Raw genomic sequence first — 283,063 nt, 5'->3', positions numbered from 1 at the left:
AGGATGCAAAAAAGAATTAAGACTGGTTGTGTGAATTATACAAACAACAACAGTGGTTTCCAGTAACTGCTGGAGCATTCATTGCAAACTCTCAAATGGTAACATCATAGATTAAGGCCAAAATATCCAAAGATTGCAAAGCAGATAGACTTTGATCCAGGCAGACTGCAGAATAATTCCCTGAGAGTACTGATGGGGGTACAAACTCTGACAAGGGGGAACTAGGAGAAAAAGGAAAGGACTGTGAGGTTAAACAATGATCTCCACCAGACACAAGATCTCCATGTAGTTTCTGGGAACAGGAAACTTCTGATTCATTGCTTCCATCTCCTCCTCCATTCCTTTCCACCTTCTTCACACACAAATTTTATATTGAAGGTTTTTGAAAATATTTCTGGGTAGGAAAAGAAATGCCAGAGATGGAAGACATATGGAAACATCCCCTTTTGCTTTTCATTTGTTGGTTTTAGCTTCTTGTTTGATTGCATTCATTCAATAGTTCATTTGAAATTGTGGTAGGCATACCTCCATTGCTTACAGGCCAGTTGCTTGCATTTCAAGTCATTGCCAATAGGCCAAGGGTGAAAGTGAAAACAATAAAGCCTGTTGAAGAAAATGTAGCAAAATACTTCCATGCCTTTGAGATGAGCAACTATATGTTAGACAGGACTAAGCTACACTGTACCTTACAAAAACTGAACCTCTTTTTCTTCAAAAGTCCACTAAGAGAGAAAAACACTAGCCACAGGCTGGAAGGAGATACTCCAGATAAAATTCACACATGTGAATTTGTTGGAGTTGGAGTCAGAGGAAGCTAAAGAAATGTTAAAATGCAGTACTTTAAAAGGCTGTAGTTGTGAGCATACATTGGAAAATCTTTGTTTTGAAGTCGTGAACCTTCATGAGGGCAGTAGACTACAAAGGAAAGTTTTGTACTTGCCAGTAAGGTGACAAAAACCAGAAGAGTGAGCTGTTCCCGCCCGGTTTTGACCCGGGAACCTTTCACGTGTAAAGCGAATATGCCAACCACCACACCACGGAAACATCATTCCCAGCTTAGGTGTTCAAGTATAATAAAATGGCACTCTAGTTTTCTTGGTTTCAATCCCACCACAATCTAATAATTTTGAATATTTCTCTTGTAGAATATTTTCACTCAAAGTGCTTTGCTTTCCATACTTTTAACAGCTTTGTTAAAATAGTAAAAATAAAAGGGAAAAACCCACCCAGCATTAATGTAATCTGAATCACTCAAGTTCTAAAAAGAAGGAGTGATAAATATTGCCTGAAAAAAGTATGAGCTCTGTGAAGCCTCCACAAGAAAACATTGCACTGGCCATTGTTCTGTCTGAAAAACTCGGATTTTATAAAGGGACCACTGTGTGATAGCTAACCTCAGTTTTGCCAGGCAAGATGTAACAAAGAGAAGTGGTTAAGCTGTTTATTGACACAAATGGAAATATTTTAGGGTCAAGCCGGGAAAGAAAACATTTCAGGTGTGGTTTGAAACTTTGTGAGAGAAGTCCACTGAGCTTCAAGTTCAACATACCATATAGCTCCATTTCAGATGTCTTTTATAGGTTGAAGATGAATGTTATTGGTCTGGTTTGCATTTCAGTATGGGAATGGGACTCTGGGAAAATATTCTGCAGGACAAGAACATACCTTCTTGCACATATCACCATGTAAACATCTCTGCATGTCCCTCACCAAAAGAAGACATCATTCCTTCAGCTTTTAACAACTACCTATCATAGACCTACTCTCAACCAGGCATTTGTGTTGATGCTGATTTAAGTGGTGGCAAAAAGATATGCTTTCTATGAGAATTTTGAAAATTAAATCTTTATTTTGAAGTGATTTTCGAAAAGTTCCAAAGAAAACAGAATTTCCTTATACCCATTACCCAGTTTCCTTTAATATTAGCTTCTTACATTACCATGGCACCTTTGTTAAAACTAAGAAACCAGTGTTGATATTTTACTAATAACTAAACTCTTGACTTTGTCTATATCACACCTGTTCTTACATAATGTCCTTTCTACTCCACTCCCTACTCCCCCACCCCTCATCCCCCCACTCCCCCACTCCCCCACTCCTCCCCACCCCCCAACCCCCACCAAGATCCTACATTGTATTCAGCCTCCCATGGTCTGTGACTGTTTCTTGGTGTGGATGAAGTATTTTTATAGAATACTTGACTATCTTCCAGTCAAGGTTTGTCTGATATTTTTCATGTGACAGCTTGAGGTTATAGGTTTTTGGGAGAGAACGAAGAGATAAAGCACTTGTCTCATCACTTTATATCAGATGTTACATGATAGGAGCATGGCTTACCATTGGTGATGTCAACTTTGATCATTTTTAAGGTAGCATTTGCCATTTTTCTCCCTTTTGAAGTGCCTACGTTTTCCTACTTTGTACTGGACTATTGGAGAAGGAAACGGCAACCCACTCCAGTATTCTTGCCTGGAGGATCTCTTGGACAGAGGAGCCTGGCGGGCTACACTCCATGGGGTCGCAAACAGTTGGACACGACTGAGCAACTAACACTAACACTGGACTATTTAGAAGCTAGTCACTGAATATGGCCCATATTCCAGAAGGGAGGGAATTAAGCTCCTTGGATGGGTCTTGGGTGGGTCGGGGGATTATTTACTTACTTAGGTTGGAATTCTTTCTTAAAGGAAAAGTATCCCTTCTGGTATATTCACTGACTTATTTTTCAATCATTTATTTTTATCAGTATGGATTTATGAATATGTATTTTACACTGCAGTTTGGATTATAATCCCAAACCATATATTTGTAGTTCTAAGTGTTCCAGGTTTGGCCATTGACAGCTGTTTCCCTCTTATAAAGAGACAACTCAGTTCAGTTCAGTTCAGTCGCTCAACTGGGTCCAACTCTTTGCAACCCCATTGACTGCAGCACGCCAGGCTTCCCTGTCCTTCACCAACTCCCAGGGCTTGCTCAAACTCATGTCCATCGAGTCGGTGATGCCATCCAACCATCTCATCCTCTCATCCACTTCTCCTCCTGCCTTCAGTCTTTCCCAGCATCAGGGTCAGTTCTAGTGAGTCAGTTCTTCACATCAGGTGGCCGAAGTATTGGAGTTTCAGCTTCAGTATCAGTCCTTCCAATGAATATTCAGGCTTGATCTCCTTTAGGATGGACTGGTTGGATCTCCGTGCAGTCCAAGGGACTCTCAAGAGTCTTCTCCAGCACCACAGTTCAAAAGCATCAGTTTGTCGGTGCTCAGCTTTCTTTGTAGTCCAACTCTCATACCCAAACATGACTACTGGAAAAACCATAGCTTTGACTAGACGGACCTTTGACTCTTTGCTAAAGAGACGATTAAAGAAGCTGTTTCTACCTGGTGGTTCAGATGGTAAAGATCTGACTGCAATGCAATTGTGGGAAGCTGCGGTTCGATCTCTGGGTGGGGAAGACACCCTGGAGAAGGGAATGGCTTCCCACTCTACCTGGATAATTCGAGAGAGGAGCCTGGCGGGCTACTGTCCAACTTTCACTTTTCTTTACTGCTGTATTGATATTAATACATTTTTTTCATCTGTCATTTTTAAAACCTTGTTTCATCCTTTGCTGAACTAGTTAAAACCTAAGTGTGGAAGTGTAGAAAGCGTCAATGGTTTCATAGTTTATTTATAGATGAATATAGTACAAGAAGTTCAGTTTCTTTGCAGAATCAGTTATCCAGTGGAAAAACATGCCCAAAGCCGCTCTACTTTCCTTGCTGGTCACTCACTGCTATCCTTTCGCCCTGTAGATGGGGTTCAATGTGCAGCGCTTAGTCGCTCAATCGTGTCTGACTCTTCACGACCCATGGACTGTAGCCCGCCAGGCTCCTCTGTCCTTGGGACTGTCCAGGAAAAAAACACTGGAGTGGGTTGCCATTCCCTTCTTCAGGGGATCTTCCCGACATAGGGGTGGAACCCGGGTCTTCTGCATTGCAGGCGGATTCTTTACAGGACTTCTACCTTTGGGGAAATGAAGGATTTCAACCAGCTTTATCTCTCAGACAGTAATTGTGACACCCCAGTGGATATGAGACCAGAATTTTCATCTGTGTGTAAATGTAGCAAAAATACCACTTCATGCCAGTTGGCCCGTACGGGGATCGAACCCGCGACCTTGGCGTTATTAGCACCACGCTCTAACCAACTGAGCTAACCGGCCACCTGGTGTTTGTCCTGTTCCTCTTTATCCAATTAAATAAAACTGAAACGAAATGGTTTCTTCAAATTCTTGGGGGCAGGAGGCTGGGAATGCCAGGAGAATAACGAACACAAAAACCCAAACAACCAAAAACTACAATTAATTTTTTAAATCTTCACATTGTTCCTATTTCACTCTTCCCCCATCTCGGAGTTACGAAAGAAAAAGAGGAAAAAAAAAAAAAAATTGGCTTCAGTGAACTGTACTTCTTTGGGGCCTGGCTCAAACTATTCGGATTGTGGTTGTTAATCAGGCAATTACCACAATAGAAGGTGTACCTGTCTTGTTTGTTGGTGTCTCCACAGTCTACCACACATTTCCAGCCTCCAGTCTGTCCCCATTTGATTCCTTCCTCACAAGGCAACTAGAGCAGTATAAACCCAAACTTGTGTTTTTCCTAACTTAAAATCTTTCCAGATCCTGTCCTCTCCCCTGACATTTGGAAGGCAGGGAGGGAGCACTCTCCTCAGGTGAAGGGGGGCCCTGTCCTCGCTTCCTTGATTTCCACCCCGAGTTTCTTCTGTAAACTCTTTGATGTTTAACACAATAATTAAAGGGGAGAGAAAACAGGAAAAAAAAATCTTTCCAGGATTCTCCACTGTATTTGGAACCCTATCCATACCGCTGGACATGGTTTATAGCATATCTATGATCTGCCCCTGCTTCTCCCGAAGTTTGTCAGACTCCTTGAACAGTTATCCCAACAGATCTGCTCTGTTTTCTGGATGATCCTGTGCAGGTATTTTGTCTTTGGTCTGTGATACCCTTCCCCAGTTTATTCCCAGAATACACACCTTAAAACAGAAATCAAGTTCAAAGACTTCTTTGGTAAGATGAACTTCTGTCTTCTGCTTACATTCCCCTAGCCTTTGTCACTTGTTTTGAAATCACTGGCTTACTGACCAATCAACCTGCTAAACTATTATCTCCAAAGCAGGAGTTTCCATCTCCTCTGAATATCTGGTGCAAAGCATAATACAGGACATATAGCCATCACTATATAAATGCTAAATTATCATGTAAAGAGTGTAGAAAAGGTCTCATACTTTTCCTCTTATCCCTCCCCACTCTATAAGACAGAAATCTTGGATTGTGGAATGTCTTTAAAAGGTGAAATGGCATGAATATTTAGAGTCATTTATACCTGGGTTAGAGTTCTAACTTTGGTGATTTGCTGTAGAGAGGGATAAGTGAGCACAGACTTTGGAGCCAAGAGGGTTTAAATCCCAAATCTAACCTTTACTAACTGGTTGAGATTGGGCAAGTTTCTTAGTATCTCTCTGCCTCAGAATAGACATGAGTTGGATAGCAATTCCTATACCATAAACTCATTTCAGCAATTTACTTTTATTGTATCACCCAATTTAAAATTATTTTTCCAATTATGTCTCTTTCAAGGTATCCATAAAGCAGGAGATAGATGTATTCAGGGAATCATTCTTGCCTTTTTTTCATTAGGATGATAAGTGCTAAGGAATATGTTGAGGCTTACTCATAGACCTCCCATTGGTTATGTACTTTTTCTCTTTTTTTCTCAGGTCCAAGAGTTTTACTGCCCTACCTACCCCAGCTAGGAGAGATGTGAATGTTAAGGGTGACTATATAAGGTATTATACAAATTAAAACAAAAAATGAAGTGTAAGCTTTGGTTCCCTAACTGAGCATTTCTGGCTTATACTGGAGGAATCATGACCTATGGTGTAAAGAGCAGAAGCAAGATTGCACCACTGTGTCCTTTTCTCTCCAACCCTCCTGTGGGTACTCTCATGGGTTAACCACTGATCCTCAAGGAAAAGTTGGATTCAAGGTCAAACTGCATTAAAAGCTTCTCCAAAAATATATAAAAATTAAAAAAATAAAAACTTCTCCAAAAACCAATTGAGGAACAAAGGTGAGAGAAATGAGGACTCGGTCGCCCTGGGGAATCAGATAAAGGAACCACTTCTTTGGGCCAAATAAAAGAAGGCTGAGATTTACAAAGAATCTATTCCTCCTCCCAGAGTGGCAAGAGGGCTGTACTTGTTGCCTCCCTGTCATGTTGTTCCCAGAAAAAAAGCAGGAGGCAGTGTCTTGATTGAGCTCATCCTTGACACAGAAAGGAATGGGCAGGGAGGGGAAGGCAAGGCTCTGTTCAGTTCCAAAGGTTTAGTTCCACTCAGTTCCATTCTGCTATTATCAGTGATACTTTAGTCTTTCATTGTCTTCTAGAATGTAGATTAGGACTACAAGGTGAATGTGCAAAAACTCTCACCTTAGATCTCAGGTATTTTTGCTGTAGAGACTTAGAAGATGCTGAGGCAATTCACTACGCTGAGGTCCACATCACAGTATAAATGGCAAGGAACACAGGTTATTTCTTATGGGAATGATGCCTTCGAGAATGCCCTTGCTCCCTATTCCTTGAGGTTTTTGATTTTGTGCCAATGGAAAATGATGGGGCTGGCGATCTGAAAGATCCTTTTCCAACAGAGCCCTGGGGAGGTGAAGAATGCATCCCAAAGCCAAAACTGCTGCCTGCCTTAACTGGTCCAAGGACAGGAGCACTCTGAGCAAAGGGATCCATGGAAGGGCCCCTAAACATAGCTTTTCTTGCAGAAATGTTGGCCCTCCCCAAAGGAAAAGGTGTGCCCTGGCTGGCCAGACCCTGGTTTTTTTGGCCCCAGCCTTTACCCAAGGGTGTGATGATGCTAGTTGTCCCACTTGGCACTGCTCCAGTGCTGAATGCTCTGGAGTTGGAACTCATGTCTGGAGCAGTCACATTGACCCCAGTCTCCCCACAGTCCATAGGGGTTACTAATCCCCCAAAGTCAAAAGGTCTTGGGGCTGTGCTACCAAACACTGAGCCACAAGCCCCAGTCCGGCGGGTTGGGGTAACAACTCCAAAACCATTTGTATTAGCCTGACCAAAGGGAATAGCTATTGGAGTGTTGTTAACATCTGGCCGGAGGTTGGGAGGGATGCAAAAGGTGGAGGCTGATGGTGCCAAACCTCCAAAGGCTGACTGAGTGGGACTGTTGAAGGATATTTGAGTCAGAGTTTGTGCTGGGGTTGAGGATGCCACTGTTGAGTTTCCAAAAATGAGAGAGCTACTGAAGCTTGGGCCAAGGGCTGGTTGGGGGGCTCCTTGCTTCAGCCCATATGCAATCCCAAATGCAGGCTGGGGAGTTGCTCCCAGGGATAATGGGAAGGGTGACCTTGGGCCTGACCCCAAGGGAATTGTGAATGCTGAGGTTGCACTGGAGATCCTGGATGATAATGCAGGCTGATTGGGGTTTCCTAGGGCTGAAGTGGACAGAGAACTAGCTCTAATATTGGCAGTGCTCCTGGTAGGGGATATTTGGACAGCACTGGGAAGAACCTGGCTAAAGATAGTGACTGTGTGTACAGTAGGAATGGTAGGACGTTGGCTTGGTGGCAAAATGAAGCCTGCAGCTGGGGAGAAACTGGCCTTGAAGGCACAGGCAGCCCCAAGAAGGAAAGTGTGGCAAGTGGAAGGGATGGAGTAAGTGTTGCCCATGGTACTGGTAACATTCACTACACCAAAATCCAAAGGTGGCTTAAAAGAGTCTTTGGATGTGCTGGCTGGTGTGGTGGACATGACTACAGAGGTGGCCTTGACCAGGCCATGGAAGAGATGGGTAGAAGCAGGGGTAGGTGGAGGAGAGGCCTGCTTGAAAGAAAAAGGAGCTATCATGGGGATAGTTTTAAGTGGTCTTACACTGCCAAAGATAGGCCTGAAAGTGGGAGTTAAGGTACCCGGAGCTGAAGATGGAGCAGCTGTGACTGAAATTCTAGAGTATAAGGAGGTCCCAGTCTCACTATTGGGTGGGAGCCCCAAAATGGGTTTTGACATGTAGTCAGCAGAAGCTGCAACAGGAGGCACATCTTCTGGATGGGGAGCTGGGCTGCTCATCAGTCTAAATGAAGTACTTTGCGCAGTGGGGGCTGTAGGGATAACAGCAGATGAGTCTAGGTATGCGGCAGCCTGAGAAGTCGAAGGTAGCTGTGTGGTGCCAGTGACTGATGATGTGGGAGAAACAGGGGTCAGATGGATGAAAGTAGCTGGGGGTTTTGAGTCTGAAGAGATGCCTGAAAGGGGCTCTGACTGTGAGCACCCAAGTGGGGCTTGCAGGCTTGCTGTTGTCAGAGGTGAGTGGGCTGCACTGATTACCTCTCCAGTGGGTTGTGGGAAGGCCGGTGGACCTGGAGACTTCTGTAACTTATTTAAACTTTCCAACTGAGGATCAGTGCCCTGGGTTGGAGCTGTGCCTGCAGAAGGCAGGGTGAGAGACAGGGAAGGCTGAATAGCAGACCTAGTCTCAGGGACAGAGTCTGTGGTGATCTCAGTTGTATTCTCTCTGGTTTTGTTGCTCGATTGGAGTCCAGCTTTCTTCCCTAAGGCCAGGTCTTCAGGGACTGGATGACCAAGCTGGGGAGGTGGAATGAGAGACAGCAGGTTTTCAGGGCTAGATGGAAGCAGTGGAATCTGATTTTGCTGTCCAGAGCTGTCAGATGTTTCTGGGGACTCGTCTGATACCAGTGGGAATGGAGAGTGAGACTGATGACCTTTTTCTTTCTTTTTTACTGGCCACTCTGGTATCTGGAGTGATGCACTGGGAATACTTTTCTTCCAAGATTCCGAGAAATCTCGAGAAGAGCTGTAAGAGCTTGTGATAGCATTTCTTTTGGAGTTAAGGGAGTCGCCTGTGTGTGTGCTGGTCAAGGAGTCCATGGAGGAACAACTGGGCCTCTTATTCAAGCTGTGATCTGAGCTCCAAGGGTTGAGGCTTCTCTTCAGAGGCCCAGGCCTGGGCACAAAAGAATTGAGGACTCCGTCTTTCACCAGAGGTTTAAATGCAGATGGTCTGGTCTCTGGAATACTTCTCTTACAGTCAAAGATCTCATGAAACAGTGGTTCTTCCAACCTCACGTTCCCCTTCTTGCACTCTTTGAGGGCCCTCAGCACCGTTTCCTTTGCACAAGGGTCTGGGAGCCTCTCAGAGGGCGAGGACCCTGCAGAGTTGATTACCTCTGCTGGGGAAGCGGAGGGGGGGACTGTCCGCTCAGGAGGAACGATCTTGATGGTCACCGGGCTCCATATTGCCCTGGGGTGCCGCAGAGACCAGATACTCCGCTGGGAGTAACCTTCCCACCAGTCTGAGGGAAGAGGCCCCATGATGGAATTCTGGCATCTCTTCATGGGAAAGCGCCTCCAAGCCTCATTGACCATCCACACGGTGGGGTTGGAAGGAACCCAGTCCGGCGGCCTCCTCGCAGGTCTGTGTCGAGGGGCAGGGTGGGCACGATGGACGTGCTGAATCCGGTAGACTTGATGAAAGGACTGAGTTGGCCGGCGGTTCACTGGCCTCTCCGACAAGTCTGTGCGCCCTTCTGCTGGGGATGATGGCGAAAGTCCCAGCTTGCCCAGGTAACTGCCCATGCGGATCAATGAAGCGGAGTCGGTGACTTGGATTTAGGGTTTCCGCTCCCGAGGTTTCCGACGACCCAGCCGCGGTCGAAGTGCGCAGTGTTCGGATGACGGTTGGCATCCCGGCACGAGGAAAGAGCAGGGGTCTCGGGGCGCTCCACATCCTCCAGGTCCGGCATCCGAAAGTCAGCAGCCTGTGAAAACAGGACACGCAGGATGTCGGCGGTCGGGGTGGCCTGCTCGGCTATTTTGAGGCAGAGGCTGGACGCTCGGGCCTCTGATCTCTCCTCTCCAGGTTGCAGCGCGCGGCAGGCGGAGAGGGATTGGAGAGGAAGCGCGCTGCCGGAGTTCACCCAGGCACGCATAGCTAGAGCTGTGCCGGCGCGGAGTCTCCAGATTCCCGCAGCGGCCGGCGGGAAGGGTCCTGGCTGCGGGCGGCGGGCGGGATCCATGCGCCCTCCTGTTCCCTGGAGTCGGAGTAATGAGTGCAGTCCGAGCCCCGCAGGGTGAGTCGGGGTGGGGGAGCTCGCGGGAGCGCAGGACTGGAGACTCGGACGCGAGGACCTGTGCAGCCCAGACTGCATTCTTGGCGCCAGCGGCCGGAAGCAACTCAAGTGGGATTTGCTGGGTGAGGATTCCCGCACTTCTTTCCTTTGCCTTTTCGTCCCTGCAGCCAGTAGGGGTCAGTCATTGCCTCCTGGATGACAAACTCCAGACTTAGCCTCCCGGAGACTGAATCCGGCTCACCCTCCGGTTGTTCGTACTGCCTCTACAGGCGGGGTCTCGAGGCTTCGGACTGAGCCAAAGGGATTACCTGTCTGCCAACCCGGAACCTGAGCGCCTCCGCAGGCACCCGGCTTAGTCGCTAGCTCAGCCACCCAGACTATCTCTTCATTGTCGATCCTCACCTAGCCCAGTGCGGTCGAGGCTTTTGGAGGGGAGCAAAGGAGTGGGAGATTTAATTTGAGGCTGAATATTCAGACTAAGTCAGGGTGAACTAGAGGACTAACATTTTGAGAAATTAAAAACAACGTTTTAAGATTTCTAGAACAACTCTTAATAATGTAATTGGCATGGATTGAAGACAACTCTTTGAAGAAAGATTATTTCAAGGTTAAGTTACGGAACTCGGAGAGAGGGCTCCCTTCAAAACCCACACCGTCCAAAAATGGGTCTAGACATTTCCCATTTCATTGATCTCTTTCTCCTTGAACTTGCATTTTTATAGAATCTTATGCCAATATAATGTATGTTTACGCTTAAAGTCTTTATTCGACCATCCTAGTATACTAGTCTGTACCAAACAAGTATGACCATTGAAATCTGAAATTTTAATATTTAGTGATACCACAAATCTGTTGTAAGTAAATTTGGGGTTTAATTTATATTTGCATTTACTAATAGAATGCAATCAATCAAAACATCTTAAGTAGATAATAAGTTGAAAAACCTCTTTACTGGAAGATGTAGCAGAAGCAAATACGGAATTTATCACTTCTTTCTCGATGAGGTCGCATACAACATATAAGACCACCTCGACAGAAAGAATATTTCCAATTGCTCTTCTGCTGGACACCAGGGATGGAAGGAATTTTACAATTCGGAGTAGTGTGCCACTTCAGATAAGAAGAGTTTTGGAATTGCCTAGTGGGAGAATCGTGGGATTTTAAAGTAAGGCGGGAAACAACCCAAACTAAAGGATTATCAAGCTCATGAATTTTTATTGATTAAACATGGAAGATGTAGAAATTGACTTGGTTTCTGTTCTTGTATCCTGGTTGGAATAAGTTTAGCGAAAATCGGTTCAGTTCAGTCGCGTCCGACCCTTAGCGAAAGCAATCATATATAAAAAGACCCCTTAGCAGAGGATGGTTTCGATCCATCGACCTCTGGGTTATGGGCCCAGCACGCTTCCGCTGCGCCACTCTGCTCACCTTCTAATCATTGTTACTGTTTTTCCTTTCAATGATTATATCACCGTTTGTTTTATATATATATATATATATATATATTTTTTTTCCTTTCATTCTGATGGTTTCCGCCTCCCCTCTCTCTCCCATACACATAGAAGATCCGCTCTTCCGTAATCAGATGTCCTCGGATCATCACCTCCAGATCTGCAGTTTCCCAATCTGCCGAAGAGTGACCAAGCTTATCAATGTACCCCCTCCCCAGCACCTTTCCCCCTTCCCGAAGCCTCTATGTGTGTATGCACGCACGCGAGCTCAGCCATGTTCAATTCTTTGCGACCCCACGGACTGTAGCCCACCAGGCTCCTCTGTTCATGGGATTTCCCAGGCAAGAATACTGGAGTGGGTTGCCATTTCCTTCTCCAGGAGAATCTTCCCGACCTAGGGATCGAGCCCACATCTCTTGAGTCTTCTGCATCGGTAGGCGGCCGCTCACAAAGAGCAGAGGAAGCGCCCGCGGAGCAAAACTCGGGATGGACCCTTCTCCGGGAGAATCTCGAAAATCGTGTAGCCAACTCTGGTGCCATCAGACAGGAATCGTGTTAACCATCTCCTGTGTTGTTTGTCGAAAATCTCACAGACAATCCTTTGAATAAAAGATGCTTTATTCGCTTGCAATGGGGCAAGATTTTCACAAGGACAGTGCGCCTGCAATAAAGTTAACTCAATTTGTTGCTCAAATTATTACACGGGGGTCACAATTTCGATTGCATCTCGTTTGGGGTCGTTTCGACTTACAAAAAAAAAAGATTTTTTCTTCTTTCTTTTTTTTAAAGATAGGTCCTTCTTTTTGCCGTGTTAGAGAGCAGACCTTTGGAAAGTTCCTGAACACAGCTCTTGTTTGTAGCTGCCTTTGTGAGGACGCTAGAGAGGGCCCATCTAGAGGTAAAAAGCCCTTCATCTTTAGTACTGTAAGCTGAAGGCTTCTCTGATATATTAGACTGGACATTTCCACTCTCATTTCATTAGTCAAACTAAGCCACATGGCCAAGTCCATGAAGAAGAGAAAGTATGTATGTTATACAATAAATACATTATTCCAATGAAATAATAATTACAAATTCACATGAAATTATTATAAATACTTATAAATTCTCATGAAGTTGCAGAGATAATGTATTGAGGTTTCGTGTATCAATAGTTCATTCTTTTTTTTTTTTTTTTTTACTGTTGAATAGTGTTCCATACTACTATGGATATACCAGTTTTTAACTTATTCACCTATTAAGGAACATTTTGGTTGTTTTCAGGTTTTGAGCTATTACAAATTAAGCTTCTATAAATATAATGTACACAGTTTTGTATGGATATAAGTTTTCATTGTTCGAGGATAAATGCCTAGGAGTGGAATTGCTGAATTGTATGGTGTGTTAAGTTTAGTTCTTTAAGAAACTGACAAACTGTTTTTCAGAGTGGTTTTACCATTCTACATTCCCATATGCAATGTATGACAAATCCAGTTTCTCTGCATTCTTGCCAACCTTTAGCAGTTGTTACCATTTGTTATTTTATCTCTTATAATAGGTGTGTAGGGATATCTCATCATGGTCTTTATTTATATTTCCTAAATGACTAGTGATATTGAACATCTTTTCATGTGCTTATTTTCCATTTGTATATCCTCTTTGGTAAAATGTCCCTTCAAGTTTTTTGCCCTTTTTCTAACTGGATTGTTTGTTGTTTTAAAAAGGAGTTTTGAGACATCTTTGTGTATTCTAGATATGTTTTTGTCAGATATGTTATTTGCAAATATTTTCTCCCAGCCTATAACTCTTTTTTAATTTTCTCAGCAGTCTATTGCAGAGTGAAAGTTTTTCATTTTGATGAAATCCAGTTAGTCAAGTTTATCTTTTATGGACTGTGTGTTTGGTGTTATGCTTACTGCCTCTCCATCAAGCACCAGGTCTCCCAAATATTCTCACATTTTCTTCCAAAAGTTTTACAGTTTTATATTTTATTTTAAATCTATAAAGCATTTTCAGCTAATTTTAAAATAAAATATGAGATGTAAGCTGAGGTTTGCTTCTTTTGCCTATAGATATCCAATTCTTGTTCCATCACTCATTTGTATCCGACTCTTTGTGACCCCATGGACGGCAGCTCACCAGGCTTACCTGTCCTTCACTGTCTCTGGGAGTTTGCTCAAACTCATGTCCATTGAGTTGATGATGTCAACCAACCATCTCATCCTGTCATTCCCTTCACCTCACGCCCTCAATCTTTCCTAGCATCAGGGTCTTTTCCAGTGACTTGGCTCTTCACATCAGGTGGCCAAAGTATTGGAGCTTCAGCTTCGGCATCTGTCCTTCCAATGAATATTCAGGGTTGATTTCCTTTAGGGTTGACTGGTTTGATCTTCTTGCTATTCACAGGACTCTCAAGAGTCTTCTCCAGCACCACAGTTAGAAAGCATCAGTTCTTTGGCATTTAGTCTTCTTTGTGGTCCAGCTCTCATATCCGTACATGACTGCCAGAAAAACCATAGCTTTGACAAGACAGATCTTTGTTGGCAAAGTTACATCTCTGCTTTTTAATATGCCATCTAGGTTTATCATAGTTTTTCTTCCAAGGAGCAAGCATCTTTTAATTTGGATTAAGTGGGTATCCAATTGCTCTCCCACGATCATGAGAAAAGAGTAAGACTTTTCTTCCTCTACTGAGTTGCTCCTGCATTTTTGTAAAAAAAATAATTTAGATGTAGTTGTATGTGGTGCTTTCTGTATTCTCTATACTGGTTCTATCTATCCCTCTTCCAATTAATGTATACTCTTTATTACTGTAGCTATACAATAAGTCTTGAAATCATAAGAATGATTTCTTCCACTTTATTCCTGTTTTTCAGAATCATTCTAGTTATTCTAACTCATTTGATTTTCCACATAAATTTCAGAATAGTCATGTCTATAGCTACAAAAAAAATCTTTCCTGGATTTTGATAGGAATTATATTAAGTTATATTAAACTTGTACATCAATTTCAGGGGAGTTGACATCTTTGCTATGTTGAGTTTTGTGATCAATGAACACAGAATCTCTCTCCATTTATTTAAGTCTTTGTTTTCATCAGAATTTTGTAGTTTTGCTGTTCCCAGAAGGCACATGTTCACATGTTTGGGTAGATTTTTATCTAAGTGCTTCTTTTTTTTTCTAATTGTTTCTTTACTTAAAAAAAAAAACACTGTATTTTAATTTTGGTGTCCATTTTTTATAGAAATACAATTGATTTTTCTATTTTGATCTTGTATTCTGTGACTTTGCTAAACATACTTATTAGTTCTAGGAGGATTTTTGTTTGCTTTTAGCTCCTTAAGATTTTCTATGTAAACCATCATATATTCTTCAAATGGAAAGTACAATCCTTCCACAGAGATGGAGGGAGGAAATGTATATTTCTGAAGAAAAATACAATCCACTGAGTAAGAAAATGTATCAACACACAATTGGACAAAATTGCAGAAATGGATGGTAAAATATGTCAATATTTTTGGGTAGGGTGAGCATTTCACCTAAAGATTATATGGCAGTATTTGTGAAATAACTTCCTACCATTTATGTTTATCATTAGCATGTGACATTACCATGGCTTAGTGCAGGGCTTTCCCATCTACTAAGTAGCTCAGTTGTGAGAGAGAATAACTGAAAATCTAGAAGTCCTGACCCAGTGAATACTTTACTCAACAAATATACTTTCCAGTTCCTTTTCTAATACACCCTAGTCTAAAGGGATAGCTTTCTTATATTTCATGGGCTGTAAGCATTTTATTGGAGAAGGAAATGGCAACCCACTCCAGTACTCTGGAGAATCCCATGGACAGGGAAATCTGAAAGGTTACAGTCCATGGGGTCACAAAGAGTCAGACACGACTGAGTGACTTCACTTCACTTAACCATTTTATACTGTGTTCCTCGCGAAGAACTGCTAAGATCTCCTGCTTAAAACACAATATCAAATCTCAGCTACTGGTTAAGGTTGAAGGTAACTGACTTCTTGGTGTTTCCTTACTCTAAGCAGGTGAAAGTGGTCAAAGTTTAAGCCAAATTTTCCTTGGGATAAAACATCAGTATGCTCTAATACAAGAAAGCACTTAAACTTCCCGCCTTTACAGGGACTTGAACCCTGAACCCTCAGATTAAAAGTCTGATGCTCTACCAACTGAGCTACCCAGGCTCTAAGACTACTTGGCTTACTTTGTTTCCCTTGTACACTTCAATGACTTTGGGGGCATTCTTAATCCCCTAGGGAAAGGAAATGGCAATTCATTACAATATTCTTGGAGGCAACCCATTCCAATGTTCTCAAAAACCTGGAGGGCTACAGTTCACAGTGTCGCAAAGAGTTGGGCATGACCGAACTCACACACACACACACAGACACAAGATAATTTTGACAAATTTGACATTCCCCCTCACATTTTTTCCAGTGGACATTTAACATTTTTATTCATAACTTTCTATTTTTGCTGAAGGATATAATGACTTGTATCAAAGGAATTTTAAAACTATAATAACTTAACACCTACCAACATCTATTGGCACTAGGGGTAAAGAACCCGCCTGCCTATGCAGGAGATGTAAAGAGACATGGGTTCCATCCCTGGGTAGAGAAGATCTCCTAGAGAAGGGTCTGGCAACCGACTCCAGTATTCTTGTTTGGAAAATCCCATGGACAGAGGAACCTAGCAGGCTACAGTCCATAGGATCACAAAGAGTCGGACAGGACTTAAGTGATAGCACGTGCACAACATCTATTGAGAGAGAAAAGAAACCTCCTATTTCCTTCTGTTTATTATTTCTATTCCGTGTCTCTCACAGAACTTTATCCCAATACAACCATATTTTGCATTTAGTCTTTTCTTGATCTTCCTACCATGCTTCTCTGTACCAAATATAGGTATAAATATTGAAATTTGATGTTATTTTCTTTGAATATTAAAAATACTTCTTGTGGATTGTGCTAATCTGCATCTGCTTACACATAACCAAGGCATAATAAACAGATAATAGTTTGAAAAACCCTTTAATGGAGGAGGTAATAGAAGTAAATGTGGAATTTGTCATCCTCCCTCCTCCATGAAGTTGTATACAAAATCATATTGGGACTTCTCTGGAGGTCCAGTGATTAAGACTTTGCCTTCCAATGCAGGAGACACAGATTCCAGGAGCTAAGATTCCATATGCCTCACCGCCAAAAAACCAAAGCATAATATGGAAGCAATATTGTAAATACAATAAAGACCTTTAAAATGGGCCACATTTTTTTAAAAAAGCAACAACAATAACAGTTTGAAGGATTCAGTTTTTCCAGTTGTTCCCATGATGGGAATCAGAGAGGAGAGCACCCCAAGGCAGTGTGTTACAGTCAAATGTCTTAATTTATCAGAATTGTCTTAATTTATCAAGCAGAAGGCTGAAAATTTTCCATGGAAGGTGAGAACATGGGACTTGAGTGCCACACTTCTATGGTAGACTGATTCTCAGAGAGACGAATTTTAGAAAAGTAAATATCTTAGGAAAGGTAAAATAAGTAAGATTTGGAAGTAGATTTAGTTCAACTGTTTGAATATAGTTTAACAATGGAGTTGCTAGAAAACTTGCAGCTAAGGTTGGTTCCAATACACTGATCTCTGGCTTGTCCAACAAGCTTCAGTGGCTCCACTCTGCTTATAAATGGATGTGCCCTCATTGATATTCAATTGTTCAGTTCATTGATATTGTTATTGTTCAGTCGCTAAGTCGTGTCGGACACTTGTGACACCATGGACTGCAGCACACCAGGCTCCTCTCTGCTCCACTATTTCCCAGAGCTTGCTCAAATTGCTGTCCGTTGAGCTGCTGATGCTGTCTCATTCTTTGCCACCCCCTTCTTTTGCTTCCAGTCTTGCCCGGCTTTCCAATAAATTTTCCAATAAATTTTCCAAAAATTTATTTTCCAATAAATCAGCTCTTCGCATCATGTGGCCAAAGTATTGAAGCTTCAGCTTCAGCTTCAGCAACAGTCTTTCCAATGAATATTCAGGGTTGATTTCCTTTAAGATTGACTGATTTAATCTCTTTGAAGTCCAAGGGACTCCCAAGACTCTTCTTTAGCACCACAATTCGAAAGCATAAATTCTTCAGCACTCAGCCTTCTTTGTGGTCCACAGCTCTCACATCCTCACATGACTACCGGAAAAACCACAGCTTTGATAACAAGTCATAATCCTATATATACTAAGAAAATAAGCCACTGATTTAAAAAATACAACATAGCTTTGACTATAGTGCAGACTTTTGTCGGCAAAGTGATATTCAACTGCATTACCACAAATGGTTTTTCAAACATAAGAATGATTTCTTTTATTTTTTTCCCATGTCTTTTTCCTTCCTTCTCCTAACTCTTCCCTTTTCTTGGACTCTTTTCTGTCCTCTTGAGAACCAGATGGTTCCACCAAGTCTGATCTTTCCCATTCTGCCAAATATTCAGTCTCTGACCTGCTTCTTCATAAGTTTGTCTGGGCTCACAGGAGGAATTGTAGAGAGAACCAAGGAGGGGCCAATGGAGCAAAGCCATAAGGAAACTCACTTGAGAAGAACCTATCAAAAATCTCAAGAGATTTTTCTTTGCCTGCAAGGGAGCCAGGTTTTGGGGAATTCCATTTCTGATTGGACAATGTTTGGATCCATTTTGACAGGGACCAGGAGTTCCTATGTTTGAAAACAGGATATTTGTTTCTGAAACTGATCTCAGGGAATAGGGCTTTTGTAAGTCCCTGCACACAAAGGCTCCTGTTATTGGAGGCTGCCTCTGAGCAGTACCTTCCAGAAATTACAGTGCTAGATGCTGATTTAAGATTTTCACACAGAAGTAACTAGAAGCCATAAAAATATTGCCCACTGAATTCAAATGTTAAATTTCTCCAATTTAACTTCCCTCCAAATGTCTGAAGTCCCTCCTCTGACAGAAGGGTAACGGTGACAGAGGAGTTGAAGTGGAAGGAGGCAGGGGAATTCTTGTTTCATGTCTTCTTGCTTTTGAACGAGGAAGTTGCATTTCCTCTGGAATTCCTTCTCCGTTTCCCATTTGCCATTCCCTACTCGTCCTTTGGATCTCAGTTCAGACATTACTCACTACCTTCTGGAACTTTTTGCTGACTCAAGACTGGTTTAGAAACTCCTGAAATATACCCAGAATTCCTGATATTATTTCAGTCCCATCAATAGTGTTTATTACATGTTGCATTATAACTATCTCTTGTATGAGTCTTCCATTAGCATGCCCAGGGTTTAGTCTTTAAATACCACATATATGCAAAAGTCTTTCCATCTTGGACTGCTCCCTCAAACTCCAAATTCACATATCCAGCTGCCTTCTTGACAAGTATTTTATACTTAACATTGCTGAAAGCTGAATTCCTAATCCTCCCCCCAAACTTTCTCTTCACCAGTCTTTCACATCTCAGTTAAAAAAAAAAAAAAGAAAAGAAAAGAAATAGATGAGGAAGCAATGGAAACAGTGATAGGCTTTATTTGAGGGGGCTCCAAAATCACTGCAGATGGTGACTGCAGCCATGAAATTAAAAAACTCTTGCTCCTTGGAAGAAAAGTTATCTGGGCCTCAAGGGGCCCAGATACGTGACTAAACATTATTTCTGCAAATAAAAAAAAAAAAAAAAGAAAGAAAGAAAGGAAAGTTATGACCAATCTAGACAGCATATTAAAAAGCAGAGACATTACCTTGCCAACAAAGGTCTGTCTAGTCAGAGCTGCGGTTTTTCCAGTAGTCATGTATGGATGTGAGAGTCTAAAGAAAGCTGAGCGCTGAAGAATTGATGCTTTTGAACTGTGTTGTTGGAGAAGACTCTCGAGAGTCCCTTGGACTGCAAGGAGATCCAACCAGTCCACCCTAAAGCAGATCAGTCCTTGGTGTTCATTGGAAGGACTGATGCTGAAGCTGAAACTCCAATACTTTGGCCATCTGATGTGAAGAGCTGACTCATTTGAAAAGACCCTGATGCTGGGAAAGATTGAAGGCGGGAGAAGGGGATGGCAGAGGATGAGATGGTTGGATGGCATCACCTACTCAATGGATATGAGTTTGAGTAAACTCCAGGAGTTGGTGATGGACAGGGAGGCCTGGCATGCTGCAGTCCATGGGATTGCAAGGAGTCGGATACGACTGAGCGACTGAACTGAACTGAACTGGAAAAATAACCCCAAAACTACTCTATTTGTGTAGGCATCTGTGAATCTTTGCTTTTGCTCAGATCCTACATCTCATCAGCTCCACCTTCAAAATATATTCATAATCCAACCAGTTTTTACTATTTCCACTGCGATCATACTAGAAAATTTATCAATCTCTCACCTAAAGTTTTGCAATAGACCCATCACTGGCCTCCTGCTATTAACCTTGCCCCTTTCCTGTCTATTCTAAACACAGAAGTAGTGCAAAATTCTCCAAGTGTTCAAAACTCTCCAAGAGTTTCCCTTTTGTCCAGTAAAAAAGTCAAAGCGCCTCTAGCGGCATGTAAGAGCTCTCCCTTCCTATCTTACCCTCCCCTTTAGCTCCTTGCTTTTCCTCAAACAAGTCAGGCATACTCCTGCCTCATTCCTTTGCACATGTTGTTTCTTTTGCCTAGAAACACCTTTTCGCAAATACTCATTTGCCTAACTCATTTCCTCATATCCTTCAGGTCTGCTCAAATACCACTTTATTAGTGAAGTCTTACCTGTTCAACATGCTTAAAATTACAAAACATTACAAAGAAAAAAGCCATCCCTATTATCTCTTCATTCAGACATATATTTTTTCATTCATACTTACCACCATCTACTCATACACATTTTACTTATTCATTGGTCTGTATTTTCCATTACAATGCAGACCCCATGAGGATAGAGTTTTGTGCATTTTGTTCAGAGATACAATCCCAGTATCTAGAGGAGAACACGTCAAATAGCAGATCCTCAACATTTTGTTGAATAAATGTTGAACGGTCTACCGGGGTACAATAAATGAGCTTTTTCACAGGTGGATGTGCAAGCAGATTTCAAGAGTTTAACCTTGAAAGAATACAGGAATGGTTTGTTCATAGATAAAGGTTCTGAATTCCATTTATATACCTCCTTGTTGTAGTTATGTGTATAAATTTGAGTTGCTAACCATGGGTCTTCTGTTTAATTATGCTATGCACAGGCACCGTTGCTAGTCAATATTTGTGCAAAGACTTAAAGCTTGACCCTGCAGTTAGGACTAAGCATCTCCAACTTCTAATCCCATCTGGAGAGCTGCAGATGTTCATCTGTGTAATCACTAGTTATTCCAGTTTCCAAACCTTCAACTGTCCAGGAATAAAGCCTGACTCCTGAGCTACTGGAGCTAAGGATGAATGAAAATAACACGTGAGGCTACAGGGGAATGGGAACCTCTTCTAAAGAAGGTACACTTTCCTATAAGGCTTCTGAATAATGCTTTTAAGAAATTGTATTTATTTGGTTGTTTTGTATTTTGAAAAGATAATACACTCATAGAGTTCAGATAAAGTATAAATAGTTATACAGTTAAAAGTTTCCTTCCCATCCCTGTTACTCAGCTACCTGGTTCCTACTTTTTCTCTGTCTTTCACAGGTTTCTACTATTTGTTATTTAACTAATTTGTTATTTAACTTTCTGGAGTTTCTTTATTCACTTATATGTGAATATATAGATTCATATGTTTGGGGTTTGCTTTTGATGCCCACAACATATTTTGGGAATCTTTACACATTGATGACATAAAAGCTTCCTTGTTTGTCTTTGCTTAGTTTTACATTTTGTTGCAAAATAAAACACACAGAGAAGTAAGTAGAATCTTATTTCTGCATCCATTGAGATGATCATATGTGTTTTTTTTATTTTTAAAATAATGTTAATATTCTTTTTTTTGGCTGCACAGCTTGTGGGAGTCTAGTTCACTGACCAGGGATCAAACCTAGGCCCCCTGCAATGCAAGGATGGTGTCCTAACCACTGGACTGTCAGAGAATTCCCTCCTTAATAGGATTAATTTGTGTGGATTGAATTTATATTCTTCAGCCAACTTTCGTTCTTTGGATAAATCCAACCTGGTAGTGTTGTATTATCTTTCACACTTTATGGCTAGACAGTGGGTCAATATTTTATTCAAGAGTTTTGTATCTATGATCATGAATGAGCCTGGCTTCAATTTTCTTTCTAAATATTGTCCTTGTCAGATTTTTGTATCAAGGCTATACTAGACACAGAAAGAGTTGGAAAGAGTATATTCTCTTTTATACTCTAGAAGAATGGAACAGTTCTTTCTTTACTGTTTGACCGAAGCCTCTAGTAAATCCATCAGTGCCCAGAGCATTTGTTTTCAGGAAAGTTTAAATTATTGATTTAAGTATATTCCAATAAACCTGACTTCAAAAAATGTCCTCTGGCAAGTTACATTTCCAGTCGATTTTGGATTCAGGGCCACTGGTATTATCATCATCATTTGATAGAAAGGATATCTTGTACTCTTTCTGAGCCTACCATTTTTGACTGATTTCAGTAATTTATGATTTATATCATCAAGTTCACAACATAATAGTTCACATATTAGTGTACAATCTGTATAATATACTGTAATAGCATACTACAATAACTATTGTAGTATATTGTTGTATGTTATATACTATACTATATATTATAGTATAAGTTATTATAACTTGTAATTAATATTATATATAATAATGCTATGTAATAACAATAGTAAACTTCCCACAAAGTGTCTGGCACCTTTCATATATCATCTTACTTAATCCTTAAAGTAACTCTTGACAGGTAACCTGTCATTTTCACAGATGAAAGATCTAACCCTAAGAGGTTAGAGTATTTGCTGACCAAAGTTTATATGACTTATCTGTTGAGAACTGGGTGCCTTTAACAATTTTCCATATCAACTCCCTCAAATGAGCATCCCATTTCTCAAGGGAATGTGTCAACTATTTATATTTTTTTGGTTTTCCTATTTCTTATTAAATTCATTCCTAAATATTTTATATTTCTATTGCTATTGTGAATAACGTCTCTTATCCTTTACACTTTCAAATTACTGTTAGTACAGTGTATGTGTGTTTTTAGTACTGTTAACTTTATTTTGTAACTGCTCACAAACTGTGTGAATATGTCATGCATCTGTTCTGGTGAGAAAGTTTATGATTTTATAGTTCTTAAAAGGATACATAAATTCAGAAATGCTTATACATTGCTGCCTGAAGTCCAGGTTTTCTCAAAATTTGTAGCAAGTCCATTATCATTTATCCTTACATGGGAACAATCTGCTTAGACACTGAAACAAACACCAGACTTTGCAACTCAGTTCAGTTCAGTCACTCAGTCGTGTCTGACTCTTTGCAACCCCGTGAATCGCAGCACACCAGGCCTCCCTGTCCATCACCAACTCCCGGAGTTTACCCAAACTCATGTCCATCGAGTCAGTGATGCCATCCAGCCATCTCATCCTCTGTCGTCCCCTTCTCCTCCTACCCCCAGTCCCTCCCAGCATCAGGGTCTTTTCCAATGAGTTAACTCTTTGCATGAGGTGGCCAAAGTATTGGAGTTTCAGCTTCAGCATCAGTCCTTCCAATGAACACCCAGGACTGATCTTTAGGATGGACTGGTTGGATCTCCTTGTAGTCCAAGGGACTCTCAAGAGTCTTCTCCAACACCACAGTTCAAAAGCATCAATTCTTCGGCGCTCAGCTTTCTTCACAGTCCAACTCTCACATCCATACATGACCACTGGAAAAACCATAGCCTTGACTAGATGGACCTTTGTTGACAAACTAATGTCTCTGCTTTTTAATATGCTGTCTAGGTTGGTTATAACTTTCCTTACAAGGAGTAAGCGTCTTTTAATTTCATGGCAGCAATCACCATCTGTGGTGATTTTGGAGCCCCAAAAAATAAAGTGTGACACTCTGGACCCCTCAAAACCATATACTGAAGAAGTTCCATAACTGAATTTTTTTCTTTCCCTAGATAGTGAGTTCAAAATCATAGGCTTTTAAAATCAATCTTCGTATTTTCAGGCCACTGTTGTATAACCACAGGAAGAAGTCAGACAACAGGCCAACCAACTTTTCTAGATGTTATGAATCTCAAAATTTATTCTCATTCATATGAGAATATGAATATGCACACCTTTACATATTTAGGTGTGCAAATAACAAATGCACTTCCCAATTTCATCTTTTCTTGATAATTTCCCCAAAACATGTTTCTATTTCCTTTTTATCTAGGACATGATGGCAACAATATTCAATATAGTAGAAAATGTTGAGAAAGTTACATTGCAAGATTAAGTTTGGGTGAATTCTAAGAAAGCAAGTTTATATACCAACAGTTTGATTTGTTCTTTGAGGGGATTTTATCCAACATCATATTCTTAAGTTAAGATCCCAATCTTCCTACTGCAATAATTCATGGTATCTATACTATTTTATCTCAATATTCTTCAATATTCACAATGTTGAATTTGGAAGAACCAATACAAAGGTAACAAACAGTATATATGGCATGTGGCCTATATTTTCATTGCATCACACTTGATGTAAATAAGTCAAAATTTAAGAACCACATCTACAGAAGCCTGCATTTTTAATAAAAACAATAAATGTGGATATTAAATATCAGTTAATCAGGTCTTCCAGTTTTTCAGGTGAGTAAATGAAGGTCTAAAGAGGTCATGCAAAACAACTTGTTACCCCAAAATAACTAATAGACCTAGTTAGTAATAGAACTGAATTAGAATCCAGGACTTGCCAAACCCAGACATGTGCTCTTTCCACTAAACTATGTGGTCATTCTAGGAAATTGATAGTTTTCACAGTTCTCTTGGTTCCCTGGGAAAGTTCTCCATAGTAGTCAGACTTGCCAGGCATTCAGAGCTTTTCTCTACATGAAGTTTTTCAGGTTGAACAAAAAAAGAATTTTGTCTAACAGATTTCCTTTTTTTGTATATGTATATGTATATTTGCCTTCTCTCCACTATGAATTTTCTGGTGTTCTGTAAGATATGTGTTCTTGCTAAACACTTTCCCATATTCATTACATTTGTCGAGTTTTTCTTAAATATGAGTTTTCTGATGTTTTTTAAGGTCTATCCTTCAGCTGAAGGCTTTGATACATTTATTGTATTCATAAGTTTTCTCTCCAGTATGAATGATCTGATGTTGAATAAGGCCTAAGCAGTAACTAAAGGCTTTTCCACATTCATTACATTTGTAGGATTTTTCACTGATATGAACTTTCTGGTGATTTGTGAGGTCTGTATTCTGACTGAAGGCTTTCCACATACATTACATTTATAAGATTTCTCTTCACTGTGAGTTATCTGATGTTGAATATGCCCTGAGCAGTCACTAAAAGCTTTCCCACATTCAGAAGGTTTCTCTCTGGTATGAACTCTCATGTGTGAGGGATGAACTCTGGTTAAAGTTTTCCCACATTCATTACATTTATATGGTTTCTCTCTTGTATGACTTCTCTGATGTTGAGTAAGGTATGTACTTCTGCTGAAATCTTACCCACATTCCCTTACATTCATAGAGCTTCTCTCCAGTGTAAGTTCTTTGATGTTGAGTAAGAGCTGAGTAGTTACCAAAATCTTTCCCACATTCACCACATTCACAGGGCTTCTCTCCAGTGTGAGTCCTTTCATGTTGAATAGACAGAACAATCACTAAAGGCATGCCCACATTCATTGAATTTGTATGGCTTCCCTCCAGTATGCATTCCCTGATGTTGAATGAGGCCTGAACAGTAACTGAAAATTTTTCCACAGTCATTACACTTAAACAGTTTCTCTACAGTATGGGTAATATGATGTTGAATAAGACCTAAGTGATCACTGAAGGTTTTCCCACATTTGTTACATTCATAGAAATTGTATCTCATATTAATTCTTTGCTGTTGAGTAAGGTATGTACTATGACTGAATATCATGCCATATTCAGTACACTCAAAATGTCTTTCCCTTCTATGAATTCTCTGATGTTGAATAAGGACTGCGCAGTAACTGAAAACCTTCCCACATTCATTGCATTTATAGGGCTTTTCTTCAGCATGATTCTCTTGTGATTTGTTAAATGGGAACTCTGGTTAAATCTCTTTCCACATTCATCACATTTATGAGGTCGTTCTCCAGTATGATGTGCATGATGTTGAATGAAAGTATGAATGAATGAAACCTCTCTGAAGGTTTTCCCACTACATTTATGTTTTCTTTAAATCACATTTACTTTGTATAATTAAATCTGAGTTTTGTTTGAACATATTTCCATGTGTACCACATTCATGGCAATGCTCTTCAATAGTATCACTCTGCTCTGAAACAAGTATTGATGTTTCATTGAAAATTTCCCCAATTCATTATGTTTTGTATTACTTTCTTTGGCAGAAATTTTCATGAAGGTGACTAATCTTTTCCCAGATATTTCTCTTTGTTTAGGTGCTGGTTCTTAAATTGGCCTCCAGGTTTCTCCCAATATAATCTTTCTCTTTGCAATTTCTTCCATTTTTTTTCCTTCAGAGGAATCTTTGAAAATGTCCTGCCGCTCTAGTGTTGATTTCCTGGCTCTAGGTCTAGGCTTCCCATCTATTAGACATAAAAATACAAATTCACTATGAGTCCAGTGCTAGGAGGGGAAAAAAAGCTACTATATTGGAAACAAGATAATGAAACTGAAAATACTCAGAATATTTCATATGGGGAAATGTGGTATATTAATCTAAGGAAGGAAGAGATGGAAAGGCTACTGGTGTGAAAGGGCATCATTTAAGAATAATGTAATCAAAGAGAATGAAGTAATCAGCCTGTCAGATGGGACGATTAGAGAAAAGGCTAAACTATAGAATTTAGAGGAGAGAAATATGCAAATGAGCACAGATTAAGAAAAGAAAAACTCTTATCAAAGAAAGATGGTGTTTTAGGAAATCTTCTGTGACAAAACTATTTAAGCAACATTTAAACTATTATCTCAAAGGCTACTAAGAGGTATTTAAATGTATTTCAAATAAACTTTCCCATTAGATTTGGAATTTTGAATTGCACAAAGCAAGAGTTTTACCTAATCTCTCTTTATGAATGACTGCTAATGTTATCACTTTACCTTTGATGTAAGAAGAGCAGAAACTAGGTCTAAAAGGAAAAAGACTGAAAAAGGGGGAAGTTTATTCCTTTGACACGGAAAATAATTCTTGGGATTTTCCAATGACAAAACTGCACTGTTGTTGTTGTTGTTTTTTAATTCTCAGTTAAGGATAAAAAAGCAAGAAACATTAAGCTCAGAGAACAAAGGAGGGATTATATATCAGCATATCTAGTAGTCCTTCACTATAGGTTCATACTTAGGAGTGAGTACTAATATGTTGAGTGAAAGCTAAGTGGTTTTGTGTAAAGACATGATGAATAATAGGTTTCACTGCAGGATTACTGGGCAGGGACCTGGCTATTTTATTATGAAGTGAAAGTTGCTCAGTTGTGTCGAACTCTTTGTGACCCCCTGGACACTGTAGTCCATGGAATTCTCCAGGTCAGAATCCTGGACTGGGTAGCTGTTCCCTTAGAGGATCCCCCAAATGTTGGCACTTATAGTCTTTTATTTTGGACTGATCAGTTTCCCCACAATGAAATACTTCAACCTTCTACTTGGAAAAGGTATTATCAACCAAACTTGAGTCTACCTGCCTGTGCTCAGTAAAGCTAATTTATTGACATCGGGCTGTAGTGAAGAAAAAGTACAGCATTTATTGAAGGGTGCCAAGCAAGGAATCCAGGTAGCTAGTGCTCAAAAGGTCTGGATTTCCGGATGACTTGGCTTTCAGGGAAGGTTTTTAAAGACAAGGTGAGGGAAGAGGGTTGTGGGGTGTGTGATTTTTGTAGCCACACATTCTGGGAAACAAACTCACTCAGGACAATGCAGATAGTGGAGTGCAGTTTATTACACCAGTGGGTCCAAGGTAGAGTCTCCTCTTAGCCAGGGACTCTGACCAGCATTTGTGAAAATCTTTTATACCCCATGTGTACATGTCCAAACCCACCACTCCAAATTCCTTGAGACTTACATAAACAAAGGAAGGGTAAATACAATCCCAATAACCCCATCATTCATGTGTTATGTGCTCAAACAGTTAAACAATTGGCCAATAATCAATAAGCCCGAGGTTACACTCCTATAGGTACAGAAAAATTTATGGCCTGTCTGGAGGCAGGGGTGATTAGTGTATATTTTCTGTTAGGCAGTAAGTAACCGGGATACGATCTTCAAGGTTCCCCTGTCTGGAGGGGGTCTTATCCTTCTGTTGTCGTTTCCATAGGCACGAAGCACAGAGTTCAGAGTCCACTGGAGAGGTGGTGAGCGTGATCAGCATGAACAGGCTGAAGATGGAGTCCAGGCCTTATGAATTCCCTCTTCATGATCAGCTTGTACATGCTTCTGATTTGTTGGTGGTGAGGTAATTGGGACAAAACTATTTAAGCAACATTTAAACATCATCAACCTTCTGGTTCCAAATGGTCTGGGGTCTATGTGCTTGTGGGCAGCATACAGTTAACTTCTGCCACCTGGGGAGTTTCAGTTTCTACAAAACAGCTCAAAGGATACATCTCAGAATTATCCACAGCCCTTGAGGAGGAACTAAAGGTCCTTGACTTTTTTTTTAATGGCTAAACTATTACCATTTTGTCTTGCTTGACTGTTTGCCTTTCTTTCTACTTATTCATTTAGATGAAATTTACTTTCTAGAACTTGGAGAAGGCCAGGAAAATAAAGTTTTTCTACAAACAAGAGTCAGGCAAAGGATATGAAGTGGGAAGGGTCTGTTTGGGGAAGACCCCATAGGATCCTGCTAGGTTATAAGGGGGTGGGATGTAGAAGTCTGATGGCCCATGTTCTGAACCAAGTGAAAGGAAGAATTTGTGGAGTAAGGGTCTCCCTATTCAGTATGTAGATTTTCACTGAAGTGTCTATTTTCAATGTGACCCCTAGATCCAGGAATATAAAAAACAAGCATTAAACATGAGAAATTAATGATTTTATTAACTATATTCCTAATATTCAACATTAATTCTTCATTGTAATAGTTTATTATTGCTCCTTCTGTCCAAAAAGCCCTTCTTTCTTTGTTTTGCCTAATTCTTGACCATACTTTAGAGTCTCACTCAAATCACACTAGTCTCATGACATTCCTAACTCCCTAGTTTTCCTAATCTCCCACAGTACTTACTGTACTGTTTTAACTTTTAATTTTAGCACTGAAAAGCAGTGGCTTATATTTATCTATTTTTCAAAAATTCTATTGGAGTATAGTGCTTTACAATGTTGTGCTATTTTCTGCAGTACAGCAAAATGAATCAGCTATACATATACATATATCCCCTCTTTTTTGGAGAGACTGTCATGCAGAGTGAAGTAAATCAGAAAGAGAAAAATAAATATCACATATTAATGCATATTAATGGAATTTAGAAAAATGGTAAAAAAAAAAAACAGAAAAGAAAAATGGTATAGATGATAGATAAGCCTAGTGTTTGTCTATTATCTCATTTTTGCATATGCTGTCTCTTGAGTTATTGTTCCATGGTTTGGAAGAAATGAAACTCATTAATTTTTTGGTTTTATAGCTAATATTCCTTGAGTTTATGCCAAGCTGATTCACAATATAACACAGTTAATTCTCCTAAAGGGCCTATGAAGTGAATAATAGAATCTCTACTTTAAGGGAGGTTCAGAGTACTGAGTCATTTGCTTAAAGTCACACATTAAGCCAGAACTTCAGAGTCCAAGCTCTTTATCTCTACTGTCCTAGGAGGAAGTAAGATGTAATATAAGTGATAAAGGCTAAAGTTATGACCAACCTAGACAGCATATTAAAAAGCAGAGACATTACTTTGCCAACAAGGGTCTGTCTAGTCAAGGTTATGGCTTTTTCAGTGGTCATGTATGGATGTGAGAGTTGGACTATAAAGAAAGCTGAGCAAAGAATTGATGCTTTTGAACTGTGGTGTTGGAGAAGACTCTTGAGGGTCTCTTGGACTGCAAGGAGGTCCAACCAGTCCATCCTAAAGGAGATCAGTCCTGGGTGTTCATTGGAAGGACTGATGTTGAAGCTGAAACTCCAATACTTTGGCCAACTGATGCAAAGAGCTGCTCATTTGAAAAGACCCTGATGCTGGGAAAGATTGAGGGCAGGAGGAGAAGGGGACAACAGAGGATGAGATGGTTGGATGGCATCACCAACTCAATGGACATGAGTTTGAGTAAACTCCAGGAGTTGGTGATGGACAGGGAGGCCAGGTGTGCTGCGGTCCATGGGGTTGCAGAGCCGGACATGACTGAGCAACTGAACTGAACTGATTGTTAAGTTGGCAACACTACTCAAAGCAGGTTCAATGTAGTCCCTGTCAAAATACCAACAATGTTTTTCTACAGAAATAGAAAAGAACCATCCTAAAACACATATGGAATCTCAAGGGACCCTCAAAACCAAAACAGTTCTTGAAAAAGAACATATTGGAAGAATCATATTTCTTAATTTCAAAATTTACCACAGAGTTACACAGTGGTAATCTCAAAAGAGAGCCGAGGAAAAACCAAAAAAACCTTCTCATATGTATCAGTGGAATTTTCAACCAGTGTTAACACTATATAATTGGAAGAGGACAGTCTTTTTTCAACAAATAGAACTGGAGAAACTGGATATCCACATACAGAATAATGAAGTTGTACCCTTGAAAGAAAGTGAAGTTGCTCAGTTGTGTCCAGCTCTTTGCGATCCCATGGTCTGTAGCCTACCAGGATCCTCCATCCATGGGATTTTCCAGGCAAGAGGACTGGAGTGGGTTGCCATTTCCTTCTCCAGGGGATCCTTCTGACCCAGGGATCAAACCCAGGTCTCCCGCATTGTAGGCAGACGCTGTCAGTTCAGTTCAGTTCAGTTCAGTCGCTCAATCTTGTCCGACTCTTTGTGACCCCATGAACCGCAGCACACCAGGCCTCCCTGTTCATCACCAACTCCCGGAGTCCACCCAAACCCATGTTCATCGAGTTGGTGATGCCATCCAACCATCTCATCCTCTGTCGTCCCCTTCTCCTCCTGCCCTCAATCTTTCCCAGCATCAGGGTCTTTTCAAATGAGTCAGCTCTTTGCATCAGGTGGCCAAAGTATTGGAGTTTCAGCTTCAACATCAGTCCTTCCAATGAACACCCAGGACTGATCTCCTTTAGGATGGACTGGTTGGATCTCCTTGTAGTCCAAGGGACTCTCAAGAGTCTTCTCCAACACCACAGTTCAAAAGCATCAATTCTTCAGTGCTCAGCTTTCTTTATAGTCCAACTCTCACATCCATACATGACCACTGGAAAAATCATAACCTTGACTAGATGGGCCTTTGTTGGCAAAGTAATGTCTCTGCTTTTTAATATGTTGTCTATGTTGTGATGAACATAGATGCAAAAATCCTTAACAAAATTCTAGCAAACAGAATCCAACAACATATTAAAAAAATCATACACCACGACCAAGTGGGCTTTATCCCAGGAATGCAAGGATTCTTTAATATCCACAAATCAATCAATGTAATACACCACATTAACAAATTGAAAGATAAAAAACATATGATTATCTCAATAGATGCAGAGAAAGCCTTTGACAAAATTCAACACTCATTTATGATTAAAACTCTCCAAAAAGCAGGAATAGAAGGAACATACCTCAACATAATAAAAGCTATATATGACAAACCCACAGCAAGCATCACCCTCAATGGTGAAAAATTGAAAGCATTTCCCCTGAAATCAGGAACAAGACAAGGGTGCCCACTCTCACCACTACTATTCAACATAGTGTTGGAAGTTTTGGCCACAGCAATCAGAGCAGAAAAAGAAGTAAAAGGAATCCAGATAGGAAAAGAACAAGTAAAACTCTCACTGTTTGCAGATGACATGATCCTCTGCATAGAAAACCCTAAAGACTCTACCAGAAAATTACTAGAGCTAATCAATGAATATAGTAAAGTTGCAGGATATAAAATTAACACACAGAAATCCCTTGCATTCCTATATACTAACAATGAAAAAACAGAAAGAGAAATTAAGGAAACAATACCATTCACCATTGCAACAAAAAGAATAAAATACTTAGGAGTATATCTACCTAAAGAAACAAAAGACCTATACATAGAAAACTATAAAACACTGATGAAAGAAATCAAAGAGGACACAAACAGATGGAGAAACATACCGTGTTCATGGATTGGAAGAATCAATATTGTCAAAATGGCTATTCTACCCAAAGCAATCTATAGATTCAATGCAATCCCTATCAAGCTACCAACGGTATTTTTCACAGAACTAGACCAAAGAATTTCACAATTTGTATGGAAATACAAAAACCTCGAATAGCCAAAGTAATCTTGAGAAAGAAGAATGGAACTGGAGGAATCAACCTGCCTGACTTCAGACTCTACTACAAAGCCACAGTCATCAAGACAGTGTGGTACTGGCACAAAGACAGAAATATAGACCAATGGAACAGAATAGAAAGCCCAGAGATAAATCCACGAACCTATGGACACCTTATCTTTGACAAAGGAGGCAAGGATATACAATGGAAAAAAGACAACCTCTTTAACAAGTGGTGCTGGGAAAACTGGTCAACCACTTGCAAAAGAATGAAACTAGAACACTTTCTAACACCATACACAAAAATAAACTCAAAATGGATTAAAGATCTAAATGTAAGACCAGAAACTATAAAACTCCTAGAGGAGAACATAGGCAAAACACTCTCCGACATAAATCACAGCAGGATCCTCTATGACCCACCTCCCAGAATATTGGAAATAAAAGCAAAACTAAACAAATGGGATCTAATGAAACTTAAAAGCTTTTGCACTACAAAGGAAACTATAAGTAAGGTGAAAAGACAGCCGTCAGATTGGGAGAAAATAATAGCAAATGAAGAAACAGACAAAGGATTAATCTCAAAAATATACAAGCAACTCCTGCAGCTCAATTCCAGAAAAATAAATGACCCAATCAAAAAATGGGCCAGAGAACTAAACAGACATTTCTCCAAAGAAGACATACAGATGGCTAACAAACACATGAAAAGATGCTCAACATCACTCATTATTAGAGAAATGCAAATCAAAACCACAATGAGGTACCATTACACGCCAGTCAGGATGGCTGCTATCCAAAAGTCTACAAGCAATAAATGCTGGAGAGGGTGTGGAGAAAAGGGAACCCTCTTACACTGTTGGTGGGAATGCAAACTAGTACAGCCACTATGGAAAACAGTGTGGAGATTCCTTAAAAAACTGGAAATAGAACTGCCATATGACCCAGCAATCCCACTTCTGGGCATACACACTGAGGAAACCAGATCTGAAAGAGACACGTGCACCCCAATGTTCATCGCAGCACTGTTTATAATAGTCAGGACATGGAAGCAACCTAGATGCCCATCAGCAGATGAATGGATAAGGAAGCTGTGGTACATATACACCATGGAATATTACTCAGCCGTTAAAAAGAATTCATTTGAATCAGTCCTAATGAGATGGATGAAACTGGAGCCCCTTATACAGAGTGAAGTAAGCCAGAAAGATAAAGAACATTACAGCATACTAACACATATATATGGAATTTAGAAAGATGGTAACGATAACCCTATATGCAAAACAGAAAAAGAGACACAGAAATACAGAACAGACTTTTGAACTCTGTGGGAGAAGGTGAGGGTGGGATGTTTCAAAAGAACAGCATGTATACTATCTATGGTGAAACAGATCACCAGCCCAGGTGGGATGCATGAGACAAGTGCTCGGGCCTGGTACACTGGGAAGACCCAGAGGAATCGGGTGGAGAGGGAGGTGGGAGGGGGGATCGGGATGGGGAATAAGTGTAAATCTATGGCTGATTCATATCAATGTATGACAAAACCCACTGAAATGTTGTGAAGTAATTAGCCTCCAACTAATAAAAAAATTAAAAAAAAAATATGTTGTCTAGGTTGGTCATAACTTTCCTTCCAAGGAGTAAGTGTCTTTTAATTTCATGGCTGCAATCACAATCTGCGGTGATTTGGGGCCCCCCAAAATAAAGTCTCTCACTGTTTCTGTTGTTTCCCCATCTATTTGCCATGAAGTGATGGGACCAGATGCCAGGATCCTAGTTTCCTGAATGTTGAGCCATAAGTCAACTTTTTCACTCTCCTCTTTCACTTTCATCAAGAGGTTTTTTAGTTCTTCACTTTCTGCCATAAGGGTGGTGTCATCTGCATATCTGAGGTTATTGATATTTCTCCTGGCAATCTTGATTCCAGCCTGTGCTTCCTCCAGCCCAGCATTTCTCATGATGTATTCTGCATATAAGTTATATAAGCAGGGTGACAATATACAGCTTTGATATTCTCCTTTTCCTATTTGGAACCAGTCTGTTGTTCTATGTCCAGTTCTAACTGTTGCTTCCTGACCTGCCTAAAGGTTTCTCAAGAGGCAGGTCAGGTGGTCTCGTATTCTCATCTGTTTCAAAATTTTCCACAGTTTATTGTGATCCACACAGTCAAAGGCTTTGGCATAGTCAATAAAGCAGAAATAGATGTTTTTCTGGAACTCTCTTGCTTTTTCGATGATCCAGCGGATGTTGGCAATTTGATCTCTGGTTCCTCTGCCTTTTCTAAAACCAGCTTGAACATCTGGAAGTTCACGGTTCACGTATTGCTGAAGCCTGGCTTGGAGAATTTTGAGCATTCCTTTACTAGCATGCGAGATGAGTGCAATTGTGTGGTAGTTTGAGCATTCTTTGGCATGGCCTGTCTTTAGGATTGGAATGAAAACAGACCTTTTCCAGTCCTGTGGTCACCACTGAGTTTTCCAAATTTGCTGGCATATTGAGTGCAGCACTTTCACAGCATCATCTTTCAGGATTTGAAATAGCTCAACTGGAATTCCATCATCTCCACTAGCTTTGTTCATAGTGATGCTTCCTAAGTCCCACTTGACTTCACATTCCAGGATGTCTGGCTCTAGGTGAGTGATCACACCATCGTGATTATTTGGGTTGTGAAGATCTTTTTTTGTACAGTTCTTCTGTGTATTCTTGCCACCTCTTCTTAATATCTTCTGCTTCTGTTAGGTCCCTACCATTTCCGTCCTTTATTGAGCCTATCTTTGCATGAAATGTTCCCTTGGTATCTCTAATTTTCTTGAAGAGATCTCTAGTCTTTCCCATTCTATTGTTTTCCTCTATTTCTTTGCACTGATCGCTGAGGAAGGCTTTCTTATCTCTCCTTGCTATTCTTTGGAGCTCTGCATTCAAGTCGGTATATCTTTCCTTTTCTCCTTTGCTTTTCACTTCCCTTCTTTTCACAGCTATTTGTAAGGCCTCCTCAGACAGCCATTTTGCTTTTTTGCATTTCTTTTTCTTGGAGATGGTCTAGATTCCTGTCTCCTGTATGATGTCATGAACCTCCATCCATAGTTCATCAGGCACTCTGTCTATCAGATCTAGTCCCTTAAATCTAAAATATAAAAAATAATTTAACATGCTTCAAAGATCGAACTTTATGAGCAAAACTATAAAACTCTTAGGATAAAACACAGGTAAAAAAATCTTCACGACCATAGTGGCTTCCTAATTTTTTTTAACCGTTACATCTTTTGGTGGAATTTTGGGGACCTGTCCTGCGTTTAATTGCATTTAAGCATCTAGAATGTTTGTGTGGTGGCGGGAGCCTGTTTCTCACAGAGACGGGCTGAGCATCACCTGTATTAAAATTATCTGGGATGCCTGCTGAACATGCAGTGTTTCTCAGACATTCCGCAAGCCAACGAGTGGGAAGCATGTGAATCTGTATTTTTATTAGTTCTGCAGGCATATTGTTTAAAAATATAAACCAGGTTATACTTTGTAGAATGTATTAAGACCTCCGGGATCTTTCGAAGATCCGCTTTCCAGGCCTTTAGTGTCAAGTTCTCAACCTCAGTGTCACACCAGGGAAGGTGCTCTGCAATAATCTGCAAGCAAGTCTGAGCAAAGCTTGGCTGTTCAGGACGTTGCGGCGCAGGCGCGGAGCCACGGCCGTTGGTATGCTTCCTCTTCTCCTTAGCGTCTCTGTCCTATAACAGGTCATCTGCTCCAGGAGAAGTAGGGCTGGGCGGTTGCTCAGGCAACGACTGGCTCTCTGTACTGAGCAGCCCACGAGTCTGAGTGGAAGTGTCAGTGACCTCGGGAAACTTGGTGAGACCCGGAGTTCGACTCAAGGGTTTCCCATTAATCCTTCCGGCTTCCTCTAGCTCCGCGCACTCAGGTTCCGTCTAAGCCAGGGTCCGGGCCAGGGTGTGTCCCGGCGCTCGGCCAGAGACGGCCGGTGAGTGGAGCACTCAGGGTCCTGGGGCCTGGACGGGTGGGCCTGGAGATTCTGTGAAATGGTCGTGCCGAAACAGGTCTCGCGGGGAACAGCAGCGAGTGGGTTGAGGGTGGCCTGGCTGCACATCCGGCCGAGAGGTGCCTCCGCGGTTGGGACCCAGAACGGTATCTCGCCTCCCAGCTGGGCATAGCCTAGTCCTTCGGCTGCAGCGACAGCGGGTGATGTTCTCCGGGTGAGCCCCTGGGAGATGGAAAAGATCAGAGTTGCGTTCTGCTCCGTTCTAGCTGGGCGAGGAAGGGCTTCTGTATTGGGGGTGTTTCCCAGATGTTTAGCGGGTGCTAGGCAGTGTTTTAAGAGTTTTTAGCATAATTAACTCATTAATCCTCGCTTTAACCCCATGAGATGTACTATTATTATCCTCAGTTACAGATGAGAAAATCGAGGCACATAGAGACGAAGTACCTTACTTGAAATTACCGAACTTGAGAGCAGAGTATTTTTTAATGATTCTGATGATGAGGGTTGGTGCTTGAACATAGCAGGTGTTATTTGTTGAGGTACTGACAAATCCTGTATATCAAATTCTGTGAATCTGTTATGACTATGAGCCAATCTTTATGGACACTGTTGTCTAAAGAGCATCTTTTGATAGACCTGGAGATTTGACCACCTCTGTTCTAGAGTTGAATGGAGGCTGCTGAGGCTAACTCTTTGGTGCATTGGCAAAGGCTCCAGGAAGTAGTCAGCCCCGTACCAGAAAGCAGAGCACTAGGAGAAGAGCTATTCAAATTTTTTTTTTAATGTAGAAATTTTCTTCAGTGTGGTTTCTGTGTGTCTGTCATAGGTGTCACATACACAAACAATACATAATAACAGTTACACATGTCATGAGCTTATTTGAAATGCCAAAACAACTGAACAACTGTATGGGTGGGGTGGGGGGGGTGGGGTGGGGGGAACTCTTATACTGCACACTATATACGCATTAGCTAAATTAGAGATAATCTTATACCAAACTGGCATATTTTACCAATCATTAAGTATTAAGAAGCATGAAAGTAAACCCTCAAAATTGGCTCTCTCCTTAGAACTCTGTTCTAGTTCTTTCTCTGTTCAGGAGATTCTGCCTATTTTTAGATAGTCTATGTTTTAAGGGTTCCAGTGAGTCAGTTTATAACTGTCTTCAAATTTCAGATCTTCCTGGTTTCCCTTTGTCTCCAAAAACCTGAGCATTTTATCAAAAATAACCCTTCTCCAAAGTGTACTGTAACATGTAAAAATATAATAATATCCCACTATATACAAAATTCCCATTGTACCTACTTCACCTTTATGGAGTGTGAATGTTCTCAGATCTTCAAGGACTTCTGTTGGGGATGAGGACTTTGCTTTAGAGGATTTAGAGGCTTTGCACTTTACTGCCTGAGAGATTCACTATTTATCGATTGTGTAACTGTTAATACTTTAGTTCCATTGCACTGGAGAAGTAATTCTCTACCTTTAAGACCTACCGTCCCTGTACTATCTTGAAATAAAATTTATAGATAATATTAACTACCTACAGGTATAATATCACTATATTACCTTAATTGTAATAAAAAGGAGAAAAAAAAGGAAAGTAATTTAGAATAATATGTATTTCAGCATGTAAATGATTGGATAAAACAGACTATTGTACCTATACATAGAATCACTGTGAATGCAACAGCTGTGAATGCAGGCTGATATGTGAATGTCGTAGTTATGAATCTAATACCATAAGTGGTGTGATTTTCCTAAAATGGTGAACAATTCCTAGTATCATTCAAAGAGAAAGAAGTGTATTTCCTTGATTTTGCACTACATAGCAAATTTCTACAAAATACTTTGTATTTACATGGAAAGTAATGGTGCATTCCAGCCTCACGTAACCATTAAAATTTTTTTAAAAATCTGGCAGGATAAGGAACATTCTTTGTTTTTGCAGAAATAGCCATCATCATTGGCCCCCTCCAAATTCTAATAACACCATGAAATCAACGTTCCAACCAAAACAAACAAAAAACCCTCACAAATTCTCAAAACTGCCAACAGAATAATGGCAGAGTAGCTTAAGGATCTGGGCTGCAAGAATGTAGACCAGCCAACCTAAGCAGTTAGGCAAATTCCTACTAAGAAATATTAGCACCATAAAGTATGCAACTGGATTTTATTCCAAGGTTCTAAATACATTAGAAATTCTGACTTATCAATCAGCTCAGTGGTAGGGTCTTGCATTCCCTGTTTCCAGTTGAAACGAATGTTCTTGGCAAAGCTGGACACAGACAGCAGCAGCATCATGTTGCTCTGGAGGTTCTCCATGGATGGCTTCTTGATGAACATCTTCCAAGGTTCACTTCAACATCTGGAAGGTTCCTAGTCTCTGAGAAAGACAAGACTTGTGAAACCAGATATGCTCCTAACCTAGTGGATCTCAAATTGTGCTATGAGCAGAACCATTAGGGCAACTATTATACAATTTGTTGCCTACTGTCATACCCAAGGGCTCTGGGCAAATTTACAAGAGAACAGGTTAAGGAAAAAGCTTCAATGGGGAAACTCAAGAGTTCAGAGAAGGGCTTTCAGAAGAATAGGCACAGATTCCCATATCTTCCCCACTTTACTGCTAGAGCCAGGATGCTCTGCTAGATATTAAGTGTAGGTCAGTATTCTCAGAGAAGGCCTTGCTGTTCTTCCTTCTCATAAGGAAAGTGTAAGAACAACCTTGGGAGTAGGAAGATAAACAGACTGCTTGGTACAGTCTGAATGTGGGGTGCCAGCTTTTTAAAGGAGTCGTCTGGGAATGCAATTACCTAATACTTGGAAACAAGATCCTTGGCATTGTGTTGGACCTTCCAGCAGAAGAAAGAAACCACCTGTCTTATGGGAGACTGAGTTTATGTTTTAGATCCTCTAGCTCTGAGAAGAATGTTTGTAGAAAGGCTGGTCCCAGTGAGCATATTTTTCAGGCAACCTAGAGTGTTTCTTCTAAGGTTCATGTTGGACAATACAACTTGTCAAGTCATATGAACTTACTAAATACAAATGCCTGGGCCTCATCATACTCCCTAGGTCTGAGGTAATGCCCAGTATCTAGAGTAACAAGTTCCATAAGTGATTCTGATGGGTGTGTGTATAGCCCTTCTTTTGGAACCAATTTTAGTCCAGAATTTTCAGATACCCATTTTCTCCAGTGCTTCCTACCAGAGCCTTGTGAAATTTCACACTATCTTTTCTATAGATCAAAGCATTAACGTTGAGCTCTCAATAGCCCTGTGTTTCCAGCACCAATAGCCTTGTGTTAAATCACTTCTAATCAGCAGAATCCCCGTATGTGAACTGGACATGATCACCCAGTTGGAGGAAGAACAACTATACATACTGGATCTTCAGGGAACTGAAGACGGAACTGACCAGAAATATCTGTTTAGGTGAGTAGTGTTGTGAAAAGACCACCAATTTGAAATTTAGGAGACATGAGTTTTAGTCTAAGCTCTTGTAATTTGCTGGGTGACTTAAGTTACTCAATCTGTTTCCTGTCCAGTGAGCAAGCTGGCCTCAATGAACTCTAAGTTAAGATCTGTTAAGATGAGATCCTTGGCAAGTGTTGTTAAACCTCTTAAATCTGGGGTCGTAGACTTGTTTAGAAGAGTACCTAAACTAGTTGGAAGAAGGGTTGGTGGATTCAGTGGGGATAGCGGTGTAATCATTAGAATTTCTGAAATTCTGTTTTCTCCAAGAACAGAACCGAGAAAATGGTTGCATCCAACCTTGACAGAGTCTTCTCACTTTTTGCTTTTAGGAGGGTGGTTATCTTTCTACATTTGAGAGTCTTTACTCTTCTCATCTGTTTCCTTTCTCTCATTTACCATAAGTAACTGGCTAAATAGCTAATAGCTCATTTTAATTTCTAATCCCTTATTTTCTACTCATCAATTGGTATGTCTGCTCATTTTCATTTTGGGGGGCTGAACATATTACCCAGTCCACTACTTGTATTTCTTGATATCTCTTTGTATCCACTGTGAGAACTCTGTTATCTCTTCTGGCCTCGTTCACTTCTCTTTCATTGTCCGTTTTAACTTTCTCCCTATATTAAGTTGCTAGTGTGCATGAATTAGTTGTCTCTTATTTCTGGTGGTTTATTTTCCTTGTTCTCCACACTGGAGACAGGTGACATTTGCACTTTAAATGTCTTTCAGATAGGGAAGATTTGAACTGAACCGAAGCATCACCACCAATCAGGCTGTCTTGGAAGAACTAGAGTTTCAGAGTCAGCAATGGAAAGTCTTCGAGGGAATACTGCCCAGCATCCTATGGATGAAGAAGCCTGTAAAAGTAAGGGCCAGTTATCAAGGCAGACAAAATGTCCTGTACAGAAGAAATCTTCTTTTGAGAAAACAGCAATCAGAAAAGTGTCAGTGTCTCTCAAGGAGATTTTCACTAAGGAAAGAGGCCCTGAATCCAGGAAATTTAATCTAAGCTCAAAATTTAATACACGGCAGAGAATTCCAAAGGGAGCTAGGTCCCCCAAATCTAGGAAAAACTCCAAAGATAATTCAGACTTAATTAAACACCAAAAACTCTTTCTGCAAAGGAAGCCTTGTAAATGCAATGAATGTGGTAAAGCCTTTAGTTATGAATCAGACCTCATTGTCCACAGGAGAATTCATGGCGGAGAAAAGCCTTTTGAATGCAATGAATGTGGGAAAACTTTTAGCCGAAGTACACACCTTATTGAGCATCAAAGAACTCACACTGGAGAGAAACCTTACGAATGCTCTGAATGTGGAAAAGCTTTTAGCCGGAGTACACACCTTAGTCTACATCAGAGGATCCATACTGGAGAAAAACCATATGAATGTAGTGAATGTGGAAAAGCCTTTAGCCGAAGCACTAACCTTAGTCAACATCAGCGAACTCATACTCAAGAAAAACCTTACAAGTGTAATGAATGTGGGAAAGCCTTCAGTGACCGTTCAACTATAATTCAGCACAAACGAATACACACTGGAGAGAATCCCTATGAATGCAGTGAATGTGGAAAAGCTTACAGTTGGATCTCATCTCTTATTGAACATCAGAGAACACACACTGGAGAGAACCCCTATGAATGCAATGACTGTGGAAAAGTGTTCAGTCGAAGCTCATCCCTTGCTGAACATCAGAGAATCCACACTGGAGAAAAGCCCCATGAGTGTAGAGTGTGTGGCAAGGGCTTTAGTCGGAGCTCCTCCCTTATTATTCACCAGAGAACTCATACCGGAGAGAAGCCTTTCAAGTGTAATAGCTGTGAGAAAGCCTTCAGTCAAAGTTCAACTCTTATTAGACATCAGCAACTTCACACTAAAGAGTAATATCTGAGTTTTCACTAATCTTGGCATAAGAGCACATAGCATAACCTCCTATAGCTGAAGAGAAACATATACTTGTATGAATTTTCCTTTCCCACTAGCTATAAGCCAGTTTCAAGCTGGCCATCCTTCCTTTGTGGAAACTAAGTGGTTAAATGAGTGATCATTCCAACAAGGGCGGATAAACTTTAAAAACCTTAAGATATTCAATCTAATATTTTGGAGGGCTCCAGTCTTAGAATATACCTTTACTACCTTACACCTTTCAGTCCTTCACCTTATCTCTTCCGTGGAGCTTTGGTCCCTGAACAACCAGTGAACCTTTTTCTTTCCCAACCACATCAGCCCCTTTACTTAAAAGAGGAAATCCTGCGTGTGGATGTTTCCAGGCTTGCTGGCTCTAGTAGCAGAAGAGAAGCTGGCTTCAGAACAAAAATCTACCCATTAGTTTGGGGATAACAATAATAAGGCGAGTTCAGTCTCTGGACTTAAAGGACAGTTTTTCTTTTCCTTCCTCCCTCACCATTTTTGGCTATACCATATTTTCCTCAAAGTATAATCCATAGTTCTACTAACGTGCCTAATTAATCCTAGTATTATTTTATCTTATCCTGACCAAAAATGTCCTAAAAATCTTATATTTAGTTCCTACATTATCTTTTTTTTTAAAAAAAAATGCTGCCCTATATTAAAAACATTTTTTGTTTACAGACTTCATGAAATGTGTACCCTCTGGTTCTGACTCTCACCAATCTTGTAAAGCTGATCTATTGAGGACAAACGCAGTACCTACCTCTCAGTCCTTTTCCTACTTGACATTTGCAGAATTGGCACTTTGGGCTACTCTTATGCCTTAAAATTTGAGCCTCTGGAATCCATGATTCTGTGCTGATCCATGAATTTTTCTACCTCCCAGCACTTCTCTGATTAACAGTGATTAGCTCTGTGACTTTGGGGCAAGAGTTGAACCAGAATAATTTCATTTTATTGGCTATAATACTTATGGTTATTCAATTAGATTATAAGCTTCTTAAGACAGTAATCTTATTTTAGATCCCTACAAAACATCCCACAGTGCTGAGTGGTCACTAAATGCCCCATAATTATTGCTTACTCATTCTTCTCCATCATGGGTAATCAGCCTGCTAGGGTTTATTTGAAATGGCTTAATAGTTGATTTCTTTCTCTGTGTTCCTACTGCTGCTGCCAACTCCTTGGTAGTTTGGACCTAGATTACCAGAGTGAACACACTGTTGCTGCTCTTATCTCTGTGTCTTTAGCTAGCTGTTTTACTAAACTATCACTTAGCTCAGAAAGAATCTAGTTTCCCATTGTCCCCAGGAAAAAGTTCAAACTGCTTTAACTTGAAGACCTTCCACAGTTGGATCTATTTATTTATTTTCCATTACTTCCCAGTACAACTGGGCGGCCCTACCCTTTATCTCTGTCACACCCTTTCTCTTCACACTTGGCTTCCTTTCAGATCATTCCATGGCATTCTTTTACATGTCCTACTTTCTTCCTTGTATTAACATCTCCAGAAATCTTTTATAAAAGCCCTTCTCACATCCTGCCTTCACTGTGATACTTTCAATTGCCCACCTTCTTAAGAAGTCTTTTATAGTGATGGTTTGCATCATTCTGCCGTATTACATACTTTCTTATTCTGTTATCTGGTTCTGTCAAGTGCTTTTGATCCATGAACTTTTTTGAAGTTAGAAATTGTCTTAAATCTTTTAGGAGCCCCATCTACCCAACAAATGGATTCTAGTTTTAACTTAAATTGAAAGGGTTTAATTTAATGGTGCATTTGCTTTAATCTTTTGAATGGTGAGATAACCTCATGAATCTTTTGGTCATTTTTGTGTGATCTTTAATTATGTACATTAAGCCTTGGGACTGGCTCTCCTTCAGAGTTCCTAGGATGTTGGCCTCTTAGCTTTCTACTTCATGAGAGGTGGGTTTATTCATATAAAGTAATGAAAACAGTGCCTGACATAATAAGTGCTCAATAAATGCTAATAGTTATCATTCTATTTCTTCATATCTGCCTGTAATCTTTCATTTCAATCCTGAAGGACCTGTAACCACAGAAATGGAAAACTAGGATCACAATAAAAAATAAGAAGATATTTCTTCTGACTGCCATCCTGGACAATAGTCACCTACTTTATTTTAACTCTATTGTGTATCACAAATGACTCAAGGCAGCTTACAAGATATGATAAAACAGAAAACTGAAAACAATACAAATCAGCATTAGAGAAAGGAGAAGTTGCCTAGAAGATCAAGATCATGACAAATAGTAGTATGCCATATGGTTATTCAGGTAGAGATGCAAAGTGACCATTCAGGTGAAGTGAGGTGCTCATTTGCTTACACTGTATTTGGATGGGGAGGAAATGTCCATTCTTCAAGGAAAGCCTGATAGATTTAAGATTAATTTCTCCATTGGCCTTCATGTAATTATACAGTGCACGTTTGATAACAAAAATTAAGTTATGTGTTCTCCACAACACCTTGCAAACAGTGTATTTCCCAGTGAATAAATATTGAGTTCTTAGTGGAAGTCTCAGAAAGGCAAATATGAAGATTCTTCTTGGGGTGGGGTGTGGTTAGAAGCAGCAGAGGACAGAGTATACTGCATAATCAAGTAATTACTGGGTGCCAGAACAGCTCTTTTCACACATTTGAGTGATTTTACTTAACATATTATGGGATGAAGAAACTGAAATTTACAAATGTTAAACAGCTTACCCAAGGATCAGGGTTTGACCCCACTACTGGACCTCTTGGGCTTTCCAGGTGGCTCAGGGGTAAAGATTCCGCCTTCAACGCAGGAGACACAGGTTCCATTCCTGGGCTGGGAAGACCCCCTGGAGAAGGAAATGGCGACCCACTCCAGTATTCTTGCTTGGCGAATCCCATGGATAGAAAACCTGGCAGGCTGCGGTCCATGGGCTTGCAAAGACTCAGATACAATTTAGCAACTAAACAACAACTGGATTTAAAGGAACAATCCTATGAAATTGGTGACTAGATATGGGCAGGAAGAAGAGGGACCAGGAATTCCTTAATTGCTGTTAACTTTCATGTAAGCTATGTAAGGCATGAAGTGGAAGAACTAAGTTAGTTAGAGGCTAACTCAGCAGTTAGCCATGCATACAGAACGTTAAAAAAGTTGAAAACCTGATATGATTAATTTGCGACTCTAAAGTCAATGTGGAATCCAAAACTTTTGGAATTTTTGGTGGGGAAGTCGGGTCAAAAGAGTGATCTGGAGCGGGGAGTCTTATTCTAAGGAAAAAAGGAGGATCTTCCAGTGCGGCCAAAATCATCGTGACTCGGCTCACACTGAAGCATGTCTTCAGAACACTCTGTCTTTGCACGGAGCCCCTATCCAGACTGTCAGCGTGGGCCATTTCTGGAAACGCCGTAGGTGGATTGGGAGAAAGGTTCTCGGGGAGGCAAACTGCCTTCCTTATCGTCATTCGACCAGAAGGAGGCGCTCGAGTGCGAAGACCACCGCGGGGATAAAGGCCTCATCTCCGCGCTTTCGCTGTGCTCCTGGACTTTCACGGTGACCTTTGTGTGTCCAGATTTCCCCTAACAAAGCTGAGACGGCTACTCCTAGAAGCCACTGGATGGGGGCCAGCGACCGTCTTAACCGCCCCGAGCCATCTTCTAGCTTCCTGGGAGGCGCTCTGAAGCTAGATCGGCCAAAGAGTTCGTCCTACACCTGAGAACTACAATTCCCAGAAAGCTCAGAGACTCGCAGTCGACACAGCGCTAAGACTCTATTTCCCAGAAGTCTTAGGGCCAATTCCCATCCTCATTGAAAACCCCTCTTTCGTGTCTCTCCTGCTGAAGATTCTAAAGGCTGTTGTGGTGGGCGATGCAATGCAACGAGCTGTGGCGATACCAGTGAACCTCATTTTGGGAAGGTATCCTAGCCTGAATCTCTGTCACTTCTTTTTCCAGATAATTGATAAAGCAGAGTGAAGTTTTCACCCTTTTCCGTTAGATTTTGTTCTTTTAACTGGTGTGTTAGGCGCCTACTGTGTTAAATCTACTTTTCTGATATGTGAACTGAGATTGAAGATCTCAGTTTCTTAGCTATTCATTCAGCTTCATTAAAGAGGCCACGTTAAAAAAAAAAAAAAAAGGGTCCACGTTCTCCCTGCCGCCCACCCCCTATCCTAACATGCACAAACACACTCTGAAAAGCAAAAAATAAAAACCTGGTCGCATTACTTTGATCATCCCTGAACGTAGTAAATGTTCTTTCAGCCTCTTTTTCTTCTTCTGATATCTATATATCTACATATGCTAGATATGGAGATGGATTTTGTGTATACATAACAAAAAAAGCTTTAGTTTTATATAACAAAAGATTTACCATATACATTTATCTTGAACTTCCCCCATATTAGTTAATATTTTCCAATATAATTTTTAATGGTACCATCAAAGAACTAATCCTGTCCCTGTATCAAGCATTCCTTTTCCAGCTTCCTAAATACCAGTTTTTTTTATTTGGAAACCCTAGCAAATGCTTCAATCTGCTGTCAAAACAACTTTATAAAATTACTGTTATTTTATTACTTGTGATAATGACATTATGGTTATGTTTAAAAGGAAGAAAAAGTCCGTATTGGTTAAAAGATAAATGGGTTCAGTGGTGATGGTGTTTAGTCAGTCACTAAGTCGTGTCTGACTCTTTGCAACCATTTCCCATGCCAGAATACTGGAGTGGGTTGCCATTTCCTCCTCCAGGGGATCTTCCCCATCCAGGGATTGGCAGGCCAGATCTTTACCCCTAAACCACCAGGAAAGCCCCAAAACATACATACAACAAGATACAAACAAAAGATACAAACAAGAAGACAAATGACGTCTGGATCTTACTTTAAAATATTCCAGGAAAATAAAAAAATTTTTAAATAAAAAGTCAGGGAGGGATTGCTAAACAAGATTGGCAAATATTCATTATTGTTTAGTCTGGGTGAAGAATACACCGGAGTTCACTTTTCTGTTTTGTGTTTATTTGAAATTCTCTGTAATAATTTTTTTAAATGTATACTAGCATTCTTTTTGGAACAATGTGTCCAGCTAATACCTTCCAACCTCATGTTCAAGTCATCCTTTGACCTCTGCTCAAATGAAGAATTTTCAGCTCCTGTTATATCTGTAATGCTGACTGATTCCTTTTCCTGGGACCCATCTTCTTACTAGCTTTTTTCACTGTACCTCTGAAACTAAAGTAAATCTCAGCTCCTTAGAGAACACGTTTTACCTTCATGCTCTCCCACATTTCAGTCTTCTCCTGATCTCTCCTATGTAAGTGACTATGGCATCTATCTGGCTTTTAGACTTCTGCTCTATTTCATGCTAAGTGGCACCAATGTGCCTGAAAGAGTAGTTGCTCAGTAAATATTTGTTGAATCAATATCCACATGGGTGACTCATCCAGCGAACATTCTGCCGTTTATCTGGAACCTTGGGGTCTTGGCAGGCAGGAATCCCCACGCCTGTGTGTAATGCAGCAGCTGCTGTTTGTGCTTCTCCTCTCCCACTAGTGGATCTTATCCTTCCCTTTTTAATTCTTGTTCCAAAAGTCCTCCTCCTCCTCTGCCTTTTAAAGGTGCCTGCCATCTGCTCCCCACCCACAAGCTTCTGTCCTTCACACGTTCCACACCCACTATCCATCCCAACATTATATACCATTTCTTTCTGCCTCCTTGAGGACTTTGCTCTCACATTCCTTTCACTTTTCAGACTCTCCTTTTCTAGTGACTCATTATCACTTTAAACAAATCTAATTGCTGTTGTTCAGTCTCCCAGTCGTGTCCTACGCTTTGCAACCCCATGGGCTGCAGCACACCAGGTCTCCCTGTCCTTCACCATCTCCCAGAATTTGCCGAAGTTCATGTTCATTGATTGCATGAACATTGCAGATAGATGACTCATTGGAAAAATCCCTGATGCTGGGGAAGATTGAGGGCAGAAGGAGAAGAGGGTGTCAGACGATGAGATGGCTGGACAGCATCGATGCAAACAAGTCTAATAGGTCACTCTTATTTAAAAACATAGTCAAAGCTGTGGTTTTTCCAGTAGTCATGTATGGATGTGAGAGTTGAACCATAAAGCTGAGCACCAAAGAATTGATGCTTTTAAACTGTGGTGTTGGAGAAGACTCTTGAGGATCCCTTGGACTGCAAGGAGATCAAATCAATCAATCCTAAAGGAAATCAGTCTGGAATATTCATTGGAAGGACTGATGCTGAAGCTGAAGCTCCAATACTTTGGCCACCTGATGTGAAGAACTGACTCATTGGAAAAGACCAAGTGATGAACAGGGAAGCCTGGTGTGCTGCAGTCCATGGGGTCTCAGTGAGTCACTCAGTGACGCGACTGAGTACGTGACTGAACTGAACTGATTTAAAAACATTCTACTTAAATTCACATGCTGCTTTACCCACCCAACTAATTCTACCCTCAGAGCTTCCAGGAGTGTGGCTCAGCCAACAACTCAATTTTGGCCCAGGGAAACTGATTTCAGACTTCTGGACTACAAGTCTGTGAAAATAGATATGTTGTTTTAAGGCACCAATTTGTTACAGCAGCCGTAGAAAATGAATACATTTTTCTTTTGCTCTTGCTCTTTCAGGCTCTGGGTGTAGTTTGATGCTACCACCCACATGCTAGATGTTAGATGCTAGTGTTAGATGCTAATGTTCCACTCTCCTTTGCTGGTTCCCTCTCTTGGTTAAATTTTCTTCAGTTAAATTAAGTATGATCATTAGTTTCTGCCTGGGACGCTGCCTAGAAGTGGAGTGAAAATGGGCCACATAAGAAGTGGCCCCTGAAAATATCTTCCTTCATCAGTAGACATGCTCCTTGTTTCCTGGTCTTCTTGGGCAGTGCCATAACCGTGGCTCCAGATTTCTCTTGGAGAAATCTGCTCAAAGTAATCTGCTCAGAACTACATTGCCCAGAGGCCTCAGTAAGGATAAATTCTCTTGGACCTGGATCTTGAGCCTTTATGCTTTCTCACTAGTCCAAGATGGAGATGAATGCCCTCACCCCTGTTCAAGGGTGAGTTCATCCATGGCCCAGGCACCCATCTGAGCCCATCTGAGACAAAGGTGTGTCCAAGACAGGGTCTAGAATACAGGTTCCATCACACTTTGAGGTCATTCATATCATCTCCCCCCTCCCCCAAAACCATCTTCCCAAGGACAAATCCAGAGAAAGAGAAACTTCTCTGACTTTGGTCTTGTCATAGATTTTTCCTGGGAACCATTCTCTACCATTAGCTGGACAGATATATCACCACTAAATTTTAATATTTGCAGTTTATAGAGGAAAAAGGTAATTAATTTTTTAAAATGTCTTGCTACATCTCTTAAACCTTGAACTATAAACACTCTCCAGCACTGATAGGCCACACAAGAGAGCAAAGTAATTATATGTGATTTAACATTATATCTTCTTTCAATGCAGCAAGTTGACATGATTTTTATTTTTTTGGCCACACTGTGGGGCATGTGGACCAACCAGGGATAGAACCCACACCCCTGCATTGGAAATGCAGTCTTTAAACACTGGACAGCCAGGGAAGTCCCACGTATACATGATTTTAATTTTGCAGGTTGTTTTTGTAGTTGAACCAGAATTTCTGCAGGGAAACAACTTGATTCCTTACACCTTTGTGTAAGGAGCTTTAGTTCATGCAAGGACCAGTCTGGGGTTGAGGTGCTATGGTCACCCACACATAGGCAGGTAGATTTTCCCCACTGAAAATTTGGTTCAGATGTCAAGTCTGATGACTCCCCACATGCTCCAATAGAGTATGAAAAGGTTTATTGTCCATAAATAAAACCTTTCTGGGGAGAGCACAGCAGGATCCCAAACTGGCCTGATAATAGCCCGAGAGCAGGGAGGGATTTCCATATCAGGTTTATGGTGGATGGGGTTGGACTGGGATTGGGGTTCATGCATGTGAGCCAGGGATTGTGTGGTTTGAACACCCTCTACCCAAACACCAAGGGAGGAAGCACCCAGGCTTGCTTATTTAGCTTGCCCAGAGAGGAAGCATAAGGGAAAAGGAGGGGGCTTGAAATCTGTCAGCAGTCAGTCATCAAAATATAAACAGACTCAATTACAGGTGGTGTTTTGCATGAAGGGTCAAGAAACTTATGGAAAATAATTCATCCTAAGGGAAATGAAGGTGGATATGTTCCAGGTATCAAAGGCAGAGTGCCAATAGCTCAGGTCAAGGATGATTTTGAGTACCACATGCTGTCTCCTGTTGTACAATCGTCTTTCTTAGCTGCTTGAACTATAGAGAGATCAAGTAACATTTTTCAAAGTGCTCTGTCTTCAGCTATCTCTATTAGCCCCAAAAGGCAAACAGGGAGGCATCTCAACTTTTTAACATAGCTCTTTAAGCCCCCCTGAACTCATATCACAGTATTCACAGGCCCTGTGTCCCTCTATTTTCTCACTCCCTTCCTAACTTCATTTCCTTATCTCTCCAGCCTGGATGCTATAATTTACCTAGGGACTTGGGCCATGATTATGATCATGTTGACCTCTCCCCCCATCCGTTTAATGTACTTTCTCTTCTTAACCTTCAACCAGTTAATCAATTATAAATACTTAGTGCCCAGCATTTGAGGTGGTAAGCCTAGAGGGTCATGTCTCCTTCCACTGTCTTTCTTCTTCCTCTTTACTGTAAAATTAGGAGGCCCAGGTTCTGTGGTTACTGTTTATTCTTGATTCAAAATGTTCCCAAATTATCAAATCCACTAGAACATTTGGCTATGTTCTCTCCTGTTTTAACAGTCATACCATTTATACTGTTTCAAGGTCAACCTCTCCACTTGTATACTGAAGCTCACAGCATCTAGTCTCTAAAGGCTCAACCTAGGACACTGAGACACCCAAAGATACATATGAAAATTAGTATTAGATTTTTTTGGTAAATAATAGGGAATTCTTTGCTTCATAAAGAACTATCTGGCTTTTTTAGTTATTTCTGAGATCCTTTTATTTTTGAACAGCTTCAGTGGCTGTGAAGCCTCTAAGATAAACTGAATCCCTCTGCTCCTTTTCTGGACTAATTATAACGGAAGTTATAGGAAGGAAGAAGTTATGACTTCTAACTTCAAAATCTCCCCTTTAGATTTTAATTTGGCTCTACTCTTTTGAGTATGATGTTAAGGAAGTAATGTTAGTGTTATAGTTGGTGTTTATGGCATATAACTGACAAAATTAAGAAAAAAGTTTGAAACTTAAAATTACTCACTCTGCTCTTAAAATAGGAATAAAGAGGGAAGGTTAAGTACATGGCTAAGGGACAGATCAGGTGATAAAGGACCAAACCTTAGTTTACCACAGTGTATAAGTAGATTGGTATCTCTGAGAAACAGCAGCAATTGCAAATTCACCCACTTTGGGAAAACTCGGATAGCTAGCAGAGAGTTGTGAGATCGTGTTAAGTTCTGGAACCACACTGCCTATCCCTTCTCCAGGCCTATATTATCTGGGAGTGGTTAGCACACATCCAGTCTGAGAATATAAAGGCATGAAAGATCAGATTTGTTTTTAATAAAAGAAGAATTAAGTTAGGCAGTGATCACACATTCCTAGTGTTCTGGGTTTGATCTGACCCTTATCTATGAAGAGATCAAATTAAAGGAACAAAGTAAAATCTTTCAAGGTTAGTGAGAAATTCCCAAATAAATTCTGTTCCCTCATATGGGAATCAGTGTGGTAAAAGAACAAGAGTCTTCTTGTTCATTCCAGACAAACTCTGGTATTTTCTATTTTGGGATCTCCTTTGAAACAGGAGGACCCTTCACCTGGATATAGAAACTTCATTTCCTCATGCTGTGGGAGTGGCTCAGATTCCAACCAAAGTGTATCCTATAACCTAAGATCCATTCCTCTCTGCCAGTGTCTACCTCTCTGCTGTGGAATAAATAAAATCCCTACATAAGGGAAGCCTTGAGAAATTAAGAAATACCAAGATGACATTTCTTCAAGGATGTTTCAAAACAACAACAGAAAAAAGTCCTGCGATTTAAATGGCTACTTTATTTCCTGAATTCTGTTCTTCACTGCCTAGCATCTTCATTTAAGGAAGTGACAAAAATCTGATGCAGCTCACTGGCATTATATAAGCAAAAATAACGATTTTTTTCACTTGAAGTGAGCTACAGCAGTCTCTCCCCCAAACCTCCTTTGTGGGAAGAGTCTGGAACCCCTTTATATAAATAACGATCAATTTCAGTGCTACCTTTTGTTCTCAGAGCTCCCCATTCTCAAGGCCAGGCTAGGAAATTGTCAATTGCTCCTAAAAAAGCTGACCACGTAATCAGACTGTATCTGGAGAAAATATGAGGGCCAATCTCTTTATGGCTAGATTCACATTTATTTCTGGCTCAAATGTTATTTTGACCAGGGTTGTCACAAATGGCCATGCAACCAATGGGCCACCCATCTTCAGGAGTGTCACTCACTGCCATCTACTTATGGTATCAGGTGGCCAAGGAAAAGCAAATAAAATGACCATTATTTTATACAGCCATTTAATTTCTGCACTTTGGTAAGGAAACAAATTGACCTTACCTCTCTAAGTTTGAGAATTCAATTTACAAAACAAACTAACAGTCAAAGTTACATTATGTGTATGCAATAGCTACCTGTGAGCTTCTAGGAGTAGCTACAAGGAGGTACTAAGGGAGTGAGTACTGAAGTCTAATCCAGTTGTTTTTACCAGGGTACATATTAGGAGTTTAAAAAAGATACTGAAGCCTGGACCCTACTTCCTAGGCCAATCAGTCACTGGGGGTAGAGTCTTGGCAACAGAATTTTATAAAGTTACTTAAGTGATTTCACTATGTAACTAGGGTTAAACAGCACAGGTGTAAGCTGTAGTAGAGGGTCTATATAGTTGTGATAAACTTCTAGAATGTTAAAACATACCAGAACAGAAAATAATAGGAAGATTTAATACCTGTACTGACTTAATGAGCCATTATATGCTCCTGAATTGTTAATTTGAGGGTATTTTACAATTCTTTTTATTAGGAACCAGGTACTTAAAGAACTTGAATGTGTCAGAACAGGAGCATAACAGACCTCCAGTCTACTTGCTGAAACATAAATGCTTTCTATTAGCAAAACATGCATAAATACATATACTCTAGATGCAACACAGCAAAATGCTGATGGGTAATAATCCTATTCAAGAATATATTGTGAACATACAAAACTGAATATAAAACTCTAAATGACCTCCGAAATGACCTATTCCAAATCCCTCAGTTCACAGAGGAAACTGAAGCTTAAAATGGCTGAATTTGCCAATGTCACAAAATTGCTTAACAACATAATCGGATTATTTCAGCCCAATGCACTTTCAATTCCACAGCACAACAGCGAAAAGTAAAAGTATTTTCGGCAGTTTCTCAATCCACCCTGATTCTTCTGTGTTGAACAAAAGGACAAACCAGAGTAAATGCATCCCCGAATAAATGCATCCCCTATGTTTAGGGTGATCCTAGAAGAGTCATATGCCAGGGTGCAGTCTCTGATGTTTGTTGAGAGCAGAACGGTATCTGAAGGCTTTTCCACAATCATTGCATCCAAAAGGCTTCTCTGCTGAATGAGTCCTCTGATGCTGAATGAGGTAAGTGCTCTGGCTGAAAGTCTTCCTGCATTCATTACAATTGTAAGGTTTCTCTCCAGTATGAGTATTCTGATGTTCAGTCAGATGAGTGCTCCGGCTAAAGGTTTTGTCACATTCATTGCACTTATAGGGCTTCTCTCCAGTGTGAATTCGCTGATGCTGAGCCAGATGGGAGCTCTGGCTAAAGGCCTTTTCACACTTATTACAATGGTAGGGTTTTTCTTCTGTGTGTGTTTTTTGATGTTGAGCAAGAGATGAACAATGTCGAAAGGCTTTGCCACATTCAGCACACTCATAAGGCTTTGCTCCTGTGTGAATTCTCTTATGCTGTGTAAGGTGTATGTTCTGGTTGAAGGCTCGCCCACATTCATTACACTTGTAAGGTCTTTCTCCAGTATGTATTTTCCTATGCTGAATAAGGGATGAGCCGTAACTGAAGGTTTTCCCACATTCATGACACTGATAGGGTTTCTCACCAGTATGAATCCTTTCATGTTTAGCAAGAGATGAACTTCGAATAAAGGCCTTCCCACATTCCTTACATTCATAAGCTTTCTCTTGGGTATGAGTTTTCTGATGTTGATTAAGGTTTGAGAGATAACTGAAAGCCTTTCCACATTCACCGCATTCAAAAGGCTTTTCTCTGGTGTGAATTCTCCGATGTTGAGTAAGGGATGAGCAGTAACTGAAGGCCTTTCCACATTCATTGCATTTGTAAGGTTTTTCTCCAGTATGAATTTTGAGATGTTGAGCAAGGGATGACCAGTAACTAAAGGATTTCCCACATTCAGCACAATCATAAGGTTTCTCCCCAGTATGTGTCTTCTGATGCTGAGTGAGGTTTGAGTGCTGACTGAAGGCTTTACCACATTCATTGCACTCATATGGTTTTTCCCCAGTATGAATCATATGATGGCGAATAAATGTTGAGGGTCCATTGAATGCCTTCCCACATTCATTACATTTATAGGTTTTCTCTCCAGTATGGATTTTTTGATGTTGAGTAAGGTGTGTGCTCCTGGTAAATGTTTTATCACATTCGTCACATTTAAAAGGTTTTTCTCCTGTATGGATTTTCTGATGTTCCATGAAGTGGCCTCTCTGGCTAAAGGCTTTTCCACACTCATTACAAGTATATGGTTTCTCACCAGTATGTATTCTCTGATGCTGAACAAGGTGGGTTCTCTGACTAAAAGCTTTCCCACATTCATCACACTTATAGGGTTTTTCTCCAGTGTGAATTCTTTGATGTTGAGTAAGAGATGGACCCTCAATGAAGCCCTTCCCACACTGATCACATTTGTATGGTTTATCTCCAGTATGAATTCTTTGATGGTTTATAAGGTTTTCGCTCCGGCTGAAGGCTTTTTCACATTCATTACATTTGTAGGGTTTTTCTCCAGTATGCGTTCTCTGATGGCGAATAAGAGCTGAACAATAAGTAAAAGCTTTCCCACATTCATTGCACTTACAAGACTTCTCTTTTTTAACTGCGTTTAAATTCTGTTTGACACTTGGTTTAGTAGAGGTCTGTTTTGGAGATATTTTTTTGTGTGTTAAAAGGTCTAAACTCACATTGATCCTTTTTTCAAAGTCATTATGTACATGTGCTCGCTCCGAAGTTGGTATGGTCTTTTCAGTTATTTTTATTTCCCTTGGCAGTGTCTGTTCATTTGCCTGCTGCCTCTCTGGACTGCCTTTGGATTCACAAGTTTCTAAGAAGTTGGTGCTCCAAAGATCATCCCTTTTGTGTTTTTCTGCTACTGCCCCTGGAGATGGCTCTTCTCCAGAAATGTCCAGCTCTGAGGCTGTTATGCTATTTTCTGGTCTTGTCACCCAGTCTGAAAGAAAAAGAAAATGTCAGCATTATCTGAATTGAGGGGGGAAAAAAAAAAAACAACAAAAAAAGTGTTACTGTGGGGATGACCTAATGCAACTAAAAACAAAGCCCTCAGGGAATTCTGAGAACTTTCAAATACAGCCCTATTATTTGGGGAGAAATTTGGAAAGAGCTAAGGAGAATGATAAATAAAATATGAGAGCAGCAAGACACTGCCTAATTTAATTTCACAGATAATCTCTACCAGGAAGGGAACTCCACTTAAGGTGACAGTAAATTTAGAGAGTGAACACAGACATAGCTAAGAGGAGACAAGATGGACTGGATCTAAAAAGGACAGTCTGAACAGGGATTCCTTGCCAATGAACAACAAAACAAAAATCTAAGAACCATGATTTCAAGATAAGACAAACAGAAGATATGACTTGGGCTCCATGGTTTATAGCCTAGAAAACTGAAGCAGTAGCTGTATCACTGCTAGAAATGAGAAAGTTGTAAATAGTAAAGAAAATAATTTAGGTGGAGGAAGAGGACAAGGTCAATCCTAGGCATTTTCAGAATTAGGAAGAGAAAAGAACGACTACACTATAATGGTGTTTGAGGGGATGGAAGATGCCAAAAGTAGCGGAATAACTAAAATGTTCAAATATAGGATAGAAACTATCAGCTCAAAAGAGGAAGGAAAAGAATAGCTAAAGATGTAAGAATGTATGTGAAAAAAGAGCAGTGATAAGGAAAGATCCTTGAGTGTTTCGTGTAATGGATGAATAATAAATACTAATGAAAGAAAGCAGTTTTCAGCAAACAAGCAAAAGAATATAAGAAACCAGAAAAGTACATAATCAGGAAGTAGAGTTACACTATTCTGCTGAATACTCTGGGATAGTTTGTCTTGTACCAAGACAAGAAAGATGACAGGTTAGTCAATGTTGGCAGATTTAGTAAAGAAAAAAAGGCTGTATTTAAAACAGCATTTCTTTGGTTCCACCAGTAACAGGAAGGTACAGCAGACCCCCAGCAAACCCTGAATCACCTGCCAGCCCAGCTGTGATCATCACCATGATCACTGCAAGCATGAAGAGCAGGGCAGGGAGCCAGAGCTGCCTACCATGCTCTCCATACCTGGAACCATGGGTAATGGTGTAGCACCTATCAGCAAGAAGGGCAGGCAGCCTCATAACAGCAATATTTCTCTAGCAGGGACAAGAAGATTAATGCAAAACAAGTTTGGGGGGGAACAACCAATCAATATAAGAAATGGATATGTTTTCCACAATGCTAAGAAGGATATATTTGTATAGTGAACGAAAAGCAACCAGTCGTGTCCAACTCTTTGCGACCCCATGGACTAAACAGTCCATGGAATTATCCAGGCCAGAATACTGGAGTGGGTAGCCTTTCCCTTCTCCAGGGGATCTTCCCAACCCAGGGATCAAACCCAGGTCTCCCACATTCCAGGTGGATTCTTTACGAGTTGAGCTACAAGGGAACTACTACTTGTACGGTAGATAACCATAAAAAGTATCTCCTGGAAGTGCTTCACAGGGAAGGATATGGAGACCAGGGAGTCATATGCTGTTAAAGGCAAAAAGAGTGTAGAAGTGACTGATCTTGAGCCAGGTTGGAGTTCCAGATGAACTCCAACATAAATATATATGCAACAGACTGACCAATATTATCCACATTGTCATACTGTGACAATGCAATAACCAAGAGTAACCAGAGTATCAGGAGTGGGGTAATGAATGAAAGATTGGAGAAAATTCCAGAAGGCCAGACTGAACAGTACCACTCCTACCACAGGAAGCAATTTTCACTTTACTATACAGTATGCAAAGACAATGGGCAATGACCACAGTATATTCCGACACCCTGTGCGTGGAGAGATAAGAGAGGGTGCTGACATTCAGGTTGCAAAAGAACAAGGTAGACTAGTAAGACAGAATATGTGTGCATATATAGATAGATAGATAGGTAAATAAATAAATATCTGTATCTATATATCTCACAATCCTGCAGGGGCCAAGTCACCAAGACAGCTTAGAGAAGATGCTAATTAAGAGGACAGGAAAATGATGCAGACAAGGGCTTGGGCCAGTGGCCACCTCATTGTTAACTTTCCAAAAGTTAACAAACTGTAAACACAAGTTATTAAAGCTCTTATTTTTTTAAAAATTTGTTTTTCAAATTGTGTTCCATGAAACCATCTTTTAAAAGAAAGAATTTAAAGGTGCAGTATAAAAAAACAAACAAACCAGAATCATGGTTAGGAGGATGGGGGAAAGAATTGTTACATTCTATGCAACTCTTGGAAATTCATAATTCCTGACTATGTAAAGAAAAAAAAAAATCTCTGAGTGGTTCTCTAATAAGAAACCTGCTAAAGGACTTCCCTGGTGGCACAATGGATGAGAATCCACCTGCTAATACAGGGGACATGAGTTGGCTCCCTGGTCTGGGAAGATGCCACATGCCATGAAGCAAGTAAGCCCATGTGACACAACTACTGAGCCCATGCTCCAGAGTCTACAAGCCAACACCACAGTGGGAAGCCTGTGTTCTGCAACAAAGACCCTGCACAGCCAAAAAAAACAAGAGAGAATGAAACCTGCTAAAATTTAGCTAATTCAGCACTTCCCAAATTTGAACACTGCATGCTTTTTTCCTCCCCATAAAAAAGGACCCCCTATGCCTACCTCATTACTTCTGAAGATATATTCCTTACCTAAAGTGTCTTAGTTTCTATATTTTTTCAGGGTCAGATCTTTGAGGAGGTCTCTCTGTGCAGTTTAAGAATCAAGGTTTAGAAGAAAGTTATTCATAATGTCAAGGACAGGACAATACTGTGTAGGATAAGAAGTCACATAATGAGATTAAGGCAGGAATAGGTATGAAAAAAAATGATGTCTACAGGTATGAAACTCACTTTTGCAGAGTTTGGTTGGGAAAGCAAAAAGGCAGACTGGATGGTGGCCAGATAGATTAACAGTGTTGAGTAAAGTATCTGGAATTTAGGCACCTATTTCTGTTTGAAGGTACTGGGGATGGAGCCTAGAGATCCAAAAAAAAAAACTGTAAGGACTGAAAAGTACGAATAATTATAATACTTGGGTCCCAAAGGAGGTTGAGAAAGGATAGAATCCAGATTCCATGTCAAGAAGTTGCTTTTAGAAAAAAGCAGGAAGAACACGTCCTTTGAAAGGAGTATAAAAATGTATATGTATTCACATGTTGAGACATTTAGTGTTTTGACAACACATGAGAGTACAGATGCCTTCATTCTCCACAACAGACACTTTAAGGAGAGGCAAGTACATCTACATTTCAGATGTAAAATCCTCTCATCAGGCTGGTGGTCAGAGTTAACAACATTCACCTGCCAGGTATCCATTACTTACCTCCAGGGGTCCCTGCTGGGATGCTGGGCTCCACAATCCATGGCTCTGTCCCTTGCTCTAACTGGGAAATCACATCAGGTTTGGAAACTTGGAGTCCTATTCATTGGAGTAAAAAAAAAAAGTTACCTTTCTGTGGTGAGAGAAAAGTGCCCTCTCAGAGTTCATTCTCATCGCTTTGTCTTTAGAGGAAAGAAGAGGTGGACAAATCAGACAGAAGTAAAATATATACAAAGCTTCGATGTCATATGTTCCCAAATGTGGTATAATTTGGGAACTGATCTGGGTTCAGAAAGATTATTAGTTTGTCCTTCTACTTACTAGACAGTGAAAGTGAAAGTCACTCAGTCATGTTCGACTCTTTGTGACCCCATGGACTACACAGTCAATGGAATTCTCCAGGCCAGAATACTGGAGTGGGTAGCCTATCCCTTCTCCATGGGATCTTCCCAACCCAGGGATCAAACCCAGGTCTCCCACATTGTAGGCAGATTCTTTACCAACTGAGCCATGAAGGAAGCCTACTAGAGAGTAGAAACCTTTTCAAAACCTTTCGAACTTTAGAAGTCTTTGGTTCCTTAACTGAAAGGAAAAAACTCACCTAAGTACGTGAGTTCCCTCCTCCTCCACACCTCCAGATATTAACTCAGAAAAGTCATCCTTACCTATAGAGACCAGATGTGTATAATTCTCCAATGTCACATCCCTGAATAAACCTCTCTGTACGGGATCCAGCTGTTTCCATTCTTCCTGGGTAAAGTCCACTATCACATCCTTGAAGGTCACTGACTCCTGGAAGACCAGACATATCTCTGCTTAGCCATAAAGCATTTACCTAGAAAAGGGGCAAATTTAGCTATAGTGATAGAAGCAAGGGAAGTTCTGGGCTATCTGAGAAATGATTTTGATAATTCTTCCTTTGCAAAATGAATATAAAAACAGAACCTGACTCATAGGATTACTGTAAGAATTAAGCAAGAAATGTTTGCTATCAAATGCTTAATTTAGGGTCCAGCAAGTGCTCAGTCAATGTTGACTGCTATTGTATTGATCTTCACAATTATCATCATCATCATCTCTGTGTTCCAAGATATCTCAAGTATCAAGAGTAAACCTACTAACATCAATAATACATTTTACTACTATAAGTGCAAGAACAGCCAAAAATGTGTTTTAAAGAGTCTGGGGAGGGGACTTACCCTACCACATTTCAAAATATATTAAATAACATAGTAAAGTATACTGAAAGATAAAACAGACTGGTCTAGTATGGAATAAAACTCAATGAAAAACAGATAACCCTAAAATACATCTTTGTTTATAAGAACTAAATGGGATTAAGCAACTTTCAAAGTAGCTTTGAGAAGGTGGATTAGTCACTAAATGGTGTCATAACAAATAACTGTCTATTTGAGAAAAAAATAAACTGAGTTCCCTACTTCATGGCCTCACAAAAATATCTGCTGGATTAGGCATTAAATTTTAAAGAAAAAGCAAAAATAATAGAATAAAAGACATAAAAATACTTTCATAAGCTTGATATATGGAAAGTAAAAATTATGAGAGAGATTGACAGATAAAACTACATAAAATGTAAAGCTTCTGTAAAAAACCATAAACAAAATGCAACATTCTGAGCTCCTGCAAATAGCAAAATGGATGAAAGATGAACAACCTACAACAATAACAAAAAAAGGCCAACAACCCACACAGGTAATTCATCTAAGGCATTAAAACCATGAAAATATGCTCCATTCCAAGAAAAACATCATAAAACAATGAGATATCAGATTAGGGAACACGGCTGAAAATGCTCAGGTGTATTACTGTGGGAACAGAACCCTAATGCAATCCATCCAGGGGCAGTCTGCCAGGATCTATCAAAACTTTAAATGCATATATCATTCAAGCCAAGTTTGTAGCTTGTAGGAATTCATTCTCTAGAAACACCCTGGGATGCAAAAACATATGTAAAAATATCCTTGCAACATTGTTTGTGAGGAAAAAAGTAAACTTAAATGTCCGTTAATAGGACAGTGGTTAAAGAATTCATGGTACATCCATACCAAAGCAGTTCATGCAGACATTTTAAAAATAAAGTGTATCAAAAAATAAACATGCACAGATTAGGAAATGTATGTCATACTAAAAATAGTATACATGGTATTACACCATTTTTATTTTTATGAATAGAAAGTTTGTATGTTAATGCACAGAGAAAAAGCTAAAAGAATACACTACCAAATATTATCAGTGCAACTCTAGTGGGACTCAGAGGCAATGCAGGGGAACTTCCTGAGCAAATGAGTTCATTTTGTTTTAAAACAGATAAATTACTGGGACTTACAACCATGACAGAGCAACTGGACTAGCTTTCCCAGTGTAAACAACTATAAAACTCCACAATAGAACTGAAACAAGGGTTTTAGTACTTTGAACAGCAGACAGAACAGAACTGTGATCCCTAAGACAGAAAATCACATGAGCTCCTCAGATCCTTCAGTGTCCTGCCTGGAGGCATCTCCAGACTGCAGAGCAGGGAGCAGAAGCTGAGCAAGGCACAGTGGTCTTCCCGAACTAAAGAGACACAGGTGGCAGCTCAGGATTATAAACGCAGGGGATCTGCAGGATAGATACTAGAGACAAGGGAGATGCGCAGAGGAGCAGCTCCAAAAATCTGGTGTAAATACAATCTTCACAGGCAATAACAAGTTATCAACATGACACAACTGAACCCAGAGTTAAGATGGTATGAGCAATCAGCTCCCACCAACAGTTCCAATGCACCTTAGGAGCAGCAAAGTTTAGCCTGTGAGGAAAGAGTTAAAGCAGCAAGTCCCGTTTGCTCAATCTTTGCTCATTTCCAGGGACACTTGGATCCATGTTTCTGAACCTTAAACAAGCTCTGAAAATGAATGTTTATATAGTTAACGACTGACGAAGTTATTGTGTGTCTGGAATACTGGGGCAGGATGTACCAGACTGTCAGCATTGTTTAAAGTATACATGAAGATTTATGATGCACATGTGGTGCCCAGTTTGAGGCCTGCACCAGGACTAGTTAACAGCCACAAGGGAGCACACACCGATGTGATCAGCTCCCTTTTAAGAACTCTGGACTGAGAGACTCAAGCAGACTTCCTCGATGAGAGACATTTCTCATGTCTCTGTGGACAACAGCAAGAGAGAAAGTACAGCCTGATTTCTTTGGAGCCTTATAAGTATGTGTTTCCTTCTGATCCTACTGTATATCCTTTGTGGCCATGATCTCTATTCCTGAGTTATACTGCTGGGGTGGATGAATCATCCTAGCAAATCACTGAAGTAAATGGTGGTCACAGGGACCCTGAAAACACAGCCCAATAGTAAGACTACACTAGATCAGCCCTAGCAAAGCTTACAGTGGAAAACCAAAACTCAAAAAGATCAAGCTGTACCTCTGATGGGATTGACAGGATTGGATTTACCCTCCTGCATTAAATAACCAAAAAATTCCAGACAAAATGTATGAAACAAGTTTCCAAGGCACTGAATCTCAGATAACAAAGAACAGTGATCTCCATGAATCAGGAAGCAAATGAAGTGAGCCCTACAACTGCTCCAGCTTACTGCTTTAAGAGTTTCCAGGCAGGGGCGCAGGGAAGGGGAATTCAAGAGCCACCCTGTAGATTCTCTGAACTGAAAAGATAATGCTGAGTTTGAGGAAGTCAAGGTGACTAGAGTTCACAGGACAGAGTACTATATGGAAGGGAGTTACACAAGAAAGAAGCAATGAGAACTGCAGAAACTCTCCTAAACCCTCTGGACTACATTTATTTTTGTTGATTCTCCGTTTTCCATGGTACTCATTTCACCTTTTTAATATTTATATTTTTGTAGCAGTCATTTGGTCTATTCAGGTAAAATATCAAGTTTTGCTCTCTCATCGCTGGCAAATGGCAAGATGTAAGCAAGAAGTTAAGTGATGAATATATTAGTCAAGCTGGAGAGGCAGAGTTAGGAAGAAAGTGGTTGGCAAATGGGAGCCCAGAATGAATTGCCAATATTGGTTCTTAGATAAACACATGTTACACCAAAAGAATACACAATTCCTCTCTAAGGACTGAAATGTAAAGGAAATCTCAACTTACCTGAAAACTAGCTGATGGGAGTAAAGTATGTCCCCCTTGGAAAAGGGCAGACTCTGGAGCAGACAGATCTAGCGGAGGGAAAAGAAACTACAATGAATCCTGTCCAAGTTAGCTATAAAATCCACTTATTTTTTCTACATGAAAACAGCAGGAACTATACCATTTCCTTCTAAACACAAAAAACACAAGGTAACTGCTGACTAGGACCCTGGTACTTTCATCAGCAGACTTAGGAAGTAAAGAATTACTTTAAGCTTCAATTTTGCCCCTACATACTTATAGTCACTTTCATCATACAACTTAATCCATATTCTTCATTAAGTGATGCAAAATATTTCTGCTGCCTTCTGACAATGTACATGTATAAAGGGAATTTCCCTTTACATCCCTTTAACATGTATCCACTGTGGCTGTCTGGATGGGAGTTTGGTGAAGAATGGATACATTCCCTTTATACATGTACATATTCTCTGCTACATATAAAATATAAATTAACAATCAGATTACTTTCCAAAAGTCTCCCCCTCACTCTTTGAAACTTTGCTATTAATACAAATTAAATATCACAATGACATATACTTAGTTACACTACCTACCCACCAGAGTGTCTAAAATTCAATAGACATGGTCAGTACTACCTACTGGCAAGAATACAGAGATTAGAACTTCTGTACATTGCTGTGGGGCCAATCATTAGAAAAACTGGGAGTATATATGAAAGATATACATATACCTGCTCTATGACTCCACAATTACAGTCCTACGCATATACCCAGAGAAATGAGGAGTTATGTTCACCAAAAGACTTGTACAAGATTGTTCATAGAAGGTTTATTTATAATATGCCCAAATCAGAAAGAATCCAAATGGCTTTCAGCAAAATGGATAAACTGTGGTATATTCATACAATAGAATAGTATTCCAAAATATAAAAGGATGCTTTACCTAACAACATGGGTATATTCCATAAACAATATTAGCAAAATAAGACAAACACAAAAGAATACATACTATATGAGTACATTTGCAGGCATACCTCATTTTATTGTGCTTTACTTTATTTGCACTTCTTAGACACTGGGTTTTTTTTTTTTTTTTTCTTTTTACAAATTGAAGGCCTGTGGCAATCCCATATTGAGCTAGTCTAACAGCACCATTTTTTTTCCAACACATTTGCTCACTTCATGTCTGTGTGTCACATTTTGGTAATTTTCAACAATATTTCAAACTTTTTGTTATTACTGTATTTTTTATGGTGATCTGTGACCAGTAATTTTTCATGCTACTACTATAACTTCTGAAAGGCTCAGATGATATTTAGCATTTTTTAGCAATTACCTATTTTTTTTAGATTAGGTATATACATTTTTTTTACACATAGTGCTTTTTACACTTTTTACACTTAGACAACAATATAGTATAAACATAACTTTTTTATATGCTCTAGAAAACCAAGAAATTCATGGGATTCAGTTTATTTTGATATATGATTTATTACAGTGGCTGGAACTAAACCCATAATATCTCTGAGGTGTGCCTGTATATTAAATTCAAAAACTTAGAAGAGTGGTTACCTCTGGAGGGCTACTGACTGACAGGCACATAAGAGAGACTGCTGGGGCAATAGAAATATTCAGTATCTTAGTGTGGAAGGTAGTTACACTGTATATAATATATAAAAATTAATCAAGTGGTATGCTTAAGTTCATGCACTTAATGTAGTAACTTAAACATCAATAAACAAAATGAAAACAAACTTTGCTCTTGGGAGATCTATTCAGAGTAATGGTTGACATGAAAGTCCAATTCTCAAAAAGGAGAGGAAACAACAAAAGCAACAGTTATTCCAGGCTTCATTTTGACCAGTAATGGAAAAGAAATTTTGTAAAAGAAATCTTGAGGAAAAAAAAAAAAAAGATTTTTTCATTGAAGATTTTAACAGTAAGAGGAAATTTACACAGACAGATATGTAACCCCCCCAAAAAAACAAGTGAGACAACATCAAACTAAAAAGCAAAAGAGACAATTTGTAAAATAAAAGGACAACCTATGGAACAGTAGAAAACTTGCAAATCATGTATCTAATAAGTGGCCAGTATCCAGAATATATAAGGAACTCATACAAATCAATAGCTAAAAAACCCAAATGATCCAATTTAAAAATGGGCAGAGAACCTTAATAGTTATTTTTCCAAAGAAGACATACAAATGGCCGATGTATATGAAAAGGTCCTTGATATCACTAGTCATCAGGGAAATGCAAATCAAAACCACAATGAGATATCACCTCAGAGATGTTAGAATGAATATTATTACAAAGACAAAGAGATAAATGTTGGAGAGCATGTGGAGAAAAAGGAACCTTTGTCCACTGTTGGTGGGAATGTAAACTGGCATGGCTGCTATGGAAATATAAATATATACCATATTTTCTTTATCCATTTATCCACTGATGGGCACTAAGGTTGCTTTCATGTCTTGACTATTATAAATAATGCTGCAATGAATATGGGGTTGCAGATATCTCTTTGAGATAGTGATTTCATTTCCTTCAGATACATAGCCTGAAATGGGATTGCTGGGTTATATGGTAGTTTTATTGTTAATTTCTTAGGGAATCTCTGTATGGTTTTTCACAGTGGGTACACCAATTTATATTCCCACTAATGGGAATATACACATATATAATGCAATACTATTCAGCCATAAAATGGAAGGAAATTCTGTCATTTGGGACAACATGGATGGAAGGCACTATGCTAAGTGAAATAAGAAAGAGGAAGACAAATATTGCATGACCATATCAGTGGAATCTAAAAAGGCAGAACACAGAAAGAAATAGTAGAATGATGGTTTCCAGGGGCTGGAGGGTGGGGTATATAGGGAGATTTTGAATAAAGGGTATAAATGTTCAGTTATAAATAAGCTCTGATGATCTAATGTACAGCATGGTAATTATAGTTAACAATATTGTATTATACACTTATAAGTTGCTAACAGAATAAATCTTAAATATTCTCATCACACACACACACACACACAGAAAGGCAAATATATGTGGTGATAGATGTGGTTAACTAACCTTATTGTGGAAAACATTTTGCAATACATAGGTGGATCAAGTCATCCCATTGGATAACTTAAACTTACACAATGTCAGGATCAATTATATCTCAATAAAGCTGGAAAAAAAATTTTCTCAGCAATGCTTTGCAGCTTTCAATGTACAGATCTTGCATGTTTTTGTTGGTTTCTATTCTTGTTTCATATTTTGGAGGCTATGGAATTATTTTTATTACAATTTCCAATTGTTCATTGGCAATAGAATGAAGGACAATTGATTTTTTCATTAAACTTTTTGTTTTGAGATAACTGTAGATACACCATAGTTGTAAGAAATAAAACAGAGATTCTTTGTACCTTTAGAAAAAAAGAACTGAGGACAAATGTAAGGTATAGCTCAAACCTAAGTAAATAATATAAATAATGTTAAGATTTTTAGTGATATTAAACAGATCCAAGAAAAAGGACTGTATGATAGCAGTTAGGTTAAACCAAATGACTGCACAGCCAAACCTAAAGAATGTAAAGACAATGACAATATAAAAAAAGTCTAGAGGGACGTATCACAGGGCTCTGTCCTTACCCATAAAGTTGAAAAAAACAGTTAAAATACTGAAAAACCAAGTTAATATTAATTACTGATTACTCTGACAAGCTAAAATATTTGGCAAAAAAAATTGAACAATCATAATAAATAAATATGAAGTCCTGACATTAAGAATAAAAAGCAATTCTATTATACAAGGATGATGTAAATCTAGTTAACAGCAGTTTATGTAAAAAAAAGATCTAGGACTAACAGCAAAATATCGCTGATTTTTAAAAAGCAAATACAATGATACTGAACAGCAGAAATAGCCAAATCAAAAGAAATAGTACATCACACTTTAAGATGTTTTTCAAAGTACATCTAAATGACTATGTGTAGTCTTAGGCAATGCATTTTAAGAAGCTTGTTGTCATGCGGTAGAGTTTTTAGAGAAGAGGTCTAGACAGAACTGAAGCAACCTAGCACGCACACTAGATATATCACATAGAGACCCATCAAAGGAACTGAGGCTGTTTTACTTAGAAAAGAGAGAGAATTTGTGAGTAGGAGTTGGAAACAGCTGAATTCACATATCTGAAGGGCAGCAGTGTTAGAGAGCAGTCTCTTGCTTTGGAAGACTAAGAACTAAGATCAACACAGAAGTTACAAGGAAAGGCACTTCTGCCTAATATAAGGAACTAAAAAAAGAAAAAGCCAACAAGAGAATAGTCTGCACTCAAAATGGAGTTTAATACCTCCAAAGACTTAACAGATGTTAAGGCATAGACTTAACAGATGGCCAACACCCAGGGCTATTTCAGAACTGATTCTTGCACTTGATGAGATGACTACCAAGATTTTTTCTCACTGTAAGCTTATCATTCTAATTTTTAATAAATACAAGTCATGTGAGGATCACAGACATTCTGAATCATTACTCCTTTTCATTCCCCAATCCCAAAGCCAGGCAGAACTAACTCTTCCTCCAAGTCTCTCCCCATGATGTAATTGTTTCTTTTCTCGATCCTCATATATATAAGGCTTCTTTCTTTCACCTCTTCCAGCTCTGTCAAGTATTTAATCCTCAGGTCAGGACATTCCTTTTGCCATCATTATCCCACTCTCCCCTCCCCACCCCCGCCAAGTCATCCCTACTACCTTCCATCTCAGGCGCTCATCCCGTTCCTCTTGGAATCTGGACACCAGGGTTTCCCAAGCAGCGTATCTGGGTCCTCTTTCTGGAGTCCAGATGTCCAGCAGGAGTCTGAGCCCTTATACACGCTGAAGTTGGTTGCCCTAAAAGACACAAGATGGGGTCAGCGGCAACCGCTACACAATCACACCTTAAAAGAGTTTTGCACAGTGGTCAAGAGATCCTTGGAAAAGAGAAATGCCCAGAGAGAGCATTAAAGAGGCAAGTGGCACTCCCGCCACCGAACAAAAACAGAATGGAGATCGAGTACGCAGGTCTGGCCGCAGATCTGGCCGCAGATTAAAAAAAATAAATACCCTGCCGCCTACCCTAGAATCCGGCTAGAGGCGCCCATTTACTCGAACGGTTACCTCAGTGCACACTTGCGGGCTCACACCCCCGCGGGCTCAAGAAGACACACCTGTTGCGGAGCAGAGAAGCTGAAAGGTGGACAAACAGGGCGGGGCCCGGCTCTAGGCCTTCCTCCTAGGCCTGAACAAAAGAACAAAGCCCTCCCAGAGATCGGGGAGGAACAGCCCCCACACTGAAGCAGGCGAGGGGCGCCCTCTTCGAGGACTCCCCAGCTCCCTCCCGCAGAGGCCGCTCCTAGCCTAGAGTGAGAGAGGTGACGTCACGCGGCCGGAGGGCTGCCGGTTGCCATAGTGATACCTGGGCTTCCCTCTAGAGCGATTCCCTCACTCCGATCCCGGGTCCGGAAGCTCTGGGACAATCACCAAACCTAGTGAAGGGAGCCAAAGCAGCTGGACTTTTCCTTCGGCCAACCTCTTTTCATGCCTACAGCCGGCTTCAACGGCCACTTCCGGTCGAGCGGAGAGAACCCCACCCCCACTTACTAGCGGTAAACGGCGCTCCGAGGGCATGCAGGACTACGATTCCCAGAATGCTCCACGACGCTAAACTCCATTTCCCAGAGGCCTCAGCCAACGTGTGAGATCTCGTAGAGCGGGATCAAGCAATTCTACCCGCGAATGTTTGTTCCTAAATGTCTCAGGTAAAAGTCTTCGCTAGAGCTGTGGCTCTCAAGGTTTTGTGACCGGACTGATTGTAAGAATACACTTTTATATACAAATATAACTCAGAAACGTAAATAAGCATTTCATAATGCATTACTTGCCCTTATTCCTTGTCCGGCATTGTTTTTAGTGTTCTGTTCCTTTGTTTAAAATCTAGTCCTGACCCGTTATATTGTTTTCATGACTCTAAAATAGGTTGCGACCCACGTTTTAAACCGTGAAGTGGTCTTACCATGTTTTGCCCTACGGTAGTGCATTGTATTTGCCTACTTCAACCAGCATGTAGTTGCGAAAGGAGCCCAGCGCCAGTCGGTGTGTCCTTGGCAGAAAAGAATCCAACAGAAGTAGGTAGGTTTCTATATTTTTAAACATGTGGCCCAAGCACTTTACTCCTGTGCGTCTCCGTATTTGTATAGTCGGGCTAAGGTCAAGTCACCCAGTCTGTTGACTGACAAAACACTGAATTTGAAAATTCCAACATTGAGTATATGAAGAACAGTTATAGTCAAAGGAAAAGGAACAATATCTAGAAGCAGATTTCAGAAAAGACCTACTGTGAGAAATAGAAAATTTCAATAAACAATTCTTAGTAGGTTGTAAGAAGACATGGCCTAAATGAAACGAATGAAAGCTGTGAAAAAACAAGTTGAAATAAAAACACTGGATGAAAGGGGTTTAAAACACGTGCAAGCATGTTTAAAATGAAGGAAGATAATTAAAATCTTACTGGAGAAGAACAGAATTGATGCTGTGGTAAAGTGAATCAGTTGTATGCAGGATATTCTTTTAAAGCTGTGTGAATCATAAGAAAAACAGGAATGAAATAGAAGAAAGTGATAGATCTATATAAAGGAGAGAGGATGAAAAGCCAACATGTGTATGATTCCCTATCAGGAAGGAGAGAACACATGAAATCAGCTATCATTTAATAGTTTCTATGTGCCAGGAAGTGTTCTGACTGCTTTATACCTAACATTTAATTCTTAAAACGATCTTTATTAAGTTGTTTATTATTATTTCTTCTTTATTACAGAGGGAACTAAGGCACAGATAAGTTGAGTAGCCTGTCCGAGGTGACATAACCAATAAATGAGGAAGCTGAGACTTGAATTTAGTAATTTGGTCCCAAGCTCCCATTTTTAATCTCTAATAAACAATAGGCTCCCTAGTAAAGAGATGAACAATTTCCTAAGTTTAAGAAGAATGCACCTCGTTCATTGCAAGTAAGAGTGCAAAATGGTACAGCTACATTGGAAGACAGTTTAGCAGTTTCTTTCAAAACTAAGCACACTCTTACAACATGATCCAGCAATTGTACTCCTTGGTATTTACCTAAATGAACTGAAAAGTTAGACACACACAAACACCTAATTGTCAAAACTTGGAAGCAACCAAGGTGTTCTTCAATAGGTGAATGGTTAAATAGACTGTGGTATATCCCTGCTGTGTAATATTATTCAGCAATGAAAGGAGTTGGCAAGCTCTGGCAGTTGGTGAAGTACAGGGAAGCCTGGGGTGCTGCAGTTTGTGGGGCCGCAACGAGTCGGACTGAGTGAACTGAACTGAATGAAAGGAAATGAGCAATCAAGCTACCAAAAAAACACGCACATTAAATGCAAGTTGGTGAGTGAAAGAAGTTAAAGCGAAAAGGTTACATACTGTAGGAGTCCAACTATATAATATTATGGGAAAGTTAAAACTATGAAAACAGTAAACATCCATGGTTGCTAGGGGTTTGGAAAGGGAAGGAGGGATGAATGGATGTAGCACAGGGGATTTTTAGGGCAGTGAAATTATTTTGTATGACATTGTGGTGGTGGATGTATCCTTGTACATTTGTCAAACTCTCCTATAGAGTGTCAAACAAATACAGAGTGAACCCCTAATATAAACTGTGGTCAATAATAATTTATCAATATTTGCTCATCAGTTGTAGCAAATGTATTGTACTAATGCAAGATGTTAATAGGAAAAATTGGGTAGTGGAGGGGGGCAGTGGTGAGCCCAGATGGGATTTTTCTGTAAACCTAAAATTGTTTTCTTAAGTATATTAATTTTAAAAATATATAATTGTTAAAAGTGTTTCTGGTAAGGTCTCAGCGGGAAATGAGAGACATCTCATTAGAAATTGGAAATTAGAAATTGGATATCTAATTAGAAAAGTGATTCCTGTAAAGTAACAGAACTTGGCTGAATTGTGTTCTTCTGTGGGATGAAAAACAATTTGTAAGCAATAAATTTGAATATTTAGCTGAGCAAATTTCCTAGATAAATGTCAATGTGCTCCCTGGTTTCTCTGTGCTGTTTATAGTACAAAATGTAAGGAAAAAGACAAAAGAGGAAAGAAGTGTTAAGCAGAATAAGCAAAGAGAAACCATTTTATGATGGTTTGGAAAAACTTCAGCTACACCTTCTACAAACGAGGCTTCCAGTACAAGTTGAAATATGCATGTATTGAAAAAATGTATATGTAAAATTTCTGTCCTCAGTGACTTCTCTTCATAGTGTTAGCAACTGGGTGTATGTATAAAAAAGTAAGCAACCATTGTAAGCAGCATATAGATATTCCCTGAGTATATAGGCAAAATATTGAGTACCAACCATATGCCGAGCACCCATAAGAAACACTCTCTGCATATAAAGTATAATTTAGTGAATAAAAGCCAAGGTTTATTGAGTCTACTTAGTTACTAGCTATAAATACTTTACTTGAACCAACTCATTTAATTGATTCAGGGTGCCAAACAGAGAAAAGGATGGAAATTCACAGAAAATTCATAGGTTAATAAGAGTTCCAAAGAAAAGCAAGGAGAGATAAGAAAGCCTTCCTCAGTGATCAATGCAAAGAAATAGACGAAAACAATAGAATGGGGAAGGCTAGAGATCTCTTCAAGAAAATGAGAGATACAAAGGAAACATTTCATGCAAAGATGAGCACAGTAAAGGACAGAAATGGTATGGACCCATCTGAAGCAGAAGATATTAAGGAGAGGTGGCAAGAATACACAGAAGAGCTATACAAAAAAGATCTTCATGACCCAGATAACCACGATGGTGTGATCACTCACCTGGAGTCAGACATCCTGGAATGCGAAGTCAAGTGGGCATTAGGAAGCATCACTACAAACAAAGCTAGTGGAGGTGATAGAATTCCAGTTGAGCTATTTCAAATCCTAAAAGATGATGCCGTGAAGGTGCTGCACTCAGTATGCCAGCAAATCTGGAAAACTCAGCAGTGGCCACAGGACTGGAAAAGGTCAATTTTCATTTCAATCCCAAAGAAAGGCAATGCCAAAAAATATTCAAACTACCACACAGTTGCACTCAACTCACACACTAGCAAAGTAAAGCTCAAAATTCTCCAAGCCAGACTTCAACAGTATGTGAACTGTGAACTTCCAGATGTTCAAGCTGGATTTAGAAAAGGCAGAGGAACCAGAGATCAAATTGCCAACATCTGCTGGATCATTGAAAAAGCAAGACAGTTCCAGAAAAACATCTACTTTTGCTTTATTGACTACAGCAAAGCCTTTGAGTGTGTGGATCACAACAAACTGTGGAAAATTCTTCAAGAGATGGGAATACCAGACCACCTGACCTGCCTTTTGAGAAATCTGTTAAGAAGCAACAATTAGAACTGGACATGGAACAACAGACTGGTTCCAAATGGGGAAAGGAGTACGTCAAGGCTGTATATTGTCACCCTACTTATTTAACTTATTTGCAGAGTACATCATACAAAATGCTGGGCTGGGTTCGGGATTGCCAGGAGACATACACAGATGACACCACCCTTATGGCAGAAAGCAAAGAAGAACTAAAGAGCCTCTTAATGCAAGTGAAAGAAGATGATGAAAAAGTTGGCTTAAAACTCAACATTCAGAAAACTAAGATCATGGCATCTGGTCCCATCACTTCATGGCTAAAAGATGGGGGAACAATGGAAACAATGAGAAACTTTATTTTGGGGGGCTCCAAAATCACTGCAGGTGGTGGCTGCAGCCATGAAATTAAGACACTTGCTCCTTGGAAGAAAAGCTATGACAAACCTAGACAGCATATTAAAAAGCAGAGACATTACTTTACCAACAAAGGTCCATTTAGTCAAAGCTATGGTTTTTCCAGTGGTCATGTATGGATGTGAGAGTTGGACTCTAAAGAAAGCTGAGTGCCAAAGAATTGATGCTTTTGAACTGTGGTGTTGGAGAAGACTCTTGAACATCCCTTAGACTGCAAGGAGATCCAACCAGTCCATCCTAAAGGAAATCAGTCTTAATTATTCATTGGAAGGACTGATGCTGAAGCTGAAACTCCAATACTTTGGCCACCTGATGGGAAGAACAGACTCATTTGAAAAGACCCTAATACTGGGAAAGATTGAAGGCGGGAGGAGAAGGGGATGACAGAGGATGAGATGGCTGGATGGCATCACCAACCTGATGGACATGAGTTTGAGTATGCTCTGGGAGTTGGTGATGGACAGGAAAGCTTGGCATGCTGCAGTCCATGGGGTTGCAAAGAGCCAGACACAATTGAACTGAACTGAACTGAACTTGCACAGTGGCCAGAATTTTGGTAATAACCAGATTTTTAATTCAAGAAAATGGATAATGAAAATCTTAGTATGTCATAAATAATAAATATTCATGCATAACATACCTTTTACTGGCAGCAAAAATATTACATCATAATAGATGAATTATTTTTCAAAAGATATTTGCCAAAGCTTAATGGATACACCCAAAAAACATATGAAAGCAAAGCACTCAATGCATTTACACACAGCAAACAGACCCATGTACCCAGCATCCAATTTGAGAGTTAAAATCATTACTCTCCTTGTTAAACTCCTAGTTAAAACTCCTTTCAAGCGTAGTGGGACTTCCCTGTCATGTCCACTCAAGGGTAGTCATTACCCTCATCTCTACTGTACAACATACAGTAATTTCACCTATTCTTAAACTTTAAAAAATTGGAATGCACTATAATATGTGTTCCTTTTTGTCTGACTTTTTCCACTCTCTATTAGCTTGTGAAATTTTGTCCATATGGGGTTATGTGTACTTGTAATTCCTTCACTCTCCTTGTGGTGTGATATTACACTGAAAAAGACTCAATTTGCCTTTTCTACTGTAGATGAACTTTGGGTTGTTTCCAATTTCAGCTTAAAGTAATAGCTACACTACTTTTTGTTTCTTACAACTCAACTCTGTCTCTTCCTTTACTGAGATCCATTCTGACATGCTTAAATTTTTTTAAGTCCAGAAAAACAAAGTTGCATCTGTGTCCAATCCTTGTTCCTTGTTATCCTAAATCAACCTGTTGATTAATAATTTTGGTTCAGATGCATCACTAATTACTTCCTGTTTTGCATATGTATTTTTTTAAGCACAAAGGTTTTTTCTTTTTTTCCAAAGGTTTTCTTTGATACCTAACTTCCTTTAAAGCTAGTGTTCCAAATGACTTCAGAGAATATATATACTTGATAAAAATATGTACACCAAATAACATGTTATGTGTAAACTATGGACAGCAATCTTTTTAGCATAATTTTTGTCAAAACTGCTTCATGCCTGTCCCTTCAGAACAGGTTGTCTCCCATAAAACCACTGAACATCTTAGGTCTCTCTGCCTTTACCTCATTCTCTTCTCTTCCTCTCCTCCTTCTCCTTCCTGGTCCCTCCTCCTCACTTCTCTGTTTAGGTGATGTGATTTCTCTGTTTGCGATTGTTTTCCTCTTTTCTTAAATTATTAGTGAAAAACACCAAGAAGTAGACAAAAGCCAATTACAGTGATGTTTGCACTGGACTGGCCCAGGAAAACTCATATTGTCAGCTTTTGACTCAGATGGGAAAACAAGAAGGGGGAAAAGAAAACATACTTGCAGGTTAAAGTTTGAGAAAATGAACTCCTATCTTGGTAAAAATCAAACTAAGATCTTCTTTTTAGAAGGTAGCCAGGTTCTAGGGGCGACAGGAACTCACCAACCATCTATAAATTTTATTCTTAACCACAAGCGTGGAAGCGTATAGTGAAATACAAAGCACGGTACAAACACAATGGGATTGGCGTTCCGTTAGGTTTGATGTGGGCTGAGGCACTTAGGGACACAGAACAAGTGGGATGCAAGGAGGCTTTTGTGCATCATTTCCCTCACTCTTTACTTAGCACATAAATCAGGGAACTAAGCCCCACCCTGAAAGCCACTAGCGTTCTTTAAGGGGCCTCAGTGCCTGCAAGGAAGTTCCAAACAAAAGCTACACCTTTTGTTAAATAGCCTCAGGGCTATTTAACTCCAGACAACTCGAAAGGCTACTGCTGATGCAGTGAGGACTCCCCTTCTAGTGCTCTCTGTCCCGACAGTTGCCCAGAGAATTTGACCTCCATGCCAAACTTGTATTTCACCTGAGGGTTTCTATTCAGTTTGCAAGAGTACGTTTTCTTGCACCAAACTCATTTTTGTTGTTTCCCATGACATCGGCCAGTGAAATTTGTATTTAAGGATTTAAATGGAGAGGATGCTGCTCGTGTAGTCGTGGCCGAGTGGTTAAGGCGATGGACTAGAAATCCATTGGGGTCTCCCCGCGCAGGTTCGAATCCTGCCGACTACGGTGTGTACTTCTAAGTCTGAAGCTTGTTAAAATGAGCTACATTGTAGGTACCTTTCCAAGGCAATCTTTTTGCTTCGACTCTGCCTTGGAAACTTAAAAATCTCTCAGCAGTCAACGGATACTCTTTTAGCAACTACTTCCAGTGTTGTCCAAATTCAGGTCATGGCCATGCGTGTAGATAGGAATCAGTGCACCAAAAAGGCAGCTATCGAGAGAGAGCGCGAGAGCGAGCGAGCGTCTTATTTTCCCTTTTTGTCTTTTATTGTAAAGTTCTCACAGAGCACTGTCGCTGGCCGTCCCACTGTGCTGCCAGTTCTGGGAAGTGAGGGAGGAACTGGAATGGACTTAAAGCTAGACATGGATATATTTGGCTCGGACACTGAATCGCACGATGTATAGTTGATAGCAGGAAGCATAGCTTGCACAGTGAATTAATAAAGACAATGGTAAGCAACTGTATGGAGATTCCTCTAGAGTAGCATACTGTCTTTCCACATTAGTGCTGTAGTGTGCATCTCTGCCTGTCCTGATGGAGACTGAGGTTTGATTCTCCTACACATTGGGCATTGTCTCTCTTCTATTAATAATTAACCATCAAGGACTGGAATTCAGTAAGTAATATGAAGAGAGGATGCCCTCTCCACAGTTACCAAGTGATCCAGCCGATTTAGTGACAGATTACATTTTTATTTTATGTAAGTGTATAATATGTAATATTATGAGTATACATGTACTTTAAGATATATATAATTTTAAAAGTGTGTGTTTTAAATATATATATGTGTGTGTGTATACTTTTCTCCCTTATATATGATAGAGACAGAAAAGGAAAATACAGTAATACAAATGCTAACATTTGGGGACTGGATTAGCCAGGAATTGTCTGTATTCTTGTAACTTTTCTGTCAATCAGAAATTATTTCAGAATTAAATTATTTTAAAATAAAAAGTTAAAAAAAGACTAATAAAACCATAACTGAAAAATATTTTCATTGACATTTAAAAGCATAGATATACAATTTGAACCATAGATATGACAGAAATAAGAAGTAAATTAATGAATGAGAGTTTAGAACTGATGAAAGAATGCAATGCAAACTGCTGTAGTAAGCAAGGACATTAATAACACATGAGAAGAGCTAAATAGAGAGAGCATACCTAAAACAACATTGTTTAATAATGATTACACTTTACGATGTGAAAATAAGATGATGCTATAATTCAAAACAATAACAATAACTATAACAACAATAACAATAACAAACAACAAATAACAATAACAAACTCCAGCAATAACATGTGTGGTGGGAAGGTGTGGCCAAATCCAAATTATTCTATGTTCCCTTATAATGTTGAATAAGGTTAGAATTAAATGTACACTCAAAACATGATACATATTTGGACCATTGCTGAATACTAGAACACCTGACCTGCCTCTTGAGAAACCTGTATGCAGGTCAGGAAGCAACAGTTAGAACTGGACATGGAACAACAGACTGGTTCCAAATAGGAAAAGCAGTACATCAAGGCTGTATATTGTCACCCTGCTTATTTAACTTATATGCAGAGTACATCATGCGAAATGCTGGGCTGGAAGAAGCACAAGCTGGAATCAAGATTGCCAGGAGAAATATCAATAACCTCAGATATGCAGATGACACCACCCTTATGGCAGAAAGTGAAGAACTAAAAAACCTCTTGATGAAAGTGAAAGAGGAGAGTGAAAAAGTTGACTTAAAGCTCAACATTCAGAAAACTAAGATCATGGCATCTAGTCCCATCATTTCATGGCAAATAGATGGGGAAACAACAGAAACAGTGAGAGACTTTATTTTGGGGGGGCTCCAAAATCACTGCAGATGGTGATTGCAGCCATGAAATTAAGAGACACTTACTCCTTGGAAGGAAAGTTATGACCAATCTAGACAACATATTAAAAAGCAGAGACATTACTTTGCCAACAAAGGTCCGTCTAGTCAAGGCTATGGTTTTTCCAGTGGTCATGTATGGATGTGAGAGTTGGACTATAAAAAAAGCTGAGCACTGAAGAATTGATGCCTTTGAACTGTGGTGTTGGAGAAGACTCTTGAGAGTCCCTTGGACTACAAGGATATCCAACCAGTCCATCCTAAAGGAGATCAGTCCTGGGTGTTCATTGGAAGGACTGATGTTGAAGCTGAAACTCCAGTACTTTGGTCACCTGATGCAAAGAGCTGACTCATTAGAAAAGACCTGATGCTGGGAAAGGTTGAGGGCAGGAGGAGAAGGGGACAACGGAGGATGAGATGGCTGGGTGGCATCACCGACTCGATGGACATGAATTGGGTAAACTCTGGGAGTTGATGATGAACAGGGAGGCCAGGTGTGCTGCGGTTCATGGGGTCGCAAGGAGTCAGACACGACGAAGTGACTGAACTGAACTGAACTGGATGACTGTTAAAAAATCAGTGAGCCATGATTTCTGTCAGCCATGTTCAAAACCAAGCAGCTTTTGTTTTTTTAATGAAGGAATAGAAAGATATAAGAATAATTTTGAAATTTTAATTTAAAATTAGTTTTTAACATCTTGTCATCAAATTTTGGTAGTCAGATTTAAAAGTTAATATTATTGTGCAGCACTGTCAGACACTAGATTATTTCTTCAGTAATTTTATTGCACAGTTGAGTGGTCAAATTCATTCCTTTTCCCTGTCATTGAATCTCATTTGTCCCTCATTTGTCTATTACTTCTTTTCATCATAGACAAAATATTTATTTTTTACAGAGGAAGAAAGATTGATCATAGATAAGACCTATAAAGGCACTGATGAGCAGTCAACATAGGCATGGCTTGAAGGGCCACATCCTTGAAAGAAGGGAAACACATGATGAGTTGTACAAGAGCTTGCCCCTGAGGGACACATTCTGTTTTGCAACATTTTATCAATAGACTAGACTTTAGGTGGAAAAAGCAATTGCACTGAACTGAAGAGACACTCATTAGTGTTTGGCTACCAAAATCTATAGGACCTGCAGGTCAAAATTCAGATGACGAGGGAACCACAGAGAAGGAACTCAAACTTCTACATATAAATTCTCCTTACAGTATTGGCTAATTCCTGAATTGCCAACACACAAGAAAAGTTCCAAAACTCTGTAGGAAAGAGCAGCTGGAAGGCTAAAAATCTGTAGATTCATCACCTGCTTAGTTTTTGAGAAACAGAGGTTAAAGTTCATGCCTCTCCCAGTTAATAAACTCTGTTATTTGAGACCTCAGAAACATATCTTTTAAGCAGTAAGGGACAAACCCAGCTGTAAGGACTAAATGAAGAGTAAGGTCTGTGTCTTCAGAGTTACGAGAAGAGAACCTAACATAGACCAACCATAATAATGGCTCAGTCTTTGTATATTCCAGAAAGACTACCAGCAAACTCTGAATGTTCAGAAAGAAAGCAATATAGGTCTATATAGCCCATTGATCAAAGAAGAAAGCACAATAGAGATTTTAAAATACTTTGAGCTGAATGAAAATAAAAATATGATACATCATAATTTGTCTGATGTAGCTAAAGCTGTTTTTATAGAGAAATTTTTATCTTTAATTCCATGTATTAGAACAAGGGAAAGATTGAAAATCAGTGATCTAATTCAAGAAGCTATAAAAACCTGGGAACTTAAATGCAAACGGTAGAAGGAACTATTAAAATAAGTGCAGAAATCAATGAAAAGCAGATATACATCAGAAGAAATCAGCAAAGCAAAAGGTTGGTTCTTCGAAAAGACTGATAAAATAGATAAACCCAATGAGAATAACCAAGAAAAAAAGAGAGTAAGATAAAACACAAAATGCCACATCAGGAAAGATATAGATGATATTCATATATATCCTAAATATATTTTAAAAACAAGAAGGTATTAGAAACATCTTGATGTCAGTATACATGAAGCATTTGATAAAATGGATATCTTCTTTGAAAAATACCATGTACCACAGGGACACAGAAAGCAACTGGAAATCTGAATTGTCCTATGCCTATTAAAGAAATTAAATCCATAATTTAAAAAGTCACTCATATAAACCTCCAGGCCTAGGTAGAATCTCTTCTGAATTCTTCTATACAAATAAGAGATAAATATCAATCTTTTAGAAACTCTTTCAGAGGATAGAAAAGATTCTGTATCTTGATTATGGTGATTATTACACAAGTATATACATATGTAGAAATTCATCATACTGTATAGTTAAGACTTGTGGTCTCTTCAGTGTAAAAATTACACTTAAATTTTGAAAATGAGAAAAATTAAGGCAAAGTAAGGATGGTTTAACTCAAGCAAAAGGAGAATTCCTCACTAGCAGATGTATATTACAAGACATAATAACAGGTATTCTTGAGGTTAAAGAAAAATAAAGAATTTGAAAACTGGCATTAATAGGTAAATTAATGTGGTAGCTGGATTCATGATCAGTATAAAATATATCAAGTGTATTCATATGTACCAACAACAAACATTTGGAAATTAAAAGTGGTTTAATTTCAATTTCAATAGCATCAAAAATGACAACTGCTTAGGAGTAAATCAAATAAAAGATGTTCAGATAGCTATACTAAAGTCTTTAATGTATAAGTAAAAATCCAAAGAGAAGAAGTAAAATAATATAAGTACCTTCAATCTAAAAAGAGTCAAAGAAGCAGAAATTAGAGAACAAGACCATACCAGCAAAATTAAAAGAAGAGCAAGATGATAGAGTTAAACTTAACTAAATATTTATCTTGAATATAAGTAGGTTAAATATTTCAGTTAAAAAACAAAGATTGTCATAATGGAAAAAATTATGAATGAAAAGAGTTTACCCCAAACTATATGTTCTCTATAAGACATGCAGTTTGACATACGGGTTTTTAAAAAAGGATTAGAGTAAAAGAATATAAAAGACATATCAGAACAAGTTACCAAAAAAGATAGACCAGAACCATTTTAGTGATAATAATTTGGTATTTGTAGATTCTTAAGAAAATAGCATTAGTAGAAATAATATTTCATAACCTCAAGGTTCAATTTAGTAAGAAGATATAACAATCTTATATTTGTATGCACATAATAACAGCTTTGAAGTAAAGAAAACAAAGGATAGGTAGAGCTAAATGGAGAAATGTAAAAATCCATTATCGTAGTTTAGTATTTTAGCACTTGTATAGAAATAACTGATGGGACAAAGAGACAAAAATTGTCAGGAAATTTTAAATAATGGGATTAATATGATACCCAACTAAAGAATATCTTTCTTGTTGAAGTATGCATGAAATATGTAACAAAATCACCAAATGCTAAGCATAATGCAGCTCTCAATAAATTTCAAAAGATTGAGATCATGCAGAATATGTTGTCTGAGCACAGTATAATTAAATAAAAATCAATATCAATAGCATAAATAAATAGAAAATTCCCAAATTTTGCAAAATTAAATAATACAGTGCTAAATAATCCCATGAATCAAATAGATTTTTTAAAACTATAAAATATTTTTAACTAAATGATGAAAATAGGATATATCACAACTGTGACATGAAACTAAAACAGTGCTTAAAGTCTAATTTTTAGCTCCAGATTCACACACTAGGAAGAAGAGAAATTGAAATTTAATGATCTAAGATTTCCTCTTGAGAACCTAGCTAGGTTTTAGAGTTTATTAAACTCTAAAAGTTAGAAGGAAAGAACTAATGAGAATAAAAGTTGTAATCACTGAAAAAGAAGGGAAAAATAGACAAAATCAACAAAGGAAAAATTCACTTTTTAATTAGTAAAATTGTTACCCCAAATCAAGACTGATGTTTTTAAAAAAGAAAAAGTTAACTAGAATAAACAGAGGACAACATTAAAGATCTTACTAATATCAAGATTAGGGTCAGAGGATAAAATGAATAGTTTGGGGGGAAATTTTGTCAATAGAAGATAAAGGCTTATATATATACACAGTTTACAAAGCAAACACAAAAGGAAATGAAAAGTTTAGATAGTCTGAAGTTTGTTAAATTAAAATCATAATTACCTTTTGTACTAGTTTACTATGACTGCCATGACAAAATACCAGAGATTTAGTGGCTTAAACAACAGAAATTCATTTTCTCACAGTTCTGGAGGCTGAAAGTCCAAGATCAAGATGTCATCAGGTTGGTTTCTCCTGAGGCCTCTTCCCTAGGCTTGCAGATAGTCACCTTCTCTCTGTGTCTTCACTGGGTCTTTCCTCTGTGCATGCTTATCTGTGGTATCTCTGTATGCCCAAATTTCCTCTTCTTATCAGGATACTGAGGTTAAATTAGTGCCCATTTTAACAGCCTCATTTTAAATTATTAACTTAATTCCCGACTCTGTTTATGAGGCCAGCATAATCTTCATATTAAAATCTGACAAAGATGTTACTAGAGGAGTTACATGTCAAACTTTGTGATAAACCTTCTAGTGCAAAACCACTAAAGAAAATAATAGCAATCAGATCTAGTAATATATAGAGAGAAGAGTCAAAGTAAAAAGGTAATGCTTGTTTTTATAATATGAAATCTGCTTAATATATAAAAAATCGATCACTTTAAATGTATTACAAAATGTAAGAGAAAAAACAAATCATATTAGTAGATGCAAAAAAATTTGAAAAAATTCAATGCCAATCATTAAATTTTTGAGCAGTTTAGAAATAGAAAGGAGATTTCTTAATCTCATAATGCATATATACAAAATCCTACATCTAACATCCTAATTGTGGTAAAAAAATTCTTTTAAACTGTATCTTTTTTTCCCCAGTATTTATTTATTTATTTGGCTTGCCAGGTCTTAGTTTCTGCATGCAGGATCTTCGATCTTTGTTGCTGCATACACGATCTTTAGTTGCAGTGTGTAGTTCCATGACCCTGGGCCCCTTGCATTGGGAACTGAAGAGTCTTAGCCACTGGACCACCAGAGAAGTCCCTCTGGTAAATATTTGACACTTTCTCCCAGTTAAGGGCCAGGACAAGCATAACCACTATTACCACTGTTATTCAACATTGTATTGGGCATTCTTAGGCCAGGCAACAAGACAAAGAATTAAAAGATATTTAGATTGATAATGAGTATCTTTCATCAGTTCTATTCAAATAGGACTGTCATCGTTTGCAGGTGATATGAATAAGTGCTTGGAAAATCTCCTAAGATCTACAAATTAGTAGAATTAATAAGTAAAAATAGCAAAATTACTAGATACAAAATCCCATATTCAACTATATATTTTCATATATACCAGCAACAATGGACAATTTTTGTCACATAATAGCAAGAAAACTATCAATATCCTAATAATAATTATAATAAATGTAATAAAAATGTGCAAGACTATATTAAAAATTCCAAATCATTGTGCAGAGAATTTTAATAATATCTAAATAAATGAAAAGATATATTTATTGATTGAAAGCCTCAAATTCAATATATTTGAAATAAAATGCTCAAAGAGGACTTCCAATAGAATTGAAAAACCATTTCTAAAATACATGTACATATAGAAAGGACCTAGAATAGTCAAGGAAATCTTGCAAAGAAAGAACAAATCTGGAGGACTTTTTACTACCACACAACAAGTTTTATTCTGAAGCTATACTGATTAATAAAATGTGATATTGGTATAAAGATAAAGGGAACAAAATAGATATGCTGATACAAGACCATGTACATTTAACGAAGTGGCACTGCAGTTCAAAGGAGAACATGATAGATTTTTCAAAAGGTGGTACTAGGTCAACTGGATATACAAAGGAAAACAATGTGGACATTGCCTTCTGTAAACTAGCCCCTAAACTAATTGAAGATGGCTTAAAGACCTAAATGTGCAAGGTAAAAATAATAACATTTACAGAGGAAAACAGACTACTTCATGAACTTTGGGTTGCCAAGAATTTCCTGTTTAAGAGCCACAAAAAGCAATAACCATAAAAGGTAATTTTGACTTGTTTAAACTTAAAAACTTTAGCATATCCAAAGACATTATTAACAGAAAAGGCACAGAGTGGGAGATGTTTAGAAGTATATCTGAGAAAGATTTATGTCTAGAATATATACAGAACTCCTTAAAATCGGTGAGAAAAAAGACAATAGGTAATAAATCAGATGTGGGAATCTGGGCAATATCTCTTGGGATGATGACAGATAAGCTGGTCACTAACTGTGGGGTCCACTTCAAGGACGGTGTCAATCAGCTTCCTCTCAGTGCAGTACTGGCACATTACTTTTAACTCTCTAGGAAGGGCCTCCATTTTTGACAGAGTTTTCATTTTCAACATCTGTACATGGTATAGTAGATTGCCAGTAATCATCTATTTCCATGTCTTCTAGGTTAACTTTCCTGAACTATAAAGGCTAGACGGTTAAAACTACATGTTCCTAGCTCCCTTGCAGTTAGGTGTGATCTAAGCTTTTTCTCAGTTGTCTAAGGTGGAAATAAGACTCCTTCTAGTTTGGTTCTTTTGTGCTAACAAGCATTGTCATGGACACTTTGGGGGTTTCCTCAGAGGAATACAAGGTGAGGGGCCTCGTTTGATTTGCCAATTTGCATCTAGAAGCATGGCATACTCCAAAACATGCAGTTCTCAAAATGTGGTCCCCAGACCAACACTACCAGCAGCATTTGGCACCTTGCCTAGAAATGTAAATTGCTTTCTGCGTTTCTCTATTTGTTGCCCATTAATCATAGGGCCAAATTAACCACCAGAGTTGTTTACTTTCTGCTATCTGAACCACTCCATTATCTAGCTCACACACACCAAGCCAATAATTTCTCCCGCCCTTCAGTTCAGTTCGTGTCCGACTCTTTGCGACCCCATGTAAGCCTAAGTAAGGGGACGACAGAGGATGAGATGGTTGGATGGCATCACCGGCTCGATGGACATAAGTTTGAGCAAGCTCCGGGAGTTGGTGATGGACAGGGAAGCCTGGCATGCTACAGTCCATGGGGTCGCAAAGAGTCGGACACGACTGAGCGAATGAACTGAACTGAAGTAAGCCCAGGGCCAGGTATAAGACAACTAGAGACAGGCCCTATGCCCCAAACTCCTCAGATTGAATTTGGCTTCTTTGGACTCCAGGAAGCCCGAACATCCCGGACTGGAAGACTGTTAGGTCCTGACTTCCCCTCGGTATGGGCTAGATTTAATGCCAGTGGTGGCGACTGCAGAAGACTGGAAGAGCCTGACTGGGTGCCTAGAGCAGGCAGCGCCCGGGAGTGTTATCTGAAGTTTGCTGGTAACGCTAATGCTCATGCGGTGAGGGCTCATTCCAGTGTCCGTGATTCCAGGGGGCCTCCGAGAGGTTAGCTTCCCTTCCTAATTCTCGTTTCACATCAGCATTTCCAATAAGCTCACCGAGGACAAGTGTTTGTACCTCTGTGCGTATATATATATATATATATATATAAATTTTTTTTTTTTAAGGTTGCCACGTGATTCCTGTCACTCCACCCCCAACTCAGTAGATGTAGTCGTGGCCGAGTGGTTAAGGCGATGGACTAGAAATCCATTGGGGTCTCCCCGCGCAGGTTCGAATCCTGCCGACTACGAGAGGTTTTTTTTGTTTTTGTTTTTTTAATTATTATTCCTGAATACTTGTCCAGCTTGGCCGGCCCTCACTCAAAATGCACTTAGCTCCTGTCCTGAGATGACTAAAAAAAAAAAAAAAAAAACCCCACAGACAACAAAAAAAACTACCACCTCAGATATTCTTGTCCACAGAATTATGCCCTTTTTGAAAGAACTCACACAGAAAAGATACCTCACTTTAAAAAGTAAAGGTCTTGAAATCGTGGCTTCCTGCTCCGTTTTCAGGAAGTCGAACCTGAGCTATTCCATAAGATTCTAGTAAGCATTGTCAAACCAGCGAGCAAACCAACATTGTCTTGCTAAATGACTCAGTTCAGGAGTCTGTGATACAGGTGGAACGAGAGGCACTCTTCACCAGTGGTGTGTGCGCTTGTCTATTACCTGCAATACCGGGGCTCCGTTCCCAGACAGGTCATTTTTCAGAATTTTGTGACTCTGACAAACTGTTCTTGTTTTTCCGCTCAAATGTTAAGTTTCTTCTTTTCAAGGCAGCCAAATGTAATGGAAAAGAAGGGAGCAGAGGAAATAATTTGATGAGTAACATAAAAGGAAAATAATAACCTGACAAGCGAGAAACTTGACAGACATGTTCTTAATCAGTTGATCATAGTTAACATTTGGAGTATTAGGACATTTAACATCATGTGCATCTCCACATGATGAAGTGCAGAGGACACAACCTCACTTATGTGTTATTCCTGCTAAAAATACATAATCTGAATTTTAACTCTCAGAAAACATCAGACAAAATCAAATCGAGGGGGCATTGTGGCTCAGCTGGTAAAAGAATCTGCCCGCAATGCGGGAGACTTGGGTTCGATCCCTGGACTGGGAAGATCCGCTGGGGAAGGAAAAGGCTACCCGCTCCAGTATTCTGGCCTGGAGAATTCTGGGTCGCAAACAGTCAGACAAGACTGAGCGACGTTCACTTTCTGCAAAATATCTGACCTGATTTTTTTTAAAATGTCAATGAAATGAAAAACAAAGTAAGATTGAGAAACTCAATTCAGATTAAAGGACTAAAGAGACATGTCAACTGAATGCAATGTATTTTCTTTGAAATAAAGTGTTTGCACAGTTGGCAAAGCATTAACAAGGTCTTTAGATTAAACAAGACTTTCAACTTTGATTTTATAATTATTCCGTGGTTAGGAAAGAGAAGGTCCCAGTTTTCAGAAAATGCATAATGAAGTTTTTAAGGGTAAAGGACTGTCTTGTCTAAAATTCATTCATAATAGTTAACAAAAAAGTTATACATATGTAAATCTGTCTATATTAGGAAAAAAAGTACATTTGATAAATTATTAACATTTGATGAATGTAGGTAAAGGATTTATGAAAATTCTTTGTACTACCCTTGCAACTACTTCTAATAATATCAAAATAAAATATTTTAAAAAGGAAAAGAAACAAATAGAACAGGAATAAAAATGCACTAATTGAAATTAAAGACCAAATACAATTTGAACCTTAGATGTAACATAGGTGATGAGGAAATTATTAAATATATTAGACCTAATGAAAGAATAGTATGCAAAATTCTATAGTAAGCAAGGAAATAAATAATATTTTTAATAATGACTGATATTTAAGATATAAGTATAATATGGAAGTACTACACAGCAGTATTATGCATGGTTAGAGAGTATGAATATAATAAAATCATTTTGGGATCTAATGATTTTGTGTCAGGTGAAAGAGAAGTGCATTGGACAGATGAGTTTTACATCAGCTTTTCTGTGACATTGCCATCAAAGTTAAAAATTAAGAAAACACCCATCTAGGGTATAAAAATAAACCTGAAAATTTAATCAACATTTTTATTTAAAAATTAATTATTACCATTGTTATTTAAATGTTATTGTTTAATACAAGCAGGCATAAATAAGCTACAATGATATATCATACAACATGGAGAATATAGTCAATATTTTATAATGACTATAAATGGGGTATAACCTTTAAAAATTGGGAGTCACTCTATTGTATACCTGTAACTTATATAGTATTATACAGCAATTATACTTCAAGTTAAAAAATAAAATTAAATTAAAAAAACAAAATGTTAGTAGTTACAATGTTAAAATGATACTGTGCAATAGTTATTCAATAAATTATTTCTTCAATCCCTACTTCACATTTGAAGTAATATATAGATGCCCAATTTCAGCTAAGCTTGAATATTGTCTGTGTTTCTTCTTTTCATTATAGGCCATATATAAAATGTATGTGTATATAACAAGTGGAAGTTAAGATCAAGTATTCCATTTGCACAAAAATATAAAAGCCTAGGAATAAATCTAACAGAAGATTGCAAGAAATCTATATTGAAAACAACGAGATATTACTGGTGGAAATTAAATGGAGAAAAATATTATGTTTATTTTTCTGTAAGACTGAGCTTTGTTAAAATGTCAACTATTTCCAAATTGATCAATAGATTTAATGAAATCCCAATCAGCTTCCAAATAAATATTATATGGAAGTTAACTCAGAGTTTCAAAAACATTTGGAAGTGTAGAGCAACTTAAAAAATAAGAATATTGAAGATAGCAAAACTGGAGAACTTACACAATACATATATCAAGACATACAGTTACTTATAAATCTACAGTAATTAAAATGGCAAGCTATTGGTTATTACATATAAGTAAATACCAAAACTTTATCTCTATACCAACTTGACCAGGTTGAACTACATTCCCCAGAATTGGTTTTCCTGTGTTTCTAGTTAGATGGAACCCAAAAGATATTCTTATGGAATATTTGGAGGGAGAAAAGTCAAGGAGAAGCCATTCTGTAACTCATAATAACTCATCTGCGGACTTACCTTGTCACGTGGCAGCAGTTGGGCCTGCAACCGCCCCACCTTCCCCTGGATCCTCCTTCAGGCTCCTCTCTTTCTGGACCAAATGTGTATGCTTAGCTCCAAATGAAGGGCTCTGGCTTCTGCAGGATACCTGCACCACTAAGGTCAGGGGCAACTAGAGCTGCCGCAGATTTCAGTCCATTGCTTGGGGCTCCAGTTCATGCTTGTGGGTTCCAGTTTGTTTTCAATCTTCCCCAGTTCTCAAAACCTACTTTCTTATACGTAGGGCGATAGTCGACATGGTTTCTGTTCTTTCTTGTCTATAATTTGAAAAAAAAAATTACACGGAAAAGTTGTGTAGTCGTGGCCGAGTGGTTAAGGCGATGGACTAGAAATCCATTGGGATCTCCCCGCGCAGGTTCGAATCCTGCCGACTACGACAGCCAGCCTTTTGGAGTGACGTAAGGTGGAAATTTCTCCGCCGAAAGAGAAAATTGAAACGTAAACCACAGCCTTGTCAAGGAATTTTAAATAAACTTGTTCTGTTCTTTGTCCAGGCCAAAACTCCACGACTATGGGGAAAGGGAGTTACTATTACTCTATTACTTTTTTATTATTAATAAGTAGACCTAATTATTTTCCCGCCAGCGGAGCATCTGGACAGTTCTCCGGAACACCTTGAGTTTCCCTCGCTTCCAACCAAACCCGCTCGAATCCTGTGTTTTCAAGACAGTTCTTCGGTATTTCTTCCCCTGCGGAAACCAGCCCTGTTTCCTAGGTCACAGTCTTCAGCCAGCAGGAGCACAAGTTCAACTGTTTGGTCGCCTGGATTCGTTGCTTTCAAATGTAGTAGGGAAGAAACCATCCAAGAAACCAACGCCATCACTGTCGGAGGAGCAGGCTGTCTTGCTGGGGTTGTAGTTTCAGCTTTGTGGCGGAGGTGGGTGGAGCGAGAGAGCTGGGAGATAGCCGGGAGCCACACTCGGTTGGTCGCGGACAAGTCCGAGGGAATTTAGACTTAAATTTGTCAAAGTTAATCAACAAAATAAAACACAGAAATTGTCAGTAGGGAGAAGGTCAATGTTTACATTTATTAGATATCTGTAAGGCGCTGCTGCACAGCTCTTCCTCGTTAGTATAGTGGTGAGTATCCCCGCCTGTCACGCGGGAGACCGGGGTTCGATTCCCCGACGGGGAGAGTATGTGTACATTTTGTGTCTCGTCGTCTATTTTAGAATTTCGAACAATCGTGTTGTCACTGTTTGGAGTTAAATATTACACTCCCTCTTTCTTTCACATAAAAACCGCGGAACTCACTTTGGTTAACGACCTTGAGCAGGGGAACGCAGATTCTGCGGCCGCTACTGTGGCTTCTTCAGAATTCTGTGTGTTCAGCGATGGCCCCTACTGGGTTCTAGGACTGAGAACTGAACTACCTGGGGACCCTCTTGCCAGTTTTTCTCAACAACTGCACCCTACCCCGCTTCCGTCTTTTCTAGTCCTGTATACTCTAATAAGAGAAACATTTCCGCTCAGTTCTTAAGTATCAAAGCCAAAGCTACTTTAAGGCCCAGAGGGGAATAAGTGACATAGGACTTGGAATGCTCATTGGGATTAGTAAGATTCTGGTTGTCTGGCACCTACCTTCCGTTTACATCCAGAAAAAAGTACTGGGGCAAAGAGCCAAGAAGATCTAAAAGCCCATGTTCAAGTCGTCCATCCTGCTAGACATCAAACTCTGAAATGCTGACAGGGACATGGCACAGCTGGGGGCTCATGTGTGCTTCAGCTGAACTGGCTGACTAGGCAACTCCAAACTAGTGCCCCTGATGCATTTAATTGTGTGGAGGAACGTGACAAAAGTGATCACAGACATGATTCATTAGAGTTTACCAGAGAAACAAATGAACAGGATGTGTGAAGGAGATTTATTTTGAGGAATTGCCTCCTGAGATAATGGAGGCTGGCAAGTCCAAAATCTGCAGAGTGGGCAGCAAGCACCCAGGAAGAGCTGATGCTACTGGTCCAAGTCTGAAGACTATCAGCACAATTCCCTCTTAGAAGGGAAGCCAGTATTTCACTGTATTTTTGCAGTTGGATGAGGCCCATTCATATTATGGAGGGCAATCTGCTTTATTGAGTCCACTAATTTAACTCTCAGTCTCTTTCAAAACATACTCAAAGAAAGATCACAGAAACACAGATTAATGGTTGACCACATATCTGGACACTGTGACCCAGCAGGTTGACACATTAACCATCACAAATATTTACCTACCTGAAGGGTTACAATAAAATATAAAAAGGCAGATAATACCAAGCATTGTTTAGGATGTGAAGCAACTGGACTCTGTCATACTTGGGAATATAAATTGGTTCAATCACTTACAAAAGTGTTTTGGCATTACATACTAAAGCTTGAGCATACACAATTACTGTGACTCTACAATTCCATCCTTAAGTGTTTCCACCCATCAAAAATCCTTATTTGTATTGACTGAAAAACATATATAACAATATTCATAGCTGCAACGTTTATAATAGCCAAAACTGGAAACAATCCAAGTGCCTTTGTAGAAGAGGTGGACTTTAGTAATGCGTTGATATCTGGGGCTGATTTTGAAGAGTGGAGATGGTACATAGATGCTTGTCAGAACAAGAGAGAAGGAATTAAGGGGCTTCAATGACAGAGGAAGCTCAGAATAAGCATATCCAAGAGGGATGAGGATATTCCTGTATTTGGCACCCTGCTGGCTTCTCTCCTGCTCTATCCCTCCCGTCTCATAGACTTCCTCCTCCCCTATCCCTTTCTCCATTTTACTTTTCCACATATTCTGTACTCCTACCTGGACCTTATTTCCCCACTTTCTTCTGCATGGGAATCAAAGTAGTGAGTTTCAGAATTCATATTTGTTTCCTGAATTGACTGTAAAACCCAAATAAATGTTTACAACAAAATTTAATAAAGTTGACCTAAAAAAAAAAACCCAATCAAAAAATGAGCAGATCTAAATAGACATTTTTTCAAAGAAGACATACGGATGGCCAAAAAGCACATGAAAAGATGCTCAACATCCTAATTATCAGAAAAATGCAAATCAAAAGTACAATGAGGTATCACCTCACACCAGTGAGAATGACCATCATCAAAAAGTCTACAATCAGTGCTTGTTTGTTGAGGGTGTGGAGAAAAGGGGAACCTCCTACATTGTTGGGAGTAATGTAACTTTGTACAACCACCATGGAGAACAGTCTTTTGAGGGTCCTTAAAAAACTAAAAGTAAATTACAATATGATCCAGCAATCCCATTCCTAGGCATATATCCAGAGAAAACTATAATCCAAAAGGATACATGCACCTCAGTGTTCATCACAGCACTGTTTACAATAACTAGGGCATGGAAGCAACATAAATGTGCATCAACAGAGGATTGGATGAAGAAGACGTGAGATATATATATATATTATATATATATATACACAATGGAATACTCAGTCATGAAAAAGAAATAAGCAATGCCATTTGCAGCAACATGGATGGATATGGAGATTATCATACTAAGTGAAGTAAGATTAAATATATGATATTGCTTATATGTGGGATCTAAAAAAAGGTAGAAATGAACTAATTTAAAAAACAGAAATAGAGTCACAAATGTAAGAAACAAACTTGTGGTTACCAGATTGCTGGGGTGGGGGTGGATAAATTGGGAAATTGAGAGTGACATGTATACACTACTGTGTAGTGCAGGAAACTACTCCATACTCTGTAATGACCTATATGGGAAAAGAATCTTTAAAAGAATTGATAAATGTATATATATGTAACTGAATCACTTGTGCTGTACAGCAGAAACTTAACACAACATTGTAAATCAACTATACTCCAACAGAAATTTTTAAAAGGATGCTGATGGTTCAGATGCCATTTTACAGTGCGTTATTGTGCAAGTCAACCCTGTTTCTTCATCTTTAAAATGGTGCTAATATTATCTACCTGATTGGGTTAAACTCATGATTAAGTGAGATAATCCATGAAATGCCAATTCAGTGCCTGTAGTAAGGGTTCAAAAATCGTAGCTGTTAGAGAATATACTATTTTTCTAAATCTTGAGTTCCCTGGAACAGAAGCAGCTGTGAAAGCACCTTCACCCTAGAAGAGGATGGAATCTGAGTTTGATGCTGAGGACCTAAGTTGGCATGACCAGTAAATAAAGAAAAGTCAGTCACCTTCCTCAAATCAGGATTAATATTATCTTCACACAGTGTAGATTTACTGCTGCATTTCAGACTGATGTCAGTGTTTCAGGACACTATAGTCCCTGGAATATGACAGGTTGTTCGACCTGACTTGAGTGACTGCAGAGCGGTTTCAGTTGATTGTTGTCATTGACATCAGAGTCTTCGGTAACCTTCTTTGTGCGGATAAAACCGTAGTCGGCAGGATTCGAACCTGCGCGGGGAAACCCCAATGGATTTCAAGTCCATCGCCTTAACCACTCGGCCACGACTACCTGCTGCAAGTGTTTTATTGTTAACGAGTTTGAAGGTACACCGAGTGGTATGCCATTGAATCACTAGGCACCAAAATGGTGAAAGTTGTTTTGGTATATAGCTGGCGTGGTAACAAAGAATTTCCTAAGCCCATTCGAGACTTCTCACGTTCAGATGAAATAAGTCATCCATAGCAAATAGAAATTCAGCGGAGGAAGATGGAATTCAAAGAATCATTCAGAGACAAGGGATTCGAATTTTCTATGCCCTAGAACTGAGGGTCACCCTAGTAGTCTCACACCTGCAAGTGCCAATGGGACTGGAAATGGGTTGGAGAAAATTTGGGAAAATCGGAAAGCGTGCAGTCAGTCATGTTTGCTTTTAGCGTTAAGCTCTAAAACAGAAGTATCTCCAATAACCTTCAACTGCGTTGACCTTTCCCTATCTTAAGAGAAGTATTTGAAACCCCGTTTGAGCCAGAGTGCCGGGTGAAAGAATGGGGAAGGTCCAGGAGCTGAAGAAAAAGATTCTGGGAAGATCTTCAGCCCTCATGCTGGGAAAATCTTCAACTCCTCACTCCTTTTCTTCTTCCCTTGAGAGGAAAGCCCGCAGCCCAGGAGCCTTAGGGAGAAGCAGCTTATATAACAGCTTGAGGACATTCACGGTATAGAAAAACAAACCAAATAAAATAAAATAACCCACCATGTGTGTAATACACAAAGTCATGAATGCCAGACTATCGATAGGATTGCGGATTTAGAGACTTAATGAAACCCTGTAGAACTGGATTCTTTTTCCTTTTTTTTAATGAGGAATTTAGGACTATAGGATCGACTTCTGAGAGTTGAAGTACTTTGCCAAAAGCACCATCAAGTAGATTTAGACAGGCTTTCGGATACAAGGGAGAATGCCTTTCATGGCTGAGGCCCTCAAACTCTCATAACTAAAGCTCTCCCATATCTTGTCATTTAGGGCAGGCAAAGAGACAGTTTTTCCTGTGGTGGGTTGAACTGTGTCACCCAATAACAAATGTTGAAATCCTAAGCTGAGGTACCTGTGAATATGACTTTGAGTATAGTCTTTGCCAAGAATATCAAGTTAAGATGAGGTCATACTGGATTAAGGCCCTAAATCCAATGATAGAGTCCTTATAAGGAGAGGAAAACTTGATTCACATATAAAAATAGACACACAGGTACAAAGGCCATGTGAGAGGGAGGCAGAGATTGGAATAATGCAGTTGCAAACCAAGGAACTACAGGGATTTTCAGCAACCACCAGAAGCTAGGAGAGAGCCATGAAACACATTCGCCTTCAGACCTTCTAGAACCAATTTGCACACACCTTTAATTTAGATTTCTAGCCTCTGGAACTGGGAAAGAATAAATTACTACTGTCTTAAGCCACCCACTTTAACGGTAATTTGTTAAGACAGCCCTATGAAGCATTGCTCCTGTCTGTTTATGCTTGAAACAAGATCCTTCTTGCCACTTTAGCACTTCTAAATTCCACCAGAGAGCCTCGTACAAATATTGGGTTGGCCAAAATGTTCATTCAGGCTTTTCTGTAAAACTCAAACGAACTTTTTGATCCATCCAGTAGTTACTCCCTTTCATATAGTAAACTAATTTTGGAGAAAACTCTCCTAGGGAGGTAATCTAAACTAAAAGAAATCATTTATGTGCAAAGACATATATGATACTTTTAGTTATAACAATAAAATAAACATTTCCAACAATGGAGAGAGGGATGATTATATAACTTGGGTTATATATACCTGGAAGAATATTACCAAGCCATTAAAGACAGTATTTTGTAAGAAGTTGTGAATGGCTCAGGGAAAAAGTACAAGATATATAGTGTTAAATGAAAAGAGTAGGATAAAAAATGTATATGCTATATGACCTCAATTATGTAAAATTTTTGAGGATGGGAGAAAATACACAGAAGTGTTGCTAGTGTGGTTTCTTGGTTGTGCGATTGTGGGTTGTTTTTTTGTTTTTCTAATGTGAAGCAGACATCATTACTCAAGTTTTAAAAATGAAGAAGCAGAAATAGTGATTTTATTGCTGGAACAAGAGAAATATAATATCTAGATACAAGGCTTTCATATTACTCTGTAATCAAACATTTAGGTCAAGTGGTCATTTTTAAAGGAATTATGTTTGCTACAGTGGTGAAACCCAGGGCTTTATGTTTGTTTTCTTATGATGCTAATAAGTTAACAATAAAAATAATTTAAAAAGAAGTAATCCCACAGTGATGAAAAGAGCATGAAAGCAAATGACAGATGGTAAGAAACATTGTTTACCTCCCCAAATTTCAGTATCTTGATGCAGTTGAGATTTAGTTTTTACTCGTGTAAGAGTCTACTGTGGACTTTTAAGTCAGCAAAGAAAGGGGAGCCCATTTTGCCCTTGTGGTGATTCAGGGACCCAGGCTTCTTCTATCTTAAGGATCTGCTATCTCGTAAGGCTGGAGAAAGTCCACACCTCTTTAAAGCCTAGGGGTACATGTTACTTTTGCATTCATAATCTGTTCGTTATGACTAATCACTCAGCCACCCTGAGATGCAAACTGTTATGCAGATTGTTATGCAAATTATTATGCAAATTGAGATGCAGATATAGATGCTGGCTGGATAACTTATTCCCATAGACAACTCCCATAGACAACTATGGAGGATGGAACATGGATTGAGGTGAACATTACAATTACCAGCAACATTTGGGGAGGCAGAAAAGAGTTCAATAAATAGTAACTGAGTTAGCAGAGTGAATAAAGCTGAAACCTTACTGTCTGCAAGGTGGAAAGCTACCAATTATAAAGTTATTAACATTTGTAAAGGATATTTCAGATCCTTGGAAAAGCTAATAGGAATTGGGGGAAAAAAAACAAGATTAAAGGAAACTAATCTCTGAGAAAACAGTCATGGAAAAACCAAATCACAGAGGACATATCAGGCATCCTGATTACAATGGTCTGTCATATACAATCACTCTAAAATGGGTCCATCTGCTGGTGTATCAGGTTCATAATACCAATTAGGTTTTGCAGGCTACCTCTTAAATAGGATTGGACTGCTAAGGGGCCACCAGAATTCTGAGGAATGATATGTACCAAAGCAAATAAATAGAAGAAAGAGCCTGATGGAACTAGAAACTAGTAAATAACAGAAGGGGAAAAAAAACTATTATTAATTTTCTCAGAGAAATAAGAGAACATTTTGCACCTATGGGACAATAATAGGATGCTGTTATTTTTGAAAGAGCGTCAAGAGAACAAGAAGTCTTGAAATTTTAAAAACTGTGGTGATAGGAAAAAGTTTGATGGAAGAGTTGGAAGATAAAGTTGGAAAATTTTCTCATAAAGAGGAAGAGAAAAGAAAGATGGAAAATAGGAAAATGGTAGATAAATTAAAAGCTCATTCTAGGAAGTCCAGCTATGTCTGATTGAAAGTGTTCCAGGACAAGACAACAAAGAAAATAAAGGGTGACAATTACTTATAAATGCCCCCCAAAATTCACCAGACCTAAAAGTTCCACTTATTGCTCAACACAATGAACGAAAAAGACTAAGAATCTACCCAAGTGTCTACATTATTTAAGAATGGCATTTAACCTCATCACCACAGCAATATCTAGAAGACAAAGGAGTCATGCTCACCAAGTTCTATGATAAAGTGATTTCCACTCTAGAAATCTCTACCTGACTAAACTAAATCATTTATGAAGTTAATAAATATCTTTTCAGAAATGCATTATAGTTGGTGGTGGGAAGGGATAACCAGGAAACAGAGACCTCATGAGAACTTAAATCTGGGTGTCTCTAATGGGAAATCAGAACCCAGTGGGTGGAATCACCTTCTGGCAGCAGGCATCTGGAGTTATGGAGGAGAGACAACTGCTACTGCCAGGAGATGTTACATAATGCAGAGGGGGCAGTTACAGTGCGGCCTCTTCAACCTGGAAGTATTTCTTCTGTATTTCAGGCATCTTTATGTAACTCGAACGGTCTTGGCTGAATGCCGATACTTCTCCCGGGCTTTTGTTGGGAAGGTTCAAACCCGCATAGCTACAATTATTTACTTTTAGTAAAGACGTTTGCTTTTCTCCTCAACCCTTTGGGTTGACAGTCCGGATTCTTCCATTTCCTGCTGTTGCCTTCCCCTAAGGCAATAAACAGGCCTGTCAAGTCTCCTGCTTGACATCAGGAAAACTTCACTGCCCATGAAAGAGGTAGGTCACAGCTTTGGAACTGTGGTGCTGGAGAAGACTCTTTGAGAGTCCCTTGGACCTCAGGGAGATCAAACCAGTAAATCCTGGAGGAAATCAACCCTAACGATTCATTGGAAGGACTGATGCTGAAGCTGAAACCCCAATACTTTGGCCACATGATGCAAAGAGCCAACTCATCGGAAAAGACCCTGAGGCTGGGAAAGATTGAGGGCAAGAGGAGAAGGGGGCGACAGAGGATGAGGTGGCTGAATGGCATCACTGACTCAATGGACATGAGTTTGAGCAAACTTCGGGACAGGGGTTTAATGAAGGACGGGGAAGCCTGGTGTGCTGCAGTCCATGGGGTCGCTAACAGTCGGACACTGAGCGACTGAACAACAGCTTTCTCAGTGAGAACCAAGTTACAAAACCCTGTTTTGAAAACATTCAAAGTGCTTTACCCTTGGTCTCCACGAGGTGGAAGCGTTCAGAGAAACAGAAGTCATCTCTTGGCATCCCACTCTCTCCGCCCCCCGGTCCGCCTCTGCCACAGCGCCAGGACTGGTTGGCACACCACGTCAAATGAAGTCATTCACAATTTATGTCTCACGAAATTCAACTTCCAAGAACGTCCCTTACGTTCGAAGTCGAGAATTCGGGACAAACACTGGGGATGCAGCTAGCCCAGCCGTTCCTCCGACAACGCCAGCAGGGAGCGCGGCTCTGCAAACACCGTATCGGAGCGCGGGTCACTGCATCTGGGCAGCCCGGCTGACTGTGGTCGCGCGGAGAGCCGCCCCGTGAGCTACAGAAAAGGCAGGGAGGAGCGCGAGAAAGCACGGACCTACCACTTCTATCCCGAGAAACCGATTTGCTCTACTTTTGCACTAGGAGCTCTGGTGCGCCTAAGAAAAGGGGTGTGTGCCATGGAGGCAGATAGAGAAAACAAGGATGAGGATGCAAATTTCGGCTTTTCAGAGGACGTGTTATTGCAGAACTGAAGCTATATGGTATCAGGAAGGAGTGCTACGGGTTTTCCAGCCGTGGGGTTCCATGGTGTAATGGTTAGCACTCTGGACTCTGAATCCAGCGATCCGAGTTCAAATCTCGGTGGAACCTAGGTTCTTTTACTTTCTGACTTTACTTATCTTTCCAGTTTTCCTTTTAGGGAGAGTTGGCAGGGAATCTGCAATTCACGTTTTGCCTTTTGTTTATAGACTTTATTACATCATTTTGGAGTTTTTCTACCTTGTGAAAGTTTAAAATGGCCAAGTATACATTCTGTTTTAAATTGTCTTGATACCAAATAGGAAGAATTTTAAAGTACAACTTTAAATACTCAAAGCCAAAAGTAAAACTAGTTTTTTAGTTTGTTTTTAAAATAGTCTAGAAGTAAAGAATTAAGATGCAATCACATCCACGTTATTCCTCATCATATTCTAATGAAAATGTTATAAATGCTTGTTGGGAATGTGTTTGATGTTCTTTCTACTGCTATTAGCTAAAGAATGCTCTTGTTATATTAATTTTATATTAACTAATTGAATTTTTACTAATTATTAACATTACATAAAATACACACAAATTACTGTTTTCTCACATTCTTAATTATTGAAGCCCTTGAAAGTGAAAATCCACCCACGCTTTAATTGATTCATAGTATTTCAACATATGAAGCATATTAAGGAGATTTTTCACTCTATGTTAATAGCTGAAATTCTTATTCTCATTTTAGCTATCTATTTTTTGTTCTTAGCTGAACTTTCAATTACCAATAGATGTTAGTGAGCAATCTGGAAAAGCAAATTGCTAAAATAAAGGGGGGAAAGCTACCTACCCATACCTTTTGTTTCTTTGTTGTGTTCTTATGTTTGCTGTTACTTCAGCCTAACAGATACACTGCTTTTATGAAGACACCAACTGCCTGATTGTAATTTGAAATCTTAACTCCTTAGAAGTTTAGGGAAAGGCCATATTTTCATGTCTACCAAAGATACAGTTTATGCAAAGTCCTGCATGAACGCCATTATCAGAGACTGCTTCCTGGTCGATGTATATCCCTGGGGCCTCAAAACCCTTCGTTGTAGGTATACATTTCCTCACCTTCCCTGAGTTCATTTACTTATAAAGCCATGAAAATTTAATAGGTACAAAGGACCTCAGTTGGCACTGATTTCTATACTAAGGATGTCCACAATACTATTTTTTAAATATAGGACTCCATAATAAAAACATTTACTAATTCAATTCCAATACTTGATTTCAAAAAATGGAGAAACAACCTAACAATGTCAACACCCGCTCTAGGCAGTGGAGTCCTCAGGGAGCCACCTTCTACTTCTGTTGGCGCAGTGGAGCCAGCATGGTGGGATGGGGAACGGAGACGCTCTGGGGCTGAATTCTTCACTCTGTGAATGTCTAACTGCGTAATTTTCAAGATGTAAAACTACTCTGTACCTCGGTCTCTTTACTTTATGTAAAAGAAGGTAAGGCTTCTTTGCTATGTTTTACCATGGTAAGTACTTTGCTTAAGGAAGACACTCCACAAATACCAGTGCTCTTAAGGAAGACACTCCACAAACACTAGGGCTCTCTTTTCCCTCTTTTTCTTTTCTCTCCTCCCCCCGCCCCCTTCTCCTCCTCCTTATTCTTCAGAAAGAAGGGTACCTGAGAATGGAAAGGGGACATTTTGGTGTATTTTGTTCAAAGTACCATGGTCAGTGATGCTTCTTTCCTAAAAATATTCTTGCCAGCAGAAGCAGCCTACCCTCTATTCCAAAACACTAGCCTATCCTTGAGAAGGAAATGGCAACCCACTCCAGTACTCCTGCCTGGAAAATCCCATGGATGGAGGAGCCTGGTAGGCTACAGTCCATGGGGTCTTGAAGAGTTAAGACACGACTGAGCAACTTCATTTTCACTTTTCACTTTCATGCATTGGAGAAGGAAATGGCAACCCACTCCAGTGTTCTTGTCTAGAGAATCTCAGGGACGGAGGAGCCTGGTGGGCTGCTGTCTATGGGGTTGCACAGAGTCAGACACTACTGAAGCGACTTAGCAGCAGCAGCAGCCTATCCTTGCTTAAAAACCAGGTAAAAATCTCACCTGAAGTAGTTACCTTGCTTGAGGATATTGATTTTTTTCAAGACCTACCCCCACCACCTTGCACTGCCTATAGGACTCAGGGAATCACTATACATTTCTATTTTACATACTGAAAGAATGTAATATAATGCTAATTCATATCAAAAGAAAACCAGAGTAGTGTGTGGGGGAGTGATAGATCAGGAAAAAAGAAACACAATGTAGAACTGAATCAAATTTATCAATATGGGTACCCCTAATGAAGATTCTGAAGTTAGTGTGTTAGCTAGAACAGTTGGGAATTATAACAGTGTGCATGGTAAGTTGACTGTAACCTGAAGTCAGTAGAACTACAGTAAATGAAGAATCCAAGATTTCTTTGGTATGAGGTAGAGAAAGATGTCGATGTCTTAGATTGTTTTAAAACACATAGGGAACTTGCAATGGATTTGTCACATGTGATACCCACTCATCTTCCCTCTATTATCTTCCTCGAGGGCTCCCTTACAAAACCCCCTAGGAAACAGATTGGTGAAGAGAGAGCCAGGGTCCTTGGGAGGTTCCCTAGTACCTGTCCTCTGTAGAAAGGTTTGATGGTAATGGATACATCCCTAATTTTTTTTTAAAAAAATTATTTACCTTTTTGATCCCTTTCCTCCATTTCTCCCACTTGCCCTAGCCCACCTTTACCTTTGGTAACCTCTCATCTGTTCTCTGTATTTATAAACTTTTTATTTTTTCTTTTTTTAGATTCCACATATAAAAGGTATTTGTCTTTCCTAACTGGCTTATTTCACTTAGCATCATTCCCTCAAGGTCCATCCATGTTGCAATAGATGGCAAGATTTTATTCTTTTTTATGGCTGAATAATATTCCGTTGTATGTATACTATAACCTCTTTATCCCTTCATCCATTGATGGACAGAGATTTTCATACTTTGGCTGTTGTAAACAGTGCTGCAATGAACATGGGAGTACATATATACTTTTCAAATTAAGGTTTTTTGTTTTCTTCAGATAAATGTCCAGAAGTGAAATTGCTGGATCATATGATAGTTCTATTTTTAATTTTTTGAGCAATCTCCATACATTTTCCATAGTGGCTGCACCAACTTATCTTCCCACCAACAGTGCACAGAGGTCCCCATCCTTGCCAACATTTATTATTTCTTGTTTTCTGGATAATAGGCATTATAACAGATGTGAGATGCTATCTCATTGTAGTTTTGATTTGCATTCATCTGATGATTAATGATGTTGAGCATCTTTTCATGTACCTGTTGGCCGTATGTATGTCTTTGGAAGACAGATTTATTTGGATCTTCTATCCATTTTAAAATCAGATGGTTTTCTCGCCTTTCACTTGTATGAGTTCTTTCTATATTTTGGATGTTAAACCCTTATCAGATATATGATTTGCAAATATTTCCTCCCATTCCAATGGTTTTATGCTTTTAGATCTTACTTTCAAGTCTGTAAGTCGTTTTAAGCTCCTTGACATAGATCTTGGTAATGATTTTTTTGGATTTGGCACCAAAAGTAAAAGCAACAAAAGCAAAAATAAACAAGTGGAACTATATCAAATTAAAAAGCTTCTGCACAGCAAAGGAAGCGATAAAAAAGCAAACAACAAAACATTAGTCTCCTCCCTTCAGACCATCAGAATAAGAGATCCTTGCAGTTTGAGGAGGAAGTGTTACCTGCCAATTTGACACAATAGCCTGTGTGTCTAAATGATGCCAAAGGGCAAGAAACTGCTTAATACAAATACACTTTCTGATGGAAGATGTGATATTCTGAAGAGAATTGAAGTTCTCTACAGCTACTTAGGCCAACGGGCCTACTACTGTCTTAAGTAGTCGTGGCCGAGTGGTTAAGGCGATGGACTAGAAATCCATTGGGGTCTCCCCGCGCAGGTTCGAATCCTGCCGACTACGACACCCTTCTCTATTGAGACATAGCCAGTTGGGGAAGAATGCTGTTACCTTAAAGAGAGAAGCTGGATTGTTCTCCAACCTGGCTCTTTATGTTGCCGGTGAAAGGCTCCCTGCCACTGGAAACACAGGGATTATACCCCCAAATAGCAGTCTAATTTATTATTAATTTTAAATAATTCGACCACAGCCCTAATGGCGCTTTCTTTCCCCACTAGAAGAGCCCAGGCTTTGATGGTACCTTCCTCTTTTCTCCAGTCAAAATCCTGCTTAGAAGGCGGCCTTTCCTAAAGAAAAAACTTGGCAGAAACCTTTCCCCTTTATCAGGACTCTTCTCCAGTCATGTATGCCCTTGTTCATGTACAAAAGGAAACTCCACGAAATCTTGGATCACATATAAGTGAAAGCCAGAACTCACATCTATGGTCATGAATCCAAACTGGATTTTAATAGGCAAGCCACTACATAACTGAAGAAATTATTTAAGCCGTTCTTTTGGTAGCCAAACCAAAAAAGTCGACAACATTATGCCAGACTAACTTGTCCTGGGGTCCAGGACGCTGGTAAAGAGAGAGGAGCTAAAAGTGAGATGAGGTTTTGATACATTCTGGGCACAGAGTTCAGATGCAAAATCCCATTGGGTCATTAACATGTGTGAGTTAATGTACTGAAGTGTTAAAGCAACGTCAACCACGCTTGAGTGCCTTCCTAGGAATTCCTAAGAAAATTAGATTATCTCACTTGGCAATTTAATGGGACTGATCCTCACTTCTCTTGTGGAGATCTGCACAGTTGTCATACTTTAGTGCATCTCAAGAATGCATCTATTAATTTTTCTTAAATCCAATGCGTTCCATATTCATTGATTAAACGCCAGATACTTTCCTCTTTCATGCATGTGTTCAGAGGAATGAAGTAGTCAAAAAACATCAGGTTGCAACCTCAGGAGGGTCAGTGATGTTGAGTTGTGGTAAGTCCTCTTTGCTGAGCAGGGTCTGCTTGATGAAAATAACTTGGTTTTGGCTTTTAAGACCTGGATTTCCAGAGGATGAACTTGATATTTCTTTGCAAAATGCATCATTTCTCATCACTCCGTCTCTTACCTTCAGCATACAGGTTGCTTTGACTCTCAAAAACTAAATAGAATTCTGGAATGTCAAAGTCATGAAATATTAAAGCCCTTCTGTGGAAACAATTCCTAACTTTAGAGTTGTGGAAAGTAACCCACATGACATCAATGTACAGAATTTAAAAATAAAAATTTGTTCAAAAAGATACCTTAGAGAGAATGTTGATAGTATAAGCAGAAGTTCTTCTCTTTCCAGATACTGCTTTCTGGAGGACTCCCATGGAAAATGAAGCTCCAGTTCTGGGGGCTGGAATAGAGATCCTGAGCCAGGACTGACTATTACACAGAATCTTGCTTTGTGGAATATCAGCCTGTAATCTGGTTTCTGAATGCTTCTGTTAGGATTCTAGAACTTTTCTCATTACATTTTCTTTCTTTTTTTTTTTTTTCTTTTTTGGCTATACCCTGCAGCATATGGGATTTTAGTTCCCCAACCAGGGGTGGAACCCAAGCCTCCTGCATTGGGAGCAAGGAGTCTTAACCACTGGACCACCAGGGGAATCCCTTTCTCTTTAGTTTTAAATCACTGAAATTTCTTATAAATAAGGAAAATAAAACCAAAAATAAAACTGGTGAACAGTGTAAGAAAAACAAGAATTACAGCAATTGCAACAGAGAATGTAAATTAGGAAGTACATTTCCAGTTGAAATAAATCTGAGCCACTGATTTAATTTAAAATTTTCTAGTAGCCATATTAAAAAGTAAAAAGAGACAGGCATAATTCATTTTAATAATATATTTTATTTTAACCCAACATATTCAAAATATCATTTCAATATGTAAGAAATTTGAAAAGTTGACAGTGTGATAGTTTACTTTGTTTTTTTTCATACAAAATCTTCAAAGTCTGCTGTGTATCTTTCACTTAGAGCTCAAGTAGGACCAAGTGCTCAATAGTCACATGTCACAAGTGGCTAAAGTATTGGACATCACAGATTTAGAGTGTGAAGAGAACATACAACTGAGTTAATAGAAGATTGAAACCAAGGGAGGGTCTACACTGAAAACAATAGGTTATGGTCCAACATAGAAGTCTTCTTGGCATGCACTTCTTGGAGCTTTCGGAGCTAGTGCTGCTATAAGTAAACTTTCTATTTCAGGGCACTCTTTGCTAACTTACTCAGGAGTGTCTGTGAAAGCCCAGTGAGTCCTGCTCCCAGCTCCTCTTTCAGGACAGTAGGGGGATAGCTCTTACCCAGCATCACAAATAGCTCCTGTTTCAGCATCAGGAGCATTGTCAAGCCTCCAAAGTTTCTATTTCTAGGAAGGCAGAGGCCAGAAAGTCCATGAGCCTCCTTCACCATGTCTTTTTACGTTTGTTTCAGTTGTGGGAATCATTCATCTCTGATTGGCTGACTTGCTGTCCTCAAAGTCAAGGTGCAGCCTTAAAGTCAAGATAGAGTTCCTCAAATGTAAAATTGATTATTAGCTTATCCAGTGTTGTCACTCCCAGGTTCTTCACCTCCTGAAATCCCGTGCATCCTTAAAGATTGCCTGTCTGTGTCTCCTCCTTTGAAAAGCCCTCAAGTTCCATCCTTCATTCCCCTTCTTCAGTGCCCCTTATAGTGTCTTTGCCATAATATTATTGTTTAAGAAAATGCAATGGTAATATTAGTGCTTCCATATATCTTTGTTTATATGTCTCATATGAAACTACTTCTGTATTCATCATTCTGCCTGCTAGCATACGTGTTTTTGAAGAAATGAACTGGTTAAGTCATCACTTTCAATTACATAAGCTAATGTAGTGGAAACTAACCCCATTTATGAATCTAACTGCTGTGTGTCCTTTAAATAGTACATCCCTTTAGCACATCCTTTTGTCTCTTTTGTTTTCTTGGCATCATTTAAACGTCTCAAAAAAGTAGTTGGTCAATTAATCCATTATTTTCCTTAAATATTTTATAAATTTTTGATATTTCTTTTGCTACATCTCTTAGTCTTTCAGAAGCAACAGAACATCCTAAATTAAATGCTACTATGAGACATCTATGACTTTGAAATGAAAAGTGGCAACAGCAGTAAATGGAAATTGGAAAAATGGAATTCAGAATATTCATTAAGAATTAAGAGAACAAAGTTGTCTAGCATCTGTTTCCCTTTTGCATGCTTCCTTTTTCAACAAGAAAGGGAGACTATCACAAATCAAGGGCTTCTTCTCAGTGGAGATCTTAGAGTAAGGATTGAAAGGGACCTGAAATGGAGGTTCAACCTTTGGTTGAACAAGGTTCCATTCCATTCTGTTGGACCTACGTATGTTTCATTCTAGTGTCCCAAATGTATACTGAGAAACCCACACCCTTTATCCCTCTGAAAAAGGGATGCTCTAAGAACTGGTTTGACTGGGATTATAGCTTCAGGCATGGATGAACTTTGGCTTCCTAATATACAAAATTGAGGTTAATGACTCACGCAGCCATATTTCAAAGGTGATATTTATTCAGCAACTTTTTGCTTAATTACAGTTTAGTAACCTTTGTTAGTTAAAAATGCTTATTAGTTGAAAATAGGTTTTGTAACATAAAGGAGACTCTTCAATGAAGAGGGTTCTTAGTCTTGTGTCTATGTTCTCTAACAGTATTTATGAATCCCTGACATGGTTTCGACAGTTGTTAGCTTTGAGTCAGGGCCAATCTCTCTGTGACAGGGTGAACAAGTTTTATTTTACCATGGGATTTTGAGGCAAAAAATAATTTGAGTCTCTGTCTTAATAACTGCACGACCATTGAATTAGAACAATTTGTTAACTCTATTTTGTTGTTTTGGGAACACATAAAATGACTATGAAAAGATATGTGGGTTCCAAACAAATTCCTTCTGTCTTAATAGATTTGTCTGAAATGAACCCAACATCTGTCTTCCCAATGACGGAGTCTCACTTACTACTATACCAGGGAAGAAAGTTTTATTGAAAATCACTATCATCACTGTGTGTGGACTTAAGTTCTAGTGTGTTTGTTTCTTTTAATCATTGTTATTACATGTAATTCTGAAGTGAATGTTAAAGTTTGTTCCACTTTGTGGTGTATTTCATGAATCTCCACCAGAGGCTGACAGAGCAGACACTGATCTCACTCCAATAACCCATCAAATGAGGTCTCTTTCCAGTTCTGAGGATAATGTTTTCCCTGGTAACAGCATGATAATCACTCAAATGACATCAAAGAATGGTCACATTGACTGCAAATACACTTTCTGATATGTGACTCAATATTTCTGGTATGTGATTTAATTTTATGAAAGCTAAGCTTCAACACGGCTATTTATTCTCCTAGGATGTTGTCTTATTGTGTAGTCGTGGCCGAGTGGTTAAGGCGATGGACTAGAAATCCATTGGGGTCTCCCCGCGCAGGTTCGAATCCTGCCGACTACGTGGTTGTTACTTATGAAATAATTCCTTCTTAATACTGTGCTTTTTGACAAATTCTGGAGTTGCAAGTCCAAACACAAACAGGAACTCTAGCCAAGATGCAGGCAGTTACTACCCTTTCCAGCTTACAATCCTGCAATTAACTCACCCTTGCCAGAAAAAACCAAGTCATAATTATTGCATTTTCCAATAGGTTTGACCTGAATCCTAATATATTTTCTTTTCCCCTGAGAAGAGTCCTAACTTCAGAGATACCTTGGTGTTTCCTGCTTTCAAAATCCTACTTGCTTCTCCATGAAATTTTTACCTTTTCAGGGATCTCTTTTCTCATATGTAACTATAACCTGTATATCCCTAACACACATATTTTTATCTGTCTGAGGGAAATCGATCAATAACTCCATGCTTGCTCCACACAACTCCAGCATGTTTATGGGGTAAAGAGCCAGAAGTAAATGCTATCTAAAGAAAGCAAAATTCTTGACTGGAAAACTATCTCTACCAAAAGGCAGTGATCAACTCATACAAAGTTTATTTTCCTTGCCTATTAAGAATTTTAATATTTATAATAATTAAACATAATAATCATGATATGAAGTTCAAATGATACTGAGGTTATATGCAATGAATAAAGTCTATCTTCTATCCATGTTCTAGCTGTTCACTTTCTCTCCACAGTGAAATAAATTTTTGTATAACCTTCCAGAGTATATATTATTATTTTTTATATGGAGTATGCAATCCACTCTTTATTTTAAGCAAATTCTAGCAAACTAATGTTTAGTGATTGTCTTAGTTATTTCCTTCCATTAAAAATATATTCTGACCTCTACAAAATATACCCAATTGATTTTTTGACAACAGTACAAAAAAAGAAAAAAATTCACTGGAAGAAAGAGAGATAGCCTTTTCAATAAATGGTGCAGAAGCAATTGGACATTCATAAGCAAAAACAAAAACCTTTTTTTGATGTTGATCTAGACCTCATTCCATATATAAAATTAGAATAAATCACAAACTAAAATGTAAAACTATAAAACTTTCAGAGAATAACGTAGGAGATCTTCAGAATCTTTGTCCTTTAGACTTGACACTAAAGCCCAATTGTTAAAAAGAAAAAATTGGACCTTATCAAAATTTAAAACTTTTACTCCACAAAAATACACCATTGGGCGTCCCTGGTGTCTCAGTGGTAAAGAATCTGCCTATCAATGCAGAAGACATGGGTTCAACCCGTGATCCAGAAAGATTCCACAGGCCACAGAGCAGCTAGGCCCACACCACTATTGAGCCTGTGCTCCAGAGCCCAGGAGCCTCAAGTACTGAGCCCATATGCCACAACTACTGAGGTCCAACATTCTAGAATCCATGCTCTGCAACAAGAGAATCCACCACAATAAGAAGCCTGCAGACCGCAATTAAAGAGTAGTAGCCCGTGGCTCACTGCAACTAAAGAAAGCCTGAGCAGAAATGAAGACCCAGCACAGCCAAAAACAAATAAATTTAAAAAAAAAATTTTTTTTTAAAGACACTATTAAGGGGTTGAAAAAGCAAGCTGCAAATTGGGAGGAAATGTTTGCACACCACATACCTGACAAAAGACAGTATCTTGTAAATGCACAACAATTCTGGAAACAACAAATTTCTTAAAAACTTCAACAATCCAATTAGAACATGGATAGAAGACATGAAGAGACATTTCACTAATGGGGATAGACGGATGGCAAATCAGCACGTGGTTAGGAACTTGGGCAGAGATTTTGACAGGGCAAAACTGGCTCTAACAATGGCAAAGTCCCTAGCCATAATGGTGTTACAGCTTTCCTGCATCTGAAGCTTTCAGGTCTGGGCTCAAAGCTTTCCATTTCTGAGAAAGTGACTGAAGCACAGGTGCATAGGTCAAGCGAACCTCTTCCAAGAGGAGAAGACTATTCCACTAATGCTGGCAGGAGAAGACTGGCAGTGGATACAGAGACAGAAGTGATGACCCCTGCCTCCTCACTGTCTTGGGTTGCCAACACTAGGTCTGCAGCTTCTGTGGCAAAGAATAAGGAAAAGAGCAGAAACTCCGAGAATCTACTGGAGACAAGGCAAGCAATCTGCAAAATTCAGAAGTGAAGTGAAGTCTCTCAGTCGTGTCTGACTCTTTGCGACCCCATCGACCGTAGCCAACCAGGTTTCTCCATTCGTAGGATTTTCCAGGCAAGAGTACCGGAGTGGGTTGCCATTTCCTTCTCCACAAAATTCAGAAGAGAATATATAAAGGATGAAGGACAGTTCAAGGAGGAAACCAGTCAGCACCTTCTGAGGTTTGACTTCTTGCTGCCACAAAATATGCCTGCCTCAGGGAAAGCTTGTCCCATAGTTGGCAGCAAAATCCTCATCGTAGAAAAGGGCCTTGTTCCTACCCTTGGTGGGAGCTTTTGTTTTCAGTTCAGGACCTATTGAATCCCTGGGGGACTATCTTAATTCCTAAGTCTCTCAGTTTCTGAGCAATGAGACCACATTCAAACAAGCTTGCCATATGATTAGACCTCTGAAAATAGAAGAGCTAGATGACTCCAGGTTGGGGTGTGGAGGGAAGGAGTCGCAGTTGGCTCTGAACCTCGCAAGAAGGGGGCTTTGGCAAAATGAAGCCTTATTTCTGGGTCTCCAATAATCAAGAGCAGCAGAGCAAGAGAAAATTGTGTAGCACCCAGGAGGGGGGACTAACTTAAGCTGAGCATGAGATATTGTCCACTTTTGCCTGATAAATCTAGGTACATGCTTGGAAGGAGGGAAAGGAGAAAAAAGGAGAAAGGCAGGACCAAGAGGAAATCCAGAAGAAAGGGCTTTGGGTGAGGGAGAAACTGACTCTTGAAAGGTTTTAAAAGGCTTTGCTGAGTTCTTGTTTTGGAAAGCCGATATTCTAGCCATCATTATTCCCTACCTAGCTATCATAATTCCTGATCCAAAAGGAATGACTGTCATCCTCTTGACAAAAGAAAGGGTTGAATATTTGTGAGCGAGGACTGCAAACTAGAGATCGTGTGGCATTAATATTTTGAGAATGACACGGACTATAAGGGCCAGAAAGAAAGCAAAAAGCATAGAGGAGACAGATGAAGAAAAAGAATGGTGAAAAGAAGACAGAGAAAATGACAATATTAAACTTGGAAGTGTTGGGGAAATGCAAAAGAATCAAGGTTGAAAAATATTCCCTAGCACCTCCCCCTAGTGTAAGCAGAGTGGCGCAGCGGAAGCGTGCTGGGCCCATAACCCAGAGGTCGATGGATCGAAACCATCCTCTGCTATGTGTGCTTTTCTTTTCCTCAAGAAAACTGAAATAGTTTCCGCTAGACAAAAGACACTAGAGGGAAAAAAAAAAGCCACCAGAGATGATCTCATGACCATTCTCACCCTCTGGGCTTCCTGGGACAGGAATATCTTGTTTTTTCTGCTCCAGCTGTCTTCAGAAGTCTACAGAATAATGGCAAGCACTACCTAGTCTTAACTTGTCTTCCACTTCAGCTGTCTACTCCCTCACTGCTTGCTTGACTCTCTCTTAGAGAGGCTCAAAAAATATATGTTGAATCCAAGAAGCTTTACTTATAACCCATGGCCACACTCATTTCTTCAACTGCTGGTCATTCCAGTATTTGAATGGGATGAAATCAAGATAAACTGTGGCAGAAAAACATTAGAGAAAGACCTCGAATGATGGGGACTCTCCACCTGTTGGGAAGAGGCAGAGATAGATTTATATGATCCCACCTTGTCCTAGAGGAAGGAACACAGAGGAGAAAGTGTTCAGTTGAGAGATGCTGGGTAACAGCAGAAGGGGAAGAGGAGCAGAGAGAAGAGGAAAAAAGAGTGGAAGACAATGAGAAAGGAGATGAGAGTGTTGGTGGACAAAAGGGAAGACATAAGGAGAGAGATGGAGAAGGAAATGGCAGCCCACTCCAGTGGGCCTGGGAAAACCCATAGACAAAGGAGCCTGGCGGGCAACAGTCCAGGGGGATCACAAAAGAATTGAATATGGCTTAACAAGTAAACAACAGCAGCAACAACAAATGAGAGAGAAGGAAAGGAGGAGCAGTTGAGTGGAAGTTCAGGAAAGGAAGGAAAAAGTACAGAATTGAGACCACATGGAGTTTGAAGGAGATGGTCCTCACCAAATTGAAACAAAGATAACTTCAAGCTCCGTTTATCTGGTTTCAGGTATGGGACCAGGAGGGACCTTAACACTTGAGCCTAGGACTTCCTGACCTGCCACTACATATGTAAAGGGGATCAAGCAAATACATCGTGCTTGGGTCTCTTCATCAGCTGTGTGCTCCTTCTTCCTCAAGTCACAACCAGTTTTCCTCCGCAAATTTTATATAACTTGGGTCTGGTGCTTTTCTCCTGATTACACAGAGGTAAAACGCACCCCCATGGTACAAGTGCAGCCTTTGATTCCAGGAATAAAGTCCCAGAATCAGTCTCACCCTAAGTACTCAGCTTGACTTTGATCGATGACCCTGTACTTTCGCTTATTTGTCATCAATAATGCAGGGATCAACAATGTTCTGCTTAGCTGCCACTGATTCCCCTATGACCAAGGCCTGGAGTGGATTAGAAATTACCAAGACTTGATGATTTATTGCCATATTTTCCTTCATGAATCATTTTTTATTTCCACTGCACCAGGTATGACCCACCACCTGGATGATCACTGCCCACCAGAGAATATCTGGGGACCCAGTAAGTTAAGAGTAAGAAAAAAGTGCAACTGGCAGATCCATCTACAGTCACACCCATCACTGCTTTTGGGCCCTCCTAGGACAAGTCCACCAGATGTAACATCATCGTCCCTATCTAGTTGGATCACAAAGGAAATGGTTTTACTTAATTTCTTTAGTTGTGTAGTGGTTTGCTTATTAATACCCATTTTGGATTCCCCACTTGGCAACCATAACTTTAACTTTCACTTGCACTTCCTCCAAGATTTCATGGAGTTTCCTTTTGTACATGAACAAGGACGTAGACAATCCCTGATAAGGGTGAGGTTCTTTGAGCAAGGAAATGCTTGTTTCAAGTTTTTTTTCTTAAGAAAGTCTGTCTGCCTTGTAAGCAGGGTTTTCATCACAGAAAAAGGGAAGGCATCACCAAAGCCCTGACTTTCCTAGGGAGAAAAGAAAACACCATTTGGGGTATGGTAGAATTTCTTAAAGCTCATAATAGTAGTAAGACTCCCATGCTGTTTGGGGCACCATCCGAATGCTTCATGCCTTTCCACAACAGCCATAAAGAGCCAGGTTGGAGAACAAGCCTTCTCACTTTAAGACAGGGGCATTCTTCCCCAACTAGCTATGCCTCAATAGGATTAACCTCTCCCTGGGGAAAGGTACCGTAGTCGGCAGGATTCGAACCTGCGCGGGGAGACCCCAATGGATTTCTAGTCCATCGCCTTAACCACTCGGCCACGACTACTTGGCAGTTGTGCTGCCTACTTGGCAACTGAGCTGTATGTTTACATGAGTAACAGTACAGAACAAAGCTGTTTTCAAAGAAATTTTCTACCACAAAGTGTATTCGTATTATGTAAAATTTCTTACTCTTTGACATCATTTAGTCGAATATCTCGCTACTGTGGCAAACTGGCCAGTAACACTTCCTCCTCAGTCTGGAAGGACCCCTTATTCTGATAGTCTGATAGAAGGAGCCTAAGTAGAAGACATTCTGAGAGACCAGCTTCCTGCTGTCAGCTTCTAATGGGGATCCATGAGATACATACACTCATCACTAAGTAACCAATAAATTAGTAAAATACATTGTTACACCATTCGCTTACAAAACTGGATGATTACTTTACATTGTAAAAGGCAAAAACAACAAAATTAACTTGTAATCCTGCAGAAATTAGTCCAGAAACCAGCACTAGCAATATTTTGAAGTATTCTTTCTCTATTCTCAGTATTTCATATGTAAAAATTGTGCATAGTTGAAGTCATGTTCATTTCATCCTGCTCTTGTCAATTAACATTACATTATAAACATTTTCCCAGAATAATTACAAAGTCTTCCCAAATTTTGTTTTACTGGCATTGTAATGATCAATTACACAGCTAAAACAAAACTATTTAAACATTTATCTTTTTAATGCCTTTTTTTTGCTATTACAATGAGAAATAAAAATAATTTTTTTTATGCAGTACATGTTTCTCTTTGTTAAGAGTATTTCCTTAAGAGAGTACTTCTCACACTTCGATGGGCATCAGAACCACCTAGAGGGCTTTTTATTAAAACAGATTACTGCATCTCCTCATGCCTGCCTGCCCCACTCCTAGCAAGTTTTTAATTCTGTAGATCTGAATCCAAGCCCAAGAATTTGCATTTCTCACAAGTTCCCAAGTGGTGCGCACTCTGCTGGTTGGGGACAATACTTTGATTAGACCATTCAAGGACAATAAACTTCAAAATAAATTTACTGTGTTAAAAGTTATAAACCCTTTATGAGCCTAAATGGATGTATATAGCAAGTGCCTTGGTAGCAAGACCAAATAACATTTGCAAGAATATGGTGAGGGGGGTATAATTCTTATTATCCTAAAGAAATGGTTTCTTTTAACTCCCAGTGAGGTATATTCCGCCTCGATCATGGTGGTCATGTTCTTTTCATAGTTGAAATTCTCTCTACTAGTTTATGCCCCAGCAAAACACTTCCATTCCTAGAACACAGAGATAAAGTCCTTGGTTTTGGAGAGATTCCCTTGGACTGCAAGATCAAACCAGTCAATCCTAAAAGAAATCAATCTTGAATATTCATTAGAAGGACTGATACTGAAGCTGAAGCTCCAGTACTGTGGCCACCTGATGCGAAGAGCAGATTCATTAGAAAAGACCCTGATGCTGGGAAAGATTGAAGGCAGGAGGAGAAGGGGATGACAGAGCATGAGCTGGTTGGATGGCATCACTGACTCAATGGACATGAGTTTGAGCAAGCTCCAGGAGATGGTAAAGGACAGGGAAGCCGGGTGTGCTGCAGTCCATGGTGTGGCAAAGAGTTGGATGTGACTGAGCGACTGAACAACATTTCCATGAAAAGGAATCAGAGCCAAGTCTCCCCTTCATTATCACATTCTCATAAACCAGATAGTCTCTGACTCAAGAATCAAGTTTATTAATTTAGCTGAATTTTTTCCTAACATTTACGTGTTTCCATGTATTTTTGCGTTGTTCTGCATTGAGAGGGACCAAAAATGTCCTCCTGCAGAATTCGGGTCCTTGGGAAACCTGTTTCGAGTGCCTCCCTTCTCCCCAGGTTCCGGAGGCTGAAGGCTTAGGTAGCTTGGGAATTGTCTCGCAGCCTTCACTAGGATGACACAAGTGACCTTCAATGGAAGGATCCGGAACCTTGTCTTTTCTAGTTAGGACAGAAATTGCTCAGTTCCCCTACCCTCCACCCCTCACTCTGAATTGTCGCCGTAGTCTGATTTTAATCGTTCTTTTGGAAGCACAAGTCAGTTTGATGCCATGGAAGAGATTCCTGATTTAGATTTTAAACCTGAAAGTAAACACAGATGACCACCCCCACCCCGCACCTCCAATTCTCACATTTTCCCTTTATTCGAGTTCCTTTTCCCATTGGTATTTGCGACTGGAGGTTGTTTGGAACTCTCTCTAAACACAAAGCTCGCCTTCTGCGGATTCCCGAAAATAAGGAGTGATCGTGCGTGTCTGCGATTATCAGCAGTTATGGACAAGCTCCAGCATCCAGGAAGATCCAGTCCTTTGTCTAGGAGCTTTTTATTGAATTACATCACCAGCTGCTACTTGATTTGCTCTCTTTCATACACGAGGGAGAGACCTGGACAAGGCTAAGAAACTTTTTGTTGTCAGACCAACTGTTGCAGAACTTGCCACCAACTAGTTTTCACTTTGGCCCGCAAGAAAAAGAGTAAGTCGGTAGTCGTGGCCGAGTGGTTAAGGCGATGGACTTGAAATCCATTGGGGGCTCCCCGCGCAGGTTCGAATCCTGCCGACTACGGTTTTAGTGGGCATTCTACATAGTTATCCACTCAGACGACCTGGCAGCCATACTGCAGTCCGTCTTGCTGTTGAAAGCATCATGATATACTCATTAACTACTGTTGACCCATCACTATGGTCAACTCAAGGAATGCTGGGGTTCATGTAAAGCAAGATGCACTATAAGCGCGAGCCCCATAATATTTATATTTCCATTTGGTATATATACTGTGTGATGGCAACAATGTATGCAATTAAGACAGAGGTTTTCAGTTGCAGAATAGACATCTTTTGCATTTTCATCTGGCAATATGTACCTATAAATATAAGAAAGAATAAAGCAAACTAAAATTTTGAGCAAAGTAAAAATTATCTGTTTATACGGATAATAGAGTATGAAGAGTAGATTCCACATTCTGTGAAGGTCAAAGGAATGTAATGAGACCATGAGTAGTGTTTTCTCTGTACAGTATTTGCAAAAGAAAAAAAAAAAACCAACCAAATTAATATAGATGCATAGTGTCTTAAAGTTAGTGGTACACTGTGAGAAAATTAGCACTCTGGTTTTGAACAAAGGAGTGTATTTAAATGTCGAAGCAGGAACTTCACAGAACTCATTATGAAGGAGAACCTAGACATGAATGTTTGAATAAGCGCTTTACCCAAAGGGCTAATGTTGAGAAGCAGCAGATACTATATAAGATCAGTATATGGGAGCAGAATCTTCATATGTGTTGGTTGTAAGAAAAAAAAAATTACTTTAAAATCTCCCACACAACCTGGTATCATAAGGCTATGTAGGGGTGGGGGTGGAATCTTCCCAGCCTCTAGTTCATGTGAAATGCCTGCAAATGTCTAATCCAAGAAAAAAAAAAAAAATTACTCAAACTTCATCCAAGACAAATACTATATTTAAAAAAAAAATCCCGAGTCCACTGCAAAACAGTAAAAGAACAAGTAGGGGAAAAACAAGGAAAACTTACACCAAGAATGTAATTAGTAAGGAAATAGCTGCAGTCACTCATTTCATCTGATGATAAAAGGAGATGTTTGGTATTATGTGTGTAGCCCAAAGCGCAGGTGAATACGGCAATGAAAATGTCATTATGGATTCCCCACCCATTTTAAGCTGAAATAGGTTAAATCTGTAGATATTTTAAAAATGTAATAATGAGTATTGTGTGCTTGTTTACTTAAAGTCACCTACTTTAGGATTTTCCACCTTTAGTTTCCCTCTCTCTCTCTGAGATGTCTATATATATATACACACACACTAGGTTCAGTGGCCCTGTGAAGAGTGGAGGGAGTCAGAAATTGTGCAGGTAGAGGTCATGGGCAGAAAAGAAATTTGCTGTTTATAAATTCTTCAGTACTGTTAGATTAATTTATTTCTCACTTTTGAAGTATTGAACAATTTCAAATATTCTTTTAATGTGCACTGAAAGTAAACTTTATTAAAAGAATCGTTATTACTTTTTATTAGAGTTTTTTTTTCCTAGTCGCAGCAGAGTGCAAAGTTTTTGTCGTCTTGCACTTGTACTTAACTTACTTCTGTTACTCCTTTTCTTCCTTAAAAAATGAATTCCATTAAACCAGAATGGGATTCCACTTCTGCCTCCTCATCCAAATGCCGATGTGTTTGGACTTACAAGAAATAAAATCGGCAAAATTGATTTCGTCATTTAGGTGGACAATATTTTCCAGGGGAAAAATAAGAGACAAAACATTGACAGGTTCCACCGAGACTTGAACTCGGATCGCTGGATTCAGAGTCCAGAGTGCTAACCATTACACCATGGAACCAGGCATGACATACAGTCTGCCATAACTGTCGGTGATGTGTCACAGTAACTCTACTGAAACCATTTAGTTTAAACTATCAGAATACTTAGTCTACGTCCACTCACGACACTTGAAAAAAAATCCTGAGAGATTTAATTTTATTTATTTCTCTCTCTCTCTCTCTCTCTCTTTTTTTTTTTTGGCAAATACAAGACCCCAAAGAGTGTCCACTCCCGTCCCCGCCATTAACTCAGAAACTTGTTGGTTCTAGTCCTTGCTTTCTTCTTTAAAAAAAACAAAAACAAAAAAACCAACAACACAGAATGAATATTTTGAACATTTCTTGTATCACCAGCACTGGATTGAACGTGTTATGTTCATTGTATGATGTAATACTTTAAAACTCGTCGAGGTATTTTTAGTCTTCATATAGACACGAAAACTGAACCTTTGAGATTTTCTAGTTTATCTGTACCTCTGCTCAGTTTCGGCCATAAATTAATACGTTTCTCCACATAGATTATTTAGTTATCAGGTCCATTGGCTCTAGGAAAGCAAGCTTTAATGTGTTGATTTCTGGCATATTCACGGAAGAAACCTTGCAAGAGAAGTTATGTTTTCGAGAAAACGGAAAACGTATGCTTGAAGCAAAAGTCTGAATTTTGTCAAGTGTAGGGATTGGTGAGGAACAAATCAGAGGCTCAATATTTCAAGATCAAAGACTCATCATACTCTACTTCATCAAGAGAAAGATGTCCAGTGAAGGCTGCCAAATTGTACTAAAGATTTTTCTTACTACTATTCTGCGGACACCTTTTTCTTTTTCTTTTTTTTTTTTTTTTTTTGGACACCTTTTTCTTAAACCCAGTGTGCTTCCTTAAAGACTAGGTTTCTGGGGTGGGGTCGGTGGATCCCTCGGCGTCCTGCACGCAATCTCTAGAGCCCCTTTCAACTCTCCTAGTCTCTTACCTCTGTTCGGCTATGTTCACCGAGGCAGCCCAGCAGAAAATTTCTGTCGAGATTTCAACAGAACTTTAGCCGAGAGGAGCCTTGGAATTTGTTAGGGTGGAACTTCGGGGATGCTGGAAGCTTCCCGCCACCCACTGTCCCCGTGGATGTTTGTAAAGCATTCTTTTACAAATGCATGACGTTTAATGCAATGGAAAGAGACCTGCTCGCTTAAATGAGGCGGTGCTGTGACTACCCGGGAAAAACACAGGTCCGCGCTCAAGACTATTCTAATAGTTCAGTGACAGGCCTCCGATGGCTGCGAGAAGGTCACCAAGCATTGCCCTTCATCTCTTGCTCACATAGGTCCTTGCAGGGTGGTGTGCTCGCCCGCGGGTCTGGAGGCAGCAGAATCGAGCTTTCCTGCTACCTGTGATGGAAAAAATTGCAAAGGGGGCCCACTTCTCTCAATATCTTCTTTAAATTCATGCTCCATGGTTCATTAGCCCCAATGCTGTAATTTAAGAGGCAAAGTTGCACCCACGCCTGAGGCTGAGATTCTAGTCAAACCAGTTCTGAGTTTCTCTCTTCTCTCAGAGTGGTTATGGGGTTTGGGTTCCTCCTGGGTTTTGGAAGGCCAGAAGTTAGACTTCTGGTCAGAACCAGTGGATGGAGCCAGACTCATTCTGAAGCACAAAGATGATCAGAATCTACCCTGCAGCTTATCCTTAATCTTTACCCAGAGTTTCCCATGAGATAAATTATATTTAAATTGCATTTTCCTCACTTCTCTTGAGGAAGGAAACAGAAATATCTCTAAGTAGCAACATTTCTCTTAAGTCTCAATGGCTATTCTGAAGTTTGTATAAATTAAATAGATTTTTTTCTAGGTTTTTCTTGTTGGAATTGTTCAATTGGTGGTAGCACCTGGAGTCTCCAAGTCATAAGTCTTACATAGATCATGGCTTTATCCAGAATGTCTTGCTTCTGGAAATTTAAGAAATGGAGGAAAATTCCAGGAATTGATGGAAGTACCAAGAGAAAGATAAAAATCACAACCATGGCGGGATTTTTGGTGGTATGTTTTTATACAATATACCTCTTTGAAAAGTTAAAACACACATCAAAAAAAAAAAAAAAAAACCCATAAAATAAAGTAGTGCAAGTCATATAATATACATATATAGAGAACAGTGCACATATCAACTTCCTGATTCAAACTTTTTCCAAACACACATGAAATTATCTTTATCTTGACATTTTACCAGGCCACAAAGCAAGTCTTCAAAAACAAAACATGATTAGATACATGCTATTATTTCAAAGCAATATAACTACTAAGGCCATCAGCTCCAGGAAAGTTCGTGGAAACCCTAGGGATTTCTGAAGAAATCTTGAGTCTGTCATATACTCAAGGTTTAAAAGGTATAGTTGCCTTATGAGGAAAATAAAGTAATGCATTTTGAAAATGGGGGGGGGGAGGGGGGACAGCCAACAAAATATCTATCCAATAAAAATGAAAATCTGAAAAAACCTTGAACAACCAGGTTCAATGGATGGAAGAAGAAATAAACTGTGGCACATCCACTCAATGAAATTCTATTCAAAAAGGTGCAAAATTTTAATACATGCAACAACTTGCATAAATCTTAAGGCATGTTCTATCTCATGTGAAAGAAGCTAATCTTAAAAGGTTATATTCTGTATGATTCAGTTTCCACAACATTCTCAAAGAGTCAAACAAGGGAGCAGAAAACATATCTGGTTGTCAACTGTTATGTATAGAATTAGGAGATGACTATAAAGTGATTACATGGGGAGGTTTATTGATGGGACTTTCCTGTATCCTGATTATGGTAGTGGTTACACGAATAAACTCATATAATTTCAAAAAGCCAGTTTTACTCTGTGGCAAGTATTTTAATAAAATGTGTAAATGGTTTAACATTTATTTCACCCGAGTGTCCCTTTGGGAAGGGAAAACTGAAGACACCCTTGAACCTTGTATAAGGATCGGGTTGGGGAATTACTAAAGTGAAGTCGCTTCGACTTCGTGTCCGACTCTTTGCGACCCCATGGACTGTGGCCCACCAGGCTCCTCCATCTATGGAGTTTTCCAGGCAAGAGTATTGGAGTGGGTTGCATTTCCTTTTCCAGAGGATCTTCCCCACCCAGGGATTGAACCCAGGTCTTCCACATTGCAAGCGGATGCTTTTACCATCTGAGCCACGACGGAAGCTCCTTGGGCGGGGTGGGGGGGCGGGGGTGCATTACTAGGGCTCTACTAAATCAAACTTCCTGAGAGTGTAATCAGCAGTAGCTTTGTTTTTCCCTGCAGCAGTACATAGGTTAAAATTTTCGCCGTAGTCGGCAGGATTCGAACCTGCGCGGGGAGACCCCAATGGATTTCTAGTCCATCGCCTTAACCTCTCGGCCACGACTACAAGGGCGGAATCCAGTTCTTCATTATAAGAAGATACGTGGTAGACATAAAGACAAGACTTGTGTAGACAAGTGAGTGCAGTGAGTTGAGCAAAAATCCTCAGATGAATGAAAGCTTAGGGGTGTGCCTGTGTGCCCAGTCACTCAATCGTGTTCGACTCTTTGCGACCCCATAGATTGTAGCCCACCAGGCTTTGGTGTCCATGGGATTTCCCAGGCAAGATTACTGGAGTGGGTTGCCATTTCCTACTCCAAAGGAAAGCTTGGAGAGGGAGGTCAAACCCTCTCCAGCAGCCTCCGACATATAGGAGCACTGCGATGAGAGTGCTGGTTTGGAAGACTCTTGAGAGTCCCTTAAACAGCAAGGAGATCAAACCAGGCAATCCTAAAGGAAATCAACCCTGAATATTCATTGGAAGGGCTGATGCTGAAGCTGAAGCTCCAATACTGTGGCCACCTGATGCGAAGAACTGACTCACTGGAAAAGACCCTGATGCGGCCTCACTGGAGGCCGGAGAAGGGGACTACAGAGGATAAGATGGTTGGATGACATCACCAAGTCGATGGACGTGAGTTTGAGCAAGCTCCGGGAGTTAGTGATGGACAGGGAAGTCTGGCGTGCTGCAGTCCATGGGGTCGAAAAGAGTCGGACACAACAGAGCAACTAAACAACATCTATGCAAGTATCTTTGTTTTCAACAAAGTTCAGGTCATCATCAGCTAGGGCCTGCCTCCCTCAGGGATGAGTTGGGTTCGTGCCGGGTACTGGGGTCTTTGAAATCGAACCAAATTTACTCAGAAGGGAGTTGAAATCAAACTAATCCTTTTAGGCGTGAGTGGAACCAACACTTCTGCTAGAACTTACAGCCTCCCCGATGAATGATATTGTGCTCAATGGGTTTCAGGGAAGGGAATGTTCCCTCTGATTTGTGTCTAAGGTGGAAGGAGAGAAAAACGAGGTTGAAAACCTCTGGATCCCCTCACTCACTGTCCTACGGTTCCTAACTTAGGCTCAAAGTACTAATCTCACTGTAAAATACGTTTGGGAACGTATTTTACAGAAGTGAATGTGCTTTCACTTTTCAGATGGGTTAAGAAGAGCTATAGTTTGTCCATGAATTTCATTTTTTTTTTTTGAGTGTGTGAGGTCCTAACTGCTTTCTAGAAAACAGATTATGTGGTTCACTTTGGGGGAGGCCATGCGAAGGCTCATTTCCTCTAAATTAAACCAACATTGCATGTTTCCCTTTCTTCTTTTATGTTTGTAACTCGCTGTTCCTTCAGCAGAATCTCCAGACGTTCTACAGAAATGTTTCAGGATAGAATGGTTAAATGTAGATACCAGATCCTAAGATGCATAGATAGGCCCCCATTTTGTGGCCAAAAACTGTTCATAGGTAAGAGGTGTGAGCAGATGAAAACGATGCATCTTGGAAAAAGTTGCTAATTGCTTGGATTTAATACATGATATTTAACCAGAAGTAACAAAGCATTCTTTAAATAGAGTTCTATTCAATTCGTATATCACTGAGAAAGTCTTATGGGGAGGTGGGGAGATAGATCTAACTGAAGATCACATAATTTACTTTTATCTATATTTAGAAAAGATCAACTAAGCCATGCCTGACAAATGGACGAAATGTGGTCAGGAAAAGCAAATTCACAGTGCTCACAGATTCAGAGCATTTCTTATGAGTTTTTCCTTTGGCAATCTGGAAAATTCCTAACCTTTTTTTTTTTTAAGAGATTGCCAAATCTGTTCAAAAACTTTATACTCTGCCTGTCCCTGGAGGAATATTTTGGGGTACGACTTCTATCCTGAGGGTTCCTAAAATGCTTTTTTAAAATTACAACTTTTTGTTATGAAAAGCAAAAGTGACCGCGGGCTTCTTCCCTCATTCGGAAAGGGGCCTCTGGAACGTTCCCGCCTCCTTTACTAGAGAGCAGAGAAGTCAAATTTTTCTGACTAGGAGACTAGGAGACAGTCCCCGGATCCTCCTTTTCAGCCGGTATTCCCCCTCAAGCAACGTATCGAATAGTCCTCTCGGTCTGGAAAGGGCAAACCAGTGTCCTCTCATCAAAGTCAGTCCCTAGTTAGCGTCCGATGCTTTCGAGCGCCCTTCATTCCGGGTCCTTCTCCCACTAGCATTTCCAACTCTGAGGCTGCCCTGTAGGTGCCGCTCACCTCCGGCCCTCCTCTTTGGCAGCTCCCAAAACTTGGACTCGAACCGACACGTCCTCAAAGACGTGAGGCTGGAGAAGAATGAATAAAGAAACTTGGTCAGATCTACCTATCACCTCCCCAGTCTTTAGGCTGCGGCAAGTCCCGCTGTGGAGCTAAGAGAAAGGTACGCGGCAAGGTTCCGGGAGGAAGCCGAGCGCCGGGAGGGCACCCGCGGCCCGGATGAGGGGAAGGAGCGGGGGGGCTGGCGGGGGAGGGTGGGCCGCGGGTGTGAACGCACAGGCTCTCAATACCCAGGCTCCTAGGCTCTAGGGCTACAAGGACTTTCTCACTCAGCTCAAACTTCAGCTTTTGTCTAACACGTCCTTTCTGCTTTGCGTTTTTGCTGACAGTCGATTCAGAGTTCGAGTTTTGTCTTGTGATTTTCAGAATTCATTATTTTCTTTCTTTCTTTCTTTTTTAGAAATCATTATTTTCATTTCTGATATTATGTGGAGTTGAGAGGTTGAGGGCCGGGAGAAGCTCCTTTCCCGCATCCTTATTACTCACTAGTGTGTGAGAGTGCTTGAGTGATCTTCGACCTCATGGCTCAGGTTCTAGAGCGAGTCATATTTGTTTCTATCATATTGCACTGTCCTCCTTGGTAGGGATGACCTGGGATTTCTTCTCTTCCTTCCACAACTCTCCTCCGATTTCTCAAGTCACAACTACCCTCCTGCTCCGCGTCAACAAACCTTGGCCTCTCCCGCACTCGGTGACCTCCACTGTCCGCATCCTTTTCTGTCCGCAAAGACATCAACCCGCTTATTGACCGACGGTCACTGAAGGAGCCACTGCGACTAGACCATACAGTCTCACAGAAAAGCGGCAGCGAAGGAACAGCCGTCTTTTGCATCTCAACCCAAAGAGTCATCAAAAGTAATTCCAGAGTTAGAAAGCCTGGGATCTTTCCATAGCTTCCTGGACTCTTAAAAACTGTAGCCCTTTCCTTCGAGAGAGAGGGCGACAATGCGATTGCGTTGCTCCAAGAGCCCATTAACAAAACAAACGAACTCTTCTTTTTCAGAAAGAACACAAAGACGAACAAGAAGGGCCCCCAGATCGAGAGAGAGAAAACTCCAGAAGTGAGCTAGAGGAAAGAGTAGTGGGGCCCCGCCATGAATTTAAAATATATCCCAACGCCATTTGGCTGGAAGTTCCTCAAATTCCATTTTTGCAAAGCCAACGGTCTCGAGCTTGGGCTTGGAAAGACGAGATGAAATGAGATGTTTTTTGAATCTTGAACCAACTATTCCTTACTTCATGAAAACGAATGACAGTAGCCACGGAAAGGCTCAGAAATTCCCCCATGTTGGACATTGATGTCCCTTGCATTGCCTTGTTTTTATGTTTCTTGAACTTTCACAGTGACTGAAACACAATAAATCCCCACAAATTATATTTACTGATAACCAAGTAAATCACCAACAGTGTTTGGGATCCAGCCAACGATGATAAGCCGTCGGGCTCTGTGGCGCAATGGATAGCGCATTGGACTTCTAGCGCAGCAATGAGGCATTCAAAGGTTGCGGGTTCGAGTCCCGCCAGAGTCGCGAGTGTTTTTGTTACCAAGCGGATAACCTTGTCACTCACTGGTCCATTCTTCTATGAATTGGACGCTATCTCCAGTCTGAATTCCAGGTGCCGACATTTCTCACCGCAGTTGATTCCTACTTTCTGTAGTTTACATTTGAGGAGCTTCTTCATAAGTACTTCCACACATGTCAACAGTGATTTGATGACCAAATTATATATCCCTACCCATCTTTTGTGTGTGTGTTTATACGATAGCAGGAGAAAAAGAAGAATCATGAAGCCAGATATCACGGAGAATTGTTGGGGCTTAAATTATACTTGAAATCCTATGGGAGGCAAAGTAGATTCTGTCACTCTCAGAGTTGAAAGTGTCATTCTCTTCCCTGGGGGTGGCTACGTATTGTAAGTATAGCTGTTACGAGAGCCCACGACTTCTGAATAAGAATTTTTAAGTGCCCCAAAATGGATCAAAGGATAGACAGGTTATACTGATGTTAGTGAGAATACAGTAATAAGGCAGAAGCAGACACAGGCATGTTCATGGGTCATTCCTGGCATCCAAAGAGAAATAGTCACAGGGGGCATTCATAAGGAATGTGATCTGTCACAATGAGAAAAACAATTAAAATATGTTTTAAGCCATAACTATCTTATGTCACTTCTGTCACTTAATTCCTTTGGAAACCAAAATTATATGTAAAAGTAACTGATTCACAGAAGAGGCTGGTGATCCTTTCCTGGGAGAAAAACATAAGTTAAATGGTTGTGAACTCAGCTGAGGAAGTTATATGGTCCTGGCTTCCATACCTGGATGGCAATACAATGTCTGCAGTTGCTGTGGCAGAAAACTGGGAAAAGAACAGAATGCTAGGAATCACTTGAAGAAGAGTAGCACCATGTAGAATTTAGAGGGAAATTGAGAAAGGGCAAATGATGGGTCCTGCAGAAGTTCAGTCAGCATCTCCTCAGTTTGGACAAGGCACAGTTGCCCTGGGCTCTGGAATCTTGGGCTAGTTTCACCACAACATCTTATCACTTGGAGAGAAATTGTTTCTTTTTCCTTAACATGCTTAAAGCATTAGTATATTCTATTTGCAGAATCCCACTTAAAACCTTACCTTCTAACTGGTAACAGTGTTTTGTTTCTAAGAATTTTTACTTCAGAGCAATGTGAATTCATTGAAAATTAAACAGGCTAAAATTATGTATTTGAAAGCTAAGGGGTGAATATGGCTAACTCAGCACCTGGTCACAAGGAAGGAGACTAAAACTGGCTCTGGTCTTGGATGTGAACAAAATCTTTGATGAAGGATCATAAGTGCAGACCCTAATTACTGAAAAATTAACAATAATTCAGAATACCAAGGGAATATAAGATCTGCACAGACTTAAGGACAGTATCAAAAATGTCTAAACAAGTTGTCACTAAAACTTGCTTGACAAAGAAGGAGGGAGGATAGAGAAAGGAGGACATTAATCTTTGAGAACAAGAACTAAAGAGGAGGGAAATGGCTTTGCCTTAAAAAAAGTTTAATAAAAAATTTTTTAAATGACTTTGCCCAATTCCCCATATGGAATAATAGATTGTCACTGACAAAAAAAAAAAAAACCCTATGGAGGTAACCAAAAAGTGGTTATCTTCAGTTCTGTTTTCTGGTCTGTCATCCGTAAACCAAATGGTTAAGACACTACAAAAAAAAAAGAAAGAAAAAATTAGTTGCCTATATAAAGTGAAATGACTATTTTAATTTTCTTTAAAAAAAATTAACAATCTAGACAACAATACTGAATTACAATCATCAAATTTGCTAAGACTATAACTTAATTATTCAAACCACTAAAAAGAAATGGTAATTACTCTAAGCTAAGAATTAGCCTACTACAGTTTCATAGATACTGGCAGAAGACATGAGACTCCTGGATGAGAGACAAAGGACAGTTTATTACTCACCACAACAGTAGTAGCCAGAAAGCATCATTTGTAATGATTCCCCAAGCATCAAATCCCCACAGGGATTACTGGAGGGACATTTTGAAGGCTAGCTCCCAGATATGCCAAAATGTGGTCTTCTTTGTATTTATCTAGTTTGGATGTAGTAGGGCTTTTTGAATGTTCAGATCAATTTCCAATCATTATTTTTTCAAATATTGCTTCTTTTCAATCTTTTCTCTCCTTGCTTTCTTGGCTTTAAGAGTCAATGTGTTATACTTTCTCGACTTCTTGATTGTGTTTTCCTTTTATAACATTTTTATTCTGGATATTTTCATCTTCAGTTCAGTTCAGTCGCTCAGTCATGTCCAACTCTTTGCGACCCCATGGACTGTGGCATGCCAGGCTTCCCTGGCCATCACCAACTCCCAGAGCTTGCTCAAACTCATGTCTATCAAGTCAGTGATGCCACCTAACCATCTTGTCTTCCGTCGTCCCCTTCTCCTCCTGACTTCAATCTTTCCCAGCATCAGGGTCTTTCCCAATGGGTCAGTTCTTTGCATAAGGTGGCCAAACTATTGGAGTTTCAGCTTCAGCATCAGTCTTTCCAATGAATATTCAGGACTGATTTCCTTTAGGATTGACTGGTTTGATCTCCTTGCTGTTCAAGGGACTCTTAAGAGTCCTCTCCAACACCACAGTTCAAAAGCGTCAGTTCTTTGGTGCTCAGCTTTCTTTATAGTCCAACTCTCACATCCATTTTCATCTTACCAGTTTACTAATTTTCTTTTTGCTAATTTGTTTTAAAATGCACCCACTATTCTTAAGTTACTTTTAAAAATTTTGTTTTAAAGTTTCTGTTTCCTTTTCCTATTGTCAGGTTTTTTTTTTTCTTTAATGAGTCAAAAGTTCTTAATTTTGTGTTTCATTTCCTTTGTCTCTATTAATTTCAGCTAATTTTGAATCACTCTATTGGAACTCTATTGTATGGATTCCAGGAGAGTCTATTTCTGCTGTCAGATGTTTCTCTTAGTTAGGGTCCATTTTATCAATGCTTTGGAAATTTGCATCAGAAATGTTTTACCAACAAATAGTGTATTGAATACTTTTCTTTTAAACCTCCCCTTGCCATGGGCCCACTGGTAAAGTAGATCACTTGAAAAAATATGTAGTGGTTTGAAGACTATGCTTATAAGTCAGTATGCTTGCTCCTTGGAAGGAAAGCTATGACACACACAGGGAATTAAATAGCAGAGGCACCACTTTGTTGACAAAGGTCCATCTCATCAAAGCTATGTTTTTCCAGTAGTCATGTACGAAAGTGAGAGCTGGATCATAAAGAAAGCTGAACGCTGAAGAATTGATGCTTTCAAACTGTGGTGCTGGAGAAAACTCTTGAGAGTCCCTTGGACTGCAAGATCTAACCAGTCAATCCTGAAGGAAACCCACCCAGAGGATTCATTGGAAGGACTGATGTTGAAGATGAAACTCCAATACTTTGGCCACAAGATGCAAAGAGCCGACTCATTGGAAAAGACCCTGATGCTAGGAAAGATTGAAGGCAAAAGAAGAAGGGGGCAGCAGTGGATAGTATCACCAACTCAATGGACATGAATTTGAGCAAACTCCCAAAGACAGTGGAGGACAGAGGAGCGTGGTGTGGCAGTCTACAGGGTCACAAAGAGTTGGACACAACTCAAAGACTGAACAACAACAAATGCTTTCCAATAACCATCAAATTTTGAAATGACTTAAAGCTAGCTTGATTTGGTTCAACTTAAAATTTTTAGGTGGGTTAGAAATTACATGGAATTTCTATAAAAATTTTTATCCATATTACATTAAGATATTGTTGAGACAGAAATTATAATTTTTATTGTATGCCCCCTGAAAACTCACTATAACTATAGTAAAAATATTTTTTTAAGCTCAAATATGAGAAGAACACAAAAGAAGTGGAAGATAAGAAACACTAAAACTGAAAAACAGGTAGACAAGTAGTAACAGACTTCACAGAAACAATCTGATTAATACCAAAGTTTCTTTAAAAAGCTCAGGAACTGAGAGCACTATGTACTGGAGGCTAAAGGGAAACCAAAAGCAGATTGTTTAAAATTTGAGAAAGAGTTAGAGCCCTAAATTCTCTGCACTTATACTGAGTGTTTGCTCTTCTACCACCCAGGAAAAAATCCGGAGATTTTTTCTTCTAAGAAAATAAAGAATGGGATTAGACTATTACAGATGAGGATCTGAGTACCTTAATGAGAACAGGAGAGGATCTGTTCTGTATCTGGATGTAAGGGAATGCTAAAGACTGAGCTCTTTTCCCTCACCTAACTCTCAGATCTCTGACAGTTAGGGCTTTATCCTGATGGCAGGACTGGGAAAAAAATACAACTACCATTCAAAAATGAAAGGTAAAAATGCTAAGAATATATGTGAGGCAACTGGTGTAAGTTGGTAGAGTCTAACAACATATAAGCATACTGAGGGCTCTTCTCACCATTACCTCAGACTCTGAGTTATTTTTATAACCTAAAAACCAAAAACCTTGAGAATACTTTCCACTGAAACAGTGGAGCAAATAAATGAACAAAAAATAGATTATGAACAGGTGAGCAAGGGAAGATTCAGATGACAGCTGTGTAGCAGGTCCAGAGAGCAACCAATTCAGATTTAAGCATGTAGAAGTCAACTGGAAAAATATCCTCAAGAACAAATATTTGAGTTGATATATTATCTGATTTGATTGATCTTGTGGAAAGCTCCACTGAAAGGTATTTGGAAGTTAAGGAAGAATTAGCAATTATCAATACATATGAAGGGACTTAGGCACATTAAAAATTTTCTTTTTAAAGCTTGCCTTTTTAGGCAATTATAAGCATCCAGTAAAGAATGAAAACAGAATCATAGCTCACAACAATGCTGTGTATAATACTTTCATAGAAAAATAACATAAACAATAAACACTGAATTAAAAAAAGGTAAAACATAAGTATTTTGGAAGGATAAGAAATAGTGGGTGGTAGTGGCATAAAGCAGTTAATTGTTTAACAGTTGGAAAACAAGTAAATAATGTCTAAATCAATTAATCAATAATAGCAGTTATACATATTATTTAGGAAAATAGAGGTCTCCAAATCCAAGAATGAAACAGTTAAAAATGTTAATTTTGGTGGCATCCAGACAAGATAATTTGAAGAATTAAGGGGCAGAAGACATATATTTCACAATAAACTTTCTAGTAAAAAATGTGTACAGCTAGAGAAAAACCACCAGGGTGAGTGTCGTTCTCCAGGACAAGCAGCAGTAGGGTTATTATTACTTCTGTACCTGAAGAGGCATGAAGAGAGTGTAATAACTTGAACTCAGAAGACAGCCTTGTAGTGAGGGCTGCTTTGAATGAGGTATGGCCTCCGGTCAAGGAATGTAGCTCTTCTGAAGTGACCTGCAGGCAGAAAGACAAGAAGTAAATACCTGCTGCTAGCCCTCCTCAGTTCAGTTCAGTTGCTCAGTTGTGTCTGACTGTTTGCGACCCCATGAATCACAGCATGCCAGGCCTCCCTGTCCATCACCAACTCCCGGAGTTTACCCAAACTCATGTCCATCAAGTCAGTGATGCCATCCAGCCATCTCATCCTCCGTTGTCCCCTTCTCTTCCTGCCCCCAATTCCTCCCAGAATCAGGGTCTTTTCCAGTGAGTCAACTCATTGCATGAGGTGGCCAAAGTATTGGAGTTTCAGCTTCAACATCAGTCCTTCCAATGAACACCCAGGACTGATCTCCTTTAGGATGGACTGGTTGGATCTCCTTGCAGTCCAAGGGACTCTCAAGAGGTCTTCTCCAATACCACAGTTCAAAAGCATCAATTCTTCGGTATTCAGCTTTCTTCACAGTCCAACTCTCACATCCATACATGACCACTGGAAAAACCATAGCTTTGACTAGACAGACCTTGTTGGTAAAGTAATGTCTCTGCTTTTTAATATGTTATCTAGGTAGGTCATAACTTTCCTTCCAAGGAATAAGCGTCTTTTAATTTCATGGCTGCAATCACCATCTGCAGTGATGTTGGAACCCCCCAAAATAAAGTCCCTCACTGTTTCTGTTGTTTCCCCATCTATTTGCCATGAAGTGATGGGACTAGATACCATGATCTTAGTTTTTTGAATGTCGAGCTTTAAGCCAATTTTTTCACTCTCCTCTTTTACTTTCATCAAGAAGCTTTTTAGTTCCTCTTCACTTTATGCCATAATGGTGGTGTCATCTGCATATCTGAGGTTATTGATATTTCTCCTGGCAATCTTGATTCCAGCTTGTGCTTCTTCCAGCCCAGCATTTCTCATGATGTACTCTGCATATAAGTTAGATAAGCAGGGTGACAATATACAGCCTTGATGTACTGCTTTTCCTATTTGGAACCAGTCTGTTGTTCCATGTCCAGTTCTAACTGTTGCTTCCTGATCTGCATAGCCTTCCTAGATCTACCTATCTCCTGTTGGGACTCCAACTGACCTAACCCAAATGGAAACCAGTGAGCATGAAAACCCATTCAGGCCAGTTCCAAGGGCCTATATCAGCACAGAGCAGGGTGAAGAGCATCTCCCCTTGAGCACAAAAAATAGAATTAACAATGAGGAAAACAGCAAACAGTATAGAGGATAGTAGAAAAGAAGGAAAGAACTAAAATTTCAAATAAGTTAGGCAGAAAATGATACATAAAAAGAAAAGCAAAGACAATCCAACACGCGAATTACTAGATTTACAAAAAAAAATCAAAGTAATAAAACAGAACATATATTTAACAAATAATTTAGGATCTGGTAGGTAGAGCCACACTTAGGGGCAAGTTCCTTCCTTCCTTCCCCTCTCTCCCTCATTCCCTTTCTTTATTTTTATAAAAACAACTTGCTTTTAAAAATCAATCCTGGTTAAGAATCACTGTTCTACTTCTCCTCTCCCCCACAACTCTCTTGTCTTATGTCATAGAATATATCTATCATATCCAGCCTCTTCACTTTACAGCAGATACCTTTTGGCTAGCAATGCAACATGTGATGGGAGAAGGTAGGCAAAAAAAGGAAAGAGTAAGACGAAGAAAAAAAGAAAGTCAGGTGAGGACAACAGAGAGGGAGGGACAAGCCTGAGATCTGTGGAAGAATATTCAAAACTTAACCTTCACAGAACAGTTAAAATACTGAGTACAGAAATTTATAACCATCACTTCACATATATGTTAAGACCTGCATTTTAATACTGATATATTACTATTCTTCCATGTAGATTCTCATAAACAGGCAATTTTTATTGAAAAAGAAAAAGAACGAAAAGGAAAGGTGGGAGGGAGGGTAGGCGTGATGAGAGGCAGACATCTAAACAGCACTGGTCTAAGAAGGGTGACTGAAGGCAGGAGGAGAAGGGGACAACAGAGGACGAGATGGTTGGATGGCATCACCGACTTGATGGACATGAGTTTACGAGCAAGCTTCGGGAGCTGGTGATGGACCGGGAAACCCGGCGTGCTGCAGTCCATGGAGTCGCAAAGAGTCGGACCCGACTGAGCGACTGAACTGAACTGAAGAAAGGGTAAGATATCAGTGGTAATGGGTAAGATTTGGCAATACAGCCTAAGAAGGTGGCTATTTACTGACAGAAATTGCAGAATTTGAGCATAAGAACAAAAGAACACCATGTCAGAAGTGGGATTCGAACCCACGCCTCCAACCGGAGACCAGAAACCCCAACTAGGGGAAGTAGGAACTTGAGTCTGGCGCCTTAGACCACTCGGCCATCCTGACATGTTCGTCGCTGTATGACGTATAACATGCCGCTGTGGTTAACAACCAATGTGATTACTATTACATCTAGAGTGTATAGGGTGAAACGCAAGCTCTGAAAACGATTGCAAAAGGAAAGAGGCAAAAAAGCCAAGTTTTGGTGGATGGATGCTGGAGGCTGTTGCAATGGCACAAAATCAGCTGGAGAGCCCAGTCAGGGGATACTGAGAAGCAGCACCCCCGCACGCTCTTTTAAGCTCCCGCACCGCGCTGCCGGCCTCCCAATGGCCCAACAGTCCCCTTAGTGTGGGAGTTCCGTAAATCAAAGAAAAGGGGTCTGTGCATTGCAGGCAGATTCGTTACCAACTAAGGTACCAGGGAAGCCCAGCACCGAATTAGCGCTGGTTTCGAAGACTGCTTAAGTCTGCTTCCCGCAGTGTTCAGGCTTTTTCATTCCCACGATAAATTAAAAAGTAGCATAGGGAAGGAGAGAGTCAGTGAGAAGGGCTAGAACTCCCCTTCAGTAAACCTGTTTAAACATCAGAACCGTCCGTCGAGGAGTACAGGCGGGCATTTCTCCCCATAATCTCTTTTTTTCTTCAGTAGCGTCTTTCTCCCTCCTCTTTTCTCCCATTAATCTCTTCCCAATGGCCTAGGAAAAGGGGATGCGATATAGGACACAGGATAATAGGTGTAGGAGTTTAAATGCTTGAGGGCAGTTACCAAGTAACAAATAGTTTCTCTTTGTCTCTCTTTCCACCCTCGCCCCAGCCTCCAGTCCCTGTGGTAAAGGTAACAGGTTTTTAATATACCGTTTATTTTCCACTTTGAGTCAAGCTAGTTCATATTGTCCTTGCTTCCATTTTCTATGATTAGGATTCCCAGTAGTGCAGACACCGAGTGTAAATCAGTTATTGCAGGCTACTTCGTGTATGGACAATGGTAGAAGGGGAGTTGGTTGTACTTGTGTTGTTGTTGTACTTGTCTGTAACTTTTGTCTAATTAAGAACCTAAAATATTATTTACTGCTTTCTTGACCTCCACTTCCCAAGAATGTGAACTTTTACTTTCTTATGAAAAAAAAGCAATTCTATTTATTCACTTATTTATTTAACAATATTTATTTAATGGATGCTCAGATTCTGTGGTTGGGTCTGAGTAGGGGGAGGTGACAATACATGAAGTTAGTGAGTGCCAAAACATACTCCTAAAGTTGGTTTTGCTAACTGTTGCAGCAAGAGAGAATGCACATCAAGAGAACAGTGGAGTGTCTCAGTAAGAGTGTTAGAAAGAAGTGATTATAAGAAGTGGACTTTGTAACCTTTTTTCAGCTCAGTTCAGCCACTCAGTCATGTCTGACTCTTTGTGACCCCATGGATTGCAGCATGTCAGGCTTCCCTGTCCATCACCAACTCCGGGAGCTTGCTCAAACTCATGTCTATTGAATTGGTGATGCCATCCAGTCATCTCATCCTCTGTCATCATCTTCTCCTCCTACCTTCAATCTTTCTCAGCATCAGAGTCTTTTCTAATGAGTTAGTTCTTCACATCAGGTAGCCAAAATATTGAGGCTTCAGCTTTAGCATTAGTTCTTCCAATGAATATTCAGGATTGATTTCCCTTAGAATTGACTGGTTTGATCTTTCAGTCCAAGGAACTCTCAAGAGTCTTCTCCAACACTACAGTTCAAAAGCATTAATTCTTCGGTGCTCAACTTTCTTTATAGTCCAACTCTCACACCCATACATGACTACTGGAAAAACCATAGCTTTGACCAGACAGACCTTTGTTGGCAAAGTAATGTCTCTGCTTTTAAAAATATTGTCTAGGTTGGTCACAGTTTTTCTTCCAAGCAGCAAGCATCTTTTAATTTCATGGCTGCAGTCACCATCTGCAGTGATTTTGGAGCCCACGAAAAGAAGGTTTCCATTGTTTCCCTACCTATTTGCCATGAAGTGATGGGACCAGATGCCATGATTGTAGATCGTTGAATGTTGAGTTTTAAGTCAGCGTTTTCAGTCTCCTCTTTCACTTTCATCAAGAGGCTCCTCAGTTCCTCTTCGATTTCTGCCATAAGGGTGGTGTCATCTGCATATCTGAGATTATTGATATTTTTCCCGGCAGTCTTGATTCCAGCCTGTGCTTCATCCAACCTGGCATTTTGCATGATGTATTCTGCATATAAGTTAAATAAGCAGGGTGACAATATACAACCTTGATTGTACTTCTTTTCCAATTTAGAACCAGTCTGATGTTCCATGTCCAGTTCTAAGTGTTGCTTCTTGACCTGCATGTAAGATTTCTCAGGAGGCAGTAAGATTGTCTGGTATTCCTATCTCTTTAAGAATTTTCCACAGTTTGTTGTGATCTTTTTTTAGGTGACCACTTTTGTTAGGTGATTTGGGGGCAGTTTTAAGACAGTATGGCTTTGCATTGGTTTATATACTGTCAGGAGGTAGGGGGTAATTCTGTGGTTGGACATCTTAATCTTACCTAAAGGTAGGGCAAACTAAAAATAGAGCTGAAATTAGTAAAGAAACCATAGTCATTTGTATGATGTGGGAGAGGGAAATGTTTGGTACTCTCTGGCTTGGACAATGTTCTTGTGTTTATGTTCAGACATGATCATAGAGTTATCCTGTTTCTGTCTTAATCTATTAGAGAAGTCTTGTCTGATATTGATGTTCTGGAAAATTGTTTATATTCAACAAGAAAACATTAAGACATAGCTGTAAATGCCAGCTCAGTTCCTGGATGTCCAGGGTTGCTTTTCTCTGTCTCATAATATATACATCCAGAGAGCTAGATGGTGGTAAAAGCCATAAAGAAACAGTAAGCAAAGAAGAGATATGGGATGTAAGGGAGATTTCAACAATGAATGGGAGGGACTAGAGATCTCTTCAAGAAAATTAGAGATACCAAGGGAACATTTCATACAAAGATGGGCACAATAAAGGAGAGAAATGGTATGGACCTAATAGAAGCAGAAGATATTAAGAAGAGGTGGCAAGAATACACAGAAGAGCTATACAAAAAAAAGATCTTCAGGGTCCAGATAATCACAATGGTGTGATCACTCATCTAGAGCCAGATATCCTGGAATGTGAAGTCAAGTGGGCCTTAGGAAGCATCACTACAAACAAAGCTAGTGGAGGTGATGGAATTCCAGTTGAGCTATTTCAAATCCTAAAAGATGATGCTGTTAAAGTGCTGCACTCAATATGCCAGCAAATCTGGAAAACTCAGCAGGGGCCACAGGACTGGAAAAGGTCAGTTTTCATTCCAATCCCAAAGAAAGGCAATGCTAAAGAATGTTCAAACTACTGCACAATTGCACTCATCTCACACGCTAGCAAAGTAAAGCTCAAAATTCTCCAAGCCAGACTTCAGTGGTACATGAACCATGAACTTCCAGATGTTCAAGCTGGATTTAGAAAAGGCAGAGGAACCAGAGATCAAATTGCCAACATCTGTTGGATCATCAAAAAAACAAGAGAGTTAAAAAAAAAAAACTCTACTTTTGCTTTATTGACTATGCCAAAGCCTTTGACTGTGTGGATCACAACAAACTGTGGAAAATTCTGAAAGAGATGGGAATACCAGACCACCTGACCTGCCTCCTGAGAAATCTGTATGCAGGTCAAGGAGCAACAGAACTGGACAAGGAACAACAGACTGGTTCCAAATTGGAAAAGGAGTACGTCAAGGCTGTATATTGTCACCCTGCTTATTTAACTTATATGCAGAGTACATCATGAGAAACTGGGCTGGATGAAGCACAAGCTGGAATCAAGATTGCAGGAAGAAATATCAATAACCTCAGATATGCAGATGACACTACACTTATTGCAGAAAGCGAACAGGAACTGAGGAGCCTCTTGATGAAAGTGAAAGAGGAGAGTGAAAAGTTGGCTTAAAACTTAGCATTCAGAAAACTAAGATCATGGCATCTGGTCCCATCACTTCATGGTGAATAGATGGGGAAACAGTGGCAGACTTTATTTTGGGGGGCTCCAAAATCACTGCAGATGGTGACTGAAGCCATGAAATTAAAAGACACTTACTCCTTGGAAGAAAAGTTATGACCAACCTAGACAGCAGAGACATTAAAAAGCAGATACATTAGTTTGCCAACAAAGGTCTGTCTAGTCAAGACTATGGTTTTCCCAGTAGTCATGTATGGATGTGAGAGTTGGACTATAAAGAAAGCTGAGTGCCAAAGAATTGATGCTTTTGAACTGTGGTGTTGGAGAAGACTCTTGAGAGTCCCTTGGACTGCAAGGAGATCCAACCAGTCCATCCTAAAGGAAATCAGTTCTGAATATTCATTGGAAAGACTGATGCTGAAGCTGGAATTCCAATACTTTGGCCACCTGATGCAAATAACTAACTCATTTGGAGACACCCTGATCCTGGGAAAGATTGAAGGTGGAGGAGAAGGGGACAACAGAGGATGAGATGGTTGGATGGCATCACCGACTCAATGGACATGAGTTTGAGTAAGCTCCAGGAGTTAGTGATGGACAGGGAGGCCTGGCATACTGCAGTCTCTGGGGTCGCAAAGAGTCAGACATGACTGATTGATTGAACTGACTGAAATACTGTTATTATTGAAGGTTTGGGTGGCATTTGAACAAAGACCTGGAAGAATAAAATGATTGAGTCATGTGAATATCTGGGGTAGATATTTCCAGGCAGAGGGAATAGCAAGGGCAAAGTTTACAAAATAGGATAAAGCCAGATGTTTTTGAATAAAGGCAAAGAAACCTATAAAGCTGCAGAGAAATTGTGCAACATATAATCTCCTTACTTAACCTGTCTCCAGTTCAGTTCAGTTGCTCAGTCGTGTCCGACTCTATGCGACTGCATGCGCTGCAGCACGCCAGGCATCCCTGTCCATCACCAACTCCCAGAGCTTATTCAAACTCATGTCTCCATCCTTTCCCAAATCAAAAATATCATCCCTTCCCACCCATTCCTTCATCCCTAGGCCTCATCCAAGCTCTCATCCTATCTTTTTTTCCACCTCTGATTTTTATCTTATCAATGACCTTGAGAGTCAGAAAAAGTACCTAAAAGCTCAGAGGTAGAATAAGGATGTTTATTTTAAACATATCTTGGACATCAGGGGAAAAAATACTGCAGGAGGGATGGTTTGTTTTTTAGGTCAAGTCAAAATGACCTCTGATCCACATTTAGTAATATCTAAATATTTTCTCCAGGTATATATCTGTTACATATTTAACTTCTGAAGTTCTCTGTGTAACTTATACAATAAAATGGCATTTGCACATGATTTCATAATAGTTAGTATTACGGGTAATATATGAATCAGTATTTTCTTCATGTTTGGTCAGGATTGCACTTGGCTTCACATACAGAAAAAACAGTAAATAATACCTTAAATAATTTAAGGATTATTGACTCAAAAATTCATAGTCCTGAATGTGGCAGTCCTCATGGAACCAAGTGCTTTCTATCTTCCTTTTCTGCACCTGTGCTTTGGGATTTTGCTCCTGTGATCTCTCTACAGGTGCTCAAAAACTGTCTCATGAACCAATAAACACTGAATGAACCAGGAGTACTATTTCCTTAACTGTCAAGCCATTCCTGTCTTTGTAGGAGTTGGGCTGCTAGATACAATGTGGAGGAAAAAATTAGAGGAAGCCTTGGATTTCTTCCCAGACATTTCATTTCTGAAACTGAGGGGGGAAACACCGAAGGGTACAACCAGATTTGATGCCTCTGCATTATGTCAAGGTTAGAAAACTCATCTTCTTTGCCCATCTCTTCATTCTTTGGAAGATTCTTCTCAGTTACTTTAGCTGTTCCTTACAAAAAAAAAAAAAAAATCTCTTCCAGGTTCCCTCACAGGTTGGTGAGGGAGCCTTGTGCATCTTCTTTTTAAACTTATCTGAGAAGTAAATACGATTTCCTTCAACTGAGATTGGTGAATCCTCTTCGGCAGTAATTGACTCTAGGAATAATCTTCATTTTCCCAACAATTAAAAATCTACTTAAAGAATGTACAGTGCAGAGGTCTGTTTGGTGAGTAAATGACTTAAGTGGTCGAGCCATACTTTTGAAAGACCCGGGTTGTTTCCAAAATTATGTATTATTCCAGTTCTTCCTGGAGATCAAAATTGCTAATGAGATTTAGTTATTTACAGGACAACTCAACCCCCAAAACCAGGGCCTGGATAGCTCAGTCGGTAGAGCATCAGACTTTTAATCTGAGGGTCCAGGGTTCAAGTCCCTGTTCAGGCGCTAAGGAAACACACATTGAGGTTTATGTAATATATTTAAATGACTTAGAAAAATATGATATAGACGAAAACAATAAAGACATAGGGTAAAATGTGAAGGAAAGGTGGATCTGGATATAGAGTGTTCCTTATAAAATTTTTATTTTTGTAACCTCTTTTATATTTGAAATTATTTCCAAATAAAAAAGTTCAAAAATATATTAGTAAATGTAGAATCACTAGACTTTGAAATTTTAAACATTTTAGCAAGCTGTATATGTCCAAATTTCAAAACATCCAAGTGTAAACAAAACCAGCACATTGTACAATACATATTTAGGTGTACTGTACAACTTATGTTAGCTAGGATCTAATAACTTCATCAGTCTTTTTTTTAAACCAACATTATAGGTTTTCCTTTTTACATATAAAAATTAAAGTACTTTGGCAAATTAGAGCTATGGAAGGTGTCAGTGCAAATGTCCATAGTTTTACATGAACTGAAATTATACCATCCCCACTGCACACTTTGGCACTCTTGTGGTGACTACCTGATTTGGAGGAGGAACACTAAGTTACTTTTGTTGTTGCTGCATAATGTGTAGTAACAATATGATCTATTTAGATCCTAGTGGGGTTTTTTTTTTTAATGCTTTACAAATAGTTTACATTTTATATTAAATACAATAATAATTTGAATACGTTAGTAACATTGTCAGAGTAACTAACCAGAGAGAAATGGCCAGCTGCTCCGAAACTTTGAGGCATATTGAAATTACATGGTGAGAATTTTAAATACCTACTGAAGCCTGGCTCCCACCTCCGGACATTCTAATTTAATTAGTATGGATTGCCACCCCTCCATCAGGAATTTTCACTTTGCCGACATAGGTCTGTATGGCCAAAGTTATGGTTTTTTCCAGTAGTCAAGTGGGGATGTGAAAGTTGGACCATAAAAAAAGGCTGAGCACCGAAGAACTGATGCTTTCCAGTTGCGGTGTTGCAGAAGACTCTTGAGAGTGCCAAGGAGATCCCATCGATCCATCCTAAAGGAAATCAACCCTGAATATTCATTGAAAGGGCTGATGCTGAAGGTGAAGCTTCAATATTTTGGTCGCCTGATGCGAAGAGCGATCTCATTGGAAAAGACCCTGAAGCTGGGAAAGATTGAAGGGAAAAGAAGAGAGCAGCAGAGGACGAAATGGTTAAATGGCATCACCGAATCAATGGACACGAGTTTGAGCAAACTCTGGGAGATAGTGAAGGACAGGGAAGCCTAGCGTGCAGCAGTACGTGAGGTCGCGAAGAGTCGGACATGGCTCAGCGACTGAACAAAAAGGTTATTCTAATGTGCACCAAAATTTGGGAACCACTGAGACTTTTCTAAGGGTGGTTCCTGTACAAGCAACATCTCCATCACCTCACTTGACAAATGAAAATTCCTATTGTAAGATCTTGGAATATTTCGAGTCAAATGGGCACAATTTGAACCCCCCCCCCCCCCCACGCGCTGTATCTGACTTCTCTCAAGAGAGAAAGCAGCCGTGGGTTTCCATCAGAAGGCAGTTGCTTGCTCGGTGAACACACTAATAAGTCAACACGGGAGAATTCAACTTAGAACAACAAAAAGAGAGCAGAAAGATTTCCTTTGTTACAGGCCGGGCTGAAAAAGGTAACACTTTAACCTCCTCGTCGGGGAATCGAACCCCGGTCTCCCGCGTGACAGGCGGGGATACTCACCACTATACTAACGAGGAATACCTGGCAACGGCTCTTAAAAGAATCTCAGTTAAGAGACATTCACACGTTGTGCCCTGAGCTCTTTCTGGGCAGTGAATTCCTGGGAATTTCACGGATCTTTATGATAAGAATACAGTAAGAATCTTTACAATAACAGTCCATCAAAAGGGATTCCTCATGTTATCTAAATCTAAAAATGACAGCCTCACAATCAATTGCAACATTGCTATAAATAGTTTTATCACTAATAGCAAAGAAATGTTCATTAATATCAAGGAAGGCATTAAACTTAAACAAGCAAACAAACCAAAAACCTCCCTCCATTCAAAACGACTTCCTTTCTTCAAGTTTATTCATTATTTTACATTCACCCCAGTGCTCGCTTCGGCAGCACATATACTAAAATTGGGACGATACAGAGAAGATTAGCATGGTCCCTGCGCAAGGATGACACGCAAATTCGTGAAGCGTTCCATATTTTTAGGAAAAAAAAGAAAGAAAGAAAGAAAACAGATTCATCCCAAGGAATCACTTTCCCCTGGAACTTTATCTCATGTTAGTGTGCTATTACTGTCTCTGTGTTCTGAAGACTAGGACAACAGAATTAAGATATTGGTAGGGCCATTCTCTCTCTGAAGGACTCTCCTTCCTTGCTTCTTCTTAGCTTCTGGAGGACCCCAAAATCCATTATATTTTTTGACTGTGGCTGTATGATTCCAGTCTTTGCCTCTGTCCACATATGACTTTCTTCTTTCTGTCTGCCTCCTAGTGTTCTGCCTTGTAAGGCTACCTACCAGTGGTAGGGTTTAGTCTCCACCCTAATCCAGTATGAATGATCTCATCTTAATGTAACTAATTACATCTGCAAATACCTGTTTCCAAGCAAGATCACATTCAGAAGTTCTAGGTAGACACAAATTCCTGCCTACAATATTTAACCCACTAAAATTAAGGATGAAAGATGAGGTGTTATGTGCATAAATATAGTTAACTGCACGAAAGTATACGTTAAAAGGTGTAAATGTACTGATTAAAATTGCTTATGGGTGAGATGGAAGGGAGGTTTTTGGTGTTCAGTCTAAAGAAACAAGAGAATCTCTAGACAAAGACAGGCATCAAACACCTCAAAGGCAAATATTCATGGTTCAGGTTCTTTGTTGGGTGAGAGCTTCCTGGTTTATAGACTGTTGTCTTCTCACTGTTGCCTCACATGGCAGAAGGGACAGAGAACTCCCTGGGGTCTCCTTTGAAAGGGCACTATTTCTATTTATGAGAAATTAACTCACGACCCAATCACTTCTCAAAGGTCCCACCTCCTACTACTATCACATCGAGTCCACCCAAATTGTTCCCTTCCACTCCCAGATTAATGAATCATTTTCAGAGACCTTTTAAATGGCTTACTTCTTAATTAATCTGTCACAAGTTTATTACTTTTAAATGATGCCCTTTTTTGATTCCTCTTAGAAACTTGGGGAAGAGTTTTTGTTAATATTGGGAAAGCAAAATTGATGAAAAACTAAACGGTAAACTATTTTGGGGCAGTGACTTTGCTTGATTTGGCTGTTAAGGCTTCCTCACTTTCAGAGGCATTCTTAAATGGGCTGTTATCGAAGTAGTTTTTAGGTAAATACTGAAAACAAAATAAAGCCTTAGCGCCTGAACAGGGACTTGAACCCTGGACCCTCAGATTAAAAGTCTGATGCTCTACCGACTGAGCTACCCAGGCCCTCTGACAGGGTGTCTACCTCATTATATAAAATAAGAACACCGGAGGGATTCTAGTAATAGTTTTTGAAATTACTTGGGTCTTTCAGGGGGCTTTGATTCTGTTTCACCAATGACTTCAGTAAGTGGGAAGAACTGCAGGAAAATCAAAGATTGGGTAAGGAATGAAGATTGTGATACAAGGAGGAGGAGGGTCATTCCCCATTGTTTCCTCCAGTGTTTTCTTTCAGAGTTGGGGTTTCCTGGAATTTTCATGCCAGAGCAAGAAACAAAATTGGCACCCACTTTGAAGTGGTGCTTCCATCCAGGAAAGGAACTCCCAGAAAACCCACTTATTCAAAATATTCATACATCTCACTTTCAGCACGCGCATCTTCATCTTTCCTTCACAGGCTTTTTCTTCACTCTCCCCAGTCTTCTTTCCCCTCCACTCTCTCCTGCATCTTTCCAACCTCCCATTTGCCAATTCGGAAAGTCCGCATTTGCCCCTTCCTATTCTACTTTTCAACTCCATGGTTTTTTTTTTATTTTTCAACTCCATGTTTTATCTTGAGCTCTATTCTACTTATAAAGACAGGAAGGATCAGGCAGTTGAAACTGTATCCCCTGCCTCTGTAAGGGCAGGTCTTCATTTGTTCATGAGACTATTAGGAAAGTGGGATTCAGCTGCTCGCAGCTCTAAAACCAATACTCTATAGGTAAAGTTAGTGGAAAGGAAAGCTTGCTTTATTCTGTAGGCCGACAACCCAAGGCGGACTTGTGTCCAAAGGCCAAATTCCCCCACTGACAATCAGTGGGCAAGAGCTTTTAAAGGGGCATTTCAGGGATGGATAGGTGGAGGGAGGGGGCTATATGCAGAAACAGCACTGGCAGCTCTGACAGCCATCTTGAACTCGGTCATTCAGTGGTCTGATCAGCATCATCTTGATTGAGTACAGCCAATCTTTAGTGCCAAGGTCAGTTTGTTCCCGTTTCTTTGAGGCCAGTTCTCAGAATTGTGGCAGCTTCTGTCATCGCTACAGTCTGGTCAACATGCAGTTAACTTCTACCTGATGGGGGTTTCAGTACCTACATATCAAAGGATATGACTCAGCTTCCTCACTTTGCTTAATTGCTAAATTATTATTATTTTGTCCTGTTTGACTGTTTTCCTTTGCTTCTGCATTTGCTCACTTCTCTCGATTAAATTTATTGTTTGGCTAAAGTTTCTCTACAGACAAAAGGCAAGCCGGGAAGATGGGGAAGGACCATAGTGTCCTGCTCTTCAAGACTGGTAAGCATGTCTGTATAAGCAAAAAAGCAGTGGTAGAGTCACTGCATATAGACGATAATTAAGATGTTGCATTGTTTCCCAATATATTGTGAGCTTTAAAACGACATATTTGATTGAGGCCAATTTTCATCAAGATCAAAGAAAACAAGAAAGGCAAACAAATTGTGTCACGGTCATGAGTATTTCAATTTAGTTGCCTCTGCATAGTATTCTTGTGGAAATATTGGAATTTGAGGAAGAGAATAACGAGTGTTGGTGTCGTGCTTGTAGAAGGAAAATATGACACTAGCAGAGGATGGTTTCGATCCATCGACCTCTGGGTTATGGGCCCAGCACGCTTCCGCTGCGCCACTCTGCTCTTAGCTCTTTGGTGTTTTCTTCAATCTCATTAATTTGTATAAAGATTAGTAGACATCCGTGTCTATCAATTCCTCTTGCTTCCCTTTTCCCACTCACTTCCTCTAACTTACGTCTTTCATTCTGAGTCGGCCCCTCATCGCCTTCTCAAAATTGCCACCTGCACGCAAATCTCTAAGGCGTCTCCACTTTTGCAATTTACTTAAGGAAACTGAAGCTCTGAAATCCTTTCTCAGGAACTTGGTATTCCACCCCTTAGCTTCTCCTACACCGATTTCTAGGGATGAATTAAAACTCAGACTCCTCCCCTCCCGCACCCGCCCTCCCAAGCCTCCCGCTGCTCAATCCCGGACTCTGAAGTTGGAACTCCTTAGCTCCTCCTCGTCAATGGCAAGGCCAGGGACAGGGCAGGGGCACTGCACGGTCGCGCCGCCTGGAAAGCCTGAAGACTTGGGGGAAGAGAAGGAAAAGCAAATACTTTTGAGAATTGTCACTTGAAGAGTTAAGGGAGATATGAAGCCCACGGTGATTTACCATAGCTGGATTCTTTGTTCACACTTCAGCAGACAACACCTGTTACCTGTTTATTCAAAACCAGATTCCTCTCCTTTCATTTTCATGGTTATATGCCACATTCTTTTGTATGATTTGTACTGCTCTCCCTCTCTCTTTTTTAAGTCTTGGACATCAAAAGTGTTGTTTATTGGAGAGATGAAACATTTAAGTGGATTTTTATGAAAATAGATTATCAATGCTCCAAACACCTTAGGAACCAGAAATCATCATTTTCCAAGGGCAGAGAGAACTCGAGTTTCTTGAGATGAACCTAGGCACCAACATTCAAAATCAAGAAGTGTGATTTTTGCTGCACAGGTCTACCTCAGAAGATGATTGATCAATCCTATTCTGAGCTGTTCTTTCCTTCTCATATCCCCTCTGAATTCTGCAGGGCTCTAATCTTACCTTTTTTTCCCCCCTCTCTGCTACACAAGCCGCAAACTTTGTCTTAACCTCTTTCTTAAGACAGAAACCATGGAATCATCACTTCCTCGGATATTTTCATTCCCAGTAACCTCCCCAACTACATTAACAGAATAAAATTACCACCTGCAAAAAGAGAATCATTGGCCCAAGGTCTTGTAAGCCAAAAATTTTTAGTCCTGAGTGTTCTCCCAGGAAGACCTTAGAAGGAAGGATTGTAAATTCAATGAGGTACTATTGGGGTCCAGGCCTTGGTGGTGTTAATGGCCTTTTATAAAACTCTTCAGAAGCTCAATGAAGACTTTTTTTTTTTTTGTAGTCATCTGAACTGAATTGTACAGAATTGACCATGAAGTGAATTTTATTCCAGGGAGGAGACAAAATATAAACATTTAAAGGATACCAATGAAGAATATATTTAGGAACCAAAGGTATAAAAGAACTTTGAAATAAAACAGAAAAATCCAACTATAAAGACAAAGATTGACAACTGTGACTATATTAAAATCAAGATCTTTTCATTAAAAATATCACACATAATTCCACACTCAAGGAATGGGACTATGTTCATCTTATATTTGTTTGGAAGTTGAGTTTTCAACTTTTTATCTGATTAATAACAGCAATATGTTTGGAGAGTTTAAAAGAGGGAGAAAGAAGTCATGAGTAGGATGTCAAGAGCTAAATGACAGAGGATTTGACTAAGAGGAAGGGGGAAGCTGTTAAGTTTGAAAGATCATTAATTGGCAGAAAAGGAGGACTCAGCAAATTTTCTAAGTGTTTGGAAATTTCGACACCACAATTCAGAAAAGGCAAATTTGGTTTGTTGGGAATTTGGTTTGTTGCAAAACTGTCTAAATGCCAGAGGTTACAAATACAAACATGAAGGTGAATGGTATTTTGAGTGACTGCTACTTGTCACATGGTTTGCTAGGGAAAGCACCTACATAAATTTTTTTAAAACTCTCAACAGTCTTGAGGTAGGGATTGCCCTCTAAATTTACAGATGAAAGAAATGTTCACAGATGGTCAAAATAATGTAAAATATCAAAACATCACACTTTTGTAAATGATGAAGCTTGAATTCAAACATACACACCTGATTCAAGATCCTCATGTTTTCTCCTAATCTGCATTGCCTTTAAAAAAGTATTTCAGATTCTCTACATGAAGACCAAAAACAGAGCAAAAGAAACAACTCACTTCTGATTGATGTGCACACAAAATGGATCTTTAAATAGCTGTTTGCTGGTTCATGCATATGTGTTTGAGTTGTCTTCTGCAGGCAATGAAAAATTTCTGAAGTCTGTTAGTTTGGAAGAATAACTAAAAACTATTATCAGACAGAATAGAAAGAAAACATTGGATGAACACCTCTCACCTTAACCAAAGCAGGAGGGATTTTTAACCACAACATCAACAACATTTTAAAAAACTCAATAGAGACTTTATACCAAGACCAAGACCTTATTCTAGTCCTCCGTGCTCTATGTTTCTCTTTTTATGAGTCTTATAATAAACCATGTCCTGCCTCTTCACTTCACATCCCTTCTTTAAGCACAGACTGAAAGAATGCAAAGGGGAAAATAAGTTAGAGCAAGAGAAAAATAGCAACGGAAGGAAAGGGAAGAGAGGAGAGGGGAGAAAGCAGTGGACCTTGCAGGAACTGTGACGATGCTGAAAATATTATTGTATAGGGACCTGAAGTCTCACACACAGGCCCAGTCCCCATTAATAAAACTTGTTAAGATAAAATACTGTGAGATACTGTGAGCACTGGGCAAAGCTCCTGAAAGACAATAGCTGCAACACATGCTGATAAAATCTGTATCCTAAATCCTCTGTTTCTTAAGGTTGTTTGTGTAATGTGTAACTCACGGTCAGCAGGGATGGAGTGGGAGAAAAAGACTCAAGGTACGTGAGGTGGGCTCCCAGTCTTCAAAGCAGCATCAACTCTGTCTCCCAGCACACCTCTTTACCATTAAATTACTACTTTCTCGTCTTTTGGCTTTGCAGATAATTCTTGGTTTACTCCTGTAATTTCTAGAAATAACTGTTCCTTTTCCTCTCAGAACAGGCTTCAGTCATTGACTGAGTTGTTAATACTGAGATCTTGACAGTGTCATGTCAGGATGGCCGAGTGGTCTAAGGCGCCAGACTCAAGATTCTATCTTCCCTCTCTTGGGACTTCTGGTCTCCGAATGGAGGCGTGGGTTCGAATCCCACTTCTGACAAGACTCAGTTTTGTTCTTGGCACACGTGTCTTTCATCTCACTCTTGCCTTTCCACCTTGAGTATCCTCCCTTATTCTGTAGTTGGGTTCTTTCTACCTCTAAAGACAGTCCCCACCAGCTGCTCCACCCAGGTCTATACTCAGGAAGGTCCTGGTATCCCTGCAAGAGACACTAATAAGTCATCTCTACAACCACCAGCCAAGCATTTGACAAATGGAAATTCCCAATTAGAGAATCTGGAGTATTCCCACACACAACTGGGCACATTTAAAAAAAATCTCTTTGCCACCGATGACTCCCTCTTCCCAGAGAGAAAGAGGCAGTGGATTACCATTTGAAGGTTGTTCCTTACTCTGTCAGCCTGTTTATCTTAATGAAACCCAGGAACTTGACTTAATATCAAAAATACAAACCAGAAAGCCCTCCCTTTCCTAGAGAGACCTCAAGCCAGACTGTTATGCGCTGGGGGAACATGGCCTCACCACTGGCAAATCAAACAATGTTCTGCATGACCACACCAATGAAAAGGACCCAGACTTTCTTAGTGGTAGCTCAATTTAAGAAGCTCCCACACAGTCCTAGTTTTTTCTAGTGGGAAAGTTACTGGAAAATTCACTGCTTTTCCCCACATGGAGGAACTGAAAGAAACAAAATGGAAGCAATAATAATAATACTAATAAACCCCACTGGAATCGATTTGTAGCCTTTGTATTTTCGTATTAGTGAGAAAGATATCCAAAAGAGTAAGTACACAGTTTCTGGTTTTGCCTTTTGATTTAAAGACAGCATCACAGTACCTATAGTACCATCTCTGAGGTTAAGTAAGAAATGACACATTGGGGAAAGTGGCAAACTCTCAGACCATCATTTCCTAAGTTGTTACAAATCAAGCTCTGTAACAGTTTCCTGGCTAGAAGAAGGATCCTCAGAGCTTAGTACTCAGCATCCTGCCCAGGTGTTGGATACTTTATAAAGGGGAGAAAACATTTTAAAATGATTTTTATTTTATTTTACTTTTTAGATTTCCCCATTTAGCTCAAAATATACTAGGAATGTATTGGAACAGAAGATAAAACCAGTAACAGGAAAATAAACAGTCTCAATCTGAAACAATGGTTGGAAGAAGATGAAAATGGAGAAGGGAGAAAAATAATTTGGAATTTCATGATTTCAGGGGAAATGCAGGACAGGAAAGAGTGGTGGATGTTTAGGAATCTGCAGAGGTGAGAGTGAAAAAAGTGAAATTTAATGATGGGAAAGTGATTTTGGGTTCAAGAGGATAATTAATCACCCTCAGTAGTTCAGGGCTTATTTTGGTTATTGGTCCATGCATACTTTGTTTCAGAAACACTTTTTCTTTTTTTTTTTTAGAAACACTTTTTCTTTGTCACAACCTGTATCTATCTCTTTCTTCTCCCCAAAACATATAGATCCTCTCTGAAGGATTTAATGTTCTTTAGAAAAGAAATTACCCTCAAAAAAAGTGCTGTTGATTTGTGTGATTTTCATTGGCACTGATATTTTTTTATTTTACTCAACACAGTTTGAAAAATCTATTGTCTTGCTACATTCACATCTGCTCCTATGTGCAGCTGCTACATAGTATGAAATTCATGGGTGGCCACTGAAGTATACCTGGTGGATATCTAGCTTGCCTGCAATAATGTGGTACTGCAAAATCCTACACTTAGACAAGGCCAACCATGGAGTTGAGCTGGAATCTCACTGAGATACATTCCTAGGAGGAAGATTGCTGTGTAATGATTTAAAAGCTATACGGGAAGAAAAATTCATTTAATGTCAAAGCTGCAAAATTTGGAAGTCTTAACTTTAAGACCAACATTTTACCTAGCTTATGTAGCTCTTCACAGAAGGCATTTTTTTTTAACCTTAATAAAAATAAAGAAAAGATATCTACATCAAATCATTTTGAAAAGAAATCTCAGAGCAAGCTCAGTTTTACTCAGTTTTAACAGTATGAGCATTTCCTTTTGATAACCTAAAAATATTTTCAGCAGTGTCATAGTCTTGAAGGACTTACCCTCTTAGATTTTAGAGATGACATAAGAAGATGACAAGGAAATACTTTGTGAGAGCTTTGTAACAGATTCTTTTCCGTGTACAGTAAAGCGGTGAGGATTTCATTCATTCTCTCTGCAATAAACACCCAACAACCAAATGTGGATGACTCATCAGTTGACTCACTAAGGAAAAGACTACAACTTGTTATGATACTTTTTTTCTAGGAGGAGGGGATCTCAGAAGGCAGTACTGAAGGTTACCTCCACATGATTCTGAAAGTATTCCAGGATTCTTTGACCGGGGAATTCTCACTTTCGAATATTGGTCAGGGCCGGGAAATATCTGAACGTCGTAAGAACAAAACGAAGATATGTCAGAAGTGGGATTCGAACCCACGCCTCCATTCGGAGACCAGAAGCCCCAACGGCGGGAAGCAGAAGCTTGAGTCTGGCGCCTTAGACCACTCGGCCATCCTGACACCTCCACCCTAGTGTTTGAAAGTGTTTTTCTATAGACTCTGAGGGGCTGGCGTATAGCTGCGTCCCAGAAGAAAAGTTTCTGAAATTTGTCGGACTGGGTGGGAGTCGTGAGTTCAGACTGAGAAACAGAAAGGTAGCAGAATACGAGCGTTAACGCAGACCTGAATAATTCTTTTTGCCCTGGAGACAGGGTGGTAGGGTGTTGAGAGACACTGTTCCGCCCCACCCCTACCAACCAGAGCTCCCGGTCCAGTCCCCTGCCTTCCGCCCCCCGCCCGCCAGAACAGGGACCCGGCCTCACAAATTTCTTCCTCTGGCCTGGAACCCCACCTGTGACCTGGACCCCAGGGTCACTGTTTTCTTTGTGATTCAAACCTTCATTAAGCAGGTCCAGTTCGATGCTGCCTCGGGATCGGTGGAAACTTTAAGTGAATAAATGGTCAACCCCACTGCTCTGGACGAGAGAGGGTCATTCCCCTTGTTCTCAACCCATCCAGACTCTGATTTCAGCGCCTGAAGCCGTACTTAAATCATTCATTCCACCCGTCACTGTTTTCTGCCCTGCAGGGTCGCCTGTGCTCTTCAGTAATAATCTTGCCTTTCTTCTCTCTAGAGCTCTCAGAGGCTTTCCAGGAAATATTACCCCTCTGGGGTGACCGCAGCAATTCTGAAACATAATGTTTACATTTATATGAGTGAAAATATGTTTAAGTGATGGAAAATGAAATAGACAAAGGGGGAAAAAATAAAATGCTTTTGTTGCAATGATTACTTTGGGATTAAAGGAGAGAAGAAATTAAAACCTCCAATAATTTGGAGTATCACCAAGTTTCTATAGTTAGGCTGTGAAGGTCCAAATCTATAGGACACTTGAATTAGAGAATCATCACTTTTAAATTTGTAATTTTCTCATCAATTACCCAATGCAAATGGAAAGCATCTCTTAAAAATAATGTTATTGTTTGTAGATTTTACTCTTTTTATTGTGATCATTTTTTCTCTATACTAATAATATGTTTACAAAGTATGCAATATTGAGTGTGTATTTTAACATATACATATGTTGAATTTTTGCATTAATGTTTTCTATAGCTTGAAGCATAGGTATATTTCTATACACCTTTGAAGTCTATTTATGTACTTTTTGTAGAAATGAAAACCTCTGAAAACAGGTTTAAAATATTTGGGGTACTTGAAAATGGATATTATGAAAATGTAATGTAAGCAAGAAATCACAACTGAAATATGCTGTAATTCAATTTTCTTTAATATACCAATTCTTGCAGGGCCCAGCACAGTCAATATTTCATGAACCTCTGGGTAATATGTTCCCTAGACACCTGTTTAATATTAATGCAAACTTATTTTAATGTCTCAATTTTTTTTTATAAGTCCAGGGAACATTGGATAAATGAAATCTAAGGATATAGAGGCTTCTAAGTGGTTAGAATTAAGACATTAAGAAAAAAACCTGTCATAGATTGTATTTTCTAAGAACAGCCATACCAATATATCTCATGTCATGTATTTTTCTTTTAATGCAATTTTGAGACATTCCTTCTGGAGGTGGGGGTCTATGCTCCCTCCCCTTGAATCTGGTTAGACCTGTGCCTACTATGGAAGGGATGCTATATGACTTTCCAAAGCTAGGTTGTAAAAGGTGATAGAAACTTTCAATACTTTTCTCTCAAGACATTTGTCCCCAGAACCCAACCACCATACTGTAAGGAAGCCCAAACTAAGCTACAGGGAGACACCACATGGAAAATACCTGAGGACTCCAGCCCACAGCCAGCAACAACTGCCATACATTTGAGTAACCTATTCTTCAGATGATTTCCTCCCACTGGTCTTATAGTCTTCCACTTGAGTTTCCAGAAATCATGGAGCAGAGACAAGCTGTCCCCACTGTGCTCGGTCCAAACTCTGTGAGAACCAACAAATCTATAGAACCCAAATAAATTATAGGTGTTAAATTAAGCCATTAAGTTTTATTATGATTTGTTATGTAGCAATAGTTAGGTATGGATCAGTCTTGGTCCAATCAGGAGAGAAGAACGAATAACGACAGGAAAAGTTGTTTATTTATTTTTCCAGTTTAATTGAGATATATTTGACATATAATACTATATAAGTTTAAGGTATACAACATAATGGTTTGATATATGTATATACTGCAAAATGATTACCATAATTAGTTTAATTAACATCTATCACCTCACAAAGTTACAAATTGCTTTTCCTTGTGATGAGAACTTTTAAGATCTACTCTCTTAGTAACTTTAAAATATACAATACAGTATTGTTAACTACAGTTGTCAAGTTGTACATTATATCCCCAGAAAGTATATTGCTTATAATGAATAGGGAGAGTGTAATATATGGAATTGTTAACTAAAGATGGGGTTGGAGAAACAAGGAATTGATGAGTAAAAAGTAAAAAGAATACTAACAAATATAAGAATAGCAAATCACTACTCTTAAGACTGCTAAAGCACCTTAGGAAGTGCCCCTCATCCATGGCTGAGATAAAGCACAGAAGGAAGAGCCCTCTATACTTCACCCTACCCCTAGCTAAGATCCAGACCTTGATGGGGAAGGCTTGGGCATGATTCACTGAAGAGCAAAGAAATTTCTGTGGGGTTGTGCCAGCAGAACTTGCTTGAAATTTGCCCTCTGGAACTAGCTGAAGGTCATTTTTCCAGTGCTTCTTGGAAAACTCTTCCTAGAGACGTCTCTCACTGAGAGTTCTCCACTAGAAAACACTCAAGGGGGATGCCCGCCGGGGGAATTTGGTGGCTGCTGCTGGCTGCTGGAGCCTGAAGCAGGCGGAAGCCATGCCTGTGTAGGAGGCAGGCCCTGGGGAAGCAGCAGGCCAAGTAATGCAGGGGAACCAGGATGCAAATCTCCTTTCCCCCTGCAATGATTCTCCACTATTCTCTACTGCACAGCTTCGGTGCCAATTAAAAGAAAATTATTTAAAGGATTCATACCATTTCCACAAAGCAGGCAAAAAGGGTGAACTTGGGACTGAGAGATAGTAAATTCATGAGGATTAGTGGATAATGCAAATTTTGTTACCTAAAAATGGGAACAAACTCTATAGCATGTGACTTTGGGGCTGGACACCAGACAGAAACTGGAAAGACCTTGAGAAGACTGTTACTGAAAAGTTCTGAAGACAGTTTCTTCCTGTTGCCTGTCTCACCATATTTCACTGAGCTTATACATTTCTTTAGGTGCAAGAAAATCAGAGGTGAATACTGTACCTAAATATAGGATGAAATCTGTGAAAACTGCAAATCACAGACTTTCTGGGAGTTTCTGATCTTTCTTGAGACCACATCCCTTTCTTCTCTGATACTCAGGTGATGAGGAGGAGCTTCAGCAGAGAGGCCCTCCTGGACAGGCAAGTTTAGGATTATGGAGAATCTGAACAAACTGGCTCCTCCAGAAGGCAGGAGGAAGACTTTTCATCCAAGAAGTTTAGGAAGTTACTGATGAGTAACAATGATAAAATTGACCTCACGTTTCTTTCACTCCCCTCACTCTCAACTTCATTAATATGTCCATTTCCTGTTTTGTTGTGTTTCTCTATATTTTTGTTTATGACACTGTAAGTCATAAGAGATCAAACTGCCAACATCCGTTGGATCATAGGAAAAGCAAAAGAATTCCAGAAAAACATCTACTTCTGCTTCATTGACTACACTAAAGCCTTTGACTGTATGGATCACAATACAAACTGTGGAAATTCTTACAGAAATGGGAATATCAGACCACCTGACCTGCCTCCTGAGAAATCTGTATGCAGGTCAAGAAGCAACAGTTGGAACTGGACATGGAGCAACAGATTGGTTCCAAATCAGGAAAGGAGTACATCAAAGCTGTATATTTTCACCCTGCTTTTTAAAAACTTATATGCAGACTACATCAGGTGAAATGCCAGTCTGATGAAGCACAAACTGTAATCAAGTTTGCCAAGAAAAATATCAATAACCTCAGATATGCAGATGACATCACCCTTATGGCAAAAAGCAAAGAGGAGCTAAAGAGCCTCTTGATGAAAGTGAAAGAAGAGATTGAAAAAGCTGGCTTAAAACTAAACATTCAAAAAACTAAAATAATGGCATCTGATCCCATCATTTCATGGCAAATAGATGTGAAAACAATGGAAACAGTGAGAGACTTTATTTTCTTGGGCTCCAGAATCACTGTAGATGGTGACTGATGTGAGAGTTGTACCATAAAGAAAGCTGAGCACCAAAGAATTGATGCTTTTGAACTGTGGTGTTGGAGAAGACTCTTGAGAGTCCCTGAGACTGCAAGGAATTAAAACCAGTCAATCCTAAAGGAAATCAATCAGTCCTGAATATTCATTGGAAGGACTGATGCTGAAGCTGAAGCTCCAATACTTTGGCCACCTGATGTGAAGAACTGACTCCTTGGGAAAAACCCTGATTCTGGAAAAGATTGAAGGCAGGAGGAGAAGGGGACAACAGAGGATGAGATGGTTGGATGGCTTCACTGACTCAATGGACATGAGTTTGAGCAAGCTCCAGGAGCTGGTGATGGATAGGGAAGCCTGGCGTGCTGCAGTCTATGGGGCTGCAATGAGTCGGACACGACCGAGTGGCTGAACTGAGGTCATAGGAACATTATTTTGCCCATATGTGACTTTGGAGAGAGGGAGGTAGAGTGTGTTACCTTTTTACCCAGTGAGACTTTTAAGAGAGCGGGCTGGCTGGCTTTTCATAGATTCTGCAGCTTCTCCTCTGAATGATGGGAGAGCTGTATTCCAGATTGCGACCAAAGCATAGAAACTGGATTCCCCACTTCACCAATGAATCTTATTTTGCTGAGTTGTTTTTAATGAGTTACTTGAATTTGCCGGTAGTCGACTTGCTTTTGGTTTTGCTTTTTGTTTTTAATTAAGAGTCATTTTTTAATGAGCCAGCTATCAAATCCTGAAAGTAGACAGCAAAACAATCCTTGCTTTGTGTCAGGAGCACAGGGTCTCTGATCTGGGACTGGAGACCTAGAATTTGTAGTTGAATTTTCTTCCTCACCAGGTCTCTTTACATTATTGCTGTTGCTGGTCTGAGCTGAGTCCTTAAACAGATTGTGTGTGTGTGTGTGTGTGTGTGTGTGTGTGTGTGTCCCTCGCAGCCCTTTTGTGTGCTCAGTGTCTGACTCAGGGATCAGTGTGCTCATATTTATATGTGTGTGACTTTGGGTGCTCAGTGCACTCCTGTCTGACTCTTTGTGACCCCATGGACTGCCAGGCTCCTCTGTTCATCGGATTTCCCCGGCGAGAAGACTGGAGTGGGTTGCTGTTTCCTTCTCCACGCAGTTCCTTTACCTGGGTGGAAATTAACAAATTTTCTGATATCTTTGCCACAGCTTCTTTAGACAGAGTTTTTGTATTTGGATTTCAGCCATACCCAGTGGGGAGGGAGAAACAGAGCACTTTCTTTACGCCCTGGATCGAGGCTTTAAAAGGTATTTCAGCCTCAAAGACAAGGCTACAAACAGGCAGAGCCTCTCTTCGGCTTCAGTTTCAGGGAAGTCGCTCCATTTTCTTGTTCCTGCTGACCTCTTCCTTATCCTCAAATCTCAGTCTCCCTTCTGATAACTGATATCCAGGAATTTGAGAGAGATCTCGGGTGTTTTCCCGCAAGGCTCTAAGAAATGAAGCCTGGAAAATCAGTGCGGAATATACTGCAGAGCAGAGGGCGTGACTGTAACTAAAATCAAGTGTCCCCGCAGCCCTCACCCGGAAACCTCGCATCTTAGCGGATGGGCAAGCTGTTCATTCCCCACTCTCGTCAACGTGCAACCTCTGACCCTCGACTGCTCTGGATTTTCAGGCAAAACTCTCAGAGGTGGATTAGGGGTCCTGTATTTCCTTTGTCAAAAGCCAATCGAACATGATGTTAAAACTATCAGAGAGTGAGGGAATTTGTTTGACCACAGATCAGAAAATCGAAAAGGGGTTGATAATAGGGTGTCAAATTTTCCAGAAACCAATCAAAATAAAGCAATGAAACCCTAACGATTTCAGTGTATAATCTGCTTTAAGACAAGGAGTTAAAAACTGAACTGTTGGGGCTCCGTAGCTCAGGGGTTAGAGCACTGGTCTCGTAAACCAGGGGTCGTGAGTTCGAATCTCACTGGAGCCTTGGGCTGCTGCTTTTAGAGAAAACACATGACACAAAGTTGTTGTGATATATGAATTCTTGATATCTGAAATTCAGGTATGGAAAACTTCATTTGAAATGCCACCAATACATGCTTTTTGATGTGAAGAGCCGACCCATTGGAAAAGACCCTGGTGCTGGGAGAGATTGAAGGCAAAAGGAGAAAGTGCGGCAGAGGATGAAACGGTTAGATAGCGTCAGTGACTCAACGGACCTGAGTCTGGGCAATCTCCGGAGACAGTGTAGGACAGAGAACCCTGGCGTGCTGCAGTCCATGGGATCGCAAAGAGTCGGACACGACTTAATGACTGAACAACAACAAGCCTTTTAATAAACCAATTTCTATTGTGATTCAATTTGTTGTAACCTGTAGTCCTGACTAACTTAGGTGTTATAAGCCTAAAGAGATATTGTAATTATCGATTTTATCATACTTACTTAATGGAGTCTAAGCTTCCTTGAAGACAAGAGTCATATCTTGCTTCATATTGTATCTCAGAGCTAGATACAATAGAAAACTCAAAAACTGAAAAAGCAAAGAGAATAAGGACTGAAAAAAACAAGAACAGAGTGTTCAAAGGCTGCAGTACAACTAGAAAAGATGTAACATGTAAGTAAGGGGAACTCGAGAAGGAGAAGAGAGAAAGTAAGAGAAGAAATATTTGAGAGAATAATGACTGGGAATTTTCCTAAAATTAATGTCAGACACCTAACCACAGGTTGAGGAAGCTCAGAGAACACCAAGAATACATAACAAGACTACAACTAGCCACTTAATTTTTAAACTACAGAAAATAAAAGATAAAATCCCGAAAGAAGTTAGAGGGAAAAACATCTTACCCATACAGAACCAGAGATAAGAATTATATCAGACTGCCCCTCAGAAACCATGCAAGCAAGAAGACAGTGAAGTTAAATATTTAAAATTTTGATGGGGAAAAAAAAAAAAAAAAACAACCCAGAATTTTGTACCCTGCAAAGTTATCCTTCAGAAGCAACAAAAATACTTTCTAAGACCAACAAAACTTTAGGGAATTTGTTGCTAGAAGACCTGCCTTGCAAAAACAATCAAACAAAAAAAAAACATGCTAAAAGGACTTCTTAAGAAGGATGGAAAAAAAAAAAAATAAGATCAGAAACTCAGGTCTATATAGACAAAGGAAAAGCACCAAAGAAGAAAAGTGAAGGTACAATAAAAACTTGTATTTTTCTTATTCTTAACTGATTTACTATATAACAGTTTGTTCAAAATAATAGTATTAACTAAGTATTTGATTATGTATGCTTATTTATATACCACACACCTCTCTCTATGTATATTTGCTTGTGTATATCTGTATATATGTGACATGAATGACAGCAATGATACAAGGTACAGTAGAGAGGAATTGGGATTATTTTGTTGTTATAAGGTACTCACACTATTCAGGACATGATATAGTGCTATTAGTGTTATCTGAAAGTAGACTTGGATTAGTTGTAAATATATATTGCAAACTACTGAAAAAAGTAAAAGACGTGTAACTGTATGCTAAGATAGAAGAGAAAATAGAATCATATAGATGCACAATTAAAACCTGAAAAGTGTAGATGACAAAAGTAGGAAGAAAGAACAATGGTGGTAAATAGAAGCCAATAATGACTTAGTCAGTATTAATCCAACCACATCATTAATTACTCTGAATATTAATGGTCTAAGTACGTCAATTATATAAGGGGATTATTATCAAGAAGACAAGAAATAACAAATGTTGGTGAGGGTGCTGAGAAAAGGAAACCCTTCTGCACTGTAAGTGGAAATGTAAACTTATGCACTCACTGTGGAAAACAGCATGGAGGCTTCTAAAAAAATTGAAAATAGAACTACGATATGATCCAGCAAATTCATTTTTGGATATTTATCTGGAATTTGAAGGAAACATCCACTTTGACGAACTAAATCAAGTTGACCCAGAGAAAGGAATCCAGAGAGAGAAATACTCCAAACTTTGTGTCTTCTCTCATTCTCTTTGCTCCCTCAACTGAAACTCAAGATGAAGTTGCAGGGCAAGGGAACCCAAATTGTGGTGGGTGCAGGCCAGACTTCCATAGAAAGAAGAGCAGGCAGAAATCAGAAGTTTTTTTTTTTTTTTTTTTTTTTTTAACGTTAACAATTCCAAGCACTTGGCTTTCTATCTACATTTTCCTTCATGCACCATGATTTTATGCTTATAATGCCGACGTGTTAATGAAAGTCAGTTTAATATCTAGTGACATATTGTGAGTCTTGTAAGTTTTCATCTCTTAAGAATAGCTCCGAAGATACTAGTTCTTCTTGTCTAGATTCAGACTTGGAACACAGCACATGAGTGCTAAGATGTGGTTTATATAAATCACTTAGAAAAATGTCTGGCCAATGATAAGCTCCATCCAACTTGTGGCTGCTATTGTTGTTTAGATGAATGCCCTGTTCAGGCAGAGCTCCAGGCCTCTGTGGTGGGAATGTAGGAGGAGATCATGTGGTGAGATGGTCATTACTAAAGGGCTATGTCGCTTCTCACTACTCCTTAATTTAAGGTGTGTTTAAAAAACACGTAATGATCCAGTACAGCAATGCAACAGACGCCGAGATATGGAAACAGTTCTCTCCCCTCGCACTCCTTTCTGCATCTGAATGGAGATATTTAGTCACTGGTCTAGTACTCTCAGTCCTGTTTGTTAAGTCCCGTGTGGACAGGAATAGTCAGGCTATTCCATTATTTACCCAATTCTCCTTCTCACTGACAGGAATTCTTCCATAAAAGCCTAAAAGCCTCATATCTGGTGTGTATGTACCAGCTGCGATTACCCTACACCAAAAACAAACAAGCACATAACAAACAAAATTGACCTTTATAATGAGATGCCCCAGGCAGAAAATGAAGATACTGGGTGGCCAAACTGGGTTTGCCTCTACTGTCCTGGATTGTAGAGGCCAACTACCTGCAATGAACCTCGAAAGAAGGTCAAAACTGGTGGAGGAGCAGGGTGGGAGTGGGGGTGGGGGACGCCACCTCAATCTCCATATGTAACACGCGGCCCAAAGGAGCCGTTTCCGCTCTGGTTGTTTTCCCGCAGGAGATGCCGGACCAGCTGGCTGTATGACTTCAAATGAGGTTTGCAAGCAGGCTCTGGAAGGATTTAGGGGAACCTGGAGGCACAGCCTGGAGATGCTGGACAGCAAGGTGGATAGTTCCGCCAGAAGCGCAGCGGGTGCTGGGAAACCCGCGGGGCCAGGACTGGGCTGGCTCTGCTTCTCTGGGTCCTGATCTGGTAGGAAGCATCACGGACCAGCCAGGCGGTGCGCGGTGATGCCATGCCTCAGTCAAATAGCCCTTGTCTTCCACGGAAATCGTTCCCTTCTTGGAGTCAAGGCGAGGGGGAACCCGAGTCCGCCCGTCCTTTCTCCTCAACCTTCTCTCGGGGCTTCTGAAAGGAGCATCCCCGAACCCCGGGAAATGCTGATCCTCGCTGGCCCAGAGGAAGGATCACAAACACGCTTGAAGAAGAGATGGAAGTGTCTCGATCAAAGTGTCTCTGCCAGGCCAGCCGCGGCTGAGGAGGGTGGGGAGAAGAGGGTCCTCAGCAGTGCCGCGCGTTCCCGCTCTGCTTGTCTCGGGGATCCGGCGCGCCGGTCGCTCGTGGCTCTGTAGAGTGCGCACCGAGAACGGAGGGAAAGCATGCTCCAGTGGCGCAATCGGTTAGCGCGCGGTACTTATACAGCAGTATATGTGCGGGTGATGCCGAGGTTGTGAGTTCGAGCCTCACCTGGAGCATGTTTTCTTCCCTTTATGGTTTCAGTCTCTTTTCACTCTAATGCGTTCCTTCCCGCCTCTTTAAAGATAAAAGCTAAAAAGAGGCTGTTACGTTTTCCAAGGTGAGAACGCAGATATTCCCATGATTAAGGAGAATATTTGGTCGTTTTCAAACACAAAGAAATCACAAGCCGAAAGGAGGCAAATTGAGCCCATTCAAGCATATTCATTCGATTCTCATCTGTTAGGAGATCTTAAAGTCAGGTTGTACAGCTTCGAATGAGTCTCCCTCATCCTTTCCTCGCTCCTAGTATAAAACCATTTCTCAAATCTTTGGGAACTGAGCACGGAAGAGGACAACCTGGGTCTTACGCTCTGCCATTTCGTGCAGCTGTCACAGGGGCTCACGAATGACCAGAAGCTACCCGCAGGCATCTTAACGTTGAGTTCCATAAGATCTGCAGTGAGGTTGCTGAACTTCATCTGTGAAATATAAATGTGCTTGAGTCGAACTCCACCGCCTACTTTATATAAACCAGACTGGGGAACAAAATTTATCTTCCCCTGCAATGAAACATAGGTGGCTGGGTATGTATTTCTTCCTAATTTCATCAGAAAATAAACGACCTTTTTTGGAAAAACGACATTCATCTGGAGGCTGTGTCTGAAATAAATGATCGTATGTTGCTCTACTTTTATCCAGTCTCTCCTGGATTTCATTGTTTCACAGGGCCTTCCTTCTCCTTTGTCTCTTACAAATGGTTATAGCCCACAGTTTCATCTCAATTTTTTTCTTACCTACTGATATACACATTTTTTGTATTATATTCGTTCCCTTAATTATAGCATCTTTCCAAATACCAATGATTTTAAGATTTCTTTCCCATCCAGTCCCCTCATTTGAATCAAGACCTATGCCTCCTACTGCCTACTGGATATTTCTGTCTAGACATTCCTGCAAGTCTGTAACAGCAACACATGGGGAAATCATCAAAATCAAATCCACTCCCTCTCCTGTACACTTTATCTCAAAGGCAGCCATTCAGCAAATACTTGATACCTGCTTTTTGCCAGATCCACTCTAGATGCTGAGATTACTGTAGTGAAAAAAAAAAAAAAATCAAATCTCTATTCTCTAGAACCTAAGTTCTAGTAGGGAGAAATAAGCAATGAACAACTGAACATAAACATATTTATATATAGTTAGACAAAGTGGTAATAAGTTTATAGCAAAAAACAAAAATAGGATAAGAGGGATCAAGGATACCAGGGAATATGCTGGGAGTGCTATGTGATATAAGGTTGTTAGAGAAGGCCTGTCTAAGCAGTGACATTTAAGCAGAAACCTGAAGGAAATAAGGGAGAAAGTCTTGGATATATATGGTGAAAGACAGGTACGGGCAGAGGTAAGAACAAAGGCAAAAGTCAAGCTATGGGAATGGCCCCATGAGCATAGTTAGAGAAGAAAAAGGAAAAAAGCTTGCCCCAGCACATAGTAAATCTACATATGAATCTTCAAGTTGCAGAACTTTAAAAAATGCCAACATGCATTCACTTGTCCAGTCACGAGTTAGTTCACTTGTCTGGCTTACGCTGTCACACGCGTGCCTCCTCTACAAGTGGTCGCGCTTTTGTGTACTTTCTCGTACAGTACTGTATGGAGTACAGTATCTTTCTTCCAAGTCCAGGATGTCCAGAAGCAAGTGTAAAAGCATCAGTGATGTATCCGGTGCTGCTAAGAAGCACCAGGAATGGGAGGCCCAGAAAAAGGAAGAAGAGAGATAAGAAGACGAAGTAACTGAAGTGATTCATGATGCAGGAAATGGCAAGGCGGACCTCCTTTATTTGGACCTCCTCCTTTATTTGAGGAAGCACTGTGATTCATGGGGTCTCAAAGAGTTGGACACGACTGAGCAACTGAACTGAAAGTTAGCTTTTGAGCACAGGACTTGAATCTATAATGGTTCACTGCCGGAATCCAGCCCCGGCGGGTCCAGGAATACCCGAGGGATGAATGGCGTCGGTGAAAAGAAGTGCATGGACTCTGGTTGCAATGCAAGAACTCGTCTGTTTATTTTTTAACAGCTCAGATTATATAGAATTGTTTTTCTTGCCTCCCCCTTACCATCACCTCATGTTACATCAGATGTTGGTTTCATACTCCTGTCAATATTTTCCCTCATATCTTTTCCAATGACTTCATCTGGAACAATCCCGATTACAGGCTTTTTTCCTTGAATGTTCCATACATAGTCTTCTTGCCTCAATGGCCTAACATTTTCACTCTGACAAAAACAATGTTCCATAGATTCCAGATACAGTATGAATTCTTTGGATAATAAAACAATACATGGGAAGGGTTACAAAAACATGTTTGACATTTCTGAGAATAGTACCATGTGAGAATCCTGACATTTTTCTTTGTCTAAGACCACAAAACCTCAGTCTACAATCTTTAACTATGAAGCAGCAAAACACCTCCAAAGCAGCAAAACACCTCTATTAATAGTGAGGTAATGGCAGTGAGGCTGGTTAATATAAATCTTTTATACTGTTGAAATCTCGTGTTACACATTTTCTAATTCTACAAAAATACCCATCATATTCTATGTTTATTAAGGGAATAGAAACAGTGGACAAATAGCAGCACTGAAACAGCAACAATGAAAACTCTCTTGACCAAAGAGCAAGTAAACTGAAGCAGTACTTCTACTTCTGAATCTAAATGTCTCTACTCTTTTCTAATCTAGAACATTATAATCTTCTAAGCAAGCAGCCAAACTATGCCTGTGGCCTTTTCCTTATTTCTGCCCATAGCCATACCCTCGGCTTGGGCTATTCCGGGGAGGCCTGATTACTACATATTATGTTTCCAAGATTTAGTAGAAAGCACAATAACAGTAGGACAGAAAGAGAAAGGGGACAAACTGGATCCCCGGGGCGACCCCGAGGGGAGGAGCTGCCTTGCAGGTTCCTCTCTCGTCTGGTGACCTTGTCACGGCCTGGGCACATCCCGGCGGCTCCCGACACTACACAAAGGATGTAGCAGCCGTTCAGAAAGCAATACTGTGCTACCGTGTCATTTATGGTGAGAAAAGAAGGAGCTGCTACCTAGACATCGCTGGATCATCTTTTAAAAGAGGGTAGATAGAATTGAATTCAGCAAGGAATCAGAACTTATGTCTTCAATGTCAGGCATGAGTGACACTGCACCTTGCCCTCCGTCTCCTATTGCTGACAATCCTTCAGCTCTGCCATCTCCCACCTCCTCTCCCTCCTCCAGTCAGTAGTATTATAAACCTATTACAGTACAGTACTATATGGCTGATTGTGTTAATTGGGTATCTAGGTTAACTTTGTGAACAAACTGGACTTATGGATGCACTCCTATAATGGAAGTTATTTGTATGTAGGGGACTTAATGAATTTTTCAGCAGAAGAGCCTCTTTAATACTTTTTGAAACCTTGTGCCTGACATGATATTACATAATACTAGTTAATATAGTGACCAAATGATGTTTGAGGAAACAATGTGAAAATAAAATTGCTAGAATCACAAAGAATATCTCCAGGGGTTATTCCTGTTTCCTGTAGTGATCTCTGGCCAATCAAGGGCTGGGTTGTCTCTGATTCCCATGGCTTGATTTAGGAACTCTGTGATCACTCTGATCACATCAACTTCTGTGTAGCTAGCTGTTCAAAACAGAAAGCAACAATACAGTTTTCTAATGTTTCCTTTAAAGCAAAATGTATTCATTCATGGACAGAAGGGCCTGGTGGGCTGCCGTCTATGGGATCGCACAGAGTTGGACATGACTGAAGCGACTTAGCAGCAGCAGCAGGCATGAGGAGTTTTAGTTTGCAGCATTCAAACTCTTAGTTGTGGCTTGTGACATGTGACCAAGGGTCAAATTGGGACCCCCCGCATTAGGAGTGCGGTCTTACCCCTGGACCACCTGGGAAGTCCCTTAGGTCTCTTTTCTGGTAAGACATTTATATACAATAAGATTCACACATTTTAAGTGTAGAGTTTGATGAATTTTGATAATTGTATTAATTTCCTATTGCTTCTGTAACAAATTAGGACAAACTTAATTGTTGTTGATGTTCAGTTACTAAATTGTGCCTGACTCTTTGTAACCCATGGACTGCAGCACACCAGGCTTCCCTGTCCTTTACTATCTCCTGGAGTTTGCTCAAACTCATGTCCATTGAGTTGGGAATGCCATCCAGCCATCTCATCCTCTGTCGCCCCCTTCTCTTCCTGTCCTCAATCTTTCCCAACATCAGGGTCTTTCCCAATGAGTGGGCTCTCTGCATCATGTGGCCAAAGTATTGAAGCTTCAGCTTCAGCATCAGTCCTTCTGATGAATATTGATTTCCTTTAGGATTGACTTGCTTGATCTCTTCGAAGTTCAAGGGACTCTCAAGAGTCTTCTCCAGCGCCACAATTCAAAATCATCAGTTCTTTGGTGCTCAGTCTTCTTCATGGTCTAACTCTCACACCCATAACTTACTACTGGAAAAACCATGACTTTTGTTTTCTTTTCCATATTTTTTAATTTGTTTGCCTTATATCTGTCTCCATCCACTAGAAGATAAGCTTCATGAGAATAGGGACTTGATCTTTTTTGTCCTCCCAGCATCTTGGGTCGTGCCCATGGTGAAATACTTAGGAAGTGAAAAACTATGACTTTGACTATACAGACTTTTTTTGGAAAGCAATGTTTCTGCTTTTTAATATGCTGTATAGGTTTGTCACAGCTTTTCTTCCACGAAGCAAGCGTCTTTTAATTTCAGGGCTGTAGTCACCTTTCATAGTAATTTTGTAGCCCAAGAAAATAAGATCTCTGGTTCCTCTGCCTTTTCTAAATTCAACGTGTACATCTGCAAGTTCTTGGTTCACATACTGCTGAAGCCTAGCTTGAAGGATTTTGAGCATCACCTTGCTAGCAGTGAACTAAAATGGATAGGAATGGGTAAATTTGATGCAGATGACTATTGTATCTACCACTGTAGGCAAGAATCCCTTAGAGGAAATGATGTAGCCCTCATAGTCAACAAGAGTGCAAAATGCAGTGCCTGAGTGCAATCTCAAAAATGACAGAATGATCTCAGTTTGTTTTCAAGGCAAATCATTCAACATCACAGTAATCCAAGTCTATGCTCCAATTACTAATCACTAATGCCAAAGAAGCTGAATCTGAATGGTTCTATGAAGACCTACAAGACCGTTTAGCACTAACACCAAAAAAAGATGCCCTTTTCATCATAAGAGACTGGAATGCAAAAGTAGGAAATCAAGAAATACCTGGAGTAACGGGCAAGTTTGGCCTTGGAGTACAAAATGAAGTCGGGCAAAGGTTAACAGAGTTTTGGCAAGAGAATGCCCTGGTCATAGAAAACACCCTCTTCCACCAACACAAGAGAAGACTCTACACATGGACATCACCAGTCAATACCAAAATCAGGCTGATTATATTCTTTGCAGTTGAAGATGGCAAAGCTCTATACAGTCAGCAATGACAAGATCTGGAGCTGACTATAGCTCAGATCATGAACTCCTTACTGCAAAATTCAGGCTTACATTGAAGAAAGTAGGGAAAACTACTAGGCCATTTGACCTAAATCAAATCCCTTATGATGATATAGTGGAGGTGACAATTAGATTCAAGGGATCAGATATGATGAACAGAGTGCCTGAAGAACTATGGATGGAGGTTCGTAACATTGTACAGGAGGTGGTGAGCAAAACCATCCCAAAGAAAAAGAAATGCAGGAAAGCAAAATGGTTGTCTGAGGAGGCCATACAAATAGCTAAGAAAAGAAGAGTAGCGAAAGGCAAAGAAGAAAGGGAAAGATATACTCAACTGAATGCAGCGTTCCAGACAATAGCAAGGAGAGATAATAAAGCTTTCTTAAGTGAACAATGCAAAGAAATAGAGGTAAACAATAGACTGGGAAAAACTAGAAATCTCTTTAACAAAATTGGAAATACCAACATTTCATGCAAAGATAGGCACCATAAAGGACAGAAACGACAAGAACCTAACAGAAGCAGAAGATATTAAGAAGAAGTGGCAAGAATACACAGAAGAACTATACAAAAAAAGGTCTTAATGACCCGGAAAACCAGGATGATGTGGTCACTCACTCACCCAGAGCCAAACATCCTGGGATGTGAAGGCAAGTGGGCCTTAGGAAACATTACTATGAACAAAGCTAATGGAGGTGATGGAATTCCAGCTGAGCTATTTAAAATCCTAAGAGATGATGCTGTTAAAGTGCTGCACTCAATATGTCAGCAAATTTGGAAAACTCAGCAGTGGCCACAGGACTGGGAAAGGTCAGTTTTCCTTCCTATCCCAAAGAAAGGCAATGCCAAAGAATGCTCAAACTACTATACAATTGCCCTCATGTCAGAAACTTAGTGGCTTAGCACAAAATTCTTGTCTTGCACTTTTGTAAACCAGAAATCTAAAAAGGCTCTCACTGGACTAAAGCCAAGCTGTTGGCAAGTCTGTGTTCCTTCTGGAAATTCTCTTAGACAATTCTTTTTCTTGCTTTTTCTAGCTTCTAGAGGTGGCCCACATTCCTTAACTCTGGACCCATTCATCTTCAAAGCCAGCAATTGCATTACTCTAATCTCTGCTTCCCTTGTCACATCTTCTCTGATTCTCATCTTCTTATGTCTCTCTCTTCCACTTTTTTTAGAAAACAGTTTATTCATTTATTTATTTTTGGTTGCCCTCAGTCTTTGTTCCTACCTGGAGGCATCTCTAGTTGTGGTAAGCTGGGGTTCCTCTTCATTTCTGTGTGTGGGCTTCCTTTTTTCAGTGGCTTCTCTTGTTGCTTCTCTTGACCCAGCTCTAGGCACGTGATTTCAGTAGTGGCAGCATGCAGTCTCAGTAGTTTTGGTCTGAAGGCTGTCTAGTCAGGTAAGCCCACAAATTTGATTACTTAGATTAAATGAGCCCATTCTTTGGAGGATATAGTAAAATTCCAGCAAGTTATATTATGTATATTGATAAACTGATTTTAAAGTATATTGAAAGATGCAAAATAACCAACAGGATACTGAAGAACAACCTGGAGAAGGAAATGGCCACCTACTCCAGTATTTTTTCCTGGAAAATTCCATGGACAGAGGAGCCTGGTGGGCTACAGTCCATGGGGTCGCAAGAGTTGGGCATGACTTAGCAGCTAAACCTCTACCACCACTACTGAAGAACAAGGTTGAAGGTCTGACATTATCTAGCTTCAAGATTTGTTATAAAACTACAGTGATCAAGACAGTATGGAATTGGTGAAGAATAAATAAATAGATCAATGGAACAGAATAAAGAGCCTAGATATGGACCTAAACCAATCCAGTCAACTGATCTTTGATGAAGGAGCAAAGACAACTTAATAAAGAATTGTCTTTTCAACAAACAATTTGGAAACAACTACATACAAAATAAAAATGAATCTAGACACAAACCCTATGTTGCAAATATTAAATCAAGTAGATGATGTGCATGCATGCTCAGTCTCTCATTTGTGTCTAACTCTTTGCAACCCTATGGACTATAGCCCACCAGACTCCTCTGTTCATGGGATTTTCCAGGCAAGAATACTGGAGTGGGTTGCCCTTTCAAAAGTAGATGACAGACCAAACCTAAATGTAAAATGTAAACTTTTCTAGATAACATAGGAGAAAATCTAGCAGACCTCAGTTTTGGTGATAACTATTTACTACATTACCCAGCTTACATGATCTCAATTCCACGCTCAGGGGCTGAACCTGAGCCAGGGTAGTGAAAGCACTGAATCCTAATCACTAGACCATCAGGGAACTCCTGGTGATGACTTTTTAAAAAATATTTAATTATTTGATTGTCTTATTTGTGGCATGTGGGATCCAATTCCCTCACCAGGGACTGAACCCAGGCTCTGTGCATTGGGAGAAGGGAGTCTGAGCCACTGAACTACCAGGGAAGTAGTTCTACCTGGAAATGATTTTGTAGATACTATACCAAGAATATGATCTGTGAAAGAAAAAAAATTGGTAAATTAGAGTCCATTAAAATTAAAATCTTCTGCTCTGTGAAAGCCCATGGAAAGAGAATGACTGGAGAAAATGTTTACAAAATACATATCTGATGAAGGAGCTCATGATCTGAGCCACAGTCATTTATATTGAAATAATCATGTTTAAATAATAAATTAAAAAAATTTAAAAAATCCAGAATAACTATGGCAATCCAAAGTGAGAAAAACAAAACTGAGGCCCTCTATTATCAGATAATATTACTTAACTTTTAAATAATTTATTTAGTTAACTGGAGGATATTTATTTTACAGTGTTGTGTCAGTTCTGCCATACAACAACATGAACCAGCCATAGGTATACATATGTCCCCTCCATCTTGAATCTCCTTCCCACCTCCTGCCCCATACCACCCCTCTAGGCTATCACAGAGCACCAGGTTGAGCTCCTTGCATCGTACAGCAAATTCCCACTGGCTATCTATTTTACATGTGGTAATGTATATGTTTTAATGCTACTCTCTCAGTTCTTCCCACCTTCTCCCTCCCCCACTGTGTCCACAAGTTTGTTCTCTATGTCTGTGTCTCTATTGCTGCCCTAAAAATAGGTTCATCAGTACCATTTTCCTAGATTCCATATATATTCGCTAATATATGAATTTGTTTTTCTCTTTCTGACTTCCTTCACTCTGTATAACAGGCTCTAGGTTCATCCACCTCACTAGAACTGGCTCAAATTCATTCCTTTTTATGGCTGAGTAATACTCCATTGTATATATGTACCACTACTTCTTTATCTGTTCATTTGTTGATGGTTATCTAGGTTGTTTCCATGTCCTGGCTATTTTAAATAATGCTAAAAGATATTGTTACTTAATTTTAAGTTAAAGAAATTAAGATAGTATAATTTTAGTGTAAAGACAAACATAGACCTATGTGGCAGAATAGAAAGTCTAGGGAAAAACAGACACATATACAGTTCCCTGTTTGATGACAGGAAGACAGTGCAATTCAGTAGGGGAAAAAATTGACTTTTCAATATATAATGCTGGGTTAATTGAAATCATATATTAAAGAAAATGAATTTAATACTTATCTCACACTATACATAAATTCAAAATGGAATATAATTTTAAATATTAAAAATAAAATACTTAAACTTCTAGACAGAAACATAGGAAAACAACTTCATGACTTTAGTGTAGGCAAATATTTCTGAACTAGGATGCAGAAAAGCACTAACTGTAAAGGTTGATAAATTGGACTTCATTAAAATTAAAAAGTTCAAAATACAAAATTAGGAGAACTAAAGATGTACCACAAATTGGGAGAACATATTTGCAACACATATCTGACGAAGGACTTGTATTCACAATAACATAAGAGCCAACTCATTGGAAAAGACCCTGATGCTGGGAAAGATTGAAAGCAGGAGGAGAAGGGGACGACAAGAGGGCAAGATGATTGGATGGCATCACCAACTCAATGGGCATGAGTTTGAGCAAGCTCCGAGAGATGGTGAAGTACAGGGAAGCCTGGCATGCTGCATTCCATGAGGTTGCAGAGTTGGACATGACTGAGTGACTGAACAACAAATGAACTACAAACTCAATTTTTAAAAAACTGGCAATCAACCCAATTTCTTAAATAGGGAAGAACATATGGGAAGATGTAAAATATCATAATCATCAAAAATACAAGTCAAACTCACAACGAACTATCACTACATCCTGGCCTGAGTAGCTAAAATGAAAATGACAATACCCAGTATTGGCTAGACTGTGAAGCAACCGGAAGCCTTATATGTTGCTTTCGGTAGTGTGAACTGTTACATACATTTGGAAAATAGTTTCCAGCAGGTAATAAAGTTAAACACACATATATCCTGTAGACCAGCAATTCCACCTTTACATCTATATATCTGTCTAATAAATCAATGATTATGTTCATCTGAAACTATGCACAAGAAAGTTCAGTATTTTTTATAATAACCACAAATTGAAAGCCAAATGCCTATCAACATTAGAGTGGATAAGTAAATTGGGGTACAACCATAAAATGGAAGTTTATAAATAGGAACTGCTTTAAGAAAAAACAGATGAATCTCAAAGACAATATTGAGTGAAAGAAGCCAGACATAAGAATGCAGAGTCTACTTGATTCAATATGTATACAGTTTAAAAACAAATGAGAGGGAACATGAGGGAGCATGCATGGTGACTAAGTGGTGTAAACTTGTAAAGATCATCATGCTGTGCACTTAAAACGTGGGTGCTTTACTGAATATAACTTATACTTTATTTTTTTTTAACACGCTTTAATAGAATAGAAAGGAATAAAAATGACTGAAAGAATAGAAGATACTTAAGCGTCAAGCTAGAAATTATCTCGAACAGTGTTGTCTTGAGTTCTAGGAAGCTTACCACTCCAACAGGAAGCTATGAATCACCACGCCCCTTTGGCTCTCCAATTCATATCCTTAAGAAACATACATAAATTTTCTTTTATCACTCTGTTCTTTTGATCCTCCTATCATAACTCAGAAAATTTGGGGATGTTTTCTCATTGTCTTATTTTTTGTTGTTACAATTATTTCTGGAAGGGGAAGTGTATTATGTTTTCAGAAAATAAGACAAAAGGTTTTCTTACATTTTTCTGAAATGAAGGAAGTAGTTAAGAAAAGACTATTTAAAGAGAGTAGTTGTTGAGTCGGTGACCAACGGGTGGCCGAAATAGCTCAGTTGGGAGAGCGTTAGACTGAAGATCTAAAGGTCCCTGGTTCAATCCCGGGTTTCGGCAACTGCTTTTTGTAACGCGAACTAAGAGATACTGACGCCAAACTAAATGTCCATAGTCTTCAAATATACAATATAATAAGTCTATAGTGCCTTTTATATGCTGAGGAGTTGCATACATTTACCCTTAGTTTCTATGGCAAAACGTAATTCTGTGCCTATACACATTAATTCTTTCACAACTACCAGTAATTCCTTAAGGTAAAGAGGGGAAAAAACCCAAAGCAAAACACTTAATGCTTTATTTAGTTATGTATTTAGATGTTATTAAAGGCATCTATAAGAAGCAGGGCACGAGCAATTTCAATTGTCCCTTATTTACAGTAATTCTTTCGGAGTTCAAATAGCTAAAACACGCTCATTCTTTAGCGATGGCTTTCTAAGTGAACATCAGGGGTCTATACACACATTTTGGAATGTAGAAGAATCCTCAAAAGCCAGAGGGTAGTTGATTTTGAAAAGTACAGAGGACGTGGGACTGCCCAAGAGTTAACAGATTTCGTTTCCCTGACTTTTGAGCACCTGTAAGCCTTACCAGGACAAGAGCTCTTAAAGATTAGAGAAGTAAAACCTAGAAGACTGGCGGGACTTGAGCCTTTAAGTGTTGAATACTTAACCAACCATTAGCAACTCACACTTCCCCCTTGCACCAGCGTCGGCTTAAAAATCAACAAAAATCATTACTTGTTGATTCATTTAGCTTTAAATGAATATATTCGGTGAAAATTTAACTAGGGGTCCGGTCAGCAGAAAAGCTCAAAAAGTAGGGGGAAAAAACAAAACAAAACCCAAAACAACCAATGCAACCCTAGGAAATATAAAAGGACATTTCCCTAGGCTGCAGGAGATTCCTTCAACTTTAGGTGATAAAAACTATAGCCTCCCCGAGGGCCAACGAGCTCATCTCACTCTATCTTCTCCAACCTCGTGCTTGGATCCTTCCATTCGCAAAATGGAAGATGAGTGATACAGAGAATGCACTGTACCATGGGTGAAAATTTTAATACCAACTTGAAAACATTAGGTCTCTAAGTTACAAATTATTTGCAATTTGTGATCCAGTGCTGCTGCTGCTAAGTCACTTCAGTCGTGTCGGACAATGTGCGACCCCATAGACGGCAGCCCACCAGGCTCCCCCGTCCCTGGGATTCTCCAGGCAAGAACACTGGAGTGGGTTGCCATTTCCTTCTCCAATGCATGAAAGTGAAAAATGAAAGTGAAGTCGCTCAGTCGTGTCCGACTCTTAGCGACCCCATGGACTGCAGCCTACCAGGCTCCTCCATCCATGGGATTTTCCAGGCAAGAGTACTGGAGTGGGGTGCCATTGCCTTCTCCATTAGGGACATGTTTTTAAAAACGGAAGGCTCCCTTCACCCACGATTCAAGATCCTATTACAGTGCTTTTTCTACAAATAAACTAGGCTCAACTTCTGCACAAAAATTTCTCCGTGAATTTTCTAGTCCAAATACGAATAATTGAAATAGTATAGATTCCTTATTAAAATCTATGAATGTGGTCTGAGGGAGAGGAATAAAAAGAAATTATTATTTAAAAAAAATTTTTTTTTACACCAAAACAAAAATGTAAACCAATCTATTTTAATAAAAGACAACTACTCTCGCGGTGGCCGGTTAGCTCAGTTGGTTAGAGCGTGGTGCTAATAACGCCAAGGTCGCGGGTTCGATCCCCGTACGGGCCATTGGACTATTGGTTTTGGACTTATGATACCCGTTAGGTGGACCTTTACAACACACGGTTATTACAATCTGAGGCCCAGAAGCTTAAACGTTTCCCTCGTGGTGGTGAATTTTACCTGCGGTGTAGAGCCAGGATACAAGTTACACATTCGGAAATCTAGCCACCTATAAAGATCCTCTTTTGGTTTAGTTTGAGGAATTCTCCCTCACTTGGCAGTCATCTCCCCCAACGTCTCTGTTCCGCCTCAACACAGAGAAAGAGGCAAATCTGTTCTCTTTGGAGATGCCGCTCCAAAGCTACCTTTCCACGCCTTCCTTACACGCTCATCTTCTTTTAAAAAATAGTGGGGAGGGCATTCCTCTTGGTTCTTCTGTTGACTTTGAGGTCCGGTTTCCCAGCTCCTGTGTGTGTCCGTAAGATTGACGTTTCCGGCTGGTGGGGTAGATTCCGGGGGTGAGGCGCACCGGCTGGGCCTCAGGGGTGTGTGCGCTAAGCCGCTTCAGTAGAGTCGGACTCTGCGACCCTATGGACTCCAGCCTGCCGGCTCCTCTGTCCTTGGGATTGTCCAGGCAAGAATACTGGAGGTCCTCCTCCAGGGAGTCTTCCTGACCCAGGAATGGAAGCCGCGTCTCCGATGTCTCCTGTGTTGGCAGTTCGGTTCTCCACCACTAGCGCCACCTGGGAAGCAAAACGGGAGCGCCCGAACAGGGACTTGAACCCTGGACCCTCAGATTAAAAGTCTGATGCTCTACCGACTGAGCTATCCGGGCTCACGACGGACCCTTCTCATCCTGAGGTAAAAAACCTCTTGCATCGCGTCTCTACCACACTTCTTGACTCAGCATTTCCATAGGAGATATCTCTTTTTGCCAGTAGCTATGCGAGGAAAGAACTTTGCAGGATGGTCTTCAGAGTGAGGACTCTTCCCAATGGGAAAAAAAATACTGATGCAGAAGATACTGGTAGGGAAAATTTTTTTTTTTCGTTTTTCTTTGAAGTTTTGATGATGTAAAAACCTCCCTTCCAATGGTCTTTTTCAGTCAGTCACTTTTCTCATGTTCAAGAAGCGATGAAAAGTAGGAAGAACAGCTTTCTGGATGGGTCCTTTGATGATTCTCAAGTCTTTTTCAGACTCAACGGACGGAAAATGAAGGATCAGTTCCACGAAAATACATTCGAAGGACTTAAAAAGGACTTTCCTTTAGAAAAGAGTACCTAGAAGGGGGAAAAAAAGTCAGCCTAACGAGCCAGCCAGGAGTCGAACCTAGAATCTTCTGATCCGTAGTCAGACGCGTTATCCATTGCGCCACTGGCCCTTGCTGTTTAGGCTGTCCTCATGTTCATATTTTCATCATTATCCGCAGTTTATGCCAACCAAAGAAATGATTGATTTTTAAGAATCTAGTAAGGGGTTAAAACCAGAGACTAAATTGACTTTGGGAAAGCATGATTTCTTTCCTGATTTGGTTCCATAACATAGATTTACAGAAAGTGCTTTCTTTGAAAATAATGGGGAGTCTTCACTCACTTGCTGACTATGCATTGAAGACTTGTTTACTTGTTTGCTGCTTAGTATGAAATCTCTGTGGACTCAGTTATCTATTCCTTATTCCACTTCAAATCCTGTCTTACCCAGCGTATATTAGTGCTAGTTTTGAGGTCTTCATTCCCCACCCGCCCCCCAACACACACACACCGCTTTTTCCTGCAGAATGTTCACCTGCCCTCAAAATCCTATAAGGAGACAAGGATTCAATAGAAATATACATTTTAAGAATCTCATGTAACAAACTCAGAAAACAGAATAAAATTGGCTTAAAAATGTACTTAGCTGTTCAAAGTAGGCAAAACAGCTGAAAATGCAAAAGTGCTTTAAAAGAGTAGTTTAGTACGTTGAGCAGGAGACAAGACTTTGTATGGTTTTGAACTTCAAAACAATGTGAGAATTTAAAAATATATTCTCTCTGTGCCTCAATTTCCTCGTTTGTATAAAAGGCTTTCTCTTAAAGAGAGCGTGGCAAATACCGTGGAGTATTATCTTCCATTTTTACGGCTCTCACCTGCAGCCGCTGGTATCAGGACAAACACTGAAGATGGTTGCCTGGGAATGATTTCAAGTAGCTGCAGCTCTCTATAATCGCAAAGAGAAACCATTTTCCAATGTCTCCTCTGTTCACTTTGCTACTGTGATCACTCTTAAAGGCTTAACAAACCATCTCAACGAAGCCAGTATTTTTGAACGCGATCCAAGCCTCTTGTGGACAGTGGGTAGGCTGGACTCTGGATGCTCACAGAGGCTCAGACTATGAAAGGGAACTCTGACACTCTAATCTGGCTGGCGCCCACTCTCTAAAAATATCAGAACTGCCTTTCAAGGGATTTTTCTGCATGCATGCTGCGTGGGACGGCAGTAAATTATTTGTAAATTTCAAGAATCAAGGATACACCGAAAACGAGAACGCTGTGAGCAGGATTTGAACCTGCGCGGGGAAACCCCATTGGATTTCGAGTCCAACGCCTTAACCACTCGGCCATCACAGCTTGGCAGGACAGGTTTTATTTATTCGACTAAAAACAAGTATTCATCCTTTCCCTGCAAGGATAGAAGAAGAGAGGATCATCGGTTTCTGAGTGGCCGCAAGAAGACCTTCTCCAACCCCAGGCTTTCATATTTCACTTAGTGACAGTTTCAACTTTACAGGTCTTTAAGCAGAAAAAAAAAATATTGGCAATATTCTTCAAATTTTCTTTCATTCCGTGGATGTGAGGAAATTGTCTTGTTCTACCTTCAAAATGTATTTAGATGTGAAAAACTTCTCACCCCTCCGACTGCTACAGCCCTGCTCCAAGAAAGCTTCATCTCCTTTCTGCCTCCTTTTGCCTTTATCTAGTCAAAATATCCAGAATATGGGATCTGGTGTGATTTAACCTCTAAGATAAAAATCAGTTAAATTCCCCCCAAAAGTCTGAAAGAATTCACATCAGAAAGATTCTGAGAATCCTCTTAGTCCACTGGTGGGACTATTGGGGGCAAATTCTGGGCCCCAGCTTCCCTTCCGGAGAGCCCAGTCTCTGTCGCCCCCATGTGGTCACTGAGCGCAGGCGCGGTTGTAAATTGAGCTAAACACTGGAGACAAAAGTGTCATTTCCCTGAATGTGGGTCGAGTGGAAGCATGCTATTTCTTGTGTTATGCCCATTCCAAAAGAAAAACCACCCCTCTAAAGTGACTTCTAGCAAAATATATCATGAAATACACACAAACAAGCCACCAAACTTTTCAACTTTTCTTATTTCCGGGAAATCCCTCAAACTGCTGGTACCTAACTGATTTCAGGAATGCTCCAGATCCTTCCTTTCATCCGAGACCGTTTCCGCCTGCTGGCCTCCCACTTGGGGCGGAGCTGGATGCCAGATGCTGAGTTTTAGGAGAACGTCGAGTTTGATTCCGCTGAAGAGGAGGCTCCCCGCATCAGCCAGGGCCGGGAGTCCGCCCTGGGCCTGAGAGGGCTGGGGGTGAGAGGTGGGGGGGTGAGCGGGGCGAGGGGGGACGGGTCTGGCATGTTCCACTGCGGTTGAATAGCCTAAAATCTAGCCCTACGGGGAAACAGTCCCAGAGGATCTTTCTGGGCTGGTGGGAACGGAGGGGAAGGGCGCTCCCAAACATGCAGGTAAGAGCCTTCTTTCTCCAGTACAGATACCCGGGGAGTTTTTGTGGACGGGAATCTCCTGTTATCCATCCCTCCACCCCAGCTGCTCCCCACAACTCTTCTTTCCCCATCTACGCCTGATGAGCTTTGGAACTACTGGATGGTACTAATAGGAGTAATAACTGAACCTTTGTGCGATCGCTGTCTGGTTTCGAAGTGAAGCACTTTTCTCCCTCTGAAGATGGAGAAAGTCACTTTGCAGAAAACCGGTTCGTCCGAGGGAGACTGTCGCCCGCGCGGCGCAGGCCCGCTGCTGCAGCGGTCTCCTCCGGTTGACCCCAGGTTGGCCCCTCGGTCCTTCTGGCAGGAGGACGCCGAGGGCGGGAGGGAGAGAGCGGGTGGGGAAGGGGAAACCCGGGCTTCAGGGCAGATGGCTTCCGGACAGCTTTTCGTTTTAAAGCTCTGGGCCTCAAAAGAAGGGCAAATGTGGTTTTTGTTTTGAAGTCTGGTACCACAAAAACAATGTACAGAGATTTCCTACGGAAATGGAAAAAGACGCGGAGGTGAAACCTGTTTCCGCCCGGCTTCGAACCGGGGACCTTTCGCGGGTTAGGCGAACGTGATAACCACTACACTACGGAAACCAGACGTGAACGGTGATCAGGTGCCCTAGGTCCTCGAAATGTTTCCATTTTTCTTTTTTTTTCTTTTTAAAATCAATAATAAATATAAGTAGAAATGCGTTTACCAAATATATCTACCACAATGTTCAGAAAAGCCTGTTTGAACAGCCAAAAAATTGGAATGGCCTTGAAGGCTTCCAAGAGAAAATGACACCAAATCTAAGACTTAATAGATGAAAAGAAGTATGATGGTTACAGGTTGGTAAGGGAATTTTTTTTTGTTGGTAACTGAACGAAATGGGAATAATCTTTGGGGTAGAGGGGGTGGGAATCCAAGCATTTGAAGCAAGGCATGGAAAGAAATAAGACTAAATGCTGATTTATGGGCCAGATCAAAGGCAAGATGGATGTGCCTCCCAAAGAGGGGAAGGTATATTTCAATTTGAATCTGATGAGAGAGGGAGTGGAGACTAATCTTTAATTTTTGGAGTGTAGATGTCATCTATATCTACACTGAAAGTTTATTTTTTTAAAAAAGTGTGATTTACATACATTAAGATGCTCTAAACTTAAGGGTACTTATAGCTCAGGGGGGGAAAACATGTGACAATTCATTGATTGAATAAGCTCAGCAAATACCAACCTGGATAAAGAAAACTATAACTAGCCAAATTATGTTGAAATTCTTGAAAAACAAAGATTAAAAACATCTTAAAAACAGCTGGAGGGAAATGATACTACATCTTAGGTTAAGTAAAGATTAAATGGAACAGGAAGTATTAATTCAAAGGAAGGTAGAAAAGGAGGAACAGAGAACAAGTAGGATAAATGGAAAACAAATAATGATGTCAACTTAGACCCATATATATATATAATTGCTTTTAATGTAAATGGAATAAACAATCAAAAGGCATAAATGGGCTGGCTAAATAGTAAAATAAAACAAAGAAAAACAAGAGCCTTTTGTGTCCTTCTTACAAGAAATAAACTTGAAAAATAAGACAACAGGTTGAAAATAAAGTGTTCGGGAGCTATGCAAACACCAACCATTAGAAACCTGATTGACAAACAGAGGAGACATCAAAGTAAAAAGTAAGACCAAAGGTAAAGAACATTTCATAATGACAAAGTGATCAATTCAGCAAGAAGACATGTCAATTCTTATATAAAGCAAAACTGAGAAAACTAAAACAAGAACTACAATAAGCACAACTATGGTTGGTGATTTTAAAGATCACTTTTAGTAGCTGATGAGAAACTTACAGAAAAGAGGAAATCAGTAGGAATAGAGAGGATAAGCCATAGCTAGTAACTACTCAACTTGACCTAGCTGATATTTATCACACAGTACATCCAACTACTGCAGAATTCTCATTATTTTCAAGTGCACATTAAACATACACCAAAACAAAAAGGGCCCCCAAACAAGTCTTAATAAATTTAAAGGGATTCAAACAATTTAAAAAAATGTTTTCTGACAATAACAGAATTAAACTTGAGGTCAATATCAAAATGATAACTAAAAAAATTCTAATACTGGGAAACTTGAGCAGTACACTTCTAAGTAAAATATAAGTACAATGGAAACTAGAAAATACTTTGAACTGAAAGAATAAAAATACAACACACAACTAAAGTAGTGCTTAGAGGAAAATAGATAAGTTTAAATGCATATATTAGAAAAAGAAGAAAGGTTTAAGACTGGGAAATTCTAGGGAAGAAATGATGTTTTGTGTTTTAAGCCAGAGATATATGTCTTCTGGGTTGAGAATGACTTCAGATGGCCAGCCTTAAAGACAGGGAGAACAGGAAGAGGTTGTTAGAGATTGTAGTGAAGAAGGTCCAAATAAGAACCAAGTAGATGAACAGAGAGAAAAACATCTCACGTATGTTGAATGTAAATCAGGAAGACTGTGATAATTTGACTGGTGGGATAAGGCAGCAGGAAGAGTCAAGTTTAATAACAGGTTTCCAGTGGAAATAATGATCAGTTGAGTTCATGGTGTATGGTGCAAGTGGTACTCATGTGAAATCCTGGTGGCAATGGAAATGTGAGTTTGAAATTAGGCAGAGACCTCTTTCAGACATGGATATTTCGAAAGATCAGCTCTAGGCAGGCAGCCAAGGAAGGGTCAGCTCCAGAGACTCCTCTTTCCCTAACATCTTCTCTCATCACCATGCCTTACTTTTCCACCTTTTCAAGGGACATTCCATTTGAATTTGTTCACCAAACTTTATCCAGTGTCCAACATGAGACGTGCATACCTGGACATGAAGAAGAAAGAACCACACAGCTGGCTTAAGACAATGTCAGTTGTACCCTCAGAGCACAAAAGAGGAGCTGTCCATTTAAGGATCCCAAGCCAGAGAACATTTAATGGGGAAGGAAGTTTGAATGAAGAGTAAGGTAGGTCAAGAAAGAAATAATAGTTCAACTAGGGAGAAGTCCCTTTAACAAAGACACAATTGAGAATGTTCATGACTTGTTTAAAACTGTTTTATAGAATAACAACCTTTTATCATTTAGACCTATTAAGTACTCAACACTTATAGAGGTACAGGATTTCACTGATTAGATTCAACTCCATTTTAAGAGATTCTTTAAAATGTCAGTCTTCTGACACATTTGCACTCCCGGATGCTCAACAAAGGAGTAATTAATCTGTTGGGCCATGACAATGAGAAGTAGGAAGGTACTTAGGGTGCAATCATTGCTTGTAGAATTCTGTTCACATTACTAAGTATGGGGAAGTGGACATTTGTAGAGTCTAATTATTTTAAGGTATATCTTAGAATGTCAAAAGAAACAGCAGATAAACAGAAACATCTTTGTTTTTAGGACTTAATGTCTTTATCAGAACTTTTATGTAAAAATCTGTCTAGAAAAACATGTAAGACTTCATTTGTCTCTAAACTCTTGCTAGATGCTTTATATGCTTTGTCACTAACCACTCTTCTTTGTCACTAACCATATTATTCTCTTTTCAAAAACTTCAGTGATGACCTAGAGTCCAGAATCACTTGAAAAGTAGAAACAGCTATTACAGTACTCAATTCAACATTTACATTAGGTTTCTTTGGGTTTTTTTTTTAGCCCTTTCTCTTTCCCCCCCTTACCTTCTTTAGGATGAGGCTAAGAGCAGAAATGCAAAGGACAATTGAAGGTTTCCTAGAAGTGGTGAGTAGCAAGAACAGATTCAATGACAGAGGATTTAAACTAATCACTTCTGACCATGGGTCTCTGTCTTTATACCCTATCCATTGTTCCTTAAAGATCTTGGTACTAATACTTCTACATATTACCTTGAAATTAGCAAAGCCATTAGCTATTTAAATAGTCTATTAAAAAAAAAAAAACCAAAAACAAAACTTGAGTTCCAACCCTACTCTAACTGTATCTGAGGTTGCAAAAAAATAATTAAAGCTCTCTAGTAATCAGACAAACGTAAAGGATATCTGAAAGAGCATATATTTAAAGCTGATGAATCTCCTTCACTTGATTCCAATAATTAGACAAAGAGGAAAACCTCTGCTAGGCTAGGCTACCTATCCATTGCTAATATCATGATTCAGACAAATAATCGGAGTCCTTAAATTACTTCTGGTCTATGTGTCGGGAATGCTTCTTGGGATATTATTTACCCTTTTACCTCTGTCCTCTTCTACAAAGTACCCCATTTTTCCCAAGCAAAGCTTAAGTCCTGAGTATTAGGATATTCATCCAGTGTCAATTCAAGTTAGTTTCTACTCACTTACAGAAAAATATTTTCTGAGGCGAAAATCGCAAAAACAGCACTCTGACAGGCCCCGCTGGGATTCGAACCCAGGATCTCCTGTTTACTAGACAGGCGCTTTAACCAGCTAAGCCACGGAGCCCATCCTGAAAAGGCCTTTAGCTACACATTATTTGAACATAATTTCATATGTCTCTCCGCTATAATGAATTTAGAAATTGGTTTGCCGGATGATGAAAAAGGGAGAAAAAAAAAGCAACCTTGTGTCAGTCAAAACCAAAGAAGAATGTTCTTTTGGAAGAATAAATACGGGTACTAGATTAAGATGACTATCTCCTCTTGAGAAACTGTTTCAGAGTGGACACCACTGGATTCAACTAGACTATAAACTCTGGCAACGGGGGTGTGTGTGCGGGGGGCGGAGCGGGGTCGGGGTGGGGGTGTTGTATGAAGTATTAGGGGGTGGGGGAGTGTGTGTCAGAGACCTTTGTTGAAGCCCAAAAGAAAAAATGAAATGATCTTCTATTAACCATCATATTATTTTAACCACACCTGCTCTCTTCTATATTAGTGTGTTGAAGGAGGGGTTACTGGTCAAAGATACTGGTCAAAAGCATATATCTGACACAAGTTTTCTGAAAGAACAGTGGTGTGATGCACCTGTCAAATCACCCTCCAGAATGTGGCACTTATTTCTTCACTTCAGGAGTGTTGACTTCTAATGGCTTACAGCTGGGTTACTCTGGGCACTATCCTCTTGAGAAAAGAGGAAACCTTGCTCAAGAGTACACCAACCCTTGAGTGTAGCTCAAATCCAGCCTCAATTCAGAATATTACTAAAGGGCCATTTCAGGTTCAGATATCCTGGTAAGCTGAACTGAGGCTTCTTTTACAACACCAAGTTCAACTTCTGCCTCTTCCTAATCTTGTTTCCTTTACCCTCTCATTGCAGTCGATTCTAAGAGTGATCCCAATAAGACTCTAACACCATCTTACACCAGGCTCAAGGAGAAGCAATTGGTTATCTCTGAGGAATTTCAGCAGCAGCCATCCTCAGAATAGGCTGCAGAGGGGTGGAGGAGGAGGCAAGCTCTGGCCCTGGAGCCAGCCTCCCCTGGGTCACTGCTTTGGCATCTCCATCTCCATCTCAATGTTTATTTCCCAGGGAACTGACCTTTAACACAAAGCAAGCAACTTCAGTCTACCATCTAAGTCTGACTAGGGCCCAGGTTCTCAAAACCCACTTAAACATACCAAGTACCTGAGTAGAATCAGAATGTCAGGTACTACTAATAATATTCTGGTATACAAACTTTCAGAATTTTCACCAAAGAACAAAACAAATGAAGACATCTACCAGTTGATTAAAAGATGTACAAGTTAGTGAAAAGTGCTGAAGGGCCAGAAGAATAATTTAAATGTATGATAATAAAAGCAAAATTTAGTGAAATGGAAAGCAAGAAAAAAGTGGCAGATTCAGCCAACCAAAGAGCATGATTCCCATTTCCAGGGGAAAAAAAAGTGAATACTAAGTATTATATTAAAAACTTTATTTACTAGCAGTGCATATCCGAAAGAATCTATGTAATATACATAGATACATATGCAAGCACGTCAATTCAGTTCAGTCCCTCAGTCCATTCTGACTCTTTGTGACCCCAGGGAGTGCAGCACCCCAGGCTTCCCTGTCCATCACCAACTCCTGGAGCTTGCCCAAACTCATGTCCATCAAGTCGGTGATGTCATCCAACCATCTCATCCTCTGTCATCCCCTTCTCCTCCTGCCTTCAATCTTTCCCAGCATCAGAGAAAGATTTTTCCAGTGAGTCAGTACTTTGTATCATGTGGCCAAAATATTGGAGTTTCAACCTCAGCATCAGTCCTTCCAATGAATATTCAGGACTAATTTCTCTTAGGATTGACTGCTTTGACCTCCTTGCTGTACAAGGGACTCTCAAGGGTCTTCTCCAACACCACAGTTCAAAAGCATTGGTTCTCTGGTACTCAGTGTTCTTTATAGTCCAACTCTCAAGTCCATACATGACTACTGGAAAGCCATAGCTTTGACTAGACAGACCTTTGTGGGTCAAGTAATGTCTCTGCTTTTTAATATGCTGTCTAGGTTGGTCATAGCTTTTCTTCCAAGGATAAGTGTCTTCTGATTTCATAGCTGCAGTCACTATCTGCAGTGATTTTGGAGTCCCCCAAAATAAAGTCTGATACTGTTTCCACTGTTTGTCCATCTATTTGCCATGAAGTGATGGGACAGGATGCCATGATCTTTTTTTGAATGTTGAGTTTTAAGCCAACTTTTCACTCTCCTCTTTCACTTTCCTCAAGAGGCTCTTTAGTTCCTCTTCATTTTCTGCCATAAGGGTGGTGTCATCCACATATATGAGGTTATTGATATTTCTCCTTGCAATCTGGATTCCAGCTTGTGCTTCATCCAGCCCAGCATTTCACATGATGTACTCTGCATATAAGTTAAATAAGTAGGGTGACAATATACAGCATTGACATACTCCTTTCCCTATTCGGAACCAGTCTGTTATTCAATGTCTGGTTCTAAGTGTTGCTTCTTGACTTGCATACAGGTTTATCAGGAGGCAGGTAAGGTGGTCTGCTATTCCCACCTCTTGAAGAATTTCCCACAGTTTGTTGTGATCCACCAAGTCAAAGGCTTTGGCATAGTCAATGAAGCAAATGTTTTTCTAGAATTCTCTAGCTTTTTCGATGATCCAGCGGATGTTGGCAACTTGATCTCTGGTTCCTCTGCCTTTTCTAAATCCAGCTTGAATATCGGGAAGTTCAGGATTCATTTATTGATGAAGCTGGCTTGGAGAATTTTGAGCATTACTTCGCTAGCACGTGAGATGAGTGCAATTGTGCAATAGTTTGAACATTCTTTGGTATTGCCTTTCTTTGGGATTGGAATGAAAACTGACCTTTTCCAGACCTGTGGCCACTCTGCTGAGTTTTCCAAATTTGCTGGCATACTGAGTGCAACACTTTCATAGCATCATCTTTTAGGATTTGAAACAGCTCAACTGGAATTCCACCACATCCATTAGCTTTGTTCATCGTGATGCTTCCTAAGGCCCATTTGACATTGCATTCCAAGATATCTGGCTCTAGGTGAGTGATCACACCATCGAGGTTATCTGGGTCTTGAAGATCTTTTTTGTATAGTTCTTCCGTGTATTCTTGCCACCTCTTCTTAATATCCTCAACTTCTGTTAGGTCCACACAATTTCTGTCCTTTATTGTGCTCATCTTTGCATGAAATATTCCCTTAGTATCTCTAATTTTCTTGAAGAGATCTCTAGTCTTTTCCATTCTATTGTTTTCCTTTATTTCTTTGCATTGATCACTGAGGAAGGCTTTCTTATCTCTCCTTGCTATTTTTTGGAACTCTGCATTCAGATGGGTATATCTTTCCTTTTCTCCTTTGCCTTTAGCTTCTCTTCTGTTCTCAGCTATTTGTAAGACCTCCTCAGACAACCATTTTGCCTTTTTTGCATTTCTTTTTCTTGGGAATGGTCTTGATCACTGCCTCCTATCCAATGTCGTGAACCTCCGTCCATAGTTCTTCAGGCACTCTATCAGATCTAATCTCTTGAGTCTATTTGTCACTTTCACTGTATAATCATAAGGGATTTGACTTAGGTCATACCTGAATGATCTAGTGATTTTCCCTACTTTCTTCAATTTAAGTCTGAATTTTGCAATAAGGAGTTCATGATCTGAGCCGCAGTCAGTTGCCGGTCTTGTTTTAACTGACTGTATAGAGCGTCTCCATCTTCGGTTGCAAAGAATATAATCAATCTGATTTCAGTCCACTGGAGAAGGAAATGGCAAACCACATCAGTATTCTTGCCTTGAGAACCCTATGAACACAGGTCAGTTGACTTCTAAAAACACTACTATCCCTGACTTAACAGGAACAGTCGTGTTGGAAAGGAGGGAAGAAGTAGAATCCAGAAAAGAGCAGAGGGAGAATAGGGAATTAGCTCCTCTGCCGGCCCTTCCCTGGGTTGACCCCTGCCCGCAGGGTTCACCTCGCAGTTCAGCCTCTCGAAGGGGGTTTCCCGTCTCTTTTCACAGAGTTGCCCAACCCGGGCCTCCGCCCTTCCTCTCCTTTCAGATCCCAACGTTCCTCTCTGATCCAGATAACTGACCTGACTCCCGACACCACTTGGTTTCGAGGTGGCCGGGTTAGAGGCTCTTGAGAAGTCATCCCCAAAGTTCTTTCGCTCCCGCTGACCGCAGCCGCTCCGTCGGGCGCCACCACGTGTTTGATGACCAACACTGCAACACCAAGACACATCGCCGCGCGCGGAGCGGAGACCTGCGGCTCACAGCTGCGGATTCCGGGTGGCGGGGCGGCAAAACCACCCAGAGGCTAGGCAGCGACAGGGTTCAGGTTCATGGGACCCGAGGCTTCCGAGGGAACTTAAGGATCTCCAGGAGTAGAGAGGAATCTGAATCTTGCGCGCCGGAGCCGAGTCCTTCGAGGCCTCTGGAGGCTTCGTGGTCAGTTCCGTGATGCACCCGTCGCGGTCTCAGGAAGCCCTGCCTGGGGACGTTGGCCTGAATCTTCTCGGGTCAGAATCCGAAGTTTGAGAAAGTTTTAAGTTTTTCCGGAAGGACACTTTCTTGAGGCAGAATGAGAAACTTTTTCATTCATTTTCTTGGTCAATGAGGAAAGACGAGAAAAAGAATGGAAGCAACTTGTTCTCACCGTAAACTGCAAAACAATGCTGTTTAAGTGTCATTTGTAATTTGAAAAGTGCGAGCGTTATCCTGGCCGGTTAGCTCAGTTGGTTAGAGCGTGGTGCTAATAACGCCAAGGTCGCGGGTTCGATCCCCGTACGGGCCAAGGTTGTCTCTGACTTTTGTCCTTTAAGATTGGAAACTTGTGCGAGCCTTTGTACTAGCCTGAGTTCTGTATTTCGTATTGGAACTTCTTTGATGAGGAGAGTTTGCAAACTTCCTTGCTAGCGGGTTCAAGAATCTGCTTAGGCATAGTGAACAGATCCCACTCCAATTAAAGCGGAACGATAGCAGAGACCTGGCAGCTAAAAGGTACAACAGAGGACCTTTCTTTGTTTATTTCATTGTATTTTGTTTTCCGTAAGGAAACTTTCTTGGAGAGAGAAAAAAAAAAAAAAAAAAACAGAGGAAAAAGAAAAAAAATCAATGTCTCTAGGGTATTTGCTCTCAATATATCGCCTTTCCTTATTGGGGAACCATGAAAAGGAAGTGAATCACTAAATAATAGAGTAAAATCGCTAGAAAGAATTGCCCTGCCATAATAATATAGTGCACGTGGCTGATGCTCAGAGTTTTCCTTACCTGGGATAGGAGTTTTCAGATCCATGTTACATATTCATTATTAGAGCTGAGATTAATATTAATTGAAAATTGAAGCAATTAATATCCTGGGGTATAAATCAAGATGCTATAAACTTGGTTTTTTGAATAGGAGGGTCCTCAGAATATGGCCATCCACTAAAAAAATGATCAACACCGATTTTAAGGAGCAGTTTAGTGACAATGAAAAGGAAGTTCTCTAGGGTTAAATGATCAGAATGCTGACTCTAAACTCTGTCCTCGGTTATTTGTAAAACGAGGATGATTGTAACATTCACCTCATAAATTAGTTGTTATGTTTAAATATGTTAATTCATTTAAAGCACATAAATAGTCTTTGGTCCGCAATAATGGCTAAATAAGATTTCATTTACACCTGTGATGTCTAAATAGAAAGTACTGAAAAACTGGAACTGAAGTATTGCATAGCAACCTTAAGAAGCAAGTCCATTTTATTCTCACAACACCACATTCATTCCCAAATTCAATGTATATTTTTTTCTACCTGTCCTAAGCATCAGCTCATTTTTTCGCACCTCAGACCCAGTTCCTCATTTGTTCATGGAAAGGTTTATTCATTACTCTTCCGTGGGTTCATTTAGAGCTTTTTCACATTGAGTTTTTTCCTAGCTCATTATTAAGGTTATATACCTTTCATTTATCACTAGCATTACATTTCCATTATTTGCTCTTGGAAGGAAGCTTTTAATTTTTGCTCAGGGATGGATAAGTGGGTGTTTGGATGGATGGATTATTTTAATTTAATTGTTCTTTGAAAATACTGTTGGTATTTCTTCCAAGCACTTATTCTTCTCATTTCCGAAGAGCCTGCAGGTAGAAAGACTCTTTTCCCTTCTCCTACCATCTTTTACTGTGGTTTCCAAGATGCAAAGATATCAAAGTCCTTACTATCAAATGTTCCAATTTGCCATTTTCATTAAAAATGGTTTTTGTACTTGTTACAAAAGAATTTGCATTACAAAATGAATTTGCATTGGTTCCAAGAAGGTATGTTCTGAAAGGCAAGGATCATTCTTGACCTTGATAGACTTTTTTCTTTTGTTTCCCCTTAACAGAAGCGGACCCAGTATAAAGAGGACTGATAGTCCCTTTTGTGATAAAGAAATTCTAGAAGGTCAATGCAATTAAAACATTAAGGAAGAGCAGTAGCTTGTATGGGGGCCGGTTAGCTCAGCTGGTTAGAGCGTGGTGCTAATAACGCCAAGGTCGCGGGTTCGATCCCCGTACGGGCCACTTTTAAGTCTAACTGGGATCACTAAGAATAGAAGCAAGTTTGAAGAGTTTGTCAGCGCAATGCTTAGACTGCATTTTACAGCTATCTTTAATATTGCAGCCTGAAGCACCTTAGGCAAAATGTTCTTTGCTCTTAACACAAAGGAAGAGCATAGCCTCTCCTCTCAATCATTAAAGTGTGATTATGACAATTTAGGTCCCCTGCCTACCTCTGAACTTATAACAGCCAGCAGGGGAATGCTTTTGCTTATCCGTTTAAACCTAAATTTGTAAATCAATCATCTATGAAGGCATAGGATTTACATATTCATCTTAGACTATTCATAAATTGCCCTGAAACTTAAAATGGGGTTAGGCAATGGCAACCCACTCCAGTACTCTTGCCTGGAGAATCCCATGGGCGGAGGAGCCTGGTAGACTGCAGTCCATGGGGTCGCGGAGGGTCGGACACGACTGAGCAACTTCACTGTCGCTTTTCACTTTCATGCATTGGAGAAGGGACTGGCAACCCACTCCAGTGTTCTTGCCTGGAGAATCCCAGGGACGGGGAAGCCTGGTGGGCTGCCATCTATGGCGTCGCACAGAGTCGGACACGACTGAAGCGACTTAGCAGCAGCAGCAGCAGCAGAGTCTCCTGAGTTCTTCAATTTATGCATATCAATAGTGGATATTGGAACAAAATTAGTTTTTTAAGAAGGAAAAAGGGTGAAATGGATACCAGGTAGCAACTGTGACCAGTAGTAAAGATTGCTCACTCTACACCTCTGCAACCCTATTGCAATGTGCCTCCTGTACCCTGAAACTGCAGCAGTAAACTCTCCAATTCTCAGATCTCCTTATCACTAGGATTTCCTGTGTCACATAGCTTTTGCTGAGCAGATGTGCTTGTTAAGACTCAGTTCAGTTCAGTCATGTCCTGAGTCTCTGCGACCCCATGGGCTGCAGCACGCCAGGCTTCCCTGTCCATCACCAACTCTCGGAGCTTACTCAAAATCATGTCCATTGAGTCGGTGATGCCATCCAACCATCTCATCCTCTGTCGTCCCCGTCTCCTCCTGCCTTCAATCTTTCCCAGCATCAGGGTCTTTTCTAATGAGTCAGTTCTTCGCATCAGGTGGCCAAAGTATTGGAGTTTCAGCTTCAGCATCAGTCAGTCCTTCTAATGAATATTCAAGACTGATTTCCTTTGGGATGGACTGGTTGGATCTCCTTGCAGTCCAACGGACTCTCAAGAGTCTTCTGCAACACCACAATTCAAAAGCATCAATTCTTTGGCACTCAGCTTTCTTTATAGTCCAACTCTCACATCCATACATGACTATTGGAAAAATCAAAGTTTTGACTAGACAGACCTTTGTTGGGAAAGTAATGTCTCTGCTTTTTAATATGCTGTCTAGGTTGGTCATAGCTTTTCTTCCAAGGAAAAAGTGTCTTTTAATTTCATGGCTGTAGTCACCACCTGCAGTGACTTTGGAGCCCCCCCCCCCCCCAAATAAAGTCTCTCACTGTTTCCATTGTTTCCCCATCTATTTGCCATGAAGTGATGGGACCAGAAGCCATGATGTTAGTTTTCTGAATGTTGAGTTTTAAGTCAACTTTTTCACTCTCCTCTTCACTTTCCTCAAGAGGCTCTTTAGTTCCTCTTTGTTTTCTGCCATAAGGGTGGTGTCATCTGCACATCTAAGGTTATTGATATTTCTTCTGGCAATCTTGATTCCAGCTTGTGCTTCATCCAGCCCAGTATTTCTCATGATGTACTCTGCACAGAACTTAAATAAGCAGGGTGGGTGACAATATACAGCACTGACATACTCCTTTCCCGATTTGGAACCCGTCTGTTGTTCCATGTACAGTTCTGTTGCTTCTTGACCTGCATATAGATTTTTCAGGAGGCAGGTAAGGTGGTCTGCTATTCCCATCTCTTGAAGAATTTTCCACAGTTTGCTGTGATGCACACAGCCAAAGGTTTTGGCATAGTCAATGAAGCAGAAGTAGATTTTTTTTCTGGAATTCTCTTGCTTTTTCAATGATCCAATGGATGTTGGCAATTTGATCTCTGGTTCCTCTGCTTTTTCTAAATCCAACTTGAACATCTGGAAGTTCATGGTTCACATACTGTTGAAGCCTGGCTTAGAGAATTTTGAGCATTACTTTGCTAGCATGTGAGATGAGTGCAAATGTGCGGCAGTTTGCACATTATTTGGTATTGCCTTTCTTTGGGATTGGAATGAAAGCTGACCTTTTCCAGTCCTGTAGCTACTGTTGAGTTTTCTAAATTTGCTGGCATTCTGAGTGCAGCACTTTAACAGAATCATCTTTTAGGATTTGAAATAGCTCAACTGAAATTCCATAACCTCCATTAGCTTTGTTCAAAATGATGCTTTCTAAGGCCCACTTGACTTTGCAGTGTAAGACTGGGAGAAATGAATATTGTGAGATAAAGGCTGAATAGCTCATCCGACATACATCAATCTAAATAAAGAGGTAAACTGAGACAAGTTCAAATTACCAAAAATAGAGTTTATTCAGGAATAGCATAGGCATTACAATTCAGGAAACTCATGATATATAGCAAGGTAGGTCTATTGAGGTTTTGAGGTAGTTGTATTTATGATCAAGAATGCAAAGAGGGGCAAGTCCAGTCAGATTAGGGGCTATTCATTGATTAGGAGATAAGTCTCTCTGTAAATTAGGCATTTTAGGGGAAATAAGTCTCTTAGCTCTTACCTCCCATTCTTCAGAGGGTGCACATGTGACATTTCATTTCATATCCTCTGGTTTGGTTTTAGCTTGAAATCCTTTCACACATGCAAGGTTGTTGGGGGTATTTTGGTTTATGTGCAGCTACTATCTAGGATTTTGTGGAACCAGAAGTGGCAGCAGTAAGATTTCTACAGAAGCATTTTCATGGCTGGGTGCTTCGGGCAGTGTACTGTAATCTATACTTGATTCTGGTCTCCAAGAAACTCTGTGAATGCATAAGAAATCCCTTTTAATTTAACCTTATTTGTGTGGATTCTATTCAGGAACTAAGATCCTTGATTAGTTAACAACATTGTTCTCTGCAATTATGGTAAATCTATACAGTGGGAAATAAAGGCCAAAATAATTCAGTTATAAAGGATGATGATCTGTATTTGAAGTAAAGTAAAATTTAAAGGAGTTTAGGCAATTGATGGAATATAAGAGAAAGCCTTAACATTGGGAACACTGTAAATGACTTCTGACTTTTTAGTTAGCTTTCACATGGTGAGATTTACCCACCATAGATCAGTCTACAGTTTCTACTCCTTCATGGACTGTGATCATTTTGCTCACCTCTCTGATTGATAAATATCATATTTCTCTTTTTTCTTTCCTGTGCTACCCACCGCCATAATAATCTTTTCTCTTTACCCATCCCACTGATTATGATTCTTGTTTCTCCTTTTATATTTCTATTTCTGTCCACATTCCTTGATTTTCTTTCTTCCTCAGCACTCCATCCTAGTACCCTTACCTACCATTACCACTATCTGAGAGACCTTCACATTTCTACCTCTTTCCTACTGTTCTACTCTTTCATTCACATTAACTTTATACCCAGATATTAGATTTCCCAAGACAGCTTTCTTGGACCAGGCCTGTTGGAAGTTTGTTGCCAAACCTTTGATGATGACATAATGCTTCAAGTGATCTATGTCCAAGGTCTTGATAACTTATGCACCCTAGATAAAAGATGCCTGAGAATTCTCACTCCAGCCCTCCTTATTACTCACATATGATTTTAAAATATATGTTATATAATATATTTATAAAATATATAAAACTGGTAAAGTTTGAACAATGGTTGGATACTTGATGATCCTATTTTTGGTATTATTTTTAGATGTGATAATGATACTGTGATTACGTTTTTCAAAGGCATCCTCATTCTTAGAGATACTTAAGTTTCAGCCTTGTGTCAGTCATATAGGAGCTGGGCAGAAGGGAAAAAGATCAGTAATACCGATTCTCTATTTAAAATATTGATATTGTATTCAATATGATTTTTTGCATTAATTTTTACTTAAAAAATACTTTAAAATGTTATTGTCTCTATTGCAAAGCTTTTTGGAAGTCTCCTAAATTTTGTGCCCGAGGCACAAGTGTCTAACTCATCTTAGTAGGTGCTGTGTTAAAATTGATCAATGACACGTGTCTGAGATTCAAGCAATGTGTTGGAAGGAATGAGGGCTGAGTTATAGGTTAATAACATTGCCATGAGTTGGTAGAAGGTGTGAGACAGGTACATCGAATTCATCGTACTGTTCTATTTTTGCATATATACTTTTGAAGTTTTCCCTAACGATTTCTCTGTCAAACCTTCCCAACCCATTTAGAAGGCAGGGCCTAGAACAGCAGAAGCACAGGAAGCTGTAGCAGCCAGAAGTAACCACAGAGACGCGGAAACCTCCCAGGTTCCTAGAGGGGACCTGGAAATAAGGCCAGAGAAAGTAAACCATCCTGTCTCACTCTTCGACCCCAGAGGGTTACGTGTTCGCGGTCTTGTTTTCCTGGCAGCAGGCCTCCGTGATCTCCGGAACAAACGCCGTGAATCTCGTGCCCAAGCAAGACTGCCTGGACCTTCCAGGCAGACAGAGAAGGACCAGGCTTCGCAGCCTCTGACCCGACAAAGGCAGGACTTTGGTAAATGTCCAGACACCGAAGGCTGGACTAGAGCTGGCCCCCGTGGCGCATGTTCTTGCCCAGAAGCAGCAGTTTGCAAAAACTCAGGAGGTGTCATCGGGCAAGGATGAAGGCAAGTAAGTTTCGGCGCTTTGTCCCCGGACCCCAACACAACCCCCGCGGGTTTGGAAGCTGAACCTAATCGAAGATTCTGCAGAGACGTCTCTGGCGCGAGAGCAGATGGCATAGGCCTGGACGCTCCCCATCAGCAAAGTCCATCCGGAAGCGGCCTTGCCTTGTGGACGGTAATAGGTAGCGAGTCCTGGTTTCTGGGTGTGTTTGTGAGGGGCGGACACACGCAGGGAGAGATTCAGGCGCTTGAGCGACAGGTGCTGGAGAGATCACGTGCTCTAGATAATGCTACCTAGTGGAGAACCGTTACCCGGAAGGCAGAAATGTTGCGACTGTGTCAGGCGCACTGTTTAATGATTCTGGGCATCAAAATAAATATGAGCTGTGTAGTGGCTGGGGGCGGGGTTAATCATCAGAAAATAGCAGTACGTCTCCAGCCAGCCTGCTCTCACCTTAGAACCACTTGGAGGGCTTTTAAATTTCCCAGGTAATGCCAGTGTGCAGCGGGTGGAAATAACCTCTGGGCTACTGTCCGATCCAAGAATTGCATCTGACTCTTTGTTCTTCTGGGCAGAAACCATTCTTCTAACACTGTCCAGTCGAAGCCATGAGGCCTAACTGGCACTTAATTTGTGTAGAGAGGTTCTCAGAAGGAAATTTATCAGCAGGGTACTAGTCCAACACTTGGATAATACAAGGAATAAGTAGAGCGAGTTCTCATTTTATCCATTTTATCCTTAATCTGAGGCACTCAGCAGTATTTTTTTTCTGTTTAAGCAGATTTTTCTTCAATTAAAAAAAAAAAACCGAGATCATTTTGTAGTTTAAAAATCAGACATGTTTGAAGATACGGTTGTATATTAGCCCACAAGTTTCATCCAGGTTGTGGCATGTGTCAGAATTTCTTTTCAAGGCTGAATATTCTTCCATTTGCATGCCTATGCCATGTTTTGTATATCCATTTATTCATTGATGGGCACTTGGATTGCATTCACCTTTTGGCGATTGTGAATAATGCTGGTATTGCATATGAATGGACAAATATTTCCACAACACCCTGCTTTAAGTGCTTTGGGAGTGTATACCCAGAAGTGAAATGGCTGGATCATCTGATTGTACTTTTAATTTTTTGAGAAACTTCCATACAGTTGTTTTCCATAGCAATTGCCCCATTTTACAGTTCCACCAACAATATGCAAGGATTCCAATTTCTCCTTCTTCTTGCCAACACTTGTTGTTTTCTGAGTTTTTTGATAGTAGCCAATATGGGTGTGAGGTGGTACTGCTGTGGGTTTGATTTGCATATGCTTAATGATTAGTATCATCACACATATTTTCCTGTGCTTATTGGCCATTAATATATCTTTTTTGGAGAAATGTTTGTTCAAGTTCCTCTCCCATTTTTCAGTCAAGTTGTTTTTTGTGTGATTTTTTTTTAAAAGATTGAATAATCTCTTGGGTCTGCTATTTTTTGTAGTAATAGTAGATAAAAAGAGGGATGCTCAGAAATACGTCTGGCATCATGTTCAGTTCTGGCTTCTTGAATATGTGTGTATAAAGAAGGATTCTTGTTTTCCAGATGGACGAGGTAGAGAGAGAGTACAATCTCAGGTAGCAGAATTGTAAACAAATGCAGGTCTGAGAAATAGCCTGCTGACCTTTGCTAAGGTGTATAGTAACAGCAGGTAAGTCTGGAGAGAAAGAGCTTTATAGATCTTGTAGGAGACTTAAAGATGTATCTCGTAGTCTAATGTCATCCAATAGAACTTCGCATAATGGTGGAAATGTCCTACATCTGTGTTGTCCACCATGGTAGTCACTGGCTACCTGTGGCTGTTGAACACTTGAAATGTGCCTAGTACTGTTGAGTCTATTTTACTGAATGTTGATTAATTTTATTAGCTCCATTCACCACATGTGGGGAACTTCTGGAAACATTTTTTAAAAGCAAGTGACTTCTCTAAAATATAAGTTATGAAAGGGAGGGTCTGTGACTTGGTTGGCATGTTCCATCAACTCTACCCTCTACTCCTTTTTTCTTCTCTCTTCCTATCTGGAATTCAGACGAGACTCCTGGAGGAACAGCAGTTATTCTCAACCTATGGTAATGAAAGCCACTGAGCAAAGACAATTGAGCAAAGAAGACAGAAGGAGCCTGAGAGCTTCATGGCGTTCTTGACCAGTGGTGCTAGCCCTGGATGATTGACCTCAGGACCTCTTGTTAAATGACATATGCTAACTCCTTTCTGTTTAACCCACTGCAGTAGAATTTTATTTTGCAGTGAATCAAATTCTAACTGATGATATTGGCTAATGTGTGTTAGTACCTGCTTTGGGCCAGTGGACTTCTAAGAATTTTTATATACTAACTTCATTTTTTAAGCACAAATATATTTTTAAAATTTATTTATTCTTTAATTGAAGGATAATTGCTTTATGTAGTAACACTTTTAATCCACACAGTGAATGACTTTATGATATAGATGAAAGTAGCAAGCAGCATTAATGTCACCTGGAAATTTGTTAGCAATGCAGGTTTGGGGGCCTGACCCCAGAGCTCCTTAGGCGGAATCTCTGGGAACAGGGCCCACAGTCTGTGTTTTAACAAACCCTCCAGGTGATTCTAGTGTCTACTGAAGTTTGACAACTTTATAGATAGGGTATTTTTACTGTCCCCATTTTACAGGTAAGTAGACTGAGCTGAATTTAAGTCATTTGCTCAATGTCACACAACTAGTAAGACTAACTCCTAAGTTTGTGTTTGTAGCCACTGTGTGACATCACATGTTCAGAATTCCTGCTCTAGAATAGTAGCCTTCAAAATTTGAAAGCATACCCCTTTGAAAAATTATGTACCCCTTGTACATTTTTAGATCAGCATCTAAAAATTTCAAATCGTAAGTTCAAACAGTTGTAAAGAATGTGATTTCCAGTACACTGTAATTTGTGGCATTTTAAAAATGTGTTCCATCACCCTTCTAAATGAATCTAAATACCATAGTGAATATTTGGTTAATGAACTATCATCTATTTTAAAAAAAAATAAATTTTCTTTCACATTTGACATTTTATATCCTCTCTTTTGTATCTGAACTTGTATTTTCATTGCCCCACTCCACAAAAACACATTGTATTGTAACATGGTTTTTTTTAATCTACTCTGTTGTACTTCTCTGTATGACTATATAGCTTTGGGTTAACAATTTGTTTCCTTCCTGAATTGTTATTGCAGTTTTTGTTAAGCAAATCACTGAGTGTATTAATATCTTGATAAGTTATAAATGTAAAATAAAATTGAATTGCAAACTCTTCTCTTAATGACATGGATGGGACTAATATTTTCTAATTAATTTGTGTATCCATGGATGAGTAGTCCTGTTGCAAGACTGATGTTGCAAGGTTCAACATCAGTTTTATGTCTATTTAATTATTAGAGACATGAAATAATTAGGTAGTTAGGAATTAAAGGAGTTTTGAAATATGAATGCAATTCTAATTTATCTAACCCCTATATCACATGCTAAAATCACATTATCATTAAAATTTTCTGTTAGTCTCTTGTTGACAACTGGATTGGACCCTCTCTCATGTTTGAAGGCACAGTTCAGTTCAGTTCAGTTGCTCAGTCATGCAACTCCATGGAATGCAGCACGCCAGGCTTTTCTGTCCATCACCGACTCCCAGAGCTTGCTCAAACTTATGTCCATTGAGTTTGTGATGCCATCCAACCATCTCATCCTCTGTTGTCCCCTTCTCCTCCTGCCTTCAATCTTTCCTAACATCACGGTCTTTTCCAATGAGTCAGTTCTTTGCATCAGGTGGCCAAAGTATTGGAGTTTCAGCTTCAGCATCAGTCTTTCCAATGAATATTAAGGGCTGATTTCCTTTAGGATTGACTGGTTGGATCTCCTTGCAGTCCAAGGGACTCTCAAGAGTCTTCTGCAACACCACAGTTCAAAAGCATCAATTCTTCTGTGCTCAGCCGTCTTTATGGTTCAGCTCTCACATCCATACTTGAATATTGGGAAAACCATAGCTTTGATTAGATGGGCCTTTGTTGGTAAAGTAATGTCTCTGCTTTTTAATATGCTGTCTAGGTTGGTCATAGCTTTTCTTCCAAGGAGCAAGCGTCTTTTAATTTCATGGCTGCAGTCACCATCTGCAGTAATTTTGGAGCCCAAGAAAAGAAAGTCTCTCACTGTTTCCATTGTTTCCCCATCTACTTGCATTGAAGTGGTAGGACGGGATGCCATGATGTTTGTTTTTTGAATGTTGAATTTTAAGCCAACTTTTTCACTCTCCTCTTTCACTTCCATCAAGAGGCTCTTTAATTCCCCTTCACTTTCTGCCATAAGGGTGGTGTCATCTGCACATCTGCTGCTGCTGCTAAGTTGCTTCAGTTGTGTCCAACTCTTTGGGACCCCATGGACTGCGGCCTGCCAGGCTCCTCCGTCCATGAGATTTTCCAGGCAAGAGTACTGTAGTGGGTTGCCATTGCCTTCTCCTCTGCACATCTGAGGTTATTGCTATTTCTCCCGGCAATCTTGATTCCAGCTTGTGCTTTATCCAGCCCAGTGTTTCACATGATGTACTCTGCATAGAACTTAAATAAGCAGGATGGGTGACAATATACAGCACTGACATACTCCTTTCCCGATTTGGAACCCGTCTGTTGTTCCATGTACAGTTCTGTTGCTTCTTGACCTGCATATAGATTTTTCAGGAGGCAGGTAAGGTGGTCTGGTGTTCCCGTCTCTTTAAGAATTTTCCACAGTTTGTTGTGATCCACACAGCCAAAGACTTTGGCGTGGTCAATGAAGCAGAAGTCGATGTTTTTCTGGAATTCTCTTACTTTTTCTATGATCCAGTGGATGTTGGCTGTTTGATCTCTAGTTCTTCTGTGTTTTCTAAATCCAGCTTGAATATCTGAAAGTTCTCAGTTTAGGTACTGTTAATGCCTAGCTTGGAGAATTTTGAGCATTACTTTGCTAGCATGTGAGATGAGTGCAATTTGTGATAGTTTTAACATTCTTTGGCATTACTTTTCTTTGGGATTGGAGTGAAAACTGACCTTGTCCAGTCCTGTGGCCACTGTTGAGTTTTCCACATTTGCTGGCATATTGAGTGCAGCGCTTTCATAGCATCATCGTTTAGAATTTGAAATAGCTCAGCTGGAATTCCTTCACCTCAAGAAACCATCTGAGTCTGCAAAAGAATTTTGTTAATCAGTCTTTAAAGACATTCACTTTCTTACTGATAGCATTATTTAGAGTTGTTTTGTCAGAAGCTTTGAGGAGACTTTGTGTCTTGGGGAAATATGGGTATGCTGTTGGATGGTTGAAAGTTATCTCCTTTTTCTTAGTGGGAGAAGAGTTGCGACAAAAGAAGGTGGGAAAACGGAGAGTTTTCAGGCAGGTCAGTCCTAAATGAATCCACATACATATCCAAGATCAGGAAAATGATTCATTGTGTCCATTTATTCCCAGGGATATACATACTCTAGTTTTGATACTAAGCGATACCTCTTAAAATTACTATTGGCAGGTCTCTTCCTTTATCCAGAAGCCTGGGAGGGTTGGAACTTAGCCCCCCTCCACCACCAGTACTGCATACTTAATGTTGAAATGCATGCTACAAGACAAGTAGTTTAAGGAATCAGTTGGTGGCTATTTTTACTTTATGTGTTAGATATGAAATTAATACCTATAATATGTAGTATATATAACAGGGAACATATGTGTGTATTAATCTAAAATACTAATATCAGTTTCCAGGTGTCCATAGAGATGAAACGTGAGGGTCACTCAGAGAGTCAGTAGCAGGACCCCAAGAAAGGGACAGAAAGAACAAAGATGGAGAGTGGCCCCCAGAGGCACTTGACACTCTACCTGACACAATTCAATTTTCTGTTATAACATTTCCAGCTTCACATTTTACATTATATGCTTTAAAAAATTAAACAAATAGAAATCTATTAGTTTTCTGTTGCCACATACCAAGTTATCATAGTTTAGCAGATTATAACAATGCCCAAGTATCTACTCAGATTTCTGTAAGAAGTGTGAGCACTAGGTAGCTGAGTTCTCTGCTACCTAGGATTTAAAGAGGCTGAAATCATACATGGGGCTCTCACGGTGATGGTAGAATCCCTGCATTCTTGCTGTTGGCTGGGTGTTCTCAGCTCCCACTAGCCACCTGCATTCTGTTGGCCCCCTCCATCTTCAAAGCCAGAAACAGAGACACTATCCCACTTCGAATCCCTCAATTCCTCTCACACTTACAATCTCTGACTTCAGAAAGAGCCCAATCCCTGTCGAGGGCTCACCTAAGTAGGTCAGGCTCACTCCTGATTATCTTCCTTTTTTAAAGTCAATGGTGCTATGTAGCATACCCTAATCATATCCACAGTATGAGGGATTGTGCGGGACTTGTACATCAAGAGGGAGGGCATCTGTGTTACCACTGAATTCTGCCTACCTCAAGAAACAACAATAGAAGTTGGATTTGGGTAGAAATTGCCAGCAGCCCCCACTGACTGGAGGAATTTAATCAATTCAAATACAACAGGTTCAGACCTCTGTGGCAGAGATGGGAATGGCATGGTGATTTTAGATCTCATATGAGTCTCTCATGAAGGAAAGTATATAATTTAACTTCTGTAGGGATGGAACTTGGACATTGGTGTCATCAGCATTATAACCTAAACTACTTTGCAAACCAACCACTAGGAGATTGATGTGTTTTCTCTTCAGAAAGGTTCAATATGAGTAAAATCTTTGTTCCCTGGAACCTCATTTCAGAAAAAACAAACCCTTCACTCACTCTTTCTCTACCCCATCCAAGGGAAAGAAACAAGAATATCCAATTTTGTTAAGGATGAGTCTTGCCTCTCCATGGAAACTTGGTGTTTCTCAAACCAGCTTATTCAGATGAGTTCTCAGGAGGAGCTTCCTTCCTCTTCCCAAGAGGACCAGGAGCAAACACAATGCTGATGACTCTGACTTGAAACCCGAGGAAGCTCATGAAAATGACCTACTGAGCTGTCTAACTCCATTGGGGTTAGAGAACTATGAAATGTGGAATCTAGGTGTTTGATCTCAAAACATAAGCAATTTAACTATCAGGAAAATTTTTATCTGATTTCTGGTTTTCTTTTAAAGACTGCTATAAAGGAAGAGTGTGAGTTTCTTCTAAAGAGGAAGGAAACTAACCTGCAGAGTGGCAAAGATAATATGGGTATTCAGAGCGGCAAAGAGCCCTTCCTAATTTGCCAGCCCTTCTTAATATATTATCTTTTCACTCTTCAAGTGTCTTCCATGAAGTAGGGATTATTATCCCCATTTAACACATGAAGAAATTGAGGCTCAGAGAGTTGGTGGGAAAGCCAGAATTAGAGTATATGATTGTTGAGTTTTAAAGTCCATGCTCTTTCAAATCATCTTGATGATGCCAGACTTCTGGTCCTCTGAATTTTATTTTATTTTATTTTTATTTATTTTTATTATTTTTTTCTTTTTCTTTTTATTTTTTTATTTTTCCAGTGGGTTTTGTCACACATTGATATGAATCAGCCATGGTGGTCCTCTGAATTTTAAAGAGAACAGAATTTAACCTGCTGGAATTTCAATTGTTGGATATAATATGGGTATTCAATAATGGTGCTGAGGTCACTGGTAATCCGCTGGAAATGAAGTAGAGTTGGACTGATACCTCACATGTTAGGTCAGAAAAAAATTAAAATATATCAGAGATCTAAGTTTAAAAAGAAGTAATGAACATTCTAGAAAAAATGAGTTATTGTGTTACTCTTATTGATCTTGTATAGGGAAAAGGCATATCCAAGTTAGACATAAAACCAAAAGAAAAGACTGATAACTTCACTCTCATAGTCCAAAGTCTGCAGTGTCCAAAACTGCCACATAGTGCAGATGAACTGCTTGTTACATATCAAAACATGACTTAATAGACTCATTTAAAGAACTTTCTACAAATCAAAAGAGAAAGACCCAGCAATCATGAAGAAAAATGATTCCAGGATATTAAAAAACAGTTCACAGAAAAGGAAGTACACATGGCTCTTAAACATAAAAGATGTTCAATAACACCACCACAAGAAAAGTGTAAATAAAAACTCCACTCAGTCAGTTCAGTCGCTCAGTCCTGTCCGACTCTGCGACCCCATGAACCGCAGCCCGCCAGGCAGGCCTCCCTGTCCATCACCAACTCCCCGAGTCCACCCAAACTCATGTCCATCGAGTCGTGATGCCATCCAACCCTCTCATCATCTGTCGTCCCCTTCTCCTCCTGCCCTCAATCTTTCCCAGCATCAGGGTCTTTTCAAATGAGTCAGCTCTCTGCATCGGGTGGCCAAAGTATTGGAGTTTCAGCTTCAACATCAGTCCCTCCAATGAACACCCAGGACTGATCTCCTTTAGGATGGACTGGTTGGATCTCCTTGCAGTCCGAGACCATATTTTACATTTCAAACTGGAAAAACAAAATAGAAGAAAACACTTGTTTTCTGCTTTTGAGGAATCAACCACGCTTTCCAGAGTGAGTTGGAGCGACAGCCCAGGCAGAGTTGAACTTTCTCAGTAGGACGCTTTGGAAACAATGAGAATCCTTCTCCTCACTTCCCCGGGGGCTACAGCGAACTTTTCTTCACTATTGCCTGAAGAGTAGATGGGGTCCAAGTTTCCATTTCTCTTGGAACTCAGAGCTGAAGTATTTAAATCTCTTTAGGCAGATTGTTGATTTGGTCGGTTTTCCTATGACGGCAATCTAATAGAACTTGCAGGGAAATAATTCACACACTTAATACTGCCCACTGAAGCAATTTATTTGGGTTTGAAGACAAAGTGTTTACACAAAAGGACAGAAAAACAGATATGTAATCTATCAAGTTTATTTCTAAAGGCCAGTACTCTCTCAGGAAAGATTTAGAAGAGCAAAAGTTCACCTACCGAGAGTGGGGTTCGAACCCACGCGGGCACTAGCCCATTGGATCTTAAGTCCAACGCCTTAACCACTCGGCCATCCCGGTTGCTGAGGGCCACTGTTCCGCAGTTATTTTTTTAAAATAGAACCAATGTATTACGCTGTGCATTTAAGAAAACACTGGATTATCTCTGGCTTTGTGGAATTGCATCAAAATATGAGGAGGATTATGACTGAGAAAACACAGCAAGCTCTCTGTGCTTTCTGAAACCGCTCACTTTTTCCTGTCCGCTCTCACTAGATCACCTCAAATCCAGAGATGCTTGTCTTTCCTCAAATTGTTGTTGTTGTTAGCTGCTAAGTCGCGTCCGACTCTTTTGCGACCCCATGTACTGTATCCCTCCAGGCTTTCCTGTCCATGGGATTTCCAGGCAAGAATACAGGAGTGGGTTGCTAGTTCCTTCGCCAGGGAATCCCGTCGCAAGGATCGAACCGGAATCGTCTGAATTGGAGAATTCCCATTCATTAATGCTGACCCACCAGGGAAGCCCAAGAAAACAAGGGACGACTACGAGAGAATCACAAAACTCCAGAGCTCACTAATGGCTAATTATTCATCAGTAGCCGTTGTAAACTCCAGTAGTGGAGATTGGAAACTCCAGATGGAGGTGCCGGGGATTGAACCCGGGGCCTCGTGCATGCTAAGCACGCGCTCTACCACTGAGCTACACCCCCCCAGTCCCCCGTTATAAGCCGAAAAGGAACATACAAGTGGGAGGAGGCCAGAGAGTAGCAGAAATCACCACCCTAACGCCAAGTACAAGCCTTCTCAGGTACCTCTACCGAGGGCGCTGTCCCAGTTTTCCCTGAAGAGATTAGCGGTTTGCCTGCTGAATTCAACCCCCCATCGCATGACAACAGACTGGGGCCCAAAAGACACTATATTGAAACGAGCTCACTTTGGGATTACATTTGGGAATCACTAGTGGACCCAGGAAATGGCAACCCACTCCAGTGTTCTTGCCTGGAGAATCCCAGGGACGGAGGAGCCTGGTGGGCTGCCGTCTATGGGGTCGCACAGAGTCGGCCACGACTGAAGTGATTTAGCAGCAGCAGCAGCAGCAGCGGACCCAGAGGCAGTTCAAATTCGTGACTTTGATTTTAATGGCAAAATGCTTTCACTGACAGCCCAATATGTCCCTAAAAGAAACACATCGGGCTAGGTATAGGCTGTGGTTTTTGCTCAGTCCCTGAGTCGTGCCCTACTCTTTGCCACTCTATGGACTGCAGGCTTCCTTGTCCTCTGTCTTCCGGAGTCTGCTCAAATTCATGTCCACTGATGCTACCTAACCAACTTATCTTTTGCTGCCCCCTTGCTCTTTAGTCTTTCGCAGCATCAGGGTTTTTTTCCCCCAATGTGTCAGCTTTTTGCATCAGGAGGCCAAGATATTACAGCTTCAGCTTCAGCATCAGTCCTTCCAATGAATATTCAGGGTTGATTTCCTTTAGGATTGACTGGTTTGATCTTCTTGCTGCCCAAGGGGCTCTCAAGGGTCTTCTCCAGCATCGCAGTTCGAAAACATTAATTCTTCCGCGCCCAGCTTTCTTTATCGTACATCTCTCACATCCATACACGACTACTGGAAAAAACCAAAGGTTTGACTTTACGGACCTTTGTCGGCAAAGTAGTGTCTCTGCTCTTTAATATGCTGTTTGTCATAACTTTCCTTCTGAGGAGCAAGCATCTTTTAATTTCGTGGCTGCAGTCACCGTCCACAGTGATTTTAGAGCCCAAGAAAACAAAATCTGTCACTGTTTCCACTATTTCCCGTATATTAATCCTGAAGTGATGGGACCGGATGCCATGATCTTAGTTTTTTTAATGTTGAGTTTCAAGCCAGTTTTTTTACTCTGCTCTCCAGGTGGTCTGGTACTCCCATCTCTTTAAGAATTTTCCTCGGTTATTTGCGATCCACACAGTCAATGGTAGTAATCAATGAAGCAGAAGATTTTTTTTTTTTTAATGCTACGATCCAATAAATGTTGACAATTTGATCTCTGGTTCCTCTGCCTGTTTGAAACCCAGCCTGTACATCTGGAAGTTCTCAGTTCAGGTATTGCTGGCTACAGACAGGAAGACTAGAACTTCAAGTGCTTCCAGAAAAGACAGCACTTGTGACAATGGAGAATCCAATCTTTGCACTCAAAAGTATCCCCCGGAAGACTTATTACAAATGCAGATTCCAGAACCTCTCTTGCGATGCTCCTTTAATAAATAGGGTAGATTCCAAGAATCTTAATTTTACCAAGGACTACCAGGTAATCCTAACATCGTCTTAAATGGCAACAGTCATGTAGGAGTGCTGAAAGTTGTCATGGGGAATTTAAGAATCCATGAAATAAGCTCCCAAATAGGAAATTTATGTAACTAGAGGAGACAGAGCTGAAATGAAATCCTGAAGCACAAGTTGGAATAGAATGAATTAATATTGAACACCTAATGTGTCAATGTCTCTCAGGTAACCAAGAGAAACCCCACAAAAAAAGGGTCGTGTCAGTTGTACCAGATAAGCAAAGAGGGTCCAATGACAACTGTTCAAGTTTCTGGGGCAGTCCAATTTTTACTTGTGGCTCAGCTGGTAAAGAATCCGTCTGCAATGTGGGAGACATTGGTTCGATATTTGGGTTGGAAAGATCCCCTGGAGAAGGAACGGCTATCCACTCCAGGATTTTGGCTTGGAGAATTTCAGTCCGTGAGACTTTCACTTTCTTTTCAATCTTTACTTGGACTGTTCGAACTGCCTCGGTCCACAACCAGATCTTTCTTTTTGATAAATTCATGTAAAAGAAATGGCCCCCTCAAGTCCTTTGGCTGTTCAATTCTGATTTTGAATCCCTGGTCAGATCAAATTTCCATTCCTAGAAGAGATTCCTGTCCAAATGTACTTCGTAGTTAAAAGTCGCCGAAAGCACAGAAATGAAAAACAACACATTGTGACGCTTTCCGCCGCGGCGGCTTCGTGGCTTAGTTGGTTAAAGCGCCTGTCTAGTAAACAGGAGATCCTGGGTTCGAATCCCAGCGAGGCCTTCCTCTTCTTGGCTTCATAAGGTAAAACCCTTAAAAGCAAACTCCATGGCCTCAGACCATCAGTCTTCAAAGGCTGCTGGAGAAGATATTTTGAAGGCAAGCAAAGAAGCAGGAGTTAGAAAATTAATGGGTTGTTTTCTGGTTCAGTATTAAAACAACATTTTGAGTAACAGTCGTTTTTCAGATGTGTCACTTGAAAATATTTTTTCTCTGTCTTTTCTTTTCATTTTTTGTTAAAATGTCTTTCACAGAGCAAGTTTTACAATTTTAAGGAAGTTCACCTTTAATTCTTTCAGTAGATAAACAGTTTTCCTAGCACCATTAGTTGAAAAGACTGTAATTTCTCCATTGAATGGTCTTGGCACTCCTGTCAAAAGCCAACTGATCATATATACAAGAATCTATTTGTGGGGTCTCTATTTCATTGGTCTTTATTTCTGGCTGTATGTCAGGACCACATGGATTTGGTTACTGTAGGTTTAAAGTAAGTTGTGAGATTAGGAAGTGAGCGGACTACAAATGTATTCTTTTTCAAGATCTTTTTGGCTATTTGGGGGTTCCACAAGAGTCAATGTTAATTTTAGGATGGATTTTGTTTTAATCTCTAAAAAAAATTGGGATTTTGATAGGGATTGTATTGAAACTGCAGATCACTTTGGGCTTTATTGACATTATAACCATATTAGTCTTACAATTCATGAATACAGATATCTTTCTATTCACTGATATCTTCTTTAGTATCTTTTTTTTCTTTTTCTAAAGTTTTCTAGTTTTCAGTGTAAACCTATTCCTCCACCTTGATTAAGTTCATTCCTAAACATTTCATTCTTGTTGATGCAACTGTAAAAGGAACTCTTTGTTAATTTGCTTTGGATTGTTCACTGTAAGTGAATAAACATGCAACTGATTTTTGTACGTTGAATTTTATGTCTTTCAATTTTGCTGAATTCTTTTATTAGCTCTAATGTGTGTGTGTGTGTGTGTGTGTGTGTGTGTGTGTAAAATCCTCAGCACTTTCTATGTATGACATTATATCTTTCTCTTGCCTGCTTGTCCTGGCTAGAGTTGATAGTACTATGCTGAATAGATGTAGTAAAAGTGAACACCTACGTCTTGTTCCAGGTATTAGAGAAAAAGCTTACACTTTTTCACCATTGAAGATGCTAACTGTGACTTCTTGATAAGTGACTTTTATCATGAAGATAAAATAGTTTCCTGCTATTCCTAGTTTATTGATCTTTTTTTTTTTTATCATGAAAGAATGTTGTCAAATGCTTTTTCTGCATCTATTGAGATGATCCTGTTCTTTTTTCCTTCATTCTGTTAATATGTTAAACCTCGCTTACATTCCAGGAATGTATCTTATTTGGTTGTGGTGTATAATATGTTGCTGTATTCAGTTTGCTAACATTTTGTTGAGGATTTTTGCATGTATGTTCATCAGGGATATTCATCTGCAGTTTTCTTTTCTTCTAATGGCTTTGATATTAAGGGAATGCGGTCTTCATTGAATGAGTTATGTTCCATTCTTTTCAATTTTTTGGAAGAGTTTGAGAGGGATTGTGTTAATTCTTTAAATGTTTGGTAGAATCCACCAGTGAAAACGTCTAGGTTGGACTTTTCTTTGCTGTAATCATTTGATTACTGCTTCAATATACTTAACAGAGGTCTGTCAAAATATCTGTTTCTTCATGTTTCAGATTTGGTAAATTGTGTGTTTCTGGGAATTTGTCCATTTCATTTACGTTATCCAATATGCAGTCATACAATTTTCCATAGTGTTGGCTTGTAATACTTCTATTTGTGCAAAATCTGTAGTAATATCCCCACTTGCATTCCTAATTTTAGTAATTTGAATATCTTCTTTATGTTTTTCTTTGTAAATCTAGCTAAACATTTGTCAATTTTGTTGAACTTTTCAAAGAGTCAAATTTTGGTTTCATTGATAATTTTTCTATTGCTTCCTGCCTGCCCTTCCTGATTGCCAGTCTTACCTGAGTGCCTGCCCTATGGATTTGCAACTTGCTTAGCCAGTCCCCACAACTGGCACTCCCTAGTTTCTTCAATAAATAACCCCACCTCCCAATATAAAAATGTTTTCTTGATTCTAAACAAATTGACCACCTCTGGATAACCAGCAGGGGTATCAACAATATTCCCAGAACTTTCTAGTAACTACCCACTCTACCTACTCCCAGGGGACCACTCTTCTGACTCCTAACAATGCAAAAGCTTCTTGTCTACACTGTAATGTAAACAATTGGCGTCATAGAATACATTCTCTTTTGCGCGTGGTTTTTTTTGGTCTGCAGGTCTGTGAAGTTCATTCCTATACGTTATGGACTTTCTTTCTTGTTGCGTTATAGTTTGTCACGCTAACAGACCTAGGCAATTGCAGATGAGCACTTGGAAAGTTTCTATTCTCTCGACTAAAGATCGCTGGATATTTTGGTAAATAGCCCTGGATTATACACATGCTTTCATCCATCCTGACCAGAAAAATAGCCTTAAACAGCGTTGTTTCCGTAGTGTAGTGGTTATCACGTTCGCCTAACACGCGAAAGGTCCCCGGTTCGAAACCGGGCGGAAACACTAGCTTTTGTTTGAGGTTTCTAATTGACCACGTGGTATCTTTGTTTATCTTTAAACACAGGACCCTTCTTCCGTAGCACGAAAAAGAACAAAGTACCAAGCCACAATGAAATTCACACTGACAACTGAGAACCTTCAGTGGAGTGTTTTCATTCAGATTCTCTCTTGAGGTTTACAGAGAGGTTGTTCCTTAACCAATACCCTACCTGTTCTGGGACTAGGAAAACACGTATTTAATGAAGACACAGAAACTCCTGAACGGACAGAAGGAAGATGGTGAAAAGAGCAAGAGGAAAGTTGAGGAAGTTATTAGGCAGACGGAGCCCAGGGTGAAAGCTGTCAGAGGTTTCTATCCAGGCCTTTGGTCTTCGCTGAGGACGAGAGAAAACTGTGTGTAGACATGGCCTCAAAGTGATACGAAGCCCCTTTTCATGAAGCCAAGGGCAGAGGCCTGAGAGGGTAAACCAGGTGCCTGGGAAGCTGAAAATGGCAGTTATTAATCAATATATGGAAATGCTGCTTCTAGTTTGCTCAGGGAAACTTTCTTAAGGACGGGAAACAGAGCGAGCTAGTTAATATCCTTTCTCCTCAAGTCTGAATTCATGCCTTCCTCGGTTATCCGTAAGGAAGGACTTCGGGGGCTTTGCTCGTCTTTCGAAGTTACTCCTCTGAGCTCAGAGCAGCTCCTGAAAGAAGGATGTCGGATTATTGGCAGATTGGAAAAGCGCAACATGGAGGGGAGTACTAAGGTCATTTAATTCTTGGGGAAATTGATCTCAGGCCAAGCAAAGAGGGAGAAAAAAATATATATTCTGACAAAGTAGCTGATATTTAATATGGTAAGGAAGAGGACAAGCATTGGTTAAGCCAGAGCAGAGTGGCGCAGCGGAAGCGTGCTGGGCCCATAACCCAGAGGTCGATGGATCGAAACCATCCTCTGCTAAGACTTTTGTAACGTCTCCAACACACGGCCTCTGAGAGTGTATTTGATTTTCTAAAGTTCATTTAGGGTTTAAAGTTTTCCTTTTTTCTCCTCAAATGACTGCACAATTTCCTTCTCGTTCAAAAGATTAGAGGCAAGTCTTATCTTTAGAGGAAGAGTTGACAAATTTCATGTTTATTTCCAACAAATTAACTTTTTGTGTTCCAGAGACTATACACTGAGGTGGGATATAATTTTTTATTTTCTTGCACATTTTCGTACACTCAAAGAAAAAACATTGTTATTTTGCCTGAGATCATTGGTTGCTAAAAACCTATATTGCCTTTTTACTTGAGTTGGGGGGGGGGTTAGGTTCCTTTCACTCTTTTGTTCATTCTTAGGCATGATTTATAACGTTCAAGTTAATAGAAACATACTGTGAACTCTTCTCTGAAGCAATTTATGTTACAATAATTGAGAAGACACCTTTTATACACTATCCCTGTTCATACTTACATAAACTGGATTCATGGGAATGTTACGAGAAAAAGAAGCAAAAACCTTGCATGTGGAATGATAGATAACAGTAGACTACATTTAAAAGTTTTTTGCACATCAGAATTCCATGGAGAAACTAGAAGAAAAATAGTTTTACTGATATATTTGCAAAAGAAATTGAGAGAAAATGTCTAATTTAAATAATTTAAATGAGTGACTATATATGATAAATAAAATTCTTCTAAACAATGAGAATTCACAGAGGAAAATATCAAAAGAAAAAACATTAATAACAATTTGCAGGAGGTGGACCTATTTCATTCCTTTACTTCACTGATGAATATGTTCTGACTTGGCAAAACCAACCATTTTTAACTTATTTTGCTTTCATATTCCCCTAAAAGCATTTTTAACTGAAAATGTCCAGGCACAGGAGATTTGTTGAATAAACTGAGACATATAGACTCAGAGGAGAAGTACCATGTAGCTGCAGAAAAGATATGGAGTGATTTACAGGAGATACTGTTACTTATGAGAGGGGACGTACAGATGAAGATTATAATATGCTATCCTTTTTCAAGAAGGAAGGGGAGTCAGGAAAACATATGTGTTTTCCCTTTTGAACAGAAAACAGCAAAGATACACCAGTGAAACTGGCTATCTAAAAGTGTAGTAATAGTTCTGGGGTACATGAAGTATTGGGTTGTCCAAAACCTTCATTAAGACATTGTGGAAAAATCAGAACGAAGTTTTTGGCCAACCCAAAATAGGGCTGGTGGGAGAAATAGAGAAGGAACAGGAAATAGTGGAAGAGAGAAAGAAATAGGAGAGTCACAGACTGTCCTTGAAGTATGGCTCATAGAAATCAAGAGATGTTCCTCAGAGATTGAACCCTTGGCTTTATTTGCATAAACTATGCTTTCAGTTCAGTCACTCAGTCATGTCTATTTGCGACCCCATGAACTACAGCACTCCAGTCCTCCCTGTCCATCACCAGCTCCCAGAGTTTATTCAAACTCATGTCCATTGAGTTGGTGATGCCATCCAACCATCTCATCCTCTGTCGTCCCCTTCTCCCCCTATCTTCTATTTTTCCAGCATCAGGGTCTTTTCCAATGAGTCAGTTCTTTACATCAGGTAGCCAAAGCATTGTAGTTTCAGCTTCAGCATCAGTCCTTCCAATGAATATTCAAGACTGATTTCCTTTAGGATGGACTTGCTGTCCAAGGGACTCTCAAGAGTCTTCTGCCACACCACAGTTCAAAAGCATCAATTCTTTGGCGCTCAGCTGTCTTTATAGTCCAACTCTCACATCCATACATGACCACTGGAACAACAATAGCTTTGACCAGACAGACCTTTGTTGGCAAAGTAATGTCTCTGCTTTTTAATATGCTGTCTAGGTTGGTCATAGCTTTTCTTCCAAGGAGCAAGCGTCTTTTAATTTCATGGCTGCAGTCACCGTCTGCAGTGATTTTGGAGCCCAAAAAATAAAGTTTGTCAGTGTTTACACTGTTTCCCCATCTATTTGCCATGAAGTGATGGGACAGGATGCCATGATCCTAGGTTTTTGAATGTTGTTTTAAGTCAACTTTTTCACTCTCCTGTTTCACTTTCATCAAGAGGCTCTTTAGTTCTTTTTTGCTTTCTGCCATAAGGGTGGTGTCATCTGCATATCTGAGGTTATTGATATTTCTCCCGGCAATCTTGATTCCAGCATGTGCTTTATCCAGTCCAGCATTTCTCATGATGTACTCTGCATATAAGTTAAATAAGTAGGGTGACAATATACAGCATTGACATACTCCTTTACCTATTTGGAATCAGTCTGTTGTTCCATGTCCAGTTCTAACTGTTGCTTCTTGACTTGCATATAGATTTCTCAGAGTGCAGGTCAGGCGGTCTGGTATTCCCATCTCTTGAATTTTCCACAGTTTGTTGTGATCCACATAGTCAAAGGCTTTGGCATAGTCAGTAGAGCAGAAGTAGATGTTTTTCTGGAACTCTCTTGCTCTTTCAATCATCCAACAGATGTTGGCAATTTGATCTCCGGTTCTTCTGCCTTTTCTAAATCCAACTTGAACACGGTTGAACCATGAAGTTCACAGTTCACGTATTGCTGAAGCCTGGCTTGGAGAATTTTGAGCATTCCTTTACTAGCGTGTGAGATGAGTGCAATTGTGCGGTAGTTTGAGCACTCTTTGGCAATGCCCTTCTTTGGGATTGGAATGAAGACTGATGTTTTCCAGTCCTGTGGCCACTGCTGAGTTTTTCAGATTTGCTGGCCTATTGAGTGCAGCACTTTCACAGCATCATCTTTTAGGATTTGAAATAGCTCAACTGGAATTCCATCACCTCCATTAGCTGTGTTTGTAATGATGCTTCCTAAGGCCCACTTGACTTCACATTCCAGGAGGTCTGCCTCTAGGTGACTGATCACACCATCATATTTATCTGGGTTGTGAAGATCTTTTTTGTATAGTTCTTCTATGTATTCTTGCCACCTCTTAATATCTCCTGCTTCTGTTAGTTCCTTACCATTTCTGTCCTTTATTGTGATCATCTTTGCATGAAAATTTCCCTTGATATCTAATTTTCTTGAAGAGATCTCTATTCTTTCCCATTCTATTGTTTTCCTCTATTTCTTTGCATTGATCACTGAGGAAGGCTTTCTTCTCTCTTCTTGCTATTCTTTGGAGCTCTGCATTCAAATGGGTATATCGTTCCTTTTCTCCTTTGCCTTTCACTTCTCTTCTTTTCATAGCTATTTGTAAGGCCTCCTCAGACAACCATTTTGCCTTTTTGCATTTCTTTTTCTTGGGGATGGTCTCGATCACTGCCTTCTATACAATGCCACGAACCTCCAACCCTAGTTCTTCAGGTACTCTATCAGATCTAATCCCTTGAATTTATTTGTCACTTCCACTGCATAATCATAAGGGATTTGATTTAGGCTATATCTAAATGGTCTAGTGGTTATCCCTACTTTCTTCAATTTAAATCTGAATTTGGCAATAAGGATTTCATGATCTGAGCCACAGTCAGCTCCCAATCTTGCTTTTGTTGAATGGATAGAGCTTCCCCATCTTTGGTTGCAAAGAATATAATCAATCTGATTTCGGTGTTGACTATCTGGTGATGTCCACGTGTAGAGTCCTGTCTTGTGTTGTTGGAAAATGGTGTTTGCTATGACCAGTGCATTCTCTTGGCAAAACTCTGTCAGCCTTTGCCCTGCTTCATTTTGTATTCCAAGGCCAGATTTGCCTGTTACTCCAGGTATCTCTTGACTTCCTACTTTTGCATTCTAGTCCACTATGATGAAAAGGACATCTTTTTTTGGGTGTTAGTTCTAGAAGGTCTTGTAGGTCTTCATAGAACCGTTCAACTTCAGCTTCTTCAGCATTACTGGTCGGGGCATAGACTTGGATTACTATGACATTGAATGGTTTGCCTTGGAAATGAACAGAGATCATTCTGTCGTTTTTTAAATTGCATCCAAGTACCGCATTTTAGACTCTTTCGTTGACTATGATGGTTACTCCATTTCTTCCAAGGGATTCTTGCCCACAGTAGTAGATATAAGGATCATGAGAGTTCAGTTCACCCATTCCAGTCCATTTTAGTTTGCTGATTCCTAAAATGTCGATGTTCACTCTTGCCTTGTCCTGTTTGACCACTTCCAATTTGCCTTGATTCATGGACCTAACATTCCAGGTTCTTATGCAATATTGCTCTTTGCAGCATCAGACTTTACTTCCATCACGTCACATCCACAGCTGGGTGTTGTTTTTGCTTTGGCTCCATCTCTTCATTCTTTATTGAGTTAGTTCTCCACTGATCTCCAGTAGCATATTGGGCACCTACCAACCTGGGGAGTTCATCTTTTAGTGTCCTATATTTTTGCCTTTTCCTACTTTTCATGGGGTTCTCAAGGCAAGAATACTGAAGTGGTTTGCCATTGCCTTCTCCAGTGGACCACGTTTTGTCAGAACTCTCCACCATGACCCATCCATCTTGGGTGGCCTTACATAGCATGGCTTATAGATTCACTGAAAGAGGGAAACTATGCTTTATCACATCGTAGATATGTCAAACAAATGCTGAAACCTTTATGACCTATAATTGTTATTTTCTGGATCTCTTCAAAGCCTGCAGGCTTCACCAAGGAAAAGACAGTTTTTAATGGCACCAGCACCTTTACTTTAAGTAAGATAACTAAATAGAGATCCAAAGGACTGAAACCTAACTCCTGAGATTTCTGTACTCCAGGATATCTGGTTTATATGTATGCTTATTCAATGTGTTCTCAACTTTTACCAGAAGCTTGAAATTACACAATGAAACATTATTTGAATCTCCAACCTCCCCTCCTTTATCTTCTTATTCCCCTTCACCTGAAAATGTCAAATGCCCTAGGAGAATGCTTTATGGGCAGTGAAATGTATTAAAAGAAAATCCAATCAGAAGTTCCTAGCATTGTCATAAGTATCCATAAAGGGAAATAAATTTATGAAATAGATAAAATAATATAGACATTAATAAGTGACAAAGTTGATATTTCAATTCAGTAGATAGGCAAAGATAATTTTAAAATAAACTGTGATGACATAACTAACTGCCTATGGCAGAAAACAGAGATGAACATTTACCTTCAACAAGTAACAAATCACATTTCAGATTGATTAGTGATTTAAATACAAAATATAAAATAATAAAGCATGTAGTTGCAATTAATAAGAAAACTGAGAAGAAAAAATTATTTACTTGGAAACTGTAGCATAAGAAATGTTTGAGCAACTACGGCTTAGTAAAAATATGCTTTGGTGAAAGTCTACAAAAAAAGTAACCGATCTTAAATGGCAAATTCACATAAGAAAGAAATCTACCTGAAAATTAGAAATAAATGGGTCTAAGAATGAGGTGATGGTGAGGGAGCTGCTTTGGTTTATCACTTCATTGTTTTAACCTAGGACAGTATCCTTCAGCTATCTTCATTTCTTAGAGTCTTTATGAATTGTCATAATATTCTGATGCTCTCACATTGCCTTCCAGTGGTCTTCAAAATTGTTTCTTCATAAGTTTAAATCGTCCTAAAGAATATAATTGCCAACATTTTCACAAAGAAATTGGTAAAATTTGAACATTAAAATAGTCCAGTCCATCGCTGAATTTTATCCATTGGTACCCAAGAGCAATTTGATATATGCTAGCATCCTTTAAAAGTATACTCGATATACTTTTATTTAACAGTCAACAGTGTTCATGAATTCTTTTTCTTTCAAAGATATTTCTATTTTATAGCTACCATGAAATTTTAACCCTCCATATTGCATTTTTCTATGCTTAAATGCTGTGACTATTACTCTGAAACAGAAAAATATATTAAAAGATGAATATAATTTTAACTATTTCTGGTGTGTGTTTTGTATTTCAAGGTCTCCCCCCTCCCCCAGTTTGAGTTGTTTTCAAGTTTAATAGTAGCAAGTGACCAATAAAAAGTAAAGATGTAATTTTTGAGAAGCATTTAGTGTAGGAAAAGAAAATTTGTACTTGAACTTAGTAAGAGGGATAGCACTTTTTCCCTAGCCCTTGTGTCTGCGGGTGAAAGCTTCCAGGGGTTGCAATGAGAAGACTTTCATAGAAATAAGTGTTATCAGAAATTTACACAGAGGGGATGTGAAATCAGATAAAAACAGATCTTCTGTAGGTCCCACCGAGATTTGAACTCGGATCGCTGGATTCAGAGTCCAGAGTGCTAACCATTACACCATGGGGCCTATCCTTAATAAGGACCTGCTAAATTCTTTGATGATATAATTCTTCCTCCCTAAGAACCTTGATGCGGTTTTCTAAAGGGTAGAAATACATTCTGCATTTCCTCCTCTAGGATTAAGTCATGAACCCTTACCTGTCACATGCCTGTATCTATCTTCTAAGCCAGACTCTACTGGAAAACATCGCCTCCCTGATGTTAAGAATCCTCCTCTCCACCCACCCATTCCCATGGAGTGCTCGGTTTCACGACAACCGTTTTATTCTGTTACTTCACCCAAGGCTCACAGTTGTCCTACGAGATGGGGATCATTGTTGCTATTTTACAGATGAATAACCTGAGGCAGAGACCTGGTGTCTTTCACCCTTTTCTCTCAGATTCTATTACTTCACGGAAAATCGTCTTTTTCTAGGGTGGTAAGCTGAAGCTCCAACACTTTGGCCACCTGATGCAAAGAACTGACTCATTGGAAAAGACCCTGATGCTGGAAAGATTGAAGGCAGAAGGAGAAGGGGATGACAGAGGATGAGATGGTTGGATGGCATCACGGACTCGATGGGCATGTGTTTGAGCAAGCTCCGGGAGTTGGTGATGGACAGGGAAGGCTGGCGAGCTGCAGTCCATTGGGTGGCAAAGAGTCGACAGGACTGAGCAAGTGGACTGAACTGATTTACCTCTTTTGCTGACGCGTTATGGAAAGATTTACCAGAGTCGCAGATGAGACACTGACGTTTAAGGAAAACTGAATTAAACATGCTTGGAAGATGCGATTGGAGTAAGATCCCTGCAGCCCTGGGAGCACAAAGCGAAGCCAGGGAGGTGAGGGGAAAGGGAAGGAAAGGCCCTCGGGAGTCTTCCTAGGACCGGGTCCAGCCCTACGGTCCTATTTTCACCAACAGAAACTACGCAGAGACTTCCAAATGGACACAGAGAAGATTCCCCTGCTGCCGCGTCGGTTTCCCGCACACACATCGGCGTCCACACTTGGTGAAAACCTGCAAGATAATCAGTTTCTGTGATGGGTCTTGGTGAATATTCTGAGTCGCATCCTAATCCAGTATCTTCACAAACTCCTCGGGCTGGCTTTTCGCGGCTCAGAGCGCAAAGATACCCAGCACAAATTTAGCAGTGAGTACCCAGCGATTTCTTTAGCGGTACTGGGGAGTCTAGCTTTGCTCCAAATAGTTTCCTGGAATTCGACGCCCGTAGGCTGAGATATTTTCATGATTTGCAGATTGGGATTGCGTGCCAGGATTTCAGGTTTTAAACTGGAGGTGGGTTTCGAGGTCGGTGCGCCTCTCGTGGATTTAGACGATGAAGCACAACTCCCACTACCTGGGGAAGGGAAAAAAAAAAAACCACCAAAGACAAAAGGCCAGGTTTCTTGCAGGATTCTTTTACAGAAGGATTTTTTTCAGGGTGGCTTTTACTGGACAAAATCTTTAAATTGGTTCTTTTCTGGAATGCTGGGTTGGGAGTTTTCCTCTAGAACAGGTGAAGAATGGCCAAGGACTGTTCGTGGTTTGCATAGACTGGGTAGAAGACCCTCAGGAGAGAGGGTAAAGATCCTCCATTGGAGATCCTAAACCATCAAAACCTGGCGGGTACAAGAAAAATGTCCTTACAAAGGAGTCGCTTTTAAACCTGAGTGGGGAGAACCGGGGTAGATTTCTCTTCCCTCGGCATAACTTAGTCAGCAACAGATACACCAGCCCGATGACATTTTCCAGAGCCCCAGATAATAGTCCCAATGGCCTTGACTCCGCGCGGTCCCTGATATGTTAACAAAAGTGCACCATGTGAGGAAGAGACCTTGACCTGCGCAGCAGCCATGCCCCGTGTAGCAGAGAAAAGGCCTGTACTTCCCCAGGGCCACATCCTACAGCTTTCCCAGACTCACACCCTCAGGCGAACTGTGATGAGGACAGCAAATGAAGGCCTTTGAGTAAGGAATGAATCAAGTGCAGTGTTCAGAGGCTAAGGTCTCCTTCCTGCACCCCCAGAAAGGGAAAAAGAATGACTTCAGATTAAATCCTCGCTTTCTGTGCAGCATTCAAAAATCTTCAACTGGATGACAAATGTGTAATCAGTGCTTTTCAGAGACTAGGCCCATGGCAGGCACTGGCCTCCCCCTAGCCAATAGATAACCAGAAGTAGGCATGACCAGACTTTAGGATGACAGAGCAAGCATGTAGTCAAAAGAGACTTTCTTTTCAAATTCTCATTCAAAATTGCAAAATTCAGTGCTATTACATATCCTTCCTCAACTCCAAATTGAGCTACTGCTCATTAAGACAAAGTCATGGTTGACATTCACCTTCAGGGAAGTTTCTGCTCTAGTCCTGGGCAGAGTCTGGTTCTTAGAGTTTACTGTAGACTTGGGATCATTAAAGGAAAAGAGTGAGAAGAAATCTGGGAAAAGGCAGAGCAGAATGTTTTGGAACCAAACACGGACACAAGCTACCCTGGGTTCTGGGATGATCAAATCAGATTTGGTGAAACTTTATGCACTCAGCAAGTTTTTTTTTTTCTCTTTATATAATTTATTTTTTGTTTGTTTCTTTTGACCACATATCTTACGGGATCTCAGTTACCCAACAAGGGATAGCTTGGAATTCTAACCACTAGGCCGCCAGGGAACTTTGCACTCAATATTTTTGAACTCCTAACAGGAGCCAGGGATTGTGGGACTGAGAAGTGAAAGGTGAACAAGGCCACAGTACTGGTCTTTCCCCTAGGAGATCTTCTGTCTAGAGCAGGAGGGAGGGTTTATTCAACAACCAATTAAAACGTGAGGTGGTAGGAGAAGGGGACATTTGGGTGCTGAGGAAACACAGACGGAGCCTAGATAAAGGAAGCCAATGAAGGCCTGGGTAAGAAGGACTGAAAGGTCTAAGTTAATATTTGAGGAATGAATAGAGAATCAGAACTGGGGGCAAAATGGAGGGCAAAAACGTTTTGCTGGTAGTAAATACTGAAAGGAAAAGAAGATGGTAGAAATAATTGTACCATGACTTGTGACTAGAAGATATTTTGGAGGGATGTGTGTGACAGGAACGGTGACAAACAAGGTTGGAGGTGTGGGCAGGTTAGGTTAGGTTTCAATAGTCATGAAAATGTGGGGAGCTGCCCCCAGCAAAGTGGAAAGAACTTGTCCTATACTGGAATTTTCAAAGGTGATAGCAAGGGCTGCTCACTCATGGGTTGCTACCCACAGTTTGAAAAACAGTCCCACAAGATCAACTTTGTGCAGAGGTATTCCTAGCATAAGTCTAAGTAAGAATTGAAGGGATTTGCAGTTATGACGGGAAGAGGCGGCCTGACAGCGTTAAGGGCCCGAACTGCTAGTCCATCTATCCTGCTCTGCTCCTGTGGGCTCAGATGCCTCCTCTGAGCGCCCTATGTGAAGAGCCCAGCCGCGAGAGAGAACAGAACCCCGTGTTCATCGCCTTCTAATCACACATTTATCAGTTTAGACTCCTTTTTCCAGTTTTAGGGTAAAGAGGCCATTCTTTTAAAAACAAAGTTCTTTTGCCTGCTCACACAGATTTCTTTCTAGGAATAAAGCAAAGGGAGACTGCGGTGAGACGGCGCCTCCGCATCTGGACCTGGGCACGGGTTGTAGGACTGGCGGCTTCTCCTGGTGGTGCTGGATTCTCAACACAGCTTCGCTCAGCAGCCGGTGGGCTCCGATTTCCCGTCGGAGAAGGCTCTGTTACCATTGCTCGTTAAAACTGACGCGTGGTGGGTTGGATTACAAGGGAAAAGGCTGGGTTAAGGGACGAGGTTGCAGAAGTAAAAGCGCAAAAGCGGAGACAGCCAGTAAGGTCCCACCGAGATTTGAACTCGGATCGCTGGATTCAAAGTCCAGAGTGCTAACCATTACACCATGGGGCCCACATGGGAAAGCCTTGAAATGGTATCTATTGTGGCAAATACTGATCTTTGCGGCACTAGATGCCAATTACCAAAATTTAAACAACGTGATTCCCCACCCCCAGCCCCCCAACAAAATTGTACTTTCTCCTGGAGGGGTAATTTTGAAAATGTGTGGGTGTTTTGGTTGTCTCAATGGCTTAGGGGCACAACTGGTTTTCAGGTCAGGGCCAGATGCTGGAAGTCCAGTGATGCTCAGAACATTCCTATACCAATAATTATCCTTAGGACAGCATGACTAGTAAAACATTTTCATCTGGTTTTCGAGGACCTTTTCTAAGGGTGAAGTCCCTGCTTCCACCTTTGTACCCTGTCACTTAATCATCTCCTCACACACAACTGGCAGTGCTGTGTGGGACCTTGTTAGGATTATGACTTTTATTCTGAGATAGGATGTCACAGCTTCTGGTTAGGTGTCCTGGGGCACTCATCTTTGGAATGTATGAGACGTCTGACCATTCTGAAGCCACCACACAGTTAGGGAGCCAGATTACATAAAAGTGCTCAGGCTGGCAATTCCCTGGTCATCCAGTGGGACTCCACACTTCCATTGATGTGCAACCAGATTGGATCCCTGGTCAGGGAAAAAGATCCCACAAGTCGAGTGGCCAAAAAAAAAAAAAGTGCTCTGAATGTTAGTCCTATCCCACAGCCAGTGTCAATTGCCAGACAAGCGAGTGAAGATGCTTTTAGATAATTCTAGCCCTCAGCAGCTGTCCTGTAAATCACAAGTCAATGACCTTCTGCCTAAAGCCCCAGACATCTTAGAGCTGATAGCCATTGCAGCTGTGCTCTGACCTAATTCCTGACCACAGAATCCATGAAGATTAATAAAACACTTTGTGCCATCAAGTTTGGGCTGTTTAGCATGCAGGAACAGTAACCTGAACAGGTCTAGAAACAGGAATTTTCTTGACCTAATCTCTTAGTTTTGACCAATGAGAGTGTCCCCAGTATTTTGCCACCATAAGTAATGTGAACATCAGTGTCTTCCTGTGGGCCAATTTGTTTGTCATATATTTTCAAACCTAATGTTTGTTCACCAAATTGGTGGGCTTGTGAGAGTGGGATGATTAAAGATAAGAAAACTCCCCTCTTTAGATAACCATCTAAGTGCTATGTCCTTTCATTATATGAAGCTGTGAAAAGACACTGGTTGGCATGTCACTGACTCAGTGTACATTCTAGGCTCTGGGCTTGGTGCTGGGGTATGGCTGAGAGCAAGACTCCTTTGGTAGAACCCACCTCTTCAGGAATGGTTTTACAACTATTTTATTGTTCGTTTTTCTGGATGTAGATCTTAACAGAGATGGAGTGATCTTCTCTTGCTTTGCAGGGCATTTTTTTCAGCAGCTATCTAGAAAACTTGCAGGTTGTTGAGACTCGATGCAGAAATTAACTTGAACAAAGAGAAAAAGATGAGAAATCAGAACTTCTCATCCCATGACTCCCTCTGCTCCAGCCACAACGGCCTTTGGCAGTTCCCAAAACACACTAAGCAGGGACCTGGTTTGGGTACTTGTTCCTTTTGCCTGGAACAGATTCCCCCAGGTAGTGACTCACCACTTTATGCCAATGACTTCTCTGTGAGGCCTTGTCCACGTGCCTTCCTTAAAATTACCTTTCCCAACGTTCCAGCTCTTTCCTTTATTTTTATCCACATCACCCTTAAGGAGCTGATATATTAATAATTTTATTAATGTATTAATTATCTGGCTGTAAAAAGTGACCTAATGTGTTGTCAGATTCCCTTTGTCCTGTCCAATATGAAATTCTGTGCCAGTATTTGAAACTACTGTCTGTTCTCAGCTAATAAAAATGTGGGAGTGTCACTTGATTTGTAAGAGACAGGTCTAAGAAGTCCAAAAGTTAAACATTATTGCAGAGTCCTTAAATATAGATCAATGCAGTTTGCAATTCTGATTCTCTGGTTGGAAAGGTAAGAATGTTGTATTTGACATCTCTTTTTAACTGGTTAAGAAAAAGACTACTAGTTCCCTAGTGGATTAGTGATACTTTCTCTGTCTCCATCATGCTCAGAAAACAAAGAAACATCTATGACTGCTAGATAATTCAACAAATAATGTGAGAGTCTGCTTCATTTAAATGACCATACAATGTTAAACTGGCATCTAGAATCATGACTATTTCAGAATCTTATTTGATAAACTCTTCATGGTTCATACCTAGAGGTTTTATACTGAAGTCCTATCATTGTTTTGCAAAGCATGCTCATGATACAGAATGAAGCCCTTGGTGTAACATTCAGACTGCTTGCTCAACCCTTTGCACTGCTCCCTTTTGCCCACTCCTGTAGACATTAGTCCCACCAACATTCCCAGTGCCTTGAATGTGACACCTATGTTCTTACTTCATCTGCCCAGAATGCTGTTTTGTACACCACTCCCCTCTGCTGGTAACTGTTATTTGCTCCTTGGGTTTTCCATGTATATCTCTACTGAATCATTTATTATCTTATTATTTCATTTATTTGTTTATATGGACAATGTGCACATGACTAAAAATTCAAAGTGCGTAAAAACATCACAATCAAAAAAGATTTTCTATCCATCCTTGCTCCTAGGTTATCCAGCATCCTCTCTGCAAAAATAACCAATATTAGAAATTTGTGTAGTAGTCTTCTGGAGATATTTTAGGTTCATACAAACATAAGTGTACAAAAATCTACTGCACATTATCCTGTATCTCGCTTTTGGCACTTGACAATAAATCATGGAGATCATCACCTATCAATACTTGAGGAAGCCACATAGTGGTTACAAATATGGATTCTGAAGCTAGACTACTTTTGAACAGCCACAAACATACACGTCTGCCTCCTTAGCGCAGTAGGCAGCGCGTCAGTCTCATAATCTGAAGGTCCTGAGTTCGAACCTCAGAGGGGGCAGCTCTCTTTTTCACGGCTTCTTGGAGACGCGAGGCTCGCTCCCTGAGTGTGGACGATCTCCTAGATAAGGAAATAGCAACTCAGTCCAGTATTCTTGCCTGGAAATTTTCATGGACCAGAGTCTGCGGGGTCTCTAAGAGTGGGGCACGACTGTTACTAGCTGTACATTTACAGCTAAGTTTCTCATCCTCTCTGGACCTGTATTTTATAATCTGTAAAACAAGTATAAACAGTAATTTAACTCAAAACATTGTTATAAAGAATAAGTGATTTAATGTATACAAAGACATTTTGGGATTTCCTCTATGGCTCAGCAGATAAAGAATCTGCCTGCAATGCAGGAGACACAGGAGACCGTGGGTTTGGTCCGTGGGTGGGGAAGATCCCTTGAAGGAGGAAATGGAGACCTATTCCAGTATTCTTGCCTGAAAAGTCCCATGGACAGAGGAATCTGGTGGGCTACAGTTCAAAGGGTCGCAGAGTCGGTCGTGGCAAAGCACACAAGGAAAGTTTTAGGATATTATCTGGCACACACTAAGCAATAAATATTGCTACTAATATTATGCAAAAGAGCCTTCAGATTTGTTTTTACTTGCAGGGAGAATGATATACTGTAATGTTTTACTCTATTGTTCACCATTCAGATTACTTCTAGTCTTTGGTACTACAAACTGGGCTGCTTGGAAAACTCTAACATGCCATTTTTCACATTTTCAAAAATGGTAAATTCCTAGAGATGAGGTTGCTGGGAGTAGAGATATGTGTGTTTTTAAATATGCTGGATACTGCCCACTTTTCCTGTATGAAAGTTCTCCCAGTTTTCAAGGCCACCAGCAGTGACTAAGAATTAAGTTCAAAAACAGCTTTATTTGGAATTTTCCAATCCTATCCCAGCATACAATGACTATCCTGTAGTGAATAGTAGATGCTGAATAATATTTATTAGTTCACTGGATGAAAGGGTGGTTTAGGAAATACAGTTGGGTTTTGGTGGCAGCAAGAACATTTAAAATCCCTTTGGCATTAAATCCCATTTAAATGTTTAAAATCTTGTTTGCTGTTATTCATTGAAGATTATTAGAAGACAGAATAGAAATAGTTAACTTTTACTGATCACTTTGAGCAGTTTTACTATTACAGAGATTTCTTTTAGAACCTGGAAAGCATGGTAAAAGAAAAAAGCATTATTGAAAGTTTGTTAATACTCTAAAGCAACAGGGTGTGTGTGTGTGTGGTGTGTGTGTGTGGGGTTAATAATAGAAAATTGGCTAGAGTCCCACTGATTTACCGGCTTTCCAGGAGAAAAAAAATGCTTTATTATTAAAGTCTTCATATTTATTATCTCATGTGATTCTGATACATATGCAAAGGTAGAGGAGAGAAAAGGACAAAAGAACATTGAGTGACCGAGAGCTACTAAAACTCCCTCTGAATTTATCATCGCATTTTCGAGTTACTTCCATTTTACAGAGGAAAGGTCTGGTGATCCATACCTTACATAGCCTGTGGCAAGACACAGTCAAGAAGTGGCCTAGTTGGGCTAAGAATATAGTACAGCACTAAAAACATGGCTAATGCCCAATAACTATGAATACATGAATAGTCATGCTGTAGGAGTGACTGATAAAAACAAAGTCCTGTTTCAGAGCTTTACTGTCACTTTGTTTTCAGAGGTGGCGATTATGACCTAAGACAGGCAGTGGATCCTACTGCTAAGAGCATGGACTTGGCTGCCTAAATCCCATTCACCCTAAAATTTTGTGTGACCTTTGGTAAATTACTTCTGTTTTGCCTTGAGATGATGGAGATGATGACACTACCTACATCGTAGAACTGTCCTCACAATCTAGCATACATTGTTAGCACACTGTAATATGCCACATTGCACATGGTGTGTTTGGGAACAGTGCCTTCCACAGAGTGGAACTCAAGAGTGGTTAAATTTCTCCATGGTCACATAGCAAGCGGTGGAACTGGGGCCAGAAGTTAGTCCTTCTGTTCCTAATCCAATTCAGGCTGCAAGCTTCACTACATCTTGTGTCTACATCTGTAGTTAGGCAAGTAGCAACTGGAGATCCACGTTCACTGGTCAATCTCCTTTTCGTGCCCCATACATTTGTGAATCCACAGGATCCTTTCTTCCTTCGGCGAGTACCATACCTTCAGCCTCAATTTATCCAAGAGAACTCTGCTACTTCGGGAGCAGCCTCGGCTGGTATCTCCTCCTCGGCCTTTGTTTGAAACAAGAAAGCGGGAGAAACGAGAACTGCGAATCTGTCCCATCGAATTTCTCTAGTTTTCAATTTGGTCCGAAGAATTCAGCTAAACGCCTGGCTTTCCGCTCCCGCCCCCGCCTTGAAAATACATCTCCCCCACCCCCACCCCCACATTTCTATCTTTAGAACTTCGACTTATCTGTACTCAACATGTCAAGGCCGTGGCAAAGCGGGGAGGGACTATAAACTACGGTAAGCTACAGTAAATTCCTGTGTGCCAACATTCAGGGCATCACCATGCCCGCCAACCGGTGCCTGGCCCGCAGGGGTGGTCAAGGCATCTTTAGATCTCGGTTAGAGAGAGAGACCCGCGGGGTGCTGAAAGTCTTACTAGAAAAAGGGAACGTGACCCCAAAACCTATACCCAACATGCTAAGGGCAAGACGGTCACCGCTGTGGACGTTGTTCTCTCAAGGGTCAGGGAAGCAACCCATGGCTTCGGTGGCTGACTGCATTGCAATTTATATTGCCATTCCCACTTGTAAAAATTCGTCTCAGGGGTATCTTTTTTAAGGAGTTAGAAAGCAATTCAGATCATTTTGTGTTATCTGTTAGAGCAGAGAAGGGATATGCAATGAATATTTGGAGTTCCCGGGTATGCAAATGGCCTCCATTCAGTGCTTGCAGGCTCCCAGACACATTAATAGAACTTACGAAACTGCAAGTATTTGAATCTGACGCTTCCTGAGAAACCATGTTAGGAAATCAGTTTCATGATTTCCTAGAACTCTCCAGCATTCTGTTGCCCTCGAAGTTTTTAGGTAGTGTGGCTGGCTATTCAGTATAAACATAAGGTGAGGAACTATATGAACCTAGTTTCCATAACAAATTCTCGGCAACCTTCAACTTTCTTGTTTAACACCCAGGTATTTTAAACTTTCGTTAAAACTACATTTTCAAAAATGCCACTCAAGGGATAGCACCACCCTCCCACTGGTAAGAAAAGCGCACCAGCTCTTTTCTGGAAAATGTTAGGTGGCTCTGAAAAGAGCCGTTGGGGTTTAACACGGCCTATAAAGGTGTTTACTTGGAGCTGGTGTACTTGGTGACGGCCTTGGTGCCCTCGGACACCGCGTGTTTGGCCAGCTCCCCGGGCAGCAGCAGGCGCACGGCCGTCTGGATCTCCCTGGATGTGATGGTCGAACGCTTGTTGTAATGAGCCAAGCGCGACGCCTCGCCCGCGATGCGCTCGAAAATGTCGTTCACGAAGGAGTTCATGATGCCCATGGCCTTGGACGAGATGCCGGTGTCCGGGTGGACCTGCTTCAGCACCTTGTACACGTACACGGAGTAGCTCTCCTTGCGGCTGCGCTTGCGCTTCTTGCCGTCCTTCTTCTGCGCCTTGGTCACCGCCTTCTTGGAACCCTTTTTCGGGGCAGGAGCGGACTTCGCTGGCTCCGGCATAGTGAGATACTGCAGTCAAACAACCACTAAACAAGTGAAAGCCGAGAGGCACCTTTTTAAGGACAATGCTTTATGCAAATGAAGCTCAGTACAGGTTTCTGGTGATTGGTACGTCTTCTGTGTGACATCACAGCTCAGCTTCGCCCAATCAAGGTAAGCATCCTGCATAGTCGCATTTCGATTGGTCTAAACAAAAGTAAAACGGTAGCCAATCGTACCGCTTTCTTTTCGCGCCCAGCCGGGGTTATAAAGTTTCCGTTGCTGTATTCGCTGAAGTCATTCTCGACGGTGACCGTTGATCCTGAGTCATGTCTGGACGTGGCAAACAAGGCGGCAAAGCTCGCGCCAAGGCCAAGACTCGCTCTTCGCGGGCCGGTCTCCAGTTCCCCGTGGGCCGAGTGCACCGTCTTCTTCGGAAAGGTAACTACGCCGAGCGGGTCGGGGCCGGGGCCCCGGTGTACCTGGCGGCGGTGCTGGAGTACTTGACGGCCGAGATCCTGGAGCTGGCGGGCAACGCGGCCCGGGATAACAAGAAGACGCGCATCATCCCGCGCCACCTGCAGCTGGCCATCCGCAACGACGAGGAGCTCAACAAGCTGCTGGGCAAAGTCACCATCGCTCAGGGCGGTGTCCTGCCCAACATCCAAGCGGTGCTGCTGCCTAAGAAGACCGAGAGCCACCACAAAGCCAAATAAAGAACCAAGATTGGAAACAACCAAATAAACGGCTCTTTTCAGAGCCACTTCTATCATCAGAAAAGAGTAACACAATTTACTGCACTTGAAACTAAGCACTGTTTATTATGGTTCTGAGACTTGCAACTTACTGCCTGTGGCTGTGTAGGGTATGTTCTCCTGGTCTATATTTCAGAATTGGAATTTAGGGGCAGTTGTGAGCGAGAGGACATTTGTATTAGGCTAAGTTTAGTTTTGGTTCTCTATAACCATGGTTCATATTAGGAAGTTAAGTATGTGGTGTGAATTTTTGTATTCGTATCGTTTGCCTGTACAGGAAAGATTACCAACTGGACAATACAATCTGGTTTATAACAACGATGGTGATGCATCCTTTTGGTTGCAAGAACACTAATGATGGGAACTTAATTTTAAAAAGTGAACTCTTCTGAAAAAGCCAAAGTTCGTTTTCAGAATAAGTACAAGATTCTGGTAGTCAGGCCTAGCAAAGTCCTCTAATTCTAGAATATGAGACATGTTTGGAACATTTATGCCATTTACCATTTTGGCCTTTTCAAGGATTGCAGACACAAAGACACTTGCTCTCAAGTGTTAACGCACTTATTTTCAACAAACACCCCACACTTAGGTACCATACGTTGATAAAACGTTAATGAGACACTGCCTGTTTTATGAAAATCTAATGAAGATAAAAGGAAATAAAGTACAATGTAGCAAGAGGAGTAAGCACAATACAAAAGGAGCATAGAGGAAACAGAAGTAACACTTGGTCTGGGGATTAAAGGAAATTGGGAGATAGAGGAAAGCATAGGGATTTCAGCAGAAAACGAGTGTCACCAGACTCGAGGCTTGTACGTGCAGGCAAATGACAAAAAGTTCGCTATTGGACAAAAATAAAGCAGAGATCACAAGAGAGGAGCCAGAGGGATGGATCTCTAGGTCGTTCCTTTGGTTCTAAATCCTCTATATGTCCTGTATGTTAGTCACAGTCGTGTCCGACTCTTTGCCACCCCATGAATTGTAGGCCGACTTCTAAATCTTTATGTCCACCCCAGACTTGAATTCAAGTTCAGACATGCATATCCATCTACTTTCTGACATAGTCTTTTATTTTTAACTTTCTTATAGTGGATAAGGCAATAGCAACCCACTCCAGGACTCTTGTCTGGAAAATCCCATGGACAGAGGAGCCTGGTAGGCCGCAGTCCATGGGGTCTCGAAGAGTCGGACACGACTGAGGGACTTCACTTTGATAAAAGTTTCACTTTCAGGCATTGGAGAAGGAAATGGCAACCCACTCCAGTGTTCTTGCCTGGAGAATCCCAGGGACGGGGGAGCCTGGTGGGCTGCCATCTATGGAGTCCCAGAGTCGGACACGACTGAAGCGACTTAGCAGCAGCATACTCATAGATCTCTGAGAAATTAAAAATGTATGTCCCAGACTTATCATCATCATCCTTACTCCCCCAGTGATTCTTAAAGGTATCATCATCTATCCGTTAGCATGAACGAAAATGGTCTGGTATCTGAGTATCCTTTTTTGTCAGCCATTACGGGTATATAGTCCATGGGGTCGCAGAGTCGCAACGACTGAATACGCACGCACACACACAGTATGGGATGATGAAATTCTGGAAAAGCTTAGGTGGAAGGAAAAAAGTTTCCAGACCTGGAATAGGGCTACTAACTTCCCCTGAAAATAATCTTCACATAATGATAACTAAATACTTAAGTATAATAACTGCATATATTCAAGTGAGGGTGCCCTACCCAGCCAGTAGAAAGGGCATCTGTCCTGGGTCCCTCTTATCTGTTCCCGAACCCAGAAGACCTGGCTTACACAACTAAAAATTACACTCTAAAAATTGGCCTTACACGTGCCCGGGGCTGAGGGAAGGAGGGGGCGGAACTACTTCCAACCAAACGTCTCCCTTTCTTTTAAAGGCTGATTCTTGGGAAGGCTCTCAATGTTTCTCTCAAGGGGCGGAATGTTGGCATCACCCCAAATCCCACATGGTAATCATAGGTCCTACGTTTCACAACGCCACTCACAAACACTACCAGCATAACATCGGTGAGCAAAACTAGAATGTTAGAAAAAAAATCTAAAAAACAAGTTTCTACAAGGAAAACCAGGAGTAGATAGCAAGGTAACAGTCCTTTTTCATTGTGTATGTGGGCGGCTCTGAAAAGAGCCTTTGGATAACACCCTGAACGCGCCCGATCTCGTCTTAAGAGCCTTTGGGGTTGAGTAACGTCCAGGCTCACGCCCTCTCCCCGCGAATGCGGCGAGCAAGCTGGATGTCCTTAGGCATGATGGTGACGCGCTTGGCGTGGATGGCACACAGGTTGGTGTCCTCGAAGAGCCCCACCAGGTAGGCCTCGCACGCCTCCTGCAGCGCCATCACGGCCGAGCTCTGGAAACGAAGATCGGTCTTGAAGTCCTGTGCGATCTCGCGCACCAGCCGCTGGAACGGCAGCTTGCGGATCAGCAGCTCGGTGGACTTCTGGTAGCGGCGGATCTCGCGCAGAGCCACCGTGCCGGGCCGGTAGCGGTGCGGCTTCTTCACGCCGCCGGTGGCCGGCGCGCTCTTGCGGGCCGCCTTGGTGGCCAGCTGCTTGCGCGGCGCCTTGCCGCCGGTGGACTTGCGAGCAGTCTGCTTAGTACGAGCCATACTATCAGCAGGTTTAAAGAACGCCACCTAGCCAATATTTATAGAGCGAGACAGAAGCTGATTGGACAAAATGCGACCAGGACTGTCCAATCGATAGTCGGACTGACTTAGTTCAGCTACTTCACTCGGTCGTGTCCGACTCTTCGCGACCCCATGGACTGCAGCATGCCCAGTTTCCCTATCCATCACCAACTCCCGGAACTTGCTGAAACTCGTGTCTATCGAGTCGGTGATGCCGACTCGAACTTTTCGATTGTTGCCCAAAGCCCCTGACCTCAATTTTATTTTTCAATTTCTCCTGTAAAATTGCTCTATATTAGCACTTTACAAAAGAAATAAATACACACTACATGAGAAATATAGACTTGCTAGCAACTACATTAGAATAAAAAACACGAGAAATTATTTGACAATATTTCAACACTATATCTAAAATTTTCATTTCAACATGTAATCAATATAATTTTTAGATATTTCATTTCAACATGTAATCAATATAATTTTTAGATATTTCATATTTTTAAATTTTGCACTAACAGTTCAAAATACAGTGTACACATATAACACATGTCCACCACTTCCTTTTTCAGGCTAGCCACATGTCAATTGCCCCGGGATACTGGTTTTTACCATACTAAGACAATGAATGCAGCTCTATACCATCACCTGTCAACTTTCCTCTGAACAAATTTTAAGAATTTTAAATTTTTTTTCAGTAAAAACAATTTGATTTGCATGTGAGGAATTCAAGTTATTACTTAATAAACACATCCTTGCATGAACTTCAAACAATTCCTTTGCAACATAATTGATTTTTCTATTTTAGGAATGTAATTCGTTTTTAAAGAATCTAAATCACCACCAATATATATTTACCACACATCCCATGAGTTTGCATCTGTAATGGTTCCTTGCATGCATGTGCGATGCTCAGTCACTAAGTTGTGTCTGACTCTTTGCGACCCCATGCACTGTAGTCTGCCAAGCACCTCTGCCATTTCCTTCTCCAGGGGATCTTCCCCAGCCAGGGATCGAACCCTCCCGTCTCCGGCATTAGCAGGCGGATTCTTTCCCACTGAGCTACCTGGGAGAAACAGGATAAGCTCCTTGCCTGACATCTGATTTTTCTGATCATCTCCCTGCCCTCAGAGCCTAGAAGTTACCTGGCAAGCTTTTTTCTTCTTGAAAGTAAGTGGAAAATGATCTAATTCCGTCAAGATTTTTAACACAATAAAAAGACCAAGAAGATGGCATTTTAACAGTAGAATTTAGCATTTTTATCCTGAAGCGTATGACCATTACCTCATATCGACACAATTTGTGTGGATGGGTCCGAGGGAGCTAGAAAAATACTTGAGAACACAATAATAAACCAATGGGTATAATTACCAGGTACCTCAGGCTAACTTTTCCGATAAAAGATCTGAAGATTTAAAATTTCCTTATTCAACGATGTAAAAAACAAGGTACACTGACGTGAAATTAGAGATGCCGAGAGCTCCGCTTCTCTGTACATCAGTACAGAACTGAATCTCGGAGACAGTTTTGGGTGAAATAGAAAAATTTTACTCCTTTGTCAGGCAAGAGGAGAGACAGAGGGCTGTTTTATCAAAGTGAAGTGAAGTCGCTCAGTCGTGTCCGACTCTTTGCGACCCCACGAACTATAGCCTACCAGGCTGCTCCGTCCATGGGATTTTCCAAGCAAGAATACTGGAGTGGGTTGCCATTTCCTTCTCCAGATCTTCCGGATCCAGGGGTTGAACCCGAGTCTCCCGCACTGTAGGCAGACTCTACCGTCTGAGCCACCAGGTAAACTTGTCTCAAAAAACCGTCCGTCCCAACCTGGGAAGATTTGATGAGTTTTATACTTCTCAAGGGAGTGGTTTCTGACAAGGTTAGGGTGTATGCAGGGTATCAGGTGGTCAGGTGTCCTAATCTTGATGAGCTTCTCTGATCCCTTCAATCTTGCCTCAGGTGGTTTCTAGTCTGCTCCTCCTAGCAACTGTTCAAATCTACTTGGAACTCAAGGAAGGTCAAGGCTCGAGTCTTACATGCGAAAAACGAGAAAGGGCCTCCATGTTTGGGAGTCCAAGGCCCGTTTCAGGCCTTTTTCAGAAAACTAACGCCGCCAATGATGGCCTTTGGCTTAAAATGCAGGTTTGATTTGATCCCTTGACACACGGAATGCCTTTAATTACTAAACACCATAAAACCAAAAAGCCTTAATGAGTAAATAAAGCCTCGTATCTGCCAATGCTTATAGAGAAGTTAAGTTTCAAGGGTGGCATAATACATGTAAACTATCAGCTAAGATGTAAGCTTTAAAACTTAGTGCTCAGTTCTTCCCAGAAACTTTTAAGTGGCTCTGAAAAGAGCCTTTGGTTTGATTCAGACTTTTGAACTGCTGCAAAGTAACGCAGACTTCTATTTGCCTTTGGCCTTGTGGTGGCTCTCAGTCTTCTTAGGCAGCAGCACCGCTTGGATGTTGGGCAGGACACCGCCCTGAGCGATGGTGACTTTGCCCAGCAGCTTGTTGAGCTCCTCGTCGTTGCGGATGGCCAGCTGCAGGTGGCGCGGGATGATGCGCGTTTTCTTGTTATCCCGGGCCGCGTTGCCCGCCAGCTCCAGGATCTCGGCCGTCAGGTACTCTAGCACCGCCGCCAGGTACACCGGGGCCCCGGCCCCGACCCGCTCGGCGTAGTTACCTTTCCGAAGAAGACGGTGCACTCGGCCCACGGGGAACTGGAGACCGGCCCGCGAAGAGCGAGTCTTGGCTTTGGCGCGAGCTTTGCCGCCTTGTTTGCCACGTCCAGACATGACTCAGGATCAACGGTCACCGTCGAGAATGACTTCAGCGAATACAGCAACGGAAACTTTATAACCCCGGCTGGGCGCGAAAAGAAAGCGGTACGATTGGCTACCGTTTTACTTTTGTTTAGACCAATCGAAATGCGACTATGCAGGATGCTTACCTTGATTGGGCGAAGCTGAGCTGTGATGTCACACAGAAGACGTACCAATCACCAGAAACCTGTACTGAGCTTCATTTGCATAAAGCATTGTCCTTAAAAAGGTGCCTCTCGGCTTTCACTTGTTTAGTGGTTGTTTGACTGCAGTATCTCACTATGCCGGAGCCAGCGAAGTCCGCTCCTGCCCCGAAAAAGGGTTCCAAGAAGGCGGTGACCAAGGCGCAGAAGAAGGACGGCAAGAAGCGCAAGCGCAGCCGCAAGGAGAGCTACTCCGTGTACGTGTACAAGGTGCTGAAGCAGGTCCACCCGGACACCGGCATCTCGTCCAAGGCCATGGGCATCATGAACTCCTTCGTGAACGACATTTTCGAGCGCATCGCGGGCGAGGCGTCGCGCTTGGCTCATTACAACAAGCGTTCGACCATCACATCCAGGGAGATCCAGACGGCCGTGCGCCTGCTGCTGCCCGGGGAGCTGGCCAAACACGCGGTGTCCGAGGGCACCAAGGCCGTCACCAAGTACACCAGCTCCAAGTGAGCCATCTGGCTGCATAGTAATCAGATTTTTTCACCCAAAGGCTCTTTTCAGAGCCACATACTTTTTCTATAAAAGGAGCCTGTTCACTGCTGTTTTTGAATGGTTTACTTAAGTTTGCAAGTTTGGCATTAAATAAGTTTCTTGGTAGAGAGGATTTTTTGTTTTGCTCATACAATATAAAAACATTTCCTCTAATGAAAGGCTTAAGTTTCACTTTTGAGTTTTGTTTGCAAAAGTATTTTAAGATAACCCATTGCAGTGTAAGCAGCCGGGGCAATGCAATCATTTCTGGGGTTTTCTGTGATCGTACAGTTAAGGTCTTAAAATTAAGCTATTCGGCATCTGTGTTTTGTTCATTGCTGACTCCAAACTCGCTGCTCGTCGCACTCTAGGCCAATGAGCCTCAGAAACAAAATGTTTAGGCAAAGGATACTACTCAGAAAGCCGTCAGTGAGCTGTTTAGATTCTGTGACCTGAACATAAGCAATTTAACAGGCCGAGGGCCAGGGTCCTCTGAGGCAGCTCATTATGTATGATTATAATAATGAGAAGCAAGTCAAAGACAAAGATCTAACATAGAATTGGTTCTTTGACGCATAACCAATAAGCTACAGAAGGTAACAGGAAGGCTAGGGGTCCCGAAGCGGAGGAAATAGACTCCAAGTGGCAGACTTCCCCCGCCCCCCTCTCCCCCCACCTCTATACAAAATTTAAAGGTTTTAAATTTTGTGTTGTACTCATTATCAGAGAAATGCAAATCAAAACCACAATGAGGTACCATTACACGCCAGTCAGGATGGCTGCTATCCAAAAGTCTACAAGCAATAAATGCTGGAGAGGGTGTGGAGAAAAGGGAACCCTCTTACACTGTTGGTGGGAATGCAAACTAGTACAGCCGCTATGGAGAGCAGTGTGGAGATTCCTTAAAAAACTGGAAATAGAACTGCCATATGACCCAGCAATCCCACTCCTGGGCATACACACCATGGAAACCAGATCTTAAAGAGACACGTGCACCCCATTGTTCATCCCAGCACTGTTTATAATAGCCAGGACATGGAAGCAACCTAGATGCCCATCAGCAGACGAATGGATAAGGAAGCCATGGTACATATTTACAATGGAATATTACTCAGCCATTAAAAAGAATACATTTGAATCAGTTCTAATGAGATGGATGAAACTCGAGCCCATTATACAGAGTGAAGTAAGCCATAAAGATAAAGACCAATACAGTATACTAACGCATATATATGAAATTTAAAAAGACGGTAACGATAACCCTATATGCAAGACAGAAAAAGAGACACAGATGTATAGAACAGACTTTTGAACTCTGTGGGAGAAGGCGAGGGTGGGATGCTCAGAGTGAATAGCATTGAAACAAGTATACTATCAAGTGTGAAACAGGTCGCCAGCCCAGAATGGATGCATGAGAGAAATGCTCAGGGCTGGTGCACTGGGAAGACCCAGAGGGATGCGATGGGGAAGGAGGTGGAGGGGGGATCAGGATGGGGAACACATGTAAATCCATGGCTGATTCATGTCAGTGTATGGCAAAACCACTACAATATTGTAAAGTAATTAGCCTCCAACGAATAAAAATAAATGAAAAAAAAATTATGTGTTGTCATGATGACACCTGAACTTAAACTTTTCTCAAACCTTGAGCTAACCAATGCGTTTTTCTTATGGAAATCTTTTTTTTTTAAGCTGTGTTAATGAATGATGTATTTGCCTGGGAATCTGCGTGTCTTCAAGTCGGCTCAGCCTAAGACTCAAACCTTGAACAGATAAAGGTTCAACAAACCATTGTTATCTTACTCAAGGAAATTTTCTCTTAAGCTATGGTAATGAAACTATGTATTTGCTTGGAAAGCTGCCTTTCTTTAAATTTCATGTCAATTGTTTTATGGCGGGGGCGGGGGATGACTCACTTTAGGCCAGTGCTATTTCAAAATGCCTGTTGTGGGAGAGGGGCCTGATGCAACTCTCAGTTTTGAGGTGATTCTTTAACAGATATATAACTGCTTGCTGAAAGCTAGCGAAGGGGTCACTCTCTCTGTCCTTTTCTAATGCCCCCTTCTGATGTCAGAAGCTTCCTTTATCCCTGTGGGAAAAAAGTGAAAGTGAAGTTGCTCAGTCGTGTCTGACCCTTTGCAACCCCATGGACTCTAGCCTGCCAGGCACCACCGTCCATGGGACTTCCTAGGCAAGAACACTGGAGTGGGTTGCCCTTTCCTTCTCCAGGAGATCTTCCTGACCCAGGGATCGAACCTGGGTCTCCCGCATTGTAGGCAGACACTTTACCGTCTGAGTCACCAGGGAAGTCCTGTATATGTTAATAAAATTTTATTTCAGGTAAGCTTCGAGTGTTCAAGCCTCGTCTCAGACCCCTGACCGACATTCTCTTCTCCGGACGTCATGAATCCCGGTGTAGTTCATGGCTCTCCTGGTTGCAACTTTTCACTACTTAGCTACTTACTGCGTTTGAAATTGAAGAGGCGGATCTAGTAGTTTTAGATATTAGATGACAAGGAGGCCGACTTCACCACCAGTGTGTCTGAATGCTTGCTCTCCAAGCTGCAACTGGCCCAGAACCACATGCATTATTAAAATCTCAACCTTTATAGTTGGGATGTACAGTACTTTTAAGCTAGAGTACTAACAGGACTTGACTTGTCATGTGATAGCATAGTTTTTGACAGTTTTCTTCTAGATCCCTCTCCTTGCAATTTACCCCACCCTGCTCCACCACCTTCGGTAAAAAACTGTAAAATGATAAGCATGGTTAAAGGTAGTAGATGGCTGAAGAGCAGTTTGAAAAAAATCCTGAGTCCTTTCTCTTGTGCCAGTTTAAGAGTGAAGAATTGGAAAACTTTAAATTTCCTTCACCTCTTCAGTTCTCTTTGAAACAATGCACCTTCTCTATGTTGGCAGGAAAGCCTGGTGCCTCTGAAAAGCCCAAAGGCGTTTTCTTTTCTTTTTTCTTGAAACAATTTGCAATGTTGAAAGCATTCTAATGGAAACACAGTAGGAAGGACAAATTTTCCCAGTATGTTACAGAAATTACATTAAAGATGGTACTCTTACTGGGCAATAAATCCATAAATCTTGTTGGGTGGACAATTGATCAAAGACAAAATATAATTTATCCCCAAATTAATTCTGAATGTAACAGATTATTTGGAAACTGTAATACATAGAACAGAATTTTAGTCATAGTTTCAAGTATGATGTTAAAGTGGTATTTCAAGTGCAGCAAAAAAATTATATTAAATCTTGCTGATTAAGGAATTGGTAGAGAACTGTTTAAAACTGTGCTATGGAAAATTCATAAGCAATAATCAGACATTAATAACTTGTTATTAAAAGCTCAAGGGGAATTGATTTAAATATATCAGTATAAAGAGGTTTTAGAAGGCCATATACAGAATAGCATACATTTTCTTGGAGTCTGCGCTTTTATCTGTTCACCAAAATACCAAATTAGCTACTAGCGGAGATCTGCGTGTGGTGCGATAACAAGTTATTACTTCTCCTTTTCTGTATTTTCCACAACATTCGTATTTTCGCTCGCATTCAAAAGCATTTCTAAGTCTTAAAGTAACAGAAGAGTTACCACAGTACAAAAGAACAGAGGCCTTTTTTTGTCCAATTCCCCTCCCCCACTGAAGGCGTGACTTCCCGCCGCCTCCTTTCTTCAGGTTCTCAGTTCGGTCCGCCTACAGATGTATAAAGGTGCATCGCGAGGCTCGGAAATCAGGCTTTATTGGGTCTTCAGGTTTTCGATATGTCTGGTCGCGGCAAAGGCGGGAAGGGTCTGGGTAAGGGAGGCGCCAAGCGCCACCGCAAAGTCCTTCGTGATAACATCCAGGGCATTACCAAGCCTGCCATTCGGCGCCTGGCTCGTCGCGGTGGTGTGAAGCGCATCTCTGGGCTCATCTACGAAGAGACTCGCGGGGTGCTGAAGGTGTTCCTGGAGAACGTGATCCGGGACGCGGTCACCTACACCGAGCACGCCAAGCGCAAGACTGTCACCGCCATGGACGTGGTCTACGCGCTCAAGCGCCAGGGACGCACCCTCTACGGCTTCGGCGGCTGAGTGTTCTTTTTTTTTTTTTTTCCATTCACATAACAAAAGGCCCTTTTCAGGGCTTCCCAATTTTCCTTGTAAGGAGCTGTAATTCTAGTTTCATCAAGTTCCAAACATACGCTTAGTACTTTGGTCTAAAAGCCCGTCTTGTTTCTGCCCCAGGGTGCGTGCTCTCCCAGCCCCACCCTTGTACAGCGGTTGTCCCGTGCCCCGTCAAGCTCGTTATCTTGACATCCTGGGTTGGTGGGGGCCTAAAGTTGCATAACTAGCTAGTCGACGTAGCTAGTCAACGTAAAAGTTTTTGATGCCAAGTAGCTTTTTTTAAAAATCAAAATTCTTGTAGTTAAGCCGTCCAATTAAGAGAGGGTACTTTGAAAATTTCGATGATATGCAGTACATTGACAAGAAGTAAGGTATAATGGACTCTGGCACCGGCTCTTGGTAGTTGCAGCTTCAGTAGTCGCAGCATCTTGGCTCAATAGTTGTGGCTCGCGGGCTCTAGGGCACATGCTTAGTAGTTGTGGCACTTGGGCTTGGTTGTCCCGTGCCATGCGGAATCTTTCAGGACCAGGGATCAAACCCATGCTGCCTGCATTGACAGGCGGATTCTTAACCACTGGACTACAAGGAAAATCTGGGAGAACACTTGAAATTAGTATACGCATATAATCAAGTGAGTTAAAGAGTTTAAAAAGAATTTTAAAAAATAAGGTGGTTTTTTTAAAGGCGAGGTTCATAATTGGTCCTCATTAGGTGTTAATTTAAGGCTTCCCTGGTGGCTCAGAGGTTAAAGCGTCTGCTTGGAATGCGGGAGACCCCGGTTAGATCCCTGAGTTGGGAAGATCCCCTGGAAAAGGAAATGGCAACCCACTCCAGTACTCTTGCCTGGAGAATCCCATGGAGGGAGGAGCCTGGTAGGCTACAGTTCATGGGGTCACAAAGAGTCGGACACGACTGAGCAACTTCACTTTCAGATGTTAATTTATGTATTTGGTGAAATGAATACCGCTGGTGGTAAGAATTGAGAAGGGACAGTTACAGTAATGGATCAGATAAAGCAAAAGCACAAAATTTCTGGTCCACATATGCAGTGCAAATGTTTTAGACATTTTCTTAATTTTTTGGTCACTAATGTAAACATGTTCATGAAAAATGTACTTATTTTCATCTTGTGAAAAGTCTGATTTGGCATCACTAAGCAGACCAACATATATTTTGGACATAAAAAAAATCTATTCAAGATGTAAAAGATGAAAATAAATATTTTGAGAGATGCAAATGTCTTTTATGACTTTACTCTTTTTTTATCAATTTGGTTTTAATTGGAGAATAATTACTTTACAATATTGTGTTGGTTTCTGCCATATATAAACATGAATCAGCCATAGGTATACATATGTTCCCCTCTCTTTTGAACTTCCCTCCCCCCTCCCACATTTCTAGGTTGTCACAGTTGAGCTCCCTGCATCATACAGCAAATTCCCACTGGTTTTCTATTTTATATATGGTAATGTATATGTTTCAACACTAATCAATTCATCCCACCCTCTCTTTCCCTCACTGTATCCACAAGTCTGTTCTCTAGGTCTGTGTCTCTATTGCTGTCCTGCAAATAGGTCCATCAGTACCATCTTTCTAGATTCCATATATATGAGTTAATACTCGATATTTGTTTTTCTCTTTCCGACTTACTGTGATTTTACTATTGATACCAACTAAAGGGATGCAAGATGGTGAAAAGTTTGAAGTCTAATCATTAGGAGCAGATGATTTGGGATTAAACCTATACCACCATTCCCTTGTGATAATGAGTTAAGTTACATATTTTTCTGGGCCTTCTCCATTTATACAATTGAGTGATAAGGATCACTTTGATTATTTCTACGATATCATCCTATTCATTTGTATTTACAATCTGGGTGGTATATAAAGGGGAGGAGGAGCCTTCCTGAGCTTTCTGAGGATGATCACAGCATAACTGATAGGTTTGCTGTAATTTTTGTCTTTCTCTTACTCCATGTTCTCCCTTTCTATCAACCTCATCTCATTTTTTTGAATGGCATAGAATTTAAGTGCCAAAAAGGAACCCAGGCATCATGTGGGCATGATCTCTCTCTTATGTGGAGGCACATAAGAATTACTTCTCTGAGAAAGTTGTTTGTTTAAATGTTAATAACTGATGTTTCCCTAGACCAGTTATCAGAATCTGTGGGATTGTGTCTTCTCAAATACAACTCATTAGCACCTCTCATTTCTCCTGGTTCCACAGGCCTTTTCAAATCTAAGGGCAAATTTTGGTTTTCAATATCATTTTTTCATCAGTTTCAACTTTAAGAGAATAAAATCAAAGGTTGTGGAACTCTCAGCCCCAAGGTTCAGACCCAAATTAAGAGACAGAGCATCAATCTTTCTTTGTTGCAAAGAGAGGTCTTGTCCAGGAATTCAAGTTCTTTCCTTTCTCCCAAGAGAGGATTGAGTTCTAATTCAAGAGTTTATTTTATTTGTGGTCAATGGATTAAAGTTTGTTGCATAGAAAGATCTTGCTATAAATATCTGCTAGGTTCAGTGGTTATAGAATCGAGGCATCAGAAACCTAGGTAAACAGCCTGGCTTTTCTTTCCAGCTATGCTGGAAAACTACCCTTAAAAAGAAACCATAGTCTTTAAAACTTTAACAAATAGAAAAAATATATTGTGATTAAATGCCCTGAGAACTAGCATGTATTGCTTAACACAGTTCCATTGCTTGCTCAGGACTCTACCCTAGTCAGTACACTGTAGGACAGTCAGTAAGAAGAACTCTCTGTCGATAGCAGCAGGAATATTAGTTAACTAATTCATTTATTTATTAATTATTGAATAACTGCTAGATTTCAGACATTGTACTTGGCACTGGTGATAGTATGAGGGGGAAAAGTCCCAACTTTTTTTCTACTAGGGAAAAGACAGAAAGTAAACGAATATAAAATCATCAATCATTTTCCTATTGATACATCCAATGGCCAATAATTAGTCTTCATTTTACTTAATCTATTGGAAACACTGACATAATTGATCTTATAATTTCTCTTTGATATGCTTCTTTCACTTGGTTCCATTTTATCAGAGGCTCTGTATCTTTTGTTAGTTCATCTCTTCTCCACAGACCCTTAATGTTGGGGGATACAGGCCTAAGTTTTCACTGCTTCTTGCTCTATATTCACTCCCTTGAAGATCTTACCAAGCTCAGACTTTAAATACCATCTGTATCTCAATGACTTCCAACTTTATATTGCCAACTCAGGCTTCTCTCCTAAACTCCATAGAGACATAACCTCAATTACTTTCTTTCTTTTCTCTCTTATTTTTTTTTTTGGCCAAATGACTTGTGGTATCTTTGTTCCCTGACCAGGGCCTCAGCAGTGAAAGTGCTGAATTTTAACTACCCGACTGCCAGGAAATTCCCCCTATCCCCTAATTGCTATCTTCACATGGATGTTTGACATCCTAAAATTAACATGCCCAAAATAGAATCTTTGGTATTTCCTCCTCCTAATCTGTCATTAAATCACTCCCTGATTTAATTGATAATGACTTCATTCTACGCCATTCAATTCTTCAAGAAATCTTCCTGATTTTGCCTTCAAAATATATATGGAAACATCAATTCTCAGTACCACAGTGCTCCCACCTTGGTGGAAGGACTATCTTCTCTCCTAGGTTACTTGCTTTAATATCCTTAGTGTCTTCCCTGTTTCCACATTTGATCCCCCACCGACCTGTAGGAAATTACCCTGATGCCCTGGGAGCCTCCAATGAAACTATGAGGCAAGTTCTCCCAGGGCATAAAGAGACTCAAATCAAATTAAAATGCTAGAGATGCCTGATTTTTTAAAAATAAATTTAAACATACAGCCTGAGACAAGGAGAAAGACATGGGGTAACTTAAGGCTTAAATTAAGGGTTCAAGGAGATGGAGCACAGCTGAATCATGTAAAATACTTAATGCATCTTTTAAGTTTCACTTGTTTCTCTGCAGCAGAATTACAGCTCTGCAAATAGTATAAGAAATACATATTTCAAAATGTTTAGGAAGGCAAGATCAAGAATTTGATCAAACATGACCAGACTCTTAGATAGGTATATAATAGAATATTTAAATTTGTATCTTTTGTTCAACTTGGCCTGCTTTTTAAAAAATATTTATTTTTATTTATTACTGGCTGGGCTGAGTCTTTGTTACTGCATGTAGGCTTTCTCTAGTTACAGAGAGCTGGGGCTGCTTCCTTGTGGAGCACATGTTCTAGGGCTCGTGGCCTTCAGTAGTTGCTGCACATGGGCTCAGTAGTTGCGGCTCTTGGATTTCTAGAGCACAGGTGGATTCTTGACCACTGGACCAACAAGTTGGTCTGTTTATACGACACAGTTGTGAAAAGGGATGAAGGCCTTCTTGTTTATGGAGGATGCGCAGGAGATTCAGGTTGAATTCCTGGGTCAGGAAGATACCCTGGAGAAGGGAATGGCTACCCACTCCAGTATTCTTGCCTGGAAAATCCCATGGACAGAGGAGCCTGGCAGGTTACTGTCTATGGGGTCACAAAGAGTCAGACATGACTGAGCAATTAACACTTTCACGCTTAGTTTTAAGCCTGTGTTAATAATCACATTCCTATGAAAAAGGAGTTTTAACAAAACCCAATCACTCTTCTGTATTGTTTTGTAACACGGCCTAGCAATGTGTATTTTATATTTTCAAAAGCATTGCTAGTATTCCTGACAGTTTATCAAAAGTTCAGTTACCTAAATAGTTTTCTAAAATTTGAGGGAGAAGGTAGCAAAAGTATAAAAAGTCTTGGGTTTTTTTTTTTTAAAAGAAGGTTTTAATAAAGGACCTTTAGTCATAATCAAATCAGTTCATTCAGCCCAGTGTAATTCAGTCCATTGTGATTAATTTTTGCTTTGTTGATTTTGGATTAAGTACCCTGCTTCTGATATGGCTTGGAAAATCTTAAATCCTGTAGTAGAGCTTGACAGTATCAGGTACAGTTACATGTCAAAGTTCTTTCGATGCATCTTCTGAAAAGCTCAATTTCAGATCTATATTTTGTGAAAGTGAAAGTCACTCAGTTGTGTACAACTCTTTGTGACCCCACAGACTATAGTCTGTGGAATTCTCCAGGCCAGGATACTGAAGTGGGTAGCCTTTTCCTTCCCCAGGGCGATCTTCCCAACCCAGTGATCGAACCCAGTGATCGAACCCAGTGATCTCCCACATTGCAGGCAGATTCTTTCCCAGCTGAGTCACAAGGGAAGCTCAATATTTTGTAGCAGGGGCCTTAGAGATAACTGTAAAGAAAAACAGCAATCATCAGTCTGGTCAATGTAATAGTAATTAATATTATCAGTATGGAGTGGGATAGAATCCCCAATATAGGTATGATATTATAAATAGTGAGGATATTGACATTTCCCCTTTGATATATGCTGCAAGTATTTGCTACTGTTGCCTCCCATTGAGAAGGTATTTATACTGAGGAACAAAATCTGTTGGCAGTGTGTCCTTTATATGCATGCAAGTATGGTCCACCCAACTTAAAAAGTATAAATGTTACATCGATAACATTTTACCTGGTTAACTTAGGGATGTATAGTTTCTAGTTTTTATTTGTCCTCCTTTTTCAAATATTGCACAATACATACAACAGAACAATTGTCACAGTTGTATATGCCTAATTACAAATGTAAATGAGAGAACAAACCTTACGTGTTAAATAGATAATACCAATGGTTTCATTATTCAAAATTTGGGGTCTAGGTTTAGAGAAGGTAATATCAAAAAGAAGTCAGGCTATAAATATAATAATAGATTTCTAAAGACAAATACTAAAACACTACATATAAGATAACGTTAAATTATGTACTGAATATTTAAGGATTTTTTTTCTGTGGGGGTTTTTGTTTCTTTGTTTTTAAGAACTGAGAGACTTCTGTCAGAATTATTCAAGACATCAATGGAAAGCCACAAAAATAGTAATAGATCCTCAGAAAATGTGGGAATATAGCTAAAAGTAATACCTCCCAATTCAGAAAAACCGCTGCACAAAGGGAGTGAAAACAGAAAAGCTTTATGACTGAATAAGCATTAAACCAGAATGTGAAGCACATCACAGGCAATTTTGCTAAAGGGATTGCAAAGCAAGGAGAGAAATCGCTCTCTTTTATACAGCAAAATGGATAAAATCGTCTCAAAAATTAGTAGACATGGCAATTTGTAATCTTGTAATAATGGAAGTTAGGCCCCTCTCTTTCTGGGAAACAGATCCAGTTATCTTTGATTGTGCTTCAGAGGTGGGGCTAGGGTTGTTGAAAAAATATTCCTGAGTTGGGAGACTGGCTAGATGAATATTTAGCATTTGATTTTATGAAGATTAAGTATTGATGAGATAAGGGAATTTTTAGCTTCAGATATAAAAATATGTAAACCTAGTCATTTTGTCTTTTTTTTTTACATGTAAGCAATTGCTACCCTTCCTTAGTGATCAATGCAAAGAAATAGAGGAAAACAATAGAATGGGAAAGACTAGAGATCTCATCAAGAAAATGAGGGATACCAAGAGAACATTTCATGCAAAGATGAGCACAATAAAGGACAGAAATGGTATGGACCTAACCGAAGAAGAAGATATTAAGAAGAGGTAGCAAGAATACACAGAAGAACTATACAAAAAAGATCTTCATGACCCAGATAAACACGAAGGTGTGATCACTCACCTAGAGCCAGACACCCTGGAATGCGAAGTCAAGTGGGCCTGAGGAAGCATCACTATGAACAAAGTTAGTGGAGGTGATGGAATTCCAGTTGAGCTATTTCAAATCCTAAAAGAGATTGCCATGAAAGCGCTGCACTCAGTATGCTAGCAAACGTGGAAAACTCAGCAGTGGTCACAGGACTGGAAAAGGTCAGTTTTCATTCCAATCCCAAAGAAAGGCAATGCCAAAGAATGTTCAGACTACTGCACAATTGCACTCATCTCTCAGGCTAGCAAGGTAATGCTAAAAATTCTCCGAGCCAGGTTTCACCAGGATGTGAACCATGAACTTCCAGATGTTCAAGCTGGTTTAGAAAAGGCAGAGGAATCAGAGATCAAATTGCCAACATCCACTGGATCATTGAAAAAGCAAGAGAGCTCCAGAAAAACATCTACTTTTGCTTTATTGACTATGCCAAAGGCTTTGACTGTGTGGATCATAACAAACTGTGGAAAATTCTTCAAGAGATGGGAGTGCCAGACCACCTGACCTGCCCTCTGAGAAATCTGGATGCAGGTCAAGAAGCAATAGTTACAAAAAAAAAAAAAAAGAAGAAGCAGCAGCAGTAGTTAGAACTGGATATGGAACAACAGACTGGTTCCAAATCAGGAAAGGAGTACATCAAGCCTGTATATGGTGACCCTGCTTATTTAACTTATATGCAGGATACATCATGAGAAATGCTGGGCTGGGTGAAGTACAAGCTGGAATCAAGATTGCCGGAAGAAATATCAATAACCTCAGATATGCAGATGACACCACCCTTATGGCAGAAAGCAAAGAAGAACTAAAGAGCCTCTTGATGAAAGTGAAACAGGAGAGTGAAAAAGTTGGCTTAAAACTCAACATTCAGAAAACTAAGATCATGGCATCTGGTTCCATTACTTCATGGCAAATAGATGGGGAAAGGTCGGAAACACTGACAGACTACCTCTGGGGGCTCCAAAATCACTGCTGATGGTGACTACAGCCATGAAATTAAAAGATGCTTGCTCCTTGGAAGAAAAGCTATGGCCAACCTAAACAGCATATTAAAGGCAGAGACATTACCAACAAAGGTCCATCTAGTCAAAGCTATGATTTTTCCAGTAGTCATGTATGGATGTAACAGTTGGCCTATAAAGAAAGCTGAGCACCAAAGAATTGATGCTTTTGAACTGTGGTGTTGGAGAAGACTTGAGAGTCCCTTACACTACAAGGAGATCCAACCAATCCATCCTAAAGGAAATCTGTCCTGAATATTCATTGGAAGGTCTGATGCTGAAGCTGAAACTCCAATACTTTGGCCACCTGATGCGAAGAACTACTCATTGGAAAATACCCTGATGCTGGGCAAGATTGAGGGCAGGAGGAGAAGGGGACAACAGAGGATGAGATGGTTGGATGGCATCACCGAACAGTGGACATGAGTTTGAGTAGGCTCTGGGAGTTCGTGATGAGGCCTGGTGTACTACAGTCAATGGGGTTGCAAATAGTCAGACACAACTGAGCGACTGAACTGAACTGAGGCAATTGCTCTTTAGTCTGTGTGTCTACAAAGGTTTCCCCCTTGACTTTGGGTTTCTTCCTATAGCTTCTAAGATTCTAGGAAAATGCTAAGACCACCTTCAGAGTTTAGGTCTGGATTTCCTAATCTTATTCCTTTCCAATTTATTCCAATTCCAATTCCAATCATATTCCTTTCCAATTCTGTACCAAGGATCTTTTAAAATTAATTTTAAATTCGTTGTTCTGGTTTATAAAGCTGCCTTGCCTTTTTTCATTGTAGAGAGTATTTCTGTAATATGACTTTGTTTTTGTTGAAATGCTTTTTAATTGCATCCCATCCTCACCAACTGTTCTGCAGGATACTAGTGAGCCTGTACATTTTCATCCTTTCACACTCGTGTTTACACCTATTTAACAGTCATAGGTTTATTTCATGAGGACACATGGAGCTATCACTATAAAACCGTGCACTTCCTGTTTAAACTCGCTACGAAAGTGCCTCTCTCTCTCCCTTGGTACACATTCGTTTGTAATCCATTTAAGAGAAATGCCAATGTGGTTAAATCTTAAGCCATATGTACTTGGGTGATGTATTTGCTTCCATTTATCAACGTCTAGGCTATTAAACTAAACATTCCACTGGGTAGGTTACAAAGTAAAATACAAAACTATGTTCATGACATTGCCTGGAAGCGCAAAAATGTAAGGGTGGAACTAGTGCTCCTAAGCAGTTAAGTGTGTACGAAACAGGAGCAAGAAAACTCAAAAGCAAAGAGGCATCACGGCTCCTCAAGTGAAAGAGTGGGGGCCCTTAAAAGGACCTTTTGTTGAATATGGGAGAACGCACTCAGCCGCCGAAGCCGTAGAGGGTGCGTCCCTGGCGCTTGAGCGCGTAGACCACGTCCATGGCGGTGACAGTCTTGCGCTTGGCGTGCTCGGTGTAGGTGACCGCGTCCCGGATCACGTTCTCCAGGAACACCTTCAGCACCCCGCGAGTCTCCTCGTAGATGAGCCCAGAGATGCGCTTCACACCACCGCGACGAGCCAGGCGCCGAATGGCAGGCTTGGTAATGCCCTGGATGTTATCACGAAGGACTTTGCGGTGGCGCTTGGCGCCTCCCTTACCCAGACCCTTTCCGCCTTTGCCGCGACCAGACATGTCGAAAGAGCAGAGACTCCAAAAAGCCTAGCTTGCCAGCTTCGTGATGCACCTTTATACGTCTGTTGGCGGACCGAAGCGAGAACTTGAAGAAGGAAGGAGGCGGGAAGTCTCGCCTTAAGTGGGGGAGGGGAATTGGACCAAAAAAAAAAAAAAGAGGCCATCTCTGTTCCTTTGTTCTGTGGTGACTTGTTACCTTGTTTTAAAACTTTAGCAGTTGCTTTTGAATGCCAGCGCAAAACACGAATGTTGTGTAAAATATACAGAAAAGGCAGGTGATAAAGTAATAATTCACAGATCACTGCTAGTAGCTAATTTGGTATTTTGGTGAACAGATAAAAGCACATACTCTTTCAAAGAAAATATATGCAATGCCATAAATGGCATTTTGGAACCTCCTTGCACTGATTACATTTTCATCAATTTCCCTTATTTAAAGAGAAAATGTATGTTTAACGCCTGCTTGTTGACCTTATGAATTCTTTAATAGTTTTAACAAACTCCCTAGTAATTAGTGTTTCTGAAAAATATTTTTTTTCCATTTAGTAAAAATTTACTTCTTCACTGTACTTGGGTATACTATACTGATGTTTCTAACCAAGTGTACCCGAATATATCACTCCCAAATATCCTTCTTAAGCATAAGAATTATAATGAGCTGATGGTTTTGAGAAAAAGCAGACATAGGAGAAGCTATAAAAACAATTTAATACCAAGGCCTTCCCTGGTCGCTCAGGTGGTAAAGAATCTTTCTGCAATGCAGGAGACACGAGTTGGATCCATGGGTCAAGAAGATCCCCTGAAAAAGGGAATGGCTACCCACTCCAGCATTCTAGCCTGGAGAATCCCATGGACAGGGGAGCCTGGCAGGCTAGAGTCCATGGGATCACTAAGAGTCGGACACAACTGAGCAGCTGACACATACACTAAGGGAAATTTACATTTATATGAGAAATCTCCATTTGTAAGGGTATCTCCTTCTTTGAGCCAGGAAGAGAATGATATTAATGACTCACAAGAAACTTACCTGAGGAAGGTGCAGGACTTAAATCTGCCACACCTGGTTTACTCTAGGTTTCCTGCTCAATTCCTATAAATGCCACTGTCTCCAACATATTTTGTCTTTAGCTGAAGATGATATTTAAAGGCTCCCAGGCTACTTCTGGGAGTATTACTCAGTTCCCCTCTGTGTATTCTATGTATACATCAGACATACATGGTATTAAACTTGTTTTCCTCTTGTAAATCTGTTTCTTATTAAGGGAAGCTCTTAGTCACAGAATGAGTGAAACTAATATTTTCATTTAAACAATTAAAATAGCATAGATAAAGGTATGGGAGTGGAGAAGTTTTTAAAAACCACAAAAATAACCTTGGGGAAAGACATTTTTTGAGAACCTCAGAAATTTGTATCATTGAGGGCTCCATAATTCTCTGTCCTTAATGCTGGCCCCTGTCCAGAGTCCCTGCCTTCTTCCAAATTGTTGCTATTTAGTCGCTCAATTGTGCCGAACATCATTGTGACTCCATGGACTATAGCCAGCCAGGCTTCTCTGTCTCTGAGATTTCCCAGACAAGAATACTGGAGTTTGTTGCCATTCCTTCTGTAGGGGGATCTTTCTGACCCAGGGATTGAACCTATATCTCCTACATTGGCAAGCTCATTCTTTAACTCTGAGCCACCAGGGAAGACCAAATTACTGGTCCCCCAAATCTCTCAATCTCCTCATTATTCCACCATGTAATTAATATTCATCAATCCTGAATATTCATTGGAAGGACTGCTGCTGAAGTTGAAGCTCCAATACTTTGGCCACATGATGTGAAGTGACTTATTGAAAAAGACTCTGATGCTGGGAAAGATTGAGGGCAGGAGGAAAAGAGGGCGACAACAGAGGATGAGATGGTTGGATTGGATGGCATCACTGACTCAATGGACATGAGTTTGAGCAAACTCAAGGAGATAGTGAAGAACAGGGAAGCAATCTGGTGTGTTGCAGTTCATGGGGTCAGGATCACAAAGAGTCAGACACGACTTCGTGACTGAACAACAATATCAGTAACATTTATTTAAATGTGATACTGTTGATAGACTGGAGAGGAAGTAGGAAGTATACAAAATTAATAAATTCATCCAGATTAACTTTTTTTCCCAGATAAATTAACATCATGAACTGAAAAGACAGTGTAATTCTGTACAGCTGTTCTTTGCTTGTTAGACCCCTCTGATCTTTAGGCTTCTTCCTATAGTTTAGTTAATTTGAAGTTATTCATCTAAAAATCCCTACATTTCCCTTCACATGAGCTCATCCTTGTGTAACTTTCAACTTCTCTTTGGCTTTTATTTAGATCATTTACCTACTTTATAAGGATTTTTATTACAGAACTAACACAAATTATTGACTATGTTTTATGGGCTTGTCATTGAACTAGGGTGTAGGGATATGCAAATATGAATAAAACACTGTCTCCACTCTAATGGAATATGCACAGAAATGGATAAAATACCAAAGGGGTTCAGAATGAGTTCCCCAAAATGTGCCATGTTTGCACATTAATTATTTTGAAGTAAAGGCAGAATGAGAGGGTGACAGGCAGGACGCCTAGGGATCTCTAAATGGAGGAAATAGGCTGCAAGTGTCAGACAATTTTTATCTCTCTCTTAAGAGGTCAGAACTATGGTTTTTCCAGTAGTCATGTATGGATTTGAGAGTTGGACTATAAAGAAAGCTGAGTGCTGAAGAATTGATGCTTTTGAACTGTGGTGTTGGAGAAGACTCTTGAGAGTCTCTTGGACTGCAAGGTGATCCAACCAGTCCATCCTAAAGGAACTCAGTCCTGAATATTCATTGGAAGGACTGATGCTGAAGCTGATACTCCAATACTTCAGCCACCTGATGCAAAGAACTGACTCATTGGAAAAGACCTTGGTGCTGGCAAAGATTGAAGGTGGGAGGAGAAGGGGACGAAAGAGGATGAGATGGTTGGATGGTATCACCGACTCAATGGACATGAGTTTGAGTAAACTCCGGGAGTTGGTGATGGACAGGGAGGCCTGGTGTGCTGTAGTCTATGGGGTCGCAAAAAGAGTCGGAAACGACTGAGCAACTGAATTGACTAAGAGACAGGAGGAAACAAACTACAAGTGTCAGATTTTTGGTTTCCCTGATAGCTCAGTTCGTGAAGAATCCCCCTGAAATGCTGGAGACCCTGGTTCGATTCCTGGGTCAGGAAGATCTCATAGAGAAGGGATAAGCTATCTTTCCCAGTATTCTTGGGCTTCCCTTATGGCTCAGCTGGTAAAGAATCTGCCCACAATGCAGGAGACCTGGGTTTGTAAGATGCTCCTGGAGAAGGGAAAGGCTACCCACTCCAGTATTCTGACCTAAAGAATTCCATGGACTGTATAGTCCAGTTCAGTCAGTCAGTCCAGTTGCTCAGTTGAGTCTGGCTCTTTGTGACCCCAGGGACTGTAGTACACCAGGCCTCCCTGTCCATCACCAACTCCCAGAGCCTAATCAAACTCATGTCCATTGTTCGGTGATGCCACCCAACCATCTCATCCTCTGTCGTCCCCTTCTCCTCCCACCTTCAATCTTTCCCAGCATCAGGGTCTTTTCTAATGAGTCAGTTCTTCGCATCAGGTGGCCAAAGTATTGGAGCTTCAGCTTCAGCATCAGTCCTTCTAATGAATATTCAAGACTGATTTCCTTTAGGATGGACTGGTTGGATCTCCTTGCAGTCCAAGAGACTCTCAAGAGTCTTCTCCAACACCACAGTTCAAAAGCATCAATTCTACGGTGCTCAGCTTTCTTTATAGTCCAACTCTCATATCCATACATGATTACTGGTATAACAACTACATAGTTTTGACTAGACGGACCTTTGTCGGCAAAGTAATCTCTGCTTCTTAATGTGCTGTCTAGTTTGGTCATAACTTTCCTTCCAAGGAGCAAGCGTCTTTTAATTTCATGTCCTAGTATAGTCCATGGGATCGCAAAGATTCAGACAGGACTGAGCAATTTTAAATGTAAATGTCAATTGAGACCCTGTAATCTCAAGACAAACTCTGCTCCTCTCTTAACAACCTAGGAGAATTCAAAATGGGTTCTTTCCAGGCTTCCCTGGTGGTTCAGATGGCAGGAGACCTGGGTTCCATCCCTGGGTCAGGAATGTCTCCCAGAAAAGGAAATGGCTACCCACTCCAGTATTCTTGCTCAAAGAACTCTATGGGATGGAAAATCCCATAGAGAGAGAAACCTTGTGGGATGCAGTCCATGGGGTTGCAAAGAGTTGGACATGACTGAGCAACTGATACTTTTATTTCCCAGAATTATTACCAGAGAAAAATTTTGAGTGACCCAGTTGCATGGTAGGGCAAACTAATTAACCAGTATTTGCTTTTCCTCTCATTGTTCTGTGAACTTCCCTGTTGTACTTGGAAGCTGTTATTGAATTCCTTAGCTCAGAATGGCATATAAACTTCATTTTACATTCTTTTTTTGAACTGCCCACGTGTGTGGGTTTTCCATATGTATGAAATTCAATTTGATCTTTCTTCTGTTAATCTATCTCATCATGTCAATTTGATTATTAGACCTGTAAAAGAACCTTGGAAGGGTAGAAGAAAATTCTTTCTCCCCAATAATACACAAAAAAATCTAATACGGGAGTATACTGCCCAATGCTTACATAGTAGTCCAGTCTGCAGAGAGGGAAATTAATGGGAAGACCAGTTTCAAGAATAAAGTTTAAATAATACTTTCATAAATCTTCTGCCACTCTAACTGAAGTGTACCTCTTATGAAAACTTTGTAGCATAAATTATGGGATTCTTCAGGATCTAATTGAAAGAAATATCTAAATTATTTTGGCAAGATTTTTGGAAAGTTGTGTTATCTCCATTTTTAAATACAAGTTTTATTTTCTTTCTGATTGTGTAGACAGTAAAGAACAGTAAGTGCTTCATCCAAATTTGGATTAATAGTCCATTACAGTCCATAGAACTCTCCAGACCAGAATACTGGAGTGGGTAGCTGTTCCCTTCTCCAGAGGATCTTCCCAACCCAGGGATCAGACTCTTCTAACACAGGGATGAAAGCCAGGTCTCCCACATAGCAGGTGGATTCTTTACTGGCTGTGCCACAAGCAAAGCCAAATTTTTAAAAGCTCAGTTAATATGTGGAATTATAAGTAATGACATAGCACGCTTGAATATTTTATTTAAACCACAATTTATATTCATTTATCAAGTATTTGATTATAGGTTCATTGATTACCATTAATAATAAAGGCATTATTTTAACACTGTGATGGTCCTTGCTATGGGGAATAGAAATGATGCAATGAAGGAAATGTTACTTCTTGCATGATCAACATCAATAACAATAACCACAGTATATTTTATTTTTAAAACTTGAAGATCTCATAGGCCTTCCTTGGAGCTGTATCATTTATTCTTGAGAGTTCTAGTTCTGAGATATAGATGTTTAAAATTTACAGACTCAGATAATGCACACGACTTTTTAAGAGAAAAAAACGGAATAATTAGATTCACTAAAATCAGGATTCGATTCTTCCAACATCAAATAAATTTAAAAGAAAAAGGAAAACCTCCCGATTGTGATTGCTGTGGTCACTATTATTACAAAGAATATTATTTACATGTGATTGCAATGAGATTTAAATATAGGAAATAAAAATATTTCAGGAGACTCAGAAAACTTATTCCAGTGGACTAGGAATGCGATAGTAATTCCTTTTATTAAAATGTATTCATAATGAAAACCAGATTAGCTGGTGTGGAGAATTGAAGGCCCTCTTAGTGGGCTTCCCTGGTGGCTCAGATGGTGAACCATCTGCCCGCAATGCGGGAAACCCGGGTTCGATCCCTGGGTCAGGAAGATCTCCAGGAGCGACTTCACTCACTTTAGTTAGTATGACTCTCTCTGAGAGCAGGCTGAGTGATGATAGTGAACAAAAATCCTTGACAGCATTAGGACTCTAAGAACCTGGTTTGCTGATTTATCTTATGTGATTTACAATACAATGTCTACCTTGTCTATCTGTTAAGGCACATCTTCTACCTAATGGGTGAATAATTCATGTCTTTTACTTCACCAGCATTGATGTGAACAGCCCACTATAAGGTGTATTCTTTGCCTGAAGCTACTTGAAACAAGTAATTTACCTTGCTGGGTTACTATTCTATTCTTATTTAGTAGGGTGAGTGGTGCGCCCTAAGACTCAATTTAACTAGGAGGGGACCTAGGCCCGTCATGTGGTCCTAAGGTTTTGTCTCAGATAGCCACTTTACCCTGCAAAGGAATCACAGAAGGACGTTAATTTTGCACTCATAAGTTTCACCTAAAACTTGAAAGTAAACGTTTGACTTTTTAGAAGGCAATTTTAAGTGACTTAGCGAACTTTGTTACAGGATTACTCAACACCTTGCTATCTAGGATTTTGAAAGTACAGGTCTTTTCTGATAAAGTGGGTGGCTCTGAAAAGAGCCTTTTGGTTTGGACAGGTTTGAGTTCTACACAACGCCAGGCTTCTACTTGCCCTTGGCCTTGTGATGGCTCTCAGTCTTCTTCGGCAGCAGCACCGCCTGGATATTGGGCAGGACACCACCCTGAGCGATGGTGACTTTGCCCAGCAGCTTGTTGAGCTCCTCGTCGTTGCGGATGGCCAGCTGCAGGTGGCGCGGGATGATGCGCGTCTTCTTGTTGTCCCGGGCCGCGTTGCCCGCCAGCTCCAGGATCTCGGCCGTCAGGTATTCCAGCACCGCAGCCAGATACACCGGGGCGCCGGCCCCGACCCGCTCGGAGTAATTCCCCTTGCGGAGCAACCGGTGCACTCGGCCCACGGGGAACTGGAGCCCGGCCCGCGAGGAGCGGGTCTTGGCCTTTGCACGAGCCTTGCCTCCTTGCTTGCCACGACCAGACATGACGAAGGTACAAACTCACAAATGTGAGATATGAGTTTAGACAACCAGACCTATCTTACTTATAGTCTTTACTGGGCGCGAAAATGACGGTGGACCATTGGCTAAAGCTGCAGTTTCACCTAACCCAATGAAACCGTGAGTTTGAAATACGCTTATTTTAATTGGACAAAACTATTATGTGACGTTTCCAGCATTCAGCACCAATCAGACGCCTGGTATTACTCACTTCCTCCTTTAAGAAGCTGTGAAGGAAGCGGGTTCTTACAGCTTGTTTCTTCCTGTGGTTTTTGGGCTCTTTGGCAGTAAACTCCCGGCCATGCCTGAACCCTCTAAGTCCGCTCCGGCCCCGAAGAAGGGCTCCAAGAAGGCGGTGACCAAGGCGCAGAAGAAGGACGGCAAGAAGCGCAAGCGCAGCCGCAAGGAGAGCTACTCCGTGTACGTGTACAAGGTGCTGAAGCAGGTCCACCCGGACACCGGCATCTCGTCCAAGGCCATGGGCATCATGAACTCCTTCGTGAACGACATCTTTGAGCGCATCGCCGGCGAGGCATCGCGTCTGGCGCATTACAACAAGCGCTCGACCATCACATCCAGGGAGATCCAGACGGCCGTGCGCCTGCTGCTGCCCGGGGAGCTGGCCAAACACGCGGTGTCTGAGGGCACCAAGGCCGTCACCAAATACACCAGCTCCAAGTGAGCCGGCCCGCCACGGAGTGATCGGTAAGCCTTGGCCTACACCCCAAAGGCTCTTTTCAGAGCCACTCAATCTTCTAAAGAGAACTGGCACTCACTTTATACAGTAGGTGTTTCTTAATATGCTGCAAAGTAATAAGTCCCAGTTTTTTGTTTTCCCTTAAACAAGGGAAATTTGTCACAGTTCTGGAAGCCAGAGGCCCAAGACTGCTGTTAACAGGGGTGGTTTCTTCATAGGTTTGTCTTTGGCTTCCAGGTGGCCATCTTTTCTGTCCTCACTAGGTATTCTTTCTTTTCACATTTCCTTTGATCTTGTTAGAAGTTGCTTCCTCTGTAATGTAGGTGGTGCTGCAGCAACGCTGGAGACGTTTTTGTTTATGTCGAGAAGGGTCAGGTTCATTATCAGACAAATGTAGTAAAGAAAGCAAAATACCTTTTTTCCCAAAGTAAAATCAGCTCTCCTTTACGTTTGAAGTTAGCAAAAGGTTTCGTTGACCATGGCTTGTCCTCTGCATCCTTAATTTTAACGTGTGTGTGCCTGAGTAATGAGTTCCTTGGAACACAGTAACAAAGTTACGAATCGTATTATTCACTTGTCTTTTCTTTGGGGAGCGCTGCTGGCTTTTTTCCCCTTTCCCTGAGTTTAAATGTGCCAAGTATTAAGTTAAAAAGGCAGAAGCAAAACAAACGGAAATGAGAATCTAATTTAAGTTAACGCACAGATTAGGCGGGTGCCACGTTTTGTCGATAGCCAATCCAGACGCTGCGCGCGCAGTTTGAAATTTACTAACGGTGTCGCTCGTGACCCCATCCTAACGGAGAGTTCTGGGCCAAGCGGCTTTATGGGAAGAACTCTGCCATTTTCTCCAAACCCTGGTTTCTTTCTTTTTTTCCAGCATGTCTCTGGGATTTACTTTTGCTGTATTAATTGCGATAAATTTTTTTAAAATAGAGAAGGACTGTTCCCCTATCCTCAATTCAGGAAGATAAAATTCCATCTCTTCATTTTAGGCCCTAAGGAATGGCATATTTAAAACTATTTTGGTCTTTACCCGGAATCAAGGTGGCAATGCTCCCCCCCAAAAGTATGTTATTCTATCAAGTGACCACTTGATAAAAAAAATTACCATTTGTTCATATTGCATATGAAAATGTATAGGTGACCTAACATTTAATTTGCAAAATGCCAAGACATATATGAGTAGCCATGAAAAGTTTAAAGTCTTACTATGTGGAAAACTACTCAATCTTTGCCTAAGACCTCACATTCAGAATTAATAGGTATAACCTACATCTTTGGAAACTTTTTTTTTCCACACTAGGTGATTTATAATTTCAACTTTCTGACTTTTTATATTAGGCATATTAAAAAGAATAATTTTAATGTAGGTTATATTAAAACAGACAAAATATTTCCCAGAGGATTTCCTCATGTGCTTAGAATGAAGAAAAATATACATTAATTAAAGATCTTGTTTTAATTCTTTAAAAATGACTTTATATCCCGTTTGCTTTAATTGTGAAAATAATGCTGAATATAAATTTGAGAGTATAGGCATGGCCCATTCATGCATAAAATGACAATGTTCACTATAAAGTTACACCTTAATACTGGGAATATGTATATGTGATGTGAATCTGGAGTTACATCTAAAATATAGGTCAAATATATCAGTATCTTTTACTAGTTAGTTCTTGTGGAAGAGTGTTTTGAGAATGTCAGGTGACGTTGAATGGCAGAGAAGAATAGCAAAGAAGAGTGAAGTTATCAGCTCAAGAAGAAGAGTCTGATTTGAAAAAATTTTATTTTGGGAAAAGATTAAGAACTTTCAGTGAAAAGAGTAACAGGCCCTTAGCCTTTGAAAATACATTTTTTAAAGTTTGTTATTGCAGTGTTCTAAGTTCTCTAAGGCAGCCGGGCATCACACAAAGCAGTCTAACATAAATCTTGGTCTGGAGATTTCCACCTCTATTCAGGAATCTAAAGTCCTTGAAGAGGAACTAATTACAAGTTTTGAGACAAAGGAAATCCTGATGGGTGTAAAATATGTATGCTGACTCAACACAAGGATGGTCTCCCATGTCTGGAGGAACAATAGAGTTAAGACGAGAGACGCAAGAAAACCTGAAAGTAATGCTAACTTGAGATTTAAACAGAACAATTAATAGGCAACCACTGGAATACTTTGGCATATATAAAGCCATGAATCCATGATAATAAGCTATTGGAACAAATACTATATAATGAACTGAATAAGAAGTTTACATGGTGTGTCATGTTGAATAAGAAGTTTACATGGTGTGTCATGTTGTCCCAAGTTCTTGTGCCCTATGTCATGGAGATGAGTGTCTTCTCCGGAAGGTGACTGGCTTTGCATTCTTAAGGTTTTATTGTACTTATATTAAGGAAAACTTAACCTCCTGTGATGCTATAGGATCAAGTCTCAAAAAAGATCTTCCTGAGAATCTCACTGATGCTTTGTTCACTAAAATTTCATTTCAGGAGAGCAAATTGCATTTTAATGATTTCCATTCTTGGAAATCCATCCAAGCTCTAATTCCCAAGGCAGTCTTAAATTATCCTGTGTATCAGCTTCTACCTTAGCTATCCCCAACACTGCATGCGTGCTCTGTCACTTCAGTCATGGAAACTGGATACATCTCAAAAAAGTGCATGCTGTATTTGAGTCAAATTTCTTGAACGTTAGGCATTTCATCTGGCTCTATATTTTTGCAGAGTTCACACTGAAGAGCTTAACATTCAGACACCTTCACCTCACTATCAAGGACATTTTTATCAAAGCTATCACCCCTGTGATCACATTTTTTTCCCTAAAACTTTGACTTATGCCTTGTTTTCCAGAACCACATCCATCACTTCGCGATCCTGCTGAAGCCATCAGTGCAATTAAACTCATCAGAGTACTCAGAGCAACGTCCACTGTGGATTCTTCACTTCTGTCATCCTGACAGTCCTCTGATACATTTTCATCGGATACAAAATCTTGGTGGAGGAGAATCCCTGAACACTATCCTGACTTACTTCTTAAGGTGGAATGCTTAACTCCATAGGCTACATGAGACTGTAGCTGTTGCTTCCTTCAAACCTAGTGTTAAATTTTGGCAGTGGCCACACCGTGGAACATAGACTTCTAAAAGTCACAAACCATGACTTTGAATAGTTTTTCAGTTATAATTTGATGGAGGTAAGAAATATAGAAGAATAGATGCCATTTATCTGTATCATGTGCTGCTGCTCTGTTTCAGACTTCAGTCCATCCTATGTAGGAAGGTGAAAGCTTGCAATAATCCTTTAAGGCCACTCTCATTCCATATCTGTTTTCTAGATGAACAAACTAATGCAGAGAGAAGGGGAGTATTTTGTCTAAATAGCTAGAGGATCAATGACAGAGTCAGTTTTTAAGCCTCATGGTAGTGGCCATCACTGTAAAAATGATGTATTTTGTGGTCTTTTGTTATCATTAAATTCTTTCAAAACAAACAAATGGAGATGGGCCATTTGTATTTGTTTTAATAGTGAAAAAGTTGCCATTCTTTATTTGGGAGAAAAAAAAAGTTTGTCCTTGTTCCCAAGAACAAAAAAGAAAAAAAAGGACAGCTTATTATTTTTTTTCTTGGTGAACACTGGCCAAGCTCTCTTTAGAGGGTCCTGTAGCCCTACTCCTATCATCATACAGTTAATAACTTTTGCCTTTCCTGTGGGAAACAAGCATGTATAGCAAAGTCTGCCTGTTGATTATAATACTGAAATAAAAAAAACTGAAACCTGTTTCTAAGTTTTCCAAAAGACAGTGTTTGAAAATTACAACTTAAATTCACATAGTGCTTGCACACAGACTGTATTTCATCTGTTGGAAATGTGTGCCAATTTGCTGTTACATCATGCTACCAAGGAGCAGAGAGAAACCTGCCCACTGAAACTGCTGTGAGAGACATGGAATTATACTTATATCTCTTATCTGACCATCATTTCTGTCTTGAAAGCAGTAGCGGTAATGAAATTGACAAGAGGTCCCTCCCTGGAGCAGCAGCCCAGCTGGGAAGACCCTTTATATTCATTTTCCTAGAGGGTCAGCAATTCAGATTTCCCCAAGTGAAAGGCTTAAACTTTCACTGTGGATGAGACCTGAATGCTGTTTAATTATTTGCAATGGATGCTATGTATCTATGTAATTATTTAAACATTAACCTATCCTTATCCTTAGTTTCTTTTGTCCTCCTCATTCCAAAGGACCAAAACTAGGCCTAGTCCAGGGAAGGGAGTCATAAGGTCCTGATTTCTATGGGCTGTTCTACTTAAAGGAAGGCAGTTTTAATGGGAAAAAATCTTATCTTCCCCCCTATCAAAATGTAACCATATTTAGGGATAGAGTCTTTAATTAGGTCATTAAATTAAAATGAGGTCATTGGAGAGTGATTGGGTCCTGATCGAATATGACCAGTGTTCTCTTTTTTTTTTTTGTCTTTTTTTTTTTTTTTTACCAGTGTTCTCTTAAAAGAGGAAATTTGGACACAGACATAGAGGGAACATATGTGAAGACAAAGGGGGAAACATGGCCATCTGTGCTAAGGAGAGGGCCTAGAACCTGTCCTTCCCTCATGGCCCTCAGAAGGAAATAACCCTTTTGGCACTTTGATCTCAGACTTCTAGATTCCAGAACAGTGAAAAAACAATTCTCTGTTTCTTTAACCACCCAGACACCCAGACGGGAGTACCTTGTTAATGCCAGTGGTGAAAGTGAAGTTGCTCAGTCCTATCTGACTCTGCAACCCCTTGGACTGCAGCTTACCAGGCTCCTCCGTCCAGGGGATTTTCCAGGCAAGCATACTGGAGTGGGTTGCAATTTCCTTCTCCAGGAGAACTTCCCTACCCAGGGATTGAACCCGGGTCTTCTGCATTGTAGGCAGACACTTTAATGACTAAGCCCCCAGGAAGTCTGTGGGTAACAGTAACATAGCAGCCAGTAACATAAATATAATGCTACAATCCCAATCCTCTGTCTCTTGACCTGTAGACCAAAGATACTATTAGCACTTAACCTCCTTAGATTGAAAAGTTAAATAATGCACAGTATCTAAAGATAATATGCACTTAACACATGGCAGCCAATAACTAATGTGACTTTTTCCCCCTATATGCCAAAAGCAAGATGTAAATGCCATATAATTTACTCCTTGAAGGCAGATCTTTGAGTAAAGAGCCATAACATAAACTCTGACATTCAGCAATCCCCTACATGACAAAATATTAGAGCAAATGAAATTAAAAAACTTACAGATGTATAAAGAGATAAAGCAAATGAAATATATGAGAATAAAATGCTTAAGATGGAAAAACTGAATAGAGTACCAAAGCAGGTCATTCTGATATGCTGAACTAATAAGAGTGTACCTGAAAACAACCTAAACAGGTAGAAGTAGAAGCCCCAGGTAGAAGTAGCATAGGCTCTGGAAAACCATTTGAGACTGAAGTTATGCCAATACGTGCTAGCTGGGTATGTTGGATTTTACTTTAGTGAACCCATATGTATGATCAAGCCACACAAAATGGCTGTTCTCTTGCTCTCTGTACATTCCCTGCTTGAACAGCCCCTGCTTTACATCATCCCACTCATAGGATAGGACTGACCTTTTTTCTTAATCATAGAGATTAAACTTCTTAAGTGCTTGCCCCCTGTTCCAACCAGTAATTGTTGTATTCTTAGAACAGAACACCTCTAGCATACTGGGTTAATAAAGAGAACCCTCGATGGTTGTTAACCAAAGGAATTGTGAAGGAGGTCATCTGTTGGTTTCCCTGGTAGTTGAGAGCCCACATGACATCCATTCCCACTGTAACTGGTACACCTTGCCACCCTACCCCCATGAAGACTGCTGCCTTGTCCTGTCTGCTGTTGGTACACAGTGGGGAGTCATTCTAGAACTCTGCTTCAGACCTGTAAGATACCCTAGCCAATAAACTATTGATGTCTCTGTTGCTGTCTCCGGACATTTTCTTTGGTCTCAAGGTTGGGGGATTACAGGACTTGCAGGACTACAGAGTACAGCCTGACATCATGATTCTCCTGTAAAATGGAGATAATGATGCAGCCCCAGTTTCCTTAGGACCTTATGAGATGATATACACTGCTTCCAAGTGTGTTCTTGGGAGCTGGATGAGGTCCGCAAATGTTACTATGAAAGAGACATTACATAGATTTTTTTCTCTTTCAACAAAATAAGTAATTATTTAATTGGAGAAATAAAAAGTATAATAAATGTTTCACCACAGAGTGATCTTCTCTGGGTCATACAGTTAAATAGTACATTAATTAACTAGTATTTTTTTTTTTCACAGCTCTACTAAGTACCATTGGGAGCATGGAAATTTATTGCTAAGTAGTATGTGGACTCTGGTATTTAAAATGTTGAAACAGAGAGTGAACATTGTGTTTTCTACTCTCTTTAAGTCTTTCTGATTAAGTAACGGGAAGTGTTAATTTGGTGCTGGTAGGTCTTCAAGGCCTAATACATATTAATCCTTGCTCGCTTCCCTGATCTTTCTATGTAATAACAAAGAACAATTTTCAGGCTCAAAGTGCATGCTCTTGTTCAGTCACAGCTGACTCTGCAACCCCATGAACTGCAGGCTGCCTGGCTCCTCTATCCATGCAATTTTCCAGGCAAGAATAATGGAGTGAGTTGCCATTTCCTCCAGGAGATCTTCCCGACCCCGGGATCCAACCTCGAGTCTGAATTCTCATCACTGCACACTACCTGGGAAGCCAAACTAGTAGGCAGTAAATAGCATATAACAAGTTGAATAACATATATCAGCTTCCCTTGTGGCTAAGTGGAATTGTCCTGCGTTGCAGGAAATGCTGGTCCGATCCCTGGGTCAGGAAGATTCCCCTAAGGAAATGGCAACCCACTCGTGTTCTTGCCTGGAAAATCCTATGGACAGAGAATCCTGGCGGCCTACAGTTTGTTTGGTCACAAAAGAGTGGGAAACAACTTAGCGACTACAGGACCACCACTGGGAGACTGAACCTTCCTCTGGGAGAAACAGTGGAAACAGTGGCTGACTTTATTTTGGGGGGCTCCAAAATCAGTGCAGATGGTGATTGCAACCATGAGACTGGAAGATGTTTTTACTCCTTGGAAGGAAAGATATGACCAACCTAGACAGCATATTAAAAAGCTGAGACATTACTTTGTCCTCAAAGGTCCGTCTAGTCAAGGCTATAGTTTTTCCAGTAGTCATGCATGGATGTGAGAGTTGGACTATAAAGAAAGCTGAGTGCCAAAGAATTGATGCTTTTCAACTGTGGTGTTGGAGAAGACTATTGAGAGTCCCTTGGACTGCAAGGAGATCCAACCAGTCCATCCTAAAGCAGATCAATCCTGAGTGGTCACTGGAAGGACTGATGCTGAAGCTGAAACTCCAATACTTTGGCCACCTGATACGAAGAGCTGACTCATTTAAAAAGGCCCTGATGGTGGGAAAGATTGAGGGCAGGAAGAGAAGGGGACGACAGAGGATGAGATAGTTGGATGGCATCACCAACTCAATGGACATGGGTTTAGGTAGACTCTGGCAGTTGGTGATGGACAGGGAGGTCTGGCGTGCTGTGGTTCATGGGGTCGCAGAGTCGGACAAAACTGAGCGACTGAACTGAACTGAACTGGGAGAGAAAATGCCATCTGGCTACTCTCCTTCAGGTCTCAAAGACTACCTTTTCATTTAGAATTTCTTCCTTATTACAAGGGGGAGAAAAGGTAAAGAAGAAATGAGTAAAATGAACTGTGGAGCTGACTCAGAAAGAAACTGATATGTTCTAGATTTTTCCCTTATAGAATCTGACCATGTAAAAAAGTGAACAGAAGTGCCATTACCAAAAGGGGTGAAACATTTAAACTTAAGAACATGCAGCATCATCAAACTACATGAAAAATCTAAAGGTAGGACAACCTACTTCTATGCGTGCTCAGTCAATAAGTCGTGTCCAACTCTTTGGGACCCCCATGGACTGTAGGCCACCAGGCTCCTCTATCCATAGGGTTCTCCAGGCAACAATACTGGAGTGGGGTGCCATGCCCTTCTCCAGCGGATCCTTCTGACCAAGGGATCGAACCCTCATCTCCCTGTGGCTCCTGCATTGCAGGTAGATTCTTTGCCGCTGAGCCACTGGGGAAACCCAATACTGCTTTTATCTACTTCTAGAGGTAGAAGGCAATGGAACCCCACTCCAGTACTCTTGCCTGGAAAATCCCATAGCCGGAGGAGCCTGGTAGGCTGCAGTCCATGGGGTCGCTAATAAGAGTCGGACACAACTGAGCGACTTCCCTTTCACGCACTGAAAAGGAAATGGCAACCCACTCCAGTGTCCTTGCCTGGAGAATCCCAGGGACGGAGGAGCCTGGGGGGCTTCTGTCGATGGGGTCGCACAGAGTCGGACACGACTGAAGCGACTTAGTTTATCTAACTTTGCTGCTACTGCTGCTAAGTGCCAGTTCTCTTTAGAAACCGTGGATGGCTCTGAAAAGAGCCTCTGTAAGTGTTGGAGCCTGACCAAGCAGCCAGTGGCTCACTTGGAGCTGGTGTACTTGGTAACAGCCTTGGTGCCCTCAGACACCGCGTGTTTGGCCAGCTCCCCGGGCAGCAGCAGACGCACGGCCGTCTGGATCTCCCTGGATGTGATGGTTGAGCGCTTGTTGTAATGCGCCAGACGCGATGCCTCGCCCGCGATGCGCTCGAAGATGTCGTTGACGAAGGAGTTCATGATGCCCATGGCCTTGGACGAGATGCCGGTGTCCGGGTGGACCTGCTTCAGCACCTTGTACACGTACACGGAGTAGCTCTCCTTGCGGCTGCGCTTGCGCTTCTTGCCGTCCTTCTTCTGCGCCTTGGTCACCGCCTTCTTGGAGCCCTTCTTCGGGGCCGGTGCGGACTTGGCTGGCTCAGGCATGACTGACAGGAATTACAAGATCGCAGAGAGAAATAGAGGGATCTCCCAGCGCGTCCATTTTATAATTCAATATGCAAATTAATTTTGTAACGTTCTGTGTCTGATTGGTGAATACTCGTAGTGACATCACTTTCAATTTTGTCCAATGAAAGCCCTCACTTAAAGGGCCTACAATTTACTCTGCAAATTTAACTGCAACTTTACCCAATGGAATGGCTTCTTTTTCGCGCCCAACTGCAGCTATAAAATTTGCAGTTTTCTTTCACTTTAGCCTCTTCTGCTGTAGTCTTGAAGGGTTGTAGTATGTCTGGACGTGGTAAGCAGGGCGGCAAAGCTCGCGCCAAAGCCAAGACCCGCTCTTCGCGGGCCGGGCTCCAGTTCCCCGTGGGCCGAGTGCACCGGCTGCTCCGCAAAGGCAACTATGCCGAGCGGGTCGGGGCCGGGGCCCCGGTGTACCTGGCGGCGGTGCTGGAGTACCTGACAGCCGAGATCCTGGAGCTGGCGGGCAACGCGGCCCGTGACAACAAGAAGACGCGCATCATCCCGCGCCACCTGCAGCTGGCCATCCGCAACGACGAGGAGCTCAACAAGCTGCTGGGCAAAGTCACCATCGCTCAGGGCGGTGTCCTGCCCAACATCCAGGCGGTGCTGCTGCCCAAGAAGACTGAGAGCCACCACAAGGCTAAAGGCAAGTAAGGAATCAAGAGCCACGCCTTCCAAACCAAAGGCTCTTTTTAGAGCCACCTACTTTTTCTGCTGAGGAGCTGGGACAGTAGTCTTCATTTAACTTACTTGTACTTTCAAATCAAAGTCTCCAGCAGTAGCTCTTGTCAGTGCTGCTGCTGGTTGCTTATCAATCGCTTCAGTCGTGACCCCGTAGACGCCAATAGGCTTTCCCCCTGTCTCTGGGATTCTCCAGGGGAAGAACACTAGTTAGTGGGGTGCCATTTCTTTTCTAGCGACCCCATGGACTGAGGAGCCCACCAGGCTCCTCGGTCCGAGACTTAGGCAACAGTATTGGAGAAGGGCTGATGATGGACTTTTACTGGGTAGGAGGAAATTGGGAAATTGTATACGGGAAAGAATACTTTCTTGGCTACAGACTAGATCAGTGCACAGCTGTTTTCCAGAGATCTCTGGGTGGCTCTGAAAAGAGCCTTTGGGGTTTGCTTCTCAAGCGCCAACTTCCTACTTCTTCTTAGGAGCCGCCTTCTTCGCCTTTGCAGCTTTGGGTTTTGCTGCCTTAGGCTTGGAGGTTTTAGGTTTCGCCGCCTTTGGCTTAACTGCCTTGGGCTTCGCGGGGCTCTTAGCAGCCTTCTTTGGCTTTGCCGCAGTTTTGGCCTTCTTGGGGCTCTTGGCCACTTTTTTGACGCCAGAAGCCGCTGGCTTTTTCGCCTTCTTAGGCGTTTTCTTAACGGCTTTCTTCGCTCCCGCAGCCTTCTTGGGCTTCTTAGGAGTTGCCCCTGCTGGTTTCTTGGCTTTAGCAGCCCCCGCCTTCTTCGCCTTGGGCTTGGCTTCCCCGGTGGCCGCCTTCTTGTTGAGCTTGAAAGAGCCGGAAGCCCCGGTGCCCTTGGTCTGCACCAAAGTACCCTTGCTCACCAGGCTCTTGAGACCCAGCTTGATGCGGCTATTGTTCTTCTCCACATCGTAGCCGCCGGCTGCCAGCGCCTTCTTGAGCGCAGCCAAAGAAAGGCCATTGCGCTCTTTGGAGGCAGCGACAGCCTTAGTGATCAGCTCGGAAACTGGGGGCCCGGTAGCCTTGCGCTTCGCCGCCCCACCGCTCGCGGCCTTCTTGGTTGCTTTCTTCTTGGCAGGAGATTTTTCCACCGGCGCCGGGACGGCCGTCTCAGCAGGAGCGGTTTCCGACATGGCGAAAGGAGAACCTGTTAGAAGCAGAGAAACTCAAATTCCAAAGAGCAAGTTTTGCAATGCCGTCTTGCGCCGGCCCGGGCTTATATAAGTCGGTGCTGCCCTGTGATTGGTGGAGCGTCCGATCCACCGCCCTCAGGCAGCCGCCTGTCGTGGTTGGACTCCCAAACTTGTGTTTGTTAGTCCCCAAAATTTGATTAAATGTTAAAAACAGTGGTACAGAATTTGAGTCTTTGAAGCTTCAAAGGAGGAAAACAGCCTCCAAGTTCACATACTTGTTTGTGTTTTTATGAATCACGCGCAGTTAATGAAAGATATTTTTAAAAATCCCTTCAGCTTTTCCTATAGATCCACCGGACCTAAGGCATCGAGCTACATAGTTGCATATTGCAATAAAGTTTTAGTAAGTATCAAGTGAATGTTTTTTAAAAGGCATTGTCGCCAAGTTCGGCCTTCGATTTTTGCAAGAGGAAAGACACTAGATTCCTTGGCTTTGCTTAAACTTTGCTTCGAACTGCAGCAAGTAACACAGGTGTAGGTCGGCCAGTTGCCTACAGCCACAAATTAAGCATATAGATTTTACTTTAAAAACCGGTTTTGCCTTCCAAGGAGTTTCCAGGTGCCAATATCTTTAGAGAATGGGATTTCGCGGCTCGGACTAGTTCTGTGGTCAAAGTGACTTCTTCCATGAGGAGTAGAAATTGCTTTGGCTTCAGAATCCAATGACCTATCTTCAAACAGATTTAGTATGTTTTTGATTGAGATGCTTTTTCCCTTTAATTTGTAAGCAAACCCATTAAAATAAGAAGAAATAACTTTTTTTTAACCCAGAGATGTATTTTAGAAAAAACCCTGAAATCTTAAAAATCATTCAGGGGCTTCCAGCAACACTGGAAAGGCTGTTTAGATGGCATGGGTCTCTCTCCGTCTTTCAGAAGCTGTTTTCCTCCTTTGGAGCTTCAATACTTTCCACCGCTCTCCCTCAAACTCCAACTCCATCTCCACCAACATTTAACAAATTGAATGGTCAGGAACACCTTCTTTTGTAGGACCTCCGTGTGGATATTTCTGCATATTTAATGAAGACAGACTTGCATCTTTCAGTAAAATAATTGGCCTCTGACTATAAGTGTGGATTGGATAGTAAGGGAGTAAGTGGAGATTGTAGAATTTTAAGAGAATTCAGGAAAACGTTAACATCCAAGGGACCTCAGGCAGTGACTGTGAGGTGAAATGGAGGGTGATGTTTGTTATTTATTGAGAGGGGGAAGCTTGGAGGGGATTTTGTCCATGGATGCAATGATGATTAGGGTCTCTTATGCATTCCACAGTCAGTTCTTTCTTGTGAAAACCTGTAGGCTGACATGCTTCATGTCTTCAGGGGTTCCTGGAGTTGAAACTATAGCCTACTGTGGCCAAATCTAGACAGTGGCTTAGTTTTGTACGGCCAAGGTAAGAGTTTTTCTATTTTTAAGATGTGTCAGAGACTATGTGTTACCTGCAAAACCTAAAATATTTACTTTATGGCTTTCACGGTCTTGAATTCCTCCTCAGATAGTTCATGTTATTCCTACAGGTCTGCCTTTTTCAGAATTATGCAAACCCAGATCTAAAGAAAAGGCGGTCTTAAGAAAATGTTCCAATCAAGCATTTCCCATTGTTTCAATCACAAAACTTTCAGAAAACTTGGGAAGGTTGGGGGGCGGGGGTGTCTGCTTTACAGAAGAGGGGCATAGTAGAGCTAACATTCACTGAGCATTTAGTGCCAGGTTCGTATGGTCTACGAACTAATTCATTTGCCACATTTGACAACTGTTCTAGGTGATTCCCAAAGAGAAGCTGAGTAATTGGGCAATTGGCTGCTGTGAAGCTCTCGAACCTCGACCACTATTTCTTCCTGCAACAGGGAGACAGGAGAGACATTATTTGGAGTCAAGTTGTATGGTACTGCTTGGCAAAAGGTGGGGGGAAGGCGGTGCATTTGTCATTATAGAACTATCCGTAGAAAGCACCAGTTAACAAGGAATGGGCCACTTCTTCAGTCACTTCCTTTAGCCAAGGATTAAATATTACTTTAAAAAATGCTTCCCCTAGAAACAGTTCAATAGACTGACTAGTATTGACGTGGCACAGTATTGTGTCCACAATACGTTTCACTTAAAATTCACGGCGTTTTTCATGTTGGTAATATGTATACTCGACAATGAACAGCTCCTTTTTGCTGACAGTTGAGGGGCTCTTAAAAGAGCCTTTGGGGGTAAGTATGTGTTAATTGGAGGGGCCATAAAACTTATGCTCTCTCCCCGCGGATACGGCGGGCAAGCTGGATGTCCTTGGGCATGATGGTGACGCGCTTGGCGTGGATGGCACACAGGTTGGTGTCCTCGAAGAGCCCCACCAGGTAGGCCTCGCACGCCTCCTGCAGCGCCATCACGGCCGAGCTCTGGAAGCGCAGGTCGGTCTTGAAGTCCTGCGCGATCTCGCGCACCAGCCGCTGGAACGGCAGCTTGCGGATCAGCAGCTCCGTGGACTTCTGATAACGGCGGATCTCGCGCAGAGCTACCGTGCCGGGCCGATAGCGGTGCGGCTTCTTCACGCCGCCGGTGGCCGGCGCGCTTTTGCGGGCCGCCTTGGTGGCCAGCTGCTTGCGTGGCGCCTTGCCGCCGGTGGACTTGCGAGCCGTCTGCTTAGTGCGAGCCATTGGTAAGTAGTGCCAACTACCTAACACTGATGGGAGCGCTTGGTCGTCCCAAAATATATAGCGAACCTCGCGTTTTGATTGGACAATAGACTGCTGCCTCCCCGCCCATTCTTTCTGGGTTTAGGACGCATTGTCCCGCCTCTACTTCGGACCCTAGGATTATGTGAGGGAGGAAATATCTTGTTTGCTTTCAAAAAAAAAAAAAGCCTGCAGGATGTATCCAAATTCCTAAACTTATCATCTAGAGCAGGGGTCCCCAACCCCCGGGGTCTAATTGGTGATCTGAGGTGGAACTGATGAAATAAAAGTAAGAATAAAGTGTGCTAGTCTCTTAGGAGTGTCCGGATCTGTGGTCCAATGGACTAGGCTACCAACCTCCTCTGTCCATGGGATTTTCCAGGCAAGAATACTCAAGTGGTTTGCCGTTTCCTACTCCAGAAAAATAAAGTACGCAATAAATTTTCGTCGCTCTTCGGTTACTCAGCCGTGTCCTACTCTTTGCGACCCCATGGACTACAGCATGCCAGGCTTCGCTGTTCTTCACTATCCTTTGGAGTTTGCTCAAACTCATCCGTTGTCAGTGATACCATCCAAACATCTCATCTTTCGTCGCTCCCTTCACCTCCTGCCTTCAATCTTTCTCAGCATCAGGATCATTTCCGATGAGTGGGCTCTTCGCATCACGCGGCCAAAATTATTGGAGCTTCTAAATGAGCTTAAATCATCCCGAAACCACCCCCCCACCCAGGCGCGTAGAAAACTGTCTTCCACAAAACCGGTCGCTGCCGCCGAAAGGGTTGGGGACAGCTGGCCTAGAGAATCTCCAAGTGTCTTGTGTTTTAGATATAGGATGTTATGATTGACAAGTTTGAATAACATGAAAGGACTGTTAGGTGGAGGCAATGAAGTTAGTTTAAATAAGTGCAGTCACCACGTTCTGCCCCAGAGCTCTAAGAATCTAATAGCTTAGCAAAGCGAGTTGGCTACCTTTTCCCTTAAAACGACTTAGTATTTTAGTTATTGGTAGCCATACTGCTTGAGTTACTTTACCCTTGGAAGTGCAAGACAACACAAGGTTATTGTGCCTGGCTTACAGGGACACAGGAAACCATGTCAAACTAAAATCTGCCACTGCTGGTGACAGAAATAGAGAGGACTGAAAGTTATGACCACACTCTAATTCTACTTTAAAACTTAATGTTCCCCACAACCTAACGACTTTAGCGCTTACAGCTCTTTAGTAGAGTTAGTGGGTGGCCCTAAAAAGGGCCTTTAAGAAAACGAGAGTTAAGTACTTTAACCGCCGAAGCCGTAAAGGGTACGTCCCTGGCGCTTAAGCGCGTAGACCACGTCCATTGCGGTGACAGTTTTGCGCTTGGCGTGCTCAGTGTAGGTGACAGCGTCCCGTATCACATTTTCCAGAAACACCTTCAGCACCCCACGAGTCTCTTCATAGATGAGACCGGAGATTCGCTTTACACCACCACGACGAGCCAGACGACGAATAGCGGGCTTGGTGATGCCCTGGATATTGTCGCGCAGAACCTTGCGGTGGCGCTTAGCACCCCCTTTCCCGAGCCCCTTACCACCTTTGCCACGACCAGACATCTCTGCAACTTTAGCCGCTACTGACTTAACACGCCAAGGCGGTGTTTTATATAGTGATGTTTCGGACCTGATTGGGAACCGCTCAGGCTAGCCGTGACGCCCCTAGGCGAGTCCAGACCCGAAGCCCCGCCCACATTTTCAGCAAAATCGAAAGAGAGGTGCTTAAAATACAGAGTCAAAAACAGGGCCTAATAAAAATCCCTCAGTTCAGCTTCTACAAAACATTGTGTTGCCCTTGTCCACAACTGGAAAACCATTCCTTTGTTTGTGTAGGCCTTGCTGTTCTTTTCTCTTATTTTGCTCTCTTAGGCAATCATGGTCCGAGTGAGTTGTGGCTTCCGGAATGAATGGATCATCTGGAGAGCCGTGACTGTAGTCTTTCGGGGGGTTTTTTTGAAACCTCGTGGCTTGAGAGTCTGACTATAAATAGCTTCAGGGTGGGCTTCCTCATCGTTCTCAGCGGTGGTCTCCCCTTTTCCTTACCTTTTACTCATCCTATCATCTTCCTTTCTCGTCCCTCGCTGCCACATTTTTGCTGGTAGAACTGGCTTTTTCAAATTTTCTTCGTTTCACTTAGAAACAATTCAGGAAATTGAGGAAGCTCAGCTTTTACCCGCCATTTCCTCTGGCGAGTCCATGAACAAGTGAAAATCCCTCTCAGGGACTCCTTTCCTGCCCTTACTCCACCCCCTCCCCCGCCCCCCATCACCACCTTCCTCTTTATCTCCTTTGTTGAATTGAGAAATCAAGTGCACCCCAAAGTTCTGTGCTTTTAATACTGTCTTTAATAAAGTGCTGAATGTAAAGACCAGGAACGATTTTATTCCAGGAATTTAAAAAATAAAAACTTTCAAAGGCTGAATGATAAAGTGGTTTCCTTGACTCCTGGCTATTTGAAATGACCTTTTAGGCCCTGACTTGTCTGCCAGGTAGCAGATTTCATTTCTCCGGGAAAATGCCTTCTCTAAAGAATAACGCATTTACTTTTTCTCTTTTTCCGAGCTTCAGTAATGTTTACCCTTTCTGTTTCAAATGTGTGTGGTTGATTATTTACTCCTTGAACAAATACCTAATATTCTCCAAGTACTTTATATATACTATATGTGCAAAAGACTGCATGCCCTTCTTCTGTTAATCCATTCCTTACTGAGGTATTTCTCTGGCTTTCTTCTTCTTCTTCCTTCTCCTATTTAGTAATGAAATCTAAGTGCTTAACCTTGAAGATGTTATTGGATGGGTAATCTCAACAATCCTCTTCCCTTGCAACTATAGAAAAACCAGGTAGCTTCCTGCCTCATTACCAGCAGCAGTTGTTGAAGAGGGTGTTTGCTATGACCAGTGTGTTCTCTTGGCAAAATTCTGTTAGCCTCTGACCTGCTTTGTTTTGTACTCCAAGGCCAAATTTGCCTGTTACTCCAGGTATCTCTTGACTTCCTACTTTCACATTCCAGTCCCCTATAATGAAAAGGACATCTTTTTTGGGTGTTAGTTCTAGAAGGACTTGTAGGTCTTCATAGAACCGTTCAGCTTCTTCAGCATTACTGGTCGGGGCATAGACTTGGATTACTGTGATATTGAATGGTTTTCCTTGGAAATGAGGAGAGATCATCCTGTCATTTTTCAGACTGCATCCAAGTACTGCATTGCAGACTCTTTTGTCAACTAAGATGGCTACTCCATTTCTTCGAAGGGATTCTTGCCCACAGGAGTAGACATAATGGTCATCTGAGTTAAATTCACCCATTTGAGTCCATTTGAGTTCACTGATTCCTAAAATGGCTACGTTCACTTCTGCCATCTCCTGTTTGACCACTTCCAATTTGCCTCAATTCATGGACTTAACATTCCAGATTCCTATGCAATATTGCTCTTTACAACATCCACCTTTACTTCCATCACCAGTCACATCCGCAACCAGGTGTTGTTTTTGCATTGGCTCCATCTCTTCATTCTTTCTGGAATTATTTCTCCACTGATCTTCAGTAGCATATTGGGCACCTACTGACCTGAGGAGTTCACCTTTCAGTGTCCTATCTTTTTGCCTTTTCATACTGTTCATGGGGTTCTCAAGGCAAGAATACTGAAGTAGCTTGCTATTCCCTTCTCCAGTGGACCACTTTTTGTCAGAACTCTCCACTATGACTCGTCCATCTTGGGTGTCCCTACATGGCATGGCTCATAGTTTCATTGAGTTAGACCAGGCTGTGGTCCATGTGATCAGATTGGTTAGTTTTCTGTGATTGTGGTTTTTCCCTTCTGTCTGCCCTCTGATACATAAGGATAAGGGGCTTATGGAAGCTTCCTGATGGGAGAGACTGACTGAGGGGGAAACTGGATTTTGTTCTGATGGGTGGGGCCATGCTCAGTAAATCTTTAATCCAGTTTTCTGTTGATGGCAGAGCTGTGTTCCCTCCCTGTTGTTTGACCCGAGGACATGTTGCTCGAGGACGTGTTTCTCCTTCTTAACAAGAACCTTCTGACTAGTCTTATTGATTTAAGATGTATGTTGTGGGAGTGGGTCTGGTAAAAGTATATAAGGCCTTGATAAGACTAGCATATGGGGCACTCTCTGCCTGCTTCTGATGTCTATGTCAGAAGCGTTCTCTGTCCCTTTTCACTGTAATAAAACTTCTGCCACACAAAAGCTCTGAGTGATCAAGCCTGGTCCCTGGTCCTGAAGCTAATTCTTCGGAGATCACAAATCCAAGATTGTTCACCATAAGCTATCATTATTGTTCTTGCATTGTTCTTCATTCAAAGTTAGTCTATTTACGAGTAATTAGTGCCTTTCTTAATTCTCATTTCTCCTGTCCTCCAGACACATATATATGTACACATAAACACACAAAGACACATGCAGACATACACTAATCCAAAACTAGCCCTTTGGAGTGTTTTCCACTCCATGAGCTTAACTTCTCAAATCTTTTCTTCCCTTCCGTAGAGTCTTCTCAACACAGTTGGCCTTTTACCAAGTCAGAATCTTAAATATGAGACAGGCAAGCACAAAATTTTCCTTCTTCCTTGGTCCTACCCCCAGAGCAATCACCATCTTTGCTTTCATTCTCAAACGTTCCTCAAGCATCTATGCCTCCATGTACTATTTCAGTTAAAGAAATTTGAGGATGTAGAATCTACTGGCTCCTTCACCTTATTACACCTTCTATTATTTATTTTTTGCCCTGCATTTTTTGGGATCTTATTCGCCTCACCAGGGATCAAACCTGAGCCACAGAAGTGAAAGCACCAAATCCTAACCACAAAGCTACCAGTGAAGTCCCCACTCTGCCCTTCTCTAGTCTGCTCATGACTTGAAGCCAGAAATGCAAAACCCTTTAGGAAACCCCTTACTTTCTCCCGAGGCTCTCTCAAGTCCTAAATGTATTCTCTAATATACATGGCTGTTCATGCCTAACCCTCTCTCCTTGTTTTGCCTTATCTTGTTTCCAAAATTCTGTAATACAAAGTGACCAGTGATGGTCTTCATAGTCCTTTCTGTCTCCTGATGTAGTCACTTTTCATGCCTAAATATATCAGATAATAACTGCCAGAAACTCTGATTCCCTTTCATTCACTTCACCTTACTAGCATCTCCAGGGTTGGATGGATATTGAGAAAATAAAAATCAAGATATAGATTGGGGTCCCTGGAGCAGGAGTCCCCTGCTGTCTCACCCTCTTGGGTTTACAATAGGGTCAGAGGCTACAAACACAGTTCCTAAGCTTCTAATGTTTAAAAGCAGACTGGTTTCTATAGACTGAGTGTTTCTATTTCCCCAAAATTCATATGCTGAAATCTAATCTCTAATGGGAGGGTATTTGGAGGGTAAGGTTTTGGGAAGGGGCTTAGGTTTTAACTACCTGGCCCTCATCAGTGGTATTGCCTCTATAAGAGACCCCACTGACTCTTCCACCCATAGAGAAAATAGCCATCTATGAGTTAGGAAGAGGGCTCTTACCAGACACTATGTCTGACAGCACCTTGATCTTGGACTTCCCAGCCTCCAGAGCTGTGAGAAATACATTTCTATTATTTTTAAGGCACCTAGTCTATAGTATTCTGATACAGTAGCCTGAGCAGGCCAAGACACTCATTTTCTGCAAGTCGTGTTTTTAAAAAGTGCTCAGAGTTGGTGCCTTTGGTTTTAGTGGTTATTCTAATTTATTTCTTTCTTTTTTTTTAAGAAGTTTTGGACATTCCCTAAAACCACCTTTTCTACAACCAACCTTAGACTTCTAATAGAGCATGTCCTCACTGAGCCATAGTACACTTCTTAACTTCAGATCTCAATCGGCATCCAAATCCCAGATGTCCTTACTGAGGAATTGCAAAATGTTAAAAGCAGCCTAACTTCTGCCTTTCCACTTACAGGAAAACAGGCTTTTCTACCTAGTTTTTTTTTTTTTCCTTAAACAATCACTCTTACTTTATTTTCCTACAGATGTGGGAGGCTTATACAGATCTCCTCATTTCCTTTGAGGGTTTGTTCAAAGAATCCCAAACTGAGATCTATTGGCTTTGTCTTCCCAGCACTTGGCTACCTTCAGAAAAGACTGACTTTTCTAGAGCTAGTGAAGGATTAATATGTATATTCTCTAAATCTGGGGAACTATCACCAAGTTCACAAATGAAAACACATGTGAAAATACTTTGGAAACTATCAAGTTTTATATAATTCCTGTAATCAGTATTATACCTGTTCCCCATAGAATTCAAGAAGTATCTTGGATGAAATGCGCAATGCAGGAGGTGGGAAGCACTAAGTAATCACCTGAGGCTATCTTGTGTCTACAGTGTTGCAAATCAGCACTACATTCATTCAAATAGAATTTGATGAGCACCTGCTTTTGTCAGGCTTTTTCTATTCTGGAGAACCATCAGTGAACAGCGGTGAAAATTTTTTTGGCCTTAGTATATGGTGAGAGAAAAGGGGCAAAATTTTACATTTAAAACAGTTTCATACAGAGTAGGAGAAATATCGTATGACATCCCTTATATGCAGAATCTAAAAAAGAAATGATAAAAGAGAACTTATTTATGAAACAGACTCACAGACTGAGAGAATGAAGCAGGGGGAAAGGATAGAAAGGGAGTTTGGAATTGACATGTACATACTGCTATATTTAAGATATTAATAGATAACTAACCAGGACCTACCTACTTTATAGTACAGGAAATTCTGCTCAATATTTTGTGGCAGCTTGGATGAGAGGGGATTTGGGGGGAGAATGGATATGTGAATATGAATGGTTGAGCCCCTTTGCTATCTACCTGAAACTATCACAACATTTGGCTATATAATCAGCTATACTTCAATATAAAATAAAAAGTTATAAAAATAAAACAGGTTCACACAGACTTAGAATACTCTCCTGGTCCTAGAATTTCATAGGTGTGAGTGTAATGTCAGGTACGGGATAAGCCCACAAGTGGTCTGGAGGGCATTACTGCCTCAAACAGGCTCACTGTGGCTTCTACCTCCAGAAAGTCACCAGATGTTGATGGCATGCATGATGCCTGTCATGAGCAGTCATTGGAAGGACTGATGTTGAAGCCGAAGCTCCAAAACTTTGGCCACCTGATGCTCTTGCCAACTTGTTAGATAAGACCCTGATGCTGGGAAAGATTGAAGGCAGGAGGGGAAGGGGACGACAGAGGACGAAATGGTTGGATGGCATCACCGACTCAATGGACCTAAGTTTGAGCAAGCTCGGGGAGATGAAGGACACGGAAGCCCGTTGTGCTGCAGTCCATGGGGTAGTAGAGTCGGGCAAGACTGAGCGACTGAACACTACCCCTGTGGATTACTCCTCGTACTTGTCTGTGTTAGGAGGTTCCTGAAAGCTGGCAAATAAAAGCCAGAGGACTAATTTGTTAATTTCCCAACATCAAATCTTGGAATGGGGGTGAATAATAAACAGCTTAGAACTTGATCCTGCAGGGTTACCAGGTGCTACCGCCTAACAGTGAGAAATGCAGTTCTCAAAAGGGCTGTTTGTTGAACACCCTGTAGCCAGCTCCGACCGGATTCATTCTTTTCTGGAGTTGTATAAAACAAATTGATTATCAGTTACGTTAAGAGGTCTGCCCACTACTGGTAGATCCTGGGCCACATTGCTTCACTTAACCTAGATATACTCTGCGCCTCCTTGGACCCTGGACAGTTCAATCACTAATTCCTCCAAGCACAGTACACACACAGACAGTCAACCAGAGCTCTGCATCCTGAGGCTACTCTAACTGGGGGAGATACTTGCTCTCTGCTGATACTCAGGTTGGCAGTTTTGTTGACTGACTTCTCCTTGTGAGATCTTTACACTGGAGAATTCAGAGTGCCCAGGTGGTCTTACAGGTGGGAACACTCGCTCCTATTAGCAGTATCAAAGTTTTTAAAAATAGCTTTTACAAAATTACCACGGCGTCATCAGCCTTGGCAAGTACGCTTCATACCTGTATTGTGGTTATGTAAATCCCGAATAAAATTCTTCTGCTTTAGGAAAACCTATTCTTGTGTTAACAGCTGTTCTCAGTGAAGACGGAAGTGGCTCTTAAAAGAGCCTTTGGGAGGAAGCTAAATGCCCCCAAGCTTGTTAAGGACAGTTTATGCCCTCTCCCCGCGGATGCGGCGGGCAAGCTGGATGTCCTTGGGCATGATGGTGACGCGCTTGGCGTGGATGGCACACAGGTTGGTGTCCTCGAAGAGCCCCACCAGGTAGGCCTCGCACGCCTCCTGCAGCGCCATCACGGCCGAGCTCTGGAAACGAAGATCGGTCTTGAAGTCCTGCGCGATCTCGCGCACCAGCCGCTGGAACGGCAGCTTGCGGATCAGCAGTTCTGTGGACTTCTGATAACGGCGGATCTCGCGCAGAGCTACCGTGCCGGGCCGATAGCGGTGCGGCTTTTTCACGCCGCCGGTGGCCGGCGCGCTTTTGCGGGCCGCCTTAGTGGCGAGCTGTTTGCGCGGCGCCTTGCCGCCGGTGGACTTGCGAGCAGTCTGCTTTGTGCGAGCCATAACTTCGAGAGCTGTATTGCGAACGAAGCAACTGAACGACCGCTTCCAGGACGAGACTTTATACAGACGATCCGATCCTGATTGGCCAGACTTTGCTGGAGTAACCTGATTGGTTAAAAACCGATCTTCATTTGGATCTTGCTGCTGCTAAGCTGCTAAGTCACTTCAGTCGTGTCCGATTCTGTGCGACCCCATAGACAGCTGCCGTCCCTGGGATTCTCCAGGCAAGAATACTGGAGTGGGTTGCCATTTCCTTCTCCAATGCATGAAAGTGAAAAATGAAAGTAAAGTCGCTCAGTCGTCTCCGACTCTTAGCGACCCCTTGGACTGCAGCCTACCAGGCTCCTCCGTCCATGGGATTTTCCAGGCAAGAGTACTGGAGTGGGGTGCCATTGCCTGAAAAGGTTTTGTTTTCTGTCCTCTTACCTTGTGTTTGTATATTCGCAGGGAAGAATTATGGCTGCAGTGTATCTTGTCTGAGTTTTTGGTTTTCGACTGAAATATTGATTTCACCAGTAAAAAAGGAATTTGGTCCAGAATCTTTGGAAGTCAGGAAATAAGTTGTTCTAAAAGAAATGCATTTTCATTGGGGTCTTTTTCTCTTTTCAGATAATATGGGGGGAAATTATAACAAAGTATTTGCTAGTCTCTAAAAAACTAGTTCCACTTCATAACTGAATCAAGATCTGCATTTAATGTTTGTATCAAGACCTAAAATAAAGCTTCAAAATAGACTGGCTCACTGGTCCTGTGAAGACACAACTTTTGCCCAGCGTGGTGTAGGGAAGGGGGCGGGGGCCCTGCCGTGTGCTTGAATACTGGTAAGTGGTTATCTAACTTGATTAATTGATTTTGATGCAAATGGTTGGACTTCAATATGTAAACTGTGTACTGACCAGAAGGCCTGGAGCAACACCAAGTTTACACTAATAAAGTAACTAGGTGTTTTTTTGTAAAGAGGTAACCCTGAAAAAAACATAAGTTTTAACTATTGGACCGTTGGGTTCTAATGATAAAGACCAGAAACAAAATTGGTTTAATGCTGGGACAAATAATCATCATAAATGTGTCCCTGGGAAGATAAAGGCTGGCAGTGTCATGGTTTTACAATGGAGTAATCTGAGAATTGGTCTTTACCAGATGTTGACGCATGTTTAGTCAATATGGGGACTAAAAATTCCATGTACAGTACTGTAATCTTGGCCTGACAGGTTTCAAGAGAGTGTTCAGTTCTTCCACAGAAGTTATGGGTGGCTCTGAAAAGAGCCTTTGTTCTTAGAGGTTGGAGTATGAATTCAGACCTTATTTGCCTTTCGCTTTATGATGGCTCTCAGTCTTCTTGGGCAGCAGTACAGCCTGGATGTTGGGCAGGACACCACCCTGAGCGATGGTGACTTTGCCCAGCAGCTTGTTGAGCTCCTCGTCGTTGCGGATGGCCAGCTGCAGGTGGCGCGGGATGATGCGCGTCTTCTTGTTGTCACGGGCCGCGTTGCCCGCCAGCTCCAGGATCTCGGCTGTCAGGTACTCCAGCACCGCCGCCAGATACACCGGGGCCCCGGCACCGACCCGCTCCGCGTAGTTCCCCTTGCGGAGAAGGCGGTGCACTCGGCCCACGGGGAACTGGAGCCCGGCCCGCGAAGAGCGGGTCTTAGCCTTGGCGCGAGCTTTGCCGCCTTGCTTGCCACGTCCAGACATAGCGCAGTACGCAGACGCTACACCAGAAGTGATTAAACCGAAGGAACTCACAATTTATAGCCACAGTGCGCGCGAAAAAGCAGCCATTCCATTGGCCAAAGTTGTCTTCCTATTTTAAACAAGACAAACGCAATTTCTTACAACGCGTGCTCTTATTGGACAATGTTGGCATAACGTCATCATTAGTATTCACCAATCAGACAGATAAGCTCACTAAGACTTATTTGCATATGGACTTGTGACTATAAAAGGGACTCCATCCTCTTTGTTTTTCGGAGATTTTGTAATTCCTGTCAGCATGCCTGAGCCAGCCAAGTCCGCTCCTGCCCCGAAGAAGGGCTCCAAGAAGGCGGTGACCAAGGCGCAGAAGAAGGACGGCAAGAAGCGCAAGCGCAGCCGCAAGGAGAGCTACTCCGTGTACGTGTACAAAGTGCTGAAGCAGGTCCACCCGGACACCGGCATCTCGTCCAAGGCCATGGGCATCATGAACTCCTTCGTCAACGACATCTTCGAGCGCATCGCGGGCGAGGCGTCGCGCCTGGCGCATTACAACAAGCGCTCGACCATCACATCCAGGGAGATCCAGACGGCCGTGCGTCTGCTGCTGCCCGGGGAGCTGGCCAAACACGCGGTGTCTGAGGGCACCAAGGCTGTTACCAAGTACACCAGCTCCAAGTGAGCCGGCTCGCAGCCCTACATAACCCAAAGGCTCTTTTCAGAGCCACCTACACTTTCAGAGAAATAGCTGGTGCACTTGATTGTGGTCTGGTTTCACTCAGATTACGCAGCTGGTTTGACGACGGAAAACGCCGTAAAAATTTTTACAGCTCTCAACAAGCAGTCTTGGATAAGCATTTAGGCAATGTATTTTTGCCTGGAAAATTCCATGGACAGAGGAGCCTGGCAGGCTATGGGGCCTCAGTCGATTACGGCTCTGCAATTGAGTGCAAAACTTGCCAGGCAAATTTAGTATGGGTTATTTGGTGGCTCAGACGGTAAAGCGTCTGTCTGCTAATGCTGGAGACCCGGGTTCGATCCCTGGGTCGGGAAGATTCCCTGGAGAGGGAAATGGCAACCCACTCCAGTACTCTTGCCTGGAAAATCCCATGGATAGAGGAGCCTGGTAGGCTACAGTCCATGGGGTCGCAGAGTCGGACACGACTGAGCGACTTTACTTACTTGTTTGGCGCCCACTGAAAAGGATTTTCAGTTTTTCCCTCAGCTACAGCAACCAAAAATTTTTTTCAAAGCGAGTAACGCCCCCATATCTGATTGGGCAACAGTACTATTTGAAAAGCCCGCCTTGTGTTGCAATTGGCCTGATAACTCTGCCAACAGTTTTGCGCGTTTTGTAGAGATTTTCTCGAAAGTGAATTACTAGCTTTGTCTTGGGGAATGCACAAGGCTCGGGAGCCTAGAGCCATAAAACTGAAAATTAACGGCTCTGTGTTCTGCAGTCGGATCCTGGGCGAAATTGCCTCTGTTTCTATTTCCTATCCTCTACAGAATAGGTACGGCAACATTAGCCCTGTCTACGAAGATCTTAGGGTGAGTTTAAAAGATTTATGTCATAGTGCTATGGGAATATTAAAGGTCCGGGAGGGTACTTAAAGATAAAATGTTGAAAAAGAAACCCAGCAGCTTGGGAAAGCCGCGTTCTTACAATGTTTAATCAGGATGCAACGGAAGGGAGACATCCAGGACTCATTTGGCCGGGGGAGCAGCTTTCTGGTAGTGTCTTGAGTCCACAATTAAAAATCCCGAGAAAGAAGTCAGAGAACTCAGTATTAAAGAGAAGGGCATATTTATTTAACGCATGGGCTAATTAGGATTATTACAGAATGGAATTTCTCAAGGCATGATCGAAAGTTCTTCAATTCCCCATTCCTCTGCATCTTTCAGTGGTGCCTAAATTCTTTTCAGTTGGAATCATTAACATCTTCCGCTACCCTGGCATCCCCTTTCACCAACAAATGATTGCTTTTGGAATTTCTTTTTTTTCCCTTCCACATTAACAGCAAAATAAGCCCCTACACCCATATCCCCAATTAAGACTGCAACATTTCGTGTTTTTCCCTTTGTTGCTTCCCTTAAAGTTGGGGATATGGACCTATCTCAGATGAACAGTTTTGTCCCTGTCACAGGCAACAAGTCTGCAAGTCATGCCAACGTGTCAATGAGTCCTGCAAAATATACAAGTTTGTCATTCACTCCTCTCTTTCCAGTACCTGCTCCCCTGTCCTTAGGTCTTGGAAGCTGGCAAGAGCAGTCCCCTAATTTCATCCTGAACCCATCGACTTCCTACTCATCGCCTCTATTATTTGCTCTTTCTGAGATTTTTTTCCTTCCACTGTTAAGAGATCTGAGGGAGAATTACCTTCAGTGGGTGATATAAGTATTGCCCTCTTCTGCCATCTTGTGGCAAGCAAATAGGAGGACAGATTAAAGGCCGTGGGTTTTCCAGATCCAATTGAAATGCTTCGACTTTTTACCGACAGTAAGTTGGAATAAGTAAAGTGATCATTTCTGTCTCCGTTTAATCACTGGATTTAAGTTAGCTTCCCCAGAAGTCACTTGTAGGCATGAGAGAGAGGGAGAGAGGTATTGTTTTGTGGCCTGGTCAGAGCTGTCCAAATAAAAAGAAGTCAAAAATCAAACATTCTGTACCCTAAAATAAATAAAACAAGAGGGTCATGGACACACTAGTTATGGTCCTCAAACGGTAAATATTTGAATATTTTCTGTAAATCTAAACACCTGACAAAATCCTGATTTTTGCTGGGAGGGAGCATGAATTTTCCACTTTGAGAAGATGGTCAATCTATGATTACAATATCCAAGAACAGTCTTAAAATTTATTCTCAAATAGAACCCAGAAGAAAACAGTGAATTATTTCACCTTTCTTGACAAATGTTCTCCTTTGGATTAATCACATGTGCCTCTGGTGATCTGTGAGATTAGAAAACTTGCTACTGAGGATAGTATTTTAAGAACCATCTCAGATGGAAATTGTATTTGCCATGGGCATCAGTGTAAGCAGATTGAAAATGAAATGAGATTTCACCTGGCACCTGAAATGAATATAGTGATTCTATACAGTTATAGGACTTTAATGTGAAAAAAAATACAGTTGATAAAAGGGCTTTAATGATAGGATTTCTAAAGCCTCTGTTGCCAAGTTGACAAAGAAGTTGCCTTTATATTTTATTATTAGTTAATTAATCTAGTTGTCTGTACCAGATCTTAGCTGAGGCCCCCAGGATCTTCAATCTTTGTTGCAACATGTGGGATCTGGCCCCCTGATCAGGGATGGAAGCCTGGCGCTGTGTTGGGAGCATGTTGTCTTAGCCACTGGACCACCAATAATTCACTTTAGAACCAAGTGAAAATCAAATATGACCCTTTGGCCTTCCATTCCAGACATTTATGTAGATATTAGGTATTCTCATGTTTGGCTATAGATTGTTGCATAGAAATAGGCATAATCAATGGTATTATAAAGAAAAGCCTTTCATGTAGATACTTTGTCAACGCTTTTGAATAAGCATTGTGTTATTTAAATAAAAACTTCATAATATGACTTGTTTTCAGGCTCTTGGTAAATAAAAATTATTCATCCAAAGAAAAAATGGGAAGTTGGGGGAGCAGGAGATATGCATATCAAATTCACAATAGAGTTGCCCTAAGAAAAGGGATGTTAGGGTTGGGGATGTAGCTGAAGGGTGCTTCAATTTTATGTGTTGTTTTTCTTAAATATAAAAGAAATTTGCAGTGAATATATCATAATGTTAAACAGTAGATAGATTTTGTGTGGTCATTTTTGTACCCTTGTAATTTTTTAAAAGGTGAAAAATAACAATGAATCGTGTTTGGTGTATTAGAAATTGTAGCTATTCGTGTACTTAACAAACAAGCAGTGCCTAAGATGTGACAGGCCATGGTCTAGATGCCACAGCAATCACAGGGGGACAAAATACTGAATGAATAAAGTAAAATATACCTTTTATACTACATAGAGATGTGTTAAGAAGGAAAATAGAGCAGCGGGGAGAGATTTTTGAGAATTATGTTAAATAAATTCCAACTCCCTTTAACTAAATTTCTGAAACTGAAATTAGTTATACGTGGTTTTATTTAACTCTAAATTTAAGTTCTTGTTTACAGTACGATAGTAGGTAAAGATGGGTTAACACTAATTCTCTGCTCTCTGAGATACAGCACCTGACATTAAAGCTTTTCTGATTTGTGAATTATTTTCGTCTCAAAATTTTCTTGGAATAAAAATTTACTCCTGGATTACCCACGTTTTCTTTAGGTATAGAAAGACGGGCAACAGGGTTGCTAAGACTACAGTCCTTCATTTCCTCTCACCGCCGTCCCCCCGCCGGAAAAATACAAAACAGCTCCCCTCAGGAAAAATACAAAAACAGATAGCAGAGGATGGTTTCGATCCATCGACCTCTGGGTTATGGGCCCAGCACGCTTCCGCTGCGCCACTCTGCTTAACATGGCGAAATGTCTTCAGAATAATCCCTTTATACATTTTACATAAAGGGCTTTCTTTCTTTTTTTTTTTTTTTTTTAGCAACTGGGGAAATTTTTCTTTCAAAGCCCATTCGTTGATTTTACTTATGCTACAAACAAAAGAATGAATCCAAAACAGATTGATTTTATATATTCTGAAGGCAGAAAATTGGATGTTTCTGTTAGGAAAACAGCCAGTCGCCAACCCGTCTGCCCCTTTCACCTGGCAGAAGTGATTGCGGGTCTTACGGTCACAAACTATATGAATAGGTCAAAATCCGATAATAGAAAATGTCCGAGCTCAAAACCAGATCATTTTCAAAATTAGAATGATAAGGAAAAAAGCCAGAACAGCCTTGCATTGGCCGGGAATCGAACCCGGGCCTCCCGCGTGGCAGGCGAGAATTCTACCACTGAACCACCAATGCTTGCGTTGTTAGAGCTTGCTCGTTTTCTAAATGACTTTTACTTTTTTTCACTCGCTACATTGAAACTATATATTAGGTTTAGTTTTTTGTTTTTACTAAATAGAACTTTGTAGTGTTCCCTCTTCCCTTCTTTTTAGGAAACCCTCCTTTCCACTGCAAGTTAAGAGCGTCCCTCTGCGACACCGGAGGCTGGTCTGGGTGTGAGTGACCCAGTCCTGGGCGTGCCCTGGCGGAGGGTGGCCCCTGTACCACCTTGAGAGGTGCGGGAAACTCTGTGTGTGTGTGTGTGTGTGTGTGTGTGTGTGTGTGTGTGAGGGTGGCCCCTGTACCACCTTGAGAGGTGCGGGAAACTCTGTGTGTGTGTGTGTGTGTGTGTGTGAGGGTGGCCCCTGTACCACCTTGAGAGGTGCGGGAAACTCTGTGTGTGTGTGTGTGTGTGTGTGTGTTTGTGAGGGTGGCCCCTGTACCACCTTGAGAGGTGCGAGAAACTCTGTGTGTAGGAGCTCCATGTCCGGGAGTGTGTGTGTGTGTGTGTGTGTGTGTGTGTGTGAGGGTGGCCCCTGTACCACCTTGAGAGGTGCGAGAAACTCTGTGTGTAGGAGCTCCATGTCCGGGAGTGTGTGTGTGTGTGTGTGTGTGTGTGTGTGTGTGTGTGTGTGTGTGTGAGGGTGGCCCCTGTACCACCTTGAGAGGTGCGGGAAACTCTGTGTGTAGGAGCTCCATGTCCGGGAGGGATCTGGAAGGTAGGGGAAGAGAAGAAAAGGAGGACGAGGGCAGGAAGGAAGGAGAAAATGGGGACGAAGGGGAGATCCAGGAGGAAGCGAATCTGAGAAGAGGAAGGCAAGAGGGTCAGAGCAAAAGGAGGAAGATGGGGAGGAATGAGAGGGAAGGGGGAAGAAAGGAGCCTAGTGCTGTTCCCTTCTGGTCACCCCAAAGGAGAGGCAGTGGGGTTTCAGGAATTCTGTGGGTTTACCTTAGGCTCCGGTTGCTATGGTTATGGAAGTGGCACTAGAAACTCCTTCCAGTCAAATAGAGAATAAAAGTCTATTAAAGAGTGTTTGTGTGTGCAGCTCAGTCATGTCTGACTCTGCGACCCCATGAACTGTAGCCCACCAGGCTCCTCTGATTTTCCAGGCAAGAATACCCGAGTGGGTTGCCATTTTCTTCTCCAGGGGATCTTGCCAACTCAAGGATCGAACTTGCATCTCTTGAGTCTCTGGCGTTGGCAGACTGGTTCTTTACCGCCCACCTGAGAAGACTACTTAAAGGTTAATTTTCCTCAAAAATATACAATCGTGACTCTCATACAAGTGTAAAAATGAACCCCTTTGAAAAGATTTTAACTCCTTAATGAGAAAACTGGTGAGGTGTTCTCAAAGGAGAATTCAAAGAGTGGACGCCATTTATAGATCAGGAATATTGAAAGTCAAGTCTAAATAAAGTCCAAACTGGCTTTTATACTGCTGAGGATTGGTGAGGAAGGTGGACTGGGGAGAAAACGTCCCCTCAAGAGATGGAATTAATTTGCATGTCTAAAGACAGTAATTGGACCATAAAAAAACGCTGAGTCAGGAAGAACTGATGCTTTCAAATTGTGATGCTGGAGAAGACTCATGAGAGTCTGTTGGACTGCAAGGAGATAAAAACAGTCAATCCTAAAAGAAAACAACCCTGAATACTCATTGGAAGGACCAATGCTAAAGCTGATGTTCCAATGCTTTGGCCACGTGATGCAAAGAGCCAACTCATTGGAGAAGACCCTGATGCTGGGAAAGAATAAAGGCAAAAGGAGAAGGGGGCGGCAGAGGAAGAGATAGTTAGATAGCATCACGGGCTCAAAGGACATGAAATTGAGCAAACTCCAGGAAATAGTGGAAGACAGAAGAGCCTGGCATGCAGCAGTCCATGGGGTTGCATACAGTCAGACACGACTTAACAACTGAACAAGACAGGAATTATTTTTTATTGCTGTCAGTTATCTACAATTTACAGAATTGTAAAATACCTCTCATTGAATCAGAATCAGATGACACTAAAATGTGTGCTATAATTTTCCTTTGAGGCATACATTTCCCTGACAATCCCTTCCTGTTTTAGGAAAATTCTGTGGACTCAGCACAAACAAAAGGACTAAATTCACAAGTTAAACTCTTTAAGAAGCTCTCCATTGCTCAAAGCCATGGGTGCTGGTCTGCTGTTTCTATCTCCCCTTAAAGTCTAGGGTGGGAGATTCTTACCATGTGGGTGCACACATTTCTGTAAGAACTGATGAAAGATCTGTATAAACTCCTTAAAAGCCTGTACACATACACACATTGAAATTCAGTTTCAGTTTGGGGCTTAGGATGACAGTCCCTGATTTGTCGTTCTGCTCCTGGAAGAACCCCTTCCAGGGCCCGAAAGGGAACTCTTGTCTGACGCTCTGAAATGAATTATCAGAGGAGGCACAGGTGCTGACAAAGCAAAAGACTATTGGAAAGGGGTCCTGCGGTGGAGAGCAGGAGGGTAAGGGAACCCAGGAGAGCTGCTCTGCCAATCTCTGGTTTATGGTGATGGGATTAGTTTCTGGGTTGTCTCTGTCCAATTGTTGTGGAATCTGGAGTCGCAAAACCATACCTCGCAGGACACTCCAGGACAGTGGAGTACAGTTTATTATGCCAGCGGGTCCAAGGGGAATCAGTTCCCAACAAGGACCCTGTTTCTGAGAGGCCCAGTTTTATGCCCCCCAGTACGTGTGTAACTGGTTACATGTTAGCAACCTCTTTGTTGTATATGATTTTGGTCCTAGGAGAATGAACAATTAAGGTTAAAGGGGGGGAACAATGATTATACATCAAGGGGGATGTCTCCATGGTTAATCTAACAGGGGCAGCCTGACCTCAACTACAATCTCCGTTTGTCATCTGTAGGGAAGGAAGTCTCCAGGAGACCTGGTTTTCACTAGCAACAGTTTCCTCACTCTTGCGCAGGGTTCAGGCCCAGTTCACATCCTATCTTTAATAAGGATGACAGACTTCAAGATGGAGTCTCTCCTGCTTTCCTCACACTGGTCCCAACACAGTCACTCTGACTCAGGGTACTTCCTTGTGGCTCACACATTGCTCAGCCAAGATGGATGCCAGCAAGAAAGAACTGGGAGGTGGTAGGACGGATGGCATCTCCTTTGACCTTTCTGAATTCCTCTGGTTGGTGGTGGCTTGTTAATTCTGTGTAAGGCGGTCCTGACCTCCTGTTGTAAAATGGCTCCTGCAAACGGTTGCTATGGTGCCTGCAGGGTGATCAGTTTCAGTCAGTGTATCCTCTTATAGTTCCCAAGTGTCTTTTAACCTGGAAGGTGGTCTTCATTAAGTGCCATCCTTTCCGTACTCCTCATTTATTCATTCCTGCCCCTACCTTCTTCAGAAGCTGCTGCCTCTCCTTTATAAAGGCCTCACTCTGGGGGTTCAGCTTAGGTTAGGGGTGGAGGTGGCTGAGAGCTAATGTATAACGAGGTGTAGATCAACCTACATTCCTTAAAATCATGCCAAAGGCCATACATGCCTGCCTTACACCTGTACCCACACACTGTATGACTAGGCTGCCCAAGATGGCTGTTCCTTTCCTCTCTGTACCTACATCCCCTGCTCCACCAGTGCCTGCTTCACCTACACCCTACTCACAGAACTGACTTTCCCTCTTAATCATAGATCTTAATCAGTAAGTGTCTATGTACTTGCCCTAGCTCCATCTACCCTGTTGTTTATCAAAGGGGTGGTGAAGGCGGTGCTCCTCAGCTGTTTTCCCTGGCAACACATGAGCCAACCAGACATCATTTCCCCCTATGGTAATCTGGGTAAACTGGTAATCTCCCTCGTCCCCTGAGAATGAAGGATACTTTCATGTCTTGCCCTCTGTCTGCCACACATCGTGGGGTGTTGCTCCAGGACCCTATTTCAGATATGTAATATTTCCTCTACCTTTCTAAATTCTTGGCTTAGACACCTCTGTAATAAAAAGAACAGATTAACAGGAGAAAAACAAAGAGTAGTTTGACAACATGTGTACCTCCTGTGTACATGGGAAATACTCAGGAAAACTGAGTACCTCTGAAATGACTCAAAGCTACCACTTCAAATACCTTCACCAGCTGAAGACAAAAGAAAGATTTGTGGGAGGGAGGCTAATTATGGGAGGTTTTCCAGCAAACACAGTTCAGTTCAGTTGCTCAGTCGTGTCTGACTCTTTGCGACCCCATGGACTGCAGCACACAAGGCTTCTCTGTACATCACCGTCTCCTGGAGCTTGCTCAAACTCATGTCCATCGAGTCGGTGATGCCATCCAACCATCTCATCCTCGTCCCCTTCTCCTTCGGCCTTCAGTCTTTCCCAGCACCAGGGTCTTTTCCTGAGTCAGTTCTTCACATCAGGCGGCCAAAGTATTGAAGCTTCAGCTTCAGCATTAGTCCTTCCAAAGAATATTCGGGGCTGATTTCCTTTAGAATTGAGGAGAGGCACAGTCATTAGCAAAAGAAAAGAAGGTTATCTTGGACCTGTGAAATAAATTCATATTTTATGCCAAGAGAAGAAAAATTTAATGATAAAAACTTCTCTCCACCCTTTGGCCTCCTCTCTCCCCTCCATTGTGAATTGTGTACCTGTGTTACACATCACCAAGCCTGCTCAACCATAAAAAGCAGCAACATTCTCCCAGCACCAAGACAACTCAGTCCTGGTCTGTGCGTAGGTTAGAAAAGA

At 40.8% G+C, this 283,063-nt stretch overlaps 17 protein-coding genes, 2 long non-coding RNA genes, 46 other non-coding genes and 1 pseudogene across 72 annotated transcripts; 32 read left to right on the top strand and 34 right to left on the bottom strand.

Annotated features, from left to right (window-relative positions):
* Positions 1–4,126: 4,126 nt before the first annotated feature.
* TRNAI-AAU lies at positions 4,127–4,200 on the bottom strand. Its single transcript has one exon. It is a non-coding gene; the product is annotated as a tRNA-Ile (tRNA).
* A 2,113-nt stretch (positions 4,201–6,313) lies between these two features.
* POM121L2 (POM121 transmembrane nucleoporin like 2) lies at positions 6,314–9,756 on the bottom strand. Its single transcript, XM_043450742.1, has one exon. It carries the CDS (start codon positions 9,677–9,679, stop codon positions 6,590–6,592), a length of 3,090 nt encoding a protein of 1,029 aa, XP_043306677.1. The 5' UTR covers positions 9,680–9,756; the 3' UTR covers positions 6,314–6,589.
* Positions 9,757–11,526: 1,770 nt separating this feature from the next.
* Positions 11,527–11,598, bottom strand: TRNAM-CAU. Its single transcript has one exon. It is a non-coding gene; the product is annotated as a tRNA-Met (tRNA).
* Positions 11,599–15,731: 4,133 nt separating this feature from the next.
* Positions 15,732–15,804, bottom strand: TRNAK-UUU. The gene has a single exon. It is a non-coding gene; the product is annotated as a tRNA-Lys (tRNA).
* A 19,971-nt stretch (positions 15,805–35,775) lies between these two features.
* ZNF391 (zinc finger protein 391) lies at positions 35,776–43,446 on the top strand. Of its 4 annotated transcripts, none has more exons than XM_043450759.1 (3): positions 35,776–36,038; positions 39,380–39,487; positions 40,259–43,446. In XM_043450759.1, the coding sequence occupies exon 3, from the start codon at positions 40,337–40,339 to the stop codon at positions 41,411–41,413; it is 1,077 nt and encodes a 358-aa protein (XP_043306694.1). In that variant the 5' UTR covers positions 35,776–36,038; positions 39,380–39,487; positions 40,259–40,336; the 3' UTR covers positions 41,414–43,446. The 4 variants fall into 4 exon arrangements, with proteins under 4 accessions (XP_043306694.1, XP_043306692.1, XP_043306695.1 ...); XM_043450757.1 differs by having other exon boundaries at positions 35,809–36,038; positions 39,377–39,487; XM_043450760.1 differs by lacking the exon at positions 35,776–36,038 and adding an exon at positions 36,054–36,270.
* Positions 43,447–51,993: 8,547 nt separating this feature from the next.
* Positions 51,994–68,094, bottom strand: ZNF184 (zinc finger protein 184). 3 transcript variants are annotated; one of them, XM_043450743.1, is made up of 6 exons: positions 67,930–68,094; positions 67,227–67,364; positions 62,477–62,544; positions 59,012–59,138; positions 58,350–58,445; positions 51,994–54,952 (listed from the first exon to the last, which is right to left on the bottom strand). In XM_043450743.1, the coding sequence occupies exons 2-6, from the start codon at positions 67,231–67,233 to the stop codon at positions 52,992–52,994; spliced, it is 2,259 nt and encodes a 752-aa protein (XP_043306678.1). In that variant the 5' UTR covers positions 67,234–67,364; positions 67,930–68,094; the 3' UTR covers positions 51,994–52,991. The 3 variants fall into 3 exon arrangements, with proteins under 3 accessions (XP_043306678.1, XP_043306680.1, XP_043306679.1); XM_043450745.1 differs by lacking the exon at positions 67,930–68,094 and adding an exon at positions 67,590–67,889; XM_043450744.1 differs by lacking the exon at positions 67,930–68,094 and adding an exon at positions 67,682–67,889.
* A 129-nt stretch (positions 68,095–68,223) lies between these two features.
* LOC122430024 lies at positions 68,224–88,372 on the top strand. Its single transcript, XR_006266208.1, has 3 exons — positions 68,224–68,325; positions 68,490–68,642; positions 87,962–88,372. It is a non-coding gene; the product is annotated as an uncharacterized LOC122430024 (long non-coding RNA).
* On the top strand, positions 74,824–74,905 carry TRNAS-AGA. The gene has a single exon. It is a non-coding gene; the product is annotated as a tRNA-Ser (tRNA).
* On the top strand, positions 84,383–84,464 carry TRNAS-AGA. Its single transcript has one exon. It is a non-coding gene; the product is annotated as a tRNA-Ser (tRNA).
* Positions 87,671–87,752, top strand: TRNAS-AGA. The gene has a single exon. It is a non-coding gene; the product is annotated as a tRNA-Ser (tRNA).
* A 67-nt stretch (positions 88,373–88,439) lies between the features above and the next one.
* Positions 88,440–88,511, top strand: TRNAD-GUC. The gene has a single exon. It is a non-coding gene; the product is annotated as a tRNA-Asp (tRNA).
* A 3,234-nt stretch (positions 88,512–91,745) lies between these two features.
* TRNAS-UGA lies at positions 91,746–91,827 on the bottom strand. Its single transcript has one exon. It is a non-coding gene; the product is annotated as a tRNA-Ser (tRNA).
* Positions 91,828–97,071: 5,244 nt separating this feature from the next.
* TRNAQ-CUG lies at positions 97,072–97,143 on the top strand. The gene has a single exon. It is a non-coding gene; the product is annotated as a tRNA-Gln (tRNA).
* A 3,821-nt stretch (positions 97,144–100,964) lies between these two features.
* TRNAS-AGA lies at positions 100,965–101,046 on the top strand. Its single transcript has one exon. It is a non-coding gene; the product is annotated as a tRNA-Ser (tRNA).
* A 4,418-nt stretch (positions 101,047–105,464) lies between these two features.
* On the top strand, positions 105,465–105,546 carry TRNAS-AGA. The gene has a single exon. It is a non-coding gene; the product is annotated as a tRNA-Ser (tRNA).
* A 3,218-nt stretch (positions 105,547–108,764) lies between these two features.
* TRNAM-CAU lies at positions 108,765–108,836 on the top strand. Its single transcript has one exon. It is a non-coding gene; the product is annotated as a tRNA-Met (tRNA).
* Positions 108,837–110,915: 2,079 nt separating this feature from the next.
* TRNAS-AGA lies at positions 110,916–110,997 on the bottom strand. The gene has a single exon. It is a non-coding gene; the product is annotated as a tRNA-Ser (tRNA).
* Positions 110,998–113,472: 2,475 nt separating this feature from the next.
* TRNAS-UGA lies at positions 113,473–113,554 on the top strand. Its single transcript has one exon. It is a non-coding gene; the product is annotated as a tRNA-Ser (tRNA).
* A 1,712-nt stretch (positions 113,555–115,266) lies between these two features.
* TRNAQ-CUG lies at positions 115,267–115,338 on the bottom strand. The gene has a single exon. It is a non-coding gene; the product is annotated as a tRNA-Gln (tRNA).
* Positions 115,339–118,627: 3,289 nt separating this feature from the next.
* Positions 118,628–118,709, bottom strand: TRNAS-AGA. The gene has a single exon. It is a non-coding gene; the product is annotated as a tRNA-Ser (tRNA).
* Positions 118,710–122,393: 3,684 nt separating this feature from the next.
* Positions 122,394–122,481, top strand: TRNAR-UCU. Its single transcript is given in 2 exon segments — positions 122,394–122,430; positions 122,446–122,481. It is a non-coding gene; the product is annotated as a tRNA-Arg (tRNA).
* Positions 122,482–130,085: 7,604 nt separating this feature from the next.
* TRNAL-CAA lies at positions 130,086–130,192 on the bottom strand. Its single transcript has 2 exons — positions 130,155–130,192; positions 130,086–130,131 (listed from the first exon to the last, which is right to left on the bottom strand). It is a non-coding gene; the product is annotated as a tRNA-Leu (tRNA).
* Positions 130,193–136,365: 6,173 nt separating this feature from the next.
* Positions 136,366–136,438, top strand: TRNAK-UUU. Its single transcript has one exon. It is a non-coding gene; the product is annotated as a tRNA-Lys (tRNA).
* A 1,663-nt stretch (positions 136,439–138,101) lies between these two features.
* On the bottom strand, positions 138,102–138,173 carry TRNAD-GUC. Its single transcript has one exon. It is a non-coding gene; the product is annotated as a tRNA-Asp (tRNA).
* Positions 138,174–138,531: 358 nt separating this feature from the next.
* On the top strand, positions 138,532–138,638 carry LOC122430234. The gene has a single exon (XR_006266307.1). It is a non-coding gene; the product is annotated as a U6 spliceosomal RNA (small nuclear RNA).
* A 1,174-nt stretch (positions 138,639–139,812) lies between these two features.
* On the bottom strand, positions 139,813–139,885 carry TRNAK-UUU. The gene has a single exon. It is a non-coding gene; the product is annotated as a tRNA-Lys (tRNA).
* Positions 139,886–141,443: 1,558 nt separating this feature from the next.
* TRNAM-CAU lies at positions 141,444–141,515 on the bottom strand. Its single transcript has one exon. It is a non-coding gene; the product is annotated as a tRNA-Met (tRNA).
* A 3,106-nt stretch (positions 141,516–144,621) lies between these two features.
* On the top strand, positions 144,622–144,729 carry TRNAL-CAA. The gene is made up of 2 exons: positions 144,622–144,659; positions 144,684–144,729. It is a non-coding gene; the product is annotated as a tRNA-Leu (tRNA).
* Positions 144,730–147,122: 2,393 nt separating this feature from the next.
* On the bottom strand, positions 147,123–147,229 carry TRNAL-CAA. Its single transcript has 2 exons — positions 147,192–147,229; positions 147,123–147,168 (listed from the first exon to the last, which is right to left on the bottom strand). It is a non-coding gene; the product is annotated as a tRNA-Leu (tRNA).
* A 6,110-nt stretch (positions 147,230–153,339) lies between these two features.
* TRNAT-CGU lies at positions 153,340–153,412 on the top strand. The gene has a single exon. It is a non-coding gene; the product is annotated as a tRNA-Thr (tRNA).
* A 3,718-nt stretch (positions 153,413–157,130) lies between these two features.
* On the top strand, positions 157,131–157,224 carry TRNAI-UAU. The gene is made up of 2 exons: positions 157,131–157,168; positions 157,189–157,224. It is a non-coding gene; the product is annotated as a tRNA-Ile (tRNA).
* Positions 157,225–167,960: 10,736 nt separating this feature from the next.
* Positions 167,961–168,033, top strand: TRNAF-GAA. Its single transcript has one exon. It is a non-coding gene; the product is annotated as a tRNA-Phe (tRNA).
* A 1,622-nt stretch (positions 168,034–169,655) lies between these two features.
* Positions 169,656–169,729, top strand: TRNAI-AAU. The gene has a single exon. It is a non-coding gene; the product is annotated as a tRNA-Ile (tRNA).
* Positions 169,730–170,425: 696 nt separating this feature from the next.
* TRNAK-UUU lies at positions 170,426–170,498 on the bottom strand. Its single transcript has one exon. It is a non-coding gene; the product is annotated as a tRNA-Lys (tRNA).
* A 473-nt stretch (positions 170,499–170,971) lies between these two features.
* On the bottom strand, positions 170,972–171,044 carry TRNAR-ACG. Its single transcript has one exon. It is a non-coding gene; the product is annotated as a tRNA-Arg (tRNA).
* Positions 171,045–172,187: 1,143 nt separating this feature from the next.
* On the bottom strand, positions 172,188–172,269 carry TRNAS-CGA. Its single transcript has one exon. It is a non-coding gene; the product is annotated as a tRNA-Ser (tRNA).
* A 1,678-nt stretch (positions 172,270–173,947) lies between these two features.
* Positions 173,948–174,020, bottom strand: TRNAV-AAC. Its single transcript has one exon. It is a non-coding gene; the product is annotated as a tRNA-Val (tRNA).
* Positions 174,021–177,801: 3,781 nt separating this feature from the next.
* TRNAT-AGU lies at positions 177,802–177,875 on the bottom strand. Its single transcript has one exon. It is a non-coding gene; the product is annotated as a tRNA-Thr (tRNA).
* Positions 177,876–182,538: 4,663 nt separating this feature from the next.
* Positions 182,539–182,612, top strand: TRNAI-AAU. The gene has a single exon. It is a non-coding gene; the product is annotated as a tRNA-Ile (tRNA).
* A 1,674-nt stretch (positions 182,613–184,286) lies between these two features.
* Positions 184,287–184,360, top strand: TRNAI-AAU. Its single transcript has one exon. It is a non-coding gene; the product is annotated as a tRNA-Ile (tRNA).
* A 4,477-nt stretch (positions 184,361–188,837) lies between these two features.
* Positions 188,838–192,203, top strand: LOC122430021. Of its 2 annotated transcripts, none has more exons than XR_006266204.1 (2): positions 188,838–189,312; positions 191,204–192,203. It is a non-coding gene; the product is annotated as an uncharacterized LOC122430021 (long non-coding RNA). The 2 variants fall into 2 exon arrangements; XR_006266203.1 differs by having other exon boundaries at positions 188,838–189,319.
* A 5,896-nt stretch (positions 192,204–198,099) lies between these two features.
* TRNAL-UAA lies at positions 198,100–198,182 on the bottom strand. Its single transcript has one exon. It is a non-coding gene; the product is annotated as a tRNA-Leu (tRNA).
* A 557-nt stretch (positions 198,183–198,739) lies between these two features.
* TRNAA-AGC lies at positions 198,740–198,811 on the bottom strand. The gene has a single exon. It is a non-coding gene; the product is annotated as a tRNA-Ala (tRNA).
* A 2,279-nt stretch (positions 198,812–201,090) lies between these two features.
* Positions 201,091–201,164, top strand: TRNAT-AGU. The gene has a single exon. It is a non-coding gene; the product is annotated as a tRNA-Thr (tRNA).
* A 2,519-nt stretch (positions 201,165–203,683) lies between these two features.
* TRNAV-AAC lies at positions 203,684–203,756 on the top strand. Its single transcript has one exon. It is a non-coding gene; the product is annotated as a tRNA-Val (tRNA).
* Positions 203,757–204,627: 871 nt separating this feature from the next.
* Positions 204,628–204,699, top strand: TRNAM-CAU. The gene has a single exon. It is a non-coding gene; the product is annotated as a tRNA-Met (tRNA).
* Positions 204,700–210,881: 6,182 nt separating this feature from the next.
* On the bottom strand, positions 210,882–210,953 carry TRNAQ-CUG. The gene has a single exon. It is a non-coding gene; the product is annotated as a tRNA-Gln (tRNA).
* Positions 210,954–214,774: 3,821 nt separating this feature from the next.
* On the bottom strand, positions 214,775–214,846 carry TRNAQ-UUG. Its single transcript has one exon. It is a non-coding gene; the product is annotated as a tRNA-Gln (tRNA).
* Positions 214,847–217,720: 2,874 nt separating this feature from the next.
* TRNAM-CAU lies at positions 217,721–217,793 on the top strand. Its single transcript has one exon. It is a non-coding gene; the product is annotated as a tRNA-Met (tRNA).
* A 3,220-nt stretch (positions 217,794–221,013) lies between these two features.
* LOC122430013 (histone H2B type 1-C/E/F/G/I) lies at positions 221,014–221,508 on the bottom strand. The gene has a single exon (XM_043450774.1). The coding sequence runs from the start codon at positions 221,471–221,473 to the stop codon at positions 221,093–221,095; it is 381 nt and encodes a 126-aa protein (XP_043306709.1). The 5' UTR covers positions 221,474–221,508; the 3' UTR covers positions 221,014–221,092.
* Positions 221,509–221,740: 232 nt separating this feature from the next.
* On the top strand, positions 221,741–222,203 carry LOC122430008 (histone H2A type 1-H). The gene has a single exon (XM_043450769.1). The coding sequence runs from the start codon at positions 221,782–221,784 to the stop codon at positions 222,166–222,168; it is 387 nt and encodes a 128-aa protein (XP_043306704.1). The 5' UTR covers positions 221,741–221,781; the 3' UTR covers positions 222,169–222,203.
* A 2,154-nt stretch (positions 222,204–224,357) lies between these two features.
* On the bottom strand, positions 224,358–224,868 carry LOC122430004 (histone H3.1). The gene has a single exon (XM_043450765.1). It carries the CDS (start codon positions 224,841–224,843, stop codon positions 224,433–224,435), a length of 411 nt encoding a protein of 136 aa, XP_043306700.1. The 5' UTR covers positions 224,844–224,868; the 3' UTR covers positions 224,358–224,432.
* Positions 224,869–227,196: 2,328 nt separating this feature from the next.
* Positions 227,197–227,685, bottom strand: LOC122430006 (histone H2A type 1). Its single transcript, XM_043450767.1, has one exon. The coding sequence runs from the start codon at positions 227,658–227,660 to the stop codon at positions 227,268–227,270; it is 393 nt and encodes a 130-aa protein (XP_043306702.1). The 5' UTR covers positions 227,661–227,685; the 3' UTR covers positions 227,197–227,267.
* A 246-nt stretch (positions 227,686–227,931) lies between these two features.
* On the top strand, positions 227,932–228,409 carry LOC122430015 (histone H2B type 1-C/E/F/G/I). Its single transcript, XM_043450776.1, has one exon. It carries the CDS (start codon positions 227,969–227,971, stop codon positions 228,347–228,349), a length of 381 nt encoding a protein of 126 aa, XP_043306711.1. The 5' UTR covers positions 227,932–227,968; the 3' UTR covers positions 228,350–228,409.
* Positions 228,410–232,099: 3,690 nt separating this feature from the next.
* Positions 232,100–232,510, top strand: LOC122430017 (histone H4). Its single transcript, XM_043450778.1, has one exon. It carries the CDS (start codon positions 232,143–232,145, stop codon positions 232,452–232,454), a length of 312 nt encoding a protein of 103 aa, XP_043306713.1. The 5' UTR covers positions 232,100–232,142; the 3' UTR covers positions 232,455–232,510.
* A 9,014-nt stretch (positions 232,511–241,524) lies between these two features.
* LOC122429332 lies at positions 241,525–264,680 on the bottom strand (annotated as a pseudogene). The gene is made up of 4 exons (XR_006265954.1): positions 264,384–264,680; positions 263,395–263,436; positions 262,733–263,063; positions 241,525–241,896 (listed from the first exon to the last, which is right to left on the bottom strand). The product of XR_006265954.1 is annotated as an uncharacterized LOC122429332 (transcript).
* On the bottom strand, positions 248,375–248,881 carry LOC122429328 (histone H2A type 1-D). Its single transcript, XM_043449557.1, has one exon. The coding sequence runs from the start codon at positions 248,827–248,829 to the stop codon at positions 248,437–248,439; it is 393 nt and encodes a 130-aa protein (XP_043305492.1). The 5' UTR covers positions 248,830–248,881; the 3' UTR covers positions 248,375–248,436.
* On the top strand, positions 249,063–249,549 carry LOC122429330 (histone H2B type 1-N). Its single transcript, XM_043449559.1, has one exon. The coding sequence runs from the start codon at positions 249,146–249,148 to the stop codon at positions 249,524–249,526; it is 381 nt and encodes a 126-aa protein (XP_043305494.1). The 5' UTR covers positions 249,063–249,145; the 3' UTR covers positions 249,527–249,549.
* LOC122429331 (histone H2B type 1-C/E/F/G/I) lies at positions 258,068–258,525 on the bottom strand. Its single transcript, XM_043449560.1, has one exon. The coding sequence runs from the start codon at positions 258,489–258,491 to the stop codon at positions 258,111–258,113; it is 381 nt and encodes a 126-aa protein (XP_043305495.1). The 5' UTR covers positions 258,492–258,525; the 3' UTR covers positions 258,068–258,110.
* On the top strand, positions 258,746–259,239 carry LOC122429327 (histone H2A type 1). Its single transcript, XM_043449555.1, has one exon. The coding sequence runs from the start codon at positions 258,795–258,797 to the stop codon at positions 259,185–259,187; it is 393 nt and encodes a 130-aa protein (XP_043305490.1). The 5' UTR covers positions 258,746–258,794; the 3' UTR covers positions 259,188–259,239.
* Positions 259,633–260,570, bottom strand: H1-5 (H1.5 linker histone, cluster member). Its single transcript, XM_043449553.1, has one exon. It carries the CDS (start codon positions 260,358–260,360, stop codon positions 259,680–259,682), a length of 681 nt encoding a protein of 226 aa, XP_043305488.1. The 5' UTR covers positions 260,361–260,570; the 3' UTR covers positions 259,633–259,679.
* Positions 264,681–271,210: 6,530 nt separating the features above from the next.
* Positions 271,211–271,700, bottom strand: LOC122429326 (histone H3.1). Its single transcript, XM_043449554.1, has one exon. The coding sequence runs from the start codon at positions 271,679–271,681 to the stop codon at positions 271,271–271,273; it is 411 nt and encodes a 136-aa protein (XP_043305489.1). The 5' UTR covers positions 271,682–271,700; the 3' UTR covers positions 271,211–271,270.
* A 1,233-nt stretch (positions 271,701–272,933) lies between these two features.
* On the bottom strand, positions 272,934–273,418 carry LOC122429329 (histone H2A type 1). The gene has a single exon (XM_043449558.1). The coding sequence runs from the start codon at positions 273,374–273,376 to the stop codon at positions 272,984–272,986; it is 393 nt and encodes a 130-aa protein (XP_043305493.1). The 5' UTR covers positions 273,377–273,418; the 3' UTR covers positions 272,934–272,983.
* A 214-nt stretch (positions 273,419–273,632) lies between these two features.
* On the top strand, positions 273,633–274,102 carry LOC122430040 (histone H2B type 1-C/E/F/G/I). Its single transcript, XM_043450798.1, has one exon. It carries the CDS (start codon positions 273,675–273,677, stop codon positions 274,053–274,055), a length of 381 nt encoding a protein of 126 aa, XP_043306733.1. The 5' UTR covers positions 273,633–273,674; the 3' UTR covers positions 274,056–274,102.
* Positions 274,103–277,808: 3,706 nt separating this feature from the next.
* Positions 277,809–277,880, bottom strand: TRNAM-CAU. Its single transcript has one exon. It is a non-coding gene; the product is annotated as a tRNA-Met (tRNA).
* Positions 277,881–278,258: 378 nt separating this feature from the next.
* Positions 278,259–278,329, bottom strand: TRNAG-GCC. Its single transcript has one exon. It is a non-coding gene; the product is annotated as a tRNA-Gly (tRNA).
* Positions 278,330–283,063: the final 4,734 nt, after the last annotated feature.

This window comes from Cervus canadensis, chromosome 28, assembly GCF_019320065.1.
Source record: "Cervus canadensis isolate Bull #8, Minnesota chromosome 28, ASM1932006v1, whole genome shotgun sequence".
In the NCBI taxonomy this organism is placed as follows: domain Eukaryota; kingdom Metazoa; phylum Chordata; class Mammalia; order Artiodactyla; family Cervidae; genus Cervus; species Cervus canadensis.
Note: the sequence above shows the minus strand (reverse complement) of the source record. Positions and strands in the feature narration are given on the sequence as shown.

Excerpts from the sequence above, each read along its gene's own strand:
- LOC122430017 (XM_043450778.1), top strand. The coding sequence starts at position 232,143 with ATGTCTGGTCGCGGCAAAGGCGGGAAGGGTCTGGGTAAGGGAGGCGCC.
- LOC122430013 (XM_043450774.1), bottom strand. The coding sequence starts at position 221,473 with ATGCCGGAGCCAGCGAAGTCCGCTCCTGCCCCGAAAAAGGGTTCCAAG.
- LOC122429328 (XM_043449557.1), bottom strand. The coding sequence starts at position 248,829 with ATGTCTGGTCGTGGCAAGCAAGGAGGCAAGGCTCGTGCAAAGGCCAAG.
- ZNF184 (XM_043450743.1), bottom strand. Across the intron at positions 58,446-59,011 it reads TACACATCTGGTCTCTATAG|GACTCCAAGTTTCCAAACCT; the intron begins GTAAGGATGACT and ends TCCAATGAATAG. Across the intron at positions 54,953-58,349 it reads CCCAGCAGGGACCCCTGGAG|ACTGGGTGACAAGACCAGAA; the intron begins GTAAGTAATGGA and ends TTTTTCTTTCAG.
- LOC122430040 (XM_043450798.1), top strand. The coding sequence starts at position 273,675 with ATGCCTGAGCCAGCCAAGTCCGCTCCTGCCCCGAAGAAGGGCTCCAAG.
- LOC122430008 (XM_043450769.1), top strand. The coding sequence starts at position 221,782 with ATGTCTGGACGTGGCAAACAAGGCGGCAAAGCTCGCGCCAAGGCCAAG.
- LOC122430015 (XM_043450776.1), top strand. The coding sequence starts at position 227,969 with ATGCCGGAGCCAGCGAAGTCCGCTCCTGCCCCGAAAAAGGGTTCCAAG.
- LOC122429329 (XM_043449558.1), bottom strand. The coding sequence starts at position 273,376 with ATGTCTGGACGTGGCAAGCAAGGCGGCAAAGCTCGCGCCAAGGCTAAG.
- LOC122430006 (XM_043450767.1), bottom strand. The coding sequence starts at position 227,660 with ATGTCTGGACGTGGCAAACAAGGCGGCAAAGCTCGCGCCAAAGCCAAG.
- H1-5 (XM_043449553.1), bottom strand. The coding sequence starts at position 260,360 with ATGTCGGAAACCGCTCCTGCTGAGACGGCCGTCCCGGCGCCGGTGGAA.
- LOC122430004 (XM_043450765.1), bottom strand. The coding sequence starts at position 224,843 with ATGGCTCGTACTAAGCAGACTGCTCGCAAGTCCACCGGCGGCAAGGCG.
- LOC122429326 (XM_043449554.1), bottom strand. The coding sequence starts at position 271,681 with ATGGCTCGCACAAAGCAGACTGCTCGCAAGTCCACCGGCGGCAAGGCG.
- ZNF391 (XM_043450759.1), top strand. The coding sequence starts at position 40,337 with ATGGAAAGTCTTCGAGGGAATACTGCCCAGCATCCTATGGATGAAGAA.
- POM121L2 (XM_043450742.1), bottom strand. The coding sequence starts at position 9,679 with ATGGGCAGTTACCTGGGCAAGCTGGGACTTTCGCCATCATCCCCAGCA.
- LOC122429331 (XM_043449560.1), bottom strand. The coding sequence starts at position 258,491 with ATGCCTGAGCCAGCCAAGTCCGCACCGGCCCCGAAGAAGGGCTCCAAG.
- LOC122429330 (XM_043449559.1), top strand. The coding sequence starts at position 249,146 with ATGCCTGAACCCTCTAAGTCCGCTCCGGCCCCGAAGAAGGGCTCCAAG.
- LOC122429327 (XM_043449555.1), top strand. The coding sequence starts at position 258,795 with ATGTCTGGACGTGGTAAGCAGGGCGGCAAAGCTCGCGCCAAAGCCAAG.